Here is a 258,742-nt window from a genome sequence, read left to right as displayed (position 1 = left end):
TAAAATAAAATCTCTCCATTAATAACTGCCACTTGGTTTTACCAAGCCTCTAAAAGAACCATTAATTTCCAGGCTTTTCCACACATCTTTATCAGGGGAGCCAATAATTGCGGAGGGTTTTGTAGGTCTCTAATGATTAAGCAATTTTAAATACAGTGTACAGTTGAGGCCAAAATTAATCATACCTCTGGCAGATTTAACCTTAAGGTAATCTTTTAATTTAGCCAGCATGATTATTTCAACTGGGAGTTGAAATAGACAGGGATTCTGTCTTTAACCTCATAAGGACGCCGTGAAGGCAGCTAAAGATCTTAGTGATGGCGAGGAGGCTTTCAAACCTTAAATACTACAAAGATCAAATCTCTAAATACCAAAAAAAGTCAGTAATTATTAAAAGAGTTTGATTGCTGTAAAGATTTTTTATATTGCTTATTTACAGGATAGCATTTTTTTAACATGACATATTTTAAGTGTTTTTTCACAATTGTTAGGGCTACTGCCTTAACATTGTTTTAGCAGGTTTTGAGGTTTTGAGAGACAACTTTCTAATTTTCCATCAGAAAAAAAAAAACTTCTTGGTGGAAAGAAATTTTTTATTCAATTCTAAATCTGCCAGAGATATTATTATGGGCTTAATTGTACACACTCTGACGAACAAATAGTTATATGTTTTCTTTACATTTTCTTTCTAACAGTTGTGACAGTGTGATTTATTCTTGACAGACTGTGTATGTCCTCTCCAGATTTTATTGATCAATCTGTTCAGAACATGTGACAGTTAAGATTAAACCACAATAAAAACAGGAATGTGTCTGAAAACCAAAATATTTCAACTTTAAGCATAGTGTAGAGTTTACTGTAGAGTTTTTGTAATTATTTTCATAACAATAAAAAAAAACATCTGTAAACAGTGTATAAAGATTTGTATTACAGTTTAATGCAGGCGAGGCGACAGCATAAAGTGTGGATTTGTTGGCCATAAGAAACCTTTCAGTTGCCACAGACCATGTAAAAGGTGAACGTAGCATCTTGATCCACAAACCAATTAAAAAACAGATAGGGATGGCTAAAAAGCTCTGACAACTGAGGCATTTTACTGTAAACCTGCAATAATAAAATAAAAAAGATGAATTTTCTATATATAAAATACAGAAGATTTTTCACATAAGTCATTGTGAGTGTACTGGCTATATCAAACCCTTATTATTAGTGCAATTAATTCATAATACTATAAAGCTTATTGAATAAAAAATAAGGCAGAAACATCTTTGCTTTTTCATAATGAATAAAAAAAAGACTAAAACTGCTTTTTGTTTTCAGTGTGAAATACTTGTCAGTATTTGCTTCAATGTGTAATGATGCTAAAGAGCGTCTTTCAGTACTAGTACAGATTTCCTAACAACCAACATGCTCAATTTCCTTTGACGTTGAAGTATTGGTAATTTAAATAGCAAGTGAACAAACCAGTGAACTTCTGTAGTGGCCGGATAGCTTTTTTGTTTTGTTTTATAATTTGAATGTGACATCCAATAATTAAAATATTTTTTTTTTCAGATGAAAATAAATCACTTTTCTAACTTAGAGTTTCTGCTCTGAACAAAACAGATGTTTAAAATGTATATTCGACAGACATCAGTGTGTTTTAACTTCTCTGCAAATACTTTATATATTTTTTTTTATTATTATTTTATAATAGTTTTATATGAATAATAGACTTATAATTCATGTTATTGTTTATTTTGTATTATTAGTTTTGATATAATTTGTTCTGATTTAATTAATCAACTAGCCAAGTCCTTTAGGGTTTTTTTTACCTATTGTAACAAAATTACTTTAAGTTTTATTTGATCTTTTGTCCAGGAAATAACGGGAACCATTAGCATCTCATAGCCAGAATCACAGCACCAGTCCATAGCTTGGCGTCCACTCTGGTATTCACATCAGGCCAGAAAATAAATATTCAAAAATGAGCCTGGTGCCAAATTCAAAGATGCAGAAAAAAACAACAGAACATTAATTTCCATGATGCTACATTCACTTCCTTTACATCAGTCTATGACCGTAACATTTCAGTCAGAAATAAACTCCACATTTCATTAGTTGGTTTGTCTCATAACATGTCAGCACTGTATTTGAAGAACAATTCACTTTGGAAAACTACAAACATGAGCCAAGTGAGGAGAAAGAAAATACCTATTAAGACAAACAGTAGTTCTACTTTGTAACAGTGAAGGATATAAGACCACATCATTGGAGGAGAACAGTCAGAGGGCAGTGTTTTTTTGTTGTTTTTTGTTGTTTTTTTTTAAATAGCCTGAGCAGTCACACACAAACAGAACAGTCTGATTTCTGGGTATACAATAAACACCTCTTAGGAGTTTAATGGCTATTAGAATAAACTGCAGTCCATTTTTCACACAAACTAAACTTTGAGGAGCCTCAGCAACGCTGGTGTTCCCAAAAGAGACCTAGCACATTCATGAACATTTGATCAATACCAGAGTCGGAACAAACAATAGCAGAACTTGTAGGTATTGGTGAGTCAATGGAATGATTGAAGAAGGAGGCTTCGTGGCACATACAGTACATTAAAAGGTTAGATTACACTCTGTACACTCTCTAAGATACAATTTCACTGTACATGATCAGCACTAGGTGGCTAGTTAGCTCTGCATCTCTTTCTTTCTCTGAATAGTAGCTTTATAAATCCTCAGAAAAATAAAATTTGCTTCATGTCCATTTACATTCTATATTGGTGTCTCTCGTTGACAAACCTGCAAAACATGCAAAGTGACAGGAAAAAGTCACTTTTATTGTTATATCTAAAAACTGCAAGAGAGGTTCAACATTGCTAACAAGCTCCAACTGGACGCTCCATCAAAGTGCTGCTTTTCAACACACATATACACACACTTGACTAATGACATGGGAATGCTATCTCAGGTCTTCCCACATACACATGCACACCACAACAAATACCATCTGTTCCCTACACTTTCTTCCTGAGTATGAACTGTAGAAGGTCTCCTTTTTACTAGAACAGAAACACAAAGATTTGGGTGTTTTAATCTTAACACCACCACTCTAAGATATCAGGAGCTGACCTGAGAGAGACAAACCAATGTTAAGGTTTCAATGTAAAACCCGATGTACTGCTATAAACTTGATACACGCTAAATATCAAGGCCTTGGTGTTTGTAAAATATGCAAAGTAGCAACAATGAGACCAGTCGCCCATAAACCTGAACCCTTTGCCAATATTTATAGACAGAACGACAACTTTTCTAGCAAGGCCGTTAGGTCAATTCTGGTGGGGAATCTTATGAAACAAATTGTGGCAGCAGCATTTTGTATGCAATTAAAATCAGCAAAAGATGTGCATTTTAACTTTTCATAGCTCAAGAGGGATACTAATCACTACTAATAAAGCAATATCCTCAACTCGCTTAATAAAATATTCATCTGGTTATGTAGTTTCCACATGGCATGCAAATAAGGAAATCGGAACTCTCCTTAATTCCCATTAGGAGTTTTGAATTGAATTTCAGTTGTAGCTAATTAGGCTTAATGTCAATGTTGTTGGGTTGTTGTTTTTTTTTTTACTTTTTTAAAATCAAAAGCCGGAAAAAATTGCTTGAACAACATCTAAAAGCCAAAATTATGACTTGAGAAGTGAAGTTTACTACCAAACCTCTCCAAATTTCCAATATAGCTGCCACTTACATGTCTTAAGTAAAACTTTGCACATATTAGTTACTCACAAGTTACATTACAACCTCTGCTATTAAACAGGTAGCTACAGTGACTAAAAAAACAAAGGTTGATGAAAATGGATTGTCTGAGTTGTGCTCCTTTTGGTAATTAGGTTGTTCACCGATCTGCACAAGTTTTCTGACTAGCAACAAAATGTTAGGAGTGACTTTTGCAGATGCAACTAGAAACATCCCAGCACATATACAAAAATAAAATAGCCTTATTTTTTGCTGGAGTCCTGACCCACTGCTTACCATACCTTTGATGTAATAACTTTTGGAAGTTTCACACCTGCCTTTTCTAAATTTCTATAGCAGCTTGGCACTTCAGTCAGATTTTTCTAGTTGCATGTTGGAAAAATTACAGATATTTAAGCTTGCAGGTAGGATGTGGTGATGTTGGTGCGCCTGTATCCTCAGATCCAAGTTTGCAGCTTAACGCTATCTAGCATGTAAACAGGAGGTAAAGAGTCAAGCAAGTTGTGTGTTTTTCTGAGCTCGTGTATTCTAATACAAATAATTTGTGAGTATGGGTATTTATAAATAATACAATATTTTTGCAGTTGCTTTATTTTTTAGGAGTAAATCTTCTGTTGACTTAAACTGCTGTTTTCCTGAGCAGCTATGGGAAGCTTAGGGGTCAGGAAGAAAATAGTAGAGTAAGGACTAGAACAAGATTGATTACTGTCCACAGTTTCAGTGCTCAAGTTGATTTTATGTTTTTCTTTGAAAAGAGTTTCTATATTTAGTGGAGGTATGACTGCATATTCTAAGGGCAAAGGTTTTGTATTAAAGACCCTACATATTTGTATTGAAGACCATATGTATTGTCAGTCTTTTTTGTTTTATTAGAGGAGCACCTTTATCACAGTAAAAGCCTGCTGTGTTATCTGAATCTTCAGACTCTTTAGTGCTACACTAGTCTGTGTACAAAGGTTAAGATTCATGGGACATCATCTATTTAAGGGGTGGTAAAGTGTGAATTTTGTAGGCACATAGCGCCATTTTATAGCTCACTAATGTTACCTTTAGTTGTTATAAAAATGCTGCATATGTAGAACATAATTTGAAATTAATTTGTTTTTGCAATTTGATGCCTTGAAATTAAGCCTCTGTCTCTTTAAAAATGCCTGCTCTTTCCAACACTCCCCTTTCAGCATGTCATCACAACAATTCTCCTCCATTGTGCTGTTTACAACTACTTGTAGGAGCAGTGAGCTGCAAAATAGTTTGTATGATAAGCTCAGAAAATTCGCATTTCCACCAGGTGTTTGCTAAATGCTGCTGCCGCTATTCTGGTGGAGCTGAGCGAGGAAGGTGCAGAGCTCATCTGTGGACTGAAGCACCAAGGAAGAAATTTGTGAAAAGAGACGGCGCATTGTATGAGCAACCCTTAGGCACCCTTAAACTGGACTATGGGAGATCTAAGGAGTTCTCAAATATGCATGAAAGAATCAAAGCAACACTCCAGGTATAATAAATATCAGGGCAGAAATATTGGTGAAGCAACCAGGCCTCACATATATTACTTCAGTCCTGTTTTATTCTCCTGTTATACAGTTGCAATTTATTAGTTTTTGCTCTCAATAATACATTAATACAAATGCACTGAGACTGTCCAACAAAAATAAGTTGAGTTAGTAGCTGTATTTAATATCGTAGTAGGGCTAGCTATGACAGTGCTCTCTATCGCTATGAGAGAGCTCAGTTATTAACATTTTGTTGAAATGTAAACTTTTCATAATCTCTGTGTAAAAATGGAGTAAGCAGAAGCCATAAATAATGTACCCTGAAACATGCATTCCTTTAAGGAAAGTTTCAGAGCAGTGAACCAAGAAATATCACCATGGGAGTTTATCTACACAAAACTGTTGAGACTAGCCTGTTGCAACAGCATTGCATCAGACTCTGAGCCACATTCTCATTTTACACATCAGGCTGGTAATAAACAGCACATGCATGACTTGATGAGTCACTATTAAGGGAATTGTTACATTCAAGCCTTCTTAGTCATCATTTCCACGACTTGGACCGAGTTCGCAGCTAACAGTATCGCCTCATATCCTTTGCTCCATTTCACAGCCACAGCAAAAAAAAGCATACACACCAACAACCAAACACAAACATTCGCACAGAGGAACAAGGCCTCTCACTACAGCTCAGGCAGTCATGATGGTGTGAAAGTTATAGATGATGGGACAAAAGTCAAATCAGACCAATGAGACAGAAAAGCTCTCAGTCAACCCAATTAATCATCGTCCTTAAAACACCAAATGTCTCTTACTCAACCTTCCACTCACACACTTCTTCAAACATGTCAACAGTGTCTGTGCTTCATTGTGTTAATAGAAAAATCATTCTAGTCCCACATAAATCCCTCTTATAATAGACGTCCACCATTCATGATCAACATTCACTTTGCATTCATTGTTGCTTTCAGCATTGATTGCACTGATCTTGTGTGTTACCATTTGTCAAGGTGCTCTACGTTACTTCTTCCTTGTGTGAAAGGAAACATGTATATCCTGCAGAATCTCAGGCTATATTACAGTAGTCATGATTGAGTGAAAAGAGAGAGAAGCTAAACACAAATCCGACAATAGGTATTTTAAAATTCTCTTAACAGTCAACTCTTTTCTTTAAGAATCTTTCGCCCCCAGCGCTTGAGTGGCCCTCTATGCTGATTTTGACTTCCTGGGGTAGAAAGGAGGGCTTAGGCAGAGTCACAGGTGGCTCTTCTTCAGCTTTCTCAGTCTGGTCTCGCTCTGGAGCTGACCAGCGTCTCTTGCGAACAAAAGGTCTCTCTGGATCAGAACAGAGGGCAGATATGTCTGTTTTCAGTGGTTCCTGTCTTACTTCTGCCCCCCCAGAGCCTGCCAGCATTGGTCCACCTCTGAACATCCTCTCTGACTGTTCTGGAGATGGTGATGTTACGAGCCCACCAGTTTGTCCTGCTCCAAGTCCAGAAACATTAAGTTTCTCCATCCTGTTGGCAGTGGAAGCCTTCATGAGGAGACTACCGTTACTGCCAGGAGGGTTGGGATTGGTACTGTTCGTCACATTAGGATCCACGCAGTGGGACAGGTCAGAGAGTGAACCCATCTTCAGCTTGGTCCCCAATGCTTGACTATCTGTCAGGGAACCATTCCTCAAACTACGGAGGGTCAGTGACACACACACATCACCGACACACAGCTTGGCACATGACAACTCAAACAGTTGCGTGGTCCGGTCAGGACAGCAAGATGACCAGCCCTGGCCAAAAACAAAGAATGGATACTCCACCAGCACCTCTACACACACCTAGATGGGAGTATAAACACAAGAGACACATATTATTAAGACTTTCTTATCTTGTCTTTGAGTGTGAAATCTTCCTGTTATACACAAAGACTTGAGTTCTTAAAATTTTTGAATAATGTTTTTAGAAACAACATGGAAAACCCGAAAGATATTACTCAGAAATAATTTACCTGGGCTTTGAGCTCCCCCACAGAAAACTGAATGAGCACTGCATTGGGACTTTGCCCACAGTCTATGCGCTCCACAGTGCTGGAGTCAATCTTCAGCTCACTGCTGATCTCAGCACTCTGGATGAAGTCTTCTGTTTTGAGGTCCTCCACACGCTTTAGCTCCCCATCAGCCAGCTGGATGATAGAGCCTCGCATAAAGAAAGGAGGGAGGGCTACAGGAGAAGATGGGGAAGAGACGGAGGGAGAGGCTTGGACAGAGGAGGGAGAAGGAGTGGGCACAGGAGTGGGAGCTTGGGATGGAGCAGCCACCACTGCGGGAACTGGGTTTGAGGGCAATGCAGGCAAGGCTGCAGCCTGTGGTGGGGCAGAGGGCGGTTGATTTCCATCTGGGCCAAGAGCTTCACATTTAGATAGAGCTGTGGCCAGGTAGGCATGTGGCATGGCGGTGGATATTTGAGGGGTAGTGGCAGTAATGGCACTGACAGTGCGACTGACCTCTATTTCTGTGCCATTGTTGGCACTGCTGACTGGTATGAGAAGGGACTGGCCACTTGGGATGACCAGGTGCTGTGGCAGTGCTGCATGGTAGCTGACAGTATGCTGGTTTGCACTGGTGATGTAGCCAATGATGGGAGGCTGTGTGGAGGAGTAGAGACTGACTGGCAGTTCTTCAGGAGGCAGACTAGTTTGGATGACAGTATGAGGAACAGACTTGACCACTTCTGAGGAAGAAAGCGAAGAGAACGAAGAGGCTCTGGATACAGGCTTTCCTAAACAAATGCTTCCTTTCTCAGTCTGGACCAGGGAAATTTTATTTAAGCCAGCGTCATGTTCCACTCCATGGTTTGGCTGGGCAACCAGCACCAAAGAGGTCTGCAAACCTGCAGGGTTTTGGCCATAGTCAGCAGGTAGGAGGATATGCCTGGCCTCATAGCTCTGGACAGGCTGATGGTTGGCCCCAGAGACTTTGGCTTGTTTGACCACTTCCACTTCCCCATTCAGCACACTCTTAGCATGGCCTTCAGGTTTCTTTCCAGCCGAACCATCTGCATACTGAACCACAAGCTGTGATGGGGCAAGTGTAAGCGTTTGTGGGAGAACAGCTGCATGAGGGTGGAGCTGAAGGTGAGCTGCAGGTGATGCTACAGCGTTTCCACTCACAGTCAAAGGTGTTCTATTGTCCAGATGGATGTACTGATTGGTTACTTGGGGAGAACTTGGAAGTGTGACAGGAGCCAACTCTGAAGGGGAGAGTCCAATTTGAAACTGCTGCTCCCCTTTAGTGCTGGGTGATATAAGGGCAGTGGTGTAACCATCTATCTGGGTGCGCTGTCCTACTAATGCAGAGCTATTAGGTGCAGAAGTAGCATTAGTTGGAATGATATGGGAGGAGATGTACCCAGCATATGGCCCAGAACTGATGAATTGCACATTGGGTCCCAGCTGGGTAAACTGGATTGTTCCAGCCTGTTGGGGAAGGGCTGCTGGATAAACTGCAGGCAGAGAGGCCAAGGGCACTGCAGAAAGGGTAGTTGCTGGGGAAGGGATAGACGTGGTAGGAGAAGAAGAAGATGTAGAGGGAATAGGACATCTTGGACTTTCTGTCTCTCTGGACTTACAGCGTTCACTGGCCACACTTGCAAGCCAGGCCAGATTTTCTGTGTGGGGACTGTCAGTAGGTACTGCAACAGGAGGTGTAGTTGCAGCTACTACAACTGGCCTCTGCTCCAGAGCCAGGATCTCACGCTTCTTAGGAGGCAGGCATCCATTACTCCGCTCTTGATTGGCTTTCATGGTGCCCAAGATGTCTTAATGCTCCTTTGTACTACTTTCTCTGCACCTAGGAGAATATTTTCTCTGTGGTATTGTTCAAGGCCCTCCGTGTGCTCTCTTTGGCTTTGACTCGTTGTGTTCACTGATGGAGAACTCCAGCTGCCGCACCAGAGAAGATGGAGTCATTCCAGCTCACAAAATGAGCTCCACAAACTTCATGAGGAATCATATTTGACCAATCCGCCTCTTCCACAATGTTGACAAAAATCTGAAAGCAAAATAGACTTAAATTAATACTTACAGGCATCAATACGTACATTATTTACATAATGATACTATTTTATTACTATAGTCAAAAACAGTAGACCCTTTTCACTATATATATATATATATATATATATATATATATATATATATATATATATATATATATATATATATATATGTATATATATACAGTATATACAGTACAGACCAAAGGTTTGGACACACTTTCTCATTGAATTATATATATATATATATATATATATATATATATATATATATATATATATATATATATATATGTGTGTGTGTGTGTGTGTGTGTGTGTGCGTGCGTGTGTGTGTGTGTGTGTGTGTGTGTGTGTGCGTGTGTGTGTGCGTGTGTGCGCGTGTGTTACCTAAAAATATTACAAATGTGTAGCTTAGTTTTCCAGTTAGTTCTTTACCCAGTTAATTCTTTGCTCTGCCACTTGGTGGCACCAAGCATAAAGACAACATTTGACTCATTTTTTTTCATGCACCAGAATAAAGCTGTTGTTGTCTGAGTACCCTATAGAGATTCCACCTCCTCCAGGATCTACAAGAACTTGTACTACAACAAAATCTTTTCCTTAAGGTGTTAATGCATAAGGAACAAATAGTAAAGAACAGTTTTGTGCATATTTAGCTGCACTTTGCTGAAAAAGTTACATTCAGTGGCTTCCTTAAGCAGTTCTCGACAGTGATTTTTGCATCCAGTGTCCTTGATAGTACATAACCATGGTCATTTTCCAGGGTCTTATTTTCTAAAATGCCACAGTCTTCTTAAAATGTTTGTAGAATCACTTTCTTGTAATATTTGTCTTTTGCAGGCTCAAAACATGTGTTGAGTCTTGCTTGAAATATGTAAGCATCACACCCATCCCCATAAAGGTACTCTGGGTCAGTAAGTACTGGAAAAACAACTTACAGGTGTATGAAATTTGATTTTAAAGAATTTGGCCAGATCCATAAATGGGTATTTTTTTCTGCAAATATATTCTATTCTGCTGTAAAATCTATGAGCAGCTTTTAGTATAAAGAAACACAGAATTGACAGCAAACAATGAATAAGAGCATTTTGGAGTTTAGCTTAATAACAAGAAGACTAAATGAAAAGCGAAACAAGTTCTTGGCACTTCTGGGGAATTAAGTTCACCGACACACAGAGGACATATTAAAGTACTAGTTTACAATTGTTACAAAATTATATTCTGTTAAACATTTGTGAGCATTTAATATCTGTAGAAGATAACTCTCTAAGTGTTTTGTTTAGTGTAGAGTCAGAGTAGCTGGTTCAAGAGGCTGAAACTAACAGCTAGCTCAAAAGGAACCAAGATCAATGTAGCCTACCATCTTAAACAACTCTGATCTTGAAAACACCATTGTCGTTTATGCCAACAGTATTTTATGAACTAACAATTATTATTATTAGGTATTTATTTCCAATGAAGTTGAAAAATATTTAGAAAATGAATGAAGATAGCAGGTTTTGCATAAACCCCTGTGATGTTTTTCAGATTATAGCTAAGACAACCAGCTGTGGTCTTGGCGCCTTGGACTAGACATTAGAAAGAGACCAAGTAACTTGGATTTATTTAAAAGAAAAAAAAAGACACCAGAGAGTTATCTACTGCAGGTGATATATTAACAGCTTATAACCTTTCAACAGATCCACACTTAAAAAATCCTGAACTGTCCCTGTACAACATAATTATTCTCATCCACACCTGTCTTCCTTTTTTAATTAAATTCAAACATTTATTTAAAATTTTTCATTAGCTTTTCTTTCACCGTTTCTTTGTCAGAGTTTCAGTTCCTTCCGGCAGGCTTATCTGTGAGTAAATCCACTGGACTCAAAGTTGTTCATTAGCCAGGAACTCCACTGAAATGAACTCTCCATATATAGCACAGAAATACACATTCATTTTTTTCCCGTGTATTCAATTTAGAGAACCTTCACTTTACCGTTCAACCACATCAGAGTGTTTTTATGTCAGTGGTTCACTACAAAAGGCAACCACAGACATGTTACATAAAGACGGAGGGTGGGGAGGAAAGAACGAAAACAGAAGGCAACTTTGGTCATGTTTTATTTGGAAGCAACTACCTCTAGTGTTGGTTTCGACAAGGTCACTGCATCCACAAGCAGCGAGAACCTCCGCACAGTTTACAGCGGAGAAGATTCAGCAGATGTAACAAAGGAGGGGAGCAGCAGAGATGGAGCGAAACAGCGACAAAAGAGGAGAGCAAATAGAAAGAAGAGGGGAAAGGAGGCAAAAGATGCAGAGCTCTGTGGATGGGTGGGGGGGAGAACGAGAGGAAGGTGATAAGAAATGGGGAGGACATAGAGGAGAAGATATGAGTTCTGCTTTTCCCTGACCCACATTGAGCAGCGCCTGCAGCATCAAGAGCGCCATTGCCCCCCTCCCACCCCTCCTCCTTGCCGAGAGTTCCCCGATCAGCAACGCAGCCGCCGCTACAGTCTGTCTGAGCGACACTGTGCAGCACCGCTCTGCACTTTGGCAACAACCCCACCTCAGCAACACCGTGTCAACACTGTAATGACATCACATCTGAAGCACAAGCATCTCCTGTCTTCAAAGCAGTACTGGCAGACAAAGCCAGCTGACACACCAACAGTTTGAACGGACTGATCGGCACACACAAAGCTCAGCAGTCAAAAAGCCTCTCCAGATTTTCCTGTGTCAGCCTATAATTAGAGCAGTGACACCAACACACATAAGGCTTAGATGTTACTATGGAGAACAAAGGCGAGCCTTCAAGACTGTGAGCCACGCAGCATGGGAACCTTGACTCAGGACTGACACCTCTGAGATGAGTGTACAGGGGGATGACAACACAGTGGCGTGGAGGGGACAAGACGTGCTCTGTTCAGCTCATCAATCAGATAGAGAGAAATGGACCACCATCCCCAATGTGTGGTCCCTTTTCTCCACACCAGAATGGCGCATAAACCTCCAAGATGGATTTGTGTGGCTGAACCCTTTCTCTGTGTTGTCTCCAGGTGAGAGTCTCCCTAGCAGGGTTGTATCTCTTCACTTATGCTGCAGTTGCCAGTTCCTCCAATACCACCCACCCACCCCCACCTCTTTCTTCTCTGCCACAGCCATGAGTCTTCTCTCATGCTCCCACTGAGTGTTTACTCCTTGCATTGATCCGTTGCTTCATAGCAATAACATTTTTCTGCAGGGGGGATTATGCAGTGGTGCATCAAGAAAGAAAACCACATCTTTCTTGATGGTATACTGAGATGTTTAAAAAGGGAGAGCAGACCAAAGGTCCCTGGGAGGGACATGCCATCTATACAATATTTGCCACCAGTCATAGAAACACGGTGATTACCCTGTCCAGCGAAAGGCTATATATAGAAAACAAAAACATCATTATCAATCTGAGCTCTGGCATGAAACAGAGAGGGGAGGTACTGTGCAGGACAATATGTACAAGTGTTTTAACAGTGAATTGCTGCATATAGACAAGACGTCACCTTCTCTGGAGTACAAACAAATCAGCTTTCAATGCCACAAAGCAGATCTGTAAAGTGTAATGCTTTTTTCTAATATTTCAAACAGACATTTTCCTGTCTGGCTGTGCAACAGTGCCGCCTGCACCTTTAAGAGGCGGACCGTCCGTGTGGCAGCGACAGTAAGAACAGGCAGTGGGGTTCAGGCTGTTTTGTCTTCACAATGACTCCAGAGTTCTGCATCACTGCTTGGCACACTCCAATCGCACCGTGCAACAAGCAAAGGACGTGCGCACACACACGCATGCATGCAGGCAACAAACGTAAACAGGGTCAAATCCACCACTAGGGACTTTGGACAGATCAGAGGACAGATGCTGGGACTCCGGTCTCTGGGGGCTTAACAGTGAGAGCGCATGAGTGGAGTAGCAGGACAGAATTACTACTATGCCACAAATCAGGAAGGAAAAACACCCCCCACCCCCCAGTCTCCACCTCCCCCCCACCGAGTAATAGTACTAAGAATAGCTCACCAGTCTGTTCACAGCCACTGCCTGCAGATCATGTCCAATGATTCTTCCTGTCAGTGTCAGTTTGTGTCTAAGTATCCCAGGATTCTTCTTCCTGATTCTGTCCTTTGTGCAGCTGTCTCTGTGGATTCCGGTTCGCAGGCTTACCTGCCCTTTGCAACGAGGGCCAGTGGTAAAAGGAAGTTCCCCAGTGCTGCAGACCCCACCAAGACCTGCGTACAAGCTTGCTCCACTGAGTGTTATGCAAGGCCACCAGTCCGCCAGCTCCCTCTCTCTTTCTCTCTGCCTGGTTGCTTTTCTGTCTCCTGCTCTCTGTGTGAGTGAGTGTTTCTGCCTCCCTTCCTTTCCCTCCCCATTTCCCTCCCTCCTCCTGTTTCTTTCTCTCTCAGTACTCTACTGACACAGCTCCTCCCCCAGCCAGCCTCATCAGCCGCATCAGGTATTCATTCAAAAAAACACACTCCACTTGGCTCGGCGCCCAGACTACGCTCACACTGAGAAGGACGGGGCGGAGGGAGCAACAGACTGCGAGAGGAGGGAGAGACTGAGAGCTGGAGACTGAAATGCTTTGCTCAGACAGACGGGCTGCATGAATGTGAGCTACTGTGGGAGATTTGCATTGACATGTGCAAGCCCAGACAGTACACATGCATGCATGCATGCAAACCAGCATAGGATTAAAATGTTCTAAGTGTAATGCTCACTCGCGTCCCTTTTCAGATATATTTTTCCCACTGAGGCAAATCTCTCTGTAATCTTCCACGTACAAGTGTGCCCTACCAAAGCTTTTTTTCTCAGCTACGGAGGGTTTCAAAAAACCACCCAATGTCTTAAAGCTACAGGAATCTTTCCCCCAAAGTATTTCCTTCAGCGTATGGAGAAAATGGTGGTTACACCTCTCCCCTCCCAATTCAATGCCTTTCTCCTTGATTATGTCAAGCTACTCACACAGCAAGGTCTTGGATGGGGACTTCACCAGTCGTCATCCTACTACACTGACATCAACAGCCGTCTCATACTCCTGAAAGGAAACATTGACAGGAGAAGCAACTGCAAATAGATTTATAAAAACTGTTCTTGCATTAGTGATTTATACATGGTTCTTCAACTTCTGTGCCTGTGTCTTGTCCTGTGACTGACTGGCAACCTATGTAGGGTAACCCACCGTGTGTTGCCCATTCACCACTGGAGACAGGAAGAAGCCCCACCAGGGATAGAAAATGATTTAATGGACTACATCAGGGAACTCAAACTCCAGCCTCTGAGGGTTGGATTCATGCAACTTTTAGATGTGTTTCTGCCATTAAAATACTTGACAAAAATGATCAGTTCATAAACAGATATATGACAACATGCCCAGGAGACAAGTTAACCATAAAACTTTTCTTTTAACCACCTCCCTCCTCTAGTCTTCATTTAGCATGCTTTCTCTGGCTACTCACTGGGTCCTTGGTATTTCCCCATTGTCTCGTATTCCTTTCTCCTTATGTTTCTTTGTTTGGTATAAGCATGTTGATCCCAACGACTGTATTCTGCTGCTTATCATCAGTGGTTACAATGTCCAGTTGGATGGCCATTACCATTTTGTTAGTCTGTCTCTAGAAGTCATGTGGTGTCTTAGCTTGGTCATTTTTCACTACTTTGGTCATAATTCCTACTTTGGCTTAGGAGTCTCCAGTTGGTATTGTACACAGATGTCTCTGTATTCTATACCAGCTCGTTGTGTGTGGCATTCTATGTATTTCATTTCCTGCCAACATCTTGCGGTGAATAGGCCTCTATAGCTCTGCTTCTCAAGGCCTGCTACTGCACAGCCACGAACAGCACTTCTGTGCTTTACTTCAGTATTGAAAGTTGTAGCCATTGGTTGAATGTGGACTAATCTGAAACTTCAGCTATCTATTGGTGGCACATCCCATGGATGGGTTTATCCTCCAGTGATGGTTCTTTCAGCTGCCTCTCTTCCATTTTTCATTGTCTGAGCACTTCATCATACACGTCGAATAGCTCTCATGTTTTAATAGCTATAAAAAATACTTAATATTTTTATATTTTCAGCTGGGAAATGTATTGTTGCAGATAGCTTAGCAGTGAGATAATATCCAAGGTTTTATTTCTTTCCTAAATGATCCAAGGTCAGTTAATACAGCATTCATTTGGAGAGAAAATCATGTGGTTATTATTATAAAGCTGCTATACAGAGCTTCCTTTCATGATAAAATACGGTTGGAAGCTTCAATCTGTAGCTCACATACCAGTTTGCTTTCACTCTTCATTACACAAAATAAAATCTGTTAATAGGACTCAAGTTTCTGACCAGGGGTCAATAATAAAGTCTGAAGGAGACTATTCTAAGTATAGTCTGATGTCTTTTGCTTTTGTGACTTGAGTCAGAGTTTAAAGCTTGAGTTGCCGTCTCAGGAATGTGCCTCTGCCTCCAGCTGCAGTTCAAGCCTCCAAGTGTTTTACAATCCTCTAAATGGTATTGTTATCCCTATTGCTTGTGCTGCCAATTTTGTTCTTCCACTCAACTTTTTATTCATATGACTGGATACAGCAACAGCCAGCTTCTTATTTTAATGACCTTTTGTGGTCAGTGACCATAGCAACAGTTTCCCCTGTGATTGTATGTCATAACATGGCCATAGCATAATATTTCTGTATTAAAATTCCTAAATTCATTGGTCTTATGAAATATAAAAGTTTTCAAAAAAACTGTTTTTTTTTATTCTCTTTAAGCCATAATTAATAAAAATCAGCAGACAAAAATATTTGAAGCAGTTAATCTACATACTATATGAGTTTGACATTGTAAACTGAATTACTTAAATAAGGTTTTGTAAGATATTCTAAGTCAGTGGTTCTCAAATGGGGGTACGTGTACCCCTGGGGGTACGTGAAGGTACTGCAGGGGGTACGTGAAGCTTTTCAAAATATCTTTAAAAAATCAGTAGGCTCCTCATAATAAGTCTTGGGAAAAATTATTTTGTAAAAACTTCGATAAAATATAAATGTGTGTTCATGCACTGAATTTTATATTCAGTATTTAGTTTCAATATCCTTTAAAATAAAACGGTTTGACTGGTTTTATACCTTCCTGGTGGTCACCGTCTTCTGTTTTTCTTTTTTGTTTAACCATGCAATGTTTGCAATATGGATGTATTTGTCAGGTTCACTGATATAAGTTGTTTGGCTTTAATAAATCAGACAGTGATTTTACAGCACTGTACCTCTTTTTAATTCCAAAAATGTTTTGCCCGTGTCAGGGGGTACTTGACTAAAAATATATTTTTAAGGGGGTACATCACTGAAAAAAGTTTGAGAACCACTATTCTAAGTTACTGTGTTGCAAATGTGTAAAACAACTGTTTTGTAGGAGCTGCTCGGAGGTGAAACACAAACGTCCATAGTACTGGCACACAGATGTAGACCCTCATAATAATTGTTCATACTGTGTTTCCTCAGCTGTTCAACTTGACAAAAAATGTCCAGGGTGTTTTCATTGCCAAGCAGCTGCAGCTTCATTTTCTCCTGTGACTCATGTTTCTTCAAGAAAAAAAAAGCTGCCAACTCACTTTAAAACAAAAAAGACTGTACAGAGCTATACCCAATATTTAGAGAAGTGAAAGCACCTTCACATCACCCTGCTGCATAAATATGTGGTCAATCTCAAGCGTCTCAAATAACACATTGTAGGTGGACATAAATGTCATTTGGTATGAGCAGAGGAGAGCCAAAAAAACGTAGTTTGAGTTTAAGGCAGCAAAGAGTTGACTCTGTGAAGAAGATGAGCAGTGAAGCTGAAAGAAGGACAGCACTCTCTTGCTGTTTGAAGCGTGATCAAAGACTTCAGCACAGAGAAAAACATCCATGCTTACATCTTTACTTATAGTGTTTACTGTCGTCCAACCAGACTGAGGAGTTTTGTTGGCCCAGCTGAATGTATTCTTTTTATATTTAGCACAGTCAACTGCAGACTTTCCAGCAAGTGCTACATTCCACATTGTGGTGCAAACAAAACGAGAGGGCCATGAAAATTCATAACAAGATCTGTGTCATCTTACAAATACTAGACAAAAACAATCCTGAACGGCACGGGGCCAGTAGGAGTAAGAGGGAAGAAGAAGTGGACAATTAAATGTCTAATTATGCTGCCATTTAAAAAACAAAAGTGGCTGTGTAAGTGTAATCTTTATCCTTTCACATTTTTATGTTTTTGGAAAGTTGCTGTCTAAAAACAAATCATCTATGAAAACTAAAATAACTGCTAGCAGCAGCGTTTTATGTCACTACAAGATTGTCAACTGCACTGCAACCATAAACACAAGTTCATAATAGTTGTAAAGAGTCACAGCAAAGCTTTCCCAAAGCCTAATATAAATCCAAAGATATGGAGGATATTACCTTGAAATCACTGTGAGTCACACCGACAGTTATCCAAGCATTCTGGCTCTGTGCACTGCTTCCTTACCACCACTTACACAAAATAAATTGGGCCACCAACACTGCAGGAGACATGTCCAGACATGAAACACTGATCCCCATGCACATGGGACAGGAGAGCATGTGCAATGGCTGTTTCAGAAAAATTGTTTCATAGATATGCTTCTTTTGCAGGAACAAAACAAAAGAAATTTTTCAAAATCAGTTTGCAATGTCTTTGCATAGATTTTGGTTGAGGTGTCGTATTAAGAATGACTCAGCTGATGTATTTTACATAAACAAATAAACACAGATGTGTACTTGTGCTAAACAGTACTTGAAATATGATAAGGCTTACTACATATATTAAATGATTTTAACTAGGATTTCTTTTTAGCTATTTCTGACAGAAGGTTATGTAAATCACTCACTTATTTTGAACCAAATGAGCCATTTAGTTGTTTGTTTGTTTGTTTTTTTCAATAAAGCTAGAGCCTTGGTTACAGAAGGCTTCACAGGGCAGCATACACCTCATACTTGTCTGCATTAACCACATCCACATAAACCTTCAGACATATTACAAAATATATGATATAAATATTTTGGGGCTGAACTGTCTGTATATGTGTGTATAATTATATTATTGTAATAAAACTTAAATATAACTGATATTGCAAAAATGAAAAAATAGAAGTAACAATGAACAGTTATATTTGAATAATGTGATTTTAGTTTGTCATCCACTCCTCAGATAACAGAAACACCAGCTAATGTAAATATTCCTTAGTTTAAATAAGCTAGCATAACAGACTGCTGTATCCTAAGTGCACAAAGAATCATTCCTGCAGATCCTTCCTCCCAGCACCTGTCAGACTTTATAACCATTGCTGCCCCAACAGGCTCAGTAAGTATTTACATTCATGCTATTGTTTGCACACTCCTGTTGGTTTTTTATGCAAATATGCACACATCCTCATTTTGTAAATGTGTCTCTTTTTTCCGGTCCTACGTAACTCCACATTTCTTTTTGTCTGAGTATGCTATTTTTAGTAATGGTACCATACTATTTTTTTCATATGTTGGGAAATTTCCCCTGGTGCACAGCTTTTATTCTTATTTTTATTTTAATTTTGTTATAAGCATGCATGCTCCCACTTACCTTAACTTGCTGCTGTTTCCCCACTGTGGGACAATATGATACTTCTTTTATATTCTGATATCATAGTGGATTGGCATATTTTCAAAGGCAGATTAAGTAAATTTAGGTGCTTTTTAAGCATACTGTATTTTTTTGTATTTCCTTATTTAGTAATGATAACAATAAAATAATATGTTTTAGTAAATAAACAAGTTTGATCAAAATTAGCTGAGTGCTTCTTGTGACCATCGTGGCATATTGTTCTTTTTGGTCCAAATGTGGTGTCTATACTTATACCCATGTATTTACCCAACTAAATTATTAGCTATCTAGTCAACTTGAAACCTATGTACAGTTTGTGAGAAAAAAAAAACTACTTCTGATGTGTGAAAATGGCACTTTAGGACAAACTTCAAGACAAAAGAGCACCAAGGGAGAGACACACATTAATAAAAATGATAATAGGGAGTTTGGTGTGTGTTGTGGGCTTAGGGAGGGCTTGTGGTCGAGGATCTGAGGGGTAAATAACCTCAGCTCGCTCCTGTCTGAGTGCAGGTCCATCTCTACCACTGCATACTCCACACTATGTGGGGAGAATGTGAAAGCAGTTACTGCCATGGAAACAAGAGGCAGCTCCACAGCCTCCAGTCCCCATTAGGAAGGATGGGCGGCAACGTGGCTGCAGCTCAATGGTGGTGTAGCATGACACTCTGAAAGAACCTATTGAAAGCCAGTGAATTCAGTAGTTAATGAAAAGAGCAAAGGGACAGCAAATTCTGTAGACAGGTGATACAGAAATCACCTTCCTTTGTAAAATTGTGCTCCAACTATATTCATGAAAATTGAATCTACTTTTAACAGTTTCAAACAGATAGAAAGTTTGTTTGTAAACTTTAGTTTTAGTGTGCTATTGTGAAAACTTGTGATGTCAAGAGGCAATCTAACACATGTAAGAGTGTGTGTAGCTTCTTTTTTTAATCAATAAGCAGTAGTTTTGTCAGTATTCTCTGTTGATTTCAAGAAGTTGCCGCACTTACTAAGGCCTCAAAAACGATGTAATCTTCACATAGTGATGTATTTCTTACCTCAGGGACTGAATCTTGCAAAACATGTATTAGTGCAAAAATGATTCATTCTGTAGTTGAGCAAATAAAGCCTGATGTGGAGGAGTGGATCTGCAGTATTCTAATGAACCTTTAACAGGAGAATGATTATTAGTCCTTTTTGTTGTTTTTTGCAAATACCCTACAGACAAACGCCATAAAACCACAAACCTTGACATTTTGACATTGTAAAAAAATTTTTAAAGCAATGATTCCCAGTCATATAGTAGCTGTGGTTTTACACTAGGATACCATTAGACTGGCTCCTTTAACTCTGTTTTATGTACTCTCCAAGTGGCGAGAGCCAAATTCAGCAGAACAAAACAGATTTCATCCTGAGTGCCAAGACTCTTTTCATTCAGCTGAAAATAGCAAGCCACTGCTTACGCACATCTCCAGAACATAGTTTAGGCAACTAAAGGATCGGGTGGGAGTGATTTGTGGAGGAGGAACACAGCCGCTGAAGGAACTCAGTAGGGTTGGTTTGAGCACATGAACCAAATGAATCAGACACGCACCAGATTGTGCAAAAGAGAGAAAAAAGAGCAGAATGAGGAGCCAGGAAGCAAAGTTATTGTTGGCTTTTAATCATAGTTCTCAGAGAAGTTCACATGAGATTTGGAAGATGGGTTATAGGAAAACATTTTCAGTAAACACATTCTGTTTTTATTCGGTAACATTATGTCATGACAGAGCACACAGCTTGCAATGAGGTTATGTGTTGTATCCGTTGCTACAAATGCCACGTTTAGAGTTAGGAGCTGAGTTTAACCATGACTGACTGAAAGGGCCTCTGAGACCTCGGCCCAACCCTATTTTCCTTCTCTCACCCAGCAGCTTCCAGATGGTCTCGACAGAGGCTACTTTTCTCTCTCCTGTTACACTTAGACCACAGCTAGTACATGCTTAATAATTTGAGTGTTATTCGTTTTTTTAAAAAGGCCTTAAAGTGGCCCTTATTCGATGGCGAATTGTCAGGAAAGTGGTTAATGAGAGAAGGGGAAAGATATGCCTCCATAAGTGGGTTGTTCTTAACCCCTGTGCCACCAAAGCACCCCATATGTTGGGGTGCTTATGGGATTATTCTTAAATAGTCCTATTCCTAAATAGTCAAACTACAAGTCAAACTTTATTTACAGTTAATCAGATTCACCATAACTTTAACCTCCTGAGACCCTGCATCCTCATATGAGGACATTACATTTTTGTAAACACAGATGTAAATAATAACATTGATTGAATGGTCTTATCGTCACACAGATAGACCCAATGTCCTCGTCTGAGGACATTGGGTTTTGAGATAACCACTTATTGTAGAAAGCTGAAATTTCATTTTTAGGCCAATTGGGTCCTTATGATCCCAAATGACAAGGAGAAATGTATATGCAAAAACAGACCCATTGTCCTCATATGAGGGCATTGGTTTTGACATAGTTCAAGAGCACATAGAAAGCTAAAATTTAATTTCAACTAAAATTAGGTCATACTAATCCCAAATAGTAAGGAGACATAAAAAATGCACATCAAACAAAAGCCCGGGTCTCAGGAGGATAAGGGTGAATGCTGAAACTGAGCCAAAATATTCTTCAGAAAAGTACTGCTCAGTTCTCAGATGAGATTTACAGAATAAATGGGAAAATGTTTTGACATTATTTATCATTGCACAACCACTACAAAAATAAATACAATTGTAAACGATGAAAAAATTTTGTTGCATTAAAATTTCATTACATCAAGTTTTTTTTTGACTAAAATCAGAAAAGTGTGGTGTGCATTTGTATTCAGTAAGCCTGAGGTAATAGTTTTCTAAGTGACATTTTGCTACAATTTCAGTTGTAAGTCTTTCTGGGTGTCTTTTTGCACCTTGCTCATCTAGAGATTGAAGTTTTTTCCCATTTGTCTTTGAAAACCTAGGTTGCATCTCACTTCCAGAAATATAATTGTTAGGTTAATTGGTCTCTGTGTTGCCTTGTGGTAGGACATTGACCTGTCCAGTGTGTATCACACCTCCTTCCCAATGATCGCTGGAAATGGACAGCAGCCCCCATTTGTCCCTCCAAGGACATTCAGATAAGAACAATATGTCATTATATACCAGTGGTGTCCAAAGTCAGACCTCAAGGGCAGATACCGTGCATGTTTCAGTTTTTATCCTGGTTCACCACACCTGAATCAAATCATGGTTCATTAGCAGGCATGTGCAGAACCTTGACATGCTAAGATGAGGTGGATTAGCAGTTCCTTCCAATAACTGATGGTGTCATTCAGGACACAACACATCCAGGTAACATAAAATTGTTTCTGCTTCCTGGATATTGAGTTGTTTGTACATCCTGACTGTGATGAGACTGTTATACAACAATAGTCTTCAGTCAGAGGCCTCAACAGATTTGTTGCAAGACTGACTGTTACTGGAGATCCTTTCTGCCCACAGCGTCACTATCCACAATGATTCTTTGAAGACATTTGGATGATATAGGTAACAGGAACATTTAATTTTTCTTTGAGATCAATGAATGCATGTTTTAGTGGAATTGAAGAAAGCTAAACATTGTAAAATTTATCTTATGTTGGTTTTCTTACACATAAATATGCTGTGATTTACAGATTTCAATTTTGCCTCTGCCTGACTGCTTAATATTCAACGTCCTTAATTTTGTTTCAAAAATAATGATACTTTTGCGAGTTTTCTTCAAGGGTTGCCATTGACTCTAACCAGCATTATGTTTCACACTGCGCAAGGTTTGGCCACACTCAATTTGTATGTAAAAAAAAAAATATTATGTTGGTGTCATTCAAACATAACATCATCCTGAAATGGTTTTTGGCAAACTGAAAGAAGGTCTTCAACACAAATCATGTTGCTTTATTGTGTTTCAGCATGTGAGAATGAACTATTACATCAATTAATCTTAAACATTTTTTACAAATGGTAGAGGCATCTGTGGCAGCCATCTTCCTCCTTTGTCACATATTTTTTAATAACTTGGGTTAGTTGCCTAAGAAAATATGCACTTTTGTGAGTGCAACTGAATGAATTCAACTATAGTGAAAAGCACAGTGATCAGCATGAATCCAACCTGTTTACATTTTGTGTGGGGAATAATTACAACAAGAGAAAACTGTACTCCTATCATCACAACCTCACATGAAAAAGCTGTGAACATTTAACATGAAAGTTTTCCTGGATCATAATTACATAGGAAACCCTAAGACTGATTCCAGCTTGATTAATGTGAAGTAGTTTTGTGAAACCACCACTGCACAGCTTCTTCAGTAGTTGCAGGAGATGATGCTAATACTTGTGGAAGAATGCCGCGTGACAAGGTTGGCAACAAAGAAGTCTCTTCTGTCCAAGAAAAACACAGATGGACTACAGAGTGATCCTGCAGGAAGTACAATGGAGGAATCACAGGAGACTGATGCAGAGTTATTTTTACTGATGGATCCTCCTTTTGATTCCTTTGAACATCTGGAAAATAATTTGACTGGAGGGGAAACAGTGAATATTCTCAAGAGAGGAGCATCCTGTCAGCATGCAAGAGACAAGAAACTACTTACATTTTTGCCGAGAGCACTGCCATGCATACAAAAATTAGATCAATACATTCCCCAAAGACTAACTCGTTTTTTTTTCGCTACAAAAGAATAAAAACACTTCTGAAGTGAAAACTTTAATTTTCCCTTAAATTTTGATTTAAAAATGGACTTTTGGAATTTTTAGAGCAATAGGAAAAGCTTGGGAGTTTTCTCTCAATCAGAAGCAAAAATCACTCTGGTTACATCAGTCTTTTTAGTTTTCTCTTGTACTCTCGGCTGTTTTCTGTTAGGAATATTTAAGAAGTGCTTAAGTGCAAACCCGTCTGTGTGGTCTTGATGAGGAGAGGTAACATTTATCTCTTAAATGTAGCCAAGTGCATTTTTTTGTCCTCTATAAATCGCAATTTGGATCAAACATACACCAACGTCTGCTTTTGGCTGTGCCTCATGAATCTAAACTAATACCATATAAAGAGTAATTGTTGGCTATCTCCACTGCTAATGCAGCATCCATGGTTGTCTTGACAACTCACACTAGTCACGGCCCCAAAGAGAAAATCTACTGTACACAAAACCAGCCAGAAACCCATTGTTATGGCATGGGAAATGGTAGAAATGTGCAGCCACACTTCAACGCCTTCACTCAGTCTCTCTTTGTGCCTTTACACCATTCATCTAGAGTTTGCACTCACCTCATATTCCCATCTATTTTTGTAACAACAAAATGAACAGGAGTGCAGGCAATGTTGTTCTATATAATATGAATTTAAATTTAATGGCTCTTCTTTTGCCACAGTGAAATGAAACCTATTTTATTCATTATGCATTGCCATATAAGAGGGTGGAAAATTTGGGGGTTGTCTATATTTTTAGCAAGTACTTAGAAATTTGCTCAAGAATTCAATAATTATGAAATCCTTCGATTAGGAATAAATCACAAAATAAAAAATGTATTATTTGCAAATGTGATATACATTCCATTGCAAAGGTATTCATATCCTTTCTTTTGTTTTCCACATTTTGTCTCATCTTACCCGTACACTTCAATGTATCTAATTGGAATTGAAGAAAACCTTCTCCACAGTACAATGCTCCCACCACCAAAACCTCATGACAATAGCCACAGAGATATTTGATTACACACAGCCGGGTGCGCAATTCAATTTCAAGCAGACCGGTAGAAATTTGTGAGCCAGCTATATTGTTAGTTTAAACCTAACAGGTTTTACTTTCTATTTTGTTAAAAGTATCAGGAAGACAGATTTACTGAGGCATAAATTTCTACAGATAAGAGCCTACACATAAATGTTCTTTGAAAATCACCACTTGTTACTTTCCTTTGCTCACAAACCACAAGGGTATGGATGTTGGGTGCCTTTATATATCTTGATAACATTTTTGGATGACTCATGAGATATTCAAGCAAATATACACGTACATTTGTTTATTTATTTGGCTTTTACATTTATCTCTTGACTGAACTTGATTGAACATGATTATCAGGGGTGGATGATTGCATGGCCATGGCCGTCCTGATCTCACTTAGTGGGTAGCACTGCATATAAACTCCCAAAATTAAACCGTGTTTGCTGGTCATGACATGACCAAATGTCCGAGTAAGCAGGTCTCCTCTTATCAACAGCTCTTTCCTCTCCAGCAGGACTCAGCCAGCCTGTCATTAGCAGCTCCACTTGAGAGGAATACCAACAGGCGCAGACACACCGAGTGAGCAACAAGCAGCAACAACAACCACCACAGGCAGTGTTTCCGCCCACGTCACCTTTCCACCACTTCAAAAACACCTGGATCCTGCCACTGCCGCTGCGAGGAAAAGCAGCACCCACCTGTTAATTCTGGAAAAACCTGATAAAAAAAAAATAACATCTCTAATGGGGAAATCATCATCTCTCGCAGAGAATATTTCGGGGCCAGACTGTTTCCCTCATCCCCCTGTGTCCCACACATGGCTGTCAGAGGAAGCTGTGAGCCCTCCATGCTGCTGGTGGATGACTCCGCTTGTTAAAAAAGAGGCAGAAAGCATGGCAGGAGCTCAAGCTGGACACCGCATCAGCTCCACACCGTATGGCAGGCCATGTGGCAGCAAGATAGTGGGATTTCCAAGCAAAGCACCAGACACAGAATGACATATAGAAGATGTTGGTGAATTATACCAATGTATGCACAAAGTTGTAGCTCTCCATCTTTTCTTCTTTGTGATCTTATAATAACTTATGGCAAAGGAATTTTATTTATTTGACTCTAGATTGTTTTAAATAATGAGCCCCGAATACTTCATCTGGATGCAAACCAGATTATTAACAAATACAGTTTGCAAGTCTGTTTCAGATTAAAGTCTTCATCCATTCCCAGTTGTGGTTTAACCACATTTCTCTGTCCTCAGGAAGGAGCTTCTTGTCTTTGGGTTATATTACACCAGTTCCTGTGGCATGATGGCTGCCAGGGAGGGGGTCACTGTAATCTGGCAGCACCATCTGTGGCTGTCATCTGAAGCTGCCACTTAGAGAACCCAACACAGTCCTCATGTCAACACTCGCCACCAGCTCAACCTTCCCTCGTCTCCCTCCTGTAGGATATGCAACACCTCAGAAAACTCTGAAATATAAGAGAAATTATTAGCTGTGTTGAAATGTGGTTTAAGAAAACTGATGTCATGTCATCATATTTGTTTTTTAACCCAGATGAAAAGTGAAATCTTGTACATATTTCAGCATAAAATGGAACACAGACGCTGCAGAGCACTTAACTTTTTCCCTGAAATATGTCAACTCAAGATAATGTCCGTGTAAATGGTAAATGTACACTAGATGGAGCCAAACGCTAGGACAATGAAATTAATAACTAGCAGTTCTTTCTGTAATCTTGATGTAGAAAGAAATACATGTATGAGTGCTGTAATTATGCAGTAAGTCATCCGGTTGCACAGCATTCACCTGATTTAAAAAAAAAAAAAAATACACCAAAATCACCAAGGTAAATGTGATCATGGGCCACAAAACTTTAAAAATGAAAAACTATTTTGCTAGAAACCTTCCCAGAAAAATCCAATGAAACAAACCATCTGTAAATTCTTGTAACAAAAAGATTACTCCCACATTTGCTTTATTTAAAGAAACTTATTGAATTTCCAAAAAAAATTTTAATCAGTTATTTTCTGTCTACTGTTTTAAACATTTTTTTTCTGTCTATTCCCAACAATAAAAGGATATGTTTCACTTTTTCTTCTAAAGTATTTGTTGTGTTTAGCTGAGGTTAATTAATTGGATGCAGCCAAATGCCTTTGAGTAAACGTTGGTGGATGTTTCTCATTCTATGTATTAACTAAGAAATGTGATCAATAAAAGATTATTACTATGTATTTTACATAACATTTTCCATCTTAAAAAGATTCTAATTTGCAGCTATTTGTGCTGGTGGGTGCCCTGAGGTTTGTAGCTTTGATATACAAGTTCGCTGCCTGAATCAGGACCATTGCTACATGACTTCCACTCTGCTCATTTTCTGTCTGCAAGTTGTGAATTGAAGCCACAAGTGACAAAAATCTTTCTGAAAGTCAAACTGCAATTTATTACCCAATAAGAATTGTTGCCATATGCATAGATCAACTGAAAAATAGACTATCGCACAGGTCTTCTGTAAGTTTTGCTGAAGTGCTTTTTCTCATTTCCCTTAGTAAGTTCTGATTTACTTCACTGTACACATTTAAGTATGTTCTTCAAAAGATTTAACTTTTGAGAAGTTCGTTTGGCTTGTAAAATTAAAAAAAAGTTGTAATGTTGTGCTTGGCAATGTAAAGTAAGCCAATTCTGGGAAGAGTTTGGTTTATAAGTATGATCTAAGAGTAACTAGAGGCCAAAAAAAACTGTAAATAACAAAAAAAAACATCCTGTTTGATTTTTGAACTGCTTATAGTCTTGGAAGCCCATGGAAAACATTTAACAAGTTTAGATGTGAATATATATTTTTCCAAAATTATTTTTTCTCTTTCTTTTAAATAATAGGCAAGGAATTCTGGAAATGTAAATATTTTTGCGAAAAGAAATGTTTGTTTTTTTTTTCTCCAAACTCATCTAGACCTGGAAAACCTTCCAAGCAAGTCTAGACTGACAGTAAAAATAAAACATTGCTTAAGTAATATTTAGTTTAGTGTTCAGAACACCAGTATTTGTTGCCAGTGATTCTGCAATTAAATAAAAAATAAATTATTGAAACCCTAACCTTTTCTCTCCCCCTTTAATAAACAAACAACTATTTGATTCATCTGTGTGATCCACTGCAATAAAAGATGAATTTACGTTAAGGCTTTTTTGTACATCTTTGTGAGAAGATGTCAAAAATTGTGCAGGATGTTGTAAATTTTTCATCTGCAGTTAATTAGCAAACAAAAAGCAAAACAAAGGCTTACAAACAAAGGCACAGAAACACAATGAACTTTGGGTGATTTCATTTAATTTTCATAAATGCAAAAAGGATCTAAGTCGCACCAAAGGAGTCACACCTCAGCTTCTTCATTGTGTACATGCTGCTAAAGCAAAGATTGCTCAGATGATCTAAGGTGAAGGTTTACATTTTCATTCAATACATCTTGTGACATTAAACCAGAGTTTTTGTAGTTGTAGAGCAAGCACAGCGCGTCACTCCCACAGTGTGAATCATCGTTTGAACAGTCTGACCACAGAGCTGCTGAAGTAAAGCTGTGAAATCCAGTTTCCAATGAGACATTATGTAATGTATGAATACAGAATAAGACATTTATTGGTTTATAACACATTTAAATACAACCCAAAATGGGTGCTGAGTTGTCGTGGGCGTAAAGCACAACCCACATATGGAGGCCTTAGTCCTTGACGCGGCCGTCACAGGTTCGAGTCCCAGCCTGATGACTTCTGCCACATGTCTTCTCCCTCTCATTTTGCACTTTCCTGTCTGACCATTCTCTAAAAGCAAATACAACCCAGAGCATTTATACCTTTAATAACTAGTTTTCTGTCTGAAATTTCCAGATTCGATTTCAATGGATCATTCCAACTTAAAAGTAATCTGAATATGCAAAAAAGAAAGCTGGAAATTCAAACTGAGAAGCCCTAAAGAGGTACTGAATTACACATTTAATACTTCAGTAGAAATTACTTCATCAACTTAAAACACTTCCCAAACCTTTTCTGGTATAAACTGATAAGTAGACAAAAAATAAAAGTGGCCAAGTAGGAAACTATTAAAGCTCAAACTCATCATCAGGGAAATGCAACTTCTAAATAAATCATAAATGACAATACTGAGTGTTTAGTCCTGTTCAGCAACACTCTTAAATGCAATAAAAGACCAGAACAGTGAGATGCGAAAATAAAAATCCTGCCTGCTCCATTTTTAAATGTCCCTGGCATCAAAAATACAATCAGCAGACATTTTTCAAATCAAAAATGTAAAAAAAAAAAACCATTTATACCAATACTTTTTTCAATTAATTAAAGATTTTAAATTAGTTTTTTTTATTTACATTTTAAGAAGTCTGACTACTGGCTTTTGGAAACAGAGCTGTGATACAAAGATACTGAGGAGTACAATGACAAGGTCATTATGACATAAATGCATAATTCACAATTCAAACACTGATCCATACATGGCATTTACCCTTAATAGGGGAACAATTACAAACAAGGCAAGCTTGTGTTAACAAGAAAATAATGCATTTACCTTCATCCCTCCTGTGTATAAAGCAGCAAACAGACACTGAATGCAGAAATACACCAAACAGTGAACCTAAATAGTTCATACTGAAGTGTTTCAGACTCAGCACCGGTCCTAAATCTCTTCTCTTCACAGCAGTGTCACAGGATTTATCTTTCTTTTTTAAAGATGTCATCTTGTTCCTGTTCAGAGTTATTTTACTCCTGCACTCATTATCTTTCTCTCTCTCTCTCCCTCTCTCTCTCTCTCTCTCTCTCTCTATATATATATATATATATATAATTTTTTCTGTCAGCTTCAGTGTCATCTGATCCTGGAGCGCTTGACAACTATCGTACCAGCAACCATGTCGTAGACAGTCCTGTTGTGCTGAAAGAAGAGGAGCGTGATGAATGCTGGGAAAAAGAAGGCAATGGAGAAGTTCTTGTTCAGGGCTCGGACCGTGGACCTGCAGAGGAAGACATGAGGACAGGGTCAAGATTTGAGGAAGAGTTGGGATAGATTTAAGAAGAAAAAAATATATATAAAAAGACGTAGAAAGTAAGTAAGTTGCTTACGCGGACAGGGAAACATTTGTTGCCGGCACTACAAGAACCCTATTGGGCTGAATCAGAACTGACGAATCGCACGTAACAACTCTGAGTCCGATGAGAAATTTCCCTGGAGTGGCCCCGCCAGCTCCCCAAATGCATACAATCTGAATGCAGAAGGGAGAAATGCATCTTCGTCACTTCATGTCTGCTTGTTGCAGCTACATGCAGCTGGCGCTTAGGAAACTACGAAATACTATTAAAGCTTCTCACCTCATAAAAACAAACTAATATCCGATACACGAGAGCAACGAGCATCATTTTCTGCAACTCCTCCATCGATGTGTCTTCATCGATTTCCTCCACTATGAAATGCATGGCAAACTTGGAAACATCTCTGAGAAGCAAAACAGATCCAGATGCAAACAGTTGAGGTTTTTCCACTTGAGAGTGCCTTTTTCATGTCATTTGTTGGAGCACAGCAACAAACTTTAGCATAGTTTATGTAATAAACTAATACAAACTAACTTCCTGGAAGGTGAAACTCTGCCCCGGTTTTAAGTTTTTTAATAGGTTTTCTTCAAGAGTCGCCCTGTATTTAGCTCCATTCATCTTCTCATCAACTCTAACCAGATTCATTATCCCTCAAAAAGTCCACACAGCATGACTTTACCACCACTATGGTAGGATTAAGTCTATTTTATTTAGGGGTATAAAACCAGAAGAGTTGAATAAACAAAAAACACCCAACACATTTCAGTTTTATTTGTAAAACAATAAAATAAATGAAAGTTAAGTATTAGTTCCTTTTACCACATAATTATGAACTACTTTGTTCTGGTCTGACACATAAAATCCCAAATAGTTTTGCAAGGCAGTGTATACATTTAACTTTCCAAATAGGATAACCAAAAACATCTGTTACCTTGCTCCCAGGTTAACAAAATCAACTCACTTTATTCCACTTAGGTGCATGATACTGATGATTATGGTTGCTTTGATGAAAAACAATATAAAGAAATCCACCATCTCTGCCATAAGTCTTTGGAGAGGTGAAGGAATGCTGTACTCTCGACCTGGTGAGAAGAAGTATGAAAATTAAAGGTTTGCAGCTGTATTTCAAAAAACATAACCTTTAAAATCCACAGTATTCAAATGAAACAAGAAATTAATTTGCAATCAGGAATGAAAGTTTTACTACTTCCTTCTGTACCTGAGAAATTGAAGATCTCAACAAATACTTGAATTTTCTAGAAAGTTGTTGAGTTTTAAAGGACTACTAAAGGCTTAGAGAAACTTTCTAACAAAATCTCTAACCAAGGATTATGCACATTCTGCAACTCTAATAATGCAATAATGTCAGTAGCAAAAAAAAACACTCCCTAATTAATGTTTTGTCATATTTGGAAGTATAGAATACAATAATGGCACCAGATACATATCACTTTTAACTTTTGCAGTAAATGCCAAACTGTGACAAAATATGTTGGGTAAATTATACAGAAGCTCAAGCAAATTTTAAAATAGCAAATCTTAAATGGCACAACCTGCTTAGCACACAAAAGTTGCATAGACCAGCGATCATATTTAAAACTCTTTAAAACACACACGTTTTTAACTGTAATTGTTTGTACTATTCTTACAAAATATTGGGGATTCTGTATTTCTGCAGCATTTTGAGCAAGAGTTCTTTTAAAGTTGTGTTACAGAAATAATCATTAAAAACGCAAAGCTACGGAGCCCGTCAGGTGACATGGAAGAGAAAAAAACTCGTGGCCACAACTTGATTAATTTGTGGGCAAGACTTAATAACTCGAGGCCACGAATTAAACGTGATGGGTGATGAAATGTACAACTTCCCCCGGGTCAGCGCATTGCTTAGGTGGAAGCTGGAGCTTTTCAAGCAGCCGAAAGTGCTGCTAAGAATCGCTTCCTGCCTAACTAGCAAGTATCTGAAGAATCTGCTTATAATTCATTCAGAGATTGAAATCAAACGAAATGAGATCGGATTTGTCCAGCATTAATTATAATTATTAAGTCGTACCCAATAATTTAAAAAGTCGTGGCCACGATTTCTTTTCCTCCCGTGTCACCAGACTGTCTCCATACAAATCACACGGTAGGCCAAGATTTCATTTGTACAGCAAAATCGGTTGAGTGTAAACAAAGACGGCGAGGTCGGCAGCCTTTACCCTGTCTCTGAGCATTTCCATGATCCCGCTGCTGCGGCTGCTGCTGAGCGGCCGCTGGGGCCCCGACATCCGCTTCCCCCGCTCGGCTGCTCGGGGAATGGACCGCAGGTGGATAAGGCAACAACGGGAGGCCAAAGGAAGCATTTTGCCAGTTCTGAGGATCAAAAACTAGAGCAGCGGACGTCCCGCTGGGTGGCTGTAAACAGGGTGGGACGGTCATAGTTGAAGCTAGCAGCCAGCTTTGCCAGCTCACGTATCCAGTGTAGTACTGCCACATCCATGCCTGTAGCTTCTCACAGTACTCCACAGTCGAACAGCTGTCGACGGACCTGTTTTTAGTCTCTGCACTCTTCTGCTTGTCTGTTCTGCGGGTAACGTCGTCAAGCAGCGCCTTAACTTGTTCAACGAAAGGCTCATTGTTTCTCTTGTCCACTTCCATGACACTGTTTTCTTCGTCTGCCATGTTTACAGGCGAACCATGACGTACGGGACGTAAGGTCGGATTATTTCATCCGGAAGAAGTCAAATAATTATGGTGACACTTTTGAACATTGCTAACTGAGAAACTAGTGTTGCATATAGTTTTGCCATCAGCTACATTATATATTCACAAACTAATTTCGAATTATAAGCAGAATGTGCCCCCCTTCTCAATGCAGTAGTACCGTTCAATATTTACCTGCTATTACAAGAATCAGTCACAAGATGTCAGCTTTTCTGCAAGATAGAAACTAAATGAGAATCGGTGTTTTAATATTTTTAAGAGACTCTTAAGGCATCTTTACCCCTCTGGTAAAAACCCTTGAAATAATCTATAGTATTAATGTATGCTCACACAGAATTGGTTAGATAATTTAGCCTTTAATACAAGTTCCTTCAACCGTCCACATTAAAAATTGTTTCTTTTAAGTTAACAAAATCACTGGGGCTACTGTTTATGGGAAGATGGATGGAGCTACACAAGGCACACTTATAACACCTGTTGAAAGAACTACCCACCACAACAATGACTAAAGATTGAGTAAATGAACAGTTTCATTATGTGCAAGAAAGGCCCAGTCAAAGTCTAGACCCAATTACAAAATTTACTACAACACATTCTTTAGCCTTTGCTTGGTGTATGCATTTGTACCCCAACTAATTTCTTCAAGCCATTTGCTACTTGCTGAAAACTGGACTTTACAACTTTAAATATTTGTCTATGACACTGATATCCATTATGAGCCACAAATTACTATGGCTAAACCTATTCTGAAGAGTTACCATTTACTAGGACAGTCTTGGCTAGACTCTTTATAACCAGAAGGAGCAGATAAGTAGATTTAGAACAATGCATGCATTCAGCAGCCAATAGTATGATTGTGGTTAAGAGGGTAAAGCCAATTCAAAGTAGTCTGCTTCCTAAATCTTCCACCCCCATCCACACAAAGCTTAATCCAGACTAATAGGGTTAAAGAAAAACGTTTTCATTGGAAATGCACTTGACAAAATATGTTCATGTTCAGTGTTATTGTTGTTGGACCAAAGCCAATTCAAGCATTCAGCTGCAGCCTTTGTGGATTCATGAGTCGACCCAGTTTCAGAGACACCCCCCCCCCCCCCCCATTAAACCATTTGGGTGCTTGTTTCAATTTTTCCCCATCTGTGCAAGATAAAAGGCCTCCTGCACACCTAGAGGGATCCCAGTACCAACCGCAGCAGGGATTTGGCCTCCCAAATCCATGTCATAAGGAATGCAATGTTGCTCATCCTTCAGGCTTGGGCATCCCAGCAAACTAATAATTTTTGTATTAAATAGTTTCATCCAGTTGAATTACTTTCATTAATTTAAAAACAGTTAACAGGCATGGCACCAAGTCCATGAAGCAATAAGAGGCATTAGTGTCTCAAAGCCATGATTAGTCTTGGAAATCATCCCAGTTCAATCAGTCTTCTGCTGATAAGTAGCTTTGAAAGCTCAGAATGAAAAACTTGTACAGAGGGGGCAGAACATGAGCTCCACCCACAATTTTACTGCAGATTTACAGAGACCATTACATTTGAAGCCATAGAAAGCAAGCATTAAAAAAAAAGGTATAGAGCTGGTTTTCATTAACCACAACCACACAGAAAGTAGCATCACAGGTTTTATTTAGAGCTTCAAAAACCTCAATCCATTAGCATCTGGTTCGTCACAGGGAGGTTATTCTGCCTTTTCATAGGTCCTAACTGCAACAACATCAGCCATGATACATTTCTGTTGAGACAAAAAGACCAACCATTTGTCATTTTAAAATGGTTAATTTAAGGATTACTAAAAATGGAATAGCTGTGATTTTTTTTTCACAACAACACATTTTTACACTGGTTTAGTTTCATTAGAAGTAGTGAATTACATTTTAAAGGACAAGTGTGATGTTCGAGCCATTAAAGTTTGCCAAACATTTTACTCACAGCCGTAAGTTTTCCATCTTGAACCTCCCTCTCCAGGGTTGTAGTCTTTCCTTCCCAGGATTGTTTCTGCATAAGTTTTCCATTCTCAAAGGTGAAGATGGACTAATGAGGGATAAGAAAGGAAAAATAGGTAAATGTGGAGGGGTTTGGATAGTAAGATAAGACACTTTAACGAGAGAATGGCCCACCCTTGCCTTGCGACCGTCTGCCGTCGTCTCATCAAACTCTTCATTCAGCTTGAACTGGACCGCGGTCGTCTTCAAAGTGCTCTCAGCCTTTATTGAAATAACCCCGTCATCCCCCACAGTGATGATCAGGTTGGGCTTTGACAGGTTCCCCATCTGGCGAGTGGCAAAGCTCATACCTATAGACATTTTAAAAAACAACAAAACAAAACAATAACGATTATTAATTTGTGTGCAACTAAAACTCAGACCCATTTAAAGAATCATTTTTTAAAAAAAAAAAAAAGACTCTTACCGACTGCCTTCATATATTCATCGAAGTTGTCGCTGGAAACTAGAGTCCACTTTCCAACAAACTGCTCGACCATGATGCCAGAGAAAGAGCTCAATCAGCACCACGAAACACTTCACAATCCAGAAGCCGACACCGGCGACGTGACAAACTTCCCTATTTCAAGCCGGTGGATAACTCCCACCCACCAATCATCAGCAGGTGCCCCGTTGCTTTGGATATGGTCAGATTAGGGGGCGTGGTCTCGAATAATTAAAAATAAATAAATAAATAATTGAATCATGTGATGATCGCTTTTGGTTTTGGCTCCGGGTTTACTGACTTCAGCATTGTTTAAATCGTGTAATAGGATCACCTGATGTCTGCCTGACTGCATAAAGGGAACATGCATGCTTTCTGTGCTTTCCCTATAGACATTTCTTTTATATATAATTTGTTTGTAAAAGATTTAGTGCTTTTTATCTATGTAAACCTATTCTTGTCATCATAAAATAACATATTAAGTATTTTCTTTTAATTATTTGTATTCTGTCTTGTTTGTCCTTATTCTTGAAAATGAGTTCCTCTGTATCAGAAGGCCATTCAGGCAAACATACACTACAAAACTGCCAAACTCTGACGTATATGAACAATCAATCCATTTGTTTTTATATCCATTTTAAATTAAAATGCTCGTAAAGATAAATGCTTTGAAAAATGTTGAACAGTTAAACCTTTGAAACTTATGGTAATTTAGATGTGAACCAGCAGATGGCGGCATTTGTAAAGCAATTCAAGTGTGAAGTGCCCAAGCGACTTCAAATTATTTGCACTTGGATAGAAGTAGCTCATGTGACCCCAATTCACTGACACGGAGAAACATTTATGTCTAATATCTGTTTTATGTTTTAGTACGTTAGACAGGGGAAACTTCTATTATCAGAGATTTTATGAGTACACTTCCATAACTTTAAAGTCTTTTACCTTTTTTTTGTTGTTGATGAATGTAATTTAGGATCATTAAGGTCCTACAATGCACTGTTGAAAAAAAAACATAAATGTATTAAATAAATAATAAATAAATACAACATATTGACAATAATAATTAATAATAATTGATAATAACAGATATATATGGGGAAATTATACAGGATTTCTATGCTGATAAGGTCGTGCAAGGAAGGAACTTACCAAGGACTACATAGACACCCAGCAAATGAAAAAGGAAAAAATAAAATTATTAGGTAATTTCATTCAACCAAAATGTGCTACAGCCACTAAGTGCCTAATCATTAGCTTGTAAGTCTGTCTGCTTTTAAGGAGGAATTTGTTACTAAATTTGATCATCGTTGGGGGGAAAGTACAATTACTGATTGATCAACTTAAAATGAATTCTTCTGTGCTGCACAGAGAATCTTTCATGCATTTCCAAAGATATGAAGCCTTCATTCTATTTGAAAAAATAAAAAAAATGTAATGCTCTTTTCCTAACATTGGGGTTATGTTAAATTGCTGTTCAATCAAATATTGTTATTGCTTGCCTCTGTTTGCACCCCAACTAATCGCAATATTCCTCCCTGTAGGTACAAAATTTACCTGAAGGGAGCTTCCTTGAGTCCAAGCAATTCCCTGAAGAAAAATTTTTAAGAACTTTGTGCTTTTACCTCCAAACAGGCTGGGTTTATGGTTGCTGCCAGAGTCTTCCCAAACTGGATGAGGCTAATCAAGCTCAGTGATTTGTAACTATGCAGAGTACCAAATCACTTTTACGCTAATTCCTCACCTGACAATTTTAGAGCCTTGGAAAACATAGGCCCAAGAATTAGACACTCAACATCTCCATCACAGTAAGGTCATTGTTCTATGGAGTGACTGTTTCTTTATTTTAATGGATTATGTGGCTTGGAATAACTATGGAAATAGTAAAAAAAAAAAAAAAACATATTTCATTCTAAGCTCTCATGCTAAATAACATGGGTGTCAACACTTTGGAATTTTTTAAACACTTTCAGCATTTTGAAAATTTCCAACAACATTAAACCAAAGAAAAAGAATGAATATGAACAATGTCACACAACTTAAGAACTTAATTTAGTGTTTCACATATATTACCTTCAATGACAGTCATGATGTAAAGGAGGCTTGGCTGCAATGTGTCTTGGGAGACTGTTAACCAATCCAATAAGCTGATTACTTGTTGTTCTGTCAGCCGGGGTTTCTCTGTGTACATACAGGTGCCGTCCAGCATCCCCAGAGCCTGTCTAATGAATATGAACTCTTGCTGGCATCCACAGAGGAGTCCCTTCCTTGTGGTTTTCATCAACACTTTCAGACCCCATTGATGGAAGAACAGTGGGCAGGAACAAAAGCTGCGTATACTGTACAAACACAGCTCTGAGCGGACGCACACTGACTCATTCTTCAGTGTGTGTGAGAACCGAGGGGGACCCCTTTCAGCCCCTTTGTGTCGGTGTCTGTCAACAGTGTAGTTGGAGGCAGAGCTCATTGTGGCGGCCAGTGTTGCGTATTGACACAGGGCCTCGTTTAGCTTGTTCCCAGGGTCCAACCTGAGCACTCATGAATAATGGAGAGAGGATCCTCAGGGCCAAGGAGGAGCTTCTAGTGTCTGACTGAGCTTTTTGTAAACTGCAACTTAATGTGCCAGCAGGTAAAACTGGGTCATGGCTGATTATGCTTGGTACTGAACTTGGTGTGACATGGCGTGAATCTGGTTGCGGAGGCCCTGCATCAGAATAAATAAACAAAAGAGAACACAAGACATCAAAGTTCAAACACACATGCATTTTAATCAATTAAATTATCGTTAAAAAAAACTTTGTTTATGTCTGCAGTTCAATTCTGAATAGCATTACTTATCTGGTAATCAGGTAAAACAACATTGAGATCTAGATCTCATTTTCAAGAGGGATCTGGGCAGAAATTATATAAATATATTATTCACAGAGTGACATGCTTCAAGTGTTTCTTTCTGTTAATTCTGATATAATGGCTTGCAGCTCATAAAAAACCAAAAGTCAGTTTCTAGGATAATCAAAAAACAGAAATAAATGCTTAAAAAAGGTCACTGTGTAATGATATGAATTTCAGATTTTGAAGGGAAAAAGCCTAAAATTATATATTAAAAAAACTTTTTGGTGATGCCCTAAGTCATAGAAGGGCATCTGCTGATTTAGTTTATATATTATCAGGCTTTCTTCAGCCAGTACCTCTGAGAAATTGTAACTAAACCACCTTCTAGTTATGTGCAATTCTTCTCAAAGGGGAAGTATTATGTAGAATAGTTAGTTGTTGTTTTTTTGGCTTTGCATCATGTTATAATGTTATTCTCTCATCAAAAACATACCTGAACTGTTGCTTTGTTTTTTTCATGCATGTCTGAGAAATCTTTTAATCTCCCATGGCAACCATTCAGTTGTGCAAAACAATTGCTAGTTGTGCAAAACGATTGTTAAGACTGGAGCTGCAATTTCCAATCTTACAAACAGATTCAGCTCCTTCAGACTAGCCAGCAGCAATTAGCAAACACCTAATGTTTGCTAATTGCAAACATTTAGCAAACGTTAAATATTTGCTAATCCCTTTTCCACATAAAAAGGGATTTATGTGGAACTGAGCATATGCTGAGCTTATTGTGCAAGCTACCTCTAAGTGCAATGCTGGTAAAAATGCTATTGAATGGTTAATACAGGAGTAATGTCCTGAAGGTGGAGTGCTTGGAAAGAGCAGCCTCAAAGCAGGCCTAAACAGAGGCTTCAGTTTTTTTATGATATATACAATATTTTTATCACAACTGAAAGTAAGATAGTTGTTTGTGCTATTAGATGATGCTATGTGGCTGGAAAACACATAATACTGCCCCTTTAAGTGAAGAAAAATGTGACTTCAAGTTTAATGAGTGGCATTGAACAGGTGTGTGCTGCAAGTCTGGCACCAGCAGGGGGCATCAGTTCAGGTCAGGTTCCCAGCAGTTCCAAACTACCATCAGAGAGGCTCACACGACCACACGACCTCTCCTCTTTGCCTTTTTCTGCAGCTGCAGGGAGAAGCATAGGAGCAGGCGCCAGGCCATGCTGCGTAGCCGGGGTGAAGAGTGTGTGCGTGCGTGTGTGTGTGCGTATGTGTGTGTGTTTGTGCCGAGGTCAGGGAGGTGCCTCTTGCTTGTGTGCTTTGAGCTTTTTCATGCTTCCTGCTTTGATCTTCCCTCTCATCCCTTTATCCCACACGCTCCCTGAGCCTCGGGCTGCTGGTTTGCAGTACACCGACGGTGGGGCTGCGAAGGGAGAGTTGAAGGAAAGAGGGTGAAAGGGGGTAGGGGGGGTCCCTTTCACAGTGAAGCTGCTTGTTCTGTCAATGAAGTAAACTGTGTAGGGAGAGAGCTGTTCATGGGGTTCAGTCAGTGGGTGAGTGGGTGGGGGTCACCAGGAGCTAAACTGATGCACAAAGTACAGTTCTCTAGTCTTTTATCCATTCTCAGATCTCCAAACAGTGGGATGGAATTCCTCTGGCGCAGTGCTCAGAGGGTGGCCTCCTGACCCCTTACAATATGGGAAAGTGCACCCCTCAGCTGGTAGTTATATAAAGCCCACCAGAGTCATGAGAATCCTTGATAAATCACTCGGCTTGAGGCCACTCGTGTCTTTCTGCAGCTCACAAGGAGTGATTATTTTCCACAGGTCCTAAATAGGCCCAGTTCAAAGTGACGCTACCTAATCGGTATGGCAAGAAGTTAGAGGATCATCATGTGAATATACAGTGTGTTAGGATGCATGCTTTTATCCCCCTCCCATGGTAATCCTGGTGTAACCTTGCATGCACACACACACACACACCTGCTGGTAGCAGACTGGGAAGCACAGATGCATATGCGCGAAGCACAGCCCCCATAATTGAACACTAATTGGAAGGAGGGAGTGCACTTATCTTTATTTAGACATGTGGTAAGTGTTGGGCAGAGAAAAGCAAGTCAACCATCTCTGCAGCTGACTGCACTGAATATTTTATGACAAGCTCAGAGAGTGTGTTTGTGTCTGCCATGCAGCTACCAGCTCAAGAAACAGTCAAATTAGTCCCTTTAAGTGGAACAGACGATACAGTGATGATACAACATTTTGTTTTAGGGATGATTCTCAAGAAAAACACTTTACAAAAATGACATGCAACACTTGGAGTTTTTTTTAACAATAAATATAGAGAAGATAATTTTATTAGTAGGCTTCTTATAAACTTTACTCTTAGAAATGTTAAGAAATGAACTTAATAGATCTAGCAGTGGGACTTGCTTGGATTCTGCTTCATCTTTGTGTAAGAGTGAAGAGAAAAAGTAAAGGGGGCTGTGCTAACAGGGGCTTTCAGCAGATCACTGGCAGTTTGACTGCAGTGGAGAGTAATGGGGCTGGCAGGGCGGAATCAATTACTGGCCACAACAGATTTTCCCACAGGTCAGAGCTTGGGAAAGCACTACTTCACTGCAGAGCAGACAGCTGGCAGAGAGCATCCACTGGGAAAGGAGCCGGCTCTCTTTTAAAAAGAGAAATCTTTTTATGTATGCATAATAATAAACTCATTGCACAGCAAACTGACCCTTTTTTCTTTATTTATTCTGCCTGCATTACAGTGACTTGAAATTTTTGAATGCTTTCGCATTTTGTCCCACAACAACCGCAAATGTCAATATATTGGATTGGTATTTTAAGAGGTAGATCAAAACAAAGTGAGGTTTTGAGGTGGAGAAAAAGGGATTTATGTCTACTTTATTTTAAATATTACAAATAAAAATCTGAATCAGAATATTCTGGAATATATTTGGATCCTGTCTCTTATACCCAAAATTCCTTAAATATAATATTTTTTTGTCATTATTCAACAGAGTGTACATCAACAGGATAGCTATTAGTCATGCATTCCATGAATCTGGCTTTTCTGGAAGTGGTAAAAAGACATTGTTGAAAAAAGGTCATAAAAAGTGCCATTTAAAGTTTGCCACTAGTTCTCATAGAGGACTCACAAAACAAGTAGGAAAAGGCGTTCCCGTTAAATGAGTCTGACATTGACTGTTTTGGTAGATTTTGGTAGCGAGTGATAAAAAACTAACACTGCACATTACTCTGAACATAACATCCCCGTAGTGAAATGTGGCGGTGGCAGCATCATGCTATCTAAATGTCTTCATCTCCCAGCAAGAAACATACAAATACTTGCTACAGTGAAATGACTGAGATCATTCATACACTCTAACCAGTCAAAAGGAGCTTGATCTATTATGGAGAAAAAATGTTTAAAAATTGCAGTTTCTAAATGAGCAAAGCTTTAAAAATACCCATATACCTTATTGATACTCTATTGATATGCAAACTATGTTCTTCCAGTGGGAACACAATGCATGGCCTTAAACGTAAGCTGTCTTCTCTGCGCTCCTTTCTCTGGAAAGACATCATGCGCTGTCTCCTGCTGCGCTTATTTAGAAATCAGTCTTGTGATCTGCCTTCCCACCATTGTGAGCTTGAAAAAAGCTGAATGGCACCAAGTAGCTAATTATAAGGCCTGTGTACCTTTGTGGGGTAAAAAGACTGGCATATATTCCATTCAGCTATTCTTGTTTGTCAAAAAAAATAATAAGATTTTTCATCTTGTGACTTAAGCAGAGAGATTAGTGGCAGTGTTCAAATCATAGGGAAAAAACTGAATGAAACAAGAAACAAAACCCCATGCTAAACAAAGAAACAAGGAAGTCAACATATCCTTCTTGGCTTTACCTATCCAAAAAGCACAAATAGAAAGGATGCCAACAAAGGCAGGAAAGTAAAGAATGAGAAGGCGGGTGTATTGTGGTTGAACAGTGGGAATGGATCTCAGGCCTGGTCTGTTCTCTGCCCGATATAGAACCTGGGTGCTGACTGGAATAAGACGGGACAGGCAGGAAGCTGTGGCCCATAGGATAACATTGTTGTACAGAGGCTGTCTTGGAGACATTTCCCCAAGTAGGACGGCTTATTTAGGTCCAACTTGGGTGGCATTTTCCCTTCCTTACATAATATCATACCTCTTGCGTGCAACAAAGTTCAGGCTTTTTCCTTCGCCAAGTCCCCTGCACCATTCCCCAGTTGAATAAAACATGAACAAGGAAATTATCTCACATGCTCAAGTGCCTTCCTGTCGGCCTCCCTCCCCACAGCACCCACAAAACACAAACTCCACTGCAGCAGTTGTTGAGTGGCAGGTATAAGATGTCAAGATGGTGTGCACACAGGATGCAGGCCCGGCTGTGAGCGTCGCTGCTGCCGACTGCCACGACGGTTGACATAGTAAATCAATCCTGATGGAAGGGTGTGTAGGACAAGGGGGAGGGAAGGGAAAGAGGTGGGGGAAGTGAGGGCTAGACCTCCGTCAGACACACTCAGCCAGCCAGGGAGAGACTGTCGACGGGTGGGAGAACACTCGCCGGGAAGAGCTCACACGGAGATTGAGTTACCACGGAATTAGATCAGGGTTGTGGGAAACAGCACCTCCTGAACACGCCCACACACTCTCATTCACGCAAACACACGCAAACACACCCCGGCGCACACTCGGGCCGCACTCTCCCACACAAAAAAAGAGTCACCCAGGGAAACCTGAGGGGAGATTGAGGAAGGCAGCTGGGCACACGCCAGTTTCAAACAAATGCTTGCTTATACCTTTTAGCTTCCTGGCACATGGCTGGTTTGAGAGCAGTTTCATCTACGAGCTAGTGCTAAATGAAGTGCAGCGGTCACCGGCCGTGCTGGCATGCTGCTGAGGTTGTTCAACTTAAAGATAATCTAGAGAAATGTGGCAGTCATAAACAAATGAGCTGAAACTGAACAGGTTCAAACAGAATTGGACCATTTATAATGTTCACCCCCACCGTCCTAAAGAAACGGTTTTGATGCCAGAACTGAAAGGTCAAGGTTTTGGCGAAGCTAAATCATAATTAGTAACCTTAAGGAGCCAAAGGAATGCTGGTGCTAATGTAGAGGACCTTGACAGTGAGGTGTGAACGGTTTGAGTATGCATAATGGAAACCACCTGAAAAATCCTGTCACAGTGGAAACCTGTTACTATAATAAGATGATAAACAATATTAAAGTGATTCAAAACATCTTTAAGTTGTTATCTGTCAGTCAACAAATGTCATGTATGTGAGATGATACAAGATCTGATAAAAAGAGATAGTTTGTCTGACTTGCTTTCTCAAACTCAACAAGATCTTTGATGTTTGAGATAGCTGAGTGCTACTTTATATATTTTATTAGTATAAAATATATAATTTGGAAGTATCTTCCAGTTAGGGTCTGTATGAATTTTTGTATTATTTCCAGATCTATCTTTTTTAAGTTGCCTGTCAATGTGACAAATGATTGAGCAGCACCAACTTTTTTAATGTGTCCATCCACCCATGAATCCACCCATCTAACCAGTGGGCAACAAAAATTAAGGTTGGTGAAAAAAACATTATTATAGTAATATAGAATATAGAATAGAATTACTTTATTCATCCCAGCAGGGAAATTATTTTATAATCTTAGTAATGACATTTGTTACATAAAAATATGTAGAGCACATTAATAGATATAAGCAATCCAAATATACGCTCGCCCTTGTTACAGTTCATTCATTGTTCTTTATTTGTTTCCTCATTTTAATACCATTTGTAAGCTATTATCTTTGCAAGACTTGATTTTCCATGTTCAAATGAAAAGATCGCACTGACAAATAATAATGAATAATCAGTATCCACCCTTCATTGCAGTCTGTGGTGTTTGCAGGTTCACGCCTGAGTTCAGAAACTCAGGAAAATTTTACTACAGTGGGAAGGAGGAAGCCTATTGTGGTGCACCGTTACCGATCTTACATTTGCAACATGTACAGAATAACTGAGTCTAGTAAACATTTCTGATCAGTGTAACTGCATGACTTAAAACTAAAGCAACTTAAAACTAAGAGAATATTATAGTGGTTCTGTACATTATGAAATGTAGTTTTCAGATGTTTACTCTGACAAAGTTTTTATTTTTTTTAAATAATGACTGTCTTTGTATTATGCTATCTTCAAATGATATGAGAGATGTGCGATGCTCATCATCGCTCTCACTTCATGTTGTACCTGATGTTATGGAAATATCTACGACCTGCTAAGAGCAGGAATTGTTGGTGTTGCAGCAGTTGTTCACGGGAATCAAGATCTCATCTGCACTTGTCTCGCCCCAGTGCATGAACTTAACAACTGACCTGATGGAGCAGAAACAGCTGTGTCTCAACAAGGTAGTGGTCTATGAGACAGCAGCCGGGGTGGAGGGTTGGGGGAGGTGGTGGGATTTCCACTGATGGATTACTGCTTCTGTTTGGAATAGAATAGAATAGGATAGAATAGAATAGAATAGAATAGAATAGAATAGAATAGAATAGAATAGAATAGAATAGAAGAGCAAGTTAAGGTAAGTGAGAAAAATAATAAAAATAAAAGAAAAAGAAAAAAGAAAAATAAGAGACTGTGCAGTAAGGACAAATTCACAATGAAAAAAAATACAGTTACTAAAATATACTCAGGTATAGGTATATATGCAACCGAACAGAATACTTTAAAGAAATAATTGTGCTTGTTTAAAAAAAAAATAAAAAAACTATTGTCATAAAGAAAAGATCAAAGATTCAGCTTCAGAGTTTTGAAAATCTAACAACAACAAAAAAAGCTGAAAAAGAAACTTTAACAAGAAGTCTTTCACTGAGGCTCATCTGTTTGCTGCTAAAAGAAATTAAAGAACAAATGCTACTTTCTTCCAACCTTTCCAGTCATGCATATATTTCTTAAATGAACACGTCATTTAGGTGTCAGCTTAGTTCGAGCTCGCCAACGGGTCCAGTTCGGACCACTCCCACCTCACTCATTAGGCCCCGCCCCCTTCCCGCGGTGTGAAAGTAATCCCAGCAGAAGCAGATCTGATGTTCAAACTGTTGCTCGGACCCTGCGCAGCTGGAGCTCTCTGTGAAACTAAAACCACCTTCATCCGTGTGAGCCCGGACATCAGAATGAAGCGAAGCCTCAATTACAGCTCATCAGACAGCGAGCTGGATGACAACGTGGAGGTGGAGAAGGACAGTGGCGACGAAAATGGGTAGGATTTTTTTTTTTCAATAACTACATGATAGATTATATGTTATATCTTAGAATTTACATTTTATATATTATATTTTATATCCTTTCTAGGTTAAAGATATATTGTGCCTACAAGTCATGTCATGTTTTACGATCATTAAAAAAAAAAAAAAAATTGAGACATATTTTCTTTTCAGTCAAGCTGACTCTCCAGGATCGATGTCACCCTCCACCACCACTACACAAGTTCAAGCAAGAAAAAGGCGCAGAGGGGTATGCAAACACTTTTTAAAACCTCAGTTCTTTTCTTCCTCTATTCTCAATTATTATTGTATCTGTTTTTAATTTATCTTATATATTTATATTTTCAATCTGTTTTCTGATAAAATATTTATATGTCTTTATATTGAAATGCTTATAAATAGATAATAGAGAAAAGGAGACGTGACCGGATCAATAGTAGCCTGTCAGAACTGAGAAGACTGGTACCAAGTGCTTTTGAGAAGCAGGTGAATTACTCTTCCCCTCATTACATCCTGAACCCAAACAGATGGTTTGGGGGGTTTTTAATGCAGATTATAGCCAAATTCAATTAAAATTTGTGTAAAGTAACAATATTCATCTTTCTGCTTTTCAGGGATCAGCTAAATTGGAAAAGGCTGAAATTCTGCAGATGACAGTGGACCACCTGAAGATGCTTCATGCATCTGGAGGAAAAGGTGAATAACCCTCTGACGTTATAAGGCAAACCAGAACTTTCTGCTTCAGGTTGGATATTCCTGTTGTCTTACCTGACAGGTTCCTGTTGTCTTCCCTCACAGGTTACTTTGAGGCTCATGCTCTTGCTAAGGATTACCGCAGTTTGGGCTTCAGGGAGTGTCTGGCAGAGACGGCCCGTTACCTGAGCATCATCGAGGGCCGGGAGAGTACAGACTCCCTGCGGATCCGCTTGGTGTCCCACCTCAGCAACTACGCCTCTCAGAGGGAGGTGCACACTGGACTGGAACACTTTGCTTGGGGCTCGGCGTATGGAACAGCCCCATCCCCTCTCCCCCACCATCTTCTTCTCCAACACCCTCAGGGCAGGACACCTGCGCACAGAACAAACAGCAGTCCACCGTCCTCCTGCTCCTCTTCTTCTTCATCCTCCTCATCCGGTGAGGTTTCTGGAACATCCAGACTCAGTATGCTATCCCCCACAGAGTCTCTCAGGGTGCCTCCTAATGGCTCCTTACCCCTCAGTCTACCTGTGCCGACATCTAAGTTGTCCCCACCTCTCGTCTCGTCTCTCTCCTCGCTTTCGGCCTTCCCCCTCTCCTTTGGGGCCTTTCCTCTCATCTCCCCAACGGCCATCGGTACAGTGAGTCCCACCTCCACCATGTCAAAGCCTTACAGGCCGTGGGGCATGGAGATTGGGGCGTTCTGACGCTGAGCACTGGACTCAAGGCAACAGCTGAGCTGTGCCCACCATCACCGACAAATCCTGCTTCAGCTCTTCATATTTCAATAAACTAAAGGAAAATGAATCAAAATAATTTTATTTTGCTTAGAAATAAGTTTGAGAAGTTGCAGGTGGATGTAATGCCCTTTTAGAATTTTATTGACTTAAAAGGTGAATATGTTTTTATTCACTATTTGGTGAATAAAAAGCTTAATTTAGATAGTCTTTTCACCTCCAGGTTGAGGACTGAAGTAAAAATATGAGCCATGATAGAATGATTGTAGAGGAAATGTACAGATACAATTAAAAAACTGTGTAAACTGGCGACCACCAAGGCTGGACATAGGAGGATATGGGCCCCTGGGCTAGAGTTTTGGTGCCCACTCAATTTTCTTTTACCTATGCAAGTTATAAGTAAATATCACAAAAGCTGTTTGCCCAAACCACTAAATAAAAAGAAACTAAAGTTTCTTTTGAACAAATAATAACTTTGTCATCTACTGGTAACAATGAGACAAAAACATTATAACTATGACTTGGCTTTTTAACCAAGTCACTGAAATACACCAAAAACAAAGGAAGCCTGGAAGATGTTCTTAAGGTTTGCTGTTTTTGCACCTGAAGTGTTTGGGGTTAGCTAGATTAAAAAATGGGCCTATGACATCATCATTTACAAATAGTTGTATAGTGATGTTTAACATGAAAATCTTGGCTTATAATTTTCATTTGAATACCTGCAAAACAGGTGTTTGCCAAATCTCCATTCACTGAAAAATAAAAATTTGAGGTGAACAACAACTTACGATACTGCCCTAGTTAGTCTGGCCCAGTTGGCTACAGATGTCTACATTTTAAAGTTGTTTAATTTGTTCTGTTTTATTTAGCAATATTGCAACTATGTGAAAAAACATAAATTTAATGTTGTATGGACTACATTTGGAAAACACGTGTCTTGAAACTTAAAAATGATTGTTTATGTATCGGTTATAATTTTTTTTTTTTTTACAAATAAAGTGGGTCCAAAACACATTTCTGGCATTTTTCTGTTTTATTTAATCCTCAACATTTTTGAATAAACTTATTCCTTTGACAAAATGTGATTATCTGATTATAGGCTTCTTCTCTAATCAGTATTTATGCTGCAGGTGCATTATAGCAGCAGCACCATGGAAGTTCATTATAAGTTAATAAGATCCAGGTTATTAACTGGAAAGCAGGTCCTTTGCCATGTGCCAGGTTTGTGTAACAGAATCCAAATGCATTGTTGCCCTTATGAATACCCAGGAAATCATTAAGAGCCAGAGGAAATCCTTTACAATGTTACCCTGACCTCACCAGCCTGGGCTGGTCTGGAATGGAGACAATAGTGTGAACAGGATGGGGACATTGGTGGAGAAAGAGTTATTAAGTATCACCAACGCAGAAGCAGATGGTCTCATAAATCACATCTTGACTCAAATGGGTTGTTTCTTGTTTGGTTTCTATAAGTTAAGATTTTTAGAGGTTCATTGTTTTAGTGAGGCAGTTTTATCCTTCTAGGGCACCCAAGGGGTAAAATGTGTTCTTAATTTGTTGTCTGCAGACTAAATCCACCCACTCATCTAAAATATATTAAAGTTGTTTAATTTACCATCTTCTGATAGGCAAATCTATAGTTTGAAAACAAGGTCACAACGAAAGCCTAAGTGTTTATTTGTTTCCTTCTTTTTTAAACAAAAAGGTGACCTGCTTTGCAAATTGAGACTTAAGTCAGATGCTGCCACCTGTTGGTAGAAGATCACTCTTACACTAATAGATTTTGAACAGGTGACACTTTTTGTGGAAACATGAAAAAGTTGTGCAAGCCAGGGCTAGTTCAAGGGTTTCAGGTTAACCTATTATTATTATTATTATTATTATTATTATTATTATTATTATTATTATTATTATTATTATTATTATTAGCATTATTAGCATTATTAGCATTATTAGCATTAGCATTATTGTGATTATGTTATAATAATAATTATTAATAAAATACTAATAATAATAAACATTTTAAAAACAAGTGTGTCTTTATCTTTCATTGATTGTTTTTCTGTACTATATAGACAATGTTAAGTTTTTCTTATAATTAATTTGCAATTAACAATCTTTCTTTATGTTTGTGATGAAATGTGTTCAATAGGAATGTTAGGAACTCATCATTCAGATCTATTTTGAATTGTTTTTGGCTGATCATAAAACCAATCAGATTAATAGAGTTTATCAGTGTCTTTGCTTGTAAAACCTTTAGAAATAAAAACTTGGTTTCTATAAATAGAAAACCCAAATTCCAAGCATGATGTACAGCTACATTGGTTTGTCCTCTCTGTTTATATTAGACTTACCATTGAAAACATTCATATGGTTTACTTGAAATCTATTACTTAGACTAAATGTAATGAAATGAAAAATGGGTTTTTGCAGACTGCATTTCTCAAGGTGTGTAGATAACTGGTTCTTTTATTTGGCAGTTTACAATTCCCCTTGTGTTTTATTACAGAAACGTAATAGATGGTGCATGCCATGTTCACAGAACTCCCAAACCTTTATTCAGCAAAGCTTTCACAGAGAAAAATATGAAGAGGAAAAAAACACAAGCAGCAGACTACGCAGGCAGATATCAGTGGTATTCTGAAGGTTAAAAAGAGACTACTTCAGTGTGCTGTATGTAAAGCTTCTTGCATCCATTATCTACCTAAACCTCTAAGGAGAAAAGATGCTAATGATGCCTAGTCGCCCACACAGACATATTTTAGGTTCACACTATCAAATATCAAGATGAGAGCAACAGCACATTCCACTGTCCAAGACACTGTATGATACCAGTTTGGCCTCATAACATTCATTCATTTTTTGAGACTCATCTCCAGAGATCCTAGGAGAGCTATTTATTTGGCAAATGACTGGTTGAAAAAAGGTGTGAATATGCAGATGTATAGTTACTCCCTTTAGGCAAATACATTCCTAACAACAATACAATTCATCTCAGAGGAAGTGGTCTGAATCTATGGGTGCTGAGCATGAGTAGGCGGCATGGGGGAGATAACAGATGCGATATACACAAACCAGATTTGCAGCGTACATATCGTCTGTCACTCTTCACGAAACATACAAATATTTTATCAACATCATCGTCATCGTCATGACATCATCAGAAAACACTGAAAATCCTCCATCTTCTGCCAACTCCCAACACTCAGGCCTTTCAAATGATAAGAGTTGTGGTGTAAAATTTGAAGAACATAAACAGTCACTAACAAAAAGATAGCAAGCTAGCTAGCTAGATAAACAAATAAAATGTTGGCATTCAAGAAATTTAGCTAACTAGCTTTCAGTTTTTTTATCTAGCTAGTTAGCAAGACAGCTAGACACAGAGAGAGGGAGATACAGAGAGAGAGAGAGAGAGACAGGAAGCTATCTGGCTAGCTAGCTAAACAGATAGCTAACCCGCTATCTGTCTATCTAGTTTCTATCTGGTATCTAGCTAGCTAGCTAGCTAGCTAGCTAGCTAGATAGATAGATAGATAGATAGATAGATAGATAGATAGATAGATAGATAGATAGATAGATAGATAGATAGATAGATAGATAGATAGATAGATAGATAGATAGATAGATAGATAGATAGATAGATAGATAGATAGATAGATAGTATTTACAAAATAAAAGTCATATGGTTGCACTTTTGCTAAATCAACAAATCTATTTAGTTGTAAAAGGAGTGTCATAGATGTCTGTATTACTGATAATACTGATGGTTGTGGATAGTTGTGACAAGGTGTGCAGTGCTGTGGTGGTGAGTTTCTTGAGCCTCTCAGCCTTCAGGGCAGAGTGTCTGTTTTGGAGAGGTTGAAGGTGGGGCAGGGATGGATGGATGGATGGTTCGACAGACGGACCACAGGAATTGTGTGAAGCTCATGCTAGCTGCTCTTCCCTCAGCAGCTCTTTGTTCCTGCGCACAGCTGCGGCATGCTTCTCCTGAACACAGTGACACACATAGTGACAATGATTAGTTTGAAAATTCTAAAACTCAGACTGCAACACTGATTCCCACTGATAAATCCCTGAATTTTTTGCAACTCTGACCTTCTCCTGTAGGCGCTCCATCATGGCTGCCAGCTGGGCCTCGCGATTCTCCTTAATCTGTTCCATCTTCATCTGGAGCTTTTCCTCGGCCATCTTGCTAAAGTTGCTGTTCTCCTCCATGGCCTTTAGCAACACGTCCCTTTCATGTTCCCGCTTTTCCGCCAAAGCCTTCAGCACCTGAGACTCTTGGTACTAAAATACACATCCATGTAATTTTGAAAAGCCTCTGCTATTTAGAACACAAAGCTGTTGGTCAGAAAGAAAATACCTTCCTTCGCTCTTCAGCTGCCTCCAGTTTCTTCTCAATCTCCTCCAGGGAGAGATCCCTCTTTGGGGGAGAGGGAAGGTTGTGGGCAATGTCTGACACCGGAGACTGGGGCTTGAGAATTACCTCAAAGGCTTGCCCTGAGGCCCGTTTGTCTATAGCTTTAACTTCCATGTCTGTAAATCAGACAAATACAATGAGAGTGCTAAAAAAATCCATTAACATACCAGTTGACTAATGCCTCTTCTTCCAGGGAAGAGAAAACATCCATTAGGGACCATTTGTTTGGTTGTAAAGAAAATCAATTTTTCAGATCCTTCATACCTTCAAACTCACAAACGAGCTTGTTGCGAGTCTCGGGGTAGAAGCAGGAACAGATAAGGGAGAGGACGGACAACTCCTTCATCTTCTCTTTGTATGCTGTTGGGAAATTTTAAAAAAATCTAATCAGGTCAAACAATATACAACAAAGGTACTTACTCAGTAATTAAGTCCTGAAATTAAAACAAATAGTTGGCAAATGGAGGTTGCTCAATAAACCATATAATGTTAATAAAGCATTTATAGCCCTTGAATTTTCCCACATTTTGTTATGGTAGAGTCCCAACATGTAATCTATTTGGATGTCATGCAGTAACACACCAATAAATGCACCCTTGTGCTTAGTCCCCAAGAGTCTGAAATAAGCTGTTTCACTGTTGCTCTGGTTGTTCATTTAAGGTTGCTATCCTACTGGCAAGGTAAGCCTCGGACTAAGTCACAACATTTTAGCAGTCTCTCACAGATTTCATTCATGGATGGGAAGAATGTATTTAGCTCCATCCATCTTCATACCAACTTTGACCAGCTTATCTTTTCTTTCCAAAGAAAAAAATCCCCTTGGCATGATGTCAACACCATTATGCTTCAGCATTGGTGTACAGTATTTAGGGTAGTCTGCATTGTTTTCTGTCATACTTGTTGGCTAAAAGTAATCTTAGTGCATTTTATTGGGATTCAATGCAATATAATCATGAAGTGAAAGAAAAACATCACATGATTTGACTTTCCTCTAGATGCTGACTGTGCCTTGGATGGTTTTGTGGCAAACTGAAAAAGGGATTTTATGGCTATTACTACTTTTGCTTATAAGCCAGATTTGTTGAGTCCAGTGCAGTTGTACTGTCAATGGATTCTTCCACCTGAGCTAAGGATTTCATCATCTCCTCTAAGTTTTTTCAATTAATCGTTACCTGACTTGTCAGTTTAGATGGACAGTCATATCTTGGCAGATTTGTATTTTTAACATACCTCTTCTATTCTCCAGATGAGAAATTGAACAGACATGTTGAAGTTTAAGGTTTGGGTTATGGTTTTCTAACCTGACTCTACTTTAAACTTCACCACAATATTATCCATGTCATGTCTGCTGTATTCCTTCATCAGCATGATGTCGTTTACTAATGTTCTCTAAAACAATCTCTGAATTCTTCACAAAACAGCTGAATTCATACTGATATTAAATAACATAAAGGTGGACACCATTTCCTAATATAGTGATTTTCTTTTCTTTACTATTATTATAATTTGGGGCTATCAAATTAAAGGACATTGAACACAATTTCACAACACACTCTTAAAATTTATATTTGTCATAAAATGAGTGTATTCTTTTCCTTCTACTTCATAATACTTTATGTTCCTGTATAATGTAAAACCGGAATAAGCAAATTAAAAAATGTGTTCATAATGGAAGAGAATAGGTGAAAGTTCAAGGGGTATGAATAATTTTGCAAGGTATTTTATCATTTCACTATTACAGAATCAATAATGCATTTAAAGTCTTAAAGGTATGGAAGCATTGTGTTCCTCCATTAATAATTGAAGAGTAATTGATTTATCCATTCTGATGTGGTCACCATACATTTCTTTTTTAAAAGAAACTAGGCATAACCATAAAATCACATTTGATTCTAACACAACGGGCCTGCATGTAAGTTCATCCAGTTTCCTTGTAAAATCTTTGAGCCAAAGCCTCCCGCAAGCTTATTTTGTTATCAAGACAGCAAGAATCGGCTGATTAATGATCTGCACTCCATTTGTTTTCCTTCTTTACATTTTTGTAAAAGTGCCCACATAGGTCCTCAGAGAGGACAACAGGGCCGCTGAGCCTTCTGTTCCAAAGGCCGGTGTGTGAAGCAGCTCTTTTGCTGCAGGGCTGGCCTGCCTCCCACCTTACAATACACTTATCTGCTTTAGGATGCTCTCCATAACAAGGCATGCAAACACACACAAAACAATCAAAATTGAATGATTAAATCAGGGCATTGTTTTAATACCCTGATGTAAAACAAAAACTGCTGAGCAATTTGTCTCTATGGCAAACTAGTGTAGTGGGAAATATATACCCAATAATAAAAGCTGTTTTAGCGTTTTACTTTAAATCCCCAACTATTATCATCGATGAATATATAAACAGTTCGTTTCTTGCTAGATGAATTGCAATACATGCCACAGCTGGAGATCTATCCTGGACTTTGAGGTAATAAGACAAGCTAAAGAATGAAAAGGCTCAGTTCTCATCACGTTTCAAAAAAAATAATAATAATAATAATAACTACATAAACACAACACTTGAAGATTAGCATCTCTATGCAAGCTTGGACATAGTAAAAGTCACGTAGAAAGAAGCCAATGCGGGATAAATATGACTGTTTTGCTGTCGGCTCAATGATCGGCCGCTTAGCATCTTGGGTGGGGTCCGTCTGCATTATGCTGCATGTTGGGGGGCCGCTGTGGCATGAAGCGGCGCAGGTGCAGCACTGCGAATAAAGCTGTTTTAAGAATTCCGATCATAGTATTTTCATTATGCTGCATTATGTGAAATGAAAATATTAACAATGCAACAATCAAATAAACGTTTCAGACAAAGAAGGATTCTGGCCTTGTAAGCCCATTCTTGCATTTTGCAGATTTCAACTGAGACAACACACTCGCGTTCAGTAGAAGAGGTCAGTGCTTAAAATGTTTGGTTTTTTTAATCCTTCACAATATAACGCCAGACGGTATGCTGCACCTTTCTGGTAACGGAAAGGATGCACCTGTCATGAGTCTATCCATCCATCCGTCCATCTATCCATCCATCCTCCCGTCTTATCAGAAAGGACGAGTCTTAACACACTTACCGGTTACAGTTTTAGCCATGGCTGATGTATTTCTCCGCAGAGGATGCTGAAGCTCTGTTCCGATGAACCTTGATGCTGCTTAAGGCACTGAGTCAGCGAATAGACCAGGCTTGGACTGGGAAGCGGGGAGCAAGAGGAACGCGCATAGGAACGCGCATTCAGACCCTCCTCTTGCCTATGACGCGCACGGCGAGTACCAGCATCCACCATGAGCTGCAGCCTTCATCCTAACGAGCTTGAGTCAATGAATCAAGAATGAAGTGATTCAAAACCTGATCCAAATCGGAATTGTTCACAGAGACTTGCATGCCACCATGTTGTCCCACCTGACCTTTGAATCTGCGTACCTCTTCCAAAGTAACAATGAGTGCCATGGGTAACCTTATTGGTTGCTTCTTTGATGAATGTTCTCCTTGTTCGACCTACAAGTGTAGGTTAGACACGTCTTGGTAAGTTTACAGATGTGAAAGTCTTTTCATTTTCAGACGATGGATTGATCAGCTTTCTTAATATTGATTTATCACATGAAGTCAAGATGCAATGAAATTTGAGTTTTATAACATGAGAAGAAGAAGTTTAAAAATTAAGATTTTTCCACAGCACTTTAAATGGAAGTAAATGAAGAACGACTTACACTTTTCTTTTAAGTCAAGCTTGATATATGCATACTTTTTATAGCAGCTAAAAAAAAATTCAAGACACTAATTGGAAGTAAATTAAGAGCATAGCCTTACTGGTGCACTATACGTTCCTCAGCAGTGATCACATCATTTCTACTGTTGGAAACTGCATTTAATGTGTATAAGACTACCCAATTAATCTTAAATGGAAAGATGCTACCCATGGCTTATTATTCATGGGAATAATTTACATAAAGTGGGTGATCTTCAAAGATAAGATGTATTTTGAGTGATGTAAAGGAAAATTCCAATGATCTGATAAAATCATGCTCTGGAGCACTGATCTTTAATTACCTGCCAATACTTTTAACTGATGTAGCAACAAACATATCGTGACACATATCAAGAGCACACAAGTACTGACACACTGCAAGGACAACTGCTTTAATTTATATACACATGTATATGTATAAAAAAAAATCAATATATTACATGCAGTTTTTTAGCACTAGTAGTTATTTCAAGTCATGAAAAGTTACATCAGTGTAAAGTAACACAGTGTAATAGACAGTGTAAACTGGTCTATTCGCTGACTCAGTGCCTTTTATATATATATATATATATATATATATATATATATATATATATATATATATATATATATATATACACATACATACAGTACAGTACAGACCAAAAGTTTGGACACACCTTCTAATTCAATGGGTTTTCTTTATTTTCATGACTATTTAAAAGGCGAGAAATCCCACTTATTAACCTGACAGGGCAGGTTGACCTATGAAGTGAAAACCATTTCAGGTGACGACCTCTTGAAGCTCATCAAGAAAATGTAGAGTGTGTGCAAAGCAGTAATCACAGCAAAAGATTGCTACTTTGAAGAAACTAGAATATAAGGGGTATTTTCAGTTGTTTTACACTTTTTTGTTTAGTGCATATTCCCACATGTGGTATTCATAGTTTTGATGCCTTCAGTGTGAATCTACAATGTCAATAGTCCTGAAAATAAAGAAAACGCATTGAATTAAAAGGTGTGTCCAAACTTTTGGTCTGTACTGTGTATATATATATATATATACACAGCATATATATATATATACAGTATATATACTGTATATATACAGTATATGCTGTATATATATAACACAGCCAGAGATTATGAACAATAAACAGTCTAAATGAGGTACAAGGGATTTGTTTCATTTAAATGAAACAACATGAAATGAGACAAAATATTTGATATCTGTATCAGGACTTTGACACTTAAGGAAGGAGTATTTAGGTAAAACCATTAAAAGTTATTATGTTATAGCACAGGTGGAGTTTAAGTTTTAAGGATCAGGAACTTAAATACACAAAAGTGCCTTAAATCAAAGATAATTAAAATTCTAAATCCATTCAATGTTCAGTTAAATTAAATTCAAACGTAAGACAAAGGGTAAAAAGTTAAAGAGTGCATGTTTGTCCCTTATTCCTAAACCACCAACAATGTATGAATACAAGGCATAATTTAAAAGGGGCTGTATTATGTATAAATTGACTTTGAGCTTTACTTCATGCCATAATGATATCATCAAAAATAAACCATAAGTGTTGGTTTGATTCTTTCATACATGTCTGAGAAATCCTCGAACGGCAGCCATTTGGGGTTGCCTAAATGCCGGGTCTCTGGAAGACGCTGAGTTCATCAGAAAAACTACTGTTGAGTGAAACGCTAGTAAAAACGTTGTTAAAGCCTTAATGGAGAGAAGTTGTTGTCATGACGTGCTGAAGGCAGAATGCCAGAGAGAGCAGAAACTTCTCTTAAAAGAGACAATTTCAAGGTGTTAATTTGCAAAGTCATATTTCTTTTAAGCCATGCTTGACATATACATAATTTATAACTAAGGGTTGCTGGTGATATAAAATGGCACATAGTGGAAAATACATAATATTGCCCCTTGAAAAACTGATTTATGTGAAGACATATCAACTACAACAGCAGCTTAAATCTACTGTTGTGGATCATTTTCAGTGCTTGGTCATTTATAACCTATGATACTCAGACAAAATGTTCACTCTTAACATTCATCTGTTCCCTGCTTTGGCCTTTAGCTGCTTCTTAATGTAAGACCCAACCAGTATTTGAGGACGAAGCTGATAATTGTTAAGAACTTCATGAGAGCTGCTTAGCTGATCTCCTTTCAGCCGATCCAACAGTGTGACACAGACAACAGCCGCTGCACAAAAAAATACAAGAACGTGCAAGACAGTTAACAGTGGATCACATAAAATGTTGCTTTGAGTCGGTGACACTTTTGGCAGTTATGTTATGATAGTATTGTCGTGCGTTTTTACCTTGCAGACCACTCAGTTTGCACATAGCAGCAAAAACGGATGATTCCATCTCAATGTTGCAGACTCCCGCCTCTTTGGCCTTTAGGAGGTATTCCTGTTTTTCTGCCTCTGTGTAGGAGCAGAAGGCGCCATCCAGGCGGGCTTGACCTTTGGATTTTATGTGACAGAGACAAGGGAAAGAAATGTAAACGCTGTAAGTGTACTGCAAGAGAAAGAATATGTTAAACCATTAGTACATTAGAGTACACACCTTCATAAAAATCCAGCGTGCACATGGTGTTACCGATGACTGTCTCAAACTGGTTAAGCCCTTTGCTGCACTGCAACAGCTCCTGGGCCAGGCTTTGGTCCAGATCAGTGCTGCGCACCACCGTCTTTCCCAGGATCACCTGCTCAAACTTAGGCAGGAATGTGGCATCCACTGACTGTTTGGTAACAACAACCGTGCCAGGCTCAAGTCCTGAAAAACAAAACAAATTTGCAAGTGAGAAAAATAAACTGTTACTTAATCTGTCTGTCTGCTGACCTTTAACATTGAGTGGTCTAAAATATGGAATATATTTTGAGTGTTTTTATGGTTTTGATTCCGGGATTCCGGTCTACACTACACAAAACCCTGATTTGACAATCCCATTTTGTGTTTTTCTAAATATCTAGAGAAAAATGCTACTTTTAAATCTTTAGGTTTCCATGCTGACTGTGTCATAAAAAATAATTAAGAACCGAAACAATGAGTAATACCTTGTTTAATTTTTAAATAATTAAAAGTTCATAATCCCCTAACTACAAAAATACAAACAGTGGATTAAGCAGCCCGACACTGCACTAAAGTTGAACTCATCCTGACCACCTTTGTCAAATGTGTTGATCTTCCTCAAAACAAAACAAATATCTCCCTTTTTAAATACTTACTATACCCTTAAAGCAATTTGTCAGCAAATGTGTCCAAACCTAATATCTTATATTCAACATTGTAGGTAATTATTACAAAAGTTTTTCATATTGTCAGCTCTGAAAACAATCAGAACACGAAAAAGGTCAAAATGGTGAGACTAAAGTTTCAAAATGAACATTTTTCTCTTCTTTTTTTTCCCTTTCCTGTTTTTCTCATCACCAACCGTCATCTTATTTTAAACAAGCCACTCCCACCAGCTCCACATTCTACCCAGTTGCATCACTTATCGAAAGAAAAAGATTTCACAGTTACTAATTTTACTCAATTTTACTTAAAACAGATTTTAAAAAAACAAACAAACATATGATTATGTTTAATGTAGCTCCTATGTTTAGACAACATAGGAGCCACTGCTATGCTTAACATTCCTGTGTTGTTGGTAAAGTTCCTAAGAGGTCACATTTAAAAAAAACAAACAAAAAAAAAAACTAATGTACCTATTCCTCCTGATGTCCCTATGCGTATGATTGTAACATCAGTACAATGGGCATGATGAAGGAGCTTTATGAGTTCGTGCAACATTATCGCAATAGATGGAATGCCCATACCATGCTGTGAAAGTCAAGCACAAACATGTCACACAAAAGTTAGTTAAACATAAACTAGACGGGCGACAGAAACAAGTTATGCTGAGCCGTGTTTGTACATACACTGACAGAGAGAACAGGGCCGACTTTGTACATGGCGTACCGATCTGTCCCAGCGCAGATGTTGGGATACCCAGATTTGGGGTCTTCCATTGCGAGCTCAGCTGCAATAAACTCAGTGAATGACTTCATTCTCCATGGACTCCCTCCGACACACACAAACTACAGGATGCATTTACACACAGAAGATTTTTGACAAAAATCAAAAATTATCATCAGATAATGTTGAGACATTACATAATATTGTGATTTAAAAATAAGCCCATTTACCAAAAACAAAACATTGGTTTACACGTCAAGGATCACAGTGAATCATAACACTGACCACGTCAGTGAAACCAACTTTATTTCAGTGTAGAGGAAAAGTTTAAAGCACTGCAACCATAAAATTAGGTCATGTGAGTAACGCTTTTTCTTGTAAAAAAAGGTATTAAAATTCTTTACTTTGACATCACCAAACATGGCTGGTAGGTTATGACTTCCAGTTCCTAGACTGAAGTGATAGAGGATGTCATCTTTCAGAGCATCCAGATGTGGGTTGTGCACATAAACAGGACTATAAGAGGGAGAGAGGGCAGATATTAAACATTCAGTTTATTCAAATCAGACTAAACCAATATCACTGTTTATGTATTCGTACATTAAATCCGTTCCTAAAAGCTCAGTGGGTTTAACTCTAAATTAAATGTGTGTATAAAGACTTAAAGAAATCAAAGCATTTTAAAAGGACACAGCAGTTTGTCTTTTTCCATTTATTGTTACTAAAGAAGATCTGTGGCTAACACTTTCCTGCAAGACACAATGGCAGCCACAACACCAACACAGTATTGTATTTTAATACCATGCCTGATCAGTGTTAGACTGCAAGTATTACTCGTTCTTGGTTCAAAACCTTCTGCTTCAGGATCTGCATGCGATAGTCTTGAAATGTTCACCACTGCACTTCTCTTATGAGTAGTATCTGAAGGAAAGGTTTTCCCATTTATAGTTCAGACCAAAATTACTCATAGAACAAAAGGTACTGAATGTACCACAGCTTCAGAACTAATGTTACACAATAAGTAAACTGTAATTCCTAAGCAACAGACCAGGAAGGTGAAAATGTAAAATAGTCTAACTTTGTTGTTAGAAGAGCTACATTAGAATCAAAATAAACAGAGGAGTTAATCTGTGTGAATGTGCTTATAGTGTAGCTAAACTACTGTTTAGTACAGTAACCCTTGCTTAAAAAAAGAGAGAAAAAAAAACCGTCCTTACTTTGTGGTAAAGCTCATAGTCCTCATCTCCTGTCACACCCAGCTGTTACCTAACTTACATCCTGATTTGTTGCAGTGAGCTTCTGCTTAAACCAAAAATCAAAAAATAAATGCTAGCAAATATTAAGGGTAAATTCTCACCTGTTGCACTTCTCGTTTTGCTTTTCCTTCTTATCCATGTCCATGGGGGAAAAAAGCTGAGTTCATACAGTAATGTTCAGCTACCGGAAGGGGGGGGGGGGGGGGGGGGAATCAGAAGACACCTTACTTTAACAAAACCTGTCAGGAACGTGTTATAAGTTCGAACCAGCTGTTTGTTTTAAATTAAGTCACAGAAGGTTGGTTGCGAAAAGTTGTATTTTTTTAATAACACAACCGTCCTTGCAGTAAAGACTAGACATCCCGCACACAGCAATTCATCGCAGAGGGTTAAAAGAATGAATAAACTCCATATTTACCTTCAGGGTGAACTAACTGAACGGTTGGACGATGACAAGTACCAAATAATCAGCTAATAGGTATTGCACCTTGAACGGCTTATCTTCACAGCTGTTTCCTCCGATATTTAGAAATTAATTTCTCTCGGAACATCTGACGCCGCCGCAGTTGACATGAAATACTGGTGATTACGTACGAGACACGTCACCTTAAACAGTTCTCTCATTGGCTGGGGAGTACTGGCTCTGTGTCACGTACAGAGGTGACTAACTACAGATGCGCAATATCGCTCTATTACAGGAATCTGCGAAGTGGAAAAGACCCAAACAAGACTGTAAGAGTTCTAATGAGTATGTGAATTTGTTTACAATTACCAAACATAATTCGTGGTGCAAGTCAATTGTGTTTTTGAGAAATAAAACTGAATAACACCATAAACATCCCACAAACAAAAGGGATTCCAATACATATTTTGATTAGACTTTGTAATAATGTCCCTAAACAAAATACCCCTCATATTCACCAACAGCCACCCTTAAAGAATCAGTTATTCAACTTGCCTTATGATTGTTTTAAGCCCTAGTTAAAACAAACCTAGTGGTTGTTTGTTTTCGTAATACACAAAAACTTCAGAGAACAGTCTATTAGAATTTCAAAAGCAAAAGGGAAAAACTTTGATGCATGCAAAATCATTGGTGTACATAACTACAGTGATACAAGTGTACTGTATGCAACAAAGATAGGACAAATAATTGATTCTGCACGCTTTAGGGGATTTTTTTTGTTTGTTTTTTAATGCAAACAACAGTATTTTTGCATGTGTCATACATAAAGACAATATCAACGAATTACTTAATCCAATATTTTCTGCTGAATTATATGAAGTTCAAAAGCTACACTTTACATCAGGTCAGAAAGAAATATTGGCAAATTTGCCTTGCTGTTTCAAGCCTTTCTTGAAACAGACAAGATAAAACAAACATTTCACACAGCAAAAAGGCGTCAAAAAACATGAAAGTTACATGCAAACAGTAATGTTATAGATTAAAATAAATTAAAGCAGAGAAGCAATCAACACGGTGCAAAACCTATTTGCTGTAAACATCACTTGTGCAAGTTTCTCAAGACGTGGGAGGCCTTGCTGGCGTCCTAACAAAAGAGAAATTTGAAAAGTTTTTTTTTAATCACTGGACAGTAAAACGATCATGGAAAAAAAGTGCTGGCCAAACTCTAAAACAGTTTTACAATAATTATCTGCAAACCCAATTGGTTCCTCACAGAATCTAAGCCTAATGGAGAAAGCACATTTATTTAACCCCTTGTCTTTCAGACATCTGCCAGAGCTTCTGTTCTTTCTCTGAATTTAGATCAATTTTGTCCAAATTATCCACTGCCCCTTTAAACGCCAATACTTCAATGTGCAGCATTGCTGCTTTCATGACACTACAATAGTGTCATGAAAAAAAAACAAAAAACTAATTCTAGGAGGACTCAGAGATTCGAGTGTGGTGTAGCTTATCATATAAAACTAATGGAGCAATTATCTTGCTGCCCTTCTAGATGAAAGCAAATAGTGTCCCTTCTGGAGTTGATAAGAATTACATCGCTACTCTATTTCCAAATAAATGGGACATATAGAATGCTGATAAGGTACATGTTAATATAATTGAAAAACACTGACTGAATTATGAGCACATAATTCAAGTTTGATTAGGGCTTTAGCTTCATATTTAAATGAGCAACTATGTGCTTTTCTGGATGAGAATCTCCTAACATTTCTACACTGGATTCAAAACAGAAAGACCTTAAGTCATAACCAGGCACACAGCATGTTGACAATATTCCAGACTGTGCCCAGAATATTGCACTATTTTAGAAAACCATGCGATTTGCAAAATGACAGGCAATGCAATAAATCCAATAAATAACAGCCAACAAACATTATAATACTAGTGTTACCCATGCTGATTTTATAACAATGACTTATCAATACATTGGTAGCCTGAATCACATTTGATGTGACATAGCTGCACAATGCAGTACATAATTGAGAAAATGATCGGATCGGAGGGAGATTTTGTTTATAATTTATTGAGACTTCAGATTACCCCACCTGAGATGTGCATCAAATAAAATCCAAATAAATACATTGTAACTTCAGGTGATAAGGTGATAAAGTATTTAAACATTAAAGAGGTATGAATGTTTTGCAAAGAATTTAATATTGCACCCTGCAATTCCATGAAATGGTTTTGTGTCACCATCTTGGCTGCTTTGGTCAGACCAATTTACATTAAGTGAAAATTTGCCATCAAAATTAACTTAAACATTATCCATATTCTAATCCTCCGACTCTTACTTACTCATACATCTTCTTTTACACCATTCCACTGTGTTACTCCCAGCTCTTGCTGGCCTGGATCCCTCTGTCAAAATAATGTATAAAAGATCTGAAACCTGCGATTAACGACAGGACAAGCAGCAAGCTTTACACTCGAGCTCGTCAACTTACTGCCTCAGGTAACACAATGGGGTGGTCCGGTAGGTATTCTGGCCTCTTCTTGGCTTCGGGGCAGCCGGCCAAACCAATTAAAAAATCTCTTGTGTAACTTATTCTTTCTACTAAGACAAATGAAAACAAAATCTAATATTCAGACATCTTCTCTTTAAATGTCTCAAATAAATGTCGCCGCAGGAGGGAGCACTGTGTGAGAGCTGAAATGCATTAACACTTTGTTTCTTACCTTTTTTCTGTTTATGAAGATTGAAAATCTTCAAGAACTGCTCTATGCCAACAGTACTCTGTCGAGTGCAAAGGTTAGGGAGTCAAGAGTATTTTTCATTTTAGTGACTAAACAGGGTGTCTATTAGGAATACCTTTGAAATGTCAAGTAGACCATAGGTAAGTGACAAAAATAGTAAAAAAAAAAAAAAAAAAAAGGAACAACTTTTATATGCATTTTAACACATTCTAGTTTTACATCAATCCTGACATAAGTTGCAACATTACACAATGATTGTCTCACCTCCTGCTCCATCAAGGGCTGTTCACCTGCTGCAGCATTTATTTGTGGCTCTATGAATAAAGTGACAACCCGTAAATTAAGGCAAACACTCTGATTTTCAGGCTGACACCTTAAAACTCACCAACATTAACATGGACGCAGCGGCGCAGGGGCCTCGCTGGCTCCAGGTGCCTCAGTAGGACTCTTCGACTTGATACCTCCATTCTGGTGTCAGTAAGTTTCAGATGTTTAAAACTTTCTATGTTAAAAAAACAACTTGTTTATAATTACTGCACTGAGTAGTGCAAAAATAGGTTAACAAATCTATTGAAGACCATTCATCTTTTGCAGATAAGAGAAAAGCCATCCAGGCCAAGTTGGCTAGAAAATTTTCTTAAACATTTTAGGGACCATAAGAAATGTTTTTGTGGCAGCTGTGAGATGGACATTTGTGTTTCCTGGTTTCTTTTTTATTCTTTAATATCTTTAAATCACAGCATGATGTGTTGGTTTTTCAGTTTTCTTCATTTTACATGAATAGGCAGTGACTAGTGAGTTTTACTTTGACCTGTTATTAAAATGAGATTAATAACAGCCAATTCATGATTTCGCACAGGTCAGTTGGTTTTTCCACACAGGTCTGACTAGCAATTTGCCTCCTATTAACTTATTTCTTCTAATTATCTGCTGATCTGAAATATGCAAATATCACAAAGGCAAAAACAAAAAACATTGTTAAGGGGGGAAATATTTCTTCACTGCGTGATGCATTTTAATGGTTATAACAAAATAATCGAAACAATCCAAATATCTAGTATTATTTTAAACCACTTGAAAATTGTCAAAACATGCATAAGATCTGTGAATTAAAACAAATTGTTACTGTTGTAACAATTTTATTTCCTTATTTTAAAACATTTTAACATTGGCAAGGAGAGGACACAGATGTGTTTTAAAAATATCTATAATCTGTTGTAAGTTGTCACACAAATCCTCTGCTGAACAAGGCTGTTGTGATGGTCATCATGAGTAATGTGCATTTTTCCAGCTATTTTAGTACATATTATGCAGTTTGCAACGTGTACTTAAATGCAACATAAAGTTACTGCAAATTTCTGCATACTCGGCCAAACGATAAAACCATGCGTTTGAAATAAGTGCAAAACAGTGGATATCGAAGTGAAAATAATTTCTAAAAACAACTATTATCACAGTTTTGCATGGCAGAAACACGCTTAAAAACTGAATCAGCGACAGCAAAATAACGGCAAAACGTCCCTGCTAGCAGTTGACTTCAACGTTTGGGCATCGATGCGAATTCAACGGTCAAACACGGGATTGTTTCCAAATGGAGAAAGACAAATTATGTTTCATAGCCTGAAAAGTTTGTAACTCACTTCTTGTTAAATCATTTCAGGATTTCGAATTAGTTTCGTAGAATTTTTTTTTAAATTGAGAAACCGGACTGCACTGGAGAAGAAATAAAATAAGAACTGGTTGTTTTGCACTATAAACAAGATAACAAATTTCAAACATTTACCTCTAGCGTGGTGGATCTTTCCTGGCGTGGCTTTCCTCTTTTCTTCTGCTTAAAGTGCCTACTCAGCTCACCGGCGTCATGCCTCCATGGTACTCAGGGACAAATTGCGCTTCCGGTTTCTGACTTTCGCAATAAAAGTTTAACGTCTGGTGCGTTCGAGGTGTCTTTTAAAATCGAAACTTCATACAGCCGAGAAGCAAAAAGTGGACAGAACGCGCTGAGCTGGGCTCCGAGTTGAAAAATAGTCACTGGTGTTTTAGTTCAAGTCGTGAAAGTAGGTGAAACCGATTTGTTTTTCTGAGGTTTTTAAGTGTCACTAAATAATTAGCACATGTAGTGTATGTTTTGGTGACAATGATAACACCATGTTTACTTAAATGTACTGAATGAATCACAGCAAGCCTACAATTCATCCTTAGTCGGTAGCTCTCGAGAATATTTTTAACATTTACTAGATCAGATGCTCGAAATCTTTGCTTTCTAAAGAGCACTACAACAAACGTGTTTCTATTTGTTCATAGAAAGTAAATATTTACCTTCACAACATAACATTTCCCAGTTTAAGATCAAGAGCACATTTTTAAAGGAGAAAGCCAAGCGGCCACTCCGAGAGATCCTTACACTCATTTAAGTTATTTTAAACATTTGGGCCCCAACAGGCTGTTTAAAAAAATGAAAGAAAATTCAGATTTTGGAAAAAATTGTTTATTGAATTCTTTTGTTAAAAAATGTATGTCCAACTTCCTTAATTTTTCTTTGTATCATAAATAATATTTTCATATTACACTTTTCCAGCCATGCAATTGTTACCGTAATAGTTTTTCTATTTATCCATGCTTTTTTTTTTACCTTGAGAAAAATGCACTTGTGTAATACATTTACTCAACTCAGGCAGTTTGAGACCAACTTGGCTAGAAATAAGTGTCTCTTAAAACTATCCAAAAACATACATTAAAGTGATGTAAAGGAGACTGCAGAAGACAATGCCCTCATTCAACTAACACCAAAATAGATATCCTAACCTGATCTAATTGGTCTACTAGCAAACTAGACAAAAGCGATCTTATATTTGTCATTCAGCTACCTCTAGGTAACATTTATTTAGATTTTTTTCTTCAAGGAAACAGAGTTGGAAGAAAATGACAAACAACTGAATCAATTGTTTTTAATTTTAAAAACAATGTATGACATGTACATGTTCCAAATTGTGTTTCAAAACTTACTGAAGTACTTTTTGAAAAGAAAAGCACCAACCATTCAATAGAAAACCCAAAATAAACTCAACAATACTTCCTAGTAAACATAAAAATTCACTTAAGAAAAAGAAATCATACAAGAGCTATATACCACATTGCCAGCTTTCCAAATAAACAAACTGAAAGTTGTGCCTGTTACTGTGTCTTAAATGTGAACGCACAAATGTATTTCAAACAAGTAAAAGCTGTATTTTTCTTGGACCAATCGGCCTCCCGTTCAGTTCCTCAATTGCAGTTAAAGCTTCCTGACGAGACTCAAACACCAAAGTGGCAGAGCCTTTCGGTTTTCCGCTGGGCTCATACTGAAGTGAGACAGATCCAGGTATGATGCGATATCCATAGCAGAAATCATAGACTTCCTCACTTCTAATTTGGAATGGTAAGTTAATTAACTGCACACAGGTGGGACCATCACAGCGTTGACCAGGTGGACCAAACCTCCCATGTCCTCCATTGCCCCTATCCCGCGGAGAACGAGGTCTTACCCCACGATATCCATAGTCCTGACCTCCATGGATGCGTTCCTCTTTAATAGACAAATTACCATCCCTGGGTTTCCTTGTATCAAGGAAGGAAGTGTCATTACTAGGTCCACAGAAAGGCTCATTGTTCCTGCCTGAGAAGTGCCCCTCTTTTGGCAAGACCTCTTGCATTGATGGTGGCTCTGCAGTCAACTGATCCATCTGAGCACGTGTAACACACTTCACTCCAACTTCAGACCCCAGAAACCGCCGTCCATTGAGAGAAAGTGCCTCCATGGCCTCTGCCTCAGACCCAAAGAGAACCAGAGCCTGTCCGACCCCATTACCTTTATGATCATGCAGAACCCGTACCCTGTCCTCTGTGACATTAAACCCATGAAAAAAGTCAATTATCTCAACCTTTCTCACATCAAATGGCAGATTTCTCACAAACGCACAGATTTTCTCAGAGTCATAAGGATCTGTTGAGAAAGACGAGGATCTTTCCTGATGCCTTTCAGAGCTTCCTGGAGACCCAGTAGGGTCATTCTGAGATTCCAGAAGCCTGAGCATGTTCTCTCTTGAGACAGGCCGGACATGAATCCATCGGTTGTGAAAATGTCTTTTCTCCTGACTTATAGCATCACAATAGTCACGTATGTTCTTGAAGAGTACAAAGGCCGACCTGGTTCTTCTGCCATAATCATCAGTGAGAAACAGAATCTGGTCATTCTCAAGCTTTGAGTTCTGAAAAAGGTGCTTCAAGTCACCTTTTTCCACTGCAAAAGACAGATTGTCCAACAGCACACAGTATTCTTCATCTGTAGGAGCAACAGGTCTCTGGGACACAGGTGATCGAGACCTTGCTTCATACTGGGGGTTTCTCTGACTGCGAACAGGTGCTCTTCCCCTTTCAAAGTTCTCAATTGTCTTGACAGCTGCTGGCATGCTACCACCAGCTCGTATCCAATAGTCGGCTGTTGTTGTGCGAACATCGATATACCTTGACCCAATATATTTCCCATCCCTCTTTAAGGCTTCCAATGCATCCTCCTTTGTTGCAAATCTGGCAAAGCCTTTTCCATTGTTTTGCCCTGTATCCTTCTTACACACAACAATTTCATCAATGAGTAAACCATGAAAAAATTCACGTATTTCTCTCTCAGTCACAGAGAAAGGCAACCCGTTGAGAAACACAACATAGGGGTCATCAGTGTCTGCCAGTCGTTGGTGATGGGGAGGAGGGCTGTAACCAGATCGGCTACTTGATCTTCTGCCCACCTCAGGGTCCATGGATCTTTGAGCGGTTCTTCCATCGCCCTCAGACCGCCTAATCTCATCCAGCTCCACCTTTTGCGTTGTTCTTTCAAGTACATTCTGCATCTCTTGCTTGCTGCTTAGTAGCAATCTTACAGGTGACCCATTTATGAATCCCCCTGACCGTGCCATGGCTCTTCTGGCATCTTCATCTGAAGCAAAGATAATGAAAGCTTCATCTAGTTCTCCACCAATTATATGCACGCCTCCATCTGGAATATGAAGGCCCGTGAAGAACCTGCGAATATCCACAGAACCTGCCGTGACACTCAGTCCCTGTAAACGGATGACGACCGCCATGATGAAGAACAAACAACGGCACCTGTAGACAAAGGGGTACAGAATATCATTACTGCCTTCAGAGCCTCACCAACTCTGTAAAAATATTCCCACATCATAAAGGCTAAATAAATATGGAAAGAAATGCACGGGTTGAAAAAAACGTTTTTCCTTATGCCCACAAAAGCCACCTGAAAAACAAACACGGCTGAGAAGTGAAGGGTTGAAGAGATCCACATGAAATATTTTACATATGTCAAAGAGTACTTTTCCTTACATGACCAAAAAATTGACTCAACAGAGGGGACTTCCACAATGAGACTCTTTGTTCCATTATAGGTCCAGTCCCAAAATTCTGCATGGGTTTCAAATACATTGTATTTCATCAGTTATTACTGATTAGACTAGTTGGTCATCCACAAGAACTCCAGAGGAAACGCTTCATCTAGTCCATTAAGGCACTCAAAGACGCCATCTCCACCAAACCAAACAAACGCGCTATGCCAGTCCCATTGTAGCTCAGAAAAAAGGCTTTTGTAACATTGGTCAATCTGAAAACTAGCCTCTCTTCATTCAGGTTAACAAAAACATACCCAAAACTCCAAAGCAAAACACTAAACATGCACCAATTTGGTCGACCAGGCCATTTTTCCCAAACCAATTGTTTTTGGTGAAGCAACATTTAACCCAATACTTTTTTCCCCCACATTTTAAACTGCATCATGACAGAATTTCCTCTTACAAATATATAAAATCCTAAAAGTTGACTAAATCCTTACTTACTAAAACAAATCTACAGAAATGAAAGAACTTTGTTGCTTTATGTCTTAAAATGACTGCAATCACAATGACTCTGAAAATATATTTTTAGCTTTACCTACTTTATCTCAGACTGCAGAGACATTACTTTATAGATTCCATGTGAGCTCTCGCCAGTGTTATTTTCCCAGAGAGGTGTAGTACAATGCAAGTTCAACAGGCCAGTTTCTTTGTTTCAGCAGGTTTGACACAACAAAAAAGGTCCATTCAGAGAGAACACGTGCTATTACAGTGATTAGGAAGGTCATTATGTCAGGCTTTTATGTTCAGGATCTAAATGGGCATAAAAACAGGGTGTCTAAGGCATCCTGGTTGTTTCACACAAAATGCGCATAGCATCCAGAAAATATTATGCATGCTATATTAAAAAGCTGATAATCTCATCACTGATTAAATCATTTTAATACTGCCTCAGATCTAAAGATGGACAAAATTTACAATTAGAGAAAAAATTAAGCACAAGTGCTTTAACAAATTTTGAGGTCCTTACTGTAAGATAATGCAGAATTATAAGGCATTTATTGACTGATTAAACTGCACTGGGTTGTAAGTGGATCTTTAATAATTCCCCTTGTGAGAACCAAGTAAATCATTAATTGAAAGTTCATTTCAACTCAAAACTAAATTGATAACTCATTAAATTACTGGTTCAACACTGTATTGTGGTGAGATTAACCATCTAAAATGTCCATTTCATTCACATTTACATGTAGCACACGTCATTTAGCTAAATGACAAATTTCATGGTCATTAAACCTCAATAATTTATGGATAGCTTGATAGAGATCAAGTGAAACTGTGCCACAAAAAATATAAACCCGATAGACCTGATGACAAGATCATATATTGGTGGGGGGAAAAAATTGGAAAATGGAAAACAAAAATTCAACTGAGTAATTTTGAACAAAGTTGCAGTTACTAAAAATAAGAACTCGCATCCATCTGAGACATGCCAATTCTAGTAATAGTCGAATAATTGGTGCATGTTTATACAACTTACTGGATCTCCAGTAAGTTACATTATTGCATAGCTTATCAGGTAATATCCCATGCCACAGGCTAAATAACTCAGCCATCCAATTCTTTTTTTAATCAGATAACTTCTGGTTTATAAAGCAGGTAATTAAAGTTTTGCAGTTGTCATTTCTGGCATTTCCATGGTGTACATTCCGCTCCCTCCGTTTCCAATTTCATTTACCAGAGATTTCTTTCAAGTCAATAAAAGAATAATCTATCCATTTTCCAGGCTCCTCCATTCCCTTGCTTTGGATTTAACACCAGTGGTATCAAAGTTCTCCATTCACCAACAAGAAACTTTGCTGGATTCCCAGAATATTCCTTGTATCCAAGTTTGTATCAGATCTAACTAATCTTAAGTGTAAATATATTGATAACGAAAGATTTGATGAAACTCGCTACTAACTGAACCATTGTGCGTGTATCAAATGAAAGCAGGTTATATCTATTTTATTCAGAAGAGCAGGTGCATCGTCTGAAAATGGTTGTTCAATAACGTTCCAAATATGAAAGATTCAGGTTAATGGTTTCAAAACCCAGATATTAGAAAAGCCACATCAACACATAAGCTACAGTTAGCGAGCCACCGCGTCATCATTCATCTAACAATGTGCCTGTTCGGTTTGCACCGTGCGGATGGACGTATACAGCCAGTTCATGGTCCAATATTACAAGAAAACTTGAGAATGGCACACTTCACCCTGTAGTGCGTAAAAATGCAACGCACTCATCAACCAATGCCAACACACGAAATCGGATAATGTTACATCTCCATATGTTGGCTATCCGTCATAAAGCCAAAGCTGTACGGAAGAAAGCCCGCAGAACAAGATGAAAAAGTAAATGCACGCCGTAGCAGGACATATCGGAACAAGATGACGATAAAACAATCGGAGAACAGTTTCACACTCTAAAAAAAAAAACCCGAGGAGGAATTTAAAGTTGAGGAAAATATGAAAGTACGCTAACGTTAGCTCGCTTCTCAGCTAGGCCTGACCGCCTGCAGCTTCGGCTCCTCTGACTGTCATCACTGCGCCACACCAATGACGAAAACGTGCCACAAAACCAGCTTAAACAGCAGTTAAACTTACACAAATAACAACCACAGCCCTCACAAAACCGAGAGTCAAGAGGAATATGGTAGATATATTAAGGTGGATCGTCGGCCAAAAGTCGCTCGCCTTGCTCCGAGAAATGTGGAAGCTTTCTCTTTTGTCGTGGACAAAGAAGGAGGCGAATGTAGCAGTATTGAAAATGACACACCGCCACCTGCTGTACCGGCATGCAAAGTGTCACGACCTTAGGCGGAGGTCAGTTAAATTATTAAAGCCGAGCACCTTCTCATAATTAGAAACTTTTAAAGGTACTTTAAAGAAGATGCTGTCTGAAACCTGCACATGCTCCATCTAAAAAATATATTGTTGATTTTATCGTATGCCCTTGTCTCTGTCTGGTTTTGTGTGATGATGTCATCAGTGTTTGTGTTTATTAATGTTTGTGCTGCTTGACCTTCCTCTCGGACAGGTCCGTATTGTAAATAAGAATTAGTTTTTATTAATTCACCTGATTAAATAAAAGCAAAATTAAAAAAATATCCGAACAGTAGAAAACAATTAATGTTGTTGTCTATGATCGTTCTTTAAAGTTGATTTTTTTTTATGTTTTTTTCCTTCTTTTGACCTTTAAGAATTTAATAAAAATCACATATTTCTTTACTACTAACAAAGCACTGATTTATAGACCATCTACTCACCATTTCATAATTTTTGCTCAACTCACCTTAATTTAACATGAAAGTAAAGAAACATGATTTTATATGGAGTTGTTCAAACATGTTTCTGAGCAAATTATTTAAAAACAGGCAATGTTTGAATTGGCTGTAGAATGATTAATCTACCTTTAATATGTGTTTGCAACCTTAGTAATACGCAATGTTAAAAAAATAAACTTTAGAGTTCTTTTCAAGTGATTTGATTTTGGAGGCTTATTTTGTTTGATGGCTTTTATCCATGTGAGGGCCGCCTGGGCAGATTTTATCAGAAGATTCTGACACTGGATAATTATTTTCCATATGAAAGATCATATGTTTTAAATAATTTCTCATAAATGGATTAAAATTTGGTTTGAAAACACTTGATATTTCTTGCAAGGACTTCCATATATAACTTGAAGAGATTGTTTTGAGTTACAAAGGTAGTTTATTTCAGTAATTTGTTTGAAAACGTAAAACTCATAAGTTACAATGGTCCACCACAAACACAGTGATATATTTCAAAAGTTTATTTCTGCTATTTGTTGATATATGAGATTTCCTACTAACAAAAACTCCAAATTCAGTCTCTCAAAAAATATGAATATTAAATAAAACCAATACTAATTTCTAATACAGAAATCCATTCTCACTGAAAACTATGTCTGTGTATTGCAAAGAAAAATATCCAATAATACTCCTTCAGCATTAGTTAATGCTGAAGGAGTATTAACTTCCATGTCAGTGTGGCATGGCATGGAAGCAATGAGGTTGTGCAACAAGTTGCTTTAATGGGCCTCCATTAAAGCAAGGTGGTCTCTCTCACCCTGTTCTTAAAAGTACCTCATACCAGATTCTCTGTGGGCTTTATTTCAAGTGTGTTTTCCAACCAATCAACCATTAACAATCATTTGAAACTGCCATGGGAACTTTTGGCAATGTGGTAGGTGCCAAGTCCTGCTAGTAAATCCATCCATTGAGTTACAATGTTTCAGGAAATCTAGACCCTCCCCCAATTCATTCTCTCCCATTCATTCTGAGGGTCCCTATGGTGTTCCCAGGCCCCAAAGGATAAATAGCATGTTCTCGTTGTTCTTGTCTTCCTAGCAGATCTCCAGTGGGGCAAGCCTGGAAATCCTTCAAAGCGAGATACATGGGAATCATCCAGTTGTCTTAATCACCTTAATTCATTTTAGTGATATAGACTGGTGGCCCTATTCTAAAATAACCCTGGATAGTGGAGCCCCTTATCCTCAGTCAGGAGTCTCCTAACTGTGGCTCACTGGACTGATTTTCTATGCACCGACAGAAGAATTTTTAATTAGGGCAAATTATTTTAGACAAATTATAATCTTACTGACTGAATATCAATGATGTATCAGCAGTTGCATTTAATCAAAACAAGCTTTTTTTTTCTTATCTGTGCGCTATTATGGCGGGTCATTTAGCATTTTTAGAGTCAGACACCCTCTATCTTTATTTGATGAATAAACTCCACCCATTCGGTTCGTCGCTGGAGTACGTCGGTGTGTGAATAGTGCCGACCTAGTAGCAAATCTTATTCATCTAGTTTGTGATAAAAAAAAAAATCTGCCTCATTTTAGCTGCTTTTCTGTGCAATGAAGAGAGTAAGAGCGAGCAAGATGCCCACTAACTAAGGACGTTACTATGGTTGGTTCCAGAAAAGACTAAAAATGTTTGCTACCATCTTCGGTCTCTGTTTTTCTCCTGGATTCGCGCCCCGCTTCTAATCATGTGACATTAAAGGCATCAGCCAAGAGTCTGCGAACATCTGTGAGGAACGGTTTTCTTAATAAAAGCGACAGAAACGCATTTAAGGCCACCCTAATGAATCTGTATGAAAACACGAATAACCAAAATGAAACCTCTGTGCTTATGTATTTCCTCGTTCAACTTAGACAACTGTGTAGCAATGCGAGCACATGCTAGCTCGATTGAACCAACATTCAGCTCTGCTGAAGCTGAAGCTGGGGCGCAGCAGCAGCAGCAGCAGCAGCGTAGGAGCCTCTGATCCGACGGTCATTTCCGACAACTCCGTATGGATTTAACGCCTGCATGCGTTGCTGCTTGATGCTTCACAAGGGGGAGATCACCAATTATTTTGAGGATGGGGGAACCTTGTGACCGTACAAACTTCGAGAAGTGAGTATCGTATACACCATGTTAAGTTTAGTTGGGTTCATTTTTTGATCAAACTGTGGATACACAACAAAACATCCGTGGCTAGCATGTGAGCTAAGCCGGGTGAACATTCATACGAGTGTCGGTTATACCTTTATATTAAAATGTCCAAATGCAACTTCACATTGTGTAGGCTGTGATTTGCAGTGAGCGAGGAAAAAAACACATCTGCCGGTTCGTAATATGACAATTTAATTTCAAATATTGACGAAAACGACACAAAACGGTCTGTTAGCACACTGAGTGCTAATGCTATTTGCGGTGCTAGATCTAGCCAGCATTGCTAGTGTTAGCGAGGAGGTGTCGTCGAGCTGAGCTTTTGGTGAATGTTCATAGAGTCAGCAGATCTGAGTAAGTGAACCTCCCACACAATTCGTTTACAACTACACAATCATTTAAATGGAAGTATTATCACGATGCATGATAATAAAGGGGTCACAACATGCGCTAACAAATTCTTCAAACATGGCTCCCGTGAGGCTGCTATGCTAGTTTACTTAAGCTAGCCAAGCTTGTTTAGATGAATTTATTTAAATACAGTCAGAAGTTAATAGCTAACTTAATTATCCGTCTATACTGTAACTACCATGTGTAGCATTTAGGAAGGCTAGAAACTTGCATCTGACATGACTAATTATTTCGCAGCTCGTTATCTCATCGGAAACGTCTCTCCTTTTAAAGGCCATGTTTTGGCTGGATCCACTCCTCCTGTCCAGGCCATGCTGCCATTAGATTTCAAGTATTGTTGTAAAAACAATTTTTGTCGACTAGGATATCAATGTAGAAATACATTTTATAAGGAATAAGTTTAACCGTGTAAAGCCACTTGCTTGTTTTCGAGAGTTCTGCTAATAAAAATGCACGTTTGTCAACCAACGTTTTTGTGTATCGTCACTATTTTTAAAGATAAACGTGCATGCAGCCCCTTATCTGATTCGTGTTATATACTCCTGCAGCATCTGAGACTATTGGCCCAGCATGCTGAAAAAGGGAACACTTCCTGATAAACCTAACACATGCTTCCACATATGTAAGAGATGGCAGAAGGTGTAGTGCATACTTAGTGCATAATTTTCATTTCACATATTTAAATATTCCTACATTGCATAATTTTCAAGTAGGATTTATTTCCTAACAATTGGGTCAAAAAATTATTAAATCTTCATATTATTAAGAAGAGACTTTTATGTTCCAAAACTGCACAGTATGATTTGTTGCTTAAAGACATTACTACCTCTGAACAACATTAATTGATGGCCAACATATCATGAAAGAAGGGTTTCTTTATAAAGGGACTCCTCAACTGGAACAATATTAACGATGTTCCATTGCAGGAACAGTCTGGTTCTTCCTGTTTTTTTTTTTTTAAGTCTTATGCACTGATTCTGACCTAGCAGAGTAAATGCTGTTAGGATACATATGCTGATCTGAAAAAGATTAGGCTCCACCTCTACTGGAACTTTTTTTTTCTCTATAACTGGTTGTCATTTTCGAAAACACCTGGATCCACACTGAAGCGTTTTCAAAAATAATTATATCTGTACACAGACCTAGCCAAAGTTTTGGGTTAGTAACCCAAAGTATTGGGTTATAGGTCAGGTTAGAGGTTGGGCTAATTTGTCAGCGGGTTTTTTTTTGTTGTTGTTGAATTTACACTCTGGCACCCGTTTAAACTCCCCTGAAACTCTTCTCCATTCCAGTTTTTGAAAAAATGCATTATCGTGTGGAACAGCCCCTGGGGAATTTCTTTAAGCAACTGTTTAAGAAGCAATCAAGAAACCTTTTATCAGAACAAGGCCGCATCATATGAATTCATAGAAAGTGGTTACCTGCCTAATAAAAGCTTCAGCAATGAGAGAGCAACAACCTGATATTCTTCTCTTTATTTGAATCATATGTAGAAGAAAGTGGAAGACGAGAGTCCACCCCTGTGAGGACTTTTGTAATGTCAACAGACCCATTAGATAGAAACCTTATGATAATTAGTAAGAGGAGCAGCTTGAATTGTTGACTATTTTTCTGAGATTTACAAATGTTGTATGTCATTTTGTGTTTCTTATTATTACCAAAAAATAGAGGGGACACATGAAGTAAGGAAATTTCTTGGAGCTTTGCTTAATCGTTCTGTATAAATGTACATTTCTCAGAACCAGATTGTACCTCAACATTCAAGGGTGAGTTAGAACATTTTATTGCATAATATTGCAAGAGTAATACGATACTTGTCTTAGGGCTGACTTTGTAACCGTTTCAACTACTGATGTGACCTTTCCTGTTTCATTCACAGTTTTCACTCCACTCTGTTCTTTTTTTATTTTCAAGTAGCTATGAGGTATAGTGGCAAAAGCTAAAACTGTGCAAGTCACTCAACAGGTTGTTGCTAGGTAACCAAAGAGTAAGTGAGTTAGTTGATGCCACCCATCGCTGGCTTCGCTGGCTATGAGAGGCTTAGCAGCTAAAGCCTTTCCTCTGTCTACATCCTCCAGGATGAGTTTCTGGGGGTTCAGTGAAATGATTGAAAATTCTGTCGTCATATCTTCCGTTGATATTGATCCACTGCAATATAGTAATTGTTTTGTTGTCCAGCTCTAATGTGTATAAATATTGTGTAGGCAGTGTGAAATCTGTTTTGCACAAAAAGTTAATCTGATGTCATTTCAACTGAAATTTATTTTTTTTCCCCCCCTTTTTCATAAAATAGCTTCTGGCTGTTATGACCATTGAAGCTTATTTCATTTCAAAATTGCGTTTCTTCTTGTCAGATGTGGCGTCACTTTGGAGGTGCTCTGATTTGGATTATTGTCAGCCAGCAGCCTCCTCAGGCCTACTAACCATAGGCGTGTTTCTCCATGGACACTCTTCTGAAGTCAGAGCTCAGGTACACAGCAGCTGTTCTTTCAGTGTATATTTGTGCTATAGTTTATGCACGTTCCCTGTTGCACTCTGCTCTGGTAAAATGTTCACCTCAAAGTCTGTGACATGCAAGATTTTGCTATAATATCTAGGCTTTTTTCAAATACTCTGGGCAGTTCATCATGTCTTTGCTCAAGTGTGATATTTTGCATTGTAGGTGGTACTCTGTGTTTTGGTTTGGCTCCCAAATAAGCCGAGGCGATGTCAAGAAAGCACTGCAGGCTACTGATTGGTCAAACACATTTCTTTCCCTGTAGACAGAACAACAAAGGAGTTTGCAGGTCATGAACAAAGCCCTTGTGCTGTAGTTTGTTCTTGAAGGAAGCCCACTCCTCAGGTCATCTATCCTCAATCAGTGGGAGTTGAAAACCGTCAGCAAACAGTTTTGGCTATTTGCTTACTTGAAGCAAAAATAGTTTATGTCGAAGATAATGTTGTAACTGCATGAGATTCAATCTGCTGTTAGCTTGACTGAATCCTTCTTGTTATAAGTCTTTTATTGTGACAGATTGTCCCTGCAGAAACATCCCATTTTAAAGGTCAGACAGCGGGGAAAAAAAGGAAAAAGAAAACTCAAGGGAATAAACGACCCAAATATTACTCAGTATTCATAAGCCCGGTCTAAGAAAAGCACTCAATAGAACAAAAATCATATATTCACACTGGCTGCTTAGGAATATCAGTTGCTACTCTCAGCTTTTCACAATTAGCTGTGGTAATATGTTAGATTGGTGTTTTTATTTACATAAACCTTACAAATACATCGAGTCACACCCCCAAGCTTCATCTGGGCTTATTAGCGTATAAATGAAAAGAAGTTCAGGATTTACATTCTTTCAGTCCATTTGGTGGGAAAGGATTTGGACAATTAATTTAAACAATTAACCTGGGAGCTCCTAGTTTTGTTTCATTATTAGGTCTTTGTTCTTCATGAATGAATTTTAAAGTGTATTATTATATACTGTCTGCTCAGATTAATCCAAATTCAGCGAAATTGAAGACAGTGCTTCACTGCAGATGAACAATGGCCTAACTGAAAAAGCAGTCTTGGAGTTTTCGAAGGTAAAGAGCTAAGATGTTCTGCATTGGCTTTCTTAATAACCAGATCTGACCAAGTGGAAATTAACTTTCTGAAGGCAACAATCACACACAGAAAGACGCACTAACACTTAATTAAAGGCAGTCAACGTTGGTGAAAGCTTGCAAAGCAAATTTCAATGTTCCTTCGCAATCTGGAATTTATGTGCCATGCAGCCCTGGGAAAGCAGAGAACAGTATTTGATCTTTCAGACTTCATTGCAAAGCCATCCGTACATCCAGTTTTCATGTTTAAAACCTGATAATTTTACACATTTATTCTGTAAAAATTGACTAAATGAACTTAGAAAAATGTGTCTGGAAATGTGGACTTTTGTTATTAAAATATATATCGGACACCTGAAATTGCTGTTAAACTTTCACCATGGAAGTGCTTCAGTTTCACTTCTGGTCTGATATCCTTACTACAGTGTTGAAAGAGGAATTAAATGTGTTGACTTGAAGTTAACTAAAGCATGAATCCCAAACTATGTGGCTGCACTGGGCTGAAAGTTGCTCTATATTTGCTGGTTGGCTGTCACTTCTCCTTTTCTTTGTGAATGGAAATATAGTAGAGATCGGGTTCAAAAATGGATTTTTATGTATATTTTTGAAACCTGATCTCCAAAACTAATTATTAATGTAACATACTTATAGTTAAGAAAGTGGTATGATGTTTGAAATTTAAAGTGTTTTTGCAAAAAAAGCAGTTATGCTAAAGTTTGTTCAGATGCATATCGCCATTAGTTGGGTTATGTTGTAAAATGGTACAATCACTGTGGACTGGATAACATTTTTATGCATAAGGTTTATCAAGGAATCTGTAATACCACTTTTGCCTTTTCTCTTGTTTCTTTATGTTCTCAATGAAACACAGACAGGAAGGGAGTGCTGCTTCTGTAAGTTAATCTGGTAATACTCTACAGTTTTGAGAATTTCAGCGTCTTGATTATTGATTTTTCTTTTTTTGTGTGCATTCTTTTCCCTATAGGTGAAGGTGGAGGGTCTATCCACGTCAGCTCTGATTAAAAGCTTGTCTCCCCGAGTCATGCTGTCCAATCATCTTTTACCAAAAGGAACCAAGATGAGGGTCAACCTGGAAGATCAGGGTCGTCAGAAAGTGTCCTTCAGCTTCTCGCAGACTAAAAAGCCGCTGCCAAGTTCATTCTTCGTATCTGCCAATCCTGATACGACTGTCACTGAACCTCACAATGCCTCATCTCAGTCTATCTTGGACAAAGTGGGAAAGAATGCAGAAAACAAAACGGAGCAAAAGCAGACAGTCTTGGTGCCGTCATCTACACCAGAGAAACGTTCTCAAACGTCAGCCTCGCCCTCAACTCGACTCCAAAAAAACTTAGGAAAGATGCATTTTAAGAAGCAAATTATTAGCATTTCTGTTACTGAAGAGAATCCGACACCTGTTACATCTGAGGAGGTGCATGTCTCTGAATCAGAGGTTAACTCTCAGAGTGACACTGAAGTTCCAGCTCCCCCGCCTGAGAACATCATTGATGATAGCTCCCCTAAAAATGTAACCACTGACTCCTCTGAGACAAAAGAAGATTCTAACCTCAAGAAATCGGCTTCCTCGTCCGGAATAGATGGTGATGGTTCCAGTTGTACTGATCGGGATTCTAATGTGTACAAAAGGAAAACCAGGTCACAGTCAGACAGTGCTCCTCCTTGCTCTGAATCTGATGGAGACTTGACCCACGCGTCTTCCAGCCGCAAATCAGAAGATTCAAAAAGCAAAACAAGCTCTGACAGCCTGATCAAAGAGACAAAAAGGTCTTCCTCTAATTCACATGTGGGGGAAAAGGAGAAAAATTCCTCCAAGCGCACAGAGACTCAAGAACGGTCTTCTAGTTACTCCAAATCTGATCGTGATTCTAGGATGCTTTCCTCTCGCTCATCTCGTTCGGACAAGGATCGCAGGAGATCCAGGACTAGATCACGTTCTAGATCAAGAGGTTCTCGGACAAGTTCGTCTCACTCCAGATCCGAGAGGTCCAGGTGTGACAGAGCTTCTCGCTCGGAAAGACCGTACTATCACGAATCTGATCGGCGATCCCACAGGAGTTCTCCACGCAGGGAGAAAAGACGCTCCCGCTCTCGGACTGAAAGAACTCGGTACAGTTCTGACTCTGAAGACGACCACAGGAAAACGAGGACGAGAACATCTGGGTCCAGCAGGTCATCTAACTATTCAAGCTCGCATAAAGCATCACAATCATCTTCCTACTCGAGATCCGAGAAATCTTCAAAATCTTTAGAGTCTCCCCACCCCTCAGAGACTGACAAAAGGACGCAGTCATCAAAGTCTGAAAGGACTTCAAAGCGTTCCTCAGACTCTGATTCTCAACATAGGTGCTCTCCTGATTTGGACTCCAGTTCCCGCAAATCTAGCAGTCATCACAGGTCTGACACCAGTACCAAATCATCTTCTTCCAGTAATCGTAGCAAGTCCCAATCACATGACAAGAACAGAAAAAACAGCTCTGGTGATTCTGAGGGAGAACACAAAACAAAAACTCAGTCTTCTGAAATAAATACAAGTTTGTTGGAGAACAGTAAAGACTCTCAAGAGAAAACCAGTAGACCAGATTCAAAGCAAGTAACTCCCTCTAGGTCCGCCATAAAATCCCCTAGACATCACAGACAGTCAGATGACATGTTTCATAGTCCTGCCAAAGCGCCATCATGTGAAACCACAGCAGAATGTAGTCCTCAGATGGAAAGAGAAAAATCAGATTCAGAACCAGGTGAGGATGCACAGGGCAGTCAGGGTGATACGGACATGGTTTTATCTACTGAAAAGACTTTGCAAGAATGTTTAGGAAAGACAGAGCAAGCAACAAAACCAGTACTTGAACTAGAACCTGAAAATGCCTCATCTACAACCTTGATCAGAAACCTAAAGCTTGTAGACATCACTCTGGAAAACATGTGCAATGTGAAGGCTAGTGAGCCAGATGTGAGCTCAACTCCAGCTGTTTTAAATTCAGGTGAAAGCGAAGATTTTATCGGTGAAAAAGATGGCAAAGTGCCAAAACCCTCTCTCAATGCTACAGAAACAAACATCACAAATGAGATCCAGCAAAACACTAATATGGAGATTGTTGAACCAAATGACGTTTTGGTAGCCGAAAATCAGTATGACCCACAAAAATCTGATATGTCCTGTCTAGAAGCTGAAAGTCAGCTTTTGGAAGAAGAGCAAAGTAAAGATGCCACCAAAAAGAGTACCTGCACTACCAGAAAGTCTCGCTGGGATATTGTAGGGCAAGACTCATGTGAAAATGATAATTCAAACAGGGCTGTTTGTGCAGAACGTAATCTCAGCCCTATAAAAGTGGTATCTGTCAAAAGAATTGAATTCTCTAATGACGGTACTCAACATGACCTGGACAGTAAAGGTAACATTCAGTCCAGAGATGCTAAACATTCCAACATGGAGCAGGACATCTCTTTAGTGACCTTTAAACATGAAGACCAAAGTGAGCCTTCACAAGCAAGCACCAGCATTGACCGCTGTGATTTCAGTCGTATTACTCATAAACCATACACAGATGAGCCTTCACACATTAACGATCAGTTATCCCAGATTCACTTAGCCACATTAGGAAACATCCAGAGTTCTGATGCCTGTGAGAGGAAATTAAAGGAGAGCACACACAGAAATAAATCCAGTAAAAGAACAGCCATCAATCAGGATATGCTAGCAACGCCCAGTGATGCCAGTGACAGCGACAACTCCGCGTATGACTCGGATTGCGACACTGCCATAAAGCAGTTTCACTCTGTGGTAATAGTCCCCAAGCATTCCTCCCTGACAAAAGATGTGGAGGATGGACAAGCCTTTTCATGTACCCCTTTACATATTTCAGAACAGCCCAGCGCCCATTCGGGAAAAACTAACCAAGTTAACGCACAACAAACACAAACCTCAACAACTAGCTTTGTTGAGTCGCCTCATATCGGCGTGCTTTGTCAGTCCCAGAGCAACATGATTGATAGCACCAGTCACTCAGAAGGTTCCAACGCCATCAGCGGTCAGCGTTTTGGAGCCGATCATACCGGTGCCCAACGAAGTGCAACAGATTCAACCCCTTTGCTTGATAATTCCAGACAATGTGAGCAAAGTTTGAAGCAACATGAGATAAGCAGTCAAGGCGAGCAGGTGCACTTGCAGTTCCAACCTAATACTCTCTCTGACAATATCAACAACAAGATGAGTTTCAGCTTGGGTTGGGATTTATCTCAACCAGAGCAGCCTACCAGCACATGCCAGCAACCTGATAGCAGCCACGGACCACAGTTAAACACTAAAGCAACAGCAACCAATTCCAAGGAGCCAGAGCAAAGTATTCACTCTGGTACGCACCAATCGCCAAACATGCAAACTATCAAAAGACCTTACCTCCATACACACGAACATTATCAGGAACCTTCGAGTGAAATCCACCCGGACTCGCTCACGAATGACCATGATGACTACAGAGCGGAAAAGTCATCGAGTCATAACAAAGCACTAAACACTCCAGGGTCAGCGAGCTCAGTGCAAGGTCCTGAAATTAGCAGCAACAGCAGGGGCCCTGCTTTACCTGAGCCACCCAGAGAGGACAATCATAGACCCCACAGAAGCAGAGGGCCGCCCAAGAAAAGGCGTCCGGAAATTGAGTCGGATTCGGACAATGAGGCAGAAGCTGGACCATCTGGAAAAAGGGAGCGTCAAGAAGATGTTGCAGTTTCTAAGGAAGTAAAAGCCGAAGTGAACCGACCATCGCTCACTCTACGCAACTTTCAAGATGGCAGCAGATGGAAAGACTTGGCCAAGATTAAAAAGATGCCCCCTTACTTTGACTTGATTGAGGAGAACAAGTACTTGACAGAGAGGTAAACAGTTGTCCAGCAAGCTTTTATATTGTCAAAGTATAATTTTTAAAAATGTGATTATTTAAAGTTTGACTGATGGACTTTTTCAACATCTCTTGTAGAAAGAAAAGCAAATCTCATCGAGATATCAAGAGGATGCAATGTGAGTGTCCAGTGTTGTCGCGAGAGGACCGCGCAAAAGGAGTGATGGCATGTGGAGAAGACTGTTTAAATCGGCTCCTTATGATTGAATGGTGAGTCATAAAGAAACTGTTTTGCAGTTAAAAGAACTTTGCTTTAGAAGTGAACATTTTGTAAACCTTGAAATCCTCAGAAAGAGGCGAGTCGCTGAGGAAATAGATCAGTTCTGTTTAAGCTGGTCTCATATTTAACATCCTTAAACCATTTGAAATCTCTGTTTTGCTTCCAGTGAGTCAAAATGAGTTGTATATATTTTTTTTAATATCTTGAGGAAAAAATTTTAAGGATTTGCAGAAATCTCACAATTTTGGTGCATTGAACTATTTTTGTATTAGTTTCAGTCCAGATATTGTGCCTCAATATTTTTAGGTAATTCGTTTTTAATGTAATTGTTAAGCTACATAGTGCTGTGGATGCTACTACTGCTAAGCTGGTTGAAATCATACTAAATCAAATCATTATTTTATTAAATATGTGGTTTTTGTCTTCCTTGAAAAGAAAAAGTAAATCTGGTGACTGAAGGCCTTCGCACTGAATTGTAGTTAAATTTGCATTTGTACGTCGTTTTGGATAAAAGCGGCTGCCTAATGCATAAGTAACAACTCAAAGTATGTAATGTGCATATGTTCACATCACTTTTATTGTTTTCTTTTTTCACAGCTCGTCACGGTGCTTGAATGGAGCATATTGCTCTAACCGTCGTTTTCAGATGAAGCAGCATGCGGACTTCGAGGTCATCCTCACTGAAGACAAAGGCTGGGGACTGCGTGCCGCTAGAGACTTGGCTCCGTAAGAGTTTTAGCTGTTGTCTTTGTTTGATATTATTATTCTGTGCAAGATTTTTTTTTTTTTTTTTTAGCTCTGAAGATTTTTTTTTTTAACTCTGTCTCATTTTGCATAGTATCAAAAATATATAATTTCCTTGTTGAGTCTTTGCTGTTGGTTGTTAAGGTTGTAGTCAACTAGAACTATAACATTCTGGGTTTTTTGTAATCTCAGAAACACATTTGTCCTGGAGTACTGCGGCGAGGTGTTGGACCACAAAGGGTTCAAATCAAGGGTGAAAGAATATGCTCGCAACAAGAACATCCACTACTACTTCATGGCACTAAAGAATAATGAGGTGAGCGAGGCTGTAACAGATTTTAAATGACCACTTAAATGAATGAAATGGTAACCTTCCTGTTGCCGTGCTGCGTCTCTGCAGATCATTGACGCAACATTGAAGGGTAACTGCTCTCGATTCATGAACCACAGCTGTGAGCCGAACTGTGAGACCCAAAAGGTACTGAAGCAAAAGCAAAAACAACTCTGGGCAGTTTATTTCTAAAAGTTTAGCTGTCCAAAATGTATTCATTTTAAAAACGTTTCTCTAGTGGACTGTCAATGGCCAGCTCAGAGTTGGGTTCTTCACCACCACGGCCGTCACTGCGGGAACTGAACTGACGTTCGATTACCAGTTTCAGAGATATGGGTAAGACTTTCCTCCAGTTGTCTTTTATCCTGAATTGCATTTGTGGCAGACTTTAAGTCATCATTATAGAGGGAGTATTTAAGAGGACTTCACCTTTGCTTCTTTCTTGCTGTGCAGGAAAGAAGCACAGAAATGCTTCTGTGGGGCCCCCAGCTGCAGAGGCTTCCTTGGTGGTGAGAACAGAGTTAGTGTTCGAGCGGCTGGAGGGAAGATGAAGAAAGACCGCAGCCGAAAGAACGCTCTCACCACGGTCAGTCTTAGAGCGCCACGACTATTTTTGCAGGCAACAGCGGCATTTCTCCAATAATACCTTATTAGTACCTTTTGGAGATATGTGTGTTCACTCCAAGAAAAATATTTTAGCAATAGTTCAGTGGAACCACATGTTTGTTTGTTTTTTCACAGGTGGATGAGGAGCTGGAGGCATTACTGGAGAATGGAGAAGGCCTGTATGACGAGAAGCAGGTGGTGTCTCTGTGCAGACTGATGGTCCGAGTGGAAACCATGGAGCAGAAGCTCCTCTGCCTTAAGCTCATACAAGTACGAACCATCAATGCTGCTTCATTTGGGCTGTTTGTGCCCATCCCTGAAATCCTTCCAGTGTGTTTCATGTGTTTTGTTGCTGCACAGGACACCCAGAATCCATCGTGCCTGAAGCAGTTCTTGGATCATCACGGCTTGTCCTTGTTGTGGATCTTTATGGTGGAGCTCTCTGAAGCTAAAGGCAACAGCGCTAATAACAACAAACTGCAGTTAGAGGTGAGATTTATTATACATTGTTGTTAAGGTTTTTGTAACCTGCAGAAGTGTTTGTACACCAAAACATTTACCCATTTTCTCATATTATAACCATCAACTTTAATGTGTTTTATTGTGAAATAGTGAATATTTTTGAAGTGAAAGAAAAAAGGAATAAATGGTCCTCAAAATGTTTTACAAAAAAAACCCCTGAAAGGGTGGCTTACATTTTATTCAGCCCCACTGCAACCAACTTTTGCTAGTCTCCAAGTTAGTAAACAGAGAACACGTTGGTGTAAAGGATCCATTGTGACTTGCAGTTGCATAATATTCCTATTGAATGTCAACAGAGGATTAAGGTCGCAATGGACCAGTTGCGTTCTGGGATTTGTAGTATTTGCTCTGCATGTTTTGCCCGCCTTCAGGCCAGCTCTAATAAACATTTGGAATATTTTGCATATATTCAATTACACACCAGCCCCAATTTGGCCTAAGTTTGACCCACATGGTTAAATCAAAGCATATTAATGTAGATTTACGTCCAATTGAAAATCAGAAGCTGAATACGCAAATTCACAGATGCTGTCTGTCCAGCCTGACGGAGCTTGAGCTACTTTTTATCGAAGATTGGGCAAAAATTTCAATCCCTACTTGTACAAAGCTTCTTGCTGTAACCTCAGCAAGATTTTCTTCATAGTATGGACTCAGAGGGATTGAAACCACCCATCACATTTTCTGTAAAAATAATTAAAAGCCATGTTCCTCCCAGTACTGTACTAAGCACTACGTTTGATTTTTCTACGACAAAAAAAATCTCATTAAGACGCATGAAAGCTTTATATTGTCACAAAATAGCATAAATACTTTTGCAATTCATCGTAAATGGTGATCAGGCATGAACCCCTTGCTGAATCTAAACTGCATGCCTATAATCTCTTCTTGCAGATCATGAAGACCCTGGCTGTGCTCCCCATCTCGACGAAGAATATGCTTGAAGAGAGCAAAGTCCTGACCCTCATCCAGCGGTGGGCTCAGATCAAAACTCTCCCTCAGCAGGCTGAGATGGATGGCTACTCCAGCGAGAACACGTCCCGGGCCCAAACCCCTCTCAACACTCCCGATGGCTCCTCTGCTAAAATGGCTCCGGAGCTGGACGGCGACACGTCCAAACCTGCCGTTTACAGGCGCCTCAAGATCATCAGTGAGAACAGTCTGGACAGCGCTCTGTCTGACGCTAGCAAGGCATCCGACGGGAAGGAGGATGAAGACGAGGAGGAGGAAGCTGAAAACCACAACGCCGACCCTCACGACGGAGCAAGCTTGAAGGAAGAACACCTGAGCGAAGGTGTGGAGCCGACAAAAGAATCCGTGGAGGGGTTTGGGAAAGAGTTGTTAAGACAGGACGAGTCGGAAACGAGCTCAAGCAGTCAGCAGCAGCAGCCCCAGGATGTGGATATGAAAGATGAAACCGAGTTAGATTCGAAGATTAAGGAGACAAAAGAAGGTCCGACAAATGAAGCTGAGACTCCAAATGTTCTATGTGAGGCGCAGGCGAGTGCAGAAAATCCAGAAAGTGAAAAAATGCCAGAAAAGGTGGAATCAGAAGAACTGTCCTCTGTTAAAGTGGAGGAGCCAGAGAGTCAGTCCAACCAAACGGTTCCTGTAGATGTTCTAACCGAACAGCCGCCAGAGACGAAGGAGACGCGAAAGGAAGCGGAGGAGGAGGTGAGCACCGAGCCCCAGCTTGGCGAATCTGCCGCAGAAGCTCCACCGAACTCCGAGACCCCAGAGGCTCCGGTCCCCGCCGAGGGGACGTTAGTGCAGGTGGAACCGTCGGTGATAGGAACGCCATCTCAGGATGAAGAGGAAGGCGTGTCGGACGTGGAGAGCGAGAGGAGTCAGGAGCCCCACCTCAGTGTTTTGGACATCAGTGGCATGGCGGCCAGACTTCTGGAGAGCTGGAAGGATCTGAAGGTTAGTGAAGACCGAATCCCTTTCACAAGTCGAGCTGGGCAACTTTGTGTAAATGTTTAAATGTTGCATCCTGAGAGATCAAATGAACTTGTCTGTTCAGGAGGTCTACAGGATACCAAAGAAGACTCAAGTGGAAAAGGAAGCAAGAGGTAGGAGATATTGCAATATGTTTCTGGTTTGTTGGCACTGAATTTTTGAGTTTGATTTAATACATAAAACTTTCCTTGCAGATCGCAGCCGTGATCGTGACTTGGCTTTGACGCCACGCGCCACCTCCGGCAGTCGAGAACGGGAAAGAGAGCGAGAGAAGGAAAGGGAGCGCGACAGAGAGAGAGACTACGAGAGAGACAGAGACAGGGACAGGGACCGAGAGCGAAGCCGAGACCGGGATCGGGATCGGGATCGGGACCGGGACCGGGACCGGGACCGAACCGCAGACAAAACCCCTCGCAATTCTGAGCGACGGAGAAGACGCTCGCAGTCTCCGCCCCCCTTACCGTATGAGAGGAGCAGCCGGCGCAATGAAGAGTGGTAAACCATTATGCTCATTTTTCTTTTTATAATTATTTTGAATATGGAAATGATATCTAGCTTCCTACTTATTGCACAATGACGTACATTTCACAATATCGAATAAAACCTAAGCAAGCACAACAACTACAGAACACTATAATCAGAGAAAATAGCTGGCGTATTCAAAAATCACGTTTGTGATGGTGTAGATCAAGGATGTCAAACTCATTTTTATTTTGTCCTCAATGGGCCGGTGACTTAGCAGTGTTCCGCTAAAAATATCAAAGATCTTTCTCCATTAATACTTAGTAATACTCTGAAGTATGAGAAACAGAATGTAGGGTTTTCATTAGCTGTGAGCCATAGTCATCAAGATTTCAAGAAATGCTTGAACTTTATCACTTTGTGTGCAATAATTTTCTGTACTATAGAAGTTCCACTTTACATAAAATAATTTTGCAACGGTATTCTATTTTATTGAGATGCACCTTTACAGCATCTGTTTTTCTTGAATTTTTAAGGTTTGACACGCCGAGCAGCAAGACACAGAGAGGAGCTGGAGGAAAAGAGCGCAACAAACTGTCCACAGAGGAGCGCAGAAAGCTGTTTGAACAGGAAGTTGCTCAGCAGGAAGCCCAGAAGCAACAGCAACTTCAGCAGCAGCAGCAGCAACAACAGCAGCAGCAGCTCCAGACTCTAACTTATGACCCTCTAGTCTATGCCTCCAGCCCCGGCTTCATCACCTACCCCCCCGGGTACCCCATACAGACCTTTGTGGATCCCACCAACCCCAATGCTGGCAAAGTCCTCCTGCCCACCCCTGCTGTTGACCCGGGCCTCAGCTACGAACAGACTCCTGCCTCAGACCTCAGCCTTCCCTCTCCGTCCTCCACATCCCAGGCCACTCCTGTCTCCAACGTCTCCCAGCACATCACCACCACCAACCTCACCACAGCTAACCCACAGCCGTACACGCAGCCAGCCGTAGCGACCCAGGAGGGAGGGGTCGCTGTGCTTTCTGTGCAGGCCCCTCAGGCCCCTCAAGCACAGAGTCAGCAGAGCTACGCCACTCTGTGGGACCCCGCCACCCAGCAGACAGTGACGGTGCAGACGCAGCCGGCACAGCAGTACGCTGCGGCTCCAGGGCCGCCGCAGACGCAGACGGCCATCTATTACCAGGGCCAGCCATGCCAGACCATCTACAGCATCCCCACCGCCTACCCTCAGGCCAACGCTCCAGTCATACAGGTACAACTCCCAATGCTGAGCCTGTTCTGATCAGGACTTCACTGAGATTTTCTGATTTGCCTTAATAAAAACATATTTTCTTATTCCAAAATGTGTAAATCTGCAACAGATAACTATGTTAAAAAGGTTTTTTTTCTTTTCTAGAACTGGAGCTTGAAAATATTCTAAGCTTTTTAGCTTAGTTTTGTAATCCTTTTGCTTGTTGAGATTCTAATATATTTATTTAACTAACACTTATTTTAGTTTGTCATTCTGAGGTTTAATTGGATAAAAAATTGGCACATTTTGCACGTTTTTATTTAACTACTTCAGCCTATTTATGCGAGATTAGAAAAACAAAAATAAAAATAAGTAAACAATTCAATTCCTTTTTTAAATAATAAACATTTTATTGCCTAAAATGCAACAGAACAACATTCATTTAGTGAATGCTTGATCATTTGTAGGAAAAGACGCATTCTGCAGATAGAAAACACTTCTAACATCAACATGTGAAAAGCTTATAATGTTGTGCTTGACTTAGCATCAAGACGATCAGGCTAATCCGTTGAATAATTTTTAGATTAACCAACTAATTGGATAGCAAAAGTTACTTAGGAGATTTAATTTTACACAGTTGGAACCAGGTGAAGCTAAAACTCTGACACTTGAGGAGTTCTGGGTAAAACATTTACAGAGGTTTTTCAGCTTGAATGCAAAATGTATACATTTTTTGTACATTTTTGAAGTAAGTGCTTCTCTGAATGTGTCTCTTAGCAAATGACCTTTTTCTGAATCTGTATACTATAACGATTAATACATTACTAAATTGCTAAATTATTTGACCATTATTTCAATTATCAACTCCACACAATAAATTTGAATAATCGTTTAAGCCCTGAATATGTTGCACAGCTCAGTTTTAGTTTTAGTTGAATGCACCAGCTCAGTCCACCTAGTCTGACACGTTGTGAGTGTCCGTCAAGTTAGACTGCTGTGTGTTTCCAGGCGTACACTGAGCCCACAGCCAGCTACCTGCACGGCCAGCCGGTGTATCCGGGTCATCAGCAGGGCGTGGTGGTGCAGCAAGGAGGCACAGTCACCACCATCGTCACATCCCAAACTGTTCAGCAGGTAACCACGACGACTCTGCTTAGTTTTGAATTTATAGACACTACCACCAGGCTTAGCAAGTTCTCTGGGGGAAACCCTGCAACATTACTCAGTCATAAAACTAAACATTCACATTTTTAGAAATGTAAATTTTTCATACTTTCAGTGTGTTATGCTATGATAATAAGACCATTTGAAGATAAGTGTGGCTTTTAAGAGCAAGTATATATTTTAGGCCAACTTAGTTCATGTCCCATTTAATCTAAAAATTATTGCCAAATGCATGCTTTGTTTGTTTCATTCCCATAGAATGAATATAATAAATAAATTAATGCTACATTCTCAATTGTAAAAGTAATACAAATTTCTTATTACTTTGAATTAAATTTATCAGTTTCTCTTTTTAGTATTAAACATTTAAAAGTCCTATATCTAGTATAACCACATGGGGGCAGTATATAACCAACCATTCCTTTTCGAAGAGATCGTGCAAATATTAAGCTTTTTATTTTATTTGAATTATTTTAATATCTGTCGTATATTTTTCATGCTTCCGTTGCATGGCTGCGGTGTATTATTAAACTGTGCTTGGCGTTAATCACAAACAAATAAAACATATGTTGGAACATTATTGTTAAAGCCTCCTAAAGTAGAAATACAGCTGTGAGACTAGATTTGTGGCCGAGATCTGACCCGGTCATTTAGTTGTTTAAATAAAAGGTTATTCTGATTCGGCTGTTGTTATGGCCTTTCAGTAAACAGAAGAAGGAGAAAGACAAAGAGCTGTGTGAGGAGAAAAGAATGAAAACAGTTGTCTGCTTTGTAAAAACTAGGAGAGACCACCTCCAGGCAGTACTTTGCTTGTCAATGCTGGCAGGTTGAAAGACCCTCAACAATGTAAATAAGGTTTTAAATCTTGTCCATATGAGAAACATTCCCACGTTCTGAACCTTACATAGAAATCCCATTAAACTGATGGGTTGATTCTTATATATTAGAAGAATTTATTAAAGGACAAAGCTGCTCTTTTTAGTGCATTTTAGAATAAACAATAGATGTAGGCAATAATTACCCTGTTTCCTTTCTTTTTTTAAGGCTCAATAAAAGGCTGTTTATTGAGCCTTTAAAGAGATTTTGGCGATGCATTTCTCCTCATATGTATTTTTTTCTGTTCACCAGGAGATGATTGTACCCAACAATGTGATAGACCTGCCTCCTCCCTCTCCCCCAAAACCCAAAACAATCGTCCTACCTCCCAACTGGAAAGCAGCCCGGGACCCTGAAGGCAAGATCTACTACTACCATGTTGTCACAAGGTAGGTGTAGCAGTGTGTGGGTGTGTGCGTGTGGGGGTGTGTGTGTATCACATCTGTGTTCCTTGAGAAAAGTCCCGTCACACATCTTGATCTTGATGTTATTTTGCCTTCAGGCAAACGCAGTGGGATCCCCCCACCTGGGAAGGCAGCAGTGACAACACAAGTGTTGACCATGAATCTGAGATGGACCTGGGAACACCGACCTACGATGAGAACCCCTCTAAGGTATTTTGTGAGCTTCAGAGTAAATCCGCCGCATTACTTGTGACGACGCTGCTTCACTTTTCCATTTGGGTCCCAGGAACTTTCTGCCACCGAGCGTGATTATAGTGTTTGTGATTAAAGATGCAGCACCAGCGATTACTTTCAGCTGTTTCTCTCCAGGAAGAGGGGAAAAAAAAACCTTCTACACCACATCATTCCCAGTTGACTGTTATAAACTTGCTGATGAGTTTCCTCTCACATAACCAACATGGAGACTGAAATTCCAAATGTGCCCACTCACTCCACCTCCTCCCTTAGCCTCAAGGCCGACCGAGGAGAGGAGGGGGCGGCTGAGCTTATCTCCTCTTCCGCTACACAGTTTGTTTTCCCTCTTTGTTTTCATCCCGTCTCCGGCAGTAGTGGAAACCATCTGGAAAGTCTCGCTCTCATTTATTTGCGGCCTCTTGCCTTATAGTTTGGAGGAAGCACGCTGCCGCCGTGTCCTTTTTGTCTCATTTGAAATGGCACAGTAAGAAATTGAGGAAAACCAGCAGAGCATAATAAAACCATAAACAGTGTCTCATGATACAGTCAGACAGCGTTGCTGTGTAGATTCAGGACTCGAAGGCCGCCAGGGCTCCCACATAGTCTCAAAATTAATTTAAATATATTTTTGGATCTGAACCCAAGTGGAAAAATGACAGAGTATGTGATATCTTTATTTTCGGATCTATTCTCTCTCTTTCCTTAATCATCCGTCCATCTTTCTATTTATTCTTTTGTCCCGCTGTTTATCTCCTTTGATTTTTGCTGATTCTGTTAATAAAGCATGTCCCCTGTAAGAGCTAAGCTTCATCATTAACTCTTGTTTATAAAATATAAAGTAGACTGCAGAATCTACTGTGGATTGAACCTGTTTCAATCTCCTGGTAGATTGTGTTTTGTTCAGAGTGACTTCAATAAGCTATTGTTTTTAAAGGCTGGAGCCACAGATGGTTCATTGTGAAAGGATATCCCTGATCTAAAACAGCTGTTGAAAGAACCTTGACTTATAAATGGTGCTAAACAGCTGTTTGGTTTGGCTTATTAAACACTTAAAATATATTCTAGATGGATATAGTTATACAATGAAATGTGACAAACTCCAGTTTTGTTATTTCACCAACCTCGTTGATTGTGATTGTCACAGTTCTCCACAAAGACGGCCGAAGCAGACACTTCCAGTGAATTGGCTAAAAAAAGTAAAGAGACATTTCGCAAAGAGGTGAGTCCAAGTCTCAGTTTCCTTGCTAACATTCTCGTCATTACCGCTACAGCGCTTCCGACAGATATTCTTATATTCCTTTTGTGTGTTAACCAGATGTCCCAGTTCATTGTGCAATGCCTGAATCCGTACCGGAAGCCGGACTGCAAATCTGGACGCATCAGCAACACAGAGGATTTCAAACACCTGGCTAGAAAGGTAAGCAGAAGCAAACCAATGTTTTGGCAGGGTTCTAATTCAGTCTGGAAAAGTTTGAAATGTTGCCTAGGTCTGGGTAGGTTGTTTTACACCAATTCATTCGTTGGGGTTTCATGGTTCAGGGTGATGTCAGCACGCCATCTTGTTTGACAATTCAGGTCATCTATAAGACGAAGTATTAGGGTCTGGCTAAGATGTTATTTTAAAATATGAAAATAAAGTAATAATATTAGGAGAATGAAGTAATTATTTTATGAGAAATCCAATGCAAGATGTTCAAATGAGGAATATTGAGCAACTTGTGAAGTTATACTTTGGTATAAGTTTTACATATAATTACATACATCAGCATCATATTATTATCAGTAACAGGACTTTGAAACGATCCCGCAAACAGCTGTGTGTATTTCACACGGCCTGAGCTGGTCATATCGGATAACTAATCTTTTTTTACTCATTAAAACAACTTTTTTTCTTCTAATTTTAAGGCATTTTTTTCTGGTAAAATTGCATCTTTGTTTGCTAATATGATGGTATAATGTAGAATTAAACAAAAATTCTCACAGCCTGGCCCTAATACTCCCTGGTGCATCTCAAAGAAGGGATGGATCACTGAAATAAGCCACTTTTGGAATTTTTAATTTATTTTTTAAGAAAAGAAACTAGCATAAAAAAAAAGGATTGAAATTGGGGGAAAAAAAAAAGTCCATTATTTTCCATATCGCCTCGCAATAACTTGCACTTACACAAGCTATCTCAAAACGCTTAAGAATGGTTTAATCCTGAAAAGTAATGTGTTTCTGTGCTGTTAGTGTTTCAGTGTCTTCCTTTCATTAGCCTCCGTTTAGTCACAACATGATTAAAGTTAAGCTTCTAATAACATTTCCCAAGTTTTCTCTGATTCACAGTTTAATAGCTGACCTCCCTCGATGTCACATCCTTGAGAGAAGCCATTCCACACGTAAAACATGTTGCCATCCTGTATCTTTGAACTCTCTTAAAGGGCTCTTATCACTCGTGTCCTCAAATAGTTGCGTGGCTCCTTGCGGTCGCATGGATGGGCCACTCACACATACCAGCACTTTGAGGAAACGCTTGCAGTACATGGATAAGTTTGGCTTATCCAAAAGGAATTTGGTCTTCTCCAATTATAAAGAGCAAACTATCTACAAGGAGATTAACGATTGAACCGCTTTACCACGCTGCATTATAATTGCGTGTCATAATTTACGTGTCGTGATTTACTGCATTCCGGTTTCAGAAGACATTCGTAACGATTCTATCTCTGCTTTACGTCGCAGCTAACTCACGGAGTCATGAACAAGGAGCTGAAAGCTTGCAAGAACCCCGAAGACCTCGAGTGCAATGAGAATGTGAAGCACAAAACTAAGGAGTACATCAAGAAGTACATGCAGAGGTTCGGCTCTGTGTACAGGCCCAAAGAGGACACGGACGTGTACTGACCGGACCGAGCCGCGGATCTTCCCGTTTGCCTCTGCGCTCGCTCACACTGGAGAAGCACAGTTTTGCCTTCCCTTTCACTCCTTTGTGTATGTCCTGGACAGTGAAGTAGTTTTTTTTTCCTTTTTTTTGTTTTTTTGTATTTATGTCAAAGAATTTGCACTGCTGCCCAAGAATCTCTCCTGGCTTCGTGAAACGCACAGAAGGCTCCACGATCCAAGCCTTTTCAGGTGGCTTGCTTGAATGCGATGAGACAAGAGGGGGTGCTACAGAGACTGTGTTCACTGACTGCCTCACTTTTAGTTTTTTGTTGTTTTTTTTTTTTTGTTGTTTTCTCCCCCCTATCCCCACACTATTAAATGTTCCTGAGATGATCCCTCTCTTTTTAAAATCTTTCAGCCCTCAAATCTGAAGTATTTAGTGAGATAAAAAGAGTCAGTGGAGCTTTCCGCTGTTTGAAAATGGATCAGTGACAGAGGAGTCCTGACTCTTTCTTGTCAGCCCCACTTCCACTGACTAAATATCTGGTGCTGCTTTTATCTGGGCTGCCGAGGTCCAAGCTCACACTGTCCGAACCCTGCTCACTTCACCAGAAAAGCCTGCAGCCTCCTTTTTGTTTTAAGAATGCACCAACAGGCCGAGGTTTGAGTGGCATCCTAACGGAAATTCCTAGCAATGTGCCCTCACTGGGAAATGAACTTTTACTTACAGTCCACTGAGGGATCAGCCAAGGACGAGCAGGTTGGGGAAGGAGTTGGACCTCGGAAGTTACTTGATCTTTTATCAATTTAAAACCTGAAACAGGGTTGAAAGTCGTTGATTGGTGTTCTGTTTAAACTGAGGAACAGTTTTTATTTCCCCCATCTTCGTCCAGCTCCTTCCCCAACCGTCTTCTTACAGGAATACTAAAAAATGAAGTTTGTAGCATTGCAGTTTTAACATTTGCTAAAAATGTTGTGTGCTTTGGGTATTTTTAATAGATAGTTCTCATACTGAAGACCCCTGGTTTGGTCGACTTTGCTCCATGAACTCATTAATTTCCCATATTTTTTTTTTATTTTTTTTTTACTGTTGACAGTAAAAGTTTGTTCTCTTAGCATTAGATCACGATTTCCTCACAGCCCATTAAATTGCATTAAACAAAGTTCCAACATATGTACATTGCTTTATATGTGAATATATTGAATAATAGTTTTTGGGAATGTTTTAAATGAGCAAACACTTTGTAAAAGGACTATCATTTCTTGAATAAAGTGTAAATAATGTGTAAAAATAATTACCAAAACTGTAGGCAGGAGTGAAGGGCCCACGAGCACAGTGAGCCCACCCATCCTCACCAGCTCAGTCCTCCTGATGCAGTTCCCACTTCAGCCTGTCTAACTCAGTTTTTCTTTATTTTTTTATGTTTTCACTGGCCAGGGAGGTAAACTTGTTTTCTTTCTGTTTATTGTTGGTGCCGTTTTCTTTTTTTTCCTCATTTTTCTATGTACAAAAGTAAGTTCCACCCTACTCTACTGTAAGTATTGTGTAAGCACATTGTCATACCGAGTGTACAAACATTTTAAAAGATAATAAACCTTTTTTTTTGTAAGATATAGCCTATTTTTGTGTTGTAAAAAATTGTAGCTTGCAAATGGTAAAATCTTTAGTTTTTACGATTTAAAATCTGAAAAGTGTGGCATGCAATTGTATTCAGAATGCGCAGAACATTCTTTGCTGGAGGTAGAGCTGCCTGTATTTTTTTTTTTAAGCATATCTACCAGATCTGTACATGCAAAGGTAAAAATAGTTCAGTAATAATGGATGGAGAGGATCTGTAAACATCCCTTTTTGCCATTCTTACAGATGAACAATGGTTGATGTAATTACATTGCAGCTCTGACTGAATGCTTAGGGCCAGGGTCCATCCAGTACGGTCAACCTCTGCCTCAGACGCAAATCTTTGGATAACCAGTCATCTTATTAACTAACAATTTCCATTTTCTTAAAGAAAATCGTCCCCAAGCCCTCTACATGGTTTGCTGCAAACTGTGGAGAGCAGGATTGCTGAAGTCAAGTCCGCTACCATCCTGCAACTTAGAGAAGCATCCCTTCTCCAACACACCTGGATGGCTGGTTACCAGGCCTATTCAGAGGTGAATGACTGCTGGTGAGGAAATTCAGCCATTTGATCCCTTTGGAGTAAGGATGCGTCTAAAAGTTGCTAGATGGCAGCTCTAGGTGAGTCCTGAAGTCATTTGTTTGCACTGGATGTTGAGACAAACTACTGCTATTTTGTGTTGCTCTGTTGCACAAAATCCCAGTAAAACAAATGCACATTGGTGGTTGTTTTTGTGAAAGGTTTCAGCAGCTATGAATATTTTTGCAAGGTATTTCCGCTAAGTATCAAATTGCGTAAAAGTTTTTACTTTTTTTTTTAATATCATAAATTGCTGCATGATTAACATCTCAGTGCTCACTCAGTCCTGCTTTAAATTGCCTTAAGGCCTGTGGTGCACATGGCATGAAAACAGCTCTGGCACATTTTGCACAGTCTTTAGCCAGATGTTTGGCCCCTGCAAAGGGAAACAAAGTGATCAAGTGCCTTCATTAGAGATATCTGCTTGCTCTAAACACGGAGGAGACCTGTTGAGTGGAGAGAGTTGCTTGCAGTGCTTTACTTCTCTTCCTCAATCCCATCCCCCTCTTTTTTTTTTTTTTTTTTTTTAAAGTGTGTGCACATTCCGCACGCCCCAATGCCTGTGTGCTTCAGACCGCAGTTAAGCAGTCCCTTCTGGAGTGTGTGATGGCAGGTAACGCTGCCTCGGGCCATGCGAGATGCCTGCTCCCACTTAAAACTGAAGGCAGAGAGATCATTAACAGATCTGAGTCCAGTGAGACTGAGCCTCGGTGAGAAACGGGAGACTCTCCTCGATGAGGGTTTGACTGAAGCTGTTATTTTGAGTTCACACTCAAATGATTAAAAAAAAAAAAAGTTTTTCCCTCAGGCTTTTGGACAGGAAGCGTTTTAATACTGTAAATCCCTTGATAAATACGTATTGCATTCCAAGCAGGTCCAAACTTCCTCACCCAAATCCAGCAAGTGGGAAACAGGAATTGGTAAACAATCACAGTTCAAAGCAGGAGGGAGGACCATGAGTTCAAAATAAAGTTACAAAAAGCAATATTGTATTTGGTGCCAAACAACAGCAGGTTGATCATCAGTAAACCTGCCAAACTGAGCCTGTGTAATTAAGGCTTTAACAAGTACCTAAAATAACATTACATGGGCAATTTGTTGTAACTCAGGAGAGGTTTAAGATCTACTTTGCTTGATTTTAATATGGGTTTTTAAATAAAGTGCTATGAATATTAATTACAGCTATCACTCAGTAGATTTTGAAGCAGTTTTAATAGTTTGCTAATTATACCAGATAAACTGTCTGCTAAGGTAGCTCGGACGCTACGTATTTGCTGCCACAACCGTGTTTCAAAGTGAAGATGATGTATTCAGGGCAATGTATAACATTAGAATTATAAAATGCAATTGTATACATATAAATTCAATTCTCTTTTACATGCAGCATATTTCAGATCTTTATTTGCTAAAAGTTGAAAAAAAAATCAATATTGCTCTTTCCTCCCACTTTATAATTAGGTCAAATCCAAATACACTGAAGTCTGTGCTTCTAATTGGACAAAATAGAAAAAAGACCCATCTGATAAAAACATCAACAAACCAAACATTTTTTTTATCACTTAATTATTTGTAAAAAAAAAAAACAACAAAAAACATTCAATGTTAGTAGCACATTTTTGTTACCCTTCATTTATTTGTTTTCCATGCTGGCTTTATTGGTGCTCAGTGGTGGGAGGTGGTGCTGAAACCTTCACATCTTAAAGCGTTTATAAGGTAAAGTCCAAATGGCAAGTCTATCGCAGGATTAATGTAAGCAACCAGGAAACCCAGCACACTGGAAAAACCATGAAAAACACCTACATTTACCCATAATACATAAACATTTAGAAGTTTCTTGGAGGCAAATTAGAGACTATAAAGATTCCCTATGTTTTTTTTGGAGGGAGGGGGGGTTGTGTGTGGAAAAAGTTTAGCCTGGCAATAAAATTGATGGATAAAGTCACCTCGCTCTGAGTAAAGTGTAGAAAAGAAAAGGCTTTGATAAATCTACATTACTGCTGCACGATATCCTTGAAATAAGCTAAAAAAAATAAACAAAGAAAAAAAGAAAAGGAATAAAGACACTCAGAGACAGGCAGTTGTGGCAGGAAGAAAGAAAAATATGTAAAAAAAGAGTTACAGTAGTTGTCTAATAAAAAGTGTATAAAATGCAGACGTGATCCAGCCAGATAAAGAGAGTATTTCTTCAATTGTCACAAAACCTTTTGGCAGTACAAACATGATTATTTAAAATGTACTTTATTTTAAAAAAAAGTATTCAAAGAAGAAACATGTTGAGATACGGAGTTCAATATAAACAACTTTACATAGAAATTTTCCTTTTTATGTAAAAGGTGAGATTTGATTTTTGTTCAAAAATACAAATTTCTGCTCATAATACTACATACTGCACATCATTTTGCTTGTGAACTGAATATTTACAGTATTTGTGTGTCTATTCTTAATGGTTTTGTTCTTAACGTATAAAGTTTAGAGGTGACATTGTTCTTAAGTATGAAAGGATTGAATTCTTTTCACTCTGCGCTGTGGGTGGAAGCAGCTATTAATGGGAACAAATCTATCTGACACAACATGGCTCTATGAAAATGTATGATTTCCCAATTGAATTAAGTATGACTCGGAACATTTTTGGGTCAATTTCAGTAGAAACATGAAGGTCTGATTTCTGATAGACCTGTAGAATCAAGAAATTACTAAAAAGGTACCTGACAACATGAAGTACGCCAAAATATAAAAAAAACAAACAAACACACAAACCGTTGATTGAAAGAACATTTAAGAATAGATGAGGAACATATTGCGCGACATATTTCAGTTGTAAAACCATTTACCATTTAAAACCATAAAGTCGTTTTAAGGCGTTGAAACTCCAGTGAGTGAACCAAACTGAACAGTAATGAACCTTCACAGGAGTGGCTGACTGGCCATAACTCTTCAGAGAAAACATCTGTGACTCATCCAACTGAAAACGTCTAAACAGTTTCTCAAGCACTTCAGGCTTCACTTTCTAACCTCAATGGAAGAGTTTCAGCACCAAATGGAAAAATATTCTGTGGTCATATGAGAAAAAAATGGGCATTTTTGCAAGTTGTGTATACTGCTACTTCTGGTGTAAACTAACTCAGCATTTCTGACAGACATTAGTCAGACATGGAGGTGATAGTGTGATAGTCTGGGCCTACTTTGCCCCAGACAACTTGCAGAAATGAATAGAGCCAATAAGTGGCCCCACTTATGAACAAAAGGTGTTGGAATGGCGAAAAACCTGCTTGACCTTAAACAGGCTACTTGTGCTCAGACACATTCCAGTGTAGCTGAATTCTGCAAAAGAATCAAAACAATCCTCCACATTGATGCAAAAAAAAAAAAAAGAACTTCAAGCTGCAGCATATACTACTTGAGGTTGTTGCAGGCAAGATAGCACAAACTGACATAAATTTATGGTGTCAATTACATTTTCACAAAGGGTCAGGTGAGATTAAAATATTTCCTCTTAATTAACAAAGTCATCTTTTTAAAAGGGCTTCTTGTAGTTCCTTAGGTTGCCATTCTCTGATATAAACATTTTCTTTGTGATCCGAAACATGTAAATGTGATGTAAAAAACAACAACAAAAAACCCACTAGAAATCTTCCACGGGAAATACTTTTTACAGCTCTGTATATTTAGTCCAATAATCCCTGCACTGCCAGACAGACAAATCGGTTACCATACGGCATCATAATCTTTCAAACAGTTCAAATAAGCCACAAGTAATACATTTTTAGAGTATTGGTGGTATTTTAGTGAAAAAAAGGTCTATAAACAAAGTAATTTAAGAATGATTCCTTCAACCATAAAGAAGAGCTGAAAGCTGAGCGCCTCGCTTATCCCTCACTTGAGTCTGTGATTGTCGCTAGAGGGTCCGGCCAGTTGGTCACACCACAGAAACACCCTGCTGTGTGCTGTTAAGGGCGGTCACCACATCGGGTCTCTCGATGCGGTTCAGTGCCGAGCTCAGCAGTCCCAGAGCGGAGCCCTCTCTCTGGGCCCAGTTAGACAGGAGCGTGTGTGCCGGGGCCTCGCCGCGTCCGAACAGGTCCAGCTGTTCCGGTTCGTAGCCCAGCGCTGCACCAAGGTGCCTCCATCCACGGCCGCTTGCCTCTTGCAGGAGGCGCTCCACCTCCTCCTGTTTGTGCGGCGGCAAGTTGACGTACAGACGGTTGTCGAGTTTGCTGTCTCTCTTGGTACCTGTTTGAAAAACAAGCTTAATGAGCTCAAGGCTTGGTGGGACTCAAGGGCTGGCTGATGTCATGATGTTTGTTTCATGTTTAGATTTCACTTTGAAACGTATATCATTGAGAGGCATGCTTTAACCCACGGCTGTATTCTTTTTCTGCCCACCAGTGTTTATTCTTGTGCAGAAAGTAATGTCATTCCTGCTTGTTTACGACAGTCTGTCTGCTGATGTTTCTCTGATTTCTGGTTGTTTAGCTACACTTTGGTTGGATTTTGTTCCAGGACTCATTACTCCTTAGTGAGTTTTGAGAGAGGTCACATTGTTTAATCAGCAACATGACAGACCTTGGTCCTGAGGACTGCATTTATTGGCGGCCCTTGTAAAACAAACAAAAAAAAGGAAAGATATATATATATATATTTACGTTTATTAAAGTACCATAACTTGAAACTATTAAAAAAACAAATCTCCCCTGAAGAAGCATATATATTTTTTGTGGGTGACAACTAGCAATTGGTATCAATGAAAATTAAACGGAAGCATTTTTAAAAAAAATATTATGCTTAATTAAATAGTTTTCTAAGCTGATCTAAATTTTTCATCTGGGCTATGAATACACAGAGGTCAGTTTCTCCATACCACTGTTCAAAATGGGAAATACCCAAAAACATGCCACTTAAATAAGTCGGACGCAGTGGAGCAGAGAGGAACAACATGACTCGTACAGATCTAGGGTCAGAAAAAGGGCAAGTGACATTTCTTCATGGTCTCTGACTGTAATTCAGTCTAGGCTTAAAAATGTCTGCAGTTGTAATTTCTGCTTTGTGTTTATTAGAACATATCTTACTATAATTCGACTAAGCTATTATCACATTTGTTTCTTTCAATAGTTACATGAGAATTGGTATGAAAAAAGGTCAATAATGTGTTACTTTACAGCAGTAATTAGAGGATGTGTGGTAGATCCTGTTCAACATGGGACAACAGTGACACATTTCTCTCAGAGGGAATTGGACGCCTGAGACAATGGCATAACTTAGCTAAGGAATGTGATGCTAACAGCGTAAAGAGAAATCTGATAATTGTTTCCTCACCAGTAAATCATCTTTAACACATGACCCAGTCAACCACTGACTACTCCAGCAATCATTACTGGAATGGTGTTTATAGTCCAGACCCATCCATAAAACTGACAAACGTTATAGAGAGTAGAAGAGTGAAACTTTTGTTTAGTTTGCCAAAAAAAAAACTCAAGCTGCTTCTAATATACAGTATTCTGGTCAATGAGAAACCAAACTATAACTCTTTAGTCTAATAGAAAACATAATAGATAATGTTATACTTTAACAAAGGCATTATTGCATAGACAAAATATCTAAATAGATAATGGTTTAACAGTTAATCTGCTATATTCAGATTTAAATGAAGTTTTAAGTGTATAACATATTTGAATTTGGTATTTAAAGTGCAAATTAAACCTGGAATTCCACTAAACAACAACTTAAGTGGTGACCTATAAAATAAACCTGCATGAACCTAAAGGATTACAGCTGACATACACAAATTCAGCACAGCTTTCGTAGGATTTAACACAGCAGGTTGTTCAGCAAAGTGCCAATGTTTAAAAGTTAGTTTCATAAGCTCACTTATCAAAAATAATGTTTTGGCATTACATGGTCAGAAATTAGGATTAGTTTTACAATTTTTTAAAAATATATTTTGTTGTTTGACATTGTTCCAATACAATTTCTTTCTCCATGAAAACTTTAGTGCGAGCAGCTACATGTATCTTGGACTTGGAATAAATATGGCACATTGGCACCACCTGTCATACCTCCATTAACCACCAGAGGGCAGAAGACTCGTGTGGCATTTGATACAGCAGGTTTTTAAAGGAAAAATCTATTGTCAGAGGGGATAGATTTGAAGTGTATCCCACTAGAACGTTTTAGTAAGAGCTCAGAAGGAAGTGTATAAAAAAATTAATCATTTGCAATTGTAGAATTAAAGTCTGTGTGTCTTGCTTACCTTTACTGGGCTGGTTGTCCTGCAGGCTGTAAGAGTCCAGAAAAACACCGCTGTCACTTTGGAGCTTTTCTCCTTCTGGAGATGCTGCCAGCTCTGCCACACGTGCCTTGGAGAGGGCCTTCTTCTGTTTGCACGACCTCCAACTGGGAAGAGTCCATGAAAGCAGTTTAAGTTTGCACATGCCCAATATGCTCACGTTATTACAGGACATGGACGCAGTACAAACTCACCATTTATAAGCCACATAAACCAACAAGCCCAGCACCACAGCAGCCAGAACAGACACGTAGACGAGAATGTTGTTGCTGCCACCCTCATCCTGCGGTGTAAACTTGGACGGTCCTGGTGCGGGGCTGCCGTCTTCCTCCTCATTTTCCTCCATCACCGCCCCATTAGGAATATTCAAGGCCCCATCGGCACCAGCAGGGCCAATGTGCAGCTTCTTATCTATTAGACATAAAGACATCTCAAGAAGGAGCTGCACACATGCTCGTCAGAACATATTTAGACCAGATGTGAAGATAACTTCTGTCACCCTGGTCCCCCGGGGATTTTAACCTCCCATTGCCCCTATTTTTTAGCCGCCTGCAGTCTTGCCTTTGTGGGATCAAACAGCACAAGATACGGCACCGACCTGTGCAGGGTCAAAAGGGTCATGACACATGGACTCTCTGTGAGTACATTTGACCCTTGTCTTAGGGAGCAAGTGTAGCCATTTGAGGGCAAGATCACTAGCTGTCAGGGTCAGCTGCTTCTCTTTTCCTTCAGCAGCAGTTAACCTAAAGACCTGTCAACCTTTTATCAATTGGACGACAACACTAAAGTGAGCTTTTGGACTTCTCGTGTTTCTTTGTGTTGAGAAACTGTGGAATCAGGTGCTGTCCACATGTTCAGAGACCCTGATCCTTCCTACATTTCACTCATTGTTTATCTTTTATCTACTATTGTTGCGTCTTCCAGCATCACATGTTGAAAGATGAAAGCTGGCACTCTTTCGTAGTGCTGGTATTGGGTTTCACAGAACTTCTCAGCACCATAAATCTTTTCAAGAGGTTGATGTAATAAAAAGTAAACTAAACAAGACAATGCCAGAGGTTTTAGCCAGTACCACACAAACCTAGAGGGTAGTTTGAGGGATCCTGCAGTGTTGATAGCATGAGACACAATTTTACCTTAAGATGACAGTTTCTTTAACCATCTTAGTCAACAAAAAATAGTCCGTAGAACAGTGGTGAGCTAATAGCCAAGGCAGATTTCTATAATATTAAAACAACTCCAGTTTTCAAGATGTTGTAGTTCATCGAAATTCAATTTTGGGGAACTTGCACAACTAATGGTAACCCCGTTAAGTATGGGTAGTAAGTAAATAATTTTTTTATCGGAGTAGCATAATCTCACACTAAAGTCATTTAGAGTTTAGAGTCTACTGTTTTCTGCTGCAGACTGGTGACCTGTCCAGGGTGAACCCGCCTCTCGCCCGGAACGTTAGCTGGAGATGGGCACCAGCAGCCCTCTCAACCCCACTAGGGAAAAGGGTGTTAGGAAATGGATGAAGTCTTCAGTTTTAGGTAACATAACAATAGCTCAAACTGTCTCCACTGAATCCCCTGGTCTGTTTTTTGGGATTTCATGTCAAATAGAAAAAAGTGGATTTCATCTCGTGATTTGATTATTCGCTTCCAGATATCAATCATTACATAAAAGAAATTTGACCTTGCAATTCAGTGCCGTGAACTTGACCTAAGTCTCTTTAAGAAGCTCCTGCTCTTTCTGACACTCTGCCTCCAGCACGTCATCACAATGGTGTTTCTCCATTATGCAATTTTCAATTGTTCTTAGGAGCGTTGGACTTGGAAATAGTTTGTATGATGAGCTCACCAGCCTCAGTTCCACCAGGTGTTTGGGGAAAGTGTGAGGGGGATAGGGTGCCTCACAAAGGAAAGCTATCCCCTCTGCAGCTCTGAGGAGGAGCTGTATGTAAAAAAGCTTTGCATGGCCAAGCGTTTAGGCACCCCCGAATGGCTACTAGGGAAGATTCAAGAATTTCTCAAATATGCAACCTGTGATTTTACTGAGTGGATAACAGTATACCCAGTTTCCTCCTTCAAGAGCTGTTTGCAAAAATATCAAATAAATTAGATTTGTGTTTCAATAAGGAGAGTCTATTTGTGTAAAAGCACTCACCCATGCAGAGTGTGTCAAAGTTGTGCATACAGGATTGGATCTCCACTTCTTCATCAGAGCACTGACTGCAAGCCTGGCAGGGTTTGATGTTGAAATCCTCCTCTGAGAAGGTTCCCGGGCCACACTTCTGGCAAAGCGTGTCTCCTTGAGGCCTGCACTCCCGGACAACCCCGTGACCTGGCCTGCACCTGGAACAGGGTGCGCATAGACCAAAGCCTCTCAGAAAGTAGAAGCCAACGTCACACTCGCATTGCGTGTCCTGGGTTGCCGAACAGGACGCCAGCATGGGCACACCAGACGGACAGGTGCTACATGGAAGGCAAGAGTCGAGGCCTTCGGATGGTGAAAATGTTCCTGGGAAAACAGGTTTAAATGAATAATTAGTGCTTTCCAATTTTAAATACTGAAATGTTACTATATAATACAAAATAAGTTAATTTGACTTCTCTCATTAAGTACTGTACATGCAGATGTTTGGAAGAGATAATATCCGAGCAGGACAGCATTACTGATTCTAATCAATTTTTGTTTTTTGTTTAAAGTCCTGAAAAAGCTTCTTTTCTCTCCTTAGTTACACAAAAATGTTATGTTTCCAGTACATACGTATCTCAAAATATCTCTGCCTGGTGGAAATGAATAACATGTTAGAAAGAAAAAAAAATTTAATATCAGGTAATAAATAAGAAGCATCCTGTTGTATAAACAAACAAATTGTCAGTGATTACCTGGCAGACATGGTAGACATTTGGTATTTTCCTTTCCACACGTTTCCTCCAATCCATAACCAGCTGGACACAAATTGCAACAATGTCCCGACTCGGTGTACTTCCCACTAGCACAACCCTTTCCAAGAGTAACCTAGAGAAAACATGAAGTGTAAAGATAAACTCACTAAAGACACACACACATTTGTTGCTCTATGGGAAAGAGCAACAAATAAAAAAGTGCTTATTTCATTACACGTTTTTGCCTATTTACTTTTGATCAAATCACAGAAAACCCTGCATAAGTCTTTCCTTTACAGGAAAACCCGATTTCATCATCTTTTTGGAAGCAAATCCCACACTTCCCACCCATTTGTGATCAAAGACACATGGAAAACGGCAAGCCCTCTTTTTTTCTTTTTTTTTTCTTTTGCAATCTTTCCATCTGACTCAGTTTACTCTCCAAGTGCTCTGACTTCTTATCTGTAAGTGGGTACTGGAGAGGCCCGGCTTATGATATGACACAAACACAACAGCTTAGATGTTCTTCACAGTTTTCCCAGACGAGATTGCATCTGAGAGGATTATTGGGTTTTACGTTATTGAAGAAGAAAAATTAGACAAACAGAGATATTATGGTGCCCTGTTAAAGTAGTCACATTCTGAAACATTTCAATGATTCGTCTTGTTATAAACTCAAACTTCAGTGTTTTATTTGAGTGTTTTTATGTAACATACCAACAATTAAGTAGAGCTAAATTATGAAATTAAAGGAAATGGATACAAGGTTTTCTCAATGTTTTGTGAACAAAAAACAGAACAGTGTGTTATACATTTATATTCAGCCAGACTGAGACAATACCTTGGCGAACCAAACTGATCTACAATTACAGCTGAAAATTTCACAAGCCTCTTGCAGATTATCCAAGAGACAATTTTAGAATGGCAAAAATCTGTGAATAAGGATCTTCCTTCCCTGGCACAGATATTCAATGCAAAACTATTGTTTTGCATGTAGGATACTAGAAATGGTAGACATGGCACCTTCCTCCACACATTTGCTGTGTCCCCTGAAGGCTTGTGATAAATTAAGCAGAACTTTGTAATGCTTCTTTTCAATAAGGTATTTCTTATTGACACTCATTGCAGTCTGAACTGTGGATTTCTGCATTTCCTCCATAGTCATGATCCTCCATGCTTTTCTAATACTCCCCTCACTACAAAAACACAAAATCCTACCACTTTTGCCTTTCTAGTGTAAATATTTTAGTACACTTGAATTAGTGTACTTGTAAGTTAGTTAAGACAAAACTAACTTACAAGTAAAGCATAGCAGCTTTTTTTAGAGCAAATAATTCCTTAATATTGATGAATAGGTACTAGTACCACTGACGGATTATTTCACTTATAAAATGTAAAATATGTCTTGTTCTAAGTGAAACAATCTGCCAGTGGAAGTAGTACTTTTTAAATTAGTACTACAGAATTATTGACTTACAACAAGCTCCTATATCTTGCTGAAAAGTTACTTGTAAGTTAGTTTTGTCTTATTTCAAGTGTACGAAGATATTCGCCCCAGAAACTAGACCAAAATACCTGGTAGAATTTTGTGCTTTTGCAGTGCTGGCCATTAGTAGGTAGTGACTTATGTCTTAATACATTGTAGTGTGGTGTCATAACTTCACAAAATCTATTACATCAATACCTTTGCAAGGCACTGAAGGTAATAGTAGCTAACAAATCAAGAGGAGCTTCTATTCTGTTTCCACTCAATCCAAATCCAAAGTGAAGGACACTTTTCACAGCCAGCGCATGTGAAAGTGTGTGTGTGGGGGGGGGGGGGGGCAGCCTTTCCTAAGGGTGTCAGTTAACCAAAGCCACCCAGCATGAGAGCGTTCGGATGAAGAGACATCTTTGAAGTCACCAAGCCCTCCAGGTGTGTCTGTGAAGATCAGTATTTCACCAATAACCCCGCCTCTGCAGCCTCAATGCAACGGCATCTTAAATATGCACAAGGCGACTGGCCTTCTCCGCCCAGGGGCCTGACAAGAACAAACCGAGCAAACAGATGTCTAACAACTAACCTCCTGCTAAGGGGAAAAGCAACATCTAAACAGCTCGATGATGATTTCTTTCTTTGTCTCTGAAGTCTGCTAAGAAGCTTAAGGGAGCATGTGTGGACCTGTAGGGCCTCCATTAAAACCCCTCCAGCAACACACACACACACACGCACGCACGCACGCACGCACGCACGCACGCAGAAAATGCTATGCTCCCAGGCAGAAAACACTAAAATGTTCCATGCTGATACTACAGCTTTGAAACTGGGCTCAAGTTGTTCTAACAACAGTCAGTCTGACTGCGGTGCTTTACGGTGGAGCCGATGATATCTGAACTCCAGCCGCAGGGCCCAGATCAGAGGAATTATGGTATCAGGGCGGTTGGACCCAGCAGGAATAAACCAGTCTGGAGTTAGCACACAGAGTGGACTTACAGCAAACCAAAAAAAAGCCTCACAGCTGGTCCTCTTTTATGTGACAGAGGGGGCTCCTCTCCAAACACTAGTCAACCTCTTTAGATGCTGAACTTTGCTTTGATAAATATTTGAGGATGGTGGCCCTGTTTTATTTTTACCTACAGCTTGGATTTTTGATTTTACGGTCGGCGTGAACCTGAGCTGGTTCACCTCTGCCAGCTGGGGCTGGAAAATGGGACAGCAACTCAGCTGAAAACAGGAAAGTTTGACACTTCTCAAAGAGAGGCGCAGAGTCCAATGGCAGATTTAATCCACGACACACTGGAGGGGAGTGACAAAATCTGTAATATTCACAAGGCTAAGCATTACTATATAGGGGCAATATTTAAGATATGTGAGAAATTATCAGAGAGGCATGCATTAAAATTGGCAGCAACAAAAACCTAGTTCAGCCTTGCTTTAAAAATTCCTGTAAAATGGCCCTAAAAGGGCAACAGAAACAGCCCTGAATTCATGTCCTTGCACAAATATGAAGCTTTATCTGTTTTGTTTTTCTTTAATAAATTATCGCTGGATGCTGAGAGAAATTCCAACATTTCACCATAAACCAGGAAGCCACTTGAACACCAATACATACGAGTCAATTATCCTCCATTTATGAATCCAGCAACATGGACTGCTGGGTATGAGCATGATGGTAATAACATGATATGTCAGTCATGTGAGGAGTCTGAGGGGATCTACTGGTGACATAAAACATTAGAGCATGCAATCATGTTCGCTAGCATGTAATCACAGCTTCCAGCTTCAATACTCACACACAGGTAACATTTTTTGAAACTCAAAGCAAATTTCCAGACAGACAAGCAAATAAAGAGCTAGAAAAAAATAGGCATTAAATAGTAGTCTTGATAATTAAAGATATGAATATGTGAAAAAAATATGTTTCATGCATCATACTACATTGTGCTAAAACTTTCAACTCCTGATTTCCTTTAAGAGTACCAGACTTTCTTGTAATATTCAAAGGTTCTGAAGGTCTTTCAAAGAATCTCAGTGACCTTTTCACTCATTTTCAGTCCAAAATCCAAACAAAACTTTCACAGGAATATGTTTTCCCTTGTTTCTCAGGCTTCCCAGATCTAACCAGTAAAACAGAGCAGTGGGTGCTTAATGAAAATCAGTTCAAATGGATGTTAACATTTGTCAAAGTACAAAAGCAGCTGGTTATGTTATTATAGACAACTTTCATGTCTTCTCAATTTTTCAAATTCTATCCTTATTTTTCTTTATTATTTAAAAGTGTTGGAGGGTGCAGTTATTTTCAAACAGGCATTTCAAATTAAGGAACTTAAATTGTACCAAAAGTGAATTATTTGTCATATTTCTTTGTGACATGATTTCCAGATACTGTTTATCTATTTATAGTTTGTTTTAACTTTGACTCTTCTTCTCGTTTTCTTCACATGTTCCCTTTGTCATTTTTCAACCACAAACCACACTTCCTGGTCAGGTAAAAAAATATGTGCAAAATTTATGTAAAAAAAAAAAAAGAAAGTAGCAAAAACTCTTAGAGGAACTTTTTCTCAAAGCATTTTTAACATCTGCGTTTGGGGAAGTATGTGAAAAAAAACCCATCAGTTTAAAACTTTGGCACAGAATGATTTATTATAGCCAAACAGACGTACAAAAATCCAATAGCTGAATGTAAAATGAATACAAGAACACTTTAAAAGGTCATTGAGTAGTTAGTGTTGCAACCAGGGCATAAAGGGTTCTTAAGCTGAATTTGATTAGGGGCCCCTCTTCCTGTTAGGAACATCCCCTCCACTCACACCACTAACTAACAATGTTTCAATGCAGATTTGGTGGAGATGAGGGAAAGTTTAAAGGCTGTCAGACAATTCGTTTTTTGCTGAGATATATTTGCGAACAAGCTGACACAAAGAAAATATTAACTTGGTGGAATCCGATTGTAACTATATTAACACAAGCGATCAAACAAATATTATTCTCTGTACTATTGCAATGGAAAATCAATAAATCCTTTATGTCTTGCATTTTAAACAACTAAAAATCTTTCATTTTATTTACGCTTTGACAGTATTGTCAGTCTCAATAAACAAGGACAAAAAGTTTAGCTTTATGATCAAGCATGAGCCCTGGGGTTGGCTCTGGTGGCAACAAGCGATTTGTCCCCCGAAAGCAACTTACTTTTAGGGGACAGGCTTTACTGTATTGCTAAAAGACTTTGTCATTATCCTCATAAATTAACTGGTCATGACCCCTCAGAGTATTTTTCTCTTATCTGTTGAATCTGGACTCTAAAATCTGAAGGAAAGGGAGCCGCAGTTGCTTTTGCCATTAAGGTAGTAAGCTTCAATCTGAAGGGATTCCCCAGTGAGACCAGGCGGACCACCATGGAGAGCTGCTTTCAATGGGCCTCTCAACTCCACGGCTGCCCGAGTCACTCAGTCAACGCAGATCAGACACACACACACACACACACACACACGCACACACACACACACACACACACAAACACACACACAACGCCTTCTTAGCACGTTAAACATTTTCTGCCCCTCTCTGAAGTGAGAAGGGCTGGAGTTTCAACACCTAATCTGATCCGTGGAAAAATAGACTCACAAAAGGATGCTCTCCCCCTTGTGAAAATTTTGATCCATGAGAATTTAAAATCCGACTGAAGGTTTGGGAGCCAAGACAACGTGGGCCGAGGCAGACTTCAGCTCCACATCCCATCTGCACGGGTTTCTCTCAGGGGTACAAATTAAAGCACATGGATTTCAATTTTGTTTTTTCTGGGAAAAGAAATCACAAATGACCAAAGGTAGCATCGATAACAAACATGAAGGTTATTACTAGCTTCAACCATATTGTTGAGAGACTATCAATGATTTAAAATGATGTTTATTCCTTCCAACTGTATGAAAACGCCCACGTTGACATTAGAGAATAAGATTTGCATTTCCTGCTTTTTTTCCCACAGTTTCACTGGGAATAGCTGTAATCAGCAGATGCAGTGAGACAATAAATGCCATCCTGAGAATGAACAGATTTAATCCGACAACTTTCTGCATCTGCGCTAAGTCGTCTAATAAGAAAAGAGAGAATCATGTGACAAGATGTGCATTTTCCAGATGAGAAGCAACATCTTAGATTTCACACATGCTCTTTGTTGACATCTTCCCCTCAAATCACAAGGAGATATCCATCTTCTTAAAAAGGTGAGGTGTTATCTAAACACTTAGATCTAACAAAAGTGCTGTGACTGTGAAGAGCAAGTCTAGACAGGAACTCCATCGCTGTGAGCCTTGGACGAAAATGAGAGTCAGACTATTGTCTGTTGCAGCTAAGGAAGGGGCTTTCTATTCACCATGATCCTGGCTTTTTAATATGCCATCAAATAAACACCCAAACTATAATTTCTTCATAAAACAGATCATTTACTTAGTATGTGGTGGATAATCTTGGAAAAGCGCCCTTGTGTTTTGGCTTTTAGTGCCTCAGCACATAATGGTGGCCTCTGAGTGTGAGTTGGAAATGATAACCATCGTCCCAGCTCAAACATCGATAAAAAGATTTTCACCGGTTTGCAGGATGATCTCTAACCATAGGGCTCTCCAGCTTCTGAGGCATTGCATTAGCAAACTAAGCAGGCGCGTAAAGCCTGGAAACCTACAGAGGGAGCTCTAGAGCAGCAGAACTTTAGATTTTGTTTTATCCCAAGCGAAAAATCAGCAGAGGGTTCTTTTCTTTCTACCCTTCTCTAATTTGAACTTTTCCCATTTTATTTGGTTTCTAACCAGATGTTTCTGGGTACAACATGGAGCCATCTGCCATGAGTCATTTCCTACAGACCAAGTGTACATTTCATACATGCTTTGACAACCAACGATTTAAAGTAACTTTATATAATCTGCTCATAGTCTGGTAAAGGAAATGTGATTTTCAGACTCACAAATCACATCTACCAGCAAGGCGGTTGCTCAGGGTCACAGTAGTTTGGTTTGATCAGTACTCATAATCTGTCATATGCTATAAGAGCCACATGGAAATTAGAGAAGAAATGAATGGAAATACAAAGTTTTCAGAAAATAATATTAAATTAAATTCGATTTTATGCTTATCTCCACATTTCAAAAAATTATTCAACAAAAAATTGAACATAAAACTGATATGCAATGGTTTGAATTCATTGGTCTGAAATGATTTGCTTAATACAAATGCAAATAAGAGCGAACAAATGATAAAGAATAGGTACAAAACAGAGGAATGATATTGCAAAAGGGAAAGCTGACCTGAAACCATCAGCTGTTATCATGCAAAATAAACAGTGTAGCCAGCCTGTAAGGACTTTTCTCTGCTAAATATTTTCTTTTAGAATAAATAAATATTTTAGAAGTATCCCAGTCTGTACCTCTCTACAATATACTACATATATCTACATTGCTGAGGAGAAATTGCTACTGCAATAGTCATGCAAAAGTATTATGCATTAACATTTAAAGATGTATGATGCAAAAGGAGATTTTAGTTGAGCTGTGGTAGCTGGAAGAGCCCAAAATCAAATTCTTTCTATAGTCCCAAAGGATTTTGGTAATTAGCCTCTTAAATAAAGGTAAAAATTAAGAAAATAAAAGCAGCTGCTTAACACCTCAAAACCTTTAGGGGGCATCCAAGAGCAAAAGCCAGCTTTACAATGGCATAATTGTTTTAGGAGTAGTGATATATCAATGGTGGGTACTAACTTTATCTCTTTCACTGTTGTGTACTTTTGACTTTTCACATTAGTCTGCAAAGAGAATGTGGTTTTCCAACCAATGAATGTGGTGAGGGGAAATTTGGATAGTTTTTTTTATGCTTGTACATGCTACCCTACCATTACCTGTAATCCAGAAGAAAATAACGACTCCTAAAGATTGTTAAATGAGATGCACAATGCATAAACATACCAACATGGATGATGTTAATAAACACGTTAGCTAAGCTGTGGTGAAGTTAGGAGAAAAGCCGAATTCAAATTTTGTTTCGGGCCTTAAAGAATCTTGGACCGGCTCTGCATGTAGATGTAAAGCATATTGTACTTGAACCCTGGGGAACCAAACACACCATATGACTTTCATCTTTCTATTACTATTTGGCAACAATAACACAACATACAGAGCCTGTGCCATCCATATGGCTCTGCGGTGTGAAACAGAAATCCTCTGGGAACAATAGTGTGCTCCAATCTAGGTGGGATAGGTTTACAAAAACTCCTCAGGTTTATATTAGGATACTATTCTCAATACGAAATAGAAAAGACACACACACACACACACACACACACACAAAAATCTTTGTCAAAGAAGAAAACAGGCAAATATATTTGATCTTTTGCTTACTTTCAACAGCAGAACCGCAGAGATGACAATCAATCTCATGTTTCCAGTCTCCACAGCTCCCTTTGACTCCGATCACCGCGGCGCGTCTCCCCGTCGTAACAGTGCTCGTTTCTGCCTACGGCGCTCAACGAACGGCTTAAAACAGCCAGAAACCTCCGCAGCACAAAATGTAATTAAAAGACATGAACGCGCTGGTTCCGCCTTTCCGTCATGGACCTGTAACGTTTGTTTTCACGCACAAAACAGCCACTTCCAGATGCGTAAAATCCGTAGATGTAATCCAGGGGAAACACAGAGAAGGCATTAGTTTCTTTCAGCTCATTCCTCCGCGGAATAAGTGGCAACAGAGTTCTCTCTGTCTCGGGCTGCGGGATGTACGTTTGCAGCGCTCTCTCTCCTGCAGCTTTGCAACAGATGAGGCAAAGGAAAAAAAAAAAAAAACTCCGCCAGGCTCTCCTCCCTGGACTTTTCTCCTCCCATCTCCTCAGCTTTCAGCCGGGCTCCGTGATTGGCTGCATCACTGAGACGCGGTGAAAGGACTCAGATCTCATTAACTTTAACAGCACAGGATGTCTTATTCTTGTAAACTGTTGAATTGAAGACAAATTGTTAAATGCCTGCGTACCTGTCGGAAGTGCTCGGATCTAAATTGAAGATAAACTATTTGTTTTAAAGTGCGCAATGAAAACAGTGGAAAACCCTCGACTCTTTTACTTACAGCCATATTTCTTGTTAGGTAGCTGCAAATGATTTCAAAAGTCTATGGAAGATCCTGTATAGTGTTCTGCTCTACACAATGTTTAATGCCCTTTTAGTATTCTTACTTTTTATGTTTTGTCAAGTTACAGCTACAAGAAAAAATTTCCTTTGATATGATGTAGCAGGTTAAAACAAAGCACATGAACGGAGTATAATGCAGGATTTTCAACATTTTTACCCTCGGCCGCCCCAAAAACTGTGAAACGTTTACTATGAACTTGTATTTAACCACCTTATCCATGAAGTCACCAATTTAATAAATATAGTTCAACTGTGTGCAATTTAATCTCAACAATGTGAATTTGTAATTTTAAATAGAAAACCATAAGATACACAAACATGTGGAAGAAATTGCTCTGGTCATGTTAATATTTTGACGTTTATGTAAAAACTGTGCGTGGTGGAAAACAGAGCACTGGGATTGAGAAGCACGGTGATGGCAGCATCCTGCCGTGTAAAGATGGATGAAAATACAATACAATTCATGAAGAAATCCTGTCAGTAGCTGCAAAAGAAACTTACAGCCAGAGTTGTAATGGATGAGTTTAGACGAAACGTCTTCATGTGTTAGGGTAGCCCAGTCAAATCATAATTTTAAAAAACAGAGACATTTTGCTGCATTTTTGCAGTAAAACTTGGTTCTACAGATTATTGGCTTAGAGGGCATATCATTAGTAAGAACATTTTTGAACCCATTAATTACTTACTTTCTACTTTACCATTGACTTGTAAAAACTAGTATAACTCCCTAATTCCCAAAATATCCTCTACTAAAAAGTGAGCTTTGATATTTTCAGGATTTGAGCTTCGCAGTAAATATCCGTCTTCTGGTAAAACTTCTCATTGGCTGGAGGGGTTGGGGGCATTGCTTTACGACCCCTTCAGGCGTTCTTACACACAGCTGTGACCTGCTGTTATCTGGCACAAAGAGGAACACGTGAATAACACAAGACGCTGCCAGGACTGCAGCAATGTTTGATCTTAGCAATTCAAAAGATTAGAAACCAATGCAGGGTGAATTACACACCTTGTAAATTCTGGTGAGTGCATCCCAGGGGGGCAGAAGGACTTCAGAGGAAAACAAATGTGGGGGAAGATCTCTCATACACAATATGACCTAAACTTCAAAGCATACTCACGGAAGAGAAGAGAGCAAGAGGATGTTTCTGCTTGCATAAAAACTCTGAGGCAAGTTGAACTCACATCAATGGGAGATGGTTTCTTTAATTTAGCACATTTATTTCTTTTTTTTTCTTAAAACTTGTGCTAAGAAGTGAAGATTTCTGCAACGCACCCAAGGTTGAAACTTTTAATACCAGGTTTATCAAAAAGTCTTAGAAAAACACAATTGGAGAGGAAATGCAACAACAACAAAAAAGGACAAAGACAATATCCAGAGGGGATGTGTTGCAACAGCAGACTTTCTGAGTGATCTTGTAGACTTCAGAAAATATTAGATGGAAAAGCAGAATGGAAAAAAACTTCCCAACATACCATATACTCTGGTATATTCCCATGAGGCGACAGACCTCAAACAGAAAAAAAGGTTGCAGGGTTCAGCTAAGCCAATCTGGACATTTTTCTCAAATTCAATAGAAAATAAAAATCTTGAGGTAAATTGTGAGAAAGATTCAGCTCAGATGAGGTATGAAATTCTGCCTTGTGAACTGTGTTCTATGATTGTCTGAAGTGGTACCATAAAAAAAATTATTTTAATGTATTTTAACCCTTTCCTTTTCTAAGAACCCAAACTTTAACTGGGCCTTCATCAGTAATTCTATAAGGTTTTTCTGGCTGCTTTTAATTTAACCTGCGCACCCGGACATATAAGGCTTTGAAGAAAAGATTGCAAAACTTAAGGCCTGTCACAAAGCTACAATTTATATTTCTTTAGTTGAAAATTGTGGGAAAAAATTAAATATAAGCATAATTTTATTTTATTTTAGCATAAAAAAAGCATATTTTAGCATCATCTGGCAACAGAAGGATGATGCACCTCTCAGGTCTTTAACTGTTGATAAAGAAGTGAAAAAGTGATAAGATCGTTTTGGGCCTTCAAGAAATGAAAGCTTAGCACAGCACTTCATGTTTGAAAAAGCAGAACTTACTGGCCAAAGATGACTCTCACTGTTCCATTTAAAGAAACAATCCAGTTCTCAAGAATATAATTTTACTCTAAAGGCACAGGAAAACAAACAAGCAATTGTTAATCAGAAATTCACATAAATAAGCAATTCCTGTCTTTATCAACTAATATTGTAAATCATCTAGCAGGAGCCAGGGCTCATGTATTAATAAGAGGGCTGAGTTCCTCTGTAGTCTCAGTTGGGTGTGTGCATGAGCTGATAAGACTGTTGCGAGAAGAAAAAAAGAGATAAGCAACTTAAACTGTGACCGACTAAAGGCCAAGACTAAATTTGGTGCAACTTTTCACAACTTTTCATGTAAGTACATTTATTCTGTTGTTTTTTTTGTTTTTTTTTTTTAAATCCACTTCATAAACAATGATTGCACAGCTGGTTCTGTTTCTAGAGATGCTAACTATGAAAATTTTGATCAGTAATCTGTTGCCTCAGGATATAAATATGATATTTGACACATGTCTAATTTCTTTGACCAAATGTTCAAAATAGGAAGGACAAACAAACATGCCATTTCAACAAGAGCAAGTCTGCGCTGATTATCACAGGTCAGGAAACAGTTTCCTATTTCTAAAGTCAGAGAAATAGTTTACTGGACTGTGACAAACAAGACTGGTTGAGGACCCAAGTTTATCTTATCAAAGGTGAAAAACGCCTCTAAATTTTACAGTGTTAAAGAATGGGGTGTGTGTTTCAGACTCCATCTTGGTGGCTCCTTGGAAACACATTTTCTGTCCAAACTATCACTAACTTAACCCTGTAGAGTTTGATAAATGCAACTGGAAAATTTCACTACACTGCATCCTTTAGTATTTCATTACATTCATCCCCTCACCCTGCCCTCTGGTCTGGAGGAGTGGGCAGGGTGGGAGAGGGGAAGGCTGCTGGATCAAAGAAAAACATGGGGCCACAACTAAGAGAGAGGTGTCAATCCGTCCCCCTCCTCTGTCAGGGTGAGCACACAGACTCCTCACCCTCCTAAAGCTTGATTGGGGGTCTAGTTTTACCACCCACTTCTGCTCCCCCATCCCATCCTCCCTCCTCTGCAAATTGTTCCCCCACGGAGGTGTTTATGGGGAGGCTGACAGGATGTTCGGCCCATCAGGAGATCAAAGCCCCCCACTTCCACTCCACCCACGGCTGTTCCCCGTGACCTCTTCAACTCCAGCAAGGGTTAAAAATCACAGACACATGCAAAGCTGTGATTACAGTAGAGAAGCTGGATGATCTATGATTGTGGCAGCGGGATCAGTTTCCCCGTCCTCATGTAGCTCAAATAAAGGCTCACTTTGGAGTAACAGGCCGTCCTCCTCAGGCAATCCACAGAAAAGAGTGGTATTAAGTATCAATGCCACAATCACTGCCTGTTTTTAACACAGTTTTCACAGAAAGAGGGAAATTTAGTTGAAGTGAAGACATATCTTTGAATTAAGATCAGGTAGTATGAGTTTTGATAAATGAAACCCGTTTATCAACATGTTCCAGAGGTAAGACCTCATGGATTGTAAACAACAAATATCAAATAAACTTGGTTTAAACTGTCTCTGTTTTCAATCTTGGATGGTCTCTAAAACACACACAAACACACACACACAGTCCACTGTAAAAGTATTCACTCCCATTGAACTTCTCCACACTTCTTTTTCACATTATGACCACAAACCTCAGTGCGTTTTAGTGGGATTTTATGTGATGGACCGACACAAAGAAGCACATAGCTGTGAGGTGAAAGGAAAATTATGGTTGTCAAAAATTTCGCCAAATAAAAATCTAAAAAGTTCAACTGACATTGGATTCAGCTCCGCTGAGTCAGCAGTTTACTGTAACTACAGCTTCAAGAGTTTTGGGATACATTTTTGCAAAAATGCTCAAGCTCTGTAAGATTAGCTGGACAGTAATTTTAAAGTACTACTACAGATTTTCAGTTAGGTTTATGTCAAGGTCATTGTAACATATTAACATATCTTAATCTAAACTAATAGATTATAACTCTAAAAGCCCACTCTCAAGTTTTCTAAAACTTTGAACACCACCTTCCTCATGTTTTCAGTATCTCCTACACATCTTGTGTTGAAGTTTTAATCAGACTTCTTTCAATACTGTTTTTTTTTTTTTGCCACTCTTCTATCAATTCTCCCACCTGAGCTTTGGCCCCCTGCAGCTCCACCAGAGTCACCATAGGATTCTTGGCTGCTTTTCTGACCAATGCTCTCCTTGCATGGCCTGTCATTTCAGATGGAAGGCCCCGTTTCAGTAGGTTTGCAGTTCTGCCATACACTCGCCATTTCCTAATGCTGGAGCTGTTTGAGATGTTATAAACTTGAGGTTCTGTTTAATGACCAAACCCCGTTTTAAACTCCCCCACATGTTTATTCCTGATCCGTTTCAGGTCTTCTTCTTCTTGGTCTCAATATTTTACGTTAGCTAAGTTTCTCTGGCAAACCTCTGGGGCCGTTACAAAACGGCTGCATTCGTACTGAGGTTAAATGACACACTTACGGACTCTATATACCAACTGGGATACTTCTTGAGACACTTAGAAGCAGATTTTATTCAGGGATATCAAAGCAAAGGTGGGCTGAATACAGTTACACAAGGCACTTTCCAAATTTTTATTTGGAAACTGTTTTGAAAACCATGCGGCATCTTCCTCCCGTTTAACAATTGCCTTGTGTTGCTCTGTCTAAAAACACTAAGTTGGGGCACCGCGTAGCTCAGTGGCAGAGCAGCCGCACCAGATGTGGAGGCTACACTTTAGGCAGATGTTTCTGGTTTGATTCCTGACCCTGGCTCACCTCCTGCATGTCTTCCTCTAGCCTCTTCCTCCTGATAGGCTGCTAACGTTTTGCTACAAAGATTTTGTGGCCCTAGATCACTAGTGGCACAAATAAATAATAATAAAGAATAAATGAAATAAAAACACACCTGAAGGTTTGTCGTGGTCGTGGCAAAATGTTAAGAACTTAAAGGTTGCGAATACTTTTCAAGGCACTGTAATTTTCAACAGTAGATTGTGTTTCCTTAATGTAGCTTCCTTTGTGTTTTCATGAAAACAGCAGCTAATTTGTGTTCTTTTCTTTTTTCACCAACAAGACAATAAAAGAAAGAAAGAAAGAACGAAAAACAGACGGGAAGCAAATTCCCCCAGAGTTCCCTCACGGACTGTTTAACTTGCTGCAGAGTCATCACGCCATTCCTTAGATGTTCTTTCACTGCAACAGCAACAGAGGTGAATAACTTCACACAGATAACAGTTTACTCATGGCTTCATTCAGAACATCTCTTCCACGTCTGAGTCACAATGAAGCAGAAAAGTGTCACATCTTACAGTAAAATCATTGATTGGAATTCAGTGTTTATTACAAGGCCTGGGAGTGGAGTGGGAAAAAAAGGCACTTATTCGATAGAAATCAAACAAGGATACAGGCATGTGGCAAAATGCAAAAACGCTAAAACCGTTAAATTAAGCTGTTCGTAAAGGCCGATTGTGTGTGTAAGGCAACAGAAGGCTCTCTCTGTATGACACGAAAGCTCAATTGTCATTTTTAAAAAAAGTGAATATCTTTCACATACTCGACTATTAAAGCAGGGCTGCTTTAATTGTAACAGGTTTTAATTTCTCAGAGCCTAAAAAGGAATGCAGACCCATAAACTGCTGCGAGTCGAAGCATCTGTCAAACACTAAAACCCACAACACAGCAGAGGTTCACAAGCTTTCTACAATCCCTCCGCCTCCTCCCGCCTAACGCTCCCCTCTTGTGGCATTCACCAGTATTGCAACGTGGAAATCTCGAGCGACGTCTACTGCGGTTTCGTTTTTGTGTCTTTCAAGTTTCCAGGAGTTTTAAGATCCTGTTGCCAATCAATGGCTTTAGGAGATTTTTTTTAAAGAGTGCAGAGATCCCAGCTGTGGCTCTGACAACACAAAAGGAGTTGTGCATGGTGCTTGGGGAGGGGGAAGAGGTGAAGGTCGTGGTAATTTTCACAGCGTCACTTCTGTCTGAGTCTAAGTGTTCATCAAAGTGAGTCATTCCGCTGCAATGTGACTCAAAGAGTTCACGCGGTCCATCATGAGTTTACAGCCTGAAAGCCCCTCCCAGCCCCGAGCTCTTCCACCAGAAACGAGACGAACAAGGCCTCTTTGGATTGATGCTGATTGAAAACAGCACACCTGCTAAAGGAATCTGCAATAAAATATAAAAACATTTAGGATTTTTTTTTTTTTAAAAAGTGCTCAGTGTATAATTTCTCTCCCAGAGAGATATCAGTGGCTTATAAGTAAAGTTCCCCCAGTTTTTTTTTTGTTTGTTTTGTTTTTAAGGAAAGTCCTCGCGCCGCCATTCCTCTTATTTGCCGACGTTCTCCGCAGGATTGTACTCGGTTTCACCTGCCGACACCTGAGAGATGCGGCGTGTGGAGCCCCACAGGCGACGGGAGAACTGTCCGGAGCGAACCTGAGAACAGGAGAGAACGTGGATTTTATTCACAAGGGATCGGTCACACCAATTACACCATCGTCTGAAAAACTTGGTTCTCAACAAATACTCTGCGTATAATTATTCTCCTCCCTCTTCGCCGCCTTTCCATCTCACACACTCTTGAAGTTTGGCTTCTCACCTGTTCAGGTTTCCCTGCCCCCACCACTATTAGCTTCCCGTCCTCCAGTCCCACGAGTATGTGGCTGAACTCTTTAGTGACAGACACACTCCTCACAGCAACCCTTAAGGCCAGGGGCGTTATCAGAGAGTCCAGGCTGCAAAACGGGGAGATGTTAGAGCTGACTTATCTTTAAGAGTCAAATCTATTTAATTTAGTCAATTAAATTGATTAAACAAAAAGTATCATAAGTAAATAAATACATAAATTGTATTATTTATTTAAAAAAATATGTGCTGTGTGGATGCTTTTCTTCAATAGAGAGAGCAAACTTGGTCAGCCTGATTGAGCTTCAATTATTTTGCAGATTATATTGAGCAAATATTTCACTCTTGATGTGCATGACTAGTAATTAGAACTATTGACTCATGTGGACAAACCTTTCAAATGTTTTTCTAAAAAATATATATATATATATAAATATATATATATAAACATGCAGCATTTTACTTTCCATTTCACAATCATGTGTCAATTTTTGTTGGTTTATCATAAAATCCAAATAAAAACATACACTAATGTAATGTGACAAAATGTGAAATAACTCTCAATAAATGACTTATTCGGAAAGTCTCTACCTGAATAAATCCCGGACGTGGAGGCTGCCCTGCACGGTCCCCAGGATGACGTATTCAGACACCAGGTGAAGCGCGGTCATCTGCTCCTCCATGGTGAAAGAGGACATCAGACAGCCGTTCACAGAGTAAACATGAACGGAGTGCTTGCCCTGAAGGAATAATCATCACATGAATACCAGTTGAATTGCACTGCTCTTCTTTGGTGGCTGTGGTAGTCAAAGATGGAGCTTTTCACAAGATGTTACATTATAATCACAAAAACGAATGTATTTTGTTATGATTGCATGTGATAGACCAGCATAAAGAAGCACACATTTGCTGGAGAAAGATTATACAAGGTTTGCGAAACATCTGTTAAAAAAATCTGCAAGATATATTTGTGCAGTTGGCCCTTGGACTTTTAATTAGACACCCTAACACATACAGTACACACCGCTGGTCTGTGTTTGTCCGTCACATAAATTAAATACAAAACAGATTAAAGCTCGAGGTTGCAACGTGACAAACTGTGAAAAGGCTCAAGGGGGAGTGAGTACTTTTCTTTACGTACCTTCCTGTGAGAGCGTTCCTCCTGAGACGTCTGCACCACGATGTGGCCTTCCATCCCGACTTGGAGCGCAGTGATGGGGGCGCGTACGTTGCTGTCTCCAGGAGGCCGCAGAGTTCGGAGGTACTGTCCCCGTCGCACTGTGTGCACAATCACAGTCCCATCCTGGGAAGGAAGCAAAGCAATAGGCAGAGGGTCAGGAAATGTACAACAGCTGCTCACACAGATAGACCATTAAGAGTTTTCAACATGTATACAGACCTCAACGGAAGTATTGTGACTCTTAATAGTTTTCTGTTTCTCATTTTTAATTTGCTGGCGATATTAACGAAGGTAATGAAATAGCGGACGGTCTAGGAGAAAAGACTTAGGAATGCAGTGTTACCTGGTAACAGCCTTCCTCCTGACTGGGTTTCCTTCCTCTACCACATAAACCTTCTTAGACTTCAAAGACACATTTTTGTCTAATCAGCCTTTAACTATCACTCCAAGGCTCCACTTTCTTTTCCTAATTTGGTCATTTCCAACCACACGAAAACAAGATAACGCACAGTCGCGAAACCAACGAGTGATGTCATGGTTAGAGCACACATCTCAAACTCATATGCAGAGTCGTCTAGGATCAGATGAGATCAGCTAAAAACTTCACTTTTCTACATGTGTATATGTACTGAACAGCTAATGTGTTCAATGACTCATTATTGTCTGAGTTGTTGGATTAAGATGTTACTGCTAGCGGTTCTGTCAGCAGTTTGAGTCTTAAAAGGTTCAGTGGAAAAGTCTGTCTGACAAAACTCCAAGCTGTTCGTCTGGAGGTCAAGGTTCCTGAATATCTCACATCCTAATATTGTTCATTTTTCCAGAGTTCTCAGTTCTATTTTTTTACCACATTTTCCTAAAAAAACAAAACAAAAAAACAACAGATTTTCAGGGAAGAAAGGGAAGGACGGATGGATGAATGGATGGCATACACATGTTCTTCTTTATTTGCTTGAATCTGAAAAATATTTAAACCCAATCCCAGATTTTTCCATACTGCCCGGGAACACTGATGAGCAAACGTATACAAACGTTGCATTTTCCTTTTTTTTTCATGACACCTAATCTAATTTTAACGCAGGCTGCTTTGGTCTCTAATTGACGAGCTGAAATGACTAAAGTCATTTTATTAAAGAAGTTCAGAAACATGTGCTAACGATTTGGTTTCCTGCGGCAGCAGTTCGCACACGCAACGTGCACAGGAACATTTTCTGCTGCAGATGCTTTTCCCAGAGTGAGTTACAAGGCACTGGGGAACATCCATCTGGAGTACAGAGAGTGCAGGATGAGATGTAGAAAGTACACACCGCAACATGGTTTCTTTTTCAGCAGACTAAGAATACCGGGTTTAGCTCCTATTACACATTGCATATATTATGTGTTGACATTCATGCCACATGCATCTGAGTGTATCCTAGAAAATAGAAAGGAAGGACCACCTATGTCAGTTTTAGTTGTGTCACAGAACAACTGGCATCTTGTTTGTTAGAGACCCTCCAAGCTGCAGGAGGCATATTGTAAATATTTAGCTCGAATAGACAAAGCTGTATTGTTAAACACTCCAGAAACCTGCTGTTGATGGAAAAAAACCACAAGCAGGACACACACTGATGTGAAACCAGGCAATGAGATTTCTAAAACGACATTTTAGTCACGGAATCTTCTTGTGCTGAGCCGTAACATCTCTGACCTTTGACCCAGAGACAGCCATGTCCAGTTCAGTGCTGATGGCCACACAGGTCACCTCCTGGTCGTGTCCGCAGAGGATCTGCACAGGCCGAGGCGACAGGCCGCTGGAGAATCCGCCCTGTGGGACAATTTAAAATAACCGTGAATACACATCTGACGGCTTCACTTCCAGCCAGAGCAGCTCAGTGTGGGTCTGTGTGGAGGGCGCAAAGATATTCACCTGCTGCAAAACCTGCCACACTAAGCAGGACGTGTCTCTTGAACCAGAGATGAGGTAGATGCCACACAGATCCAGAGCCAAGCAGGTAACGACATCTTAACAAATACACACATAAAATGTTTTTTTTTTAAAAATCACCTCATGCCAGTGAAGAAAAGAAAGAACCCTTTCTCCGCATGCTATGAGAAAGCTCACCGATGTGCCGGCAGATCCTGCCCACCAGCTTTCCTTTCCCCAGCTGAGTGACGCGAAGGCTGCAGTCCCAGTGTCCCCCGCTGAACAGCAGACGGCCGTCGTTGGACACCACCAGCACCTGAGCGCTGAGCTCCACTCCCGGAGAGAAAGGTCCCGCCAGGAAACGCTGAGTCCTGCAAAAACAAAGAAAGGTTGAAGCAAGCTTAAAACAAGCGAGTCTGTTGGGATCTTACTGCGACCAGGTCAAAGCTTGCAACATTTGTTCCTCATAGGATACAGATGGGATGAAAGTAGAATCCATTGTTCAGAGTTCATTGAACATGATTTTCATTTTTTATTTTATTTTTGCCAACAATTATGACCATGGAGGACTTCTGTCAGGCTTAGTGGGGCCAAGCCTGGGAGTCACATAAAAGGAGCAGCCTGGTGTGGGCATTACAGTTTGTTGTCTGAACCAGATCATGTTGAAGAAAACCAACTATGCATCAGGGAGAATATCAAATTTTCCCTTTTTATGTGGAGCACATCTGTAACCCACACTGCATGACAACCAGACAAAACAACAACGTATAACATGCTTTGGAGTTTCCTGAAGGCCAGCGCTAAGCTAAAGAGTCTACCATGCACTTTTTATGAACTCACTCACTTTGGATTGGTCATCGTCGGATCTTTAGTGAAAGTGAAGTAGTTGGTGATGTTTTTGTCATATGGAAGCCAGCTGTGTGTCCCAATCAAGCCACTTGAACTTACAGTCACCTGTACAGAAGAAAGCGACTTGGCGTCAGAATAAAAAAAGCTCGTAAAATGATAACTGCTGTAACTGAGCTTGGTTTGGACGTTACCAAGGTGTCTGAGCCTTGCATGATGGAGTGATTCTGATTCTTTGGTACCAGTGCTTGAACCAGAGGAAGTCCATCACTAACCACCTGAGGAAGACCCAGGTAGACGTGTAAATGAATACGGTGCGTTCGATTATTAAATCAGTGGAATTAGATGAGCACACGAGACCTGACCTCCACGAATGGCCGAAGTTTGCCGAGGTGTTCAAAGATGTTTGCTGGTAGACTGTCCAGGCGGGCCTGCCGCCGAGATGCATTCTGGGCCGTCATTCGAGGAGGGTGAGGCTCCTGATCGGAGACAAAGATTACAGAGAAACATTGCCATTTTCTGATGTTGAATTACAGACGGAAGCATTTTTAAAGTCGATGTGATTCAAATCTCTAAAAGAGCTGAAATTCTGATCTTTTTAAAAACCTGCAGAACAATTACACCCGAAGGATGTTAATTTGGTTGGTTGAAACAATATGACTGAACTGTTAGGCTAAATTATGCAAGAATGCATAGCTATTATTAATTTGTAGATTAGAATAGATTATATTAAAAGAATGTTAACTAGAGCCTCAAAAAAGGGTCACTTTCTATTTTCTCTTTCACTTAGTGTACCTTAAGCAGCTGGCAGGGAGTCTGTCCAAAGTTGCTGATTATTCCTTCCAAGGCTTTTCGCTCTGTCTCATTGGCAATGGCGTCCAGATCCACAGCACCTGCAACAGCCAATAGAAGACAAATATTAACTTTTTCCCAGAGAAAAGTGAGATATTCAGAGGTCAGATACAACTTTTTCATAAGTTTATGTAAAGCAATTTTCAGACGAGAAGTCTTAAAATAAATCAATATGTATGTTCCTTACTATTATTGTTATTATTATTATTATTATCATTATTTCAGAGAGCGGTATATTTACCTCACAAAAAGACTAGAAAACGAGCAATTCAAGCAAGTCAAAATGTATTGTGATCTTCAGACGTTTGGAACTGGTTACAAAAAATAAAAAAAATAAAAAAATGCTGCTCGCCTAAACTGGCCTTTATCCACAGTCAAGAGATGAAATTTAAAAGCTCAAAGCGACTAAAACTATACCCAGTTTTATATTACTGCCATGCACAGTGACAGTCATGGCCAGAGATCTAAAAAAGGCTGAGATATCAAAGCAAATATTTATAAAAAGGTACTTTACACATGTTTAGAGTGTAATAAGTAACAAAACGTGGCTAAAGTTACATTTCAGTCTGAAAACAGGACAAATAATAAAAACCCCTTAGAGTCAAAGTGTTCTCATAAAAGGTCATATAAACAACATAAACAAAAGATCAGTGGTGTCATAAAATTTGGGATGAAAGTGGACCAAAACAAACAAAAAAAACCCTTTCCTATAGTTTAAGGCCAACTGAGTATTTATCTGGTTTTAAGTTTAATGGCAATAATACAGACGGATTTTCTTTTTGATGTTTCTGCATTGTTATTGTTTGTCAGCTGAAATTGAGGAAGCACTACCACACAACTCCGTTTTTCCTTAGCCATTTTTCTATTTCCTCATAAGTCCCAAGGGGAAGCAAACAAACACAGCAAAGAGTTAAACTGAATAACCACTAATACGAGCAAATTAGTCCTTTACTCGTGTTGTTTAGCTCATAATTTTCTGTTGTGAACCTAAATAAGCTTGTTCATGCACACAGAAACAACTAAAAGCACACAAAAGAATAGGAATGATTCTTGCCCATATTCTATGTGTTATTCTATGGAAAAACACACTTCACATGTTTTCTTTTCCACTTGGCAAGGATCACCACAAAAACAGTTTGTTCATTTGTTTCCTCACGAAAGTCCTGATTGCAGCCTTACCCTCATAAGTGCAGTAGTAGAAAACATTGAGAGCTTTCACCGCCTCTTCTCCTCTCTGCTTGCATCCAAAGATGAGGTCGATCCACTCGTGGAGGTGGGAGGACACGTGTTCGGACTCCTGCAATTTAAGAGTTGCTCTTTATGCTGTAATTCTGGCAGCAGAGGTATGACTGAGTTTTATGGCTCTGTGTGTTGTTGGTGACTCACCAGGGCTTTCATGTGTTTCCTGATAAAGTCTTCCCTTGATGTCGCCCAGGGAGGCAGCAACACATCTGCCACCAGGTCCTGAGATAACTGCAAGCGGCCCAAGTCGAAGCCTAGCAAAGAATTTAAACGGATTACTTTCATACCGCGGCGGACATCCCGGAACGGCACAGGGCTGCCGCTACTTGTGGAACGTCTCACCATTCATGTTCTGCAGGAACTCCGGGAAGTAGAAGAACTCCGGGATGAGCTCCTTGACGTCGGCCGGGCTCTCCATGCGAGCCTGCCAGGCCGCCGCCACCGAGTGGAACTGTCTGTCTGCGACGTCGAACCTGAAACGACGGCGACACGTCGCATCGTGAGAACGGAGAACACACGAGATATCTGGGAGATATCACACGGTGGCCACAGTCCTCACCTGCCGCTCTGCAGCTGGATATGCAGGGTGGTGAACGGCTCCATGCGGATCATGTAGTGCATGACTCCTGCTGCATTAGAGTAGTGTGTGCCATAGTGGAATTTCTCGGTGGTGCCTGATGGGTCTTCAAAGCTCTCGTACCTGAAAAAAAAAATAAATTGTTGGGCTTTATCAACTAAAAAAAAAAGGGATAAAATTGTGCACGATTTTAACTTGGAAATTTGTTAAAGTAAGGCTGAAATGTTTATGAATTGATTATAATTATCAACTAACTTAGTAATGATTAATGGTTCACTGGAGAATACATGCTCATAAAAAGACCATTTGATGGGAGAACAACATGCTCAGAGCAGTAATTAAAACAAAATTGTGCAAAAAATATTTACGGTTTGCAATTAAGATAAAAGGAAACCTTTTTCTGTAAATTTGTTCCACCCAAAACGCATCAAGTGGCTGTTTTAGTTTCACCTGGTTCAAATTCTATTAAAAAGTCCTTTTGCTGTCCAATTATTAATTATTAAAACATAATCAACAGATCAGTCCTACACTGTATTGATTTTAAATCAACCAGAATGGGCATTTTTAGGAATTCCGTGTTATTGAATCTCAGTCAATAAAATGTCTATTTTCTTTTTTATAAAAAGAATTTGTTTATTTTCATTTTTTAATGTGTTTAAAATATTGTATAAAAATGTCTTAAAGTTAAATGAAAAATATGCAGAATGTGCCAATTCCTTCCCCTCCCTCTCCGATTACGGTAATCATCAAAATAATCGATAGAATAATTGACGACTAAAATAATCATTAGTTGCAGGCCTACATTACATGTTTTTTTTTTTTTGCATTAGCAGAGCCTCTTACTTTTCTTTGACGTTCTGTGCATGACGTGGGTTGACCACACCTATAGGCTTAGATAGATCTCTGAAAACTGAGGGGTCCTCCAGATCCAGATTAGAAGAAGTGTAGTCACACAGAACCCAGGGAAACTGAGGAGAAACAACCAACACAGACGTCTTCTTAGACTCACAGTGTACCACTGGAAAAATAACAAGTGCTTCAGTACGCACCACAGGGTACTGGGACAGGTCGTTGTACGTGCGCCCAGCGATGGTATTCAGCTGCATCAGGTACTCAAAGTTTGAGATTTCTCTGTAAACCCATTTCTGTTAAATTCAAGATGACATCACATTAGGTGGGAAACATTGGAACCACTTAGCGCTGAAATGAATAAAATACACATGGAAAAATGATGCAAATAAAACACCTGAGTAAGGCCTGACGCTTTCAGCAGCTCCTGAGGGGAGCGGGAGCCGAAGTAGAACAGGTTTTGAGGCCGCAGCCCGAGAATCCTTGAGTACACCTTGTTTCGTACCTAAAAGGTGAGAAATTTATCCTTTTAGAGCTTCTAATGCTTATTTAACATCATAGCATAATTTGGACAATACACAACAACCTCCATATTTATAGGTTAACAAGTGTTTATGGTTTTAAAACCCATATTGTCACAGAAAACTGAAAATGTGTTGGTAGAATAGATTTAAGATGACTCGTAACTGCAAGAGAGATTACAATCCTCTACTTAAAAACTTAATTTATGACAGCTAGCCTTCTAAAACTTAATTCAAACCAGTTTTAACTCAGAGGAAAGTTGCAACAACCCTCAGATGTTTAGGAATTAAAGCCTGTGAGATGAGTCTCCGAGGAGGAATAACCACACACAGCAGCAGCAGCAATGTGTGTGCTCCAATTATGAAAAAGTTGTGATCACTTTAATGTGAATCTCACAACATAAATGGTGAAAATTATTCTATTTGTCTTTATAAAAAGGCTTTAGGAGCTTTATGTTCATGCAGAAAGACAGCAAGAAGAAATTTAAATTTGAGAATTTGTTGCTGCGAGGCAACAACGCTATCAACTTAACTTTGCACTGCCTTAAAAAACATGATTCATAATAAATGCAGGAGATAGTTTGCAACTGCAATATTGCACACATCAATATTGCGAATTACAATTTATTATCGTTCTAAATAAAGACTATTAGGAAAAGTTTTCATTGTTACTTTAACAAAAAGAAGTTTCTGTTTTTAAACTACATTGTTAAATTTGACACAAGACCTTCTTTCTGAAGTTGATGAAGTAATGGGCCTGGTCAATGAAGAAAAGCTCAAGCGCAGACCGTCGCAGGTTGTATCTCCTCAAATGGACCTCCCGAAGCTGAGACAGAGGTCTCTTGAAATCGAACCCGATTCCTGCAGGATAAGGGAGGCAAACTTATGACTCATCCAAGACAGAAACCTTTGAAGAACCATAACACAGAGAAGTGTAACTTTCAGATGTACGCGTTTCTTACCCTCCTCGGTCTCTTCTTTCTCACTGCTACCGTCATAGAAGTACAGATGATGCGTGGTGACCTCCAGCCGACCCGGCACCACAGCCACGATTGTGATGAGCTCACAGTCTTCAGACAGAACCAGTTTCTCTTTCTGATTCTCGTCTTCTCCTTCCCCTCTGAAAGCAGCGTTGAAGAAATCAGGCTTAATGCGGCTTTCCTCTACATTTTAGTGCTTATTTCAATTACACACAAAAGCGGCTGACACTCTTGGTTTGAAAAGTTTAGACTTACTTGTTATCCAAAAAGACGAAGTCCTCTTCTTCCAAGTGATCATCCTCCATGTCGCTTACTTTCGCTTCCTTAGCAACAGCCAATGGGATCGGATCAGAGCTGCGAGGGCTTTCAGCTCCTGATGATCACAACACGACTTTTTTTAAATTGTTTGCAAAAAGATTTAAAAAAATGAAATATTTTGATAATAAATCAACTGTCATCATACCCATGTTGTCCCTCAGAGCGCTGGCCTCACTGTGGGAATCATAGTTGTAGTTGGGCACAAGCTTGAGTCGCATCTTCGAATACGTTTCAGCAGCGGACAGTTTCCATTTCACCTCTGGCTGAACTCTGACGTCAGGCGTGAGACAAACAAAACTCAGAGCAATCGGACTTGAAATGGGAGAACAACAGGCTGAGACGTGAGATGCAGTCGTACCTGTTGGCCCACGGGCCCCTCTCACAGGTGAACAGCCTGCGGAGAGCTCTCCAGTGCTGCCACACCACCCCCTGCTGGCTGGCGTTCTGCTTCTGCCAGATCACATATCTGTTGTTCTCACTGCGAACTCGCTTCATGCAGGGGTCAATTATCACCTCCTGTTTGCCCAGAGAGACACATTAGCTACAAGAAACGGAGGTCTTATGGGGATGATGGTGGAGTGTGTGGACAATGCATATTGTCATGATGCACCTACGGTTTTTAATGCATTTTATTTCAGTTTTATAGGATAGATCAACACAAAGTAGCACATGCTTGAAAATAAAACCTGGTTTTTACATTTTTTATTTTTATTTTTACAAATAAAAGTCAGAAAAGTGTAGCATGTATTTTATATTTAACGAACAGAGAGAATGAGTGTGTGCACCTGCAAGTTTTTTGGAGCTCTCCACCAGCTTTGCATGTCTAGAGATTTTTTTTTTTCCCCATTTTGTTTTGAACATCACTTTTTGAGTTTTGCCCCAAATTGTTCATTAGATTTAGGTTTGGACTTTGACTGGACCAGTCTAAAACATTAATGTGATCTGATGTAAACCTTTCCCATTTAGCTTTGGTTGTATCTTTAGGCTGTGAGATCTTCACATCTGTTTTTATGCTGATATTTAAAAGCAGACAGATGGACAACAATTATAGCTAAATATTAAAAAAGGAGGCTGGACAGATATGGACAGCACACTTTTGAGTTTTTTAAAAAAAAAGGTATAATTTTGCATTTCTTTGTATTTGTCTTCGATCTTGTAAACCTCCCAAAAAACAAAAAAACTGAAGTTTGTTATTGTAATAAAGAAAAATGTCCTTAAAGCTGTTGAATACTTTTGCATCAGTACCTGAAACTTTGACTTGCTGTCAGATCTGTCCTTTTCCCGTTTAAATGCTGTGCTCATTAGATCGTCAAAACACGAGTTCCAGAAATTGGACATGATATCATGACTACGCCCAAATGTGTCCAGTTCGTACTGCTCCATGGTGGGCTGAACCTGGAAAACAGACAGGTAACCAACATATCATGAATAGGAGCCTGCGGTCACTACTACCTTTAACTTATTATTGACTTCAATGTATGTGATAGCCAAAAAGTGATGCTAAGCTACTGGGGTCCTGCTTCAGTTAATAGAAATACACACACATATGTCTAAAACAAACACAGCATCTACATAAATAAATCCTGAGAGGACGGTTTATATTCTCTCGCTGCCCTTTTAAAAGTTGTTTTAAACATTTACAGCAGCCAAAGTTCTGCCACAGTGCGAAACGTGCTGGAAGATCCGAATACTGAAGAAAACTAAACAGAACAGATTTATGGGCAGGCGATGTCACACAGAGCCATGATGAATCTGAGCTCGAGCAGAGTGGAGCGTGTCTGTTTGGCAGCAGTTTGTCTAAGGTTCGAGCACAAACTGCTCCATAACTAAGACACTCTGAAGGAAAGTTTAAGGAATGTGACGTAAAGCAGCAAAAGCTTTTTAAAAATACTAAACTTTGCAGTAAATATCTCAGGAAAAATCTGGGGGGTAGCAGGTCAGACAGAATACAGGATTACTAAAATATGTTATGTGTGTAAGAATTTGACAAAGAACAGAGTTGGAAGTGTCTGAAAGACAGAGGAGCAGAATCCCTGGACTCCCTAAACACCAGATAAATGTCAGCCTTTTTTTTTTTAAATACACAAAGTCTGTCCAGACACGAACCTTCTGCTGGTAAAAGCTCTGCCACTCCAGCGCTTTACAGTAAACATTCAGGTCCTCGGCGAAGGTGGTGCTCCCGTTGGTGATGGGCAAGTTGGGCAAGTGGTCCTGGAGGGTGATGGGGTCCGCGTGCTGGGCCAGCAGAGTCCTCATAATGGGGACCAGCTGGGAGAAAGTCTCAGAACAACTGACGTTTGAGTCTTCTGTTAGACCTTCTGGCCACAAGGGGGCGCCAAGCTTTCCCAGCAAGAAGCAGACCTCCTCCCAGCTCAGACACAGAACAGTCTGCAGGAGACTGTGGAGCTTCAAATAGGCCATTTCACACACCTGATGATGAGCAAAGACACATTCAGTCAAATTCAACCTATACATGTAAAACGATGTAGATTTTTTATTTACTTTAGTAAATTATAAATGTGATAAACATTCTTTAATGCTAAAAAGAGCGAAGAATTTTAGCAAAGTTAAAAATATATACAAAATTCAGAGAAATTATCAAATATAAATAAAAAATAAACAGTTAGGAAAAGGAAAATTATTTAATTTTGTTTAATTTCTCCTGTTTTCTTTATTCTTTGTATCTCATACACTGACACTTTGTGCTCACCTCGGAGGGTTACACTGTAAATCAAGGCCTACAAAGGCATGGTTTATTTGTGTCAGCCGCCTCAGCCAAAGCAAAAAGCTTCAATTTGAGCCAAAGAACTCTTTCAATCACTCTTTGTTAACTCCAGTTTACCTTTCAAGCTTTGAACATAAAAAACAAACAAAAAAAACCCATCTTGACTGAATAATGTATCAGCTTATCTGCAGCAAATACAGCTGTCTCCCTGACCTTTCATTCAGGAAAAACTGGTTGAAGAGGTGTAAAGAATCTAAAAATAAACACAACTGCTGCAATTCAAACAGGAATGGTGGCAGAAATCAACAGTGTAACTTGTGACGCTAACAACTGTCATTTCAATTGCAAATCTATTAATAATAATATGCAAACTATAAACCAAAGACTGAAAGTAACTAAATTTAATTGCTGCGATATAATCTGACCCAATGTTCTAATTTTTTTCTCATTTCTTTTATCTCCAGTATAAACCAGTTAAATTAGATTAAGATGCACAAATTTGGAAGCTCTGATTTTAGGCCAAAAGAACAACAATAATCCTCTAAGCCTTAGGCAGTTTTAGGAATCTTTTTAAAGTTGTAGTATTTAAGTACAACAAAACAAATTAAGCTTGATTGGCAAAATATGGCTAAGAAAAAATAACTAGAAGAATGAAGATTATATTAATGTCTGAGGCCTGCTTTGCAATATTTATGCACCAACCACATACCTGGAGAACGGAGGCTGTCAAATTTTTCTTGATCAGCCTTGATTGGTGATTGGCAAATAGCAACAGGCAAATATTGATTCTTTTTCCTTCATGAAATGCATCAAAACAAAGGTCAACCTATTATTTTTAATATATAAAAGCGTCAGCCAACAGCATGCCCTTTGATATCCTTTTATGAGTAGCAAAGCTGAGAGGATAAAAGATTTCCTTGGAATCCCTTCATCATCTTTGGGTCCTAAATTACAGCATCTATAAATAAACCTGCAGAAGATTTTGCCCACACCAATGTGTCAGAATAACCGGACAGAAACCCCCCATAAAAGTCAGTCATAATTGAATAAAAATGCAGTGTTTTGGTAACCAAAGATAAGGAATTGTTTTACTCCTGACATTAAATTTTAACATTAGGAGCTTTCTACAGAGCAAATATAAAATTTATTTCTGAGCAGAAGTTAAAGTAGAGCCCCTAAAGGTCCTAAATACTGATCTCAAAACATTACACAAACAAATGTACTTCCTGTCAGCATACTTTGAATGGATATTATAAGCACTGTTTCTATTAGTTAACTGAACTCTCCTCACACTCCTCCATAAGACACTCAGCTGTGAGATAAAGTAGCTTATAGATGAGCAGAGCAGCAGCATATGATGGAAATCCAAATGGCTGATTTAATTTACACAGTCCTATAAGAGCAGATGTCATAACTCAGAGGGGAACTGCCCTTTCATGCTGAACACTCCCTAACAGGAATGACTGCAATGTCTTTGCAAAGAGAGCCCTACAAGGCTTGGTATTCAAACGGTCTCTATCTGAACTCACTTATCAAGTTAAATAAGTTCCTTTGGACATTTTTCCACAGTATCTTCTGCTGATATTGATCTCCGAGGAGCTTAGGTTGTGAAAGCAGAGACATTTTAGAGCTTGCGTGCTCCACAGGTGGGATTGTGGGTGCAGCTGACCTGCGAGTTCTGCTGGTGGATGTATCCTGTGATGATACGCAGGCCGATCTGGGCCATCTCCTTCAGCTCTGTGTTTCCTGGGCTGCCGGGGGTGCTGTGCCAGGCCTGCAACCTGTCCAGCAGGTTCACCACCCCTTCGAAGATCTGCAGCAAAACAACAGCTGTCAACAGAAAGACTCGGCAAAAAAGGGGGAAAGAAAGGCCAGACTTGTTTCCACACCTTGCAGTAAACCTTAACTACACCCCGAGCTGCATTTAAAAGCCAACCTTGACTCTCTAGGCCTTTCTATAACACAAACAGTGACCTTTGACCTATGGCACCCAAAGACTTCTCATTTATTATACTTTGTATTTACTGCTTTATTCTAGGAAGAGTAGGAACGATTTACTTAAATATTATTACAAAAATTAACCCATGACCTTGAAAAAATATTCATTTTTATTTTACTTAAACAGAATAATTAACTTTCTGAGAGAGTTCAATCTAATTTGATATCCAGCACAGTTTTAAGTTAACCTGAGTGGGAACAATTTACATTGTGACTTAATTTATTAAGGGAAAACACACCTAACCAAACCAACCTGACCCAGAGTAAAAGCTAATTGCCCCTAAAAACCTAAAAACCGACTGAGCAACTAATGGTGGCAACAACTGCAACCAAGAATTTGCAATAATTGGCAATAAGTCTTCACAATTTAAATGCCAATTTAACATTACTGGCATTATATTTTCACATAATGCCAGACTTGATTTTTGTCTCTTGATAAATAAGATCAACGTTTGAAAACTGCATTATGTGTTCACTCAGGTAATCCTTGTCTAACATTAAAATATGGTGACAGAAAATTAAATTTTGACCAAAAAAAACCAAAAAGTACGGAGCCCCTAAGGGGACATGGAGAGAAAAAAAAAGGAAAGAAATCCCGACTTATTATCTCGAGATCCCGACTTATTATCTCGAGATCCCGACTTATTATCTCGAGATCCCGCGACATTTCTGAAAAATCGCGAGTTACTTTTTTTGGGGGGAAAGGCATGTTTTTATGCGGTAAACGTGGGGGAGTGTGTCTACATTGATTATGGAGGACGACTTATATCATTTTCTGCGGTCCAGAGATGTCCCAGAGGAGGATATCATGCACATGCAATTTAGCGTACATCCATCGGTAACCGTGAAGCTGTCCAGAGGACTGTAGCTGGTTATTAATGAATTCTACCAAAACTGCCAAGTCGGAAAAGGACTTGCGCCGAATGAGTCCCCGCGCTCTGAAAACTCTCTTCAGATGTCTCTCACTAATACTAAATCCATGTCTGCTGTCAAGCACTGATTTAATGTGTTTATACTCAAGCCCAAGCTCGAAATAAAAATCTATAGATCTACCCCCACAGTGATTAGGTCGTTATGTACTGATGTCGGGATCTCGAGATAATAAGTCGGGATCTCGAGATAATAAGTCGGGATCTCGAGATAATAAGTCGGGATCTCGAGATAATAAGTCGGGATTTCTTTCCCTTTTTTTTCTCCCCATGTCCCCTTAGGGGCTCCGTAAAAAAGATCTCTTAGATAGCAAATAGGTTTTTCACTCATGTTTCAGAACACAACGTAGTTAGTATTGGCCTTGATTAAAATACCCATTTAAGTTAACTTCATCTTTATCAATACTATGAACAATCTTTGGGGCTTTGTGAGTCAAGATCTGCTGTAACTGCGAAATAATTTCCCTGCTGGGATGAATAAAGTAATTCTATTCTATTCTATTCTATCTATTTATTATAAGCCAAATAAATCAATGAAATCATTTGTAAATTTGGCATTACTATTTAAACTTTCTTCTACATTTAACTGCTTTCAAGTAGATCATAAAAGTCTGAAAATTAATCCCAAACAACTTACTTGCAAATCATTTTGAAAATGTTCACACCTTTATTATTTCAGATTTTTAGTTGACCCTTTCAATGAACTATGTTAGATTAATTGATTGCAAATAGTGGCAGCTCTTTGAGAACAGAAAATGTCTCCTTTTGTCAAGTTATATTCATCCTCTATCAAAATATTAATTTGTTCATCAGTCAATTCATAGTAAAACATTGCATCTTTAGATTACATAGCAATAAGATTTTTCCACAAACTATAAATTTGACATCAGATTTAGATGACATCAGGTACTTTTTGCTATCTGATGTCAAGACAGTGATCATGTGAAACCAATCCTGAACATGGACACCTGAACAAAAGGTACCTTCTCACTCCACAGCGTTCGGTTGTTTGTGCCCTCTGCAAACAGGAAGTCCTGCAGCAGCCTGAGGAGCCGCACCAGACTGGGACAGAAGGGCAGAGACACTCCCTGTGCGTCCCTCAAGTCTGACAAGGACGACTCTAGCATCATTTCCAGAAGACTGTCATGTGCAATAACAGGAATACATTTAACATAGCACTGCCTAGCATTGTGTTGTTTATGAGAATAGGATCTCTAGTTAAAATCTGCATAACACACCTGCGTTTGATTTCATCAGGAGGGCGAACCAGTTGGCAGGAGGAGCCCAGTTTGGTGAGAACAGAAAACACCTGTCCCCTCTCCCTCCACACTGCGTCCCCCGACCCCTCGGCCCCACTCCCACTCCACAGCACGGAGAAGACGATGTTGGTCAGCAGGTTGCACAGCTCCTCCTCAGGGGTCTGCTGAAGTAAAAACATGATGAGTGTGAAAATGAAGAACTAGTTTATGGAGCCTCTTCCACAAATCATCGCAATTTTACTGGGATTTTTGTGAGAAACCATCAAAAAATAACAGTTGTAGTTTCTTACTAACAACAAGATAAGAACAATGTGGCATGCCTTAATATTCACCAATACATCTAAATAAAATCCAGTGCAACCAATTCACTAGTGGTTAGCTGGTTATCAAGGAACACACCAAAGATGTCATATAAAAGTAGGCATTGAGAAGTTTCAAAGTTAGATTATAAAACATTATTCAAAGCTTTGAACACAACATCACCACAATGAAACATGGTGATGGGATGATCATATGTACCTCTGACAGGAAAGGTAGTCAGAGTTGGTAGAAAGAAAGATGCAGCTAAATGCAGTCCTAGAAGAGGCTGTGAAATACTTGAAGGTTTTCAGTCTTCTGATGTGTGAAACAGAGAGAATCACAAACAACAAAGTTTGCATCACAAACTGAAGTGAAAGATCTTTGTTCAGGCAACCTTAATACAAATCCATGGCACGTTTTTCAGCTTAGGAGTGAAAGATCCCTGGATATTATGGAAACCTTCACAATCAGGCACTAACCTCTGCTGGCCTTTCATATGAAGTAAAATCTGAGTAAATGAAAGAGTAATACCTGAGGATTGGACGTATTGGAGATGGTGTCTCCAGTAGGAGGATCTGTCCCATAGCTGGTGTCATCCAGTACATTAGACAAACTGGAGCTCTTCCTCGGCCTTAGTGGTGGGAAAGGTTTGGAGTGCTCCAGAGGAGAAGGCGTGTTGGTCAGACTTCCTGCTGGGGTGTGTGTGCCAGTGTCCCCCATGCCTCCTAACTCCAAATCAAAGGGAGAAGTGCCAAACGGGGAGAGCGGCTGGTAGTCTCTTCCCTCGTCATCCGGCTGAGGCGAGACGATGTCAACCGGATTGGAGGCGGAGGAGGAGTGGCTCCCCTGATCCACCGAATCAAATGACTTAAAATGAAGCGAGCTGCCGTAGTTCTTCAGCTGGCCTCCTCCTCCACTGGGTGGCGACTGGGATAAATCAGAAAACCCCTCAGAGATGTCCCGGGGACCACATTCATCGTCCTCCTCCTCATCTTCGATGTCCCTTGAGTTGCGATAGTTCATGTAGATGTCGGTGCGTGAGTCCTCTACGACCACAGACTGCTCTCGGCGCAGGGGTGGCCGGTAGCTCGGCCCAAAGGAGGCGTGGTTGCCAGAGCCTGAGATGCACACAGCGTGGGCTTCTAAGGACTCCTTTACATAGAGTTTGGTCAGAACATCCTGCCAGCCCGGCTGCTTGGCGAGCTGCTTCACGTAATCCTCGTTGGAGTAGATCAGATGAAAGAGCTGCAGGGGGTTTAAACGAAGCACAAAGACATCTTAGATTTGCTTATGATGAAAAGAAGCAATTAAAATAAGATGCAAGGAGACTGACCTTGCGACAGACGTCCAGTCGAACGGTGAGCTCAGCTCGATGCGACAGACAGACCACAGCCAGGAGGTCTCTGAAATTAGGACTGGCATCTGTAGCAAACAGTAAGACGTGTTTATGAATTAATTACCGGTAATTAAATTGAAGGTATTTGAATAATATGAACAGCAAATAAAATGATAGACTTTTCTTAATTTCTCTAGAACATTTCCAATTTTTAATAAATGGTACAGAAGATGAAAACCACTTTTAGTCAACTTTTTACAGACATTTTTTAATAAAAAAAAATACTCTAAGTAACTTTTAGGCACTTTAAAGGAACAGTGAGAATAGAAAGTAAAAAGCTATAACTAATAGAAACCATCCGCAATTGTAGTTGTCAAAAGATTCTATAAATATAGGCAACACCTTTAAACCAGAAATTTATTTTTCATAACTGCAACTTATCTGAGACGGCAAGTTACAGAGAAAAGTGAACTTCTGCTTTTGGTACATGCTGAGAGCCCAATGTAAAATAAATGCAGCTAAATATATTGTGTAGCATTGATAAGCTATTCTCAAGAGACTGAGGGAACTTCCTGTCAGTCAGGATCAGCTTCAGCTGTGGGAGGTCGGGTTTCTTTATCTGAACTCCTCATTTCAGGGCCTTCAACAACATTTCTCTGAACTAAGGTCAGGAGTTTCATCTGGCTCTTCCAGATCATTGGGCCTAAAGTTTAGGACCTCAATTTATTGTAGTGGAATAAATTTTGTGTTGATGCCTCCTGTGTTACTGCATGGTATAAATTTCAACTTTCACAAAGATTTTAATCACAAATAGAGATGCTTTGATATTCTCCCTTTTTTATAAGTCATTACAGATATTTTAACATAGATTCAAGGAATGACGGACTCACTGCCATGTTTCATTGAACAAATAAGATTTTTCTGTTAGGAAGATGGCGGCTTAGTTATTTTTCACACCAAGCTGAATTTCCTTGACTTACAATCAATAAGGGCAAAATGTTTCTTGAAACAATTCACAGAAAATCAAATGAACCAACACCAAATAAGAACCTCAGCCTTTGTAATCTGTCCTAAAGCTGCGAAACTAATAAACAAAACTTTTGTCTTACCTGTAGCAAGAACCTGCTCATATAAACAGCGTACAGTTATCATGGACACAGGCATATCTTCAAGAAAGCAAACCAGGCCGAGATAACCAAAATCCTTTAGCTTGATTCGTTGCTTGTTGCGCTCTGAGACTTTCTCACTCTTGAGGATTTTGTACAAAACCTGCAACAACACAAGCCTTTCAGTAAGTTTAAGTGTCATCAAAAAGTGAATTTAATCCAGTAACTCAGTTCAAGAGGTGGAATTTCTAGATTTATTACACGTAGAGTGGAAAACCCAGAATTCATTACTAATTAAGATCAATTGAAAGAAGATTTGTTTGACAGGGATGCAGGTTAAACAAATAATGTGTCTATGCTCTATGCAGTGTCTGCACTCATTACTTTGTCTAGACTTTGTCCATTTACATGACTTAATACATCAATACAGCATTTCATGGAAGGCTAAAAGAAGAAATTCGACCACTGAACCTTATATCTGGATTATAACACTTTTTCCTTCCACTCAATTATTTGATAAAATTTTTGTAAACAGCAATCTTTGAGAAGCCTTTTCATTTTTCAATCTGCATATAATGATTACTTTTTAAATAGATTTATTGAAATAAATGAACTTTTCAATTCTATTCTGATTTGTTGAGATACAACTTTCCTTAAAAGCAATTTCTTGCTATTAATGTGCTATTTTTATCAGCTGTTCTCACCCTGAACACCCTCTCTCTGGCCTCGTCCCCAAAGCTCGCTGTGAGCAGCAGGCAGTACAGCTGCTCCACGCCCCACTCCAGCAGCACCGCCTGGACCTGCTCCCGAGGAGGGCTGCTCCTCAGCAGCTCATACAGCACATCCAAGGCCTTCACCACCTGACGGACAGGGAGAGCGGCTGACAAATTACAAAGAAATGTGGATGGGCGCGGGTTAAGTTGTGTAAAAAAAAAAAGAAAAAAAAAAGGAGTATGAAATAAAAGATAAGCACAAAAAACAAACTAGAAGCCAAAGAAACAAAAGCTGAAATGAAAGATGAATGTTTAGCTGGAAACCTGGAGTAAATCACTCCAGTGAAAAGGTCAAAAGATTGCAATATCAAACTGCTGGAAGGAAAACAAGCAATAAGACATTTCAGTATTACCTGCTGCTCCTCTCCCACTGTCAGGATGTAGGCGAGGACGCTGTGAAGCTCCTCTGGTGTCGGAGACTTGAGGAACTCTTTCAGCAGCGAAAACAGAGACGTCTGAATCGTCTGTTTCTCATCAGACAGAGGGCTGCCATCCTGCTCCACACTGCGACCGAACAGATGAATGAAGAGACTCTGATATTAGGCTTACGAATGGAGATGAAAGACACAACTGAACTGAGCTTAAACAGGCTATATTTGGTGCTTTAATGTGTTTTGCTCACCTGTAGTATGTCCGAATAGTATCCAGAAGGTACTGGACCCCGTACTTCCTCTTCATGCGCTGCTTGCTTTTGTTTATCACAGATGACAGGTATTGCACATGTGCTTCAGAACAGAGAAAAGACACACAGTCATTCCTCTGGCTGACATTTAGAAATGTCAAATTATGATGTAAGGTCGCATTGAGATAAAGTTATTATGTAAAGGTTATTGAAGTAATGCATCCTCAATCTTGACCCAACAGCCTGAACTTGAGAATTTAAAGTATTCTTCATCCACTCTTTTTGCTCCTCTGACTCCTACTCTAACCCTCGTTCCTGTTGTGTCAATACACAGACAGCTTTGGCATACATGCAAAGCCTCACAGGTTTTATTCAGCAAGAAGGAGGGGTCCGCTGCTGCCTTACCCAAACAAACGGCAAAATGGCTTCTGGTCCAGATGCGGAAGTTAAATAGCAGGTGCTGGTAGAGTTGCTGCAGCAGCGGGCTGTTGCCTTCATTAAAAACCTGCTCCAGCAGAAGCTGACATGCCATGAGAACGTTCATGTCCATCATAGTGCCTGGAACCTGCAGAAGACAGAGAAATACCAGGTTTTAACTCAATTAGTTCACAAATATCCTCATTTAACTCTGTAGTGTGTAAGTTATTTTATTTCATTGTAAAGTTGATGAAGTGGCTCCATCTTCTGAGATGATGTGCTTCAGAAGGATACACACTTGTACATTTGCACCCGAGGCAAAAATGTTTACACTGCAGTCGCAAGATTTACTAACAAAAAATGCTAAAAATTTCAACCTTAAATTTGAATGTTTTTCAGAAGTTAAAAAATCTAGACTAAGAAATTAAAAAGGGGAGTAATAGAACAAGCCATTTAAATAGAGCAGATGCATTTTAGCTTCATAATTAATAAAATTCACCTGTATCTACATTCAGAGCAATATTTACAAAGTTTTAATCTACTGGAGTTACAATAATAGACTGGACAAGTGTAAGCTTACATAGCTAATTTGCACATTAGGCAAGATTTACCAGGTGAAAAAATATTTCCAAAGTTCAGTGAGAAAACCACACCAGAATGTGGCATTTTGGGGACAACAAGTTTCCATAACAACCATTAGAAATCATGGACCTGCCCACGGTTTGTTTTGGGGACATGCCCAAAAAGGCTTTCCTGTCCAGCCATGACAAAAAGAAACATGCTAGTGGCTCTTTAGTCACCCCAAAAACACTGACATGCCAGTCAATGGGTCCATGAGGACACAGGTGTCAGCACGACAGTTAAGAGGTTAACTAGATCCATACGCTTTGATCAGGTGAGAATAAGATTGATCTTTTCAGGAACAAGCACTCCAGCTGGGTTTGCCTTCAAACACAAGATCAATATGTGGAAAAGCAGCCTCTACTCTAACTGAAGTAAAGTAGAAGATGTGTCATGGGGTAGGCCTATTCTCTTTCCTGGGAACCTTTGTATGGTGCATGGCAATAATTAATATGGTTCTCCAAAAAAACATTCATTAATATGTCAGTGACTGCTTCAGCAGAGTGATGATCCAAAGCATACGACCAAACCAACAAAGAAAATGTTCACAAAACAAGCTCAACCGTCTTTCACAACCATCTCAGCTTCCAGATACAAATGCTAGAGAGAGCATGTTGGGCATGAGAAAGGAACCAGAACCTTTCCTGTTCAGTGAAGACAAAAGGTCAAGGATCCTGCTCACCTCAAAAGGTGAGCAGGATCCCCTCAAAAGGTGCTTTGTGCTTCAATCTCACAAAATGTTCCAGGAGATGATTATGTGCTGCCCTGTTGACAAAAGTGGATGTATATTGACAACAGGATACCAGTAATATGTATTTCTTACAATGATTATTTACCTCCACTGAATTAACCTAATCAAACAAAGAGGTGTTTATTGAAGAGTGACATCATAGTGCGTTTGCAAAAGCTGATCATATTTTTGCTGCTTTTCACACCTTTACCAGAGGCGCCAATAAAAGTAGGTAGATGTGTGTGTGCATCTTTTCCGCAACCAAATGTGGAAGCACCTAATGAGTCTAAAGACAGAAAGTAGTTTCCATACAAGTTGCTCCACCTTCACAAGATGGATTTCAACATTTCCTGTCTGTTTGCATGAACATCTCAACTGCATTGACACAAGGCCTGGTTGACTGGAGTCATCCATGAGTCAAATTTGTGAAAAGTACAAACACCTTGTCCCTCCCAGCACATTGACCAGTCTCTACAAAAATTAGACTTTTCACCACTTAGAAACCGTTGCCTCTAAGTCCTCTGCATCGCATTCAGCTCATTTTTGTACAAAAATTAACTCTGAATAACTAGGAAGCTCACATTTGTCACCTGCAGTTTCAGAAAATGTTTCACAATTACAAGCTTACAAAATGAGTGAAAAATATTACACCGAAGTCTGTTGTCATCTTGATTTTGTCTTGTCTTTGTCCATTTTAAATTCTGCTTATGTTAACAGCTTTAACCAAAAATACTATTTCTTTTACACTGCTGTGGTTAGTATCTCTTACTCATAGTGAAACAATACAATGTCTGCATTAATTGTCCCACACATGCATTTCAAACAGTCATTCTGACAGACCACTGCTGTTTCAGCAACACCAGACCCATTTATTACAAAGCAATTATTCAGCAACAGCGCAGTGAAAAAGGTCAGATGTTCACTTTCAGATGCTAATCAGCTCTTCTTGCACTTAAGTTTCTAGAACAAGTTGCTGTGTGGGGGACCTACTTTGCTGAGCATGGCACCGATGATGCTGGGGCCGTGGCACTGCAGCAGACTCTCCTGATTGACGGGGTGGTGACGAATCAGGTTTTTCACCATCAGCAGGAAGGCAGCAATACTGTTTCTCTCAAGTCTGCCTTCTGGGGAAAAAATAATAGGGCAAAACAGGGTTTAAGGTTTCCTGTGTAAGCCACAATGATATTTCTGCATTACAAAGCATGTCATTGCCATCGCATGCCAAGATGAGTCATAATTCTAAGTTATGCATGTTTTACTTCTGTAACGTTTTCGTAACGTAGAACGTATTCATGTGCACACACCAACCCCTCGCTTTTTCACTTTCAAGATCTTAGCTTTGAGTTTTTAAACTAAAGTTGTCAATCATTTCCTGTTTGTTATTGCATCATGTGGTTGTGCGCAGACCTAAGTTTACTCAATTCACAATGTTAAGTCTTTCCCGGAAGTAAAATGAAGTAGAAAAATGTAAAACGGCGTATCTGTGATTAAGCTTTAGACTCTGTGTGTTTTGTGACCAAAGTGCCCAAAGGGGCCACATTATTCTTTTATAGCACATATATGCAAGTATAAACAGCATGGGAATTACCAGCCATCACATCATTCAGGAATGAGGACTTGTGTTTTGGTGTGAAATGTACATCAACCCCAGAACAAAAGCAACAGATCCTATGAAGATGCTGGATAAAGCTGAAAAGAGGGTGTTGTCATCTACAAAGCAGTCCAGCACTCAGTGAGGCAGAAGCCATTACCCCAAAAACAAACATAAAAGGATTGTTTTGATGATTAATAGTTTCCAATTATCCTCAGGGAGAAAAACCCTAAATTTAGGTCATGTCTTCTGATTTGATTACATTAAAATGGAAGTGTTTACATGGAATGACCATAGCTAGATTTCAAGAAAAATGGGGAAGGTTGCAAGGCTGAATGTACCATCCTGTACGCTGGGAGCGACAAGCTGTGGGGTTGTTTCACTGTGGGAGGGACTGGTGCAGGAAATGTACCATTATAGATGTCATACTGAAGAAACCACATCATCTAGAAATATGTAGAAACTTCTCAAGTCATCAGCCAGGAAGCTAAAGTTTTGACTAAAATTGGTCTTCCAAGTGGACACCACGTCTAAACATATGATGCACCATTGTGGTACTTTAGTGCAGTGGTTCTCAAATGGGGGTACGCGTACCCCTGGGGGTACGTAGAGGTACTGCAGGGGGTACGTGAAGCTTTTCAAAATATCTTTAAAAAATCAGTAGGCTCCTCATAATAAGTCTTGGGAAAAATTAGTTTGTAAAAAGTTCGATAAAATATAAATGTGTGTTCATGCACTGAATTATTATTTATGTATATATTTAATTTTGTACCATTACAGAGACCAATATAAATTAGCAGCGTTTTGCATATTTCAGTTTTGACTGGTTTTATACCTTCCTGGTGGTCACCGTCTTCTGTTTTTCTTTTTTGTTTAACCATGCAATGTTTGCAATATGGATGTATTTGTCAGGTTCACTGATATAAGTTGTTTGGCTTTAATAAATCAGACAGTGATTTTACAGCACTGACCCTCTTTTTTATTCCAAAAATGTTTTGCCCGTGTCAGGGGGTACTTGACTAAAAATATATTTTTAAGGGGGTACATCACTGAAAAAAGTTTGAGAACCACTGCTTTAGTGCATAGGAGTAGTTTCTACTAACTCAGTCAGGAAGAGTGGTCAAATCTCCAGCCATCTCTGGACATTGACAAACTGCTTTTGAGTTTGTCAATGCCAGAAAAAAACCATACAATTTCCCTTCAACTTGTAAAGTAAATTTAATCAAATATTAGTGGGGTTGTATGCTTTTATTCAAGCCTTTTTGCATACTTTTAACCCCTGTGTGTTAAATTAATATGACGGTTGTGACACCGATTGGTATAATATTAAAAACAGTATTTGATCCTTTGTTTTTTTACGTCATTTCAGCCGACAAAATGATTCTCATTTCATCAGTGTGATACTGGAATAAAATGTCTTTTGAGATTGCAATGATCTGCAACCACATGGTGTACCAAGGGGAAAAAAGCTAAAGAACCTTCGAATGAAGGACAAGCTGACCTGCGGATTTGTTAAGAGGCAGCAGCAAAGCGGCGGGGCCTCGGGAGGAGGTGAGCTCTGGTCCCAGCAAGTCTGAAGTCTCCTGACCGCCGTTGTAAACCTGCTCGGCTTCACACACCTGCTCGAGCAGCGGCAGCAAAACCCCGATTCCTCCCATCACATTCACAACATCCTGCATTAATATGACAAATAAATCTGCGTAAAAATCCATTTGATGCAGCAAAAAGAGAAAAAGAGTGAACATCACAACAAAGGGAAGTAAATCCATGTAAATCTAGATTAGAGCTTCTAATAAATAATTTAAAATTATTCACAGAAATAACAGAAAACTAACAGAAATCTCAGTTTGAAACAAGGCTGAAAAAGAAACAAACGGATTAATTTCCAACCTTGGTGTCCCAGCTGACCACTCTGTGTCCTGTTAGTCTGCCATCATGCTGGTGATGAGGCGCCAGATCCAGACATATCTGACCCTTAAAAGCCTGAAAATACCCCCCAAAACACATGAGTATTAATATCTGGTAGAGACTGTGTAATACAGGTGTGTGTTGTTCTGAGCTTCGTTTACCTGTGGAGTGTAGTACAGCAGCAGCTTGCTGTTGAGGTCTGACAACTCTCCGTCCGCTTTGAATAAAGGAACGTGATTGGGTCCTGTGACAGGGAGCACAAAGTTAAAGGCCATGAAGAACATATATGCAAACATTAGTTGATGAATGTTTTGATTAATGACCAATGCTTCTAAGATATGGGTGACGAACCTGCAGCATGCAGCGCTCGCGCCTGGGCAGGCTGCAGAGCCTCGTGGCAGATGAAGGCCGTGCCCAGCAGCCCATCTAGAGATGTCGGCGATCCCCACTCTGTGTCCTGCAGTCCTGCTGAAATGGTGTGCACCGGGGAGTCTGCCATAGAGCCCCACCGCCCTCCCGCCAAGGACGCTGGGAAGGATTGGGAGCGGAGGAGGGAAGGAGCGTGGGGTGGGAAGGCAAACTCTGGTGATGGGCAGGACGTGAAAGACGACGGAAGGTTCGGCGACGTGGTGGTGGTAGTGGTGCGGTGGCCTGCGGAGCCGATGCCGCAGTAGATAAACGGCTAAAGCATCAGGCCAGGTTATGACAGAGAAAGTTAGAATATAAGAAACACTTCACTAAAGTCCACCAGGAGTAGAAAAATATATTTTGTTTACCTCACTAAAAGATGGAAAACGAAGCTGAGCAGTTTTTTGTTGCTCTCCATCGATGTAGACCGTTACCAGGTTCTGACCAAAAGGTCGCCGACCTGGTATATGGACTACAGCCACTGAATGCTGGGAGGAAGATAAAACAACAGGACTTTGAAAAAGTTGCTATTTTTCTCTAAATTTTATCACATCAAGCAAATTTCAGTGTAATTTGTTATTTTTTACACAATTGACTAACAAAAGCACTGAATAATTGTGCAGTGGAACAATATTAATACGTGGATTTTTTAATCTTTTATGAATAAAAATCTCACAAGTATGGTCAGCAATCGCAATCAGGCCCCCTTTTTTTTCTGATGCCTCTAAATACATTCCAGTGCAACTAATTGCCTTCAGAAGTGAAACAAGTAACCTTCTACTAAACCGTAGTCCACCTGTTGGCTTCAATCCAAATTATTCTCTGAAACTATTGGAGAACAAACAGGATCATAAGGAATCCAATGAAGGCAACTGCAGGATTAGGTAACAGAGAGAATTGATCAGAGAAGCAGCTAAGATGCCTGTGGCAACTCTGGAGGAGCTGTAGACATCCACAGCTCTGTATAGCAGACACAATCAGAGTTGAAATTCGGCACGGGTATGAAAAAGACACTTGGATTGTAAAAGTACCACTAAAACGACACATTGAATGAAATCTCTTCTAAACTTTGCTGAATAACAACAAATACTTGCCCAAAACAAACGCCTATGTTATGAGTGTTTATGCTCACCCAGCGTGAGTCAACGAGAGGGTATTCAGGCAAAGCAACGGCCATGTAGTCCTTCTTAGTGCAAACAGCTACTACCAGCACACCCTCCATGGTGAAAAATGCCTCTAGCCCAGTTCCACTTGCTGTGAAGAAACTTTACACAAGAAGAAATGCGTTAGACAAAAACATACAACATCACATTTACCTCAAAGCAACGTCCTCTTTACCTATAGAGTTGCTTTCTGCGTGGCCCTTTCCCCATGTCATATTGAGACCCCTTGTCAGTGTTAGAAGGATGTTTATTGTTATTAAAGAACTCGGAGTGATAAGATGGGAAGTCCATGTTGAGGCAGAGCCAAGCATGAAATGCAAACCCACTCCCTGGCCAGCGCTGGACTGTCGGGACCATAATCCCTGCCATAGGTGGTGTGAGATCAAAATATTGCAGAGCGCTGTCCCGGCCCTCTCTGGCTGCCATGGCTGAAAGCACACATATCATGCGGGTGCAATAAGGGTGTATCCTCCCTCCCACTGCACCGCTGTCCTGATCCATCCTGAGGAGTCTAAGGAGGCTCTTCAGCTCCTCTGGTCTCATACAGAGAGAGCCCAAGTCCTGCAAGAGGCCCAGCAGGGCGTCTGCACACTGCCTGTCCAGACTCTGGGGCTGCGAGAGCACCTGCAGTAAGGCGCCCACCATGCCAGCCTCCACAGCTACGGTGCGGCACGACCTGGAGCCTCCGGACACGGCCGCCAGCCACTGGGCCACCAGCAGCTGGAGGTCCCTCTGACCCGACAGGTCAGGCAGCCACTGCAGGAGCAGCAGCAAGGGCTGGTCGTTGCTAATGCCAAGATGATGAGCGTGGACGTGCTCGCCCTCCACTGCCTGAGGTGAAGACAAAAACAGAAGGTCAAACACAGACAGAGTAAAGCAGTCAAAGATCAAAACCACATACGAATCTGATCAGGCTCTTTTCAAATGATCAATATAGGAGTCTGTGTCTAAGGTTAACTCCAGAAACATGTCAGTTGTCTGATTTCAGTGAATTTACGTCAGCCTAAACTCAGTGATTCATTTGGCCTTTCTTGTGGTGAACCCTGACTGTTACTCAGCTGGAGCTGGAGCTGGAGAAATTCACAAAGTCCCACGCATCTATAAAGTACTTATAGAAACGGATAGATGGCTTATACAGCTGTATTATATGAGATGCAGATTATATTGTCAATTTAACAGATGTGAGTTTTTCTTAAAACTTTTCTTTCACCTTATATAAAGGCCTATACATGACCTGGTATGCACAACTTGCTCAGACAGCTCTCAGTGTACAGAGAGAAACATTCAATAGAAACTACGAGATTCAAAGCAAGTCCCCAGTTTATTAAACAGGATATGAGCTGTTTGTAAGTTTTGTTGTCACATGACTACCTACATATGCACTGAAATGGTTTCCAAATCGAATGATCAATGAGTAATATCAAAACCGAGAGGGAACATGCTAATGTTACATTAGCAAGTCAGGCAATCTCTTCACATGCAACTGTTGCCAGAAGGACCATGCATGTATTGAAGATTAAGACAGCTGTATATCTAGAATAGATGAAATAAACAATGCATAAATAAAATAAACAATGCATGATTTGGGTGTTAACTCAAAACATTACTGAATTTTGAAACAAAGTTAAACCCATATATGATCAGCAATTTAATGAATTCCTGCAGAAACTCCAACTGGGACAATTTATCTTTTGCTTGCAAGAAAAACTGCATCACCGCTGCTGCATCCAGAGCGAGTTACAATGAAATACAATCAGACTAATGTAGATCATGTTATACAAAGACTTTTTTTATTGCATATTAAATCTACTGAGTTTTTAAAAGACAAATGGCATTTATTGTATTAACATTAGTATAGTAGCAGATCATGACTCCGAATCACAAAAAGTCTAATCTTAAATGACTCGGATCAATATAGGTGCAAAAAAAAAAAAAAAACAATAAAAAAAAAATCACGACTCTGTGCTAAAAAAATTTATGTAGACTTCACCATGTTCATCAGCTCCTGCAGCAGCCGCTTGGTGGGTTGACCTTGACTCTTCAGCACATCAAACAGCTGGGAGTAGCCGATCCTCTCCTTGAAAACCTCCTGAGTGCACAAGAGACAGAAATAGGTTAGGGAGAAGAAAAACTGCTCAACAGAGACAATTATCTGGCACACTTCCATTACTGTTAGGAAACAAAACGAGCATGTATGAACAGATAGAACCTTTATATATAAATTGATTCTTTGAAATCATTAGGAGGGTTCACCTTAGCAGAAGGTGAGTTGCTCATTATAGCTGTAAGGACCCCCAAGGCATGGACCGTGATACTGTCTGCTCCTTTCTCCAACACCTACATGAAAATAAAGAGAGCTCAAAATGTACAGCATCCAACAAACACATCACCAAAAGTTAATTTAGTAATATCTTTCACCAATAATATTGTTCAGTCTGATAATCTGTTAAGTGAGAGAAGTAAACCACAATTATTGCAGCAGACTAAATAAAAATGAGGGCATCATCTCTACCAGCTGCCACACAATCACCTCTTTGATAAAGACAGGCCCTGGCATGCAAAAACGCCCCAAAAGTTCAAACCAACCATCAAAAAAGAAGAAAAGAAAAAGAAAAAAAAGAAATGAAGCAATCCCAAGCTACCGCTGGAAATTAGTCAACATCAAGCTCCAGGACATGAGCCAGGCCTTTTGACACAACCCACAGCAGTCACATGTGAAAGCAGGAGGTAGAAGAGAAACATGGGAATACATTTAATTAAACACCATCCATTTCATGCACAAAGATGAGCACAACATGCCCTTTTAGGCCCGTGCTGGCAGCAGGGAATTCAGCCAATAACTGTTTTGATATATGTCAATAAATTCAATCAAAGCTACAGATAAGATACATAAATAAGAGTCAACCTGATGGCAGTTATCATATCTAGCCAGACCTGTTTTATTTACAAATGAGTATAAGCTTGACTTCCTGCCTATAACTTCCTGTTTAAATAGCACAGAGAGAGGCTGAGTTTCCTGCTGACGAGAACAAGAGCAACACTAAGCACACACAGGAGAAGCAGGGAGTACCTGGTCCACTTTGACATCTGTGAGTAAATGTGTGGTGAGGTCACACACAACCTCACGCTCCGGCCCACACCTGCTGCTCTGAAAGAGCTTCAGGGCGCAAAAACAAAACAAAAAAAAAAAATGCATGCAGCAAACACACAAGAGATCGACAATTAGACCCAAAAACAAAATCATCTGAGATTGGCTGAAGACTGGCAATGCAAGGAAACGCTTGTGACATTTCAAAAAACTACAGACAGAAGTTAAAGCAGCAGTATCATTGAAAGAGGAAGTGAACATGATATAATAAGAATGGTGACGGAATGACACAGATGGGCAGCAAGTCGCACCTTGCTGTTCTGAATCAGTCTGAGGATGTGCTCAAAGCAGTTGTTGTTGAGGAAGACGGCCTGCAGGACGGGTCTGTCGGCGCACTGCAGGATCTCAGGAACAGCAGCTAAAATAAATAATTAAAAATGTTGATTTTTGACCTCTTGTGCAAATATCTCAATAAGTTAGAATACCATTAAAAAGTTAACTCATTTCGGTAATTCAAAAAGCTAAACCCACATATAAACACAGTAAATAGAGTGACATATTTCAAGGATTTCTTTCAGTTCCGTTTATTTATATAGTATCAATTCACAGCAAACCATGACAAGGTACCTGAGCAAACAAGAATATGTTCCTATTCGATCCTGTTATAAATACAATCAAGATTACTACGCAGTTGGTAAAACAATCTATCTATGGAAAGCCAGAGGATCACATCGAGTTACCAACTACGCTGTAACTGCAAAGTTGGTAACATGCATGTGTTACAGTGGAGGTTTTTAAACAGTAAACCTCCAGAGTGCTTATCACCCATGACCTACTGGAAGTTTAAGACAGACCAAAACACACAAAACATGATTACTGGATCATAAGACGTTTGTAATCCAGGTAGTTAGGACATTGCTAATTCTGATACTGTTATTGGTTCAGGAGAGGCTTAACAATCCTGAAGCTAAGAAATGCAACAGTTGCAGTTCATTTCCAGTACATCTGTGTGTGTGGTGGCTCTCGAAGCTCAGACTCCAGCCAAAGTTCATACCTTGTGGTTGCAAAATTTGGTTATTTCTCTGGTTTGTGATCCTTTTGTATTATGTTTTTATCCCCTCCAAAAACGTTGCCATTAATATACTTGAATGCACCACTTTAACAGCCATCCTGTATAGCGACGACCTTGCATGGCTTAGACGATGACTGTCTGCTAGACTAGAGCCAAATCGAAAAATATTTTCTCAGTTGTTTTACCTAGTATTGTAATTTTGTGAGAAACATAGTTTTTAGTATTAAGTTATAATCATCTAAATGACCAAAACTAAAACCCTGAAATACTTTACTCTGTGTGTAATGAGTCAGTGTGAGTGTTTTAATTGAAAATACTGAAATCAAAGTTTTTGATCAAAGTGATTGAGATCCACCTGCACTTGAGATACTGTATGTCACATAAATCTGCAGAAGTGTTGCTCCTACTTAGCATTTGGCTCTGGAGTGATATCAGGCTCTCTTCCCAGCTCTGCCTGTCTTCCTGGTCAATGCTGAGCGGACGGTTCCAGTTGAGGAGTTGGAAGTAACTCTCCAGTATCGTCTTGATCTCCACCTGCCGCTCCACGGGACTGCTGGAATGCAGGAGGTGGATCATCGCTGTCAGGCACTGCAGAGTCAGCCGTGGGAGCTTTGTGTCTTTAGATTCGGCAGAGATCCGGCAGCACCACACCCGCAGGACGGAGAACAGGTCCTCAACACACTGAGGGCTGACGGAAAGGAGGCCATTTTTCTAGAAAAAAATAAAAAAGGAAATTAGACGAAGTTTGCAACCCCTCCGCTTTTTAAAAAATAAGTAAATAAGACAGATTAGTTGCTGACCTTTCCCCCACTGATGACAGCACCTTGGAGATGAACCAGTCTGAGTGTAAGGAGCTCTGGGATATTTTCACTATCCTGGAGACTTTCTGGATAAGGAAAAGAAATCAACACAGTGCATTTAAGACGAGGCAGAAAAACGAACACAGAAAAAAAAAAACATAAATACATTTCAACTGATTTTATTTCAAAAACACCAAAATATTCAATTACAGAATGAAATATTAGTGAGATAGAAAATAAGATATTACCATTCAGTGAATATACAAAAACACTTTTAGCTATTAAGGACATGATTCACCTCTTTCATCTAAAATGTCAAATTTAGCTAAAAATGCTCCACACATGCACAACAATGTGGTTAATGTTTTTTATGACAAAGTGACCTAAATAATGTAGGTTTTTATGGTAACTGAGAGAAAAAAAGAGACACTGAGGGACAAGGGTGTTAGAAAATGGATGGATGGATGGATGGATGGATAGATGCAGAAAAAGTCAGAGACTGACTTGGTTTAAGATTTATGCCTTTTGGCTGAGTCATTAATAAACTCAATAATAAAAAAAATATATTACAATAGTATCAACACTTGAGCAGCGCTTATCAAAATATTTTGTCCTATATCTGATCTACATGGTTTTGTTTTCGGTTTTGTCTTTCAGGTGAGCATAACTTCTCTTTGAGAACTTATTCAAAGTATTTTTCTGGTTCTCATGCAATAAGTGGTCATTGACCGTTTATATTAGAAGCAGAGGCAACATCACACCATATGACAAGTTGTGGACTACTTTAAAACAAAATTATTACCTGACGTACAGTTTAAAATATTATATTAGAAATTTATCTTAATCACCTTACTGATGCTAAAAATAGCAAACTTTGAGTCATCTGACTGTTACAACATTCATAGCAAAAAAGTGTTGTTATAATGAGAAAAAGATCTGGATTTTTGGGTTTCCAATCAAGAAAGCCCCCTCCAGTGGTACTACTAAGCAGTGGTCACCTCTGCTGCATAAGTTTTGCATCACTTTTGAGTATCTGCCACTAGTTCACTTCAGCAATCTCCATCCCTGTAATAAAACTTTAGAGGAACCCCGGCTTGACCCCTAAGACTATTGGTTTTCCTTTTCTTTCGTAAAAATGTTCCTGCTGCGACTTCTTTCTCAAAAAGTAAACCCCCTTAATTGGTTAAACATTACATAAGTGGCCCTTAACATTTCCAATCAAAGCCTGCCATTACAGCATAATCCTCTTAAAGACTTGTACATACATAAACTGGCCCAAAATGAGCTTTCCCACATGGCTTATAGATCAGCACTTGCTAATCAAATGGAATTATGTAATGACAAACCTGGTAAGTAGATGGAGAACAACAGAGTTTTAACCTTAACTGAATAATAACAGGTTGGACCAGATCGGAATGGACTTAATACTGTTTATAAAACATCAGGATGTTTTTTCTAATGTTAGATGTAACAAGAAATGTAAGCATTTGAGTAAAAACATTTTGACTGTTGAGATTTTTGTGGCCTGACAAAGATCAGAGATGCTGGTAGTGTCTCACCATGAAACAGAGGAGGCAACTCTTCCGGCAAGGCCAGTGGGGAGAACTTGTACTTGTTCCTCTCCAGCAAACTCACCTCCTCCCTGCAAAACACAAAGCCTTGAGTCATCGTCATCCTATCACGCCTAAGAATCAACATGCGATTTCCACTAATGCTGCTGGTGCAGAGTTTGGTTTGTTTTCAAGGCGTAGGGAGCCACAAGTTGAGGTGTTACACATCGCAGAGGGTTGGGCAACACATTGTATTCACATGATAATCTTTGAGACTTTGTATGACGGAGTCTCACCTCCCACGCAGTCACACACTCTAAAGGGTAAGACAGCACACACTCACCCTGCCAGACGTCTCCTCCACGTCTGATAAGGGTCAAACAGACTCTCGCAGAGCACCAGTCCATACTGAACCACCTGCTCCAGCGATGACTTCTCTCCTTGTCCCTTCTTTAGCTGTACAAACAAAAGGTTTGTGCACAAGCATTCATTTTCCATTCAGCCTCAGTTCTCAGATACACCTGTTGTAAGTCTTTCAATGTGCAACAATTCCAGTCCTTTGAATAGAAGGTCAAACACACACCCACTTGTCTTTCACTCTAAACTAGATTTGTCACTTCAGGGAGAGGATGCCACAAGCTACAGATATGGTGAATTCACTCAGAGTTTATTCTCGCTTTGCTTTGACTTTTCTGGGATTTGCAGGCTGTATATGCTGAGCATGCCTGGTATGCGAGTCATAAATCAACCACTTATTTATTTTGTGTCAAAGGATCTTACCTGCTCCAAACAGAAATTTAAAAGCTTGATAGTTTCAAAAACAAAGCTGGGTGTCTTTTCAGGATCGATGTTCTCCATGTTCCTAGAAGAAGGCAAAAATGAGTGCTGTTTTTAGAAACCTTAACTAATAGCTTAACTGGCATGTAGAAAATATTGATAACCCTTTGTGGGGCTGTTTTGCTGATATTGGTACCGATGCTTTCCATAAAGTGAATTGAATTAAAAGAAGTAGGACTAACTCTTTGGAAGGACTTAATTCTTTGGATTCACCTTAAGCAGCTGACAATTCAACAATTGAACACACCCAAGTGCTCCAACAGAACAACAATCACACATCTAACACTCATCGCATTAGATTTTGAAATGGATAAAATGGGTTAACATTAGGGTTGTGGAAATCCAAGATTGCAGCCATACTAAAAATGTTCAGACTATGGTTAAAAGTCTAGTCTGTGTAGGACATCAACGGATTTAAATGAGCTTTAACAGTCTGTCTAAAGGAGCTGATCTATGTCAAGCTGAATTATTCAAAAAAAAAAGTTTCTGATGACTACAGGAAGTGTATGATTGAAATGCAACTTGTAAATGAATCTTTTACCAAATATTAGTAGGGATGAATGCATATATTTAAGGATATAGAAAGCAAATTAGAGAAGTCAATCAGCATTTGTATCATAGGCATTTTTACTGTACTGTTTAAGGATTTATAATACTACCATGAACAATAGTTAAATCTGAAATTTCTAACCAATTACTTTCAAATATTTCATGTTGTTTTGCGTTTTGGTCACTTAGACAACAAAAGTTGTCAAGCAACTCTAAGATGACCCCAGCAGCTATGAAATATGCACATAAGGATTAGAGGTCTCACCTGCAGACAATGATAAAGAACTTTATAAGGAGCAGCGGGTGTGGCGTGTTGCCGTTGTGCTCGGTGGCGCTGGAGAGGTGGAGCGCGCTGTGCCATAGCTGGGTGCTGAGGAACACCAGGACCTCCCTGGGGAGCAGAGGCACTTCTGAGATGCTCTCCTCCAGCCTGGAAGAAAGGCAGCACAGGACAAAGTGAGGAGAGGTAGAAACGTGCACTGGGATGGCACTGTGCAACATAAACACGTCAATGCACCTGCCTTGTGGGAATGCAAATCAGCAGCAACGTAGTTTAAGATTTTCAACTGTTACTACCCACCTCCGAGGCTCCAGAGACTGTACATCGATGAGCCGCTCAAAGGATGCCACGAATGCCTCGAGCCACTGCTGCAAGTAGCTTACATCTTTCTGCAGGAAAGAAACAACACATGCACATGCAGAGAGCAAGTTAACAATACATTCAGAGACACCACACAAGTCTGAGAATGCTATGACTAGTCTGAGCATTAGCGTTTGACGACCTGCGGCCGAAAAGATGGCAGTGACTAAACCTTTTGACCTGTTTTTGAAACAGGATGTTGCAAAGAAATGTGACACAAACAGAGGATTGCATGAGGCAATTCTTTCCTTTTACAAAAGGACAAACAAAATCATCCCTGTCTTTCAAAGTCCACATCTGTCACAGCACAGAGTAAAACTCAGAAGTCTCTGTTGCTACTTTTTCAAGATGGACATCTTGTTGAGATGACTTCTATGTTTCTAGATCCTTTGAAAGTCATGTGAGTCAAGGATGTTTACAGGCGCCTGTTATCGTGGTTTCAATCAGTCTCTGCAGTGCAACATATCCTGCCAATCATCCCTTCATACAACAGTTGCTTAAATTCACATCAGACAAAGTAGGTCTTCATGCAAACAGCTTAACTCTTAACATTCAAAAACGCCTCCATATTAATGAGCCCCGATGAATTAAGGAGAACTATGTGTTTCAAAGTGAAACTACACAACAGAATGTGCAGCAGCAGAACAACCCGAACATGTTGATTGGATGAGCATACCAGCCACCACTGTTGCTGATTTGGGACACAGAAGCTTCTCAAAAGCAGGCTGTGAGAAGGAAGATGAGTCGCTTTGGACTTACTTACTCACTGTTCATAAATAACACATGGAACACGACACGAGGAGCAACAACTCATCTGGTATTTCCCTTATCTGGCAGACATATACAGTATATAATCTTTGCTAGAACACTACCATAAAACAACTTTTGATCTAACATGCATTCAGTAAGACAGATGTACTTTTCTTTGGCATCTAATAAAACTCTCAAATACTCCACTAGTGTTAAATTATCCTTACCAACTGGCATTGATTTGGGTGCCAGTCCATCTCTCATTGTTTGAGTCTGAGCAGGGTGCCAGGTTCCAGCGAACCCAGTCTCTGGTGAAACCTTCAGAGCGGACAACAGCAGGCAGCTCGGCTGCTGCACATCACTCCTCAACCAAACTCAGGCGTTTAACTCAATCGCCTCTTGCCTGCTAACGTCAAGCAAGCAGCCAGGAAATTACATGTCACTTTAAGTGAAGCTCATTTCCTTCATACTCGGCTTCCTAGTCAAACCCCTTCCTCTTTGGTTTGCACTGCAAGTAGCAATGGAGGTAGGAGGCCTCTGTCAAAACTTCCCACAGCAACAACAAAGAACCGGGCCCACGTTATGCTTTTTCTAAATATAACATCAAAAACATATCACAGGACAAACAGGGTTTTTTTTCTCATTTGGGCAAAAAAACAATAGACAACTGTATTTTAGAATGTCCTAACCTGATGCTAAGCATTGGATCTGTGTTCTGATCAAGCATATTTTTAAATGATAATTATTCAGCTGTCTTAATAAACCCAGCTTCCACTATTACGGTTTTCATTCCCTGTAGGGGTCTATTTATGTCTTCATGTCTTCAAAACTGCATTATAGGAAGTGAACATTGTGTGTGGTTGATCAAAAGAGTAGGGTATTTTCACCACTTATAATAATGTTTAAAGTGTAAGAAGGTTCTGTCTGTCTCAGCTTCCTGTTTGTCTATAATTTGAAGGAGAGGTGGACAGAGAGCTGCTGAAGCACCAGTCAATTACGACATTCAGAGCAAAGTACAGATATTACTAAGTGGAACAAGTTCTGTAGGTTTTCTTTGCACACAATTAACATGAGCAGCACTGAATTATGAACAAGATTAACTGTCAAAGGATTATATCACAATAAAGATTATATCACAATAGTGTACAAATGCTAACACTAGCTTTACACTTCAGCTATCTGCTATAAATGAAACTATTAACAGCAGTGCGCAGTGAAACCGTCAGCTGTGGAGGCAGATATGGGATTAGAAACTAATAAAGCTTTCTTCTGCTTTAGATCAAATTAACGCAGCTTTCTGAACGTAGTTAAACTGTGATGTTGCAGTGTATTGTAGAAGAAACTCTGGTTAGGACACCATATCTGAGAAAAATAATAGGGGCAATTTCAGCATCCAGAGCATTTTTTATGATTTAGCCAATGAGTTTTCAAGCATATGTTTAGCTTTAATTAAATTGCATTCAATGATGTATAGGACAGGGATATGGTTTTGAAAGCAATTTGATAAAACTGGAGTAGACACTGAATCCATTATGTATATTGTTGAAGCAATCGACTAAATTCATTTATGAAAGGCGAACATAATCTTTATCAACACTGCAGACCATGACCTCGGTGGAGTGACCTCTTCTATTCCCAAATGTGTAGAAACAGGAGTCATATCTGATCCAGCAACCAACGGCAACCAGTGTCAGATTGTTACTAATGCAACAATTTATGAACGGCATAAATGCAACCCGCTGCATTGCAATCAATGCAATTTTATTCATATATTACTTCTCATACACACATCAATGGAAAGAGCTCTACAGATTAATAGCAGCAAACCTCCAATCCAAGTAAATCCCCATCTAAATTAAAACCACATTTTCAACAGAAATATACACATGCCCACCCAACAAACAGACACCCCATCATACATGCCAACACACTTTTAAATAAAATAAAAAACTATTTTTTATATAGCAGGAGCAACACTGCCGATGAGTTAAGAATGAAGGACATAAAAATTTGAATCACAAAATAATACATAAAACTAATAAAACTAAATAAAAATAAAACTAAATTTAATTACAAACATGTATATATTTAGTGAAACGCAAATTAATGAAATAAATTAAAATATAATAATAATATATGTGAAACCAATTCTTGAACTATAAACACATTTAAGAATGTAATTTATATAATTAATTTCTGAATAAAACTAAAAGTGTATATATTAGTAAAGGAAATATACAAACTTGAACGGATGATAAATCCATATTATTCTGCTGGATGCTACTGTAATTCCTCCCTGGTTGCACTGCCTGAAAACAGGAAGCTGCTAAACAGCCCATTGTTTTTCTTTCCAGCATCTGGACAAATAGGTATCTGGGATCTAAGAAGGGAAGCGGCAACGACAACAGAAGAAGCTACGATTCAGTCCTTGACGATACGCATGACAGAGTTTGAGTTTTATAACAACATTTGTCATTTGCTTATGCTGAAGCCTCGCCCTTACGAGAGTAAAATAGGATGTAGTTGATTAAGCTTTGTGGTTTGGAAAATATTGTCTTACAACTATGTGGGGCGCAACTAAAGCCCATGTAGCATGCTTGGCTTTCCAGTTTTATGTGAATGTCACATTTTTACTCCGGCCTGAGTTTGCCCTGGACGTCTTGTTGTAAGTTCACTTGGAATATGTGCGGAATATGTATAGTTTTAAATCTGATTAAAAAAAAGAAGAAGAAAAAGAATTGAGATTCCAGATAGGAAGTGAGACCAGTTTGCTAATGAGAAGTAAAACAAAACTGGCTCCACCCGTTAAGAAATCCTTTACAAAGTTCTCATTGATTAGCCTCCCATGAGAAAAATTACTGCCATCGTATCCGATTCTTTCCCTGCACATTACTCAGAGCAAGAAGCATTTGATTAAGGTTTTTTAATGAAATATGTACTGACGCTGCTATTAAAGCCAAAGTCCTAAACAGCCATGCAAAACTAACTCTGCAAACTGTGCTATTTAGCAGTTTTTTTTGCACATGGCCAAGCAGCTGTGCTTCTCTGTGCTGCTTGGCATTCTGCTTCGCTCCGGCTTCCTGCACAAGTGAAAGCAAAGAGGACTTTGATTTTCCTGGTTGGCGGCTCTGTTGGTAAACAGAGGAGGCCGTGGCTCATGGTGGGTGTCGGGGGGTGGGGATGCAGGGATTCGATCACACAACTCTCATCAAAAGCTGCAGGAATGGTTGCTGCTGCAGGTTACATTCAGAATCAGGTGAACGCGGCCAGATGAGTAATGTCATTTGTTCAGCTCTCAGAGCGATCCAAGGGGGATGGTTTCACAGCTGTGCCGATGAGTGGCAGTCGAGTTATCGCTGTGGTCTGGCTTTGCCTCTAAGGGCTTTAATTAGTCCCCTCAAGTAAGAGGTCACAGAATAATCACAGATTGTTTTTCTGCGAGCAGGAAATCTTTTGGATCACCACTAATTATTAGGAAAGATGCTTATTTGCTCTTTATTCTCATTCTATGGACATATGGAGGGCTATGTTTCGATGATGTCTCCGGGTCATTTTCTCAATGCAAATCCCAAACATCTTGAGCTTATTTAGAAGTAAACTCTAAAGGTGAATGACTGTTTGGTAAGGAGTTGTCTGGGCTAAACGAAGGATGTGCAATATAACATATGAATGTATCAGTCAATAACAGCTCAAAAATAAATTACCAACAGATAAAGACCTGCAGATAAGGCTAAGTTTTGTTCGGTGGTGACTAACAGGGCAAAGCTCATCTAAGCTTGGTAAAATGGGACGAAGTTTATAGCTTTACTTTTAAAAGGTCATATAAAAATAGATACATAATTTTCCTAACTGACTTTGACTTTGATAAAAATAGCAACAATAATTCATTTCCTCTATAAAGGAAGTGGAATGATCATCAACAGTGACTTGCAAAAGTATCCATGCTCCCTGAACCTTTCATATTTTGCTGCATAACAATAACAAAGATGTATTTTATTAAGACTTTTATGTCAGACCAGCACAAAGTAAGGCATAATCATCACCTACATACCTTTTAAAAAAGCCAACTTACTTAAAAAGCCCGCACCCTTTAACATTTCTTTAGACACAATCTGAGAAGGTTAAGTTTGTCATGATTTGATCTGCCTTTTCTTTGCCTGTAAGGGATAAAAACCAGCATTATAAATGAGAATATAACTCCTGAAGCAATGCCAGCAGGGCTGGTTTTAACCTGGCAAGATAAAAAACAAGAACTGAAGCCTGGCTCTGCTATGAAGATCTGTTAACACAACCATAGGTTTGTTTAGCACTTAGCTGCAAAACCCAGAGAAAACTCAAGAAGCATTTAGAGTGTAAGCATCATATCTTTACAGTGGCCCCTGAGTTATTTATTGATCTAAAGTATGTGAAGGATGCATGGGATGATAAAGAAAGTGGGAGGCTTTAAAAAAAGTGGACATTAAGGAAACCATCAATAGAGATAATTTGTTATTCAGCGCCTGCATGTTTGATCACTTTTATGGAAAATGTTTCTTGTTGCCTCAGAGCGTCTTTCAAATAATCCACATACAGTAAGTCGGTGATCTAGAAAGTCCTTAGAGGGGTGTGTGATTTCTTACACAATTGAAGGAAACTGAGCTCTTTTTTTCAATGACAAGCCTGTGCAAGTTGTGCTTTTTTATAGCAAGTACGTGAAGGCTGAGGGCATTCAAGTCCTAAACTACTACAGAGAGAAATGTTAGAAAACCTGAAGAGACAAACAGCTGAAACGATGCATCTAAAACAAATAAAGCATGTCATCCATGGGGACTCTGCGTGAAGCTGCTGAGGGTTCGTCAACAGTTTTGATAAAAGACTCAACAAAGCCCGGGTTCGCTGTGCAGATCAACTTATTTACTATAGTCAAATCTCTCCTTGATGTGTGACAAACCAGATCTGTGAGTCAGCAAAGGGATATGTCCAGTTGAAAAATGATTGTCTGTGCCAACTCACCTAACAGGCAGATAACAAAAGCGCTAAACACAATGGTGTGGTAGGCTCTAAAGGAGAGGCTGGGGAATCAGTTCTGCTGCTTCTCTGCAGCCTCTTGTGTTTCTATGCTGTGTGAATCACATAAAGAGGTTGCATCAGACATGAGTTATATCCTTTACCTCTACTATCTGAGAAGATGAAAAACCAACACTGATGAGAACAAGTGTTGATTTTCGGTATTTAAAAGACTATTATTAGCCATTTTTTAAAATTTATAACAGGGATAGAGGAAAGTGACAAACAGCCAAGACGCACCTTAATAAGGAAGTGGTCTCACACACACAGAGATGCTAGACAACTCTCACTCAGAGGAGTTTCAGGGTAACTCCTCTGCACCAAACACCACAAACACACACTTTATCTCTGATTCTTTCTAGCAACAGACTAAGACGGCAGTGCAAATTACAAGCTGTTGTGTTTCTTGCACACCAGAAAGCTCTGCACATCTACAGCTGTCTATGCAGCAGAAACTCAGAGGGGAAATAAAAGAGTAGATTAGAGAATAAGAAATCATTTGGGATCAGCCAAAAATGATCAAGATGACTCATTTGATAATATGTTGTGCAAGAAGTCATACAATAAAGCTCTGATAGGTGTGGGCTGGTTACCTGAATCAACATTTACTGTGCCCTGCTGGTCAGCTGGTAGGAGATTCTATTTTATTTTTACTAATAGAAAGGTTAACTGTTGACAGTGAAGGCGTTGAAACTGAACTCATTAAAGCAACAAACATCAAACTGTGCGCTGAAGGGCAAATAGTTTTAAATTAAAGAAACCAGAGCGTAAAATGCAGTTTGTTTAAAATATTTGAGTAAATACCATAATAAAAGAGTAAAAACAGACTATGTTTACTACTGTAGTGAACATGCCTGACTTTTGATTTTCCACATTTAACTGCCATCTTCTCAAATGTATTCTGGATCATAGGATGTGATAAGGCCTGACGAAACTACATAGATAAAACTAGAAAAACAAAATTTCTGAAGAAATTTAGCCGGGGCCTGCCAAGGCGCGCCCGTCGGGCTTGGGCCCGGCGTCGTCACGCCACAAATCGGCGTCGACGCTAAAGAACGCCGCAACGTAATCAGTGGCACGCGGAGAACCGCAAGAACGTTAAGCGAGGCGGACGTGCACCATTCAGTACGATTTAAAATGTTGTCAAGGCTTTTATTTTGGAAGTTTTGTTAAACTTCATTTCAAAGGGCCAAACTAATCCCATGCGTAATAGTCCTTGGGTTAAAATAGTTATATAATGCTGAAAACACAAGTAGCTGATGTAAAAATATTCAAGGCTTTTATTTTGAAATTTTCAGTATGCTCCATTTTAAAGTTCCGAACTAATCCCATGTGTAACAGTGCTTTGCATGAAAAAGTCATATACGGCCAAAAAAAGCAATTACGTCATGTAAAATCTTCAAGGCTTTTATTTTGAAATTTTCAGTATGCTTAATTTTAAAGTTCCAAACTAATCCCATGTGTAACAGTGCTTTGGATGAAAAAGTCACATAAAGCCACAAACAGCAATTACGTCATGTAAAAATATTCAAGGCTTTTATTTTAAAATTTTCAGTATGCTTCATTTCAAAGGGCCAAACTAATCCCATGTGTAACAGTGCTTTGGATGAAAAAGTCAAATAAAGCCAAAAAGAGCAATTACATGATGTAAAAATATTCAAGGCTTTTATTTTGAAATTTTCAGTATGTTTCATTTTAAAGTTCAAAACTAATCCCATGTGTAACAGTGCTTTGGATGAAAAAGTCATACAAAGCCAAAAACAGCAATTACATGATGTAAAAATATTCAAGGCTTTTATTTTGAAATTATTATTATGCTCCATTTTAAAGTTCCAAACTAATACCATGTGTAACAGTGCTTTGGATGAAAAAGTCAAATAAAGCCAAAAAGAGCAATTACATGATGTAAAAATATTCAAGGCTTTTATTTTGAAATTTTCAGTATGCTTCATTTTAAAGTTCTGAACTAATACCATGTGTAACAGTGCTTTGGATGAAAAAGTCAAATAAAGCCAAAAAGAGCAATTATGTCATGTAAAAATATTCAAGGCTTTTATTTTGAAATTTGCAGGATGCTTCATTTCAAAGGGCCAAACTAATCCCATGCGTAATAGTCCTTCGGTTAAAATAGTTATATAATGCTCAAAACACAAGTAGCTGATGTAAAAATATTCAAGGCTTTTATTTTGAAATTTTTGTTAAGCTTCATTTTAAAGGGCCAAACTAATACCATGTGTAACAGTGCTTTGGATGAAAAAGTCAAATAAAGCCAAAAAAGAGCAATTACGTCATGTAAAAATATTCAGGGCTTTTATTGTGAAATTTTCAATATGCTTAATTTTAAAGTGTAAAACTAATCCCATGTGTAACAGTTACTGAGTTAAATCAGTTATATACAGCCCAAAGCAGCAAGTAGTTGTAAAGGCCAGTTCTCAGTCCTGATCTGTTTCAACTGAGGATAGATAGAACTACAACGATGCGTATTCGTAGTCCTAACCAGCAGCCAATAGCCTCTTGAGTTCCGTTGCTATGGCAAATAATGGTCTCAGCAGGTGTGAGCTCTGAGCTGTGAGCTCTCAAACACACAAGTGTGTTTGAGCAAACACACTTTACTGAAAAAAAGCATTGGAAACAAATCCTTCTTGTTCGGGAACCGTAATACATATTCGAAAAGCGTTTTAAGCGTATGACAGTTCAATGTGTCTTCTGCGATAGTCCCGAGATTCATATCTGTACCTCACTCAGAGCATTTACAGTGATGAGAGAAAGAAATGTTGTGCCCAGATATGAACCGAGGTCGGCTGTCACTCTAATATGAGCAAAAATGAGAAACTTTGGGTCGCTTAGAGGCAAATTGTGGACAAACCATAACTGGTATCGACGAGCCGTCTTCACTTTCGAAGAGATCACAGACGTATCTACAAAATGAAATTTGAATGGCATTTCTAGGTGAATTTGTGACGACACAGCAAATCCTCAAAAATAGGGTATTTCTAGGATTTTTCCCATTGAGTTATAATGGGGTTTTTTTCGTAGTTTTTTGCGAATTATGTCGCCATGTTAATCCCGAATCCCACCAAAAGTAATAGCTGGAATGGCGTGAATTTTCTGCACGTTTTGATACCTCTTTTGTAGGTGTGCACGCAGCGGTATGAGCCGCATTAACGGTTACGGATGAAAAATAAAGAATAACTAGAAAATTTCGGAAGAAATTTAGCCGGGGCCTGCCAAGGCGCGCCCGTCGGGCATGGGCCCGGCGTCGTCACGCCACAAATCGGCGTCGACGCCAAAGAACGCCGCAACGTAATCAGTGGCACGCGGAGAATCGCAAGAACGTTAAGCGAGGCGGACGTGCACCATTCAGTATTATAAAGTAAGTATATCAGCTAAAATCAGCAGAAACGCTAATGTTAGCGTCATTGCTTTCATCAGTATGTGGGAAATCACTAGGATATTTTCTGTAATTGATTTACTCCATTCAGTATACTAAACATTGCTAAAAAGTAAAATAAATAGCTAATAGCTTATTGAAGCTAAAATGCTAACGCTAATGAACCTTGCATTGAACTGTTTAGTAACAGTTCAATGCTCATAAACTGCAGGAAGGCAGTTCATTAGCATTTACCTAATGATTGTCACAAATATAAATTTTCAATAACGCACACACACACAACATATTACAGTTTAAAAATATATATTGACCTTATGTTAAAGATTTCTACAAACCTTTTACAGGTAAAGTTTACAATGAACCAAAATTACAACATTTAAAGAATACCATAAATTTAAGAATCTAATGTCTCTGCAATAAAAAGAAATTGCTATCTTTTTTATTTTTAAACAACACCTCATATTGTTAAATAACTGATTTTATGTATTCAAGTTTTAAATATTACATTTGAGTTTGCATGGATGTAAAATTACTGCTCAGTTTAAAAATTGCGTTGTGTTCTGTAAATAAACAAAACACAAGCAAAATCAATAAACTATATGCATATTCCAGTATACTGCGTTTTGGTTTTACATCCATTCTATTTAAATGTAGTTTGTTTGTGCTTACCAATGTTTTCTGGCCGGATGTCTGGCACCGTTTTCCCCTGGTCAGTTCGTCGATGTCTGGTTTTAGTTCTATTCTGTGGCAATCCGCAAAACGGCGTGTAGGTTTTCGTCAGTAATGCGCGATCTGTGCTTGGTCTTGTTTAAAGTCATTATTGAAAACATCTGTTCGCACAGATAGGTGCTTCCAAACGTGGACAAAACACGAGCTGCATGGAGTCGAAGCTGTGGCATCAAATCAGGGGGCAGTAGACGGTAAAAGTCCTCGATTGAAACATCACGGGACTTCGCTCTTTAGCTTGTTAGCTTGTCGATCTTTCAGTTTTATTCGCTGGGAAAATTAATCATCAGCTTGAGGTGACTCTGCTGCACTCTAGTGGCGAGAAGCCGTAATGTTGGTTGGTAAGAATCGGAAGGCATTATGGGATATGTAGGTTGTAGTCAATTCGTGCTCAAAACCTATTTTAAGTCAATCAATGGGGCTGTAAAACGGTGGTAGGGGGGAGAGGGCGACATAAAATGACGTAGCCGGCCACATGTGGCCCGCGGGCCTTGAGTTTGACACATGTGCAATAGAGGATCTATCTGCTGCTCATGCAAAACAGTATATTTTAATCCCATGTGTAATAGTCATTGGGTTAAATCAGTTATATAATGCTGAAAAAGCAAGTAGTTGATGTAAAAATATTCAAGGCTTTTATTTTGAAATGTTCAGTATGCTTCATTTCAGAGGGCCAAACTAATACCACGTGTAACAGTGCTTTGGATGAAAAAGTCACATAAAGCCAAAAACAGCAATTACCTGATGTAAAAATATTCAAGGCTTTTATTTTGAAATTTTCATCAAGCTTAATTTTAAATTGCCACACTAATCACATGTGTAACAATTGCTGGGTTAAATCAGTTATATAAAGCTCAAAAGAGCAATTTCCTGATGTAAAAATATTCAAGGCTTTTATTTTGAAATTTTTGTTAAGCTTCATTTCAAAGGGCCAAACTAATACCATGTGTAACAGTGCTTTGGATGAAAAAGTCAAATAAAGCCAAAAAGAGCAATTACATGATGTAAAAATATTCAAGGCTTTTATTGTGAAATTTTTGTTAAGCTTCATTTTAAAGTTCAAAACTAATCCCATGTGTAACAGTTACTGAGTTAAATCAGTTATATACAGCCCATAGCAGCAGGTAGTTCTAAAGGCCAGTTCAGTCCTGATCTGTTTCAACTGAGGATAGATAGAACTACAGCGATGCGTATTCGTAGTCCAAACCAGCAGCCAATAGCCTCTTGAGATCCGTTGCTATGGCAAATAATGGTCTCAGCAGGGTGTGAGCTCTGAGCTCTCAAACACACAATTGTGTGTTTGAGCAAACACGTTTTACTGACAAAAAAGCATTGGAAACAAATCCTTCTTGTTCGGGAACCGTAATACATATTCGAAAAGCGTTTCGAGCGTATGAGAGGGCAATGTGTCTTCTGCGATAGTCCCGAGATTCATATCTGTACCTCACTCAGAACATTTACAGCGATGAGAGAAAGAAATGTTGTGCCCAGATCTGAAATTCTATTCAAATACATGGGAGAGAGCCTCAGACAGCCTCAGAAAATCCTGTCGCATGACTTTGCTCTGAAGCACCGTGACAGAAAACCGTACGGTCTAGATAAATTTCGAAAACATTTTACCGGAGCAGACAGGCGTATCAATGTCAGGACCGATTTTGATACTAATCGTGCGATATTTGTGGGCGTGATGGCGATTTCAAAAATGATTTGGGTTGAAAAAGTTGTCTTCATCTCTCACTCTAATCAGCGAGAGAAGCACTGTAATTTTCGGAAAAATGAGAAACTTTGGGTCGCTTAGAGGCAAATTGTGGACAAACCGTAACTGGTATCGACGAGCCGTCTTCACTTTTGAAGAGATCACAGACGTATCTACAAAATGAAATTTGAATGGCATTTCTAGGTGAATTTGTGACGACACAGAAAATCCTCAAAAATAGGGTATTTCCAGGATTTTTCCCATTGACTTATAATGGGGTTTTTTTCGTAGTTTTTTGCGAATTATGTCGCCACGTTAAGCCCAAATCCCACCAAAAATAATAGCTCCAATGGCGTGAATTTTCTGCACGTTTTGATACCTCATTTGTAGGTGTGCACCCAGCGGTATGAGCCGCATTAACGGTGACGGAAGAAAAATAAAGAATTATAACTAGAAAATTTCGGAAGAAATTTAGCCGGGGCCTGCCGAGGCGCGCCCGTCGGGCATGGGCCCGGCGTCGTCGCGCCACAAATCGGCGTCGACGCCAAAGAACGCCGCGACGTGATCAGTGGCACGCGGAGAACCGCAAGAACGTTAAGCGAGGCGGACGTGCACCGTTCGGTACGATTTAAAATGTTGTCGAGGCTTTTATTTTGGAAGTTTTGTTAAACTTCATTTCAAAGGGCCAAACTAATCCCAAGCGTAATAGTCCTTGGGTTAAAATAGTTATATAATGCTCAAAACACAAGTAGCTGATGTAAAAGTATTCAAGGCTTTTATTTTGAAAATTTCAGTATGCTTCATTTTAAAGTTCTGAACTAATACCACGTGTAAGAGTGCTTTGGATGAAAAAGTCAAATAAAGCCAAAAAGAGCAATTACGTCATGTAAAAATATTCAAGGCTTTTATTTTGAAATTTTCAGTATGCTTCATTTCAAAGGGCCAAACTAATACCATGTGTAACAGTGCTTTGGATGAAAAAGTCAAATAAAGCCAAAAAGAGCAATTACATGATGTCAAAATATTCAAGGCTTTTATTTTGAAATTTTTGTTAATCTTCATTTCAAAGGGCCAAACTAATACCATGTGTAACAGTGCTTTGGATGAAAAAGTCATACAAAGCCAAAAACAGCAATTGCATGATGTAAAAATATTCAAGGCTTTTATTTTGAAATTATTACTTTGCTCCATTTTAAAGTTCCAAACTAATCCCATGTGTAACAGTGCTGTGGATGAAAAAGTCATATACGGCCAAAAAAAGCAATTACATGATGTAAAAATATTCAAGGCTTTTATTTTGAAATTTTCAGTATGCTTCATTTCAGAGGGCCAAACTAATACCACGTGTAAGAGTGCTTTGGATGAAAAAGTCACATAAAGCCAAAAACAGCAATTACCTGATGTAAAAATATTCAAGGCTTTTATTTTGAAATTTTCAGTATGCTTCATTTTAGAGGGCCAAACTAATACCACGTGTAACAGTGCTTTGGATGAAAAAGTCATATACGGCCAAAAAGAGCAATTACGTCATGTAAAATATTCAAGGCTTTTATTTTGAAATTTTCAGTATGCTTAATTTTAAAGTTCCAAACTAATCCCATGTGTAACAGTGCTTTGGATGGAAAAGTCAGATAAAGCCAAAAAGAGCAATTACATGATGTAAAAATATTCAGGGCTTTTATTTTGAAATTATTATTATGCTCCATTTTAAAGTTCCAAACTAATCCCATGTGTAACAGTGCTTTGGATGAAAAAGTCATATACGACCAAAAACAGCAATTACCTGATGTAAAAATATTCAAGGCTTTTATTTTGAAATTATTATTATGCTCCATTTTAAAGTTCCGAACTAATCCCATGTGTAACATTGCTTTGGATGAAAAAGTCATATACGGCCAAAAAGAGCAATTACGTCATGTAAAATATTCAAGGCTTTTATTTTGAAATTTTCAGTATGCTTAATTTTAAAGTTTAAAACTAATCCCATGTGTAACAGTTACTGAGTTAAATCAGTTATATACAGCCGATAGCAGCAGGTAGTTCTAAAGGCCAGTTCTCAGTCCTGATCTGTTTCAACTGAGGGTAGATAGAACTACAGTGATGCGTTTTTGTAGTCCTAATGAGCAGCCAATAGCCTCTTGAGTTCCGTTGCTATGGTAAATAATGGTCTCAGCAGGTGTGAGCTGTGAGCTCTGAGCTCTCAAACACACAAGTGTGTTTGAGCAAACACACTTTACTGAAAAAAAGCATTGGAAACAAATCCTTCTTGTTCGGGAACCGTAATACATATTCGAAAAGCGTTTTAAGCGTATGACAGTTCAATGTGTCTTCTGCGATCGTCCCGAGATTCATATCTGTACCTCACTCAGAGCATTTACAGTGATGAGAGAAAGAAATGTTGTGCCCAGATATGAACCGAGATGGGCTGTCACTCTAATTTGAAGAAAAATGAGAAACTTTGGGTCGCTTAGAGGCAAATTGTGGACAAACCGTAACTGGTATCGACGAGCCGTCTTCACTTTCGAAGAGATCACAGACGTATCTACAAAATGAAATTTGAATGGCATTTCTAGGTGAATTTGTGACGACACAGCAAATCCTCAAAAATAGGGTATTTCTAGGATTTTTCCCATTGAGTTATAATGGGGTTTTTTTCGTAGTTTTTTGCGAATTATGTCGCCACGTTAAGCCCAAATCCCACCACAAGTAATAGCTCCAATGGCGTGAATTTTCTGCACGTTTTGATACCTCATTTGTAGGTGTGCACCCAGCGGTACGAGCCGCATTAACGGTTACGGAAGAATAAAGAATATTAAAGAGACGCTTCTCTCCGACAATAGTAATAGGTTCCTGCCATTGCTTTGCATGGCAGGCCCCAATAAAGAGACGCTTGTTGGGTGTAGAGTAATAGGTTCCTGCCATTGCTTTGCATGGCAGGCCCCAATAATAATAAAGAAACTTTTCTTGGGAGAATAGCAATAGGTTCCTGCCATTGCTTTGCATGGCAGGCCCCAAAAAGAGTCTTAATGAAATTTCTTTAATTGTCAAAACTGCAGATCTGCTGTGAAGAGAGGCTGTAAAGAGAGAGAGTACAGGGCTATCCTCAGGCAAAGAAGCAGATTGCTAAGACATGAAATAATAAATGAGTCATTGCCCATTCAGAGCCAAGCTAAGCGGAGATGTAATCATTATTCAGAATCTAGGTTTCAAGAAAATTTATAAACATGAGTTTAGAGTAATAAATGATGATCTACTATGGAGTTAAACAGGCTCTATGCCTAATTTATCCACAAATGCAGTGGCTGTCAAACGTTTTATAACAACTACCACTGGGGTAAAGGTTTTCCAGTCATACTTACTGCCATGCTTAAAATTGCAGTACAACAGACCAATATTTCACAAGTTTGTTGAGTCATCTCATTAAAGAGGGGAACCAGAGACAGATCTTAATTGCTACCAATTAGAGGCTGGTTGAAGAATATATCTCCTCAAGCATTCAATTCTTACTCAGAAACTGGTTAAGATCAAGTTCTAACTTCAGATGTAAATGTTCCTGATGAACTGTTAACCCCATGAGTCATGAGCTAATTACCTGTGCCAAGTTATACCATCTAATCAGTTTCTATTCTAACTTATTACGAGCAGGATTGGGGTGTTGGCATGTCCTGGTAACTATCTCCAGCAGTCATTATCACAAGGCAACACAAGGACAAAATGGGACAAGTATGGGAGCAGACACTAACAACTGAAGGCAGTTTAGAGAGAACAATTAACCTAACATCCATGGAGTACCAGAGGAAACATCCATAGATCCACACAGAAAGCTGCTGAAGTGCTAGAGTGATGGAGAATAGTATAACACAGTGCAGCCCCTCCCCACTTGTTGCTGCGTGGTGCCAGACAGCTGGCAAAAAGAAGGCTTCTACAAATAAAAGTACAAATTTGACTGTTGGGAAATATCTCCAAGTACTACAGAAAAACACATTCAGCCATGATATGGAAACTGAATTATCACCCTTCACTCTGCTAAGCTAATATGTTGTAATATTTTACAACTGGCAACTCTGAATTATCAGATCATGTACTGACGCTACATTGTGGCTAACTAACTTTACATTTTAGCTAGTAATTGGTTGGTACCAAAATTCCATTAAAAATAGTCATTGCATCCCGTTTTTAAGAACATTATCATACTGATGACACATGCTTCAGCGAGGAAGACAGGCAGCCAGGTAGGAACAGGAACAGGAAGTAGTCCCAGAAACACCTGCATCGCAGGTACATGATCTAATTAACTTTAAGATGTGTTTCAGTAGCAGTTTCTTCGTGACTAGAGGTGAAAAGTCTCGGAAATGTACGAAAACGACACACGATGCTTGTTTGGTTTACACAACGCAACCAAAGTCACACCAGATAAATAAACGCTGTTTATAGGCGAGCAAGCGAAAAAGAACCGATTTCCTCCTATAAGCCTGACAACTAACCCTGGGGCTCACAGGCCTGATTGTTATGAGTTTATCGGCTCTGAGTAACTCCGAAGTTCGGGCAGAGGAGCAACAACAACAGGTGTCATCGTCGGCTCTTCCGCACTCGCACTCACCTTTGTGTAATACAACATCCACAGCTCGTACAGCCTTTCCTTCGATGCCATTCCGCCGCCTCTGTGGTTGCTCATCACCTCCTCGTGTATGTTTCTCTTTTTCTTTCAAAGAATCGTGCGAGCGGCGTCTGGCTGAAGTTGCTTCCTAAAGGCAGGGGGACGCGGCGCGCTCCTGCCAACCATTCCTGCAAATATCCAACAGAGGTACACAAATCCGAATGATAAGAATAAATATTGAAAAAGAGCTGTCAGTGTCCAAATGCAAAGTTATCAGAAAACGCGGAGAAAAAACAAAAAAACAAAACACCAAGTCGCTGATTCGAACACTTGCCGAAACTGTGCAAGCACAGGGGAGGAAAATGCGTGGAAATACACGCCCGGAGAAACACCCATGTATGTCCGCAGTCACAGCGAGCTTGTCGCTGTATGGATCCTGCTGGAGAGGGCTCCCACGGAAGAAGCGAGAGATGCCATCCACTCGGGACTCAGAAACGGCAGCGCTGCCCGTTTTGGGATCAGCTGCTTTCAGAGGGCGGACAAGAAGCGACTGATCATCAACTACTGTTAACAAGACCATAAATTCACTGGGAAGTTGACTGGAGATCATGCTCACAGGTAGACTGATATTCTTAAAGACACATGCACAAATAAACACGGGCTTAGCCAGACGCTGCCAAACATCAGCAGCAGACAAGTCTACCTGTTCAAAAAAGGAAAATAGAAATCTAAAAGCAAATTCTTTACAGTAGAGAATCAGGGCCATTTTTCCAGGCCGAGGAACGTGTGTTTTGGCACAATAAAGAACCGACAGCTGAACTTCAGACTCCATTATCAACTTGTAATGGTTCCTTGTTGCTTATTATGTTGTATTAAACAAGACTGTAATAAACAGCAGACGTTTTTGGGAATAAAAGGCCATTCATAAATGTATCTAGAAATAAAAATGAAGAAACAAAGACATAATTGTCATGCACTGCTAAAGGATGAATACTGAAATTAAAACCTATAAGGTTTTAAAGGATTAGGTAGAGGGTCCATTTTATTTTTAACAAATAGTAGGAGGTCACAACAAATCTGTGGAAGACTAACACAAAGTGAAGTAGAAGGAGATGACACATTCTGAAAATGTTTTATTTTTAAATTCTGAAAAGTGTGGCATGTGTTTGAAATCAACCCCCATTACTCTGATACCCCCAAATGAAATCTGCGAATAGCATAATTACTACTGCACTCTGCAAAATTGTGTGGAGAAGAAAAAAAACATGTTAAAGAAGGCATACAAATTTCAGACTTTTAGAAGAAGGTATTTAGGTCATGTGAGTCTAGAATGATCTTTTTCACCTACATGCAGAATGATTGGTAGAAGCCTAATACTTTAAGTCCCTCTCAACAATCCATAGTTTAGCTAAAACCATATCTTTGTCTTGTTTACAAAATACTTTCCTTGCAAGTAATTGCAAAGAGGGAAGAAAACGGGAAAAGACATCACTTCTAAATGTTCAGCACTGGTAGAGGCATAAAGCAAAAGCTTTGTAGCTTTAATTGTAGCAAAAGGTAGTTGCACAATGTATTAGGTCAGAGGAGATGGTTAAAAAAGCATGCCACACCTTTCAGGTTTATATTTGTAAAAAAAGAAAACAAATTTTTGCATAAGTTTGTTTTCTTTTTCTGACTAGAGCATCGTTCAGTGGCTTTATTGAACCGTTTCTTTGTGTTGCTTGTGCAACACATTTAGAGTAGTGACCCATGGAACATACCCAAGATAACTAAAATGTACTATATTATTTTATTTTGATATTCAGCTTTTGTTAAACTGTGAATCTCATTTGGAACTGGAGTTTATTTATTTACTGACTGACCTTGAGCTTGTTTCTTTCCCTGAGGTTATCTTTCTAGGTTTTTCAACATCACCATGACAGGGTTGGGTTGTGACACGCTAATGTTAATCACCAGAACCACGGACCCAGTGCAGCTTGAGGAAGCTGAATTACTATGGCAATGGCCTACATTCCTAAACAAGACCTGACACTGTGACCATCAGCAAACGTTACAGTGAGGCGGTAATATTTGCTTACATGAACTTGAACCCATATATAGAGCATGTGTAAAATGTAATTGAATAATAAATAATTTGAGAAAAATAACTTGTCATCTACGCAAAATATTACAAATGCAAATATTATATGTAGCAATACATTAATAAATGTGTGTTTTTTTTTTTTTAATTTTCAAGACAATACCTTTTTTGTTATTTTACATAGATGCAAAAAATTACAATGGTTTCATTGTTAATTGGGGGCACATTTGTTTTCAAAACAAAATCACATGAGCAGGCAACAGACCATCCAAGTTGAAGCGCTCGACGCGCGACTTTACGCCCTGCTGCAGCAGGGTCTGTTAATGGATGTCAGAGGGAGTCGAGCGGCGTGTGGAGAGATAAACATGGAGAAAAACGTCGGGTCGCTTCAGGAGCAGGCGCTGAAGAGAAAAGAGAGACTCAAAGCGCTGAGGGATAAAAAACGTCACGTAAGTCCCTCTTCTAGCTTGGAATAATATTTGAGAATTTGAACACGGTTAAGAAAGTCGTATTTTTTTAAGCTAGGTAACGTTAACAAACTTAGCTTCAGGCTAACGTTAGCCAATGAGTTGAGGCGAGGAATTGGAAAAATTATCCAATTTTAGTCAAATACGTTGTGTATGTGTTTGTATAGTTGTTTAGATATTAAATTGAGATGAATTCAAGTCAAATTTGATTTTGTAATCGCCGTTGTGTGGCATATTTTATTTATTTATTTATTTTTTGCAGTGCTGATTAGCTAGGCTAAATGTTGTATGTTCTTACCTCTATATGCTTCATGATTAGACTGAACTTCAAGGTTGATTTGTTCGTGCACATTGCTTTATGTTGCACCCATATTAACGTTTTTCAGCCACAACATTGAAAACCTGATGTTCGCTTGAGAAAGATCAGATGAAACTCCAGTAGATGAAGTTACACGGTGTATTTGATCACATTAAATTTGTGACAGGTCCTATTACATCGTTCATTTAATACCAGACTGCAAAGATTTAGTTAGGACAGTCCCTTGTGTTTTTGTTTTGGAAATAAAAATCTATGAGGCAAGCAGTTTTTCCCATCTCCCTTTACTCAATACCCTAAATAAAATCTAATACAACAAGTTTCCTTTAGAAGTCAACATATTTGTAATTGTATTCTACCTGGATGTATGTAGTGTCAGTATAAATGGCTAAATCTGCTTTTATTTCAATGACCCCTTCTGAAAGTAAACTTGAATTTTGAGTGAAAAATTAATACCACCTGTAGCACATGTTTGTAAAACGCCCTGGGCGAGCTGACATCACTCTGAATTACAAAACCCCAAAGAATGGATTGGTGAAAAAAAAATAAAAATCCAGATTTTCCAAAATTATTTCTTTTTAAACAGAAAACTTGATCAATTCATAAAATCAATTCAATTTTCCAGTTACCACTGTGCTCACAACATGAGTTGCACTATTGGCATTTATCTATGTCTTCCCAGAAAAACAACAACATAGAAAATAATAATCATTGCTATAATTATAACAATCTTTCCCATTTATTTTGCATATTTGAATTAAAACATAAAATATTGCGTTAGAAATATCAACAGGACAATAAGTCATTCCAAGAATAAAGGACAAGATTTAGTCACAAACCTAATATTCAAATCTAATATGGCTGTAGTAGTAAACAGTTTATATGCATTTCTAGAATGCATTCTATTTTATAATCATAAATGCATACACAACATGCATTTGAGCTTTAATGTTTGGTTTTAGAGTAACAGCTTAGAGGCTCTCAGCCAAGTTACGAGTTGCAACAACTGCTAGATGTTACTAGTTTTCAGACCTGCAACTTTAAGCAGAATAAGTAGGTGTGATTGTATTTCTAGATCCTGATCCACCTCCAGAGGTAAATGGTCGGTAGCAGAAGTAACCACGGAGACTTGTTCTCTGTTCACTTCACTGGGTGGGCTTAATATTTTATCCACTTTACCTCTGAGTGGGATCTGTTTGAAGCAAAGATGATTTCCAGTTCCTCATTGGGGTTGCAGTCTGTGTTGCAACATTTGACAGTTACAGTATTTTGCTCCACTATGGTCGTCTACATGTTTTACAAAGGGATTTTTGCAGAGACCTTGTTCAATGTGCCACCCAGCCCCTCCTCATCCTCTCTTTTCATAAGATCCTGTGATATTGCAATGGTTGATAAATGTTTCCTCCAGTCTGCAGTTGTTGTCCTTCTGTGCTGCACTTGAATTATACGTCACTGCCCTGAATTGTTCAAGCAGGTGGACAGGAAGCCTCTTCAGGAAAATAGAGCCTGGGAGGGGTTTGATTTCCTTTCTTGCAAACTTTTAAATTTAGGTCAATACATTTGAGAGGTGGAGGGGGCATGCTTTATAATTTTTGCAAATGAGTTTTGTAATTTGTCTCACTAGATTACATGCGGATAGATTTTGTGCAGGCAATACATTTCCTTTTTTGCCCGCCAGTACAAAAAACATCCAAATTTCCAGATTAATAATTTTTTTTTTTTTAACTCAGAAACTTCTGAACAGGTCAGCTCTTTAAGCAACGAAGTTCAAAATGTAAATGTGTTATTTGACTCCCAAATCACAGGACATTACAAACACTCAGAATTATGTTTGTCTATGCAAATGATGGTCTGTGGGTCTCCTGTGACAGACCTAATTTAGGGTGATTCATATGTTCTTTAAAAAAATAAGTGTCTTATTTTTTCATGGCTGAATGCAGTGATTCTTATTTCCCTTTTTGCTGTTATGCTATTTGCTAAAGTGGTCCTACTGTGCTGATGTGTCTGCAGGGACATGAGCAGGAAGATGAAGAACCAGAGAGCAAAAAGGCGACACTAGAGGAGACTCCTGAAGAAAAGCACAGGTTGGATCTCCTTGCTCTGCAGAGATGCTCATGATTTGTTTGTTTTGTTTGCATATTGATCTTTCTTCAGTGTTTTCTTCTTCTTACTCTACAGTTTAGACACAAACGGAACTGAAACTAAACTTGATGTGCAAGATCAGAGCATTTATCTGCGCTTTAATCGCCTCACCACTGCATGTCTGTCTGTGTGTGCAGGTTGTGAGATTGGATGTTTACACTGGGCTTACACACAGCCTGGTGCCATTAGCAGCTCAAATATTGTGCAGCTCGCTCAACTTCATATTAGCAGTTGGTAGGAGGGAGCAGCCATCTTTCCTGTCCTACAGGACCTTTTTTTTCTCCATTGTTTACATTTAATGACTTTGTTCTAAAGGCACCTGAAGGAGTGCCGCAGCTTTTCCTCCAGTCCGACAGGACAGGTCTCTCTACCAGGGTGAAAATAGCCTCAGGGCTTACAAACATCTTTAGCGTTTGGGTGTAAAGAGTGTCAAGTATATTCTGGGGTTTCAGAACTGTGTTTTGCAAACACTGACACTGGTCTGCAATGTGCTGTGAGTGTAATGTATCTTGCTATCAGCATTAAAGTTTCATAGGAGATCGAGTTGCGAAAGCAGGTTGGTTTGGAAAAAAGAAATTCTTCTTGTCCCTTCGAGGTTTCTATCTCTTTGTTTTCTAACATTTTGTTCCAAGTCTAATCCACAAGATGCACCAACTATGCCTTGCAGCTTTTCCTGTTGCATCATGTTAGGTGTGGCTAAAACTTCAGTTCTTTTATTGAGAAAGATGGGCAAGCAGATTCCAAGTTCCTCGAGTTGACGAATTACATTCAAAGAACTTTGAACGCCTTTGAAATCTTTTGCTTCATGTTCATGCTTGCCGTGTTGTGTGTTAAAGTAAAGTAGCTGAGTATATGCTGGCCTGATATTATTGTAAACAGTTGAGTACTCCTGCTGCCCTTCCTCCTCAGCAAGAGTTTTCTCAGAACATTTAGAGAGAGCCCCTCTCAGCTCATGCTCCAAATTTATCACTTTGTTTCACTTTGATGCCACTGTCTGCTTGAGGTGGAAATGTGTAAACACACCCCTCAGCGTTTAGAAGCATTTGAACTTGGTGACGGCTAATGACAAAAAAAAAAGCTTTGAGGGCAGAAGATTTACACACCTATTGTCCGTCCTGTTCTTTGTTCTGCTCATGGAGGCAGTTGAAACATAATTTTTCCCTGGATCTCTTGCTGCGTGTTTATTTTCAGGTGTGGGAGGAAAAAAGGAGTTAATAGTGATGGAGATGGTGTAAAATTCTGCTTAAATATTAATGGACACAACAGGGTGATTCTTAACAATGTTGACGACCTTCTGACCTTCAGCAGCACACTAAAAGGTTCAGGTTTCCATTTGCAGGTTCATCAAAATAAATGCAAGAATTTGCATTTACCTATTGAAATTGTTGGAATTATCTAAGCTCCTCTCCACAGAGATGAGAATGAAATTTAGTCAGTGATCGGAAGGTTGTAGGTTCGATTCCAGCTTCCTCCTGCCACATATCAATGTGCCCCTGGGCAAGGCACTTAACCCCAAACTGCCTACCGATCTGCGTATCGGTGTATAAGTGTGAGTGTTTGTGGGGGTGAGTGGGTGAATGTGACTAGTGTGAAGCGCTTTGAGTGGTCAAAATGATTGGAAAAGCGTTATACAAGTTCAGTCCATTTTTCATTTCACCAGATACGTTGAGGTTTTAAAAAACGTTTTAAAACTGCAAAATATTTTCTGTCATGATGTTTCTATGACTAAAGACGAAAAGATCCAGGTTCTGTTTAGAAGTGTTTGAAATGAGCCTGATCTCTTTGCCTCAGCCATAGCAAAATGTGAGGAACTCGGAGTAGAGCTGCTGCTCGTCTGGAACAACATCAGTAGAGTTGCTTCTGTCGGGATACTTCCTGGACCCAACCCTTTGGAGATTTTCCAGGCATGTCCCACCAGAAGGAGTCCCCATGCTCGACCCAGAACTCACTGGAATAAGTTTGTGTTTGTCCTGGTTTGCCGTTTCTCAAGATCTCCCAGAACCAGCTGAAGAGTGTTGCTGGGTAAATGTTAGGCTTCCTTCTTTGACCAGCTACCTCCATGCGCCTTTCTTTGATAGCCAGACACCACGGCTGGATGAATATTAAAATCCAGTTTTCCCAGTCCTCTGGTTATCCCTCCATTCATTGGGATCGGGTTATAAAATTTTATCTAATATGTCATTTGCATTTTTGTTTCCACACACAGTTGTAGAGTTTTAGGGGACAATATTCAAACAACGATTTAAGCTCCAGTCAACTTTGGCAGCAACAGGTGTGGGAGGGGAGCACTGTCCTACTCTGTGTAATAAAGTTGCAGAAAATTTTCTTTTACTTTGATCCATCATTACAAGCAGTATGATAGAAAAGGTGTTGGAGCCATAGCTGAATACATGTACCCAGCTGATCCCTGGTCAGTTGTAGAAAGATGTGATCTAACGTTGGGATAAAGAAAGCTGGGTTACATGTAGTCTACTTAATGCAAGGGAAGTGTTTGATCATGCTGGCTTGCATAAGACATTTTTATTATTATTAAAGTGACAGTGCTTTACTCAGTCATATTTTGGTTGTTTTAACAATTAAAATAAAGTTTACATTTTTCTACCACTGAACCAGCATCGTAAGCATCTGATCTGCACACACACGTTTGCATAAACGCAGGCACGTGTTTATGCAAACACGCGTGTTTAGGCCTGTGGGATCCTGCTGCTCTCTGTCAGCCGAGAGCAGCAGGATCCCAGCTAGCTTTTTCACCCGTACCCATACAAGGCATTGGGCCGTCCGACAGAAGGAGTGTGATGGATCTATCAAGAGCGCAGCGTGTCAAGCTTCATCCCAAATCCACGCTAAGCTCTCAGCAGCTGATAAGTCTGTTGTGCCGTGCTTGTTAACCTCCGCCTCTGGACCCCTCGGTGTGATCCGCCAGAGACGTCGGCTAAGCTCGCCAAGAATCCCTCTGTGTGGAGCTGTGATGAAAGACGCGGCCGTTCTGCATTAAGGGAAGAATTCCTCAGCTGTTTTCTGCCCTCCGTGCCCAGGAGCAGGTGGAACATGTTAATCAGAAAAGCTTGCTGGTATAAATGGGGACATTATACTCTTACCACCCCTTTTTTAGACATTAGATGTGCAGCTGTGTGGGGATTTCAGATGATCTTTTATGTTCTTTAATTTGCCTACACTGCCACCTGCTGGATCGTCACATTTGTAAATATGTCCACTAAAGTTCTGGGGGGGGGGGTTCTGTTTTCAGAGAGCTGAAACTGAGGAATTACACTCCGGAAGATGAAGAGCTGAAGGAGAGGCAGGTACCTAAAGCCAAACCAGCTTCAGGTGAGACTTTTGGATTGAAAACAAGCCTTTGGTGCTGCAGAAATGAGTTGTGCTGAAACTGATCATGTTCTTTGGTTGCAGTGGAAGATAAAGTAAAAGATCAGTTGGAGGCAGCAAATCCTGAGCCCATAATCGAAGAAGTGGTGAATACTTACTTTCGTTTGGATCTATTTTACATTAATAAAGCATTTTAAGTTGTCTAATTTACCTTATTTCTGCCTTTAGGATTTGGCCAATCTTGCACCAAGAAAACCAGACTGGTAAGCTCCATTTCAAAGTTTTGAATCAAGGTTGTACAATATCTACTAAGATAGTCATAGCTGTTGAAACTTTTCACATTTTGTCCAATTGTAATCATAAACCTCATTGTGTTTTACTAGAATTTTATGAGCTATACGTAAAAAGTATCCCTGCAGCATGATGCCGCCATCACCGTGGGAGTACTGTATTAGTTTTCCATTATAAAGGCTGTTTTACATTCAGCACAAGCATTTCTGTTATTGTCTTGTCTTGTCTGAAAGTGTCTTGCACTTTCTTCTTCTTGTTTTCTGTACATGGATTTGTAGACAATGGGTTGCAATCTAATTTCTTTAGAGGTATCAGAATATTATTGCCTAAAATTGTCATTTGTGGTCAAATTTAAACGATAAAATGGAAAAGAAACTATATTAGAAGAATTTATCAAGAACTCACCATGTGTTTTTCATTTTTTAATCATCAGGGATCTGAAGCGTGATGTGGCAAAGAAACTGGAAAAGCTGGAGAGGCGAACACAGAGAGCCATCGCTGAGCTCATCCGTTAGTATCAACCACTTTGTTTGCGCTCTTTATCGCAGGATGTTGCAAAGATAACCATGTTTGGGAGGACTGTGAATTATTAGGCTAATTGCTCTGTGACTCCCAGATGTTATGGGGGCTTGATTTGAAGGACTCTGATAACCTCAGATGTCTGATTCCACCTGATAAGTGAGCAGCAGTCCAAAAATAGTTGGGTTCTGCCAGGGAAAAACGATACGGATTTTTAATTTTCCAGTATTTTAAATACAACACTTCTCACTTATACTTAAAACGCTTCAAGAGGACATGTTTTGAGTTAGCATGTGCTACAATAGCTGAGATACTGTTGATGCAAATAAATATTTTCTAGTTTTAAATTCAAACAGATGACGAAATTCTGCTTATCTACTCATCATCTCATAAAAAAAGCATAACTACACTGGGTTTTATTGGACCTGTGGTCTGATGTTTTTGTGAGGGATTGTTTGTGTTGTGTGTTTCTGTCCAGGGGATCGGCTGCGAGGCAGTGAGGAGGAGCTGGCTGCAGCGGTGGGAGCTGTGGGAGTGGAGGAGGGAGACTCGGACTGAATACGTGATGTAACGGGGAAACTGACAGAAACAGGAACGGCCTCAGTTCACTGTGCTTTCAAATGTGAGCTGTACATATTGGTTTCATCCTGCAGAGGAGACGGTTGGATGTGTTTTTTTCCTCACCTTCCTATGAGTCATGTGTTTCATATGTGGTTTGTGAAGGTGTGTTTTATATATATATATTTTTAAACATTTAAAATAAAATGGCTGTTTTTTTTTTTTAAAAAATGTCTGAATTTCCTTGTTAAATAAATAAAGCTACTATAGAAGATATTTGGATTAAAACATCAGTTTGTAAGCAAAGACTTGAGTTCGCACTTCTCCCAAAGTCTAAATGAATAAGAAGGAAGAAGAGCAGAAAGGAAAATGTTATTTTTAGGCTTCATTCATCCTCTGTCTTCCATTGTGTGTTAGAGATCTGACTCACACTGATTCATTCCAACCTGACCGCTTTTATGCTGGTTAATTAAATTATTTACAGAGAAAAGTTTAATTATCCTAGAATCCATCTATCTGTCCATTCTTTCATTAATCTATGATTTCATTAATCTGCCTATTCATTTATGTATTCATTCATCTTCTGCCATCCATTCTTCCTTTCATCTTTATTTTCCATTCATTCTTCTGTTGATCTGTCCATCTTCATTCATCCATCTGTGTCCATCCAGCCAGTAAATAACTGAACTTGATCATACGTCTGTTTATCCATCCATTCATCTTTTCAGTTTTTCCAGCTTCTGTTTAATACCTGATGAAAAATGTCTAACATTAAAAATATTGTTTATACATATAAAAAAAATTTTAAATTGAGAAAAAAACAAGAATTATAACATTCCCTTGTTTAAAAGTAAATATACAATAAAATAAGAATATTGATACAAAAAACGTAGACACAACTATAATGAAAAAATGGCAAAGTGTAAATATCTTTTGGGTTTTACTATATTTTTACTGATCACTCTTTTCTGAACACACTGAGACACATTTTAATTACTGTACACATTTATTCAGAAAATTACCTGAAGATTCACTCTCTACCACTGAAATACCTCCTGATAGGAACTGCTACATGATGTTTTGCTACATTAGAATCAAAAGCACATTTTGATTCAGTGGATAAAAACTGATGAACACATATGACCAATAAATGAGCTTTTAGTGTTTTGTGAAACATTCACCAGTGACCTCTCATGCAAGCTGAACTAAAATGCTGCTCTTTCACAATAAAGTGCATCTTCTATCTCTAGGCCCACTCCACCTGCATCAGGAGTTATTGCACAGTTCATTTCAGACAAGGCCACCAGCTCCCCTCAAAACAACCTCTGTTCGCATCTGTAAAGGCAAATGATCAAGGCGAATCTAAGCGTTCAGTCACTGCTTTTTGAATTTTTCACAGAAACGACATAAATATGGGTCTTAAATGCACCTGCAGCTCATAATTTAGCTGTTCCTACACACTACAGCTTCAAAATGCGTTGCATCAGCAATGACACAGCCTACAGACATCCACAGCAAGATGGGTGGCAAAGGGTGCACAAACTAAAGTGCTGATACTGTGACTCTGAATCAGGGTGTACCATGACACAGCTCTAAACAGTGCGACGATCACCGAGGTTGTGATTAAATCCAGATTCTCCTATACAATAAAAATAAACAGCATTTCAAGGAAGCATCGGGTTTTTCAGCCGAGAGAGAGGCAGAATAAATATTCCTGACTGCATGCAGGTGAACTAATGATAAAGGGTTTTTACTGAATATGGCGGAGAGGAACAAAACTTGACCTCAAACTGCAGACCTCCACAGATTTAGCCCTTAATCAGGTTTGCAGCTGATCCTGTTGATACTTTAGTGTTGAAAGTAGCTGGTGGGATAAAGGTGAGAGTGCCTGCAAAAGTATTCATACTCCTTATACGTTTTTCACATTGGTAACTGCAAAATGTTCATCATTTATTGGGGTTTTATGTGATAGACAAACACAAGGTAGTGCATCATTTTGAAGGAGGAGAAAATTAAGGTTTCAATACGTTTTAAACACGTCATGCATTTGTCTTCAACTACTTTACTCTCTTACTCTAACGAGAGTACACAGCAACTACTAACTAGTCAATGTCCAGGCCCAAGATGAGAATCCAACTAAAAATCTGTGGCAAAACTCGAAAATTGATGTTCAGAGCTGCAAAGACTGAGCCTGAGATATTTTGCAAGGAAGAATCATTAGACATACCCCAAAGCCTCGTTGGTGTACTTAAAGCAAAACTAGTTCTGTAAAGTATTTTCTGTAGGAGGCTAAAGTATACATGCATGCAGCACAGTTGTAAAATGGGCACCTTTTACAGATGCACTTCACAGTTATGCACAACCGTGTGCTGATCTTATCAAATAAAACCCCAATAAAATACAGTAAATGCTATAACTTTACATAATGAGGAAAAATTCAAGGAGTGTGAGTACTTTTGCCAGGTGCTTTAATACTGTAGGACTCTGTGGTGGATTCAAGGCCATCAGTCACACTGGCTTCCGCCAGATTCGATCTTCCTGGCTGCAGGACCCAGCTCCACTTTACAAACCCTCTGAGCAAACTTCAGAGAGCATAACGTCTCGCCCACGTTGCTCTCCAGCGCAGACACCTTCGGTGGAATGATTTAACTCAGTTAGTAACGCTGTAAGAATCGGTTGACGGATGGGCTTAAGGATTTCTCTCACCTGCACCACCATGACGGTCTTGCTGCCTTTGCCGAGGGAGTCCTGTAATAAGTAGGTAAGGCGAGAGTTCCTGAAAGGGATGTGGGTGTGCCGACCCCGAAGAGCCTGAATGACGTCCCCGAGCGCCAGCAGGGAGCGGTTGATGTTCTGGGCCTCCTTCAGCCGCTCCCCTTCGGCTCCAGACTTCCAGACCCGCTCGGAGCCGGCCAGGTCCACCAGGTTCATCTTACCTGAACAACAAAGAGTGAATTCACAGAACTGATTTGTCTTTGAAAGACAAAACTCCTGGCAGTTTGTGCTGAGAAGGAGAAAAATGCGTGACTGACCGGTGGTTTTGGAGCCAGAGGCAAGGTCAGTACCCTGGACGGTGATGCACAGCAGAGCGTGGGAGCGTGAGCTGTGCTGGTTCATCTGAGTGCCAAAAGTGATCCTGTTCCTACGAGCCATGGCTAAAATCTTTAAAAACAATAATAAAAAAAAAAACCTTAAGCATCAGTAATGTAATCATGAATGGTGATTAAAACGGTAGGAGATCGTTCCCACCTTCTTAATGTGCTGAAAGTTCCTAACTTCTATAACCCTGAGGCCTGGAACGTGCAGCTGTCCCGTTCCATCTGGGTTGATCTTTATGTCCAACTTCTCTCCATCCTTACTCAGCAGGTCTCTGAAAGATAAACCTTACTTAGCCTCCTTTTGTCACAATATATGTTACAGTATGTCACCGCTAGTCAAAAAGCAGCACCTGTACCTCAGCACCTCATTGTAAATTTCCACAGAGCTGACTGTGACTGTGTAGGACCACATGTCTTTTCTCTCTTCGATCTCACTGAAGAGATGTTTCAGAGCTCGCTGGTTGATTCCTGGGTTTTCCACACTTCCCTGGATAACAAGAAGTGGCCATATTATGTTGTCGGATCCTGACATTGTAACACAGCCAGCATTTTTGCCACCATTTTTTGATTTCTTTATGATCCTGTTGGCTTTGTGGCGATGGCATCTGAAACTTTTCAGTCATGAGAAACTTATGGAGAGGCAGTTAATTTCATAGGAAGGAAAAATGCTAAGTTAAAGTTTTTCCCTAAAATATTGAGCAGGAAAAGAAGAACTTTGGTAATGTTATTCATTCATAAATTCAGCTATTCTGTTAGTAAGAGTGAATCTACACTGCAGACCTCTCTTACAACTATGACAGAAAACGAAAACCAAACAGGAAAAAACAATATTTTGGTGTGGTTTCACAAATAAGATTTTTTTTGATTTAGTCATTTGCATTTTTTAAAAATTAATAATAATTAAATATTTATTTAAATTTTTTGCAGAGCCTTTTCCTAACATTTTCTTTTTATAAAATCAGGATTTTATAAGTACGGAAGTGATTAAAGGACAAAGCTTAGAAATAAATTCAGGAGCAATATCTCATAACGAGATGCAAGACTTGTTGAAAAACAGAAACTTACTCGTTATAATGAGGTTTATATCTTGTTATAATGAGAAAGTTTCTTGTTTAAGTGATATATAAAAAATACATTCCTCTGACTTTACAGCTTGATGAAAATGCATAAAGGAGCTCGCTGTTATTCTCCTTCTCATCCTGTTTCTTCTGGACGACATCTAAAAATACCAACAACTATTTCTGTTTTACTGTAACAACATTATTACTTTGGTTTCATTGAGATATAAATCTAGTCATAATGAGTTTTTTCTTAATCTTGCGAAAACCAGAAAGTTTTCTCATTTTAATAAACTCTATGGCTAATGTGCCAGTCTAAGTCATATGTTTGAAGACAAATGAAAATCATTTGGTTAAATATTAACTATTATCAATAATATGTCATCTCATAAATCTGCTTTTACATGGTAAAAGCAACCAGACCAACCATTCTGTTTGCTTGTGCTGTCGGCACTGAACACAAGAATAATATTTTTTTTAAAACACAAACAAATGTAGTAATAAATTACAATGCGTGCGTCTAATTAAAAAATGTGCCATTATTATGAGTTTTTTTTTTTATATCAACAAATGACCTTTGTCAGTGTGTGCACTGACGAAGGTCATGCAGCCATGCTATAAAATTAGTGTTTACCTCCATGGTGTAGGTTTTTCCAGAGCCTGTCTGCCCATATGCAAATATGCAGACATGGTAGCCATCAATGCAGGACGTCACAAGAGGTTCAATCTCCTGAAAGATCTGTTTAAACCAAACCAACAGTGAGGTGTGGGGTCAGAGGTCATGTCACAGTAACGTGTTCTTTAAGTCTTTGTCTTTTCCACTACCTCTTCCTGTGTGGCGCGTGGCTGGAAGACCTTGTCCAACTCAAAGCTGCGACCTTTTCCCTTGTTCAACACGGTGAGGGAGGACTCGTTGTTGGGGTCCGTCGTCACAACAACAGACTGGCCTTCCTCATGCTGGTCCTCCTTCAGCACAGGCTTGACCCGGCACAGCACACGGATGTTGCCTGAAACAGAGAGAAGGCTCAGAGAGTGAACAGTTTTACTGTATTCGCTGGAGCAAACGTGACTCTTCCTCACCTTTCAGCTCCACCAGCTGCTCATGGAGCTTCCTACGCAGGGCCACTTCCTTCCTGTATTTCTCCAGAAGGTCCTTGTTGGCTTCAGACATCTCACTGATTGCTGCTGAGATCTACCAAAAAGTAAACACAACGTGGAATCTCAGAAATCTGATGTTTCTTTCCACCAAATACAGGAGTTCAGGTCTGAATTACCTGCTTTTTGGCTTCATTGATAGCTGCACCGTAAAACTCTGAGAAGTTCCGAACTTGACTCCTTAGGCTGGTATAGTCTGTCTTCATGGAGCGCAAGGTTGGAGGGAGAGCTGTTAGACGCTTCTGCAAAGCTGAGAGAGACAATAAGGCGTGAAGAAATATTCTCTGATTAAGCAGAATGTCTTGTGAGCAGAAGCAGAAGCGACTGACTGAAGAATTGGTCCTGCAGGTTCTGAAAGTGTTCAGCGGAGCAGCTGGCAGCAGCCTTCACCGCCTCCTCCTTTCTCTCCTCCAAGTGGCCGATCTCCTTCAGCAGTTCCTCTCGCAGGTGACTAATTTCTCGTTCGTACGCTGCAATCTGTAAATATTTAATCACAACAGTTTATCAGCCTGTTAGCTTTACATTTACAGTGACTTAACTCTACACTGTATTGTTATAGAACAACAAGAGGGTAGAACTTTTATTTTATTTTCTATCGTCGGATCAGCGGTTCATCACATTGACTTTAAATTATATCTAAACATTAACGGTTTTAGTGGCGTATAACTAGCAGTAATGTAGAGAAAAACAAAATAACGAGTGATGTTCACAATTTGCAGGACTTTGTAAAGCTACTTGGCATTTTTACCAAATAAATACAATGAACTTGATTTTTATGTGATGGTCGCATACAAAGTAGTGCATAATTGGGAATTGGACTGTGATTTAAGAGTGGGCTTTGACTGGGCCATTCTAATACATAAAAAAAGATTTAATTTAAACTGTATGATTAAGGTTACTGCTTCAATGTAATCCTTTGACCTCGTCTCAAGTATTTTGGAGCCTCCTACAATGTTTAATGCATAATGCTGACATTGTTTTATGAGCTCTCACTGCATTAAAAAACCTCCATGAAACTTTATGGTCATCCATGTTCTCCAAAAAACCGAGGGATTCAAAGAAAAATCATCCTGAAAGTTGAAACCTTTAGTGCTTACCTTGTGCTGCAGATTGCAGCTATATTCATCCGACTTCCTGATCTGTTCCTCCAGCTGTTTGCACCTCTCATTCTGACTGGACAGCCTTTCAGACAGCACCTCATTCCTCTGTCTGGCTTTGGTCAGCTGCTTCACTATGGCCGGCGATTCCACCTCCACTGTCTGCGTGACGTACTGCAAAGAAGATTTACATCTTTTCAGGATCATATAAATATACCTGAGTCCCTCTGGAATCCATCACAAGCCCATTGAGATGGTTCACCTTCACAACTGGCTCCTTTCCTCTTTCTTTATTCAGCTCCAGCTCCAGCTCCCTCACTCTGTCTTCCCGTTTTCTCAGCTCCTCTCCTCTTCTCCACTCCCTGTGTTCGCTCTTCCTCTCCAGCTGTGAGAGCTGCTCAGCCCGCTGCTGCAGAGACGTCTCCAGCTGCTGAACTCGGCCACGAAGGTTCTCGTTCTCCTGTCGTGTAAAACGAAGTAAGTGTGCGTGTTAACGGCGGGTTGGCTGGCACACATGTGAGCTTGGAGCTGAACTGCAGCCTCTCACCTTGATGAGCATGGTGTTGGATTGAGACGGGATGACCGACAGCTGCTGCAGGAGGCCTTGTGTGACGCTCAGGCTCTGCTTCAGGCTCTCGTTCTCAGCCGACAGACAGAGAACTCGCTTCTCTGAGTCCGTGGCTCCCTGAGGGTAAAGTCAACAATAAAATGAAAAAAAGAAAACTGGCACTCATTGGTTTTGCTCATCATGAGACTTTTTTTTTTGTCTGACACGTTGTTAGTAAGATACCTTTTTGTAAATACATTAATTTTAAAATCTTAAATCCAAATGATGAACACAGGAGTGAATTTTAATAAAACTAAAGAGATGGTTTGATGAAACCCTTGATTTAAATAAAGCAAAAAAAATATTTGGCGGTTGGTTTGACAGTCAGCAACAACTGAAAAATGCTACAGGAAATGTTCATGTACTCTTTCATTTATCTTCTGATAACACAACGCCTTTCTGTTGGAAATCTTCTTTAAATTATATAATAAGAGCATCACAGTCTATTGCAGAGCTACAGTATGTAAAATCAAAGACATCATAAATGCATGCTGTGTAGTTAATGTAAATATGCTTATGTTTTTAGGACTGAGAGACCTTTATATTGCTAAAATTATGTTTAAATCTCCAAGCTGTCTAAATGTTTATTCAGATCAGACAGGATAAATATGACATAAAGGTGTGAAAGCTAAAATGAGAAATGTCAAAATTCTAAATTAATTTTAAAAATGGTAGATCAAATAAGCATAGCATCAACTACTCCTATGGTACTTTAATTTTATGATATATAATATCATAAAATTATATATATAATATCTATCTATATATATATTCAGTATATCTATATAGATATATATATATATCTATATATATCTATATATATAGAGATATATATATATATACCATATATGAAGGAAAAGAAGGAAATATATATAGATATCTATATATATTTCCTTCTTTTCCTTCATATACAGTACAGACCAAAAGTTTGGACACACTTTCTAATTGAATTCAATGAGAAGCTGGGTGTTGCTTGACATTTACAGAGCTATTTTTATAACGTATTTGGAGCGGCTCTGCTGATTGCTTGAAAAGTGACAAACACTTGATGAATGACTCAGTCAATATCTTGCAGGACTCACAGTGGCTGTTCTCAGTCTCGATAGCTCCTCCTCACGCTCCTCTATGCAGTTCTTCAGCTCATCAATCTAAAAAACATGAAAGCAATTTGAAACTTTTATTAGATGTGTCAGAATGAATACTTGTTTTTCTATTATCAGTAGCAGAATGTGAAATATTTGAACTAGCCTCTTATTATGTGGGAATATTTTACATCTAAGACGAATTTCTCTGCTTATATTAAATAAAAGTGGCACTCGTTCAAAATATCAAAATGAAAATTACAGTTTTGATGGTCTGCTTTTACAATACATGGGTGCATAAGTTTAAATCCATGCTCCAAAGAAACACAAGCTCGCTTCATAATACATAATATACATGTTCCGTATTCATATTTATTAAAAACCAGCTGTGTACCTGCTGCTGAAAGGCCTGTATGCGGGTATGCCTGTCTCTTTCTTTTTGCTCCAGCTGTGAGTGCAGCAGACGCAGCTCTCCTCTCAGTTTGCTTCTCTCCCCCTGCAGCCCATACAGGGACTCCACCAGCCGTTGGAGACCAGCTGGATTCCCCACATCACTGCTACACTCACCTGGAAGACAGGAAACAAAACCAATGACATCCTGCACAATCAGCTATTTAATCCCACTGATGTTCTTAGGGCAAAAACTGCAGCCATGAATTTACTGAAATAAAATTTGCTTTTTGTATTTATTCAAATTCTTTGTTTTTTCTTTATTATAATGTGATTGATTATGCGAAACATTTCTGTGTGTGTAAAGACATTATTTACAAGACTGCAGTCACAGTCAGTATGAATGCTACTTTTTTTTACTCAGAGCCATCTCTTCATTCCTCTAACATTTCCACGGCATGCTGAAAAGCTCACGTGTAAATCTAATATTCATTACCATTGAAAGTGGACCAACTTTTTCTCATTTTTTGCATCCATAGTCACTGTGCGCTACCGTTGACATCATTGTGCTCGTGTCCTACTTCCCATCCCAAGATGCAAATTTAAAGACATGAATTATAATAATGCCACTCAGCAAACCTTTTTAAAACCACCCTGTACCCCAACCTGAGCTGCAGCAGCATGACTAACAATGCTTCCATCACTTTTCCTCCGCCTCAATGATTTATCAGGCTCTTTCGTCTCCTATTTTCATTTCGCAACCTTATGCTAATTTTATCAACATTGCATGTCAGGTTTGTCCTTGTGGAGAGGTTACGGAAAGAAATCTGCAGAAGGAATTAAACAGGACTGTAAATTTTAAGGTAGCAGCTTAAAATTATGGGTAAAAAATCTTTCAAACCAATAAATGTATTTGTAAAACTCTTGTGAGCTAAATAGAAAACAGCCTTAACAGTTATAACCCAGCCATATTGGCTGACATCCTGCATATTCATGATATACAGTATCACTCAGACCTGCACTTTGTATTACACCTATAAAAAAGGGATAGAAATAAACAGAATAGCCTTGTGACCACCGGGACCTCGGGCTATTTTTATCCCAACACGTTTACACGTGCTACCCCAGCATGTGCCAGACCTTGTAGCTCCATTTGCTCTGGTTTAAACAGCATCAGCAGACATGTTTTATTCAAGTCAACACAGCTGAGATCCAGCAACTCAGGGGAGTCATGAGATCCTCTTAAATTTATCCGTAAAACTGAGACAAATCTGCTCATTCAGGGAGCTGCATATTTATGTACCTGTTAACAAGCTGCACAGCATGGAGTGACACTTTATGAGCGCTGCTTAGGGTTTCTGATCTGAGGTCAGACAACCAGTCTGTGGTTACATCTGAATCACAGCAGGTACACACAGGCTCTGAGAAACACGGGGCTGGTCTGGTTTTTGTGACGACACAGCTGCTGAAAAACATCTGGCCTTTTTGCTTTACTCGTGTCTCAGATGTTAGAAAAAATGTACAGAGCATGTGAAAGAACATGCCAATCAATCCCAATTCTTTAAAGCTGATTTGTTATAAAAAAGTCACATGGTCTTAAGATGACATTCAAGTTCCAGTGACGTTTCCTGCACAGCTACTCTGCTGAAAATGGTCATTGAGCAGACATGTGTGTAAAGAGTCCAGTTCTTCCAGTTAGCTCTACTGTGCATGCACCTGCTGCACAGCCAGTACCATCACCATCATTCCAGTCAACACAAAAGGGAAACAATAAGAAAAGCATCCCTTCGCTCATCAGTTAGGAAGAAAGAAGCCGTTTGAGCAAACTATAGTGGTACAAGTTCAAACTGAATGCATGTCTACTGTACTGGAAAATACCAAAACAAGCGAGAGTTGGCATTTGCTGATTCAACGAGTGGCCCAAATCAGATGGAAGAATTCAAAGAGAAATTTCACAAGATTTATACTTGCTAGATTTATAACAACAATCATCGTTATTATTTGCGTGTGGGAGTCATTCGAGTCAAATTCAAGCTCAAATGTCGTCACCCGGAACACACATAGAGCTGTATTAGTTATTGTTTTTTTCCCTATAGTGTGTTTTTAAAAAGTGTTTTGTGAAATCCTGCAGTGGAAATCCATACTTCATTAACCACAGGTGTTTTTATTGCCTGTTAGTGATCACAATAAAGCTTGTAGATAGTATTTTCAACAAAGTCTATGACCTTTACATCTGTCTGTTTTTCATGATCCCTTCATAGCATGGGAGTGATAACCTCTCCCCCTCCCCCTATGCTCCCCACCACCCTCCTGTCTCACCCTCGCTCAGGGGGCTGGGACTCTGCTGCTGACTGATGGCCTCCTCCAGGCTGCTTATGATGCTGTTCTTGTCTCTGATGCGCTGGCGGTAGGAGGCCCGCAGAGTCTTCATCTGACGGCGGTGCTGGACGCGGTGCCTCTTCAGCTGGACCCGGTACTGGTCGGCCTGCTGCTGCAGCTGCTGGAAGTGGGAGTACTGCTCCAGAAAGCTTAGCAAGTGGGACATCACTGCCACCAGGGGAGACTCAGCCAACTGTTTGATGAGGAAACACATCCTTAAAGTTTATCAACCTGGTGGGGGCTTGGGGGTGAATTCATGTTAGCCTGCTGCATCAAGTGTTAGATACCTTTCCTGTTGCCTCCAGCTGAACCTGAGAGGCTCTCCTCTTCTCTGTCTCCTGTTTGAAAGACAAAAAAGCTGCCAGAGGAGTGCAGGCTGGGATGTCTGGGGCATTATCCTCATCTTCATCACTCAGTTCGTCACTGTCGCTGCTGCTGCCTGGTCAAACATTAGGAGAACAGAATGAAGGACTGTTTGCGCTAAATATTTAAAGCGTATGTGGGACCTCCTCATGTAGGACATGCATGCTTTCTTTCTCATGAACTCACTTGATTCACTAAATCGAGCACAAGATTTTTTTGTTCTGGAGGTGTGGCCATCTCGTCTCCTGCTCCTTGTTTCCATGGAAACAGGTTCTGACTCCTGTGCACAGCATCGTATTCAAGGGTCAGACACAAAACACACACACCCACACACCCACATGCACATGGGTTTACAAAAGAAACACATATTCCAAATCCAGACATATGCACAATTACATGCAATAAAAATCCAGCACTATGAGGCAACCTGTGGCCTGATTGATGTTTCCAAAAATATCTGAGCAGAAAATCTCTGAGGATGCAAAATGATGTGGCTAGACTCACATCTGGGGAAGCTCCACAGGCTCCATCCAAGGCTTTCTCCTCTTCTTCCTCCTCCTCCTCCTTCCTGAAGACAGTGTAGAAGATGTAGACTAAAAGCGAATAGAAGGCGTACATCGCCACGCTGTCAGAGAGCTCCTGCAAATGATAAATGAACCCGCTGATTTAGTTATTGTGAAACTGGCATAAAAATGATCAGACTTAATCTTAAAATAGAGAAATCGATCATCTAAATGTGCATGTTGAGATTTTTTTTTTTTTATGATGTACTGGAACCTCTCAAGCATTTTTTCTATTTTCATTTCATCCAGCTGAATTAATTGTCTTCTGTACCTCATCAAATGACTTCTCCCTCCCGATAATAGGAGCCTGTGATTCCAGCCCTTTGTATTCCAATGTCACGGTCCATCTGTGTTGTCAATCCCAACTCCTCCCATGCAGCTCCTTTTCTCAGGAGCTGCTAGAAGATCCCTGCACCGCTTGGCTCATTCTGTTCTCCTCATCCTTTCTCCTCCCCTTCCTTTTCTCCTTCTCTCCACTTTGCTCCATCCACCAGCTGCAGCTCCACGGAGCATGCTCAGTACGGCTTCCTGAGCCGCTGCAGTGGTGCAGCTGCAGATGCAGACAGATTTTATGGAGAGAATGGGGTGATAGAGCCGATGATGACAACGCTGGCCTGGCTTGGCAGAAAAGGAAGAGGTGATTCATTTCATTCTTCTGAGTATGTGAAATAAACAAACATTGCAGGTTGTTGATTTTAAGCAGATGAGCAGTGAAACAAAGAAAGTTGCGAAAAGTTACTGAACAAAAATGACTCTTAAAGAATGCAGATTACACAAACTTTATTGTCTTTTATTAGTTAGGCTAACACTGAGTAGCACATGACTATAAAATGTAAAGGGAGAAAAAAAAACAGTTTTCAAGTAATAGAAAAAAAATTGAAAATGGTATATTTCTATGTATTCAGTGCCCTTTACTTGTACAACCCAAAAACAAATTGAAACTAAATGAAAGTGCCCTTTTTAATAAATAGATAGCACCTGTATTAAATTAAATTTCTGAATTAATAAATGTTGTGGGGAGATTTATAAAGGAGTTTGGTTGTAAAACTTCATGCAAAGCTCTGAATATCTCATTAGAACTGTTTGATCCATCATCTGAAAATGGAAAGAGCATAGAAGAACAGAAAACCTACCAAAAATAGCCATCTGCAGAAACTGACAGGCTGGACAAGAAGAGCATTCAAAAAGCCCCTGGTAACTCTGGAGGAGCTGCAGAAATCCACAACCCATAGCAAAATTTAACGCAACAGCTGTCGGTTGCACACTCAGCAAATCTGATCTTTATGAGATCCAACACCGCAAATAATCAACTTTTAGTTCTGAAAGTAAATGCAATGTGAGGTGGAGAACTAACAGTGCGCATAATTCTGAAGCAGCAGAAGGTTTGGGGTGAGGATGAAGGTCAACCTTCATCTGATGAAGGACGACCCCAAACATACAACTAGAGCAATGGTGGAAAATCCCTAATAAAAAATACTGAAGTTTGTGATTGCAATACAACGACTTGTTTTGGTCATAAGACAGATTACTTACTTTTGAAATATATACATTTTTACAGTAAAAATAAGAAAGGAACAGGCAACTCTATAAACATTCGTCTTTACGACTAATATGTCCTGAAATGACTTAGAATGCAAAAAAGAAAAACCATTTCCAACATTCCCCTCAGAGTTTGGATTGGAGCCACAGATGTTTTACATATACTGCAGTGAACCAGTTTAGGCAGCCGCTGAAACCCTGGGAGACAAGCTGCAGCATCTTTTCCTGTAGCTCACTGCAAAACAGAGATGTGATGAGCATCAAACTATGACGGAGATAAAGGTAGAGCTTTGACCACTGCAGATATTTCTGAGTGTGCTGAGGCTCCAGAGCAAAGGCTTCCTAAACTCTGGAAGCAAAGGGTGTTTCTGCTTGCCTCAGTCCAAAATAAAAACACAAGCAGGTAAAAACAGACATTAGCAACACCAACTTGACAAGAATTAAGCAAAAACAGATAGAAACTTAGAAAACACAAAAAAAGAATATTTTGACTTTTACCTGCAACTCCTACATTTTTCAGTTTTTATCACTGCAACAAAACAACTGAGAATTTGAACGCACAGCTGGGAATCATCACACTGGTTTTGTGTATTTATGTGTTTTTATTCAATCCCAGATCATTTGATATTCAAATGAAGTCTAACTTAGTTTCAGAAAATTTCATTAAAATAATATCTGGCATTAAAACAATGGACTTACTGCAAGGGACTGCTTTCCAACAGACGTCCTAGTTTTTTAAAATGTTAATTAGCGAAACATCAGTTAGATCTACTTATTTAGTTTTAGCTCATGTAATACTGTGCAAAAGCTTTAAGGCAAACCTGATTTCTTTATCTTGCTACCAAGGGATCAAACTGATCTCCTAAGGTGGCCTTTGTCAGTTGATCTCAGGATCAACTGAACTCTTCCTGCTTTTTATTAAAATTCCCTTTATCCGTTTTTACGCATGCATGGGGAGACAGAAATGATCTTTATTTACACTGCACATAAAAAAAACTACAAAAAACAGTGCTGCATGGCAAAGGCAGACCACAACCAAAAGTAATAAAACAAACCCACATAATAAAACAAAGTTATAAGTTAACAGGAATAAATTGCATTTATAATATAAAAAAAACCCCATTGAAATATGAACACAAAAATTAAGAAAATAAAATAAATACATATGAAACAGGATATATAAATGTGGTAATCTGTAGTCTAAAAAGCAACACTCAGATCCATAAACTATCATAGCAGAGCTTCTTAAATCAACAATTCAAATGTCATTTCACCCTCTGAAAAAAGAGCCTTTTAAAGGTTTAATGCCCAACTAAATGTCGTCATCAATACAGTCATCCCCCAAAAACATTTTGAGCTCATTTCAAACTATTTTCTCAGGATTTTAGAGATAAAAGGCAGCTTAAAAAATGGATTAGTTACAATATTGTATATAAATTCTACAATATTAATACACAAATGATCTGGTCTTCAACAGGTCGTAAACATTAAGTATACAAAAACACAGAGCAGATGCCATAATGTTATTAAATGAAAAGATTGTAAATAAATATGCATAAAACTATTGTAGTTGAATTCCTGAAATTGTGTTGTGGATTCTGGTATTAGTGTGCTATCCTAAGAATATCCTATGAATATCCTATGATATTCTTAGGATAGCACACTAATACCAGAATCCAACTTCTGGAAAACCCTCTGATAACTTTCTGGAGGTTCCCTACTGCAAAGTAAATGTCAAAAACTCACAGAGAATATGTGAATTACAGCAACAAAAAAGTGTCTGCTGCTCTAAAAAAGTGTTCAACCTTATAATGGTGGAAATGTACATTGTTTTTAGATAATCTGTTCAGCCAAGTTAGGTTATTTCATGTCCCTTTACCTTTTGTAATGAACACTTTACCTCTGCAAAACAAAAATCACCACTAATTTACACATTTATTGGTCAGTCACATCCAACAGAAACTTGTTGAGGGCTTTTGTTGAAAGCCAACAGCCTATTGACAACGACCCCTTTAGAAGACATTTTATAAGTCCTTCTGCAGCAGGTGGAGAAATCAGAGGAGAAAAGGCGTTGGTGTCGGCCCTCTGTGCCAGAAGTAAAGGGAGGCTGAGAGCCACGCCGCCTGCGGCCCCTATTGCATTCCCTGCAAACAGACACACAGTCAGGCAGCAGGACAGAGAAGACAGCCCGAGGGAGCGAGTCAGGACAGTGAGCGTCTCTGCTGAGAGCCAGTCTGAGAGTCCGAGAAGCAGACAGGAGCCGCACAGGAGAACACGAGCCGTGTTGTGGTCCTGACTGAGCCACAGGAGGTCAAAGGAAACCAAAGCCGGAGCCAGAACCTCCCCGGTCCATTCTGCTTCTCTCTGAAGTGTGGAGGCATGGAAGAGGCAAAGAGCTGCAGAGAACCCGAGCAGGAAGAAGCCAACAGAGGGCCCCCTGTGGTCCTTTAAAGAAAGACAGTATGAACACGTTCATGGTATGTGGTGAGTGTAGATTTATGCAGGCACAATGTGTGTGTAGGAAGAGTGGCAGAAAGGAAATAGTTACAACTTAGTCTGTAGGTTTTAAAGAGCAAGTCCCACCTACGAATTGTTACTTTGACAAGAGAAAACGCATTTTTCATTTTAGAGAGCTTCACTCAATGTGTTTCAGTGAGTTATGTCCTGCGTTTTTATTGCATTTAGTCTTAAAATATATGCCTACCTTAAAGAGTCTATAGGAGGAGTGCAGGGCTGTTGCACACAAAACACTGTTGGAACCAGAGGTGACCCAGTCCATTACATGGGACGCCATTGATCCTGATGCAAATACACGTCTGAAAACATCCGACAGTCTGCCAACTGGCAACACGCAGATAACATCAAAGAAAGTCTAAATAAACGCATTTCACGAAAGTTATTAAAACATATCAGGATGTGGACCAACAAGGCTTCCTTACAGATAATAATAAAGGATAAAACAGCAAACTCATCGGGCAGGAACAATCAACGGGTTGTTTTTACACGTGGTCAAGCCCTAAAGTCCAGTGCGCAAGCTCCAAAAGAATGCGTTCACTGTTGCTCGTAAAAGCTGAACTGTACCAGTTTCTGAAGCACCAACAACAGCCTGTCACGTACCAACAACCGACAATGTTTAAAGTAACTCAAGATCTTTTCTTCTATATTCTGATGTTATGGTACGCAAACCTGAATCCCTATTTGCATCAAGTTCCAACTGTATGACTAACTAATTCCCTATTTATGTTAAGTAGCAATTAAGTGGGTTTTTTTAATAGCTGTCGAGTGAGTAGATATGCAAGATGCAATTTATACAACACATTTGTACAACTAAATTTTTGAAGTCAAAACTGTTTGGTTTTGGTCAGACTCTCAGTGTTGTCCCCCCACAACAAGGAACATCCAGAGTCACCATCATCACCATCACAACTACGACTCAACCCCACAGAACAGCTACCAACATAGTCAACATAGTAACTATTATGCCACGCCACAGAATTATTACTGGGGATCTCAGACGTGTTTCTGCACCCCACAAAATTAAATAGGAACCATTGAAGACTTTGGATAAGAAGATTACAAATGATTTAATCTTTTGTTATGTCTAATCTTTTGTTATGTTTAATCTTAAGTTATGTCTAGACATAACTTTGACACAATTGCCTATATAGAGCATTATTTGAATATATTAGAAAAACTTAGCACACCTTAGATGTTCTTTAAACATATGCAAATCTGTAAAAACATTTGATCTAAATCATTTTCATCATTATTTTGTCTCGCTATACTCGTTCCTCCGACGGTACGTGAACGCAGCAAAAGTTCGAACAGTATGGCGGCGGTGTGTTTGACAACACTAACAGAGCAATGGATACGTGACAGACTTCAGTTAAAACATCCTTTTCTTGGTAAGACGGTCTCCCTAAAAAGCGCTCGGTATAAAACCGAGTAAACATTGAGGGTAAATTATTCACTTTCAAGCTTTTCCTTTTGAAAACGTAAACCTATAAGACTCTTTCCCAGGCCCGAGCGGTGGTAAGAAGCTAACCAAAGCTAACGTAGCATGAGCTGTTTCCTGCATAAATAATATTTTTTTTAAACAGGTGATGTTCGGACACTGAGTCTCCCGGGGACACATGAGGAGAAAATCAGGCATCTTGGAAATGCTCTGAATAATTTTTGCCGTCTAAAATCTCTGGATTTGTCTTACAATGCCATCGTTTCGTTGGAGGTTTGTTTCTCTGCAGCTCATTCTGTACACGACAGTATCAGAAGCTATTTCATTAAGCTATTCTTCTTCAATCCGTTCAAACTAACACAAGTAAATAGTGCTTAATTGTTAAGTGGAAAGAAACGAATGTTATTTTACAAACAAAAACTGTAAAAGTGTGACGTGCATATACAGTACAGACCAAAAGTTTGGACACACCTTTTAATTCAATGAGTTTCCTTTGTTTTCATGACTATTGACATTGTAGATTCACACTGAAGGCGTCAAAACTATGAATAACGCATGTGGAAATATGCACTAAACAAAAAAAGTGTAAAACAACTGAAAATACCCCTTATATTCTAGTATCTTCAAAGTAGCAACCTTTTGCTGTGATTACTGCTTTGCACACACTCTGCATTTTCTTGATGAGCTTCAAGAGGTCGTCACCTGAAATGGTTTTCACTTCATAGGTGTGCCCTGTCAGGTTAATAAGTGGGATTTCTCGCCTTTTAAATAGTCATGAAAATAAAGAAAACCCATTGAATTAGAAGTTGTGTCCAAACTTTTGGTCTGTACTGTATATATTCAGTCCCTTTTGTCTGACACCTTTAAATAAGATTTAATGTGAGTAATTGCCTACCGCTGTCACCTAATATTTCCAGAATGTAATTTAATCTCATCTTAAATACAACTACAAAAGTATCGTTTTCCTTCCACTTCACAGTCATGTTCTACTTTGTGTTTGTCTTTACATGAAGTCCCAATAAAATACATGAAAGTATTTGGTCTCTCTCACATAGAATATCAGTTGTCCTGTCTTTCACACATCTCCTTTAAATTCTTTTTTTTTTTTTTACCTCAATTATGGTGTTTAGTTATAAGAAAAAACAAAAATTTTTATTCCTGATTGAAGTTTGTTCTATTTATATAACCAGGGGATGAAGCACTTGAAGAAGCTGGAGAGGCTGATTCTTTACTATAACTGCATACCATCCCTAGAAAAAGTACAAGTGCTGTACGAACTTCCAGTTTTAAGGGAACTGGACCTCAGGCTAAACCCTTTGACTAAAAATTGCCCGGGCTATCGACCACATCTGGTGCACGCCATGCCCAGCCTGCGAAAACTTGGTAAGACATGCTCAAGGTGTCCACACTGTGCTCATCACAGGCCTGGATATTTGTTTATTAGGTGCAGTCATTCATTCATGATCTTTCTTTTACAGATAATTTTCCAGTCAGAGACACGGAGCGCAAAGCTGCAATACTTGAGTTCTCCACTCAACATCCCTCTCTGCAGCACAGCAGCTTGTCCCTGGATGGACAGCAGGGCCTAGGGTAACACAGGAAGTCTTCACATTCTAGACAAAATTTAATTATGTTTTCATCTTACCACTATCATACCTTGTACCTTTATTAGCACCTCTGGTACAAATATGAAAGAAGCTTTATAAGAAATATTCTTTTCTTTCAATGGCATAATCTCACTCAGACCACTGTGTGTTTATTCAGAGGATGAAAACATTATTATTTTACTAAATTGCCAGTACCAGAATCACTGGCAGTTCTGCTATTAATACCTTGTGTCAATCGGACAGCAGGCAGTCTTTCCTCTAACATTTCCCAGGATCGAGGGATGAAGGTATATAGAGAGCAATGAGAAATGCCCTCCATATGGCAAAATATTGTTGTGTTGATTTGGCAGTATGTTTTAGATTATGTTCATAAATCCTGTTTTAGTTTTCTCGCATGGACCATCTGGAATTTTGCTTAAAATGATGCTGTGACCTTTTGACCAGCGGGTTTTCTCTTCTGACCCACAGCAACGATATTTTGTTGAATTTTGTTGAAGCAACTACCAGAGATCAAGGGGAAGCTGACTCTCTTTTGGAGGGTAAAATTTTAAAGTTCGGCAGCAAATTATAATCTGCTTCTTCCACAATTGTCTTAAATTTCAAACTGACATCTTTACTTAGAGCCTAACAGAGAAGAGCCATATGACTTTGTGGTGCAGAGGAGTTCAACTCCAAAGAAGGTGATTGGTTGTTTTTTTTTTTCATATTTTACATCAAGCTGTTTTATTGATCGGATTGCAAAAAATGTCTGAAATCTTCAGAGATTTCAGTTCACATGGAAGTTTTCTCATTTGAAATATTTTCAAAAATTCTATCTTAACTTACAAAATGTCTCAAAATGCACCATAAATGTTACTACTTTTAAAGTCCCAACTACTACTTCATCTTTTAACTTACTAATGACTTTTTTTTTTTATTGTAGGAATTGGCCAAGTCCATCCTTCGGTATTCCTCCACTAAAAACTGTAAGTGTTCAAACTCATCCATTATTTCTTAGAAGACTCTTAGTCAGAATATCAGATTTCAGCAATAGCAACTTTTTAACTAATTTTCTCCCCTTTTATCTATATATTGTCTAAATGGTCAGTTTTTGATGTCATCCTTTTGAATCTAACACTCAAGACTAGTTGTGCTCGAGTTGTGAAGTTCAGTCCAAGTTGCCACTAGGGGGAGACAGAGCCCATTTTAATTATTTTAAACTAGAGCGTGTTTGTAACATTTATTTTTACTTCTTTATAATTTCCCAGCTCTTGCTGAGTCCAAAGACTCACAGATGAACACACTACCTCATAATCTAAGCTCAACATCACCGAAAGGAGCCGAAAGACCAAAAGTGTCGTTTGGTCCTGTTTTTGAGAAACACAAAACTTTGCCTGGAAAACAAAAACAACATGACTCGTCCAGCCTGACCAGACACAAGGCCAGGGGTCATTTTACCGCAAATCCTGGTGAGTTTTTAATTTCCTGTGAACTCCTTTACACTAGACTTGGACAAGTCAACAAATAGCAACAATTATTTCATGACATATCAGTAACTGTGTACCTGCCACATTTTCCTAGCTCGAAGTGACCACCGTGGCTCTTCGTTTGGTGACATTTGCCCTCCTAGTCCGCTGCTTTCTGGCTTAAACCTCGCAGATCACTCTAACCCCGTACTATATCCGGCCAGGCTGACCAACTCGGGCTTTAACAAGACGGAAGGGAGATCCGACCCACAGCCGCAAGCTGAAAAGAAAAAAAAGGTTGGCAGTTTTCTTTACTAATTGGTACGCTGAACCTCGGATTATTCCATGTTTGTTTAATTATATTTGCTGACATCTCTGCATTCCCCTCTCAGGGTGGTTACCGGAAACCCCTGGAGATGCTCCTCAATTTGGTGGACAAACACTGGCGGGGGGAGAGATCGCTGCATCACAACAACAGCTTCCTGTGTGAGCCGGCCAAAAAAAATATTTGAGGCATCCAATCTCAGGATCTAGAGAAGATGAATGTGTTCTCATCCGATCTATTTTTGGCTGTAGCTCAGGCGGTGCAGATCCTCTCCATGATGGAGAGCAATATTTCCAGTCGGGAGGCTGAGGTCAGGACATTAAGGCAGGATGTGAATGTGCTTCGCTTTCAAGCGCTCTCACGAGAGAACGAACACAGAACAGAAGTGTGTGACCTCTCCGCCCAGCTGGAGGAAGCTCGTAGAGAGGCGGTAAGTTGCCTCCACTCTTAAATAAAACAAACAATACTTTAGCTTTAAGAAAGTTGTTCATGAGTTGACACTTTTAATCCAGGGCAAACTGAATGAGCAGCTCAGGATAGTGTTGGAGGAAAATGTCGCCCTGCAAAAACAACTCATCAAGTTAGAGCGGCAGTATCTGAAGTCGATGATGAAAAGTTCACCGGTTACTCAGATCCGAGGTGGGTGTGATTGCCAGAGATGAATGTGAGTCATGTTCCGGCTGTTTTCTAAACTAACAACACTTCTTTGCGTTTGCTCATCCTTAGAGGCTCAGACAGAAGTGGAGGAGCTGAGGAAAGAGATCGAGGGCCTGCGGATAAAAGTGCAGGAGGCCGAGAAACTCCAAGAACTGTCAAACATGCTTCAGGAAAGCCACAGGTAAAGATGGGAGATCGTCCCTGGGTCAGTGTTTATACTTGGGTTTGCTGCACAAACACCAGAAGCATTCACACAACCTTTTAACTTGTCACGGCCATAGATTTAAAAGTGTTTTATAGTCATTTACCGTATTTTTCGGACTATAAACCGCTACTTTTTTCCCACGCTTTCAACCATGCGGCTTATAGCCCGGTGCGGCTTTTCTGCGAATTTTTCTTCAACCACCAGGGGGCTCTTTAGCAGGAAGTGAATTATTGGAAGTTAAAATTGGAAATCAAAGAAGAAAGTTAGAACAAGCACATTCTAGCAGCAGCAAGACAGAGAAATGTTTTCAAACTAATACCCCCTGATCAAGGAAACGACACAAGGAAGTTCATATGATGCCGCTTTTAAGTTGAGGGATATCGATCTGGTAGTACAGATCGATATCCGCTCCACGTAAGCTCAGCGTGAACGAATCCTTGGTTCGGCGTTGGAGACGGAGGGATGTGTCCAGCAGATTTATTAAGAACGCAGCCCTCCGCTGTGTCTTAGTGGAAAACCGAGAGCGGTGGATATACCAGCGGCTTATAGCCCGGTGCGGCTTATATATGTTTCTAGTATTTTTTTAAAAACTGTGTCGGTGCGGCTTATAGTGAGGTGTGCTGTACAGTCCGGAAAATACGGTATATTTCATTTTGCATAAAGTAATATATTTTTGGAGCTGTTTTCACGACAATTCACAAGTAAAAAATTGAAAAGTGTGGCATTTATTTGAATTCCAAGCAGCCAAGTGAATACTTTGTTGTATTTTTTTCCAGTTTAAATGTTGACATTTTTTAGAGCATCTATGAACATCAATTTTCAAGTCTTTCCATAGATTTTAATTGGAGTTAAATTGCAACGTATAAGTAAGCTTTGATATCTGTCCGGCTGGGTGGTGGACTTTCAACTCGGTCTCAATTGTTTGTCAGCTTCTTACAAAGTTTCTTTCAGGTTTGCTCGATCTTCTGATCAACTGACCAGTTGCCTGACGGTGTCAAAGAAAAGCATTCCCACAGGAATATGGTGCCTCCGCCATGTTCCAAGATATTGTTTTTAGGGTGATATGTAGTGCAAGTCTTCCAACACACGTTACATTTGCACATAAACCAAACCAACCAGGTTCAATTTCAGTTTCATCTAACAACGTCACCTTGTTGCACATGCTTGCAACATGTTGCAAGTATGTTGCAACATTTTGTACATGAGCACAAGAGGTCCTCATATAGGAACTACATGAGGACCTCTTGTGGCTTTCTTTCAACGATGGCTTTCTTCTCGTCACTCTTCCTGAAAGGTCAGACTCATCAAGTGTCAGACTAATGGTGAAATATTGTTTTATAGCCTTACCTGGCTTTAATCTTCTTCACAACCACATCCCTGGTCTGTCGGCTGCGTTCCTATGTTTCCATGATGCTCTTTGTTCCCTAATGTTCTCTAACAAACCTCTGAGGCCTTCACTGAAAATGATTAATTTGGTGACTTCTGAAGGGAACTGGTTACATTAGATTTTATGTAATGGAATGAGAGGAAATGGGACCTGACAGATATTTTTATTTGTTCTTAACAAAAGCATGTATCATTGGTCTGTCGGCCTGTCATGTCAAAGCCCAATAAGGGACCCTGAGAATACTGTAGCAAAGCTGGGTTCTGTTTGTGTGATTTGTTGTTTGTGTTTATACTGCAGGTCCCTGGTGGCTACAAATGAATGTTTGCTTGCTGAGCTTCGGGCAACCGCGGAACATTAAAGCCATATTGAGACACGAGGATTGCGTATCAAAGCAGAATTATGCCAAGCTTCATATAAGCAATAGGTACATTATTTTTTGTAATTTTCTGCTTAATTTGAACGGCTGCAGTTCAGGCCATTTACATTGTGTACAGTCTGCTTGCATTTTAATGAGGTGTCCTTTTATTCTGAATGATTATATATGGGGTGTTCTCTTGATATAAACAGTTAAAAGAACTGCAATTCATTCATGAAAGCTTGTATATAAGAGCGTGTCAGGGCTGTTATGTTAACAAATGATTTTAGGGGGAAACTACGAAGGTCGTGATGCGTTTCCTGGATCTGTGGCAAGATTGTGTCTGTAATTTTTTTCTTTTTTTTTTCAGGTCAGCCGTGTATCCATCTGCTTTCTATGCTGCCGTGGATTGAATGCATCAGGACTGCAGCTGCACTGTGACTTTATTTATATGTCTGCCTCGGGCCCGAAGAGCCGCTCACACACGCACACTTTCCTCCTGCAAACCTTCATACGAGACTTGGCTGAGCGCCTTAGAAGCGAGCTGAATGTAGCCGCTGCTTTTATCTGGATTTTACAGGTCACTGAGCGGATGGTGCGACCGCTGCAGAAGCAAACCCCTGAAAAGGCCATAAAACGGATACATCTTTTCTGCTTATTTATTTTCAGTAATGCAATATAAATCAAGTACACACTTTTAGAGGCATTGAGAACAAGAAAAGTAGTACACTGCATGCACTGGGGCACAATAGTACTTGAAAAGTTTTTTTTGTTTGGTTTTTTTTTTTTAGAAAAAAACAAATATTTCCTCCACATTAAAGGTGCACAATATTTGGCATTAAAAACACAAAGATACTCAAGCTAACACCAAAAAGCTGCTAGTTTTGCACTCGATGCATGATTCTTCATCAGCTGAGGCTACAGGTAGTGTGTTACACACAATAGTGTTATGTTGGAAAAATACTTTACACAAAAATTGTTGTATGCAGTTTTCCCTTGTATCTGGTAGAGTATTTAAGTAAACATTAAACCCCTGCTTTCATCAGGTAATTACCGTGCCTTAGATGACAGTAGCTTACACAAAAAAGGTACAGACAAATAGGGCAGCTTTAGAGGACAGCTTACTTTGTACAAGTACAAATACATACAGTCATTGCAGGCAAATACAAGGTTTGATCATGATCCCACAGTTTCAATACTTAATTTTATTTATTTATTTTTTAACCAAGGAAATACTTAGGTCTGACCAGTAGTCTGTAATCACATCAGGCACAGCAGTTTAGGAAAAAAAACAAAAAACCTCTGTCATCTATATGCTTCTGAATCAAATGCAATATACACAACATGCACGAGGTACAGCAATACAGAAAAACTAAATACGTAAAATTCAGTGTCTTAAATTAGGCTAATTGGCAGAAACAGTTTAGAGTATATACACAACTTTAAAGCAAATATATTAGAGCTACTGTGTATAAATCTGATAAGGAGATAACATAACTAAAACGTTGAAAATACAATCTTGTACAACTGAGCTTAGCCAGTGGGGGAAGATAATCTGCTTTAAATGCATGTTGGTTTGTATATAATTAAATACCAAAAGATCAGAAGAATAATTATGTTTAAAAACTATTATTGAAAGGGCAGGTCTTTTATCATGTTTCATGAATTATAAAGTAGAAAAGTTGTGCCAGATTATAATGCCTCTAATTTTCTTCCCTGGTCTTAGATGTGTAGTATATTTATCAAAATTAGAGAAGCCCAGAAAGGCCAGATGCATAACTTTTAAAAAAATTGCTTAAAGTGAGATTTTACTCTTGTAAACAAAAACATGACTTAATTTGAGATCTTTTTGAGGGTGTAATGTTTTTCATCTGTCTAACCAGGATGCAATCACTCCCTACAAGATTTTCGTGAAAAAATACGCACACAGTTTAAACTTGTGTTTCCATTATTTAAACGGCTTGAGGAACCTCCGCATTATTTAGTGAGTCAATGAAAGAAACGTAAAAACTGGACACCAGACTTCCTAAACACAGAATTGATAAGTGCGGGTGAAAAAAAAAGCACTCAAGATGAAATGAGGGATTAAAGTTCTCAAAACAAACAGCAGTTATATCTGTGTCAAACAGAAAGTGCGCCAGTCATCTTTAACCCGACATCATTCTTTCACCAGACAGGGTAATAGAAATATTTCAAATAAAAAAAGTGCAATTTTTTTCCCCCTTTTAATCAAATTGTTCTGTTTTTGTTCTTGGCACTCTGTTCATTGTGCTTGTTGAATATTAAGGGGCCGTATCATAAGAGGCTCTAGCGGTTCCTCTCATTGGTTCTTCTCAGTGTTTGGCAGTAACTCGCTATCAGACAGGAATGTACCAGCTGGTGATGACTTCGTAAAAATACATGTAAACAGTTTTCCAGTTCTCACACAGAGAATAGTTTAAAAACCATCTTTTTTTAAAAAAATCTCTCTTACACACAGACGTACACATAAAAACAAATGGGCTGGGAAATGTATGAGCTTGTATTCTTTTGTGCTTTCTAGGAGTACTCTGTAGAAAATCATCTTGGCAGTTGATGAAATGTTTTGCCTTCACATGGGTCGGCCATCAGTGGGTTTGTTCACTTTCTTTTCATACGTCCCTCGATGTTTGTATCCCGATACGTATCCCGAAGTGTCGACGAGGTCCACCCGGCCGGCCTTCCCCTTCCCTCGGCCGGTCTCATCGAAACGCTCCTTGTGCGACCCCGTGAACTTGGTGGTGTCTGTGAGGCGGCTCACCGTGGGCGAGGCCACAGCTCTCTGTGGAGCGGTTTGCAGAACGTTCGAGTCATAACGGCGATCGCTGGTGAGACTGATGTGAATTTTGTGACGGATGAAGTCTTACCGTGACTCCTGCGATGACCGGCGCCTTCCCCTCAATCAGCTTGAAGACCTCGGCCTCAGCATCTTCTCCGGTCTTTTCTTTGTATTTCTTCCGAGCCAGCTCTCCAAGTGCCACTTTGAATTCCTCAAACGTGATGGTTCGGCAGGATTTCTTCCTGAAAAGTTGGAGCAGAAGGAGACTTGAGTTTAAATTTGGGGAAGCTTTACTTGCAACTATGTGAGCATAAAACCCCAAAAATGACTGTAAATGTCTTCGGTAGTTTTGCTTCCAACTAATGAGACGTTCCTGTTATCTTGAAACAAAATGAGAGAGGAAAGGTTGGGTGATATCTCATTTTACATAAACATCTGGAGATGCTCCAGCAGAACCACAGCTTTTAAAGCTTGCTTTATCAACAGACCTCTCAGAACAGATTAAAAGGGCTCAGTTAATTTTTTTTATCATCTTGCAGGCTCACAACATGAACCATCCTGAGACATCTTAAAGGACAAATGGGTAATTTAAATGTCTAATTACATTTAAGTCTAAAATAATTAACATTGATCCTATTAAATGCATGTAGCTACAATCCATTTCAGACTAGTTAAATGGTGCTTTTTAAATGCCGTGAAATTTTTAAAACTTCATTGTATTCTATTGGGATCTAAACACAATGATGGGAAAAGACATAAGATTTGAGGGTTTCTGTATACCCTCAAAAAAATTGCAGTTGTGGCTGCAACCAAAGGTGGCTCTAGAAGTGGTCAAAATGCAAATCCATGTCACTCTTTTCAGTTTTTATTTGTGGAGAGATTTGAAAGCCATGCATCTTATTTCTCCCACTTCATAATTGTGAGCTTCTTTGTGTTATCAAATCTTAATAAAATACATTGAAGTTTGTGGTTGGGACATTATAAGAGCGAAAAAAGTTCAAGGAGGATGAAAACTTGTAAAGTCTCGTAAGGCAGTATTCAGCCAGATTTAGTTGATCATAAAATGAGATAAGAAGAATGATTAGAATACAACCAAGTGTCTGTGAAGGTGTTCAATTCCCATGTAACAGATCACACTTTGAAAATATCCGGTCATCAATCATTGCTGCTCTGAGAGCACTTCAGTTTGACTCGCCTTTTGCCCGTTTCACTTCTACATCAAAAGCCCTTAGTAACACAAACACAAACACCCATTGCTGTGGAGATAAATCACCCAAACAACAGCCTATAAAGCCAACGGTCTCCCCAGGCAACCGTGCTGTCATAGCAACGAACTACAGCAAACAAGAAATGTTTGGGCTTTACTATCAGTTTGACTTTTTCGGTGACCCGGTGGTGGTTTTGTTTTGGAGATCATTCAGTGGCGAACATCTGAAGCTCTGATCCTGTGCGTCTGTTTCATGCCGTCTACGGTCAGAGAGGAAGCTGGACTTTCAGCTGCTGCTCCTGCAACACATCTCTCTTTTCTGTTTCACCATGCTGACATGCTCAGTTTCTTACAAGAAATGGCAAATGGTTTTTTATATATATACATATAGTATTGAAATATGCTCCAATAAAAAAGGCAAAATATTAAAAGGCCCAAGCAATATCAGGTCCAATAGGGAGTAAATGTAAAATATGAGTAACTCTAGAAAATAAATCCCCTGTCATACGCTGATACTAATTAATTGTGAATTATTTATTTGTCGCCCATGGCTTATGCTATGTTTTTGTGCCCTGAGCTACAGCAGAGACAGACCTTCATTTGCAGCATACTGCCATATTCCCTGAGCCGTACTGTGATTAGCCAGTGCGAGTTTAGTTGTGTGTGTGAAATAAATAAATAAACTGACCCAGGTTAAAAATAAATGTACGGTGTAATAATCAAGAATGGAGGCTCTTCTTCCCCTGCTCAGATATGCCTGAATTAAGAAACTACACAAAACTTCACCCCTCGCTCTACTGTATCTCTGCTTTCCTGGGAGGCTCTGAACTGTACACAAATCTCCTGAATGTACTTCAGTATTCTTCCCAATATACTGTGGGTGTACCTGATAATCCTCAGCACTTGAGATGCAACATTTACATGTAAGACTTATTGTATGCAAATGAGCGCAAATCCACCAAGCCTAACAAGACAGAATCCACTTTTAGTTTCTTACATGTCTGCAGTGATTCTGCAGAACGTTGTTGGCACATTTCTCAGTATTGGCCAACAGATCAGGGTGTAAACAAAGCTGCACAGTCACCCACTAGATCCTTTTTTGTACTTGCCAAGAAGATCATTCCCATGCCAACAGAGATGGTGTCATTGCAGGTGTCTCAAAACAACAAAAATTGCTTAGACTTAGTGCAAAGGTGAGGAAGGCAAAGGTTAGTTTTCATGGATATATTAATAAACATTAATGACTGAAATAAGGTAATGCACAAGCAACCAATCAAGCTACATGTCTGACATGTATCCCTTTAATGTCTCAGTTAAAAAGAAAGATTGTACAGGTATATAATGTACACTCATTCCAGTTACACATTTTTTAAAAGCCAGGTGTTTAATTTAGGATTTAGTTTTAGGATAATTTTTTATTTTTTTGCAATACCAAAATACTAAAAGTGCTATTGGGGTTGTTACTATTAGAACTTTTTTTTTTCCACAGTTGGTTCTAAGAACAGAAATATCAATGTCTTTGGAAACAGAATTACATACAGTCTATAGTGTGCTGTTTAGTGATACAACTGCACTAGTTAATGCATGTGGTGTCTTGGTATAGTAATATTGAATAATCTGAAAATTATTATTTTTTTATTCAGATGAGCGGTTGTTTTTTATATGAGCAGCATTTGTGTTTGACAGGCTTTGCAGTGATATTCAGGTGCAGCCGTACCGCCTGTTAACAATAAGACTGCAATGGGTTTCTAAGTACAAATTTTTCATCACCACTTTTTTAAATTATTCTCTCTAATACCAGAATAATCAGTGCTATTCTGATATTATTCAGAATAATACTATATGTCAAACTTTTAAGTTCTTATCATACATTTCTACTAATAAATGTAAATAATACATTTAACTAACATGAAATATAAGGATAATTTTATTTTTTCAGTTTTAATAAGGACCTCCATCTACATCAAAACTGCTAAAAACAAATACATTCTTGAACACCAGCAAAACAGAAACTTTACAATTAATTAACAAATCCAAACTTTGCAGGATTTAGTTAAATTGTCTATGCTGTACATGTTTAAATGTAAACTTTATTTGCTAAATTATTTGTGACTATCACATGCGCTGTTAACAATAGCATATTTATGGCCAAAGACAAATAAAAAAAATACCCTGGTAATAGTTTAGTTTAGCTGTGCGGATAAAAACCTTTTCTTTAGCTGTCAAATGATATTGAGGTCACAATCATTGTTGTAGCGACTCTACATCAGTAAAATCAGACATTAAAATATGAATCAGCAAAGCCTGAGGAGATAAAAGATGAGCCATATCTGGCCTTTAGCTCTGGCTGCTTTCTGATGGAGAGCTTCATCTGAATTAAATGAACACATGAACAGATGTCATCATTTCGTACCTAATGAAGACTGTGAGCTTTCTTGGTCTATAATAAGCTCACAGTGATTTTATCTTACCCTGATCTGGAGCAATCAGTTCTTCAAAAGCATTTGAATCCAAAAATAAATGCACAAACATGCCTGAAGTAGTATGTATTTTTATAGATCTAGCCTAAATAGTTGTAGAATAAACAGGAACATTTAAGAGCACTACAGTAATAGCATTATGTTTTCATTTTAACATGAGATTTATGGCTTACTTACTTGACTTTGCTGAAAACAATGTCAACATCAGTGAGGGTGATGTTTTTCCCATCGATCACACCGCAGTCTTTACAGAGTTTGGACCAGTTCTTGCCGTGCAACTCCTTGCCGGTAGCACGAGTGTCACCATGGATGGCAAAGCGTCGAAAGGACTCTTCCAAAGCGGTGATCTCCACCGGTGTGGACGAGCCCATACCTCCATCACTGGTCCCATTAGACTCCGTCGAAAGCCTTTTGGATGTTCGGTCTTTAGAGTGTTCACTGTGTGGCCGTAGAGGGACTGCGCTCATGTTGGGGTGCTTAGCTGTCTGGACTTTAAAGTCGTCTATGTTGTCTCTGCAGGCGGAAAAAGTATGTTTGGCCATGCTTTAAATATGAGAAGTACGTCTGAAAATCTTTAATTTACATCTACTAAAGCCCCTCTGAAAACAGATTATTGACCTATTAGATAAAATAAGAATAAGCAGTGAATAAAATATATGTGATTGTAGAAAAAAAGTGACTTTCTCATAGGCAAAATGCTACAATTCATAAAATAAGTACATATATTAAGGTGGATTAATTTAAAAGAATGCAGATAGAAAGGAAGTATCAGTATCTGGGATAACTGCTCCCCTCCTCAAACTTCTCCCTATAGTTTCCAGGAGTTCTGGCCCACTCCTCCTGACAGTACCGGTGGAACTCGGTCAGGTTTGTACGCCGCCTTATTCGCGCATGTCTCTTCAGATCTTCCCTCAACTTCTCCAAAGGACTGAGATTGGGGTTTGTGATGAGCACACCAAAACATTGATTTTGTCATCCTTAAGACACTTCAATTAACTCAAATGTGTTAGTTTAGTTATCAGAAGTTGGTGGAAGGAGGCCCAAAACGTTTGACCCAAGTCAAACATTTTAAAAGGCAATTGTCCCTGATACAGACAAAATGTATGTTAATTTTGAATTCAAAGAATGTTACAAAAAATGTTCTTCCCAAGTTTTCTGGCATTTAGCACAATAGAAATATTTTTTGTAATTCTACCTAAGCTTAAACAAGAAAAGCTTGGTCTGCTTTAACCACAGACTGCAAGAAAAAAATTTTGTCTCTTTTTATTCAGTGAATGTAAATATCTGGTTTCAGCTATAGATATGATCTAATCCATATCTGCATGGGATTAGATCCCACGCAAGTCCAAACAGTTCTGCGGCAAAAAAAAAAAAAAAAAGTCAATCATGCTCTGAGGTCAAGTCACAACTTGCTTTTGGTCTTGTCAATTTGTGAGGCGTTTTCAACATTTTCCCAGAGGGCTGGAAACGTTAGATGTGTTCCCAGACTCACGATGAGTGTAAAAATGCCTTATAAGTTCTGGCACCAACATGAAACTCATTAACAAATACCTGTAGAATTTAAGGCCGAATAAATCAAAAGGAGAAAGTCAGATATTCATTCATTGTAAAATATAATGTTAGTTTAAATAGATGACTACTGAAACTTACTTCTGGTCTCCCATGGTTGAATAGGAATTTGAGTCCTGTGAAATGCTTGTATTAGATGATTTTTGGTTTCTTCTTGTGCTGTAAAAAAAAAAGAAGAAGAAAATATAAGGATGGAGGTGATTTACGATAGCATACGAGTTAAAACAGAGGCCAGAACAGAAAGGAGAATAGACTTAAAAACACAATATTCTTCAGATCTTGTTAATAAAGAAAACTGAAGACTTTTGTTTTGTCTACAGTTCATTCAGATCATTGGTCATCCAAGGTTTGCTATTAGAAAAGTATCTGACTGTTCTAGTGGAAATAGTGTTGTCCACTCAGACGTTGATATAGTCAGTCACACACAGTCAGTCAAAGCATAAATGTCTTCTTCATATTGGTTGCACAGAGCAATCCAATCTGTTACACTGAAACAACCCCGTGGAGCTTCTTTAGCTTCCTGCGACCACTTTCTCACAGTCCTTTTTTTAAAGGTTGTCTCTGAACAAGGGGTTTATATTCTGAGTGGAGAAAACAATGTTGTGATCTGATTTTCCAAGAGGAGGTCTTGCTTTGGAGATGTATGAGTCTTTGAGTTTTTTGTGGAATACAAATCCAGTGTCTTGCTTTATGTGGAAGAGCGGCTGTTAAACTTTTGAAGCGATGGCAGTGTAGCATAGGGTGAAGTGTAATTAAAAATCACCAGATACTGCTACAAATGCATTGGGGTGTTGGGTCAGAATCTTAGTAAGGACAAAAATGATGCATTACAAAATAACACTGGTGAACTCAGCTGCTGTTGTAAACTACCTTGTTGTTACGGTTACGCATCATAACAAATGTGCAAACTATAAAAGGTAATAGCGCAAATAACAAACCAGCATCCAAAAGGCAGATTTTCCACCAGAAATGCAGGAATTAAAATGTCCAAAAAATAAATAAAAATAAAAAATCGCAATGAAAGTGACAGCTACTTCAACGTGCTGTCAATTCTACAAGTAAGAATAGATGCTACACTCAAAGATCATGTACTCTGCTCTACATTTGATCAACCACAGAAAAAACAACAATAGATGTCTGAGTGTCATCCAAACACACAAATACTTACAAAGACGACATTTTTACAAGGTACAAAGTGTATAAAGTACATGGGGAACACCCGTGAGCAGTTTACTTTCTTCTAACTGCCTAAATTCTTGTTGACAAGGTTACAGAGGAAAAATAAGTCAAAGATAATTTGCTCCTAAGAGCGCTCACTCGGTTATGTTTCTACAAATACAATATGGAAAAGATCGTTTGTAGCCATGATATCACACTCTAATCAAATTTCAAACTCAACATTTTTTTAGCAATACTTTGCATGGTTTTAAATTTAGTCATACAATTAGCTGAGTTTTTAGCAACTTATTAATGTAATATATTTACACTACAAGCTAATTTACAGTATTTGACAGAATGGCATCACATTTACACAATTAAGCACAATGAAAAACGAACTGAAATGGGTCCTAACAAGACTCAACTCTTTTGGGGCTGCTGTCTGTGGTTTTATGACAGTGACACCCAAAGTGTGAGCCAGCAAACCACAGGTACAGTCAGTTTTTAAGAAAAAAAGGCCTATTTCATCTGTACGGCTTGGAAATTTTTGGGGGTTTACTCGAAGAATCCAAAGGTTTTTGTTGATTAAAATGTCTTTCACTGTGGAGGAGATAGGCTGTATTGGTGGTTAAAGTTTTCTGTCAGGTGTATTACTCTGAGTGCTGTGCTCAATATGCCTAAACAGCTGCTGTTGAGTCTGACCACAGCTGAGACATAGTTATTAAATTGTAAAGCGATTCAAAGCAAAGTGGTATGAAGCAGAACAACATTTTTCTGGAGACAAGGTCAGAGATGAACAATGTTAGCATTAGCCTAACTCTTACTCTTGAGCAAACTACTCCATATGGGAACATCAATAGGAACACAATATGCGTTTATTGAGCAGTGGAGAAGCAAGTGTCATGTTGGATAAAACTCTAGAAACAGTTGATAGAGCTATAACCATTTTAGATAATGTATTGAAAAAATAATTTAGGTAAGTGTAAACTTGTCTATTTTTCCATTTTTATACAAAACTCTTAATAGTGTCTCTAATCAGTGATCAGAATGCCATATACCAAATTCAGAACTCCCTCCATTTTATGTCTACAAACACATCACCAGTTAGACCCACAGAGGTGGATTTAAAGTACACTGAAGCACCTTTGAGTCCGACTAAAAGATAAAAATAGATCTTGAAATTATTTATTTTTCTACTGGATTCAAAACTGCTACTTCCAATAAGAAAACTTTAAAAAAAAAATTTAAACTAATTTGGTCAAAACAGAATTTTGCAGGTTAGACCAGAAAAAGAACGAGAAGTTAGGGTTGGTCAGTAAAAGCCTGATCATGCATCTCAAAATGTACCCAGCTGGGTTTGCAGCAAAGTGGAGAGGCTCCATTTTTGGTTACAACTAATAATAAAAATGAGCAGCTTGATATTTTAAGACATGCAGTTCAAGTTATTGCGTCATAGTAATGGAAAGAGACAAGCAGTTTGACAACAACCAAATTTTATGAAGCAGCCTCCCAGTCTTTATGGCAACAATCATGATTTTAAAGTGATTCTGACCTGATTATGTAATGTACACCAATGTGCAGAGAAACATCCAAAACTCAAAGTGGAACAAACGTGTTAACTTCAACAGTCTCCAAAGAAAGAAGATTAAGGTTGACATTGAAATTATTTGTTACCTAATCAAAGCCTTAGTATAATATTCCTATTTGGCATTGGTTTGCTGTGCTGTGACTTATTTTCTTTATTTTCCTCAGGATGACTTCACACAGTTTGAGCTGAGGGGTTTCTCTCTAAACACAGCAACCTGATTTGCATCTATAAATAAAAGAGCAGCAGCCTCACTCCTCCTTAAGTCAGCTTTTAATACTTGTACAAGGTGGTAAAACGAAACACAAAGTGTGAACGTAATGTAGTCCTGCCTGTAGCACATTTATAGAAAGATATCATAATAATCTAATTCCAGTTGAAGGGTTTCTGCTCACCTTTCTGCTGCCCCCATACTTAGCTCAGCATCCTTAAAGAAATGAAGGTTTGACCCAAAGCCACTAAAATAGAATACTCACAATCAACAGTAAAAAAGATAAATCCAACATGCAATCCAGAGAAAGAGCAACTTTCTGTGGATTAAACCATCTGCTCCCTTTAGTCGCCGGTAAAGAGCGTTCACTCACCCCCAGAAGCTGTGGCAAAAGTGAAGGGCTTTGTCTCCTTGACCAAGTGACCCACAGTCTCAACTGTGACCTCACTAAGTACACATGATACTTAAATACTCAGAAAAGTTCACGTTTTCAAGTGCCACACACGGACAGTGCATAACGCCATTATATTAAGCCACTCATTATAAGAGAAAACAGAAGAGATTATTAATGTGTATGAATAATGGCATTTATAGCTATGGACACTAGGAACCCATTGTGTGGTGCGAGTGGCTGCTCTGTCTGACCCCATGCCCATTTCTGAACACATAGACATGGTGACATCGCAGAGCAACACTATTGACAGCAGGGCTTTCTGTCATATGTCATCCAACACTTGTGCCAAGACAAATGAGATAGAGGTCCCTAAAGCCTCAATGTGACAGTATTGAAATGCAAAATGAAATAAAATTCATACGAAGAAACCTAGAAATCCTTCTGTAGCTACAAAGCAAACACGGGCAAATCCATTCGATCAAACTGCAAAGATGTCTTATCAAATTATGTTTACTAGGCAGCTTAAATGCTAATTAATTTTAAAGTCTGCTTTTTGGCTTTTCAATCCTTGTTACACGTTGTCCCTCTGTCACCTCTGTGCTCATTTCCTTTCTGCAGGTCTGCCTGTGATTTTCAAAAACAGAAAATGACTGAATAAAGTGAGCCAGTATTAAAAAAGTGCTTTGTGAATCAGGATTTAAACATTACATCTGGGCATGGAACGATTAAAGATTTCCACATTTTACCTTAAATAAAAACACCCAAAATGTAACATAAATTTGTTTAGCATGATCTACTTGCTTATATATAAAGCACTTCAATTGATTTAAAAAAAAAAAAAAAAACTAACTCTCTTTCTCCAACTTGGTCTTTCATGACCCAGAGAGAGAATCCAGCCTGACCATGAGGATGAAGATGGTAATATGAGTAATAAAGAAAGAAGATGACGTCATGTGATGAAAAATATCAATGTAATAAAGGAACTGGGTCATAGAGAACGTAAGAGACAAAACCATAAGATCAGTAAATAATTGGGAAGTAACAGAGTTGTAGAAAAGAAGTATGTAGTGGAAGGAGCTCTGATAATAATAGGAGCAGTTTATTTGTGAACTAGATGTTTTTGGATGATGCCCAGAGGATACAAATACAATTATTAGTACTGATGTAATCAGGGCACAGGTCAGGATGAATAATTGTGAAGGTGGAAGTAAAAACCATGAATATTCTTTAAGGATAATCAGTTTGCAAGTATAAAACACATCTATGGGTGAAAAATATTTTCCAGCTAAATTTTTAACTCTTACATGCAGCGATGTATGTGACAGTGGAGAAAAAGATGAGAGAATATCATGCAACAGTATTATTAAATACCATGTTTATTGCCAGTGTGAGCAAGTCGGTGTGCTGTTTTATCCAATAAATTAATTTAATCACAAATATTAAAGCTCAATTGATTCACGTAGATTAGATGCAATGAACCTATCCCATCAGCTTTACGGTTTTGCAACCAAGCTGTATAAATAACTTAGACAAAAATGCAGACATAAAGCCACAATCACACTTATACACTGAATGTCTTTCCTGCCAATGCTCTGTTTACCCTGTATGTATTCATTTTAATTTGGCTTTTCAGGCTGATTTTTCACCAGTCCTTTTATGGTACATTGATGATAATCCAACATACAGATGCAGTGGTTTTAAAAACAACAGTTTTATAATCCTTCTTGGCAGCATTGGTAGGGTTCATAGAAAAGCTAGAAAACCAACCATAGAAAGTTGTTCAAATATCCAGCCAGCATTATGACATGATCTCGTTGATGGCTGCAAAAACCACAATTTGTTTTAGAACCTTCCTAATATGCCTTGCCAATGTGAGTGTATGAATATAATTCTGGGTGTAGAAAATCCACAGAATCAAACTTGTGTTCCCAATTCATATTTCTAAATAATTATAAACTGTATGTTGTGTCATCCGTTCACCCTGAAAATAGAATGGTTATGACAATTCAGCTGCCTGAGTGCTCACCCTCCTTAAGCAGCACCAACACATAAAAGAGTCTCCATTAACATTAAGGGGATACAGTCATTTTTAATCATTTTACAAAAGACAAGGCAATCCAACATGTCTTTTTTTTATGGGGCCGCATCGTTTCACTGAAACTTGATCAGCACAACGATCATTTTACAACTGTGCCATGTTTTCTGCTCCAATTTGCTCCATACAAACGAGCTGCCGTTTGGTTAGAGGCAGATCTCCAGAGACAAATCTGCGACTGGATGACAGCATGCTTACATACGCTTGCCTTCTGGCCCTCCACTGCACAGATGAATGCTTTAACAATAAACTGACCCAATTTGAACTGCTTCTATTCATAGCAACAATGGGTGTGCCGTAACCAAAAACACTGGATTTGCTCTTGAGAAGGTAAACGAAACATAAAGACTGAAATACATTGGTACTGAAGAGAAAAGACTGCGCTGCTAATTTGACAGATGGTGTTTAGCTCATGAAGTGATGTCACTGTTGTCAAAGTGATGTGTGCGAGTGGTGGAGCAAGAAGACAGTGTACACCTCCATCAGGGCGTCACAGTGAGTGGGCATGCAGAGATCCCATCTGTCTTCTGTCCAGACCAGCATCCTTCCCAGACAGATGCTCTGGAATGTGACCTTATCAGACATTCACGGCTGCAAACTGAAACAGGTTCAACTTACAGGACTAAGCCAGATGTGTCCAAGTTTTAACTGGTTATGTTAAAAATTTGAGAAATGGGGATGGGTTGGTATTCCAAAAAATAAATTGATAAGTTATGGTTTCAAAATCCCCAAAATATTCCTCCTTTTATGCTGTTAAAAGTTATTTTTATAAAACATTAGCGTGACTGGAGTCTTGTCCGGCTATGTGGAGTGAAGTAACACCTCACTACCCCTCCCTTACCTTTTCTGGCACACATTGCAGTCGCTCCCACACAGTGAAATGTTTATAAAGTCGAGGCATGGAGACTAAAGGAGCTCCACCCATTGCTGTTTATAGGGTATTTCTTGCTTGAAAATGCAGTCAACACACGGGCTAGAGCAGCATGTGTGTTAAGCCACAAGAGCAGCTAGCCTGGCTAACTCACCAGCTAACATCAGGCTACAAAACTCTCAGTGTCAATCTGTAAAAAGCAGAATGACAAAAAGAGATAATTTTCTGCACAATAAGAACGTCTACTTAAACAAATCTAAAAAATCCAAAGGTGTTTTTTTTCTACATCTACCTTGAATCTTCCAACTGTGTGTGAAAAAGATATGTAAATAATCAAAAGATGACCAATCTTTTCAAATATGTTTTAGCTGAAACTGACTTTAATTTTATTTCACATCTAGAACAGTAGGATTTAATTCTTTTTCAAAACCTCATCTGTGTTTACTCATGTTACATATGAGTTACATATTGAAAAACAGTTGATGATGATGATTTACACATTACATTAATATTAAAGATGATGGCCAACTACCGGACTTCCTTTATATACCACAAACTGAGAACAGCACATGTAAAAATGAATAAAGCAGCATTTACTTGAATGGTTGTAATAGTAATATTTTTGAAAGAGCTTTATTCCATCGGCAACTGCGACCCAGACACAAACCATTCACAGGAATTTTGTTTTTTTAACTTTATTTGTATATTTTTCAATTTAACATGCAAAAGTGAAATATAGTCAAATAACCTTCACAAAACACAAACAAAGCAACGACTTATGCCGACTCTCTCTTAGAAGAAATGATACCCAAGAGACTCACAGGACAAGTTTAACACAGAAAGAACATTGGTGGTGCACTGCCTCCTGCCTTCATTTCCCAGGTAAATAATTATCAGTCTGTCTGTAAATAACCAACCAATGCAAGCGTAAGAATGGATTAAAGGTTCATAAAATAGAAATATCCCAAAATTGATAAGACTGAAAAAAGACTAATTAACAGACAGTAGAAATCTTGGCCCTTATCAGTTTAGCCATTAATTTCAGCCTCCAGGTTCAACTGATCTAGATTATTCCTAAATAAAGACACCAAGACGGTTGAGATTATCTACTGCAGGTAAGAGGTTATTGGCCTATGGCATTTTTAAGGGAGCCTTACTTCAAAAATCATGAACTACTCTTTTAAAGCTTTTTTGTTCCATTGACTTTAAAAGTTGTGGGAAAAAAAAGTAACTTTAAAGCCTCACCTTTAAATCCAGAAAAGTGATGTTCTTTGTAATTTGCGCTCCTCTATCCGTTTTTCTTGAATGCTTAAGTAATAGATGATACAACCAGACTCACTCCGGAGCTGCAAGCATGCTTCAACAAAAGACACAACAATCCCAGCCTCTTTATTAAACAAGGTTTACTTAATCTAAATACAGCCTCCAAGTCGGTGCCCAGTTTGATGACAGTCCCCTCTTCGCTCTGCTGCTGCACAGCATGAAAAAAACCCCCAAAAATCACAAAGTTGAGCCCAAAGTCTAAGATCACCGACAATCTGTCTCAGAGTCCTCGTCTCTGCAGTAATCCAAACTGCTTGGTGACTCAAATATCTTGGCAGGCAGAGGGATATAGAGATGTTTTAAACAAACTGCAGCAGTTATTGTTGGCAGCCACATCCCGAGAAGCACAGGCAGCATATGAGAAAGCCCAATGGTTCTGTTGCAATTGTTTCATTTTACTAAAAAAAAGAAAAAAAAAGATGCATGATCAAATACACAAAGGTGTCATCAACACAGCTAAGATGAAGCAAAGTCTCCTGGGAAAAGCATGATTCATGTTATTTTTGATTAAAGCAGACTGGATGTTAGAACGTTTTGGCTGCTTAGGAGTTCAACTCTCCTAATTCTCCCCCTCCAAATAAATATGGATCTACGGTCCCTATTTATTCTGAGGACATTCTCTTGATTCTATAAAGATCTGTGGGATTTGAGCCATCACCAACAAAATGAGATAATTTACAGTACACTCTGAGGTTAACTGCTTGTGACAGAGCCCAGAGGCCCTTGAACTAGCGCAACGTTAAGCTGTGCTGAAATCTGGGACAAACTCAAGTCACCATGTCTTTATTTCAGGCAAACCCAATTCAACCTCTGGGGAGAATATGGCAGCAGAGGCAAACAGTAAGAAGAAAACAGTTTTTTTTTTTCTATGATCACATTTGTAACCAAATCTCAGTTTGAGACTATTTGGACTATCATTAATTAGCTGTCAAACAGCTTTGCAGTATAATGATGTGATTACAGTGTGGCGATGGACTCGTTTATTGCACTCCCTTGGTAAAAATGAGAAGAAAGTCTTAAAATAAATAAATCTTTTAATGAAATATCATTATCTCATGAATTCAACCTTTGATTTTGATATGCCACTGGTGAAGAAATAAAAAAAAATCAACATCGAAAATCATTTGTTTTCGCAAACACCACCAGTTATTTTTCACACTCTTTACAACCCGTTTCAATTAAGGCTTCCAGCAATTACGTATACAGCGCACTCTGCTGAGTTACACAGCTGATATGTTTGCAGACAGCTGTAAACATATCTATGATGTTTACAGCTATCTGTAAACAACACAGATATTCAAGAAGAAACAGCTATGGTCCAAACCAAGCTGCCTGCAGCATTTAGCCAGTCATAAATGAGGCAACAACAGTAATAAACATCATCATTCTGTTTCCATGAAATATAAATATGATGTGACACAGACGCTCATTCCTCATATAGCCACTCTTCAAACTGGGAAGGACAAGAGAACTTGCCACTCAGGTACTGTTTGTGATCAATCAGAAAGTGGCTACAAGAGAATGTCTTCTTTGTTAATATGCATAAATGAGAAAGTTTGACAGCTTGAACTGTGACAAACGGGGCTGGTCGCAACTTTATGTTTCCACAGTGGCAAAAATCTGCCAAACTATACAAGGACGTCAATGTACTTTGGTCAGATGAGAACAAGATTGAGCTTTTCAGCAACAAACTTCCCAAGTGGGCTTAGTGTAAAACTTAGGTTGAATGTGTGTAAAGGCATCTCATGTCTGCTGTGGAGCACAGTGAAGGATTTGTGATCCTGTGGGCCGGTTTAAAAAAAAAAAAAAAAGGTGCGAGGAACCTTTTTAGGTGTATATCAGGTGTCACTTGAAGACTATAGATTTAAAATAAAATTGTGTCTGATTATTGCTTCTTTCTGCAGGATAATGACTCAAAGCGTAAAAACAAATTTACATTTGACCATTAGTTAAAGAGAAGAGAGGTTAAGCAAGAACTCAGGATTGTGTTGGATTTAAAGAGATGGTCAAAGATTCTTCTCTTATTATGTTTAAACCTTGCAAAATGTTTTAGAAGATTAGATGTTGTTTAATTGAATAAAATGTTAAGAACAGCACCAGGAATTGTGCCTCGTAGGATTTCTATGAAAAATAATTATGCCTAAACAGAAGACTTTCCTACATTTTTTTAGTGTGAGCTTATGATACTGCTATAAAAGATGGGTATGTTTTAAAGGCTGTTTACACACTTTTACCAGGGGTCCCTATAATCACAAGAACATCCTGTCCTCCATTTTTCGGGAAGCTAATATTAGAGGGAGGGGAACTTTTTTTTTTTCATTGATAATTATATAACCACCTACAGAAAAACAACAGCTTGACGTAAAGGCTACAGCATACAAGCCCCTGTATCATTCAGAAACGTAAATAATGTTTACTAGAGGACCCTTCACTGTGGCAGAAAGCTCATCATGTTTATATTACTGAATATGGCCGCAGCTGCTGTAGACTGAAGAGCATCTGAGCGCGTTTGCAGAAAGAAACATGTTACATAAATGTGCAAATGACAGCTTCACACAGAGTCCACGTGATCAGTTTGTTATTGTCGGCCACATATAGAAGACTGTCAATGCAAAAAAGAAAAAAAATGTACCGAGATGACCTGGCTGCTTAAAAAGGCTAATTAAAAACCAGAGTAAAAAGAGACATGCAGGACTCTGCAATCAGCCGTACTTGCATTCGTGCATGAATCATATAAGTCAAAACGAGACGCATTAGTACAAGTTTTAATTAACCGTACCGTTTCGATCACCCAGTGACGCAATCCTTCAGCGCTCCCAGTCGATTTCAGAAAATCATAATATTGCGCGTCGATCCGGAGCCCTTCTCGCAGATCTCCTTCCTCCCCCGCTACGTGCTCTCAAATCTGCCCGATGGTTCAATCCCCTGCGAGATGCTGAAGAGAAACCGGGCCGCTGATTGGCTGCCACCGTGCGCGAGGAGCTGTTTAACGCCTTCCCCTGTATTGTTGTAGAAATTGTGCTGCTACAGTAAACAGCGGAGCGCTCATAAACATGAATGGAGGAGGATGTCAAAGACAGCTTTATTCAAGCTATATTTACACTTATTTCTGCTAATAAGCAAACAGAGCATTAGGCACACAGTAGCAATTTAGTATTTATCAGAACCTCGTTGGAGTTAATTTAATTTCTAAACTGCGGGTGACCGCAGGAAATTTTCCTCAGCTATACTGCCTTTATATTTCATAATCTATTTCTTCCATTGGCTGAAGCATTTCTCTTAACAGACTTGCCTTCTGAACTTTGCTTTCTTGATGTCCAGTGCGCTGCGGTTATTACGCAATCAGAGTATGATGTGCTGGACATGGATGGAGGTTATGTAATACCCTGCACTCCTTAAGGTGAAGCATCTCCAGTATTTTCTCTTACGTCAGATGTATATCTTAAAGGCATGCAGCAGGAAGTGGTGAAAACACTTCGGAACGGTGGCATGGTCGATCATGATGAAAGCAGATCGAGCAGACTGTAATCACGGATGACATAATTGGCTGTTCAATCTGATTCAAACGCGCCTCCGTGTGGTTAACGCGCAGATGTGCATGTGGATTTCGATCAAATAGACTAGAGCTGTCCTGTATAGCCCCTCAGTGGGGAAATGCAGCAAAGTGACAAATAGAAGCACCCAAATTCACCAAAGGTAAAAAAAAAAAAGCTAACATTTGAAATAAGTGTGTGTAATAAAAGCAAAGTTACAGTATAAGATAATTCTGCACTTAAAATTGGCATTCTCAGACAACAAAGTGTACATCTGAGCACCATATAAAAGCAGATTAATTACAAGGAATAGCAACAACTGTGCAAATAAGATTAAACACTTAAGCCTCAAATAGAAATCTGGGTACAAAGATAGTTATAAAGTTCATCAGCTGCTGGATGTATGTGGAGGTATGCAGCAGATTTAGTGAAAGCTTTCATTTCTGTAATCGTCTCCAGCCAATCTGAGATAAGGTCATGAGGATTATAGCTGCAAGAGGGAAATTCAGACATCTTCCCTTAAGGTAACTCTGTTCAGCTCATTCTGGGGGAGCCCGAGGAGTTTCCAGGCAAAAAGTGAACCAGCTAAACCAGTCAACACATTTCAATCAAATACCCTGCAAATTTTTGCAAAAGTATAAACGGCTCTCCATCACTTTCAACTGAATATTTGCCCTCAAATGTCAGCTTTTTAGAAATGAATACAAAAACGACATTTCAAAATATGCTGACGTAAAACTCGGCTTTCAACAAGACGCGTCCTCCACACACCTGCTGCAATAAAGATTCATCTTGAAGAAAGAGTGTTCTTTTAATCTCTGTACAAATTAGGTAGAGCTAACCAAAGCTTTAAATATTTTTAATAAAAGTTTGAGAAAAAAAAAATCACGATGCAAGAAATAAAAATAGATACATATTAAATCATACAAAAATATCCTTTGAAAAGTTAAACAATAAAACAAAACAAACGTCCCCACCCCCACATCCAATCCGTTTAGCAACTGTGGATTCAGCTCCAAAACACTTTTCATCGACGTACAGAAAACAAATGTGGTGCTTCAGTTTCATGAAGCATATTTTCAAAGTAGGGAAGAATTATTGGCATCCCTAAAATGTAACCCTTTGTGTTTGAAAACATTCAGAAAAAGGAACAATTCAACTAACTTTGTGCAAAATATAACTGTCATTAAAAAATGACACAAAACAAGCAGAAGATATCTTATTTCGCTGTTCCTCAAACTAACAGTGGGCTAAGAGTTCATGAGATAAACATTTAGATTTCCATTTTATTGCACAGATGGGTTTAGTGTTTACGACGGAAGAAAAAAGAAACTGCTGGAGAAATCTGGATTGATGGTTGGGTTCGGTAGCCTGCGCTGCATACAGAACCAGAAGGGTTACAAGAGACATCTACCCACAGAAATAAAAATGTAAGACTGCTGCTTCCAAAAATTCTAATTAATAATTAACTGTTCTTTTGTAAAGATAGCATTTTTAAGACTTACAACTTTTTCAGAAGTGAGTGGCTTGGGCTTCAGCTAAAGAAGTTCTTAAATAATTGATCATCAAATGACTGAATCTGAAGAGAGGAACATAACTGATAAAAAAAAATTGAAATGACAAAATATTTCAGTCCTAAATACCAACATAAATATCGTCTAAAACTGCCTTAGAGAGAAACGATATAAGAAAAAATGACACAAAATATGAGAAGTTCTAATATCAAATCATTGTGATGTGTGCAACACCAAACAGTCTAGTCTGCCTCTATAATCTATTTGTCTACCCTGATTACACTAAATCAAACATTGTTTCAATTATTTCTGAAGATAACCATAAATTTAGGGTTACAGTGTTAATGTACCAATAATTCTGACCCAAGCAGCAACTTGTTCCTGAGAGCATCAGCTCCGGGCCCATCTCTTTTCAGACAGTCACTGAGATGTAGAATCCCGAGCCACAACTGAGCAGGCCAGAGGTTTCTGTGCCTCAGGAGTGAACTTTTCACTGGTTCCCTGAGCTTCCTTTGGACTCATGATGACACTCATTGATATTGACCCTTAATGACAAAGAGAAAAAAAAAGTAGTTAAAGAAATGTAGAAAAAAAATCTCATTTTGTTCACAATATTGTGCTTAATATGGAATTAACATTCACACTTATCAAATAGAAAACAAAGAAATTGCATAGATATTTAATTAATTCTGCATCTGTGCTTAATGGGAACACACAGTGCCTTGCAGTTGTATCCACATCTGTTTACTCTGCTACCCTTAATTCAATGCAATACAACCAACCACCCTCAAAAGACAACTAATTGGTCAACAGAGTCGACCAGAATGTCATTTATTTTCACTACAGATTCAGCTGCTCTATGAAAGCCTCAGAGGTTTCTGAGAAAATCAGCTGAACAAAAAGCATCATGAAGACCAAAAAACATAGCAGGAGGGCTGAAACATGGTGGTGGCAGCATCATACTCTGGTGATGTTTTTCTTTTAACACAGACAGTAGGGATAATAAGAGTTGCTGTGAAGGAAAATGGAGCTAAATGATGTTCAAAGAAGCTCTTCATCCAATTTGACAGATGTGCTTTCTCATTAAGGGAAAAGGTCAAAATCTTCAGTCTGTGGATGTGCAAAAATAGCAGACAGACAGCTCAAAAAACTTGAGGTACAATTGTAACTAAAGGTGGTGTTGACTGAGGCGAGCTGAATGAATGTGTTGAAGAACAGGTATATTTTAACTTTACAATTACGAGGCTCGCTCACAATTGCTTGGATTTGTTTGTCTGAGATTACAAATATAACTTATATTGAGGTTTGTGGTTGTAATGTTATTTTTAAGGTATGTCTATCATAAGATATGAATATTTTTTGCAAGGCACTGTGCATATACAGTCAATATACTGTAAGTGTGCATATTAAAAAGTATACTTGTTTCATTCTGTGTTGGATTTTCTGTCCCATAATTGAAACTATTCTCTTTTTCTGCAGACTTCTTAAAGTTTTCCAGCTAAGAAAAAGAAGAAGAATTTTAATGCAACACGGCTGAATTTCTTAAAGTATACATGATTTTTTTTTTTTCTCCAAAAAATAGAAGTGAATCAATACTGTTACCTCTTTACATATAGAGTTTGACAGTCTGCTGGAAAGTTGATTTGTGTTGGCAAATCTGAAGAAACTGCAGGAAAGTCAAAACATTACTCTGTAAAAACCATCAGATGGTTCTTTAAGGTGCCAAGATGAATCATTACCTTGGACTCTGTGGTAACGTTTGTTCACAATTATTTGATGCGTCTTGGTTCTATAAAACAAAAGAGATTTCTTTACCTGGAGGATTGAACACAAACAATTAGCAAAAAAATAAAGCCCATACCTCTTGAGAGCGTGTATAAGATTTTGAAGAGCAGGTGCTTGCACTTTTAGATTCAGTGTTTCGTCTTCTGTTTTCCTTCTCTCGCTTGTTCTTTACGTGATCATACGTGCTTATTCCTTTATAAACTGGGAAACCAGTGGGAAAACAGATGGAGGATGAAACAGTGAGGATTCCTGACCGGGAGAGGAAGTAGAGATAAAAAGGAAGGACCACTTCACTTACACAGGTAAAGGTGAAATCCCAGCAAGTGACAGAACAGCAACATACAGACGACGCAGACCAGAACTGTTATGAAGGCTAATGTAAGGAGACCAGCTGAACTCGTCTCTATAGGGGCTAACGGCAGAAACACCAGCCACGTTGTATTCCCCAGCACTGCTTTAAAAAGAAGAAGAAAAAAAGAAGTTACAGCAACCTTTTTAAGTCATATCGTTAACATCACGAAAGATGTCAAACTCACTCGCAAACTGTGGTGCAGTCCGTAAAATATGCGGATCCAGGTAATGTTGAACAAATATGAACAAGATGACAACAGTGAGCATAAAGACCGCTAGGATGGCAGAAATAAGCGCCACAAAGAAGAACCTGAAAGTAGCAAAAACTGAGAGTTTGTTTATGAAACATGACTGGCTTTTGAAATCACTATTTTATCCAAATCATGAACTTACCAGTAGTTCCTCTGACCCACGCAAGTGTTCAACCATTTGCAATGATGATCAAAGCCTTCCACACATTTGTTGCAAATTCCACAATGTTTCACTCTGGGGCCACTGCAAGACAATCACTTTCGCTTATTATAATTCATTTAATACTTTCTGAAGCGAAAGTCATTATCCGATGTGTAGGGATTTCAATTTGAATACTTAGTTTCTCCATCTAGTGCTTTCACTCCTGCATTTTAACTTTTGTCTCACCAGTGAATTTATTTTCCTACTAAAGGTCTCCAATCTCGACTGTCCTGGACTGCAACTGGCAAACAGAAGTCCAGAACCGGCCCATGCTGCTGGTTCTGGGTGAGTTCAGAGATTTGCTGTTGCTAGCTACAGTCCAAGATGGGTGAGTTGGAGTCTGTCTGCATTATGAGTGAAACATACTGAGAAAAACTGAAGGATAAATTTGTCCAAAAACAGTACAAACATCGGAAAGCAGAATCAAATACACAATGTTGTGCAACAGTATACTCCTTAAACGTTTCCACATTATGTTATGTTACAACCACAAACAATGGTACAAGTATATATCAAAAAGACAAATGCAAGACATTTATGAAAGCTACTAAAGGTCAGGGCCATCTACTTAAATAAAATTCAATCAATTAGTTTTCACTAATAAACTAGTTAATGACCAGTGGCTGTCAACTAATAACCCTAATAGCAGAAAACTAAAGAGCCCATTTTTAGACCAATACACAGACAGTACATATTTGAAAGCTGATAAACGCACCATTCTTATGAGAAAGTATCTAGACAAAACCTGCAGCAGACTGAGCTACATGTCACAGACTTCGCTATCAGTTAGCACTATTTGCTAACTAAATATCAATTCTAAAAACACTGATGATTTACTAATAGATTTTGTATAAGATTAAATATCTGTTTACAATAACTAATGGCAACAGAAATGTAAAGACATGACATCAATAATATTGAATCACATTAGATGCTGCTGACTGGGATACATACACATTGACATCACAGAGGTAACAGTGAAGGTCCTGGATGACATGTGCTTGTTTTGCCTTGTCAAAAAGAGGCAGAGGAGAGGAATAGTTCTTTTTGGCCCGAACGGTCGCATCTGCTGGATCTATAGTTACAGTAGCAATGTTAGTGAAAAAGTGTAGCAAAAATGATATGCCAGAAATCTGAGAAAGTAACAGTTATGGAAGATAGCAACGATGTCTGAAAATTGCAGCAGTATATGCAAGAAAACAAAATCCACAAAGTTGCATATGAGTTAAGCAAAAATATTAACTTCTGAAGTTCACTATGAATTTATAGAGCATATTTCTACTGTAGGGAGGGACAGGAGAAATGCCAAAAGGTGGTGAGAAATAGACAGGACGTGTTTGTTTGGAACTGTTTTTTCATTCATTATACAAATACATTATACAAGCCATTAAGACTAAATGCCTTTAGTCATTTAGTAAATGCCTTTTATTCCTTTGAATTGTTTTTTTTATATACCTAAAGTCTGAGCTTGCAAAGTTGGATACAGCTTTAAAAAAATTAACAAATAACTGCACACTTTATGTTTAGGGGGGGGGGGGGAAATAAATCTGTGAAGATCCACTGTTCTTTGGTTTCAGACGCTTCAGTAAAATTATCTAGTGTGTTGACATCATGCAGTGTTCATCATGCAACAAAAAGACCACTGAACATGCTGATCCAGTTTGACAAGGAGCACAGAAAAGGAGACAGAGTAATGTCTTGTCTGACTGGAGGCCATACAAGCGCGCTACACAACAAAACTCTTGTTTTGTTTTTCCCTAGCAGCCCAAACAAACTCTTAGCTCTAACGTTTGTTGATTATTCAAATATTAAGAGACCCACAGCTGCAGCGACAGCATTAAGGATACAGCGTAGCTCATGGCATTCCATGGCCGAGGCAGGAGGGGGATGAAAATCCCAAAGGAGACTACGGCGAAGTAGATGTACACCACCCACCCGACCACTTGAAGGGGCTGAGGGGGCCACGACCATCCGTTGATCCTTGGGGTCCTGAAAGGGACCAACTCACTTCTGCTGCTGCCACTTGTGGGAGCTGTGCGTCTAAACCTGCGACTGAAGCAGTTCATCTGGACAGTGAAAGAGGAGAATAAGGGCAGACTTTTGAGTATATATGCACATTCTCCACCTGTAGAGTGTAGGAACATTTGCTGGGGAAATGAGTTAGGAAAATGAGCTGCTGATAATGAGAGCGACTGTTCAACTGGTGACCAATGGAGCGCTGCTCAGACCGGTACATTTCACAACTAAAAAAAAATGGAGCAGAGGCTAGTCTATATTTAGCTTATATGGTAAGAAAAAGAATTGGAAGATTAATTCAATTTTAAAAATGTAAAGATCTTTAGCAATTGTGTATGTTCTTTCACAAACAATATGTACACTGAAAATAACATTTCAGATTTTTTTTAAAATAAGATTTTTTATTTTAAGCAACAATAAACATTTCTGCTGTGCTTTTGTGTTTGTCACGTCGCAAGAGGCAAACAATTCCGGCTAATTGGCTTGATTGGTATATAGAAAGGAGAAACACCAAAATGTCAAGTGTTCTCAAAAGGAAGAGCTTCCAACATTTCAGAACAAAGCCACTTGTGTAAACATCACACAGGTCAGGTAACCTTTAACAGAGTGACAAAGATACCAGCCTCTTTTGTTGTGCTACTTTCAGTCGTTCTGTTTTCTGTTTTAAGTCTCCATCTTGCTCTCTTGCAGCTCGATAGATCCACAGACATGTCACAGAAAACTGTTTCCATTTAAATATATTTTTTCTCTTAATCTCTTCTGTATTTCTGTATATTCTGCATATATTTTTGTATAAACATTTTATACATACTGTACAGAAAGCTTACTTTGGAACTTCATCGCCTTGTAATGGTGTCCATTGAGTGCTGCAAGACAAGCCTGGTATCACTTAATATAATGTGTTAATTGACTGGGAAACGATAGGATTTATGAGTTTTCTAGAAACCAGGCCCTTGTTGGAGCAGCCAAGACAAATTCTGCCAATTCCAGTCATCAGTATATTTCTAGGCGGATATCTAGGCTGTACTGCAGGTGCATGCATGTTTGTATTTATGTGTATGACTGGGTTGAAGAAAATGTTATCCACACCAGCAGTCGCTATGGTTTGAATATTACGTTGTTTGCACTTTTACTTCGTTGCAACTTTGTTCCTGATTATTAGACAATGAAATGTTGGCATTCCAGTCTGCCAGGGTCATCTTAGTAAGCCACTTTCACATTTTATCATTTCTAGATTTGCATAAAATCCATGTAGTATTCTAAAATAGGGCATGTATACAACGTTAATAAAGGAATTTAATCTAAATCATGGGAAAGACGTAAAAACAAATATTTATATTAAGTAAATATTAATATTTATTTCCTAAACCCTGAGCGTGCCTTTTGTGATGTGACCAGAGGTATCAATGCCAGATTGTTAGCTTGATTATTTTACAATATAGTAACAAAACAGATAAACTACTGTTCTATGGGTGACACACTATATGTAAAGGAAATTTGAATGATTTTACTGAAAGATCTGACAGGTAGCTTTAACAGCGGAGCAAAAGGCTGTAAAAAGTAAAATGGTATTCCAAAACTGATTTATGAGGAGTCACTTGGCATAATGCAGCCTCATTTTCTTGTCAAAATGTATTTTTCAGTTTGCTCACATCGGGAACTAAACGTAGTCTGAATTTAAGATAAATTTTAAAAAAAAGTAAATTCATCCATTTACGGAAGTAACAGACTCCATCCTGCACGTAGTTAGCAGGATAGAAGAAAGTCTTCAGGAAACAGCTGACTTAAAGAGGAAAAGAGTCTACCAAGGTTCAACATCCCCCTTTCAAATTTCGCACGTGGTTTTACTTCAAAATGCTAGTTTTAAACTATAATATCCTATGCACTATAATACGTAAATATCCCAACCAGATATTTTTTTTACTTTTTATCATCTTCATATTGTGTGGAGGTTTCTGTTTTCCTCCCTCTCTGTTTGACATTAGTGTTTGAACCACAAACAACCTCCAAAGTCAGCAGAACAGGTAACTGTTTCTTAAATTGAAACCAAAATGTATTACTCACCTTTTCCATGGGAAAGCCACAATAAACAGTCATTTCTTTCCAAACCCAAACGGAGATTTCCACCGCATGATATCCTTCAGTGTTTTTTCGACAGTGCAGATGCGTCACATAAATGGCTTACTGTCAAATAGTGTGAAATCACACAGCATCAGTTAGAAATGTTTCTTTTTTTATTTAAAAACTACCTAAATTCAGGAGAAATGTGTCGTGCCCTTGTTTAGTGAAGGACGAGCAACCAGAAGTTAAATCAACTCACTCAGCAGGTCTCAGAAACGCTATGGTAACTGTTCCCCGGCGCGCATGCGCGGGGCGGCTCTCTTCTTTTTTTTTTTTTTTTTTTTTGTATCAGTATCTTCTACAAACTTCTTCATTTCAGTCTTTCTCTGAGCAAAACAGCTAACATGTCTTTCAGAAAAATCTCTATAGATTTTTTTACTCATGCTTTAGTGTTCACATGTGAGGGTAAGAGAACTGCAGACATATGGATACAAGAGACTTTATAGTTAAAGCTCCCCTATCATTTCAGTGCAATCTCCTCTCTAAGAAGACATGCAAATGTACAAAAGAAACGGTTTTATACTTTCACTTCCTTAAAAGACTCACGCAACACAAGTAAAAATATTTTTTCAAAGCCTTCAGAAATGATGAGAAGACATCATGTGTGCATTTCAATAAACTGCTGTTGTTCCTTTCAGCCTCCTTTGACTGCATGCTATGGATATTAAACACTCACTGCATCTAAAACAACATCCACACAAGAAAAATGCACCGTTTTTCACAGTTCATGAACAACACATATTTAGGAATGCAGGTGCAAGTATTTATTCTTAAAGGGTTGCCTTAATACAAAAAAAAAAAACACAAACAAATAAAATATGGTCTGTACACCAGTTTTCATTCTGAGGATCCCGCTGTCTCATCCATGTTTGGTCAGCAGGAAACTGGTGCTCTTGTCTTCACAGATTGTCAGTGCATGAGCAGCTGTTGGCTGAGCTCTCACTGGAATTGGCAATTCGTGAAAGGAAAATCAAGCTCTCAAAATGTAAGTTTTAGTTCACTTAAGTTCTCTAACATACATCTGAGGCCAGAAAAAAGAACAGATGCATATAAATTCTGTTTAAATTAATTTTTTATTTTAATTTTTTTTCCATTTCATTTTGAAACATAAAGAAGTGTTTACAGGTTAACAATTTAGAATAACACGTTGAATGTTCAAAAACAACCTCAAGTTACAGGTAATGTAGGCAATGTGTCTTGAAGACTTCCGGGTGGGTTTCTATGGCTACCGAGACATGTAGACCACGTGACAGCCGCGGCTACGGTCTTCCACTAGCTTTTCCCTAGAAGAACGTAGTTTCGCGATGTTAGGCTGGGTAGAGATTCGTCATAATGATTTGTGACGTAAAACAGCACGAAGGGCAGCTGTTTTTCAGTCAGAGAGGTTGTGGTAAGCAGAACATAGTTTCTTAACAAAAAGCAAAATTGGAAAATGGCAGAGTCAAACGACCAGTCGAAGAGTGATATCAGTGTCTCAATTGACAATTTGGAGGACATCATATTGCCTCGCTTGAACACATTTTCCCCTGCACAGTGGACTCTGCTTTTACAAGGTATAAGAGATTCGCATATAACAAGCACTATGGCTGACATAGTTGTAAACATTTATAAGCAGTCTGTGGAAAATTCACTGAAAGTCCTTGCTCCAGTGTTTGAACAGAACATGGCGACCACGTCCTATGTGAAGAGTGAAGTGCCAGAAAAAACGGTCAGCGTGCATTTGACGAGCTTGATTTCAACTGAAATTGCCACTGCTCTGCAGGTATTACCAGAAGTCTGTAGGAGTGGTGTAGAGTTGAACTCTTTGATGGAAGAGGAGGTCTCCCGAAAAGTAACGGCTTTTGCAAATGCCATTCAGAAGGCCCCTGATTATCCAGTGGAACCTGCTGTATATGTGAGTGGTTGCTTTTCTAACTTGAGAAATTTTAGCAAGATGGTTTCCCACACAGTTGAATGTCTCCGAAGAGATCTGAACAGAGCTAGAACAAAATGTGTTGAAAGATACTGGACAGAATTCACAAGGATGTGGGCCTCAGGTGTGCCTTCACCAAAACCAGAGGTTGCACAACATGATGTTTCAGAGAAAGGCGTTTCTCAGAGAATAAAACCTCTAATTTCTCTGCCCTCCGTTTGTGAGAATATTTCTGAAATAATAGAGAAGTATACACATGATTCAGGCAATGCCAAAACCTCTGACAATGTTGCAGACGTTTTGCCAATAGATCCTTTCAAAACAGATGAAGTCACAGAAGAAATTTGCCAAACTATTTTAGAGGACCTTCATTACTGTAAATCTCATGATCCAGCTGGGCAGACAGAGAGGACTTGTCCATGTACACCACATTTTAATTTAAAAAAGATTGCTGGTTATCTCAAAGACTTCTATTCATCAAATCTCAAAACCGATCCAGTTGGAAAACAAGAAATAATCAGCAAACCAGAATATTCCAGGTTTGTTGAGAAGCAGTTCACCGACATGGTGTCTTCTTTGGAGAAACTGATGGATTCAAGTGACACAAAAGTTGTCAAACTAAAACATAAGCCACATAGATTAAAAAGAGTATTGTTCTCCCTTCTGCCTGGATGCATTCCTGAAGTTTCATCAGATGAGGAAAGCCCAAAACCACTGTACTACACTGAGACCGATTACTTTCCTAAATTGGATTTTCAGGCTGTTAAACCCAAAATTGTCAGCCTGTGTGCAGAATGTATGGAAAACCCAGATCTACAAGACAGGATCAAAATGTTTAAGAGGGATCTGACAGATAAATTATATGTTCATATCATGAAGAAGTATTATCATAAAATTCCTGTTCCTCCAAAAGGAAAATGCCTTTCAGATTGTATCTTCTCTAGCAAAAAGATAAGAGATATTTCTGGAGAGTTTGAAATTTCCCCTGAAATTATCTATGTCAGAGTAGAAGACAGTGTAGGAACTTTTTTCCAGAACATCTTTCTCTGGATAAGACATGAAGAAACAGATCACATAACTCACAGCGACAGAGTGTCCAACGTGCTCTCGGAGATCAATGATATGGTTGGACAACTATGTCCCTCATTAAACAAAAGACAGCTAGAGAGTGAATGGGACTCCGTGCAAGTCATTGGAAGTGCATTCACCGACCACATTGATTTGAATAAAGAAGATCAAATTTCTTTCAAGTCTCACACTGATTCCTTGGTTCTGGTCCACCGAGGATCACCTACCAAGAGGTCCTCTTCTCATAGGTTTACGCCATCAGGGAAAATTGCTACACATGTCGATGATAAAATCCAAACTAACGTGAAATATCCGGAGTCAATTGAAGCCATAAAACAAACTAATAAAGAGCTAGAGGAGGCTATGGCATGTTTTGTAATGGATGCAGTTTTAGACTGTTTGAAAGAAAATGGTGGCCCCCTGGAGTTCAAAGAGATGGCAGATATTTTGTCTTCAGTCTCAGGGGAGAAGGTAGATAGATTGCCCGACTTTACTGTCAGCATACACAGCGAAAAAATTAAACATTTTGTCAACGAGATCTACAACAATCTGAAAAAACAGTTTGGCTCTGCTGAAGCGGTGTGGGAGGCTGCAACATCACAAGCTGGTCGTCCTTTCACAAGTGCTGTCTTGAGATATTTAAGAAGTAAGAATCCTATTGAACCCCCCAAAAATCCAATTTACAGGTTCTTTTTAGTTATCACAAAACCTTTTAGGAAGCTATTCTTAAAACAGAGAGGATCTTTTACCCACCTGTAGATTATAGACCACAAACACACACAAACTCTGGCATTGTTCAGCAAAACATAAATATTTTAAATATATTTTATACAAGATTTATGCCTGGCCTTTACATCTACAGTCTCAGTTTTCACAAGATAATATAGTTTTTCATTAAAAATAATGTTTATGCAATATAATTTGATATCCTAAATAACACAAAGGTGAACTCTGTGTTCACCTTTGTGTGAATTTGGAGTCTTCACAAATTGGGTTTTCACCAGGTTACTCTGGTTTTTCCTTGTAAAAAAATACACCTTCACGTATCTAATTATTTTAAATGTTCCCCTGTAATTGAAAGGTAAAGAATGATTTTTAAAATTATTTACATTGAATATCCAAATGATACATAGATTTACACTTAATTCAAAATAACATACATCTCACAATGTCAAATAAAACTTAAGGAAGTACAAAAATTATAAAACACTGCAACCAAAGAAAATAGCTGGCATATTCAAGGAACTTCACACATCCAATCAAGAAACGTGTCACCAAATTATTTCAGTACAATATTCAGTAATATACAAAGATATCAAATTCCATCCATCCATCCATTTTCCAACACCTTTGTCCCTAGTGGGGTTGGGAGGGGTGCTGGTGCCAATCTCCAGCGAATGTTCTGGGCGAGAGGCGGGGAACAGGTCGCCAGTCTGTCACAGGGCAAATTATATATTATATTACATATATTAATTAGATTATAATTAATATATCATATGTGTAATTAATAATATATATATAACATTTATATATTACATATGCAATTAATAATACATATATTAATTATGTCATATACACTGCTCAAAAAAATAAAGGGAACACTCAAATAACACATCCTAGATCTGAATGAAAGAAATACTCATTGAATACTTTGTTCTGTACAAAGTTGAAAGTGCTGACAACAAAATCACACAAAAATCATCAATGGAAATCAAATGTATTAACCAATGGAGGCCTGGATTTGGAGCCACACACAAAATTAAAGTGAAATAACACTACACGCTGATCCAACTTTAATGTAATGTCCTTAAAACAAGTCAAAATGAGGCTCAGTATTGTGTGTGGCCTCCACGTGCCTGTATGACCTCCCTACAACGCCTGGGTATGCTCCTGATGAGGTGGCGGATGGTCTCCTCAGGGATCTCCTCCCAGACCTGGACTAAAGCATCCGCCAACTCCTGGACAGTCTGTGGTGCAACGTGACGTTGGTGGATGGAGCGAGACATGATGTCCCAGATGTGCTCAATCGGATTCAGGTCTGGGGAACGGGCTGGCCAGTCCATAGCTTCAATGCCTTCATCTTGCAGGAACTGCTGACACACACCAGCCACATGAGGTCTAGCATTGTCCTGCATTAGGAGGAACCCAGGGCCAACCGCACCAGCATATGGTCTCACAAGGGGTCTGAGGATCTCATCTCGGTACCTAATGGCAGTCAGGCTACCTCTGGCGAGCACATGGAGGGCTGTGCGGCCCTCCAAAGAAATGCCACCCCACAGTATTACTGACCCACTGCCAAACTGGTCATGCTGAAGGATGTTGCAGGCAGCAGACCGCTCTCCACGGCGTCTCCAGACTCTGTCACGTCTGTCACATGTGCTCAGTGTGAACCTGCTTTCATCTGTGAAGAGCACAAGGCGCCAGTGGCGAATTTGCCAATCCTGGTGTTCTCTGGCAAATGCCAAGCGTCCTGCATGGTGTTGGGCTGTGAGCACAACCCCCATCTGTGGACGTCGGGCCCTCATACCATCCTCATGGAGTCGGTTTCTAACCGTTTGTGCAGACACATGCACATTTGTGGCCTGCTGGAGGTCATTTTGCAGGGCTCTGGCAGTTCTCCTCCTGTTCCTTCTTGCACAAAGGCGGAGGTAGCTGTCCTGCTGCTGGGTTGTTGCCCTCCTACGGCCTCCTCCATGTCTCCTGGTGTACTGGCCTGTCTCCTGGTAGCGCCTCCAGCCTCTGGACACTACGCTGACAGACACAGCAAACCTTCTTGCCACAGCTCGCATTGATGTGCCATCCTGGATGAGCTGCACTACCTGAGCCACTTGTGTGGGTTGTGGAGTCCGTCTCATGCTACCACGAGTGTGAAAGCACCACCAACATTCAAAACTGACCAAAACATCAGCCAGACAGCATAGGTACTGAGAAGTGGTCTGTGGTCCCAACTGCAGAACCACTCCTTTATTGAGTGTGTCTTGCTAATTGCCAATAATTTCCACCTGTTGTCTATTCCATTTGCACAACAGCAGGTGAAATTGATTGTCAATCAGTGTTGCTTCCTAAGTGGACAGTTTGATTTCACAGAAGTTTGATTTACTTGGAGTTATATTGTGTTGTTTAAGTGTTCCCTTTATTTTTTTGAGCAGTGTATATTAATATAATAATAGAATTAATATTATATATATAATTATCCATCCATTTTCTTACACCCTTGTCCCTAGTGGGGTCAGGAGATGTGCTGGTGCCTATCTCCAGTGACTCATTTCGGTCTGCTGCCCTTACGTTTGACACAGTTTAATGCTTCCAGATGCGAAATCTGAGGACAAAATTATTGTGTCTCTACATCTGCTCTGCTTTCTCAAAACTGTGAAACTATAAACATCTAAAATGACTTGCACACAACACAAAAATGCAAGGAACACCTTCATACACTTAGGAATGCAGTTGCAAGTATTTATTCTTGAAGGTTTCCTTAATACAAAACACAAATACAATACAGTCTGTACACTAATTTTCAGGCTTTTTAAGAAATCTGAGGATCCGGCCGTGTTCGATCACTATGAAAGTGGTGCTGTTAATATCAGCATTACGGATCGTCTGTGAGCATGATCAGCTGTTGGCTGAGCCCTCTGGTTCTGGAGACTGCAGAAACTCATAGGGATCGTGCACCATTTCTGTATGATCCCCGACACCCAGGTGTGATGGGCTCCCTGTGGATGCAGGAAAGATTTTTTTTGTTACTACACTAGAGTTGACAATGCATTCAAGGTAACACAATCTTTAAAAGGGTTAACTTTTAAAATGATCTTAAGATTTGAAGTTTCACGTGTTGCACATACCTAAGTGGTGTTGGTCTCTTTCAGAAGCGTTTGAAAGCGAGGAGAGGTTGGATGAAGGTCTGGAGCAAACTCTTTCAGCCTGAGCCTCCTGGAACTCCTGCAGGAGTTTATCAGCGTCATCATAGTGCTGGTGTCCTTCTTCGTTCCCTGGCTCTTTCTTTACCGTTTTACCTGTTGATGTAAAAGTGAGCATGAAATCATTCCAATACTAGGACACCAAATGGTTATTTTTTGACTTTATAAACAAAAACAACCACATTTGAAATCCACAACCAAACAAGGCTGCATCTCACGCATGCTGATGTTCTGTTGTGAATACAACCAAGGGGGTGTATGAATACTATAGGTGATGGTTGATAGATATGCCTCTCATACAAAGGATACTATTAGAAGTATTTTGTTACCTATCTATTGATCGAAGTATGAACTACACATGGCTCATGAAAGTGGACGTATGCAATACCCAAACGACAGCATTATTAACAAAATGATCAACATGCTGAGATTGAACAGTCTGTTTCATTTCTTAAGTGCTTATCAGATCTAATAAGTATCATCCATAAACTCGCACTCAAGGCTGATGCAATGTTCAAATTTCTAATTGAACGTCTGGTTGACAGCAAAAACATAATACAATTTTTTGCAGTTGGATATAAATTTAGACATCAAAGGTTTATTACGCAGATTTTACTGCTGTTTGTTGAAAATGATTAAAAACTAAGACAGAACAGGCTTTTGCTGATGATTAAAAACTTTCATTTTTTTGTCATCTGAACAGCCAACTCTGATTTTTTTTTTGTCCCAAGTGTTGGATATATAACGTTAAAAACTATTCAGGTAATTAAAAAAAAATCCAAAAAAAAAAAAAAAAATCAAGATATTAAAGGATTATCCTCATACCTGAATCATACTGTAGATCTTTCTCAGATTTTCTTTTGACTCAAAAACTGACTGAATGGCTGGAAAATTGTTGCTTTGATGCATTTGACCTGCTGGTGATTTGCAATCAGATTAGCACTGATTGCTGTGGTAGTTATCACAATTTAGTTCCAATAAGGGGGCTGCTCTCTCATGTTTTTGTGTTACAATAATTAAAGTATGTTTACACAAGTACATATGAATACATGTACATACGATTGAAGGATACTCACCTAATGGGTTGAGCATTGAAATATCCAGGGACATATCAGGATAGCTCTTCATTGACATGAAGTCCAGCACTGAACTGCTCTCGCCAAGACCAGTCCCGTCGGACATCTTAATTAAAAAAACAACAATAAAAAAATAAACAAAATTAAAAAGACCCAGAATGAGTCACTAGTTGGTTTTCTAAAACAAAATGGAAAGTGATTACTGAAGACAGATTAATGTCAGGATACCTGCATGTCACAGATACTGGACTTGGTTTCATCAGGTTTCAACATTATGTTTCTTTTCTGAAATATAAAATAAGTTTTGCCAATAGTAAACATTTACCAAACGAATACGATATTTTAAAACAACAAGTAAAGTTTCAGTCAGATTACAGCACCTGTCGAATCTGACTGACGGCCTTTAAATGATCGCCTCCTGTCATCTTGTCCAGAAGGTCGTCGACCCAGTGCTTGGTGACACTTCCACAGCCTTTCACAAAATCCTGTACGCTGTTTAAGACAAGAAGAAAAAAACAAAGCTCAATCTAACTAAGGAGTTCATGAAAAAAAATGATTTATTAAAACTGTCTGCTCATTTTCCACTACCTCAGAGCGCACTGTACTCCTGTCTCATCTCCATACGCTGAATACAGCATGTCGGTCTCATCAGACTGCAGGTCTGGAAAGACGGAGTTCTTCTGAAGACTCTGGATGTTGTAGGCACTGCTGAGAAATGTCACTAAACAGCAAGAAGTACTATGGTTTTAGTACCTTTTTTGAAGTTATGATTCCAATACAATTATAATAAATAACCTGCATGAGTAAAATTAACCAAAACATTTTGACCTACCTTTATGTCTCCTATCTTCTTTGAACCCTAATGTCGTTAAACCAGGCAGAAGCTTATTCGAAAGAGAACTAAGATCAACTTTATGGGTCTCCTCTTCTGCAAAATGAAAAAAAAAAGATCATGTCTAGCTTTTTAAATAAAAAACTCCAATCATGTCAATGTAGAAAAGATGAAAAAAAAACAACAACATCTAGAATAATAACAAACCTTCAGCATCAGGATCAAGCTGGTTTACAACGGTATACAGTAGACTGCCATCTGCATCTTTTCGTAAATAACCCATCTGAAAACAAAGAGCGGTGACAGCTTTAGTCCAAAACGTTCTTCAAACAACACAGCTTTAAGTCATCATACCACCTTATATAAAAAAAGAGATTGTACCGTGAACTATTACTTATGTTTGGAAATGTATTAGCAGAAGCTAACGTGGCACACCTTGGAGTTTGGCATGTATCTGTTGATGCGATCCCGAGCTTCATCTGCAGAATGTTCCACCAGAGCCAGAACATGTTCTTCTGCTGTGCTGTCAGTCAGGCTGCAAGCGTTTCCCTCTGGTTCAAACAGGTAGCTGAGGAAACGGATACGATGTTACAGCATCACAACACTGAACATTCATAGAGAAACAGCATTTAAAAAAACACTGGGGCTCTTCTTCTAGACAGCACTTCATCACAGTACATGTTAGGAAAACCTGGTGACTTACTTGATGTCTTTAACTGGTGTTTTTTTGGGCTTTCTGGTAGATTCCACTTGGAGGGGTGTCACTTCTGGGAGGGGGAGATCAGCAGGCAGGTCCTCGTCTCCTAAAATAGCTGCCTGCTGCGTGAAATCCATGTCTTGCATGAAAGACATGCTGCGCTTCAAGGCTAGAAGTCGGTCCTGGACAAACAAAACAAAAGTTGAACAGTTGTTTTAGTGCCTAAGTTTCTGCCTCCTGTGTTCAAAACGTGTGCATTAATCTATCTGTAGATGCATGGTTTTTCTCTGGGTAGTCCAGTTTCGACTCTTAATCCATAAACATGCACACTGGGTTAGATGGATGTTCTAAACTGCCTTTATATTCAACCGTAAGAGTACACATTGATAAATAATTTCATGACTAAAGTTTTAAGGAATGTGATGTTTCTCCATTACTATTACTGGTTGCATATTCTGATTTCTTAAAATAATTTATGTCATGACTCACAAGTTGTGCACACAATTAATGCTGTTTGCTCCTCTGCCTTTAAGTGAAAATCTACATTTTGATTTAGACAAGGCTGTACGAGTCATTATACATTTATTAAAAAATACTTTTTTTTGTTTTCCGTGCTTGTAACTTATTACTTTGCTCATCATCTTGAATCCTGTATGGAGCAGTTTCTTGGCAGCCTTGTAGTAGACCGTCTCCGGTCGGTTGTACACTGTGGCATTGTCACACATCAGCTTAAAGTCCGCCTGAAGGTAAAAACGTTTATAGACAAAAATTTACATAAAATTTCATTCAACTTGATGATACTCTCAAATTAATTAATCACTCATTTTCAAGGTATGATCAGTGTAATGTCACCTTGAACTCAGTCACTGTGTTGTAGTCGTTGTTCCTGATCTTGTCTTTCATGGTGCTGAAATCCATGGGATGCTTGATGATCGACGAGTAGCCGGGAGCAATCGCATCTGTTACCGGGAACGCAAAGAATCCATGGGGATCCTTCCTGAGAGGCAGAGTAAAACAACGACGTTTAGGTAAAGCAGCAATGTAATGACTTTCCAGTGGAAAGCCCGTATCTAAGATTCTGTGAAGTTAGTATGATAAACATGGACGGTCTTGTGTTTTTTCTGTTTCAGTCAAAATGCAGATCAACATATACAGAGTTTTTCAGCTAAATATTAAGGTTCTGTTGAGAAGTTTACATCTAATCATAATAGCCAGGAATTTTACTTTAGTTTTCAAGTTTTAATGATTTATTATAACCATTTATTTTACAGAGTTGGATGAAGGTTGAAAACTAGAATTAAGAGCAAAAAACTAAATTTATTGTGGCGTCAGATTATACATAGAAGCTGAAATATATTCAGAAATCCCCACTAATATTTAGCAAGTTGCACATTACATCCATTTTAAAGCCACCAACAAGCTTCTGGAATAATACTGGCAGGATATTTGAATTGGTAGCGTTTCTTTAAACTGCTCAGACTATCCTTAAGGATGAGTTCAGGAGTTTACAGGTGTGTTAACAGTGGAACCATTTCAGAAGGTCCATGCTTGTCTGCTTTACCAATTCCAAAACCAGCTTTGATGTGCGCCTGGAATTATTTTTGTAGCAGTTGATTTGAGGAGAAGATAAAGAAGTTGGAAGTCACCCTTCTTCTCCTTTCATCCACCTTTGAGCAATGCACAGTAAAAACTGGTTGTGGAGCAAGCCTCCAGTATGATGCTATCACCACCATGTTTGAGAGTTGATGCAGTGTTTTTTAGGTGTCAATTATTCATGTAAGCTACAAATAGGTACATGGAAAGTCTGCTCTACTCAAACAAGTACAGTAGGACAATAAAAATAGGCAGCCGGTAGAAGCAGTGTTCTTTATTGAGCAGCATATTATTTAGCTGGTGCCACATGACAGAAGTACAAATGCAAATTTGGCTTTTTTCAAGCCCCTCGTGGGTTTATAGGAAAGTCCAAAACTTAAACACGTCTTTAGGAAAACATGCATCATAATTTAAGCTCAAGGTAATATGCAAACTGGACCACAGATGAGGCTGTATGCAAAATGTGACATTTGGATAAAGCAAAGAGCTTAAAATAAAACCTGTTTTACTAGCAGGAAACTAGGTTGTGTTCATGGTGACCTACTAACAGTGTGTTTTATTTGTAAATGTACGTGTGGCGTTGTGCAGCTTGTCAGAAACAAGAACCTCAGAGTAGTATGTTTTCAGTATGTGCATCATCCACACCTTCTAATTATTGTGGGTGACATTACGCTACTATGGATGTTTTTAGACCTTGTTCAGCGTCAACTGAAAGGTTATTAGGCCTTAACAAAATTTTCCCTGGAGAGATGTAGAAATCGGAGCAAATGAGTGCTTCTCACCTCTGCAGCTGCCTCAAAAAGTGTTCCAGCAGTTGTTGGCGAGGAGTGGACTCATTTTCTGCATTGGGAAAACATAAAGAAATACCATTTATAAAAACAGATTTACTAATGTGTCATGAAACTCTTCTGAGGTGTGGGTAGAGATGCACTCTTGCCTTGCTGTGTGCGGCATGCTCTAACTGGTCTGTCTCCCGGCTGCTCCACTTCCACCTTCACACTGTGGTGAAAGTCTTCCACTTCAGGCTCCACTTCAAACCTCTCTTTTTTCTTTTTTATCTCTTCCGGCTGATGAGATACAAGCTGAATATAAATGACTCCACAAAAATTATCATTACGATGTCATCAGGCTGTGTCATCCCACCTCTAACCCTATGTTTATGGTTTTAGACAGAGTGAATGGCTCAATGGGGGCCGTGCCAGCAGCTCCACCAGCTGCAGCCTCCGATTCATTCTGCTCTCGCTCCCTCTTCTTCCTCTTTTCTTCCTGTTGAGTTAAAAATGTGTTTACCAGTTCATGCGTTTATCACGTGGAGTGCTGCTCTTCTGCATACTCACCTTCCTTCGCCTTCTGTCCTCCTCATCCACATACTTGTCTTTATCTTTTTCTGATTTTTTCTTCTTCTTTTTCTTCTTCTCTTTGTGTCGTTCTCGCTCGTGGTCTGACCTGTCGTCGTAGTCGAGTCCTGAGCCGGAGAGCTCTGTCACCTCGCTTCCTCCAACTTTGAGTTTGATCTTGAGGGGTTTCTCGAGAGTCTTGTCCTCATAGTCTACAACCAAAACAGGAATAAATGAGCAGGAATATAGCGTAATGTAGTATGATGCGCATAACATTTTAGGTGCAAGAAAGAAAAGAAAAAAGCGAACTATAATCTGACTTGTAAAAACGTAAGGAATAATGGTTTACTCCTCAGATCCTGCATATGATTGTTTGTATATTTTATTAGAGCGAGAGAAGTCTAACTTTGAACAACCAGCATTTTGTTCTATAAATATTTAAACAAGATAGCTACATTTCCAATTTATGAATTAAGTACAAATATAGTTTTTATTCCTAAAATAATTGAGGTAAAATCGGTAGCAGCAAACTCGTTGATCGGCCACAACATTTCTAATCGGTGCATCTACCTACAAGCAGGCGAACACATAGTATACTCCAAATAGTTTAGTTTTACTCAGTTATAAATGTGTTTTATTAGTACATTAAAATATTACCTTTTCTCTGCAAAAAAAACTGCACTGTATAGAGACACACAATTTTAGACGTATAAAGCACAGATCGATTTTGTAAAATCTGATCATCAAAATGTGCCCTTTAATCATATTTATAATATTTTATTTTCTTATTGTTATGACCCTTAAGTAGCATTTTAAACTTTTTATATTTCTAACCAATATCACAAACTACAAGTCAAAAATACTTGCGTGATGTTCGTATATAAAACTTTAATTTTAAGCGAGCCTGCATCATTTACAACCAATTTTTTGACAACAGTAGCAGGCTAATGAAAAGCAAGCTAAAACAAAAGCGCACCCCCTAAAGCTAATGGTAAATGATATAAAAGCGTACCAGCTACTGTAATCCATTCCGGTTTATGTTTCTTGTGCTTTTTCCCCATATCTCTGCCAAAAGAATTGAAGGCTTTGTGTTTACTACCGTTGTCCTACCACTGTTGGCTAGTTAGCTGAAACAAGCTAACGTGTTAGCAGGAAGAAGAAGGAGGCGGATGTGAAACCATGAAACCATGGTTTTACTTCCGGTGTTAAAAACAAACAGGATTGGATTGAGGAAATGTGATCTAAAAATATTTATGTTGCCTTGATAAGATCAGTGTTGGATTATGAGTGTGAAGTATATAGGCATATTTATAGATTTTTTTTACAATTACAGATGGTTCAAAAATATTTAGTTTCGGGTAAAACAGGATTTGCTTAATGCTACTCCTGAATTAAATATATTTATGAAGCAAAGAACATATGACCATTTAGATGTGTATACAGTGGAAATGTTAGCAAAATAGAAGGTAGTTGTGAGTGTAGCGTGGACATGGAGACAGTAGAACGTGTAATAATTAATTGTGAAAAATATAGAGAAAAGTTAAAACAAGAAATTAGGAAACATGATGTGGAGACATTAAGAATGAATAAGATATTAGTTAAACACAATAAAATAAATAAACCAGTTGTAAAAAATTTTTTCGAAGGAAGCAGGATTAAATAAGAATTTAGGTTAGAAAAAAAGAGGGAAATACTCTGGTCCACACTCCAGCACAGTAGATGGCGATAATGCATCTTAACATTAGATGTCACCCGCCATTAAAGAAGACGTTAAAAACCGGCGCGCTGAGTTTGACTGTCGAGTGTCTCACCATCCGTAGCGTGCTGCTATTGAGCTAGAGTTAGGACAGGTTAGTTAGCTAGTTAGCTAACGCAGTAGGTGTGAAGAAGTTCTGTGAATATCTTGATAGTTGTGCAGCTTTGATGTGAAAATCTCCGAATTTGGATCTTGTTTCTGCCGTCGTACGAGGATGGAAGGCGACCCAATGGAGATGACACCCATCCCAAACATCCATGTGGAGGTCCATGTTAAATCTATGAGGTGAGTTCTTTAGTGCCGAGAGCTGGATATCAGGTGAAACATCAGAGCCACCAGCCTCATTACCACACTTAAGAGTCAACATCAAGGCATATGTTTAGTTAGCAGGATGCCCGTCCTTTTCCCTTCTCCCTGTATACATTATAGCTTTACAAATGGACCACAAACAAAAACATGAAACATGTATGTGCCAAAAAGATCGGCCTGGTTTAACACACATGGATCAAATGATGGTTCATTAGAAGGCTTAAGAAGAACTTTGACATGCTGAGGAGGTTGTTACTACCATCAGGGAGAGAACTAAAAAACACAGGCGGTAATTCAGGACCTACTTTTGATACCACTGGTTTAGTGCAATGAGAAATATAAACTTGATCCTGACATATTGGTTTCTTCTTTCTTCATGCACTTGTCTAATCCCTCCCTCAGGTCTTCATCTAGACTCTTACACACACACATCATATATTCATACCATTTGAATGGTAAAAATGTCTTTATATCTTTTGCGGCTAAGTTACTGAAACTCATAGAAAGTAGTGGGACGTTGTATTCTGATAAAAGAAAAATATTTTTTGAAAACAATTTTCAGTGTTGTTATTGAAATAAAATATTTTTTTCTGATATTGTGAAGCTCTAGTTTTCCGTCACTACATATATCCCAGGCCTTGCTTTTGACATCTATAGGTTCTCGTCTCTAGAGTTGCTTTTATTTTTTTTTTACTTGATCATCCTTTTTTCTTGTAGAGAATGCTTTTGCTGTCAAAGTATTTTTTTGTAAAAATACTGTCATAGTAATAATCACACTTTCAATGTAATAAAGCCAGAGTTGTACCATTTTTATTTCAGTATATCCATAATTAAGGAAAAATGTTGTTAAAATAGTAAAGGATTTGTTTTATGTTAGAAGGATAAGGACTTATTTTCTATTATTCCTGAGGGTGCTTCACAGTTCTGTCTGGGTTTGGATCGGTTTTTAGTGCACTTACACGAACTGCCCTGTAGATGGCAGTGTATTTAGTCACATAGTAGGGTCCAAAGTAGTTGCTTATCTGCAAATTAACTAAAGGCCCATAATGCATCTTTTTTTTTTTTTTTTTTATCGTCGTCCACTCTGGTGGCCACTACGTGTGAAATTACTAAAAAAAAAACACACTATCTGTTCACTTACTTATAGTAAGTTCTTGATGGGTTTTTTATAACTTCGTATTGGTGTCTGATATATGCAAAACATACATGATCGATTCTACAGTTTGACACACTTGCAGTACGTTGATTTTATTCTTCGTTTCCTTTTCAGCACAGCTAAATCGTCTGAAGTGAAGATGCACGTTCAGGCGCTGCTGAATCGCCACAGCATGACTTTTGGAAACTACAGATGGACTGAGTTTGATGACAATTTCCTGCATAAGCATGTGGATTCTGTGGTCATTGATCTTCAGGAGACGACACAGGTTAGTTATTTAAGCATTTCAGATGGTTTTTTTATTCTTTTTCTTTTTTTTTTGCTTTAAAAGTGGAGTAAAGCACTGACCACTTTATGCACAGCCCCTCGATTTAAAGAGCTGTGACGTCTCCATTCATGTCTTCACTCTGAATGAGGAAGGACCCAGCACACTCAGTTTGGAGGAGGATGAAAACCTTTCAGCAGCTAATCACTGGCTCCTGCCAACAGGTGGAGAAATGTTGCTTTCTATACTTTAATGCTTTTTTTTTATACTAAAGATGACCTGAAAATACAGATGCTTCTTTAATTACCACCCCCTAAGAGATGATGATTATTTTTTGTGAGGCTGAAGTTAACTCAGGTTTTCATATCTCTAGAAATAGTTTCTACCCTGGTAATGATGTCTGAAAAGCCTCAAAACAAATCCTTCTATTGTTGCAGCAGCATAATGCGGGGGGAACTTCCACATTAAAAAATAATTATTTTCAACAAAATCATGCCACACTTAATAGCACCCTTGCTGTTAATATTTTGCCTGACCCCCCCCCTCTTTTTTCTTTTAATACCAGTACTTATTGTTATCTTACAAAAGTTTTACCAGGTTGGTGCATTCTGGGAATTTTATCAAGTGTCCTTTGAATAACAAATATAGGAAAAATATTTTAAGTATTGTTTTAGACTGTAGACATGAGAAATGACTTCATAGTAATTTCCTGACTTTTAAAGGGCAACATAACTCTCTTTACTTGAATGGTTTGTTCTGTCTTTCCCATTTTGAAGAGTGGCTAAGAGAAATGAGCTGCCGTGTCACGGTATATTTAAACCCCAGGGGAAAATCTATGTAGCAGGAACTACCATGCATGCCAGAAATTGTGGCACTTGTGAGATGATCCATGTGGGATTTTTTTTTCTTCCACCAAATAATATTTGCATTAGTCAGTGTAAGAATTATTTAATATAAGACATTTTACTCGATATGTGGAAAAGTGTCACATTCTTATAAAAAAATATGTCGACATGGTTGTAATGCAAGATCATGTCACACTTTGGTAAAATATTTATTTTTGATGAATGAAGTGCAGTAAGCAGCCGGGTTATTTCTTTGTTTCGCTCTTGTGGAAATCTGGAATTCATGGACATTTATCATAATAAGTCATCATGAGCCTTTGTATCACAAAAGTAGGATTATAAAAAACTTCTTAGCATACTCAGAAAAGGTCGTCTTTCTAAAAAACATTTTTATAATGTTTATATTGTAGGAAAGACGTGCATGTTGACTCATTAAGATTCAATCTAACCTAAATCTTGTTTTATATGCCTTGTCTTTAAATAGCTGAATTTGATGGGCTCTGGGAGAGTCTTGTATATGAAACGGGATTGAAATCCAAGGTAAAGTAAACAATCAGTGCTTTAAAATGGGGTCGGGAGGTTGTAATGCAATTTTGCCATCATATCACTTTTTGAAATTCCTGTTGTTTTTCTTCAGCTTTTGGATTATGTCACAACAACAATTTACTTCTCAGATAAAAACGTCGACAGCAACCTTATTTCCTGGAACCGCGTCGTGCTTCTTCACGGTAAATTGTTTCAAAGCCGTAGTGAGTGACGCTGTCGGATCCCGGCTGTGATTTGACTGATTCATTTCTCTGTGTCTGTGAACACATTCAGGACCTCCAGGCACAGGGAAAACATCACTCTGCAAAGCTCTTGCCCAGAAACTGTCAATCAGGCTGTCAAGTCGGTAAGATGGCCATCATCTCAGTGAAACTGCGACTTCACCTATTGCTACACCCGTTCTATTCATTTCACAATACACCCTTCGCCCTACAGGTATACCATTGGCCAATTTGTGGAGATTAACAGTCATAGTTTGTTCTCAAAATGGTTCTCAGAGGTACACCTGGCTTCTTTGTTGGAAAATTCGTTTAACTGAAAGATATTTGAAACCGCATTCTCTTTCCAGCTACTAATCTTGGTTCTTTGTTTCAGAGCGGTAAGCTGGTCACAAAGATGTTTCAGAAAATCCAACTACTGATTGACGACAAAGACGCTCTGGTGTTTGTTTTGATTGATGAGGTAAAATCTAGTTCATGGGAAATAACCTGAAACAGAAATCTATTCACTTCAGTTTTGTAGTAGTCAAGGCAGCTTGATGTTTCACCTGTTGTTCTGTTATTTTTTTTTCTTCTCTTTTTAACCTTTTACGGGATTGCCATGACGATGCAGGTGGAGAGCCTGACAGCAGCCAGGAAGGCCTGCCAGGCGGGAACAGAGCCGTCTGATGCCATCCGAGTGGTCAACGCCGTTCTCACACAGCTGGATCAAATCAAACGGTCAGAAAGCAGTTTAAAACCTCTTCGAAGTTCACGTTTTATTTTTATGATATCACTTAATGTTTCACAAAGATTCAGTCTTTGTCTTGTATTGACAAGTGGGCTAATTTTGCAGGTATCCCAACGTGGTCATCCTGACGACGTCCAACGTGACTGAGAAGATCGACCTGGCGTTTGTGGACAGAGCCGACATCAAGCAGTATATCGGACCTCCGTCAGAGAAAGGCATCTATAACATCTATCTCTCCTGTCTGGAAGAGCTGATGAAAGTGAGCAAGCAAAATGCACATTAGTTATTTTTTTTTTACAAAATAATTATACTCAAACTTTTTTCTTACAAGCCTTGGTGTGTTTTATAAAACTTTACGTGATAGACGACATAAATTAACACCTGATTTGGAGATGGAAGCAAATTTGTGCATTTTTTTTATAAATAATCTCAAAAGTGTGACATCTGTATTCAGCCTCCCCTGCAGAACAGGTAAAAGACTGGTACATGTTTTGTCAGCTTTTCACGTCGTGACACTGAAATTGTGTCCATTTTAAATGGAAAAAATATGATATGACGAGAGCACCTTCTTCATATGTTTGTGATGTCCCTTATATCGCTTGAGGCAAACTTATTGAGCCGTCTTGAGGTTTTCCTCACATAAAGGCCATAATGGTTGCCATGTCAACACAATATCCGTCGTAAGCTGTGGATCTCTGCAGCTCCCCCAGAGTAACCATGGGCCTCTCTTTCTCCATCTAATTATGTTCTTCTTTAGGTGTACAACTATCTTTGGTTGTTTTCATGTGCCATATTCTGTCCAATTTTTAGATGACGGATAGAATAGAGGTCTGTGAGCTTCTAAATACATGTTGGTTGTTCTATGGCTCATCACTTTCTAGCTTCTCTGGTGTGTGTATATATATATATTTTTTTATGATGCCATTTGTTCACTGATGTTCTCTAACAAACCTCTGAGGCCTTCACAGAACAGCTGGATTTATAATGAAGTTAGAGCAGATGAGGTTAATATTTTATTTTAGGGGACTCAGAGTTAAGGCGGCTGAAAATACATGCACGCCACACTTTTTGGATTTCTATCCTTGCTGAAACAAGGTATAATTTTTCTTTGAATTTATAAACATGCACTGCTTCATGACGGTCTATCAACAAAAACCCAATGAAATAGATTTATGTTTGCATTTGTTTATTTATTTCAAACAGGTTTAAAAAAAAAAAAAAAGAGAACAAGCAAACAGTCGGATAGAAAAACGTGCATACATAGCCAAGAACAAAATAATTGGTTTACTACTAGTGTTCTGTTTGAAAAGGAGCATTTAACATGTGAAAATGAAGGCGAATTCAACAGCACTGAATAAGATGACAGTCATGTAGTCAGCCAGTTAAACTATATGAGCTGAAGGAAATTTAAATGTAAGTTAGAGCTAGTGTGAAAATCCCAGATTAGTGTTTTTGTGGGACACAAACGGTGATATTCAGTTCATTTTGACCAACACTTTTACGAAAGCAGCCACTGGAAACGAACAGGTAATCCGAATGCCTGTTCTTTCTCATGCATCCAGTGCCAGATCATCTACCCCAGGCAGCAGCTTTTTACTATGTACGAGCTGGAAACCATGGGCTTTGTTAGGAGCGAGATTTCTGAGCTCAGTCTGAAGCTGAGGAACATCGCTGTGTGAGTACCAAATCCAGTTAACGCGAAAGTCATTAAATCACCAGCTCTGCTTGTCATAACATTCACCGAAACAGCCGGAGGCTCATGTTTTGTTTCTCTTCTTCAGAAAAAGCAAAGGTCTGAGTGGAAGAGCGCTCAGGAAATTACCCTTTCTAGCTCATGCCCTCTTTGTACAGGTAAGCATTTAATTAGTGGCTTTGCAGAACAAAGAAATGACATGGATATTGTTTTAAATGAATTTTGCTTGTGTGCAGACACCACCAGTAACTCTCGAAAGGTTCCTGAAGGCAATGTGCCGAGCGGTGGATAAACAGAGGGAGGAAGAGGCCAATCTGATCAATGGTGTCTGAAACTATTACGACACCTTAAAGCTGGCACATAATTATTATGTCAATCTTTCATTCCTGATGTCTTTTTTTTTTTTTTTTTTAAACCTTCACAGTTCAGTTGGCAGCACTTCAATTAATCTGTTATCAAAAATATTGCTTTAACAAATCCTGTTCATCACTTAAAGCTCTTTATTCAGGTAACTGCTGGTGCTAATATCTTAAAGCAAACTGTATCAGGAAAGGACTTGTTATATGAAATGCTGCTTTGTGTTCGCTCTCACTGTCTCACAACTTTAACCGTAACAGTTTTTGTGTTTTGCTGGTTTTGCTTAAAGGCAAACTGTTCTTCCGTCACCATCGCATACGGTTGATCCTATCAGTAAGAACCAGGCATGGGCAGCTGGAGAAAACTCCAGTCAGACTTGTTTTCTATCTTTCCATTAAACTGACTTTGAACCCTAGTAAGGGCGTACTGAGAAAATGCTTTTGTGATATTTGAGATTGTGTGTTTTTAAAACCTCTGCAACCGGTTCATGCTGAGGTGGAGCATTCTCAGTTAGCAGTATCATACTTGTAGAACATTAAAATGTAGCATTCATGATGTAGTTTTGTTATGGAGGGATCTAGTTTTTTGTTCTAATTGCTCATTTGTCTGATAAGTTGGCGTTTTAAACTGCCAGCTTATTAAGCTGTAGGGATGTGATTATGATATCACTTAATGTTTCACATCCCTACAAGTGTTATGCAAAGCTACATCTATTTTTATATTCTTGTTTGTGTGTATGAATGCTGTTCATGCATTATGTTGTAAACATTTTTCAAAAGTGATATGTTTTTTTCCCCCAAGTTGTCTAAAATATCTAAACTCATATTCTTGACATTTCTGCATGTAATAGTTTAATAAACCATGTTGCTTCTATGTGAAAGATACCACTTAGTGGTGCACATAAGTTGCTGCAGAGTTTTACACATGAGAAGCATTTTTTTTTTTTTTTTTTTTACATATATATATACCGTATATGAGTTGCATTATAAATGCAGAAAATCCAATAACAGCAGATTGCAGCTGGACTTGCACCCGTTTTGTAATCCGTCTGATTTACTCCGGTTGTTTACAAATAGGAGGGATATTTTCCTGGAAATAGAAATTAGTTATGCAGCTCCAGCGTTGGTACTATTTATGAGTGGGTCATAATTTGGATGCCATAGCATGAGTTCATAACACTGCAACTGGAAAGCGTTTGAAGAATGTTTTCTATGACAGTTTACACGAGGATATCAGAGGCCGCGTTGTTCAGACGAATCGGATTTGCATTAGGGAAATGCTCTGCTGCCTCACATGTCACTTGCAGGTTTGGTGACAATGTGCCTTTTGTTTGTTGTTGGCAACTCTCATTCATCCCACTTCAAAGCAGGATCCTGTTGGTTGTCCATAATGAAAGAGGAAAGCAAACACTGAATGCATCTTCAGTCACACCCTGCAGTCTCAGTCTTATCGCTGTCATCTTGCTGAATGACTTTTCTCAGGTGTTTTTTTACTGTGGTTGTAAAGTGTTTTATTGCTGTATTAGATTTTACTGTCAAAAGCTCCATCATCAAAGGCAAAGATTTCTATTCTAATCAACACTATTCAGAAATGGATTTCCCCGCATTCAGAGAATTTATTTTATTAGGCATATTTAACTTGATACATGCAATTGGTTGGGGCCTTCCAATTTTGTTTTTCAAAGGTTTTTAGTGTGATTTAAATGAAAAGGGGAAGTTTGATCAACACAAAGTGGAGAATGAGGGCACACAGAGTAAAGCAAAACTGTTGGAAGGGCCATGGTAAATAAAACCATAATTGCTCTGTCTGGAGGCCTTTTTTTTTTCTTTTCGACTGTAGTCGCTCCAGAATAGAGGCAGCTGTTTAAAGGCAGTCAAGCTTGAGAAGTAACAAAAGTCAAAAGCCTCATTGTTGCAGGATTTTATCGCAGTTTAAAATGTCAGAAAACTCCAAATAAGACAAACAGCCTGGTATTTATCCCCTTCAAATCTTGTTCAGGTACATTGCTGAGAGCAATGGAATATCCATGCATGTGCCAGTGGGGATTTAAAATAGGGGGTGGGGGGGATTAACTTAAACACATACTTCTAGGTATGTTGAGAGAAAAACCGAGCAGAGTCGCACACAAACGATGGAAAGTATCACTCATTTCTCTGAGGTTTAACGTGTGCATTATTGCTTTCAAAGCTGAACACTGCGCCGATTAAAATCAAGTTCAGAAAAATACCCTAAACTTTTTTGCCGCTGTAATGATCCACATCCTTTGCCCAAAAACATAATGGGAGCTTATAAAACTTAAATTGTCTGGGTTTTTCCAATTCTTCATCTGCGTTACAGGCTTTGATCACACACACCAGTGTGTGTATCCAAACGAGCATTGCCTCTAAAAAAAAACAAAACTCTCTCTCTGCTTCTATTTCCAATCAAATCATTTCTGCCTGGTGCTTTCGTCTCTCATCTCTGCTGATTCTTCTGTTGCCCTTTGTGTTTGTCTGCCATTTAAGCAAGATGTTACAAGGTGATGGTGGGAGAGGGATGAGAGGAAGGTAACTTGTGAAGAGCTGGAATCTCAGGGGTCGGGATGCATAAAGAAACGGTGATAATTAGGCACGGCAAGTCGGATCAAAGGCGACTGCTATGAACGAGCTATGCAAATATCTGTTCATCTTGTCAACCGCAGAGTGATCTAAGCATCGTGTGTTTGTGAGGACCCATAGCAGAGAACTGACAGGGAGCGGTGATTATTAACAGCACCCAGGTTCATTAGGGTGGGGCGCTTTTGTTGTATTACTACCATCATGCAATTAAAGATCTGCGGTGCCTTGCCACTCATACCTCTTGAACATTGACACATTGTTTCAAACAACTTTTTAAAATTTGGATTTAATTGGATAGGTGAACACAAAGTCGTTTTTGCAACTAAAAGTCTTTGGGGACGTCTAGAGACAGAAATCTTTGACAGTACCTTGCAAAAGACTGGAAAGAGGGTTTCTGTGAAAAACAGCTTTTAATTGCGACAGTTTCTCAACTGTGAATTTTAACGAGGCCAATATATCCGTGATCGAAACCATTCTATTCTATCTATAGGATCGTTGTTCTGCTGGAGGTGAACTCAGCAGAGTCCACCGTTCTTCTTTAATTACGCTATAAGTTCACAGGGACCATGAATCCAACATGAACTCCGGCCAGCTTTACTGTCCCTGCTGAAGTAAAGCCTCCCCACAGCATGATGCGGCCACAACTGTGCTTCACCATAGAAATGACAGTCCCTCAACGCAGAATTTTGCATATAGCTACAAAACCTAAGTTTTAAGTTTGTTCTCATTTCCCCAGACTTTCTTGTGTTTGCTGTGTCCCTTTAATTGTTAGTGGCAAATTGTAAACAGAGCATATCTTTTTGCTGCTCTCCCACAGAAGCTGGATTTGTAGCTTGTATGACTTGTAGTTGTGCTGTTGAAAAGAAATTCCCACAGCAGGATGTTGGTTCCACCGAGTTTCATTGTGGGGATGGTGTTTTCAGACTGACATGCTGCATTTTTCACCACGGAGTTTTAGATGTCGACCAGATGTTTCAGGTTTAGTCTCATCTTGGCCAGAGTAAGTTCGTCCAAATGGTTTGTTTTGGTTGGTTTGTTGGGGGGTATTTATATATATATTTTTGCAAAGGACTGTAAGTAAAAACTTAACATCAGTATACAGTGTGTGGTAGGTGAAGTTTATTTATTATACTAAAATTTTAATATTACCAAGTTCAATAGAAAGGTAGTTTTAATACGCTAAAAGCATTCACTATTTATGCGGAAATACAACTTTGCATGGCAAATTAAAATTCACACCACACAGCGTACGTTGTGAGCAGAGTCCCTGTCTTAATTCCCTGCCAAAGAAAACAAACTATAAAACTGCAGACAAGTGTTTGATGTTTGGGGGGGGGCTGAAGTACAACTCGTCCTTCATGGTTTCTTTTAATGCACCGTTTATCTGCAGCATCTTTGGAGCATTTATCAAAGATAAGTCCTGGAATTTTTCACAAGCAGCTTATCAGCGTGAGCACACACTATGCAGGGCCATTGTGTCATCTTTTATTACTCCATTCATAATTTACAATCGTCCACTGATGTCTGTGTGAGAACTGACTCTATCTAGCATTGATTTGGTTTGGAATGGCATGTAAAGAATTTTTTTTAACTGTGGTTTATTTTATTGTATGGATCATTAAAAATACATCCAAATAAATATAAATAAATAAATCAGGATGATCCAAAATGATCCAAATAGGAACAAAACTTTTTTCTTTTTTTTTTTTTTTATGAATTACCCATCAATGGATCATATACTAGTAAGGTGCATCAACAGAGGACGCGGTTTTTCTATAAGTTTCAGAAGACCTGCCAAACTAGTTATCAAAGGCAAGTTAATTAAAACAACCGGAAAAGACGAGTCTGCCCTTTCAAAATAAAAGCAATTACGACCAGCGGTTTCAGACAACGGACGGAAACAATCAATTGCTAATGGCCCTTAAAAGTAGAAACAGCTGAGTTGTATCTATGTATTGTGCAAAGACTGCATCCATTTTTGCTGGTCCTTATTTTCTTTACTTTTGCTACAGTTTCCATCAACTTAATCAACACTTTAGACAAACAAGTAAATAGCCGCATGGATCCAAAACGTATGGCGTTTTCAGACTGACATGCTGTCAGAGCAAATTACATTTACACTAAGACAAAAACAACGAAAATAAATAAATAAATAACGTATCTGCCATCTAATGATCTGGGGGTTCTGGGTCACTTTGATTCATTATTGATGTTCAGTTCCTCATTTACATATATTACGGCCACACACCATCTCCAGGAGTAAATTGTATGAATCACTATGTCTATTGGCTTTAAAAAAAAAAAACACGTAATTGTTTATTTTTATTATTGATGGGTTTATTTATTTTGAAGTGTACCTTTCTCCCTCCAACTTATCT

At 39.1% G+C, this 258,742-nt stretch overlaps 18 protein-coding genes across 36 annotated transcripts; 5 read left to right on the top strand and 13 right to left on the bottom strand.

Moving 5' to 3' along the window:
• Positions 1-4,850: 4,850 nt before the first annotated feature.
• On the bottom strand, positions 4,851-17,788 carry LOC102217612 (ataxin-1-like). 2 transcript variants are annotated; one of them, XM_023330825.1, is made up of 3 exons: positions 17,701-17,788; positions 7,226-9,266; positions 4,851-7,055 (listed from the first exon to the last, which is right to left on the bottom strand). In XM_023330825.1, exons 2-3 carry the CDS (start codon positions 9,017-9,019, stop codon positions 6,372-6,374), a joined length of 2,478 nt encoding a protein of 825 aa, XP_023186593.1. In that variant the 5' UTR covers positions 9,020-9,266; positions 17,701-17,788; the 3' UTR covers positions 4,851-6,371. The 2 variants fall into 2 exon arrangements, with proteins under 2 accessions (XP_023186593.1, XP_014326339.1); XM_014470853.2 differs by lacking the exon at positions 17,701-17,788 and adding an exon at positions 13,300-13,600.
• A 10,158-nt stretch (positions 17,789-27,946) lies between these two features.
• LOC102217358 (protein FAM8A1-like) lies at positions 27,947-32,434 on the bottom strand. Its single transcript, XM_005804692.2, has 5 exons — positions 31,928-32,434; positions 30,691-30,811; positions 30,009-30,132; positions 29,763-29,902; positions 27,947-29,653 (listed from the first exon to the last, which is right to left on the bottom strand). Exons 1-5 carry the CDS (start codon positions 32,388-32,390, stop codon positions 29,509-29,511), a joined length of 993 nt encoding a protein of 330 aa, XP_005804749.1. The 5' UTR covers positions 32,391-32,434; the 3' UTR covers positions 27,947-29,508.
• A 1,605-nt stretch (positions 32,435-34,039) lies between these two features.
• Positions 34,040-35,207, bottom strand: LOC102232459 (fatty acid-binding protein, adipocyte-like). 2 transcript variants are annotated; one of them, XM_023330445.1, is made up of 4 exons: positions 34,841-35,207; positions 34,555-34,724; positions 34,361-34,462; positions 34,040-34,163 (listed from the first exon to the last, which is right to left on the bottom strand). In XM_023330445.1, the coding sequence occupies exons 1-4, from the start codon at positions 34,911-34,913 to the stop codon at positions 34,110-34,112; spliced, it is 399 nt and encodes a 132-aa protein (XP_023186213.1). In that variant the 5' UTR covers positions 34,914-35,207; the 3' UTR covers positions 34,040-34,109. The 2 variants fall into 2 exon arrangements, with proteins under 2 accessions (XP_023186213.1, XP_005804724.1); XM_005804667.3 differs by having other exon boundaries at positions 34,549-34,724; positions 34,841-35,199.
• A 9,587-nt stretch (positions 35,208-44,794) lies between these two features.
• On the top strand, positions 44,795-47,400 carry LOC102232040 (hairy/enhancer-of-split related with YRPW motif protein 1-like). Its single transcript, XM_005804665.3, has 5 exons — positions 44,795-44,967; positions 45,146-45,221; positions 45,374-45,457; positions 45,586-45,667; positions 45,770-47,400. The coding sequence occupies exons 1-5, from the start codon at positions 44,795-44,797 to the stop codon at positions 46,372-46,374; spliced, it is 1,020 nt and encodes a 339-aa protein (XP_005804722.2). The 3' UTR covers positions 46,375-47,400.
• Positions 47,401-50,010: 2,610 nt separating this feature from the next.
• Positions 50,011-54,076, bottom strand: LOC102231783 (stathmin-2-like). The gene is made up of 5 exons (XM_005804664.3): positions 53,929-54,076; positions 51,089-51,184; positions 50,768-50,940; positions 50,500-50,691; positions 50,011-50,391 (listed from the first exon to the last, which is right to left on the bottom strand). Exons 1-5 carry the CDS (start codon positions 53,945-53,947, stop codon positions 50,329-50,331), a joined length of 543 nt encoding a protein of 180 aa, XP_005804721.1. The 5' UTR covers positions 53,948-54,076; the 3' UTR covers positions 50,011-50,328.
• Positions 54,077-55,632: 1,556 nt separating this feature from the next.
• On the bottom strand, positions 55,633-60,397 carry upp1 (uridine phosphorylase 1). Its single transcript, XM_005804691.3, has 8 exons — positions 60,220-60,397; positions 59,903-59,982; positions 58,950-59,061; positions 58,509-58,667; positions 58,296-58,410; positions 57,154-57,363; positions 56,904-57,050; positions 55,633-56,785 (listed from the first exon to the last, which is right to left on the bottom strand). Exons 2-8 carry the CDS (start codon positions 59,944-59,946, stop codon positions 56,634-56,636), a joined length of 939 nt encoding a protein of 312 aa, XP_005804748.2. The 5' UTR covers positions 59,947-59,982; positions 60,220-60,397; the 3' UTR covers positions 55,633-56,633.
• A 587-nt stretch (positions 60,398-60,984) lies between these two features.
• Positions 60,985-65,406, bottom strand: c3h8orf88 (chromosome 3 C8orf88 homolog). 2 transcript variants are annotated; one of them, XM_023331478.1, is made up of 7 exons: positions 64,745-65,406; positions 63,347-63,463; positions 63,226-63,275; positions 62,944-63,001; positions 62,712-62,821; positions 62,563-62,625; positions 60,985-61,348 (listed from the first exon to the last, which is right to left on the bottom strand). In XM_023331478.1, the coding sequence occupies exons 2-6, from the start codon at positions 63,426-63,428 to the stop codon at positions 62,563-62,565; spliced, it is 363 nt and encodes a 120-aa protein (XP_023187246.1). In that variant the 5' UTR covers positions 63,429-63,463; positions 64,745-65,406; the 3' UTR covers positions 60,985-61,348. The 2 variants fall into 2 exon arrangements, with proteins under 2 accessions (XP_023187246.1, XP_014326341.1); XM_014470855.2 differs by having other exon boundaries at positions 63,347-63,429.
• A 489-nt stretch (positions 65,407-65,895) lies between these two features.
• On the bottom strand, positions 65,896-71,120 carry LOC102216849 (RNA-binding protein 12B-like). The gene is made up of 2 exons (XM_005804690.3): positions 70,985-71,120; positions 65,896-68,100 (listed from the first exon to the last, which is right to left on the bottom strand). The coding sequence occupies exon 2, from the start codon at positions 68,076-68,078 to the stop codon at positions 66,171-66,173; it is 1,908 nt and encodes a 635-aa protein (XP_005804747.1). The 5' UTR covers positions 68,079-68,100; positions 70,985-71,120; the 3' UTR covers positions 65,896-66,170.
• Positions 71,121-73,487: 2,367 nt separating this feature from the next.
• setd2 (SET domain containing 2) lies at positions 73,488-95,989 on the top strand. 5 transcript variants are annotated; one of them, XM_023330657.1, is made up of 23 exons: positions 73,489-73,806; positions 76,608-76,723; positions 77,732-77,820; positions 78,713-78,734; positions 78,827-82,734; positions 82,836-82,967; positions 83,575-83,703; positions 83,914-84,037; positions 84,122-84,199; positions 84,291-84,388; positions 84,506-84,638; positions 84,794-84,928; positions 85,019-85,147; positions 86,072-87,100; positions 87,201-87,249; positions 87,331-87,631; positions 88,135-88,861; positions 89,849-89,974; positions 91,133-91,269; positions 91,383-91,494; positions 92,663-92,737; positions 92,834-92,935; positions 94,237-95,989. In XM_023330657.1, exons 5-23 carry the CDS (start codon positions 78,884-78,886, stop codon positions 94,396-94,398), a joined length of 7,629 nt encoding a protein of 2,542 aa, XP_023186425.1. In that variant the 5' UTR covers positions 73,489-73,806; positions 76,608-76,723; positions 77,732-77,820; positions 78,713-78,734; positions 78,827-78,883; the 3' UTR covers positions 94,399-95,989. The 5 variants fall into 5 exon arrangements, with proteins under 5 accessions (XP_014326338.1, XP_023186424.1, XP_023186425.1 ...); XM_014470852.2 differs by lacking the exon at positions 77,732-77,820 and having other exon boundaries at positions 73,488-73,806; XM_023330656.1 differs by lacking the exons at positions 76,608-76,723; positions 77,732-77,820 and having other exon boundaries at positions 73,488-73,806.
• Positions 95,990-98,799: 2,810 nt separating this feature from the next.
• Positions 98,800-114,005, bottom strand: LOC102238401 (tumor necrosis factor receptor superfamily member 16-like). The gene is made up of 6 exons (XM_014470861.2): positions 113,595-114,005; positions 105,732-105,864; positions 105,007-105,360; positions 103,053-103,269; positions 102,823-102,965; positions 98,800-100,805 (listed from the first exon to the last, which is right to left on the bottom strand). Exons 1-6 carry the CDS (start codon positions 113,631-113,633, stop codon positions 100,492-100,494), a joined length of 1,200 nt encoding a protein of 399 aa, XP_014326347.1. The 5' UTR covers positions 113,634-114,005; the 3' UTR covers positions 98,800-100,491.
• A 5,824-nt stretch (positions 114,006-119,829) lies between these two features.
• On the bottom strand, positions 119,830-173,355 carry nbeal2 (neurobeachin like 2). Of its 4 annotated transcripts, none has more exons than XM_014470845.2 (55): positions 173,037-173,355; positions 156,768-156,856; positions 156,453-156,617; positions 155,582-155,663; positions 155,145-155,257; positions 154,811-154,893; positions 153,252-153,337; positions 152,859-153,162; positions 151,691-151,797; positions 151,362-151,448; positions 150,545-150,628; positions 150,282-150,380; positions 148,467-149,122; positions 148,261-148,393; positions 147,497-147,616; positions 147,072-147,402; positions 146,882-146,964; positions 146,703-146,795; positions 146,314-146,485; positions 144,212-144,345; positions 141,859-142,018; positions 141,454-141,556; positions 141,185-141,335; positions 140,763-140,918; positions 140,062-140,221; positions 138,950-139,038; positions 138,148-138,861; positions 137,296-137,480; positions 137,041-137,197; positions 134,800-134,943; positions 132,512-132,835; positions 131,651-131,800; positions 130,764-130,921; positions 130,551-130,675; positions 130,343-130,460; positions 130,070-130,227; positions 129,835-129,968; positions 128,984-129,091; positions 128,787-128,882; positions 128,581-128,705; positions 127,720-127,860; positions 127,503-127,633; positions 127,305-127,414; positions 127,098-127,215; positions 125,862-125,959; positions 125,432-125,545; positions 125,261-125,344; positions 125,065-125,174; positions 124,419-124,591; positions 124,224-124,318; positions 124,005-124,121; positions 122,279-122,440; positions 121,729-121,877; positions 121,112-121,247; positions 119,830-120,948 (listed from the first exon to the last, which is right to left on the bottom strand). In XM_014470845.2, the coding sequence occupies exons 1-55, from the start codon at positions 173,109-173,111 to the stop codon at positions 120,841-120,843; spliced, it is 8,457 nt and encodes a 2,818-aa protein (XP_014326331.1). In that variant the 5' UTR covers positions 173,112-173,355; the 3' UTR covers positions 119,830-120,840. The 4 variants fall into 4 exon arrangements, with proteins under 4 accessions (XP_014326331.1, XP_023186658.1, XP_023186659.1 ...); XM_023330890.1 differs by having other exon boundaries at positions 137,296-137,477; XM_023330891.1 differs by lacking the exon at positions 173,037-173,355 and adding an exon at positions 157,805-157,946.
• A 1,991-nt stretch (positions 173,356-175,346) lies between these two features.
• Positions 175,347-183,004, top strand: ccdc12 (coiled-coil domain containing 12). Its single transcript, XM_005804663.3, has 7 exons — positions 175,347-175,562; positions 177,907-177,980; positions 181,286-181,365; positions 181,447-181,508; positions 181,591-181,625; positions 182,087-182,163; positions 182,651-183,004. Exons 1-7 carry the CDS (start codon positions 175,362-175,364, stop codon positions 182,728-182,730), a joined length of 609 nt encoding a protein of 202 aa, XP_005804720.2. The 5' UTR covers positions 175,347-175,361; the 3' UTR covers positions 182,731-183,004.
• Positions 183,005-184,097: 1,093 nt separating this feature from the next.
• On the bottom strand, positions 184,098-199,082 carry LOC102230990 (kinesin-like protein KIFC3). Of its 5 annotated transcripts, XM_023330894.1 has the most exons (22): positions 199,001-199,082; positions 198,766-198,902; positions 194,794-198,506; positions 194,464-194,598; positions 194,146-194,239; positions 193,884-194,035; positions 193,537-193,789; positions 191,222-191,394; positions 190,828-190,893; positions 189,686-189,823; positions 189,401-189,598; positions 189,139-189,312; positions 188,371-188,518; positions 188,161-188,291; positions 187,967-188,078; positions 187,712-187,893; positions 187,521-187,625; positions 186,185-186,315; positions 185,980-186,100; positions 185,763-185,892; positions 185,437-185,666; positions 184,098-185,360 (listed from the first exon to the last, which is right to left on the bottom strand). In XM_023330894.1, exons 4-22 carry the CDS (start codon positions 194,575-194,577, stop codon positions 185,235-185,237), a joined length of 2,778 nt encoding a protein of 925 aa, XP_023186662.1. In that variant the 5' UTR covers positions 194,578-194,598; positions 194,794-198,506; positions 198,766-198,902; positions 199,001-199,082; the 3' UTR covers positions 184,098-185,234. The 5 variants fall into 5 exon arrangements, with proteins under 5 accessions (XP_023186662.1, XP_023186661.1, XP_023186664.1 ...); XM_023330893.1 differs by having other exon boundaries at positions 198,766-199,077; XM_023330896.1 differs by having other exon boundaries at positions 194,464-194,527; positions 198,766-199,077.
• A 799-nt stretch (positions 199,083-199,881) lies between these two features.
• Positions 199,882-207,296, top strand: cep72 (centrosomal protein 72). The gene is made up of 15 exons (XM_014470860.2): positions 199,882-199,966; positions 200,162-200,289; positions 201,207-201,399; positions 201,495-201,606; positions 202,092-202,162; positions 202,245-202,303; positions 202,546-202,588; positions 202,871-203,071; positions 203,184-203,365; positions 203,461-203,554; positions 203,645-203,823; positions 203,906-204,032; positions 204,120-204,231; positions 205,940-206,066; positions 206,368-207,296. Exons 1-14 carry the CDS (start codon positions 199,891-199,893, stop codon positions 205,998-206,000), a joined length of 1,638 nt encoding a protein of 545 aa, XP_014326346.1. The 5' UTR covers positions 199,882-199,890; the 3' UTR covers positions 206,001-206,066; positions 206,368-207,296.
• tppp (tubulin polymerization promoting protein) lies at positions 206,641-224,672 on the bottom strand. 4 transcript variants are annotated; one of them, XM_023330931.1, is made up of 6 exons: positions 224,467-224,672; positions 221,610-222,085; positions 214,132-214,209; positions 212,659-212,994; positions 208,883-209,036; positions 206,641-208,797 (listed from the first exon to the last, which is right to left on the bottom strand). In XM_023330931.1, the coding sequence occupies exons 3-6, from the start codon at positions 214,143-214,145 to the stop codon at positions 208,588-208,590; spliced, it is 714 nt and encodes a 237-aa protein (XP_023186699.1). In that variant the 5' UTR covers positions 214,146-214,209; positions 221,610-222,085; positions 224,467-224,672; the 3' UTR covers positions 206,641-208,587. The 4 variants fall into 4 exon arrangements, with proteins under 4 accessions (XP_023186699.1, XP_005804717.1, XP_023186701.1 ...); XM_005804660.2 differs by lacking the exon at positions 221,610-222,085 and having other exon boundaries at positions 224,467-224,671; XM_023330933.1 differs by lacking the exons at positions 221,610-222,085; positions 224,467-224,672 and adding an exon at positions 217,378-217,397.
• A 1,386-nt stretch (positions 224,673-226,058) lies between these two features.
• LOC102237621 (probable palmitoyltransferase ZDHHC11) lies at positions 226,059-233,661 on the bottom strand. Of its 2 annotated transcripts, none has more exons than XM_023330383.1 (11): positions 233,404-233,661; positions 231,171-231,389; positions 230,278-230,456; positions 229,264-229,365; positions 229,056-229,180; positions 228,818-228,973; positions 228,596-228,720; positions 228,474-228,523; positions 228,337-228,400; positions 228,154-228,232; positions 226,059-227,279 (listed from the first exon to the last, which is right to left on the bottom strand). In XM_023330383.1, exons 1-11 carry the CDS (start codon positions 233,434-233,436, stop codon positions 227,155-227,157), a joined length of 1,257 nt encoding a protein of 418 aa, XP_023186151.1. In that variant the 5' UTR covers positions 233,437-233,661; the 3' UTR covers positions 226,059-227,154. The 2 variants fall into 2 exon arrangements, with proteins under 2 accessions (XP_023186151.1, XP_023186152.1); XM_023330384.1 differs by having other exon boundaries at positions 228,818-228,970.
• A 6,209-nt stretch (positions 233,662-239,870) lies between these two features.
• On the bottom strand, positions 239,871-247,074 carry brd9 (bromodomain containing 9). The gene is made up of 17 exons (XM_014470844.2): positions 246,905-247,074; positions 245,893-246,104; positions 245,699-245,821; positions 245,493-245,622; positions 245,338-245,395; positions 243,815-243,959; positions 243,592-243,702; positions 242,969-243,144; positions 242,701-242,833; positions 242,473-242,548; positions 242,266-242,361; positions 242,022-242,154; positions 241,814-241,925; positions 241,662-241,718; positions 241,434-241,539; positions 240,283-240,453; positions 239,871-240,153 (listed from the first exon to the last, which is right to left on the bottom strand). The coding sequence occupies exons 1-17, from the start codon at positions 246,951-246,953 to the stop codon at positions 240,053-240,055; spliced, it is 1,989 nt and encodes a 662-aa protein (XP_014326330.1). The 5' UTR covers positions 246,954-247,074; the 3' UTR covers positions 239,871-240,052.
• Positions 247,075-247,651: 577 nt separating this feature from the next.
• On the top strand, positions 247,652-254,682 carry trip13 (thyroid hormone receptor interactor 13). Its single transcript, XM_005804685.2, has 13 exons — positions 247,652-247,933; positions 249,228-249,381; positions 249,476-249,602; positions 250,708-250,763; positions 250,861-250,951; positions 251,043-251,115; positions 251,205-251,268; positions 251,364-251,450; positions 251,601-251,707; positions 251,823-251,976; positions 253,280-253,392; positions 253,499-253,568; positions 253,647-254,682. The coding sequence occupies exons 1-13, from the start codon at positions 247,863-247,865 to the stop codon at positions 253,740-253,742; spliced, it is 1,263 nt and encodes a 420-aa protein (XP_005804742.1). The 5' UTR covers positions 247,652-247,862; the 3' UTR covers positions 253,743-254,682.
• The last annotated feature ends 4,060 nt before the right edge of the window (positions 254,683-258,742 follow it).

The sequence above is a fragment of the Xiphophorus maculatus genome, chromosome 3 (genome assembly GCF_002775205.1).
Source record: "Xiphophorus maculatus strain JP 163 A chromosome 3, X_maculatus-5.0-male, whole genome shotgun sequence".
Lineage (NCBI taxonomy): Eukaryota > Metazoa > Chordata > Actinopteri > Cyprinodontiformes > Poeciliidae > Xiphophorus > Xiphophorus maculatus.
Note: the sequence above shows the minus strand (reverse complement) of the source record. Positions and strands in the feature narration are given on the sequence as shown.

Bases quoted from the DNA above. Each gene is read 5' to 3' on its own strand.
- LOC102217612 (XM_023330825.1), bottom strand. From the start codon at position 9,019: ATGAAAGCCAATCAAGAGCGGAGTAATGGATGCCTGCCTCCTAAGAAG. The intron at 7,056-7,225 runs GTAAATTATTTC...ACTCCCATCTAG, and splicing joins TGGGGGAGCTCAAAGCCCAG to GTGTGTGTAGAGGTGCTGGT.
- LOC102217358 (XM_005804692.2), bottom strand. From the start codon at position 32,390: ATGGCAGACGAAGAAAACAGTGTCATGGAAGTGGACAAGAGAAACAAT. The intron at 30,133-30,690 runs GTGAGTTGATTT...TTTGCTTCTCAG, and splicing joins ATGCACCTAAGTGGAATAAA to AGATGTTTCCAAGTTTGCCA. The intron at 29,654-29,762 runs GTAAGCAACTTA...CTTCCTCTGCAG, and splicing joins ACAAATGTTTCCCTGTCCGC to GTCCACGGTCCGAGCCCTGA.
- LOC102232459 (XM_005804667.3), bottom strand. From the start codon at position 34,913: ATGGTCGAGCAGTTTGTTGGAAAGTGGACTCTAGTTTCCAGCGACAAC. The intron at 34,725-34,840 runs GTAAGAGTCTTT...AAATGTCTATAG, and splicing joins TGAATATATGAAGGCAGTCG to GTATGAGCTTTGCCACTCGC. The intron at 34,164-34,360 runs GTGAGTAAAATG...TTGTCTCAACAG, and splicing joins AAGATGGAAAACTTACGGCT to AAATGTATCATGGCTGATGT.
- LOC102232040 (XM_005804665.3), top strand. From the start codon at position 44,795: ATGTTCAAACTGTTGCTCGGACCCTGCGCAGCTGGAGCTCTCTGTGAA. The intron at 45,458-45,585 runs GTGAATTACTCT...TCTGCTTTTCAG, and splicing joins CAAGTGCTTTTGAGAAGCAG to GGATCAGCTAAATTGGAAAA. The intron at 45,668-45,769 runs GTGAATAACCCT...CTTCCCTCACAG, and splicing joins TCATGCATCTGGAGGAAAAG to GTTACTTTGAGGCTCATGCT.
- LOC102231783 (XM_005804664.3), bottom strand. The intron at 50,941-51,088 runs GTATGAAGGATC...TCTGATTTACAG, and splicing joins GCTCGTTTGTGAGTTTGAAG to ACATGGAAGTTAAAGCTATA. The intron at 50,692-50,767 runs GTATTTTCTTTC...TGTGTATTTTAG, and splicing joins CAGCTGAAGAGCGAAGGAAG to TACCAAGAGTCTCAGGTGCT.
- upp1 (XM_005804691.3), bottom strand. From the start codon at position 59,946: ATGGACATGGATAAGAAGGAAAAGCAAAACGAGAAGTGCAACAG. The intron at 59,062-59,902 runs GTGAGAATTTAC...TCCCTCTTATAG, and splicing joins CAAAACGAGAAGTGCAACAG to TCCTGTTTATGTGCACAACC. The intron at 57,364-58,295 runs GTACATTAGTTT...TTTGTTTTTCAG, and splicing joins AGGGACATCAGGAGGAATAG to GACTTGAGCCTGGCACGGTT.
- c3h8orf88 (XM_023331478.1), bottom strand. From the start codon at position 63,428: ATGGAGGTATCAAGTCGAAGAGTCCTACTGAGGCACCTGGAGCCAGCG. The intron at 63,276-63,346 runs GTGAGTTTTAAG...CTTTATTCATAG, and splicing joins CTGCGTCCATGTTAATGTTG to AGCCACAAATAAATGCTGCA. The intron at 62,626-62,711 runs GTAAGTTGACGA...TTATTTTGACAG, and splicing joins CCATTGTGTTACCTGAGGCA to AGGGATCCAGGCCAGCAAGA.
- LOC102216849 (XM_005804690.3), bottom strand. From the start codon at position 68,078: ATGGCGGTCGTCATCCGTTTACAGGGACTGAGTGTCACGGCAGGTTCT.
- setd2 (XM_023330656.1), top strand. From the start codon at position 73,772: ATGGGGGAACCTTGTGACCGTACAAACTTCGAGAA. The intron at 84,389-84,505 runs GTAAGACTTTCC...CTTGCTGTGCAG, and splicing joins TACCAGTTTCAGAGATATGG to GAAAGAAGCACAGAAATGCT. The intron at 89,975-91,132 runs GTAACCACGACG...TCTGTTCACCAG, and splicing joins CATCCCAAACTGTTCAGCAG to GAGATGATTGTACCCAACAA.
- LOC102238401 (XM_014470861.2), bottom strand. From the start codon at position 113,633: ATGAGATTGATTGTCATCTCTGCGGTTCTGCTGTTGAAA. The intron at 103,270-105,006 runs GTGAGTGCTTTT...TATGTCTAATAG, and splicing joins CTTTGACACACTCTGCATGG to ATAAGAAGCTGCACATTGGC. The intron at 100,806-102,822 runs GTAAGCAAGACA...TTTTTCAAACAG, and splicing joins GGACAACCAGCCCAGTAAAG to GTACCAAGAGAGACAGCAAA.
- nbeal2 (XM_014470845.2), bottom strand. From the start codon at position 173,111: ATGAGCAACCACAGAGGCGGCGGAATGGCATCGAAGGAAAGGCTGTAC. The intron at 156,618-156,767 runs GTGGGTAGTAAC...CCTTTCTTCCAG, and splicing joins CAGTCTCTGGAGCCTCGGAG to GCTGGAGGAGAGCATCTCAG. The intron at 129,969-130,069 runs GTAAGAAACGCG...CTTATCCTGCAG, and splicing joins GAAAGAAGAGACCGAGGAGG to GAATCGGGTTCGATTTCAAG.
- ccdc12 (XM_005804663.3), top strand. From the start codon at position 175,362: ATGAGCAGGCAACAGACCATCCAAGTTGAAGCGCTCGACGCGCGACTT. The intron at 181,509-181,590 runs GTGAATACTTAC...TTCTGCCTTTAG, and splicing joins AGCCCATAATCGAAGAAGTG to GATTTGGCCAATCTTGCACC. The intron at 182,164-182,650 runs GTTAGTATCAAC...GTTTCTGTCCAG, and splicing joins AGCCATCGCTGAGCTCATCC to GGGATCGGCTGCGAGGCAGT.
- LOC102230990 (XM_023330894.1), bottom strand. From the start codon at position 194,577: ATGTACGCCTTCTATTCGCTTTTAGTCTACATCTTCTACACTGTCTTC. The intron at 190,894-191,221 runs GTACACAGCTGG...CATGTTTTTTAG, and splicing joins TACAGGCCTTTCAGCAGCAG to ATTGATGAGCTGAAGAACTG. The intron at 188,519-189,138 runs GTAAGCACTAAA...AAATATTTACAG, and splicing joins GCTGCAATCTGCAGCACAAG to ATTGCAGCGTACGAACGAGA.
- cep72 (XM_014470860.2), top strand. From the start codon at position 199,891: ATGGCGGCGGTGTGTTTGACAACACTAACAGAGCAATGGATACGTGAC. The intron at 202,304-202,545 runs GTGATTGGTTGT...TTTTTATTGTAG, and splicing joins GGAGTTCAACTCCAAAGAAG to GAATTGGCCAAGTCCATCCT. The intron at 204,033-204,119 runs GTGGGTGTGATT...GCTCATCCTTAG, and splicing joins ACCGGTTACTCAGATCCGAG to AGGCTCAGACAGAAGTGGAG.
- tppp (XM_023330931.1), bottom strand. The intron at 209,037-212,658 runs GTAAGTAAGCCA...CCAACTTTTCAG, and splicing joins ATTGTTTTCAGCAAAGTCAA to GAAGAAATCCTGCCGAACCA. The intron at 208,798-208,882 runs GTAAGACTTCAT...ACCGCTCCACAG, and splicing joins CGGTCATCGCAGGAGTCACG to AGAGCTGTGGCCTCGCCCAC.
- LOC102237621 (XM_023330383.1), bottom strand. From the start codon at position 233,436: ATGACTGTTTATTGTGGCTTTCCCATGGAAAAG. The intron at 229,181-229,263 runs GTAAGTTCATGA...TGCTACTTTCAG, and splicing joins GTGGGTCAGAGGAACTACTG to GTTCTTCTTTGTGGCGCTTA. The intron at 228,401-228,473 runs GTAATGATTCAT...ACTTTCCTGCAG, and splicing joins ACGTTACCACAGAGTCCAAG to TTTCTTCAGATTTGCCAACA.
- brd9 (XM_014470844.2), bottom strand. From the start codon at position 246,953: ATGGGGAAAAAGCACAAGAAACATAAACCGGAATGGATTACAGTAGCT. The intron at 242,362-242,472 runs GTTTGTTATTAT...TTCATTTTGCAG, and splicing joins GCTTGATCCTGATGCTGAAG to AAGAGGAGACCCATAAAGTT. The intron at 240,454-241,433 runs GTGAGTATCCTT...TTACATCAACAG, and splicing joins TTCAATGCTCAACCCATTAG to GTAAAACGGTAAAGAAAGAG.
- trip13 (XM_005804685.2), top strand. From the start codon at position 247,863: ATGGAAGGCGACCCAATGGAGATGACACCCATCCCAAACATCCATGTG. The intron at 247,934-249,227 runs GTGAGTTCTTTA...TTTCCTTTTCAG, and splicing joins GTCCATGTTAAATCTATGAG to CACAGCTAAATCGTCTGAAG. The intron at 249,603-250,707 runs GTGGAGAAATGT...GTCTTTAAATAG, and splicing joins TCACTGGCTCCTGCCAACAG to CTGAATTTGATGGGCTCTGG.